We start from the raw sequence: 288,358 nt of genomic DNA, 5'->3' as shown, positions 1-288,358 counted from the left end.
TAGGAGCTGAATGTTATCAGTTGTTCAGCAGATGGCTGGTAGTGGAAAGGAGCTGTGTATTGAAAGAGCAATTAGGAGACAATTATGGTGGCCCAGAAAAGAAATAATGAAGTCTTAGATTAAATCAGCAGAGGTGCAGATCATAGAGGAGTGTAAATTTTGAAGCAAACAATAAGATTTTGTTAAGAGATTGGGGAGATTGAACTTTGCACTTTTATTAAACTATTTAATATAGAACTACAAAAAATTGATATTCAGGAGTGTTAAAATTCTCTATTAACCTGAAATTAAAATTTTTTATTACATTTAAAAATACAATGGTAAAATTAAAGATTTGTATAATATTCATATAAGATTATATTTTGTATAATTTATTTATAACTACATTAAGTATTCAAGTCCCCTATAATGAAAAGGACATCTTTTTTGGGTGTTAGTTCTAGAAGGTCTTGTAGGTCTTCATAACCATTGAACTTCAGCTTCTTCAGCGTTACTGGTCGGAGCATACACTTGGATTACTGTGATACTGAATGGTTTGCCTTAGAAACGAACAGAGATCATTCTGTTGTTCTTGAGGTTGCATCCAAGTACTGCATTTTGGACTCTTTTGTTGACTATGATGGACACTCCATTTCTTCTAAGGGGTTCCTGCCCACAGTAGTAGATATATTGGTCATCTGAGTTAAATTCACCCATTCCAGTCCATTTGAGTTTGCTGATTTCTAAAACATTGATGTTCACTCCTGCCATCTCCTGTTTGCCCACTTCTAATTTGCCTTGATTTGTGAACCTAACATTCCAGATTCCTATGCAATATTACTCTTTACAGCATTGGACTTTGCTTCTGTCACCAGTAACATCCACAACTGGGTGCTGTTTTTGCTTTGGCTCCATCTCTTCATTCTTTCTGGAGTTATTTCTCCACTGATCCCCAGTAGTATATTGGGCACCTACTGGCCTAGGGAGTTCAAGCTAGATTTAGAAAAGGCAGGGGAACCAGAGATCAAATTGCCAACATCCGCTGGATCATCAAAAAAGCAAGAGAGTTCCCCAAAACATCTATTTCTTCTTTATTGATTATGCTAAAGCCTTTGACTGTGTGGATCACAATAAACTGTGGAAAATTCTGAAAGAGATGGGGATACCATACCACCTGACCTGCCTCTTGAGAAACCTGTATGCAGGTCAGGAAGCAACAGTTAGAACTGGACATGAAAAAACAGACTGGTTCCAAATAGGAAAAGGAGTACGTCAAGGCTGTATATTGTCACCCTGCTTATTTAACTTCTATGCAGAATACATCATGAGAAACACTCTCTGGGTGAAACAGAAGCTGGAATCCAGATCTCCAGGAGAAATATCAATAACCTCAGATATGCAGATGACACCACCCTTATGGCAGAAAGTGAAGAGGTAATGAAGAGCTTCTTGAAGAAAGTGAAAGAGGAGAGTGAAAAGTTGGCTTAAAGCTCAACATTCAGAAAACTGAGATCATGGCATCTGGTTCCATCACTTCATGGCAAATAGATGGGGAAACAGTGAAGACAGTGGCTGACTTTATGTTTTTGGGGCTCCAAAATCACTGCAGATGCTGATTGCAGCCATGAAATTAAAAGACATTTACTCCTTGGAAGAAAAGCTATGACCAACCTAGACAGCATATTAAAAAGCAGAGACATTACTTTGTCAACAAAGTCCCATCTCGTCAAGGCTATGGTTTTTCCAATAGTCATGTATGGATGTGAGAGTTGGACTATAAAGAAAGCTGAGGGCCGAAAAATTGATGCTTTTGAACTGTGGTGTTGGAGAAGACTCTAGAGAGTCCCTTGGACTGCAAGGAGATCCAACCAGTCCATCCTAATGGAGATCAGTCCTTTGTATTCATTAGGACTGATGTTGAAGCTGAAATTCCAATACTTTGGCCATCTGATGTGAAGAACTGACTCCTTGGAAAAGACCCTGATGCTGGGAAAGATTGAAGGCAGGAGGAGAAGGGGACGACAGAGGATGAGATGATTGGATGGCATCACTGACTCAAGGGAAATGAGTTTGAGTAGATTCTAGGAGTTGGTGATGGACAGGGAGGCCTGGCGTGCTGTGGTCCATGGGGTCATGAAGAGTTGGACATGACTGAGTGATTGAACTGAACTGAACATTAAATATTAAAACTACTCTAATGTAAGAGAATAAAATCAGGTTTTACTTCCTTAATAATAAAGATGATAATAATAGTATTAGCCACTTATTGATTGCTTCTTAAATGTGAAAACCTGTTTTAAGCTTTGTCCATTAGTCATTTTTACCTATATTTCAAGTAAAGAAAGCAAGTTTCTGAGAAGCAAATTGATTAAGGTGACACTGTGAGTTATCCTTCAGAACTAGGATACAACTGACCTATCTGTTCTGAACATAAGCTCTTAAAAATTAGATGATATGGTTACCTTGAGTGTTCTTTTGGATTAAAAAAACCTGCTTTTTATAATAATACCTTTTTGTAAAAGGTAGGTTTATGCATCTAGTTACTCCTATGTGTTTTATTAGCTAGCATGCCTTGTCTCCATGTACATAAAACAATCTTCTCCAAAAGATGTCTCATTAGTAATGACTGAAATGTCTAGATTACAATAACATTGATTCATTTTGCATTGTGCAAAACTGTGACTCATCTTTTATCTACCTTTACCCTTAGTGTTAAACAGAAAATCTCTTTCATTTCTGAAAATTGTTTCTGGACTTGTCTATTTTGAGTGATTTCAGAAAATTACTCCTACTCATATCTTCTCCAATGTAAGAGTATGTTTTCACTGTTAATGTTAGATTTTTAAAAAGAAAATATCTATAGTACATTATTTCAACAATTTTTGTATACTTTCTAAAATGACTTTGGTCTTCATTTAGTGAGATGATTTCACTGACTGTTTTTACTTTTCCAAAGTATTTGATATACTTTCATTCCATTGACAAATATATGTGTTGTCAAATTCAGCCACTTATTTGGTGACATTTTCTTTTTAAGCTCTCCCTATTTTCAGTATCTAAGAGAGAATTCTAAGAAAAAACTTTTAGCTTAATCAGTCAACACTTTATGAAAAGAAGAAAAACATACTTTGTATAATTTATTTGAAAGCTGAGCAGGAAATGTCATGGTAAATTTTAGGCAATTGTTATGTTCAACAAAATGCAATTTTCACGTAGAGGATAAGGCTGGCTCACCAACTGACTATTCATGGTAAATGTCATTAACTCTTAAACTATATAAAGATGGTTTGATGTCTTTAAGCATCTGCCTGCAATGCAGGAGACTTGAGTTCGATCCCTGGGTTGGGAAGATCCCCTGGGGAAGGAAATGGCATCCCACCCCAGTACTCCTGCCTGGAAAATTCCATGGTCAGAAGAGCCTGGCAGGCTACGGTCCATGGGGTTGCAAAGAGTCAGACACAACTGAGTTACTTCACTTGATGTCTTTTATTGAGAGTCAGGATAAAAATTAGAACACTTATAAGCACTTTAGTTTAAAACAATGGAGCACTACAGTGATAGGGAGCAGTATAACTAACATTTTATATTAATATCTATTTCAAGCAATTTTAGTGAGAAATTATAGCTTTCTGATTGCATCCATTTTTATTTTTCTTGCCACATTAATATTTAACATTTTTCTCATTACACTTTCACTTACAGTAACATTTCTAAGACAGAGATTCTATGATGTATCTGAGTGAGTAATGAGGGTTGATGTTACATAGTTTCAAACAACTCTTTTGCTTTTGGAAGCAGTAAAATCCTGGAAGAAGAGATTACCTGACCTCATGGAATATTCTTCTTTTCTCTTTTTAACCAACTTGTAAAAGTGAGTCAAAAATGTCATGTGTATATATAAAAGACAGAAGGAAGGAAATATTCTATTTTAATTTCTGGATATCTCATAGGTTAAAATAAGTTATTTTTACTTTGCATATCATAATTTATCTTATAGTTTATTAAACATTTAATAATGTTTATTTTAAAAGATTAATGATTTTTATAACTCAACACTTTATTCCTTGTAACCTGAAGAAATTTCTTAAATTGCCTTAAACCTTAATAAGAATTTGTTCTCTTTGCTTCTATTGCGTATGGTAACTGAAGATTCCTTTAAAATAAAGTTTAACTTTTAACATGATTAAAATTACTGCTGCACAGCTCACCATGTGAGAACTGGTTGCATGTCAGGGTCAAGACAAAATAGAGTGGGAGAAAGAGCATCAGTGACCTGCCAAACTAATGATTAAAGACTAAGACCTTGTTTTTATTTTTTAAATTAATTTATGTTAATTGGTGGATAATTACTTTATAATATTGTGGTGGTTTTGGCCATACATCTACATGAATCAGACAAGGGTATACATGTGTCCCCCCATTCTGAACCCCCTTCCGACCTCCTTCTTCACTCCATCCCTCTGGGTTATCCCAGAGCACCAGCTTTGAGTAATCTGCTTCATGCATTGAAATTGTACTGGTCATCTATTTTACATATGGTAATATACATGTTTCAATGCTAGTTTCTCAAATCATCCCACCCTCACCTTCTCCCACATAGTCCAAAAATCTGTTCTTTACATCTGTATCTCTTTTGCTGTCTTGCACATAGGGTTGCCATTACTGTCTTTCTAAATTCCATATATATTTCTTAATACACTGTATTGGTGTTTCTCTTTCTGATTTACTTCACTCTCTCTAATAGGCTCCCGTTTCATCTATCTCATTTGAACTGATTCAAATGTGTTCTTTTTTTGATAGCTGAGTAATATTCTATTGTGTGGTTGTACCACTCTTCCTTATCTATTCATCTGCCGGTGGATGTCTAGGTTGCTTCCATGTCCTAGAAGTTACAAAATGGTTCAGCTAGCTCAGGTTATACAATGGGGTGACTCCACAGCAGTAAACAATGCTGCAATGAACATTGGGGTGCACGTGTCTCTTTCAATTCTGGTTCCCTCATTGTGTATGCCCAGGAGTGGGATTGCTGAGTTGTATGGCAGTTCTATTTCCAGTTTTTTTTAAGGAATCTCCAGATTGCTTTCCATAGTGTCTGTACTAGTTTGCATTCCCACCAACAGTGTAAGAGGGTTCCCTTTTCTCCACAACCTCTCCAGCATTTATTATTTTTAGACTTTTAGACTTTTTGACGGCAGCCATTCTGACCTGTGTGAGACTGTGGTTTTGATTTGCATTTCTCTGATAATGAGTGATTTTGTGCATCTTTTCATGTTTTTGTTAGCCATCTGCATATCTTCTTCAGAGAAATATCTGTTTAGTTCTTTGGCCCATTATTTTCCTGGTATTGAGCTGCATGAGCTGCTTGTATATTTTGGAGATTAATTTTTTGTCAGTTGTTTCATTTGTTACTGTTTTCTTCCATTCTGAAGGCTGCCTCTTCACTTTTCCTTCATTGTGCAAAAGTGTTTAAGTTTAATTAGGTCCCAGAGGTGTGTCATAGATGATCTTGCTGTGATTTATGTCAGGGAGTGTTCTACCTATGTTTTCCTCTGAGAGTTGAATAGTTTCTGGTCCTATATTTAGATCTTTAATCCATTTTGAGTTTATTTTTGTGTATGGTGTTAGAAAGTGTTCTAATTTCATTCCTTACAAGTGGTTGACCAGTTTTCCCAGCACCACTGGTTAAAGAGATTGCCTTTTCTACATTGTATATTTTTTCTTCCTTTGTCAAAGATAAGGTGTCCTTAGGTGTGTGGATTCATCTCTGGACTTTCTATTTTGTTCTTTTGACCTATATTTCTCTCTTTGTGCCAGTACCATACTGTCTTGATGGCTATAGCTTTGTAGTATAGTCTGAGGTCAAGTAGGTTGATTCTTCAAGTTCCATTCTTCTTTCTCAAGATTGCTTTGGCTATTCAAGGTTTTTGGGTTTCCATACAGATTGTGAAATTATTCGTTCTTGTTCTGTGAAAAATTCTGTTGGTAGCTTGATAGGAATTGCATTGAATCCGCAGATTGCTTTGGGTAGTATACACATTTTCACTATATTGATTATTCCAATCCATGAACATGGTATATTTCTCCATCTATTTGTGCCATCTTTGATTTCTTTCATCAGTGTTTTATAGTTTACTATATATGGGTTTTTTGTTTCATTAGGTAAATTTATTCCTAAGTATTTTATTCTTTTCATTGCAGTTATGCATGGGATTCTGTGTATTAATTTTATATCCTGAAACTTTACTATACTCATTGATTAGCTCTAGTAATTTTCTGCTTTTCTATGTAGAGGATCATGTCATCTGCAAACAATGAGAGTTTCACTTCTTTTCTAATCTGGATTCCTTTTATTTCTTCTTCTTCTCTGATTGCTGTTGCTAGGACCCCAAAACTATTTTGAATAGTAGTGGAGAGAGTGGGCACCCTTGTCTTGCTCCTGATTTTAGAGGAAGTGCTTTCAATTTTCTGCCATTAAGGATACTGCTTGCTGTGGGTTTGTCATATATGGCTTTTATTATGTTGAGGCATGTTCCTTCTATGCCTGCTTTCTGGAGAGTTTTGATCATAGATGGGTGTAGAATTTTATCAAAGGCTTTCTCTGCATCTATTGAAATCATAATATGTTTTTTATCTTTCAACTTGTGAATATGGTGTATCATATTCATTGATTTGTGAATACTGAAGAATCCTTGAATCCCTGGGATAAAGCCCACTTGGTTATGCTGCATGATCTTTTTAATATGTTGTTGGATTCTGTTTGTAAAAATTTTGTTGAAGATTTTTGCATCTATGTTCATCAGTGATATTGGCCTGTGGTTTTCTTTTTTGTGGCATCTTTGTCTGATTTTGGTATTGGGGTGATGGTGGCCTCATAGAATGACTTTGGGAGTTTAGCTTCCTCAGCAATTTTCTGGAGGAGTTGAGTATGACAGGTGTTAGCTCTTCTCTTACTTTTTGTTAGAATTCACCTGAAGTCATTTGTTCCTGGAATTTTGTTTGTTGGAAGATTTTTTTATTCAGTTTTGATTTCTGTGCTTGTGATGGGTAAGACCTTGTTTTTAAAAGACCAAAAACTGATGAAGAACCATAGTTCAGGCTACAAAATGGGGGTGACTCCATAGCATTTGGCAAAGCTAAACATTCACCCCTCCCCCCCAAATGGAGTATCTGTCAATGAATTTAACAGGGCTCTGAAACGGATTATAAGGCAGTCTTGCTGCTAAGGACATTTTGTAGTCTGATCTTCTGCAAAGTATTATTTTATACCATATTAAAAACCAAAATGTATCATTTTTTTCCATCTAGTTGGATTCTTAAAATCTTTTTTTCCTTCAGTGGCTAGATTTTAATGGCACTTTTTATGTAATTTAGAAAGTCTCTTTGTGTTTTCAATTACCCTCAAAGTCCAATTTTTTAAAAGATTTTTAAAAAGCTATTTGCTTCCTAAAACATCCTTAGGTTAAGATGACTGGAAGTTGATCATATATATTTCATCTAATAGACTTCCTAACACCTTTGGACAACACTTGAAGAATTTAGCCAATAGGCATGCCCACTGGTTAGGTTTTACCCTCTGGTTTTTGTCTCCACTTGTTCCCTTATGTTGTTGCGTAATCTCTACTCATGGGAATAGAGATTAGTATGCAAATGAGAGTAGAACTGCAAGGACTGATATTTCCATAAACTTTGAAGCTGAGTAGACACTTTTTATGGCTTGAGGTCAAGGAGTGGGGTTTAAAGAGAGATGAAGCAATGTGTAGGAAGAGCTGAAAAAGTTTTTTTGCTAAACTGAAGCAGCACCTAAAAATTTACACTAACTTGGGGAACACTTCCTCTGTAAAATTCCCATGCTCACTGAATTTAGGGTATACTTAAGTTGTTATTAATGGGGTGATACTATATTGAATAGATATGATTTCATTTAGTTTATTCTTTACTATCAGAGCTCTATCTTTCTTCCTAGGTTTATTTTCTTTGATTCCTATTGAAGTGAAGTGAAGTGTAAATCTCTCAGTCGTGTCCAATACTTTGACCCCATGGACTATATAGTCCATTTGATTCTCCAGGCCAGAATACTGGAGTAGGTAGCCTTTCCCTTCTCTGGGGCAACTTCCCAACCCAGGGATCGAACTCAGGTCTCCTGCATCACAGGTGGATTCTTTACCAGTTGAGCCACAAGGGAAGTCCAAGAATACTAGAGGGGGTAGCCTATCCTTTCTCCAGTGGATCTTCCCGACCTAGAAATCCAACCGAGTTCTCCTGAATTGCAGGCAGATTCTTTACCAACTGAGTTATTACTGTGTTTGTATTTCTTGAATTAAGATATGTGGCTTTTTTTTTTTTTAAACAACTGCAAGATATTCTATCTCAAAATTATGCATGTACCTAGAGAACTATCCCCTTTGTATTTTTTAAACCAGGAGAATTTGAATACATCAGGAAGTCTTTACATTTCTTTTTCAAAATAACATGTATTTCCATATGGTATTTTATTTCATGTAGGAAGAGAGTCTCAAGATCAGAAAAGAAATAGCACATAGTTTTGAATTAACATGGACTTCATGCAGTATCAATCTTTCTGTTTCCTCCTGAGAATTTGGAAGTCATTTACTTATAGTTGTTTATTAAGCATGAATGAAGTATATAAGTAGACATATTGGGTTGGCCAAAAACTTTGTTTTTTTTCTGTAACATCTTATGGGAAATGGCAATAGCCATATCATTATAGTCTTTATTGTTAAGGCTCTTATACTTCTGGAGGAAAATTAATGCATACATGTGATAGTTATGCATATGTATATGAACATATACATGCATATAAAAATGCTGAATATTCTATTATTCCTAAAAGCTAATGGTTAGGAAGAAAAGTAGTTTCTATGAAATTATATACTTTGTGATTGGGTGTGAGCATGAAGGTCAAAGGATGAACATGTTGGAAATAATTATTAAGAAATTCTTAAATTTTAAACTCATTTGCTTAGTTTTTTTTTTTTTTTCTGATTGTTTTTTACTTAATATTGTGCTACAACTGGTACTAAAATTATTAAAATATCTCTGGTACTTCTGGTAATGCAGAGAAATACTGAAAAATGCATTTGGTAAGAAAAATTAATTATCATTAAAAAATTATACTTTTTTTTGTTTTCAGGCCTTTGTCTATCTTCCTTTCCTTGAAAGGAAAGCAGGAAAACCATTGCTAGACAACAGACAACAGAGTTGGGAGTGTAAAATTAACTCAGATTACACCATTGCATGATTTTTGTTTTAAGATTTGACCACAACCCATGGCATGTGGGATTGTAGCTCCCTGACCAGGGATTGAACCCATTTCCCCTACATTGGAAGGTAGAGTCTTAACCACTAGATCACTGGGGAAGTCCCAATTTATTTTATTAGAAAAAATGTGTTGTGTCAACAGTTACAATATTCCATGTTTTTAGTTGTCTTATAATTTAGAGGACCATTAGGATTACTCAAGGAATTAGAAAAGTCAATAAAAGGACAACAAGTTGAAAAAGTCATGACTAATTTGAGATCTCAACATCACAACATATTAAAAATTGGATCAGTGAACTTCTTTAAAGAGTTTAAAGAACATACATTTTTAAGTAATCAAAAAGATAACATGCTATATAATAACATTGTATTGGTAATATAATTTTAATTTAACATATTTAATGGCTTATAATCTATATTTGAATTTTGTGGTAATTTGTTGTAAATCATTTGAGACCTTCAATATGATATATACTTACAGAGAACAAATTAAAGATTTAAAGATAAAAGGAAAATTAAATCACACCAAACCTATCAAAATATCAAGGTAAATATAAATGTTATACTTTCATTAGAAATAAACTGATGTGAAACTAAATTGTTGAAACTAAAATTATATTGCTTCATGAGAGCTGTTATTAATGTATTTTAACAGAGTTCCTCTGAATTTACAAAAAGATGAAAAATTATGAGTTTTAAAGTTATTTTTATTTTTAGATTTTTTTCCAATTTTATAATATCTACACTTTTTCTGCTATGAAAAGTGAGCAAATTAGCAACATACTTTTGCTTTACTTCAGTCTCCCCACTTTTCTGCCAAATTTTGTTATTCATGTTTTTCATTTTACATTTTAAATGTTTATAATTATGGTATACATTAGGGATGTTCATAAATATTTCTGGCTCTCTGCTTTCCAAACATATGGTAAAAGTTTACTTTCTATCACTATCTTAGTCTGTTAGGGCTGCCATAACAAAATAACTTAAACCAGTGGTTTAAACAGCAGAAATTTATTTTCTCACAATTCTGGAGAATGGAAGTTTCAGATTAAGGTGCCAGTCTTGTCGGGTTCTGTAGCACTTTTTCTGGCTTCCACACATCTCCCCTCTGACTATGTCCTTACATAGCCGTTCCTTGATATTGCACTGGTGAGAGACAGATACTCTTTCTTCTTCTTCTGGTAAAGCCACCAGTTCTAACCTTCAAGACCTCATTTAGTCTTAATCTCTAAAATCTCTAGCTCCAAACACATCACATTAGGAGTTAGGGTTTCAACATATGAATTTAGTTGTTGTTGTTTATTGTTGTATAGTTGCTAAATCGTGTCTGACTCTTCTGAGACTCTATGCCCCACCATGCTCCTCTATCCTTGGGATTTCCCAGACAAGTATACTGGAGTGGGTGGGTTGCCATTTCCTTCTCCAGGGTGTCTTCCTCACCCAGGGACTGAACCTGTGTCTCCCGCATAGGTAGGTGGAGTCTTTACTGCTGAGCCACCAGGAAAGCCCATATGAATTTGGAGGGGTACATAATTCAGTCTGTAGAAATCTCCATTCAAAGTTAATGAGGCTATGCCATCTTTAGCTGAAAATATGTGAGTGGAAATTGAAAACAAAAACAAACAAAAAAAACACAAAAAGCCTGTATAATTTGACAGGTTTCATTTTCATTGCTATAGGGAGGGTTGAAGTTTCCTTTGAGATGAAGCCTTTCCTCAGTCTGGTTATCGGAGGGACTACCATTGACGGAGCCCCACTTCCAACCTGTATCTGTTATGATATATGGTAGAATTCAAGATATTTGTTGTGCTAAGCCACTCAGACACTAGGTGTGTATTACTGCAATATTACTTAGCTCATTTGAATACATATTATGAAGTGTACAATTTAACCTATATTTGCAGTTCCCTTAACTTTTCATTTTACAACTGTGTTTATTTAATTTTTATCATCAATTTTTCAGTAACTTCAGTTCAGTTCAGTTGCTCAGTCATATCCGACACTGGGACCCCATGGACTGCAGCATGCCAGGCTTCCCTGTCCATCACCAACTTCTGGAGCTTGCTCAAACCCATGTCCATTGAGTTGGTGATGCCATCCAACCATCTCATCCTCTGTCACCCCCATCTCTTCCTATCTGCAATCTTTCCCAGTATCAGCATCTTTTCCAATAAGTTGGCTCTTCACATCTGGTGTCCAAAGTATTGGAATTTCAGCTTCACCATCAGTCCTTCCAATGAATATTCAGGACTGATTTCCCTTAGGATTGACTGGTTTGATCTCCTTGCAGTCCAAGGGACTCTCAAGAGTCTTTCCTAACACCACAGATCAAAACGATCAATTCTTTGGCGCTCAGTTTTCTTTATAGTACAACTCGCACATTTATACATGATGACTGGAAAAACAGTTTTGACCAGATGGACCTTTGTCAGCAAAGTAATGTCTCTGGTTTTTAATATGCTCTCTAGGTTGGTCATAGCTTTTCTTCCAAGGAACAAGTGTATTTTAATTTCATGGCTGCAATCATCATCTTCAGTGATTTTGGAGCCCAAGAAAATTAAGTCACTCACTGTTTCCATTGTTTCCCCATCTATTTGCCATGAAGTAATGGGACTGGATGCCATGATCTTTGTTTTTTGAATGTTGAGTTTGAAGCCAGCTTTTCCACTCTCATCTTTCACTTTCGTCAAGAGGCTCTTTAGTTCCTGTTTGCTTTATGCCATAAGGGTGGTGTCATCTGCATATCTGAGGCTATTGATATTTCTTCTGGCAATCTTTATTCCAGCTTGTAATTCTTCCAGCCCAGTGTTTCTCATAATGTATTCTACATAGAAGTTAAATAAGCAGGGTGACAACATACAGCCTTGATGTACGCCTTTCCCATTTTGGAACCAGTCTGTTGTTCCATACCATTTTTTAATTGTTGCTTTTGACCTGCATACAGATTTCTCAGGAGGTAGGTAAGGCGGTCTGGTATTCTCATCTTTTTAAGAGTTTTCCAGTTTCCTGTGATCCACACAGTCAAAGCTTTGGTGTACTCAATGAAGCAGAAATAGATGTTTTTTTCTGGAATTCTCTTGCTTTTCTTTGATCGAAAGGTATGTTGGCAAATTGATCTCTGGTTCCTCTGCCTTTTCTAAATCCAGCTTGAACATCTGGAAGTTCTCCATTCACGTACTGCTGAATCCTAGCTTGGAGAATTTTGAGCATTACTTTGCTAATGTGTGGAATGCGTGTAGTTGTGTAGTAGTTTGAACATTCTTTGACATGGCCCTTATTTAGGATTGGCCTGAAAACTGACCTTTAGTCACTTAAATTTATTTAATTTATGATCAAATGATATTGTTTAAAAATGTATTCAATGTATTTTTTCTTAGACATACCTATTTTAAAAATAAATGTAGCAAATATAGTCATTAGGTTCATTTTGTTTTTCTAAACTCTGAAAGTATCTTCAGGCTTTTTCATATTTGGGCTTTGCTGTAGAGAAGTCTGAGAAAGTCTGATGTTTTGCCTTTATATTATATGTATTTATATATATGTATGTATTAAAAAATAATTTTGTAGCTTTCAGCTATTCTATAACACCATGTGATGAGTTTCCCTGGTGACTCAGACAGTGAAGAATCTGCCTGCAGATTCTCAGATCTTGGATCCAAGATTCTTGGTTCAAGAAGATACCCTGGAAATGGGAATGGCAATACACTCCAGTATTCTTTCCTGGAGAATTCCATGGACAGAAGAGCCTGATGGGCTATAGTCTATGATATCCCTAAGATATTCCCTCATAGCTCAGTTGGTAAAGAATCTGCCTGCAATGCAGGAGACCCTGCTTCAATTTCTGGGTGGGGAAGATCCACTGTAGAAGGGATAGGATTCCTTCTCTAGTATTCTTAGGCTTCCCTTGTGGCTCCTGGTAAAGTATCTGCCTGCAATGTGGGAGACCTGGTTTGATCCCTGGATTGGGAAGACCCCCTGGGGAAGGGAAAGGCTACCCACTCCACTATTCTGGCCTGGAGAATTCCATGGACTGTATAGTCTATGGGGTCGCAAAGAGTCGGACACAGCTAAGTGACTCTCACTTTCAAGAGTTGAATACAACTGAGTGACTAACACTTTCTTTCTTTTTTTTCAAAGCACCTTGTATGCTATACTCTATACATCTTATATTCTATGATCATATGGCAATATTTCACTTACTGTCATTGTCACATACTATTTCATTGGATTGCTATAACATAACTTACATTGTTTATCTCAGTTATATATTTCAGTTTCTCTCAACTTGAACTGTTGTCTAGAACAAAGTGACTAGCATTCCTTTACAGGTATCCAGATGTAGAAATGCATACATTTCTTTGAGTTTTAGATCTAGGAGTGAAATTGCTGAGTTAAAGGATATGTATTTAGTTAACATTGCTAACTCAAGCTACCACACAATTGCACTCATCTCACATGTGAGTAAAGTGATACTTAAAATTCTCTAAACCAGGCTTCAGCAATACGTGAACTGTGAGCTTCCAGATATTCAAGCTGGTTTTAGGAAAGGCAGAGGAACCAGAGATCAAATTGCCAACATCCGCTGGATCATCAAAAAAGCAAGAAAGTTCCAGAAAAACATCTATTTCTGCTCTATTGACTATGCCAAAGCCTTTGACTGTGTGGATCACAATAAACTGTGGAAAATTCTAAAGAGATGAGCATACCAGACCACCTGACCTGCCTCTTGAGAAACCTGTATGCAGGTCAGGAAGCAACAGTTAGAACTAGACTTGGAACAACAGACTGGAAATAGGAAAAGGAGTACGTCAAGGCTGTATACTGTCACCCTGCTTATTTAACTTCTATGCAGAGTACATCATGAGAACTGCTGGGCTGGATGAAGCACAATCTGGAATCAAGATTGCCAGGAGAAATATCAATAACCTCAGATATGCAGATGACATCACCCTTATGGCAGAAAGTGAAGAAGAACTAAAGAGCCTCTTGATGAAAGTAAAAGAGGAGAGTGAAAAAGTTGGCTTAAAAGTCAACACTCAGAAAACTAAGATAATGGAATCTGGTACCAAATATATGGGCAAATAGATGGGGAAACAGTGGGAACAGTGATTGACTCTATTTTTCTGGGCTCCAAAATCACTGCAGATGGTGATTGCAGCCATGAAATTAAAATACACTTACTCCTTGGAAGAAAAGTTATGACCAACCTAGATAGCATATTAAAAAGCAGAGACATTACTTTGTGAACAGAGGTCCATCTAGTCAAGGCTATTGTTTTTCCAGTGGTCATGTGTGGATGTGAGAGTTGGACTATAAAGAAAGCTGAGCGCAGAACTGATTCTTTTGAACTGTGGTGTTGGAGATGACTCTTGAGAGTCCCTTGGAATGCAAGGAGATCAATCCAGTCCATCCTAAAGGAGATCAGTCCTGGGTGTTCATTGGAAGGACTGATGCTGAAGCTGAAACTCCAATACTTTGGCTACCTGATGCAAAGAGTTGACTCATTTGGAAAGACCCTGATGCTGGTAATGATTCAGGGCAGGAGAAGGGGATGACAGAGGATGAGATGGTTGGATGGTATCACTGACTCAATGGACATGGCTTTGGGTGGATTCTGGGAGTTGGTGATAGACAGGGAGGCCTGGCATGCTGTGATTCATGGGGTCACAAAGAGTCAGACATGACTGAGCAACTGAATTGACTGAACATTACTAAATAATGACAAATTGCTTGCCAAAATATAACAATTGTTGGCAACACCAACTTGATGGACATGAGTTTGAACAAGCTCCAGGAGCTGGTTATGGACAGGTTGCAAAGAGTCAGACATGACCAAGAGACTGAACTGATTGTACTATAACCATCGCCAGTGTGGCATGAGAGTCACATTAGTCTAGATTCCCAACAATGTTCCTTGTTTTCAGGCATTTAAAATTGATACACTACAGTGAATGGATATTGATATATCATGATTTAATTGGAATTTCTCAGATGAATAATGATATTGAGTACCATTTGTAACTTTGTCAGTGTGCTTTTTATGACTAAAATACATATTTTTAATAGAATAATTTTGCATTTAGCAGAATTAGTATTCAGTAAATAATATGAAAAGTTAAAAGAACCCACAGATGAATTGCTGTGTTTCCATTGTTTTGAAGAAATTAAGCCTTCTAGCATATGGCTGCCATTAGTATCTTTAGGTAGAACTGAGGATATTGTTAGTAGCCAGAAAGGTAAGGTGTTTTTCAACCTCAAAGGTAAATAGTTTTAAAATGAAATATTGTAAGCACTATCAATATATTACTTTGGTTTATTAAGTGTTACTTAACTCTAAGTATACTCAAGTCTTATACTGGAATCCTGGGGCTTGATAGGTGAATAAGAGATGTTCCCTGTCTTCAAGAAGATTACAACCTCTATATAAATATAAGGTTATATGTTTAAAAATGTATAGAATGGCAGCATATAAACTGTTCAATAGAGAGATAGTGTTACATATTACATGTTGGGACTTAGAGGAATCATGCCTTGGAGGGAAATGTGGATCTATATAATTGCGAATGAGTAGAAGATAATTCTCAGTAGTAGTAAGAGGAGAGAAGTTGCAGAGGTGGAGGTTTCAGAGGAAATAAAGTGAGTAAATAGCCTAGGTGAGCAATTTATGGAGGGGATAGTACAAAATGTAGAGAGGGGTTAATTACTAGAGTCTGGATGATCATTAATGCCAATGTTAAGGGCTCGAAATAGATTTTTTGGCTGTTGGATTCCATCAGAGAATTTGCCATTGTAGGGGTAAAGTGGGGAAAGATAATAAGAACAGTCACATTTTAGGAAGTTTAACTTGGCAATTTTCTCCTAGAGAAATAACTGGAGCAAACAGGGAGAGGAAGGAAAATATACCCCGTAAGTGAGCTTATCAACCATCTCTCAATGGAAAAAGGGGGGAAAAGCTGTTAGAAACTTCTGTTAAAACAATCAGTTATTCTTCATTAAAATCTGGATAAATGGTAAGATTTAGAGGAAAAGTAGGAATCAAGTCAGGCTTCCCTGGTGGCTCAGTGGTAAAGAATCTACCTGCCAATGCAGGAGGCATGGGTTCAATCCCTGGGTTGGGAAGATCCCCTGGAGAAGGGAATGGTAACACCCTCCAATATTCTTGCCTGGACTATTCCATGCACAGAGGAGCCTCGTGGTCTACAGTCCATGGGGTTGCAAAAGTGTCAGACACAACTTAATGAATAAAGAATAAAAACTAAGAAATCACAACATGAGCACTATATTCTTTTATAAGCTAGTATGGAAGCTTTCAATGTGTATATATTTCTTGCCGAAAATTTCTTTTGTGACAATTTGAATTACCCAGGCAAATATAACTACTAAACATAAAAAAGTATGTCTTTTAATTTTATTAAATGTATACTATGATACTTTTCCTTATTCTAAGAATAAGAAATATTTTCTCACATAATTCATCTAACAGCAAGCTTTAAGAAAAAGTATAACTGCCTAAAAATGTTTTTCCCTAAAGGACCAGCACCATATGTTCATGAACAATTAAATCTGAAAATATTTTCTATTTTTTTCTCAGTGGTTTATTTGTTGGTTTCTTTGAAGCCTAAAATAGATCGTAATTACTAAAAGAAAATGGTTTTGAAAACTACCAGTAGAAGTTGCCTAGCATATTGGCTTTTGCTTCATCATGAGCAAGTACCAGATTAATAGTGGAAAATACATTAAATCCTTCAGATGTACTTGGGAATTGACACTATGATCCCAGAAATGGTAGCACAGGGTTTTAAAGAGATGCCTAATGTTTTCTCTGTAATTAAAATTTTGATTGTAGGTTTATATGTCACATAGATTCCTTACGGATCAACTCTTTATGAAAGACATTTTTATTATGATAACAAACCAACACATTTTTTATAGTTCAACTCTGTTAGAAAATATTAGATTTCTTTTAAAGCAATCATTCAACAAATCACAAAGTTTTCCCCCACATTTACTATACTTAATGCCTTGAAATTTTTCTTTTCTTTCTGACCTTTACTATAACACAAATTTAAAGCATTAAATAGTGAATGTCAGAGTGCTTTCCTGGAGGCATAAAGAGCTCACTCATAGAGTGGTTATTACACAACTCACATACCTTTATATAATTTCTGCTCTAGGAAATAAAAGGTTAAACACACTTTTTATAATCCAAAGCCAAACAGTGAAAAATGGAAGGGCTTGTTTTTCAACCTCTTTTTATTATCTGTAATGTTTAAGAAATGCTACAGTGAATAAAACATTTAAATAGAAAATTGTGCTCAAAAGATTGTGATGGACTGTCATAACATCTTATGTTCCAGAAGCACTGAAGCAAATTTGGAATGCACTCTAGCAGGTTAGGATCTTTACAATGGAATTGTAATTACAGGACAACATTTTAATGCTAAGGATTAATGGGAAATTTTAGACAGTCAAATTCAACATTGACAAATAGAATCTCTAATGTTAGGCAAATAGAATATATATCTTTTATACATATATTGCATTCATTTCAATATTCAGATTCTGTCTTCTGTTTGTGGGCTAGCTGAATTCTTTCTTCCAACATTCATAGTTTTCAATTTTAACTAATTATCTTCAGATTAAAATATTTAGAATTTCTTCTCAACTTTTGTTTTTGCTCAACTTTTGTAGGTTTTTTTTGTTTTTGCTTTGATTTCATCTCTTAGGAAAAACTCCCTTTGAAAGCAGCAGTTCTTAAAGACAAAATACTGTTACAGTGACTCAATAGTTATGTTGTTTGGAGACTTTAGCAGTGGTTCTAAGAATTTGGTATATCAGCTTGGAAAGTAAGTTTTCTACATTGCTTGTGAAGAGTATGCAGAATCAAGTGCAAATCAATAAGGAAATTAAGCTAGATCTGAGTTATTGATGGTTCCTCTGGGCTATCCAAGACTTTGAAGGACATAGAGTGGCTGGTTTGTTGGAGACAGGGACATTCAAATAGCATGATCTAAAATGTTAAACAAAAAAGCAGCAGGTCAGTCAAAGCAACAGAAACCATCATTGTTCCAATCAGAGATTTCCAAGTTTGTATGTTATAATATGTAGCTTCTTGGTAATAATATTGCTGTGACACATCATAGTGCTTTACTGCCTACGAAGTGTAGATTTAGCTATGAATATACAGAAAATGCATGCTAGATTTGAAAACTTAAAAAAAATCTACATACCTCATCATTAATTTTTTAAAAAAATTATTTATTTGTTTACTTTTGGCTGCTCTGGGTCTTCAATGCTGCACAGTCTTTTCTCTAGTTGCAGTGAATGGGGGCTATTTTGTAGTTGTGGTGCACAGGCTTCTCATTGCAGTGGCTTCTCTTGTTGCAGAATACACCTCTAAGGCATTCTTGCTTCTGCAGTTGTGACTCCTGGGCTCTAGAGCACAGGCTCAGTAGCTGTAATGTGTGGGTTTATTGCTCCATGGCATGTGGAATCTTCCTGAACTGGGGGTCGAACCCATGTCTCCTGCATTGGCAGGCAGATTCTTTACCACTGAACCATCAGGGAAGCCCTTGTCAATAATTTTTAAAATAATTCTACATTAACATATTTCAAAGTGTTGTTGACACTCAGAGTTGTGTCAGTTGACACACGAGTTGACATTGTTGACACAAGAGCCAACTCTTTGCGAGCCCATGGACTGCAGCATGCCAGTCTTACCCATCCTTCACTATCTACTGGAGTTTGCTCAAACCCATCCAACCATCTCATCCCCCCTTCTTCTCCTGCCTTCAATCTTTCCAAGCATCAGGGTCTTTTCCTGTGAGCTGGCTCTACATATCAGGTGCCCGAACTATTGGAACTACAGCTTCAGCATCAGTCCTTCCAATGAATATTCAGGGTCGATTTCCTTTAGGATTGACTTGCTTTATCTCCTTGCAGTCCAAGGAGATCTCAGGAGTCTTCTCCAACACCACACTTTGAAAGCGTCTATTCTATAGCACTTAGCTTTCGTTATGGCCCAACTCTCTCATCCGTACATGGCTGCAGTCACTGTCCATAGTGTTTTTGGAGCCCAAGAAAATATATTTCAAGTACTAAAATTAATTTCACCTGTTTATTTTTGCCTTTGTAATTTATATATTGTTAGAAAATTTTCAACTAAATATGTGATTCACATTGTCTGTCAAATGTGGCCCTATGGTCTTCAAGAATCATTTTCATTTTCTATAAAAATTTGTGATCCCTAAATTGACCAAGAATCTTCATCTGCTCTCTCTAGCACTGAACTTAACTTCAGAGGGTTCAGAAGACTGATTTACAGAGATCTCGTTCTCCTTGTATAAATAAGTCACATCTATCTTTCCTTTGAGAAGGGTCTGCTTAAGTTATTTTTAGAAGTCTTCATGTCAGCATTTTAACATTTAGATGGAATCATATGTTGTATTTGAGGTTTTTCAAATTATTTAGGAACTAAGTTAATTTATAAAGAACCTTGAAAAAAAATAACCTTGAGAGTTGTATAGTTTTAAATTTTAAAATTTCAATGTAATTGTAGCTTTCTCTTTAAGAAAATAAAAGTTTTATATGCTGATACACTCAAGCATCATCCTAGTTGTTTGTGAGATTTTATAAACCAAACAATTTGGTTACTCTTCTAGGCCTTCCAAAAAGGTGCCATAATCACAATCTGTGTGTTTGATCTGAAAATTTTGTAAATACTACTGTGTAATATTAAATAGATTTCATGTGTTATCCATTTAGAAGATGTAAATATGGCTTTAAATCTTCTAAAAACTCCTCTATGTTGGTGATTTGTGTTATCAGTTGGACTAGGTGGGTAGAAGAAAACATGAAAAAAATACAAACAACTCTTGTAAAACAATCTTCAGCTCTGTGAGTCTGTGGTCTTAAGTCAAATTTATAAAAGTTAAATATAATTTTACAAACACAGTAATTCATTTTCATATTTGGTTTTTATGCCTACAAACTATTGTGAAATACAAGAAAAGATTCAGCCAACAAAGTATTTTCCTTGATTTGATCTTTTTTCAATAGTCACTTTCAGGTTTTGTAGTAGTTCAGGGTTTATATATTTTCTTCATATTTTGTAATTGCTAAATACACTTTTGCATATGTAATGCTCTCCATTAATTGATTTTACCAATTTTAGTGAACTGGACATGAATAGTTAATTTATAAAATACTAAATAAAAATAAAATATATTTAATATCTCACACTTATCACTTATAATTATCATATGATTTGAGAATTATATAACACAATTTTTATATTATTGTAGGAGATTAAAATTGTAGAAGAATATGTGTATCATTTACATGTATTTTGAAGTTTTTGACCCCTAAGTTTCTTTATTTTTGATACAATGGCCAGATGAATTGATAGTAATGAATATTTGAATGTTATTGCATACGAGTAATCACATGAATATATGATCAACTGCTCACTTTAAAGATTAAAATCCTCACCCGAAATCACCCACACAAAATTTATGTTTTATTCTAGTAAACACTTTAGAAGAAAGAGAATTGTGGAATATCTGCTATTTTTTCAATGCTGTTTTAATTTTTTAAGTAAGAAAATAAAATGATATTTGTATAAATATAGACTATGAACAGTACTTTTGGTATTTCAATAGTTAAATCAAAGTTTTAGATTTTTTAATATACAAAGTTTATTTAAGGATACCATGTACACTCGCTCCTTTCCCCATCTTTAGTTTCTGAGATAAATGCACATATTATGTGGATGTAAAATTAATACACCTCACATTTCTATAGCAACTACTTTTATTCAAAAATTTCAAAGTTTACAAAGATTAACATTTTCAAATAAGCCATATGTAGAATAAATACGGTAAGTCTATAGGTTACTTTGGTATTTTTGATAAAATAGAAAATAGGCAGTTTGTGTATAGTTTAATGAAAACAAGATTGTTTATCAAGTGAAATCTGTGCTTGTATGGTTTACTACATAATCCTGCATATGAGTACAAAGATTGTATATAATGCATACACGCATACAGACATTTGTAAAGCATGCATGTGCATTTGTCTATTTATCATTTACTAAAGGAAAACACATGACTTAGTGACTAAACACCAAAGGAAAGTACATAGTGGATTAAATTGTTACTTATAAGAGTAATATAAATTAGATATTGAAACATTTTAACTATTTTAATTAAGGAATTAATAAGTACCATAGCGCTATTTAGAAGGGAGGGCATTCTTAAAAATTACGATCAAAAGATTTTTTATCATCCATTGTAATAATTATTTAGCCAAACTACAGAGACTGTTTCAAAAAAAAAAAAAAAGTGATACCTTTTTTCTAGGGCAATTTTTTTCTCTAGGAAAAACCTAATGTATATTTGTTTGCATTGGCACCCAGGCATGATATATGGACTTACTGAAATTCAGACATGCCTATGAAATGTAAGCATGCTTTATTTACTAATAGGCGGTAGTAATTAGAATCCAGTTAGATCATGTTTGCTAAGTGAGAAGAAATTTTCCTTTTAATATTTTTTTATTAGGGGTGGTATTTACTTACATAGGTTATGCACAGATGTAGATATATGCTATTTAAGTAACATTAAATTTTGTAAGAAGAGCATACGTATATACATGATAAAAATCTATTATGAATTATAAATTTTAAATCTAAAATTAACTTCAAGTTTTAAGTCTGACTTTATGATATATGAAGTTTTGTTCTACTACTAATTTAAAGGTTGTTTTCAAATATCACATGAATTTAGCAAGCATGTTCAGATGTTATTTTTACTTTGTTTTTTTGAGATTAAAATATTTCTCTTTCTTGAATGTCAGGAGCAAGTTAGAAGTTGTACATACTGGGTCTGTATGTTGGCTTGTGCAATAAATAGATCAAAATTTGAATTTGGCTAGTTGATGGCTATGATATGAATTTCTGATTAGACAGGGTCTATAGAATTGTAGATGGGAAGGAAAAGAGGCCTGGAAGTTACTGAAATATCAGCCTAAAATTGAAAAGAGTTAAAAATTAAACATGTTCTTATTTTGTTTTGAAAGGCAATTATTCTCTATATGTTACCATACTCATGTGGAATTATTTTATTAGTTCTTGTGTTCACAAATCCAAAAATAAGATTGTAGAAAAACAGAAAACATATAATTCAAAACCATAAGTAAAAGTTTATAACACTTATGTATGATATATGTATGATATTATAAAATACTAAAACAATACAAAATATTTTAGAACTAAAGATGAGCAAAAACAAGCTAATTATCAAAGAAAAAGAAAGTGAACTTTTTGTTCAGATATAATCTTATATCTCATATGCTTTCTGTTTTGTGATACTAATTTGCTTTTAAAGTACTTTAAACCAACACAGAAACACACACAGAGAAATACATATATATATATGTATATGTATATGAATGTATATGTATATACATTATATATATGGGCTTTCCTGGTGGCTCAGACTGTAAACAAATCTGCCTGCAATGCAGGAGACCTGGGTTTAAACCTTGGGTTGGGAAGATTCTGTGGAGAAGGGAATGACTACCAAGTACAGTATTCTTGCCTGGAAATGCCATGGACAGAGGAGCCTGATGGGCTATAGTTCATAGGGTTGCAGAGAGTCAGACACGACTGAGTGACTAATGCACACACAACGGCAATGGTGGTTCCTTTCAAAGCAAAATTTTTTAAATAACTTTTAAATTTTAGAATAGTTTCAGACATAGAAAAATTGCATAGATTGTACATGTCAATTAATGAGTAAACATTAGTGTATGTTAATAACTAAAGCCCATCCTTTATTCATATTTCCTTAAATTTCACCTAATGTTCATTTGCTCTTCTAAAATTCCATTTAAGATGCCACAGTATATTTAATTGTCATGTCCCATTCGGCTTCTTTTGGTTGTGACACTTTCTCAGATGTTTCTTTTTTCTGAATATCTCGACAGTGCTGAGAACTATTGATCAGATATGTTGTAGAATGTACCTCTTCTGTCATTGTCTTATGTTCTTCTCATGATGAGACTGGGGGTATGGGTTTTGGGTAGAAAAGAGATAAGGTGCCTGTCATAGCTTATCAAGGGTATATACAGTTGACCTTTGAACACCGTGAAGATTAGGACTGTTGACCCTCCCAGCAATCACAAATCTACATATACTTAGGGTTGCCCTGCAATCACTGTTCCTCCTTACAGTAGTTCTGCATCTGGGAACTCAACCACCATGGATTATGCAATACTGTGGTATTTACTACTGAAAAATATTCTCATGTAAGTGGACCAGAGCAGCTCACACCCATTGCTAGTCAAAGTTATGGTCAACATAACTCATCACTGTGAATGCTGATCTTGATCACCTGGCTGAGGTAGTCTTTGTCAGGTTTCTCTACCATAGCCTTACACTTTCCCCACTTTCCATATTGTGTTCTTTGAAAGTCTCTCTGCCCAGCTCACTTGAGAAGTAGTAATTCTACCCCATCTTTTTAAGGGTGGAATACATTAAACTATTTAGAAATCCTCTACCTGGGAGTTTTGTCTCTTCTTCCTCTTTTATTAATTTATTCAGTCATTCATTTGTATTAGTATGGACTCATGAATATTTACTTTATAGATTGAGCTGTAACTCAAGACTATTTTGTTGTTCAAATTGCTCCAGCTTTGACCATAGTTAGCTCTTTCAATAGGCTTCTGTGCACTTGTGATATTGTGATTATTGTGTGTGTATGTGTGTGTGTGTATGTGCATTTGCACACATGTGCTTGAGCAACTCCTTACATTGTGATATTAATAGCTTCTCCAGGAACATCTAATATTTCCTCAACAGTGGTATAATCAGCCACTTCTTCAAGCAGTCCTGGTTCCTTCTATGGGAGAATAGTATTAAAAACCAAAATCTGGGTACTGAGTGTGTTTGTTGTGACTGGAGTGTTGTTGCTTCTAGGCCTCCTCAGTTGACACTGCAAGGAAATATATGTGTGCATACTAGTCTGTTTGTGTACACACATCTATTATATATATATATATATATATATATATATATATATTCACTGTATCTATATTGTCCTAAACATAAGATCATACTGATGTCTTCAACAGATTACTACAAGGGTCATTCTAGATGTCTTACTTTCTTGTATGTAACTGTTCGCTTGAACAATGAGAACTTGGCTCCCACAAACTGCCATTCATTTATATAATTGCTCAATTCCTGTATTTAGGTATAACTGTTAACTCACACCATCATGGGAAACATCAAGAACCAGAATACAATATGCTTTCAGGAGAAAGGGAATGAGAGAAGCAAGAAAAGTAGGAGAAAAGCTCTATAAGAACGTATTCTCAGTTGGGCTTCCCTGGTGGCTCAGTGGTAAAGAATCCGCCTGTCAATGCAGGAGACATGGGTTCAATCCCTGATCTAGGAAGATCCCACATGCCTTGGAGAAATTAAGCTTGTACCAAAACTATTGAGCCAGCGCTCTAGAATGGAAGCCACAACTACTGAAACTATTGTGCTGCAACGACTGAAGCCTGCATTCTCCACAACAAGTGAAGCCAGCCACAATGAGAAGCCCACACACCACAACTAGAGAGTAGCCCCCACTCACCACAACTAGAGAAAAGTCTATGCAGCAACAAAGAGCACAGCTAAAAATAAATAATTTTTTTTAAAAGAACTTAGTCTCAGCTGTAGACAAGGTTCAGAACGATCCCATGGAAAAGCTATTAAAGCCCAGATAACACCAGAATATTGGTTCCCTTTGAGGTCAAAGAACCAGCATTTGGAAGCATCAGTGCACTGATGGACCTCTCAGGGAGGGAGCATGAAGCTTCTTCTATTTGGCAGAGGGCAGTTTTTTATGAGAAGGGAACAAAGGTGGGTTTTTAGCTGCTAAAATATACAGTGTTTGAGCACTGGGTATCCCAGCTGGTAAAGAGTTCCTGGGTGGGATCTAGCAGCATCTTCTACACCAGCTTACCTGGCAGACCTTGTTAATTGTTCTGGACAAGATTTCCCAAGGTTTGTTACCTGGTCTCAAAATCCTCAATAAATGCAACAGGCCCTGACAAATTGTTTTATGATCAGTATGTATACTAAAGACTATTCCTGTCTCAAGTTGGACAACAGAAAGTGGTAAAAGTTAAAATGCTTCTATAATTCTATTTTAAAATGGAAATATAAGACACTGTTTTTAAGTTAAACTGGATAAAAGTGTCAAATTACATAGATGGGGTGTATATCTAACTACATGATATTCATTTATCATTCTGTTTAAAATGTAACTTTCTTTTAAAAGGTACCTACACAAGGAGTAACAACTAAAATAAAAAACAAGTTTATCTCTATTTTATGATCAAAGTTGAATATATCTCAACCTTTTGGGTTTAGATAGACAAGATAATTTCCTGTAAGAAAGGGTGTGATACAAAACAGTGTCTCTATTTTTCTCACATTTATGACTCATGCATTATCTAATTTTCATTGTTTTATTGATATAAGTTAAAAAGAGTTTAAATCTTCAGCTTTTGCACGCTTTTAATGAGGTCACAAAGAAAGAGCACTATGTACTATTTTTTCTTATAACTGTTGAACTTGATTAAGCAAACCTTGTATTTCAGATGCAATATAAATAATCAAAACTCATAATCCATACAAATTAAACAATGTTTTCTGTCACACTATTAAGCACTTTCTTTTAAAACCATTGAAAGGATAATTTTTGACATTAAAAAATGTTGGTAAGTTGATAGTTTTTACAAAGCAGGAGTGCTCAGTCATGTCCGATTGTGTGTGACCCCATGAACTGCAGCCCACCCGCCTCCTCTTCCATGGAATATTCCAAGCAAGAATATTCCTGGAGTGGGTTACCATTTCCTACTCCAGGATATTTTCCTTGCATTGGCAGGTGGATTCTTTATCACGCACCCACTTGGGAAGCCCTTTATAGTTTTTATAGTGCTGAAGGGTATAGTTGAGAGAATTCATCCATTATTAGAACACCATTGGACTTCTTCAAAACATCTTATAAATTCCTTTTTGGATTTAAACTACTCCCATTACTCTTCATATTGAAAGTTATCCTCCCTCCACTCTCCCCCAAATAAAAGAAAGCATAAGACAAAGATTCATTTTTTCTAAAGAACAAGTAATCTTTTTATTTATTTATTTATTTTTATTTTTTTTTTATTAGTTGGAGGCTAATTACTTTACAATATTGTAGTGATTTTTGTCATACATTGACATGAATCAGCCATGGATATACATGTATTCCCACCTCCCTCTCCACCCGATCCCTCTGGGTCTTCCCAGTGCACCAGGTCCAAGCAATTGTCTCATGCATCCAACCTAGGCTGGTGATCTGTTTCACCCTATATGCAAAACAGAAAAAGAGAACAAGTAATCTTAAATTGACCATATACATTTGACTTATTTTTACTTTGCTGTGTATGACTATGTACAGGATAGTAATAATAAGCAAAGCTAAGAATGTAAACTGTATCTCCTGCTAGTTAAGCCCTTTGCCACATGGTTTTGCAATTCCTTCTAATAAAGACTTTTTTTTTTCCTCCAGAGCAATTATGTTGGGCTTAGCTGAGGGATGCTAATAAGCAAGAGATGAGCAAAGCCTCCATACATTTTATGAAGTTGATTTGCCTTCATACATTTCTGTCAACATTATGAGAACTTTCAATAATCAAACAAATCATTAAGCTAAGGTACCATTTATAAATTTCAGAATTATATAAAACTCAACCAACTATACTCTTAAAAATAAACACATACCTAAAAAAATGCAAAATGAACAATAAAATTCTTAAAGTTCTTTTAAATTGGGGGAGTAGAAAAGGTGATACTTTCAAGGAGGACAGAGCAGGGGCTACAAAATCATTGTTAATATTCTGTGTTTTAATATGGAATTTTGCACATGGAGATTTATCATTTTTGATAAATATAATTTTTGATGTAAGTTTTTTCTTGTATAGGATTGTCTTCACAAAACAGCGTAATACTTTTTTGAAAGTTTGTTTTACTCAAACACTTTTGAGAAAATTGCCATTGCTCATAGTGAAGCATGGTAGAGCTAGGAATCAAACTTCCATATGTCTTACTTCATTTCAGTTCATTTCAATCAATCAGTCATCTCCGACTCTTTGTGACCCCATGAACTGCAGCATTGCCAGGCCTCCCTGTCCATCACCAACTCCAGGAGTTTACCCAAACTTATGTCCATTGAGTCAGTGATGCCATCTAACCATCTCATTCTCTGTCGTCCCCTTCTCCTCCTGCCTTCAAGCTTTCCCAACATCAGGGTCTTTTCAAATGAGTTGGCTCTTTGCATCAGGTAGACAAAATACTGGAGTTTCAGCTTTAACATCAGTCTTTCCAATGAACACCCAGGATCAATCACCCTGATGATGGACTGGTTGGACATCCTTGCAGTCCAAGAGACTCTCAGGAGTCTTCTCAAACACCACACTTCAAAAGCATCAATTCTTCTGCACTCACCCCTCTTTATAGTCTAATTCTCACATCCATACATGACCACTGACAAAACCATAGCTTTGACTAGATGGTCCTTTGTTGAAAAAGTAATGTCTCTGCTTTTTAATATGCTGTCTAGGTTCGTCATAACTTTTCTTCCAAGGAGTAAGTGTCTTTTAATTTCATGGCTGCAATCACCATGTGTAGTGATTTTGGAGCCCAGAAAAATAAAGTCAGCCACTGTTTCCATTGTTTCCCCATCTATTTGCCATGAGGTGATGGGACCGGATCCCAAGATCTTAGTTTTCTGAATGTTGAGTTTTAAGTCAACTTTTTCACTCTCATCAAGAGGCTCTTAAGTTCTTCATCACTTTCTGCCATAAGAGTGGTGTCATCTGCCTATCTGAAGTTATTGATATTTCTCCCAGCAACCTTGATTCCAGTTGTGCTTCTTCAAGCCCAGCGTTTCTCATGATGTACTCTGCATAGAAGTTAAATAAGCAAGGTGACAATATATAGCCTTGATGTACTCCTTTTCCTATTTGGAACCAGTCTATTATTCCGTGTCCAGTTCTAACTGTTGCTTCCTGACCTGCATATAGGTTTCTCAAGAGGCAGGTCAGGTGGTCTGTTATTCCCATCTCTTTCAGAATTTTCCACAGTTTATTGTGATCCACACAGTCAAAGGCTTTGGCATAGTCAATAAAGCAAAAATAGATGTTTTTCTGGATCTCTCTTGCTTTTTCAATGATCCAGCGAATGTTGGCAATTTGATCCTCTGCCTTTTCTAAAACCAGCTTGAACATCTGGAAGTTCATGGTTCACTATTGCTGAAGCCTGGCTTGGAGAATTTTGAGAATTTCTTTACTACCGTGTGAGATGAGTGCAATTGTGCAGTAGTTTGAGCATTCTTTGGGATTGCCTTTCTTTGGGATTGGAATGAAAAAGGACCTTTTCCAGTCCTGTGGCCACTGCTGAGTGTTCCAAATTTGGTGACATATGAGTGAGACACTTTCACAGCATCATCTTTTAAGATTTGAAATAGCTCAACTGGAATTCCATCACCTCCACTGGCTTTGTTTGTAGTGATACTTCCTAAGGTCCACTTGACTTCACATTCCAGGATGTCTGGCTCTAGGTGAGTGATCACACCATCATGATTATCTGGGTCGTGAAGATCTTTTTTGTATAGTTCTGTGCATTCTTGCCACCTCTTCTTAATATCTTCTGTTTTTGTCAGGTTCATACCACTTGTATTCTTTATTGAGCCCATCTTTCCATGAAATGTTCCTTTGGTATCTCTAATTTTCTTGAAGAGATCCCTAGTCTTTCCTATTCTATTGCTTTCCTCTATTTCTTTGCCTTGATCACTGAGGAAGGCTTTCTTATCTCTCCTTTCTATTATTTGGAACTCTGCATTCAAATGGGTATATCTTTCCTTTTCTCCTTTGCTTTTTGCTTCTCTTCTTTTCACAGCTATTTGTAAGGCTGCCTCAGACAGCCATTTTGCTTTTTCCATTTCTTTTTCTTGGGGATGTCTTGATCCCTGTCTCTTGTACAATATCACAAAACCACATCTGTAGTTCATCAGGCACTCTGTCTATCAGATCTAGTCCCTTAAATATATTTCTTACTTCCACTGTATAATCATAAGGGATTTGATTTAGGTCATACCTGAATGGTCTAGTGGTTTTCCATACTTTCTTCGATGGTCTGAACTTGGCAATAAGGAGTCCATGATCTGAGCCACAGTCAACTCCAGGGCTTGTTTTTGCTGACTATTTAGAGCTTCTCCATCTTTGGCTGCAAAGAATATAATCAGTCCTGATCAGTCCTGATTTCGATGTTGACCGTCTGGTGATGTCCATGTGTAGAGTCTTCTCTTGTGTCGTTGGAAGAGGGTGTTTGCTATGACCAGTGTGTTCTCTTAGCAAAACTCTATTAGCCTTTGCCCTGCTTCATTCTGTACTCCAAGGCCAAATTTGCTTGTTACTCCAGGTGTTTCATCAGAATATATTGTGGTTAATTATTATTATTATTATTTGAAGTTTAAAATCTTTAAGGGCAATTACATTGTCATATTCAATGTTTAGGCCTAATGCACTGAACACGATGACTGGAAATTAATAGACACTAAATAAATGCATATTGAATTGAATTTCAAAGAACAGCAGAGTGGACAGAGAATTTGGGTACAATCCAAACCAAAACTCAGGTAGTCCCAAGTGGTAAAGAATTGGTCTGCAATGTAGGAGACCTGGGTTTGATTTTTGGATCAGGGAGATCCCAGGGAGAAGGGAATGGCTGGCTACCCACTCCAGTATATTTGCCTAGAAAATTCAGGGACAGAGAAGCCTGGTGGGCTAGAGTTCATGGGGTTGCAGAAAGCAGTACACGACTGTGTGACTAACACTTTGACTTTTCACACAAACTCAGATACATAAGCCACCCTTACCAACACCATTAACCATGACTTTGTGAAAAGGGAGAGAGTGCAGAATAATCTTATTGGTATATATGGTCTTACTTCTGCAACAGAAATGTGAAATCTAATGATAAGATTATCTTTTCATGTGTGTTCTCCGGTGCTTAGTCAGTCATATCAGGACTCTTTGCAACCTCATGGACTGTAGCTCACCAGGCTCCTCTTGTCCATAGGGATTCTCCAGGCAAGAATACTAGAGTGGGTTGCTATGCCCTCCTCCAGGGAATCTTCTCAATGCAGGGATCAAACCCAGGTGCCCCACATTGCAGGCAGATTCTTTACTATTTGAACCACCAGAAATCCCAAGAATACTGCAGTGGGTAACCTATCGCTTCTCCAGGGGATCTTTCTGACCCAGGAATCAAACCAAGGTCTTCTGCATTGCAGGCAGATTCTTTACCAGTTGAGCTGTCTTTCCATAACAGGTGATAAGAAAATATTTGTGAGAAAGCAAAATTTAGAGTCAAGAAAAAGAAAGGATAGAAGCTGCATGTCCTATGGGTGCTCATTAAAAGTTATTACTTGCTTGATTGATCTGAAAACTGTTTCAGGGAATCTCGATCAAATTAGTTTCTAGTATAAGTTTCTGATACTGGACTTTGCCAGTTCATATGTTAATACAGAACAAAATTCTATTATTAATCTTATTCAGTAAATTTTGTTTCTGTATAGGGTAGATAGACCCCTTTTAAATGGCCACACGTTGCTGTCATGCCAATTAAAAGTCATTAGTGACTTCCTGGTTTTCAGCAATGAGTAGTGACCGAATTCTGTAATTCTTGATACATTATCTCTTCTTTTGGCTGTTTTGGACATTTATATTGTACTAGAAAATCTGCATTACCACTAGCTTTTAATACCCATTGTCTATGTAGTGCTTACTTTTTGTATCTTCTATGAAAATGGTTTTATTTCATTTCTTGTCCTCAGTGGCATATGTTCCTTTTTAATCTTTTTTCCTTAAGTTAGAATTTCCAAGCATTTATGAATGTTGTTTATTTTTTAATGAGGTCAATGTTTATGTTTTTATTCTACTCTTTTCCCTTATAGTTCATTAATTTCAACTTTAATAACTCCATCCTGTTTTCTTCAGGGTATTTTATTGCTCCTTTTCTAAGTTTAATACTTCAATTATTTTCATTCTTTCTGTTGTAGATATTCAAAGCAACTGAGTAAAATGTTACCCAGATACATTTTATTGTTACAGCATTTAGGTTTTGGCATTGAATAGTCTCTCTTTTGTGTTAATTCATTTTTACTTTGAAATTTTAAAGTTCCTTTCCCACTTTAACATACAACTCATCTTAAAATTCTCTTTTAACTTTCAGTTTTTATTTATTTTTATACTTCTCTTGCTTACTTTTAATTTTATTGGGAAACTATGGCTTAGTTATCAATAAAGTAATTAATATAAAATATATCAGTAAAAGATTAACTGATAGGTGTGTATATTTATCTGTCTACATATATAATATTCCTTTATCCTCACTTTAGGTAAAACCTATAAGAAAAAATTTTCAAAATACTGAATTTTTCATTAGAAATAAAGCAATGCTTATCAGCAACACATTCTCATAGTTGAACCACAGTACATTTTAAGAATATTAAAGGGAATGGCTAGTTTAGGTATATATTCATGCCCTTAAACAAACAGAAATGACCAACATTTTTCTTACGATCAGTTTTCTTTTCCTGCTGCTTATGCTAAATTCTACAGAAACTAATATCTTTTTAGAAATTGTAAAAAAAAAAAAAAAAAAGAAGAAGAAGAAGAAGAAGGAAAGGGACAAAATAAAACAATAGAGGATTATGTAGTATTTTTTCTTTAAAACTGCCAAAAATAAAAACTGAAGAAAAAAAAGTTAAACTTCCAATAAGGCAACAAATCTGAAGTAAGAAAAGAAAGATTAGAATGTTGCCCCATGGGAGATCCAACACAATGGAATTTGTATCCCTATTTTCCAGGATTGTCTGTGGACTTGAATTTCTCCCTTAGCCTTCCTTCTTCCCCTTTGCTTCTATTCAGGTCTTTTTTTTAAGAAAAATGTGCCATGATTATTACCTTCTCCATTTTTGATGCTACAACGTGTTAAGCTATCTATAACTTGTTATCAGCATCTTAAATTCTCTGATCTAACTCTCATTAGTGGGCTATTTTTGCCACTAGTTTAAATAAAGGCAGTGTTAATAATTATCACAATTAATACTCTCTGCATCAGTATTTTTAAGTTGTCTTCACGTATATGACAATCTATCATGTGAAATATAGTAATGGGCATTTTATGAAAACCATGAAGGTTAAAAAAGCTGTAGTTTTAGAATTGAGTGAAAAAGGATCAGGATTATATACAAAAATAATTTGCTGATTATAAAACTTGCTTAAGCTCCAAGGGAGGAAAGTTAATTGCTTTCCCTGAAGGTTTTTAAAAAAATGATACATTTTAATTTATTTGGGGGATGTTTTATGTAGAGTCAAGCCTTAGAGGCAGGAAAATGAATGAAGACTTTCTAGGTCTATGATTTTATGAGATTAAAATATGTTTTTATACTAGAAGTACTCCTTTTTCAGAGTAAACTCATTCTCTGCATTAAAATAATGAACTCGGTTTTGTAGATTTGGTCTAAGAATTAAATAAAGTTGATCTTGTTACATGCCTGGCACAGTAACTGTCACATAATACAGACTCAGTGAATATTGTCTATCATTACCTCTGTTTTCAAAAATATATATTAACTACAACTCAGAAAATTATTTTAATTTATATATAAACAATGATAGGCACTGCATGTTTTTTCAATCCTTTTCCTCCCACTGACATGCGGTAGTACCATAATATTAAGAATACTCAACAATATTTTGATCAAGCCAGGGAGTTAATATAGTTAACTTTTTTAATACATTCTTCTCTGTGTTCCCTCATGGAAATTTCTAATTTTCGTTTCTATGCTAATGACTGTTGTTGTTCAGTCACTCAGTTGTGTCACACTCTTTGCATCCCCATGAACAACAGCATGCCAATTTTCCCTATTCTTCACTATCTCCCTGAATTTGCTCAAACTCATATCCATTGAGTCGGTGAAGCCATCCAATCATCTCAACCTCTGTTTTCTCCTTCTCCTCCTGCCTTCAATCTTTCCCAGCATCAGGGTCTTTACCAACGAGTCAGCTCTTCACATCATGGGGCCAAAGTATTGGAGCTTCAGCTTCAGAATCAGTCCTTCCAATGAATATTCAGGGTTGAACTCCTTTAGGATTGACTGGTTTGGTCTCCTCGCTGTCCAAGGGACTCTTAAAAAGTCTTCTTCAGCACCACAGTTTGAAAGCATTCGTTCTTTGGTGCTCAGCTTTTTTGGTCCAATCTCACATTTGTACATGATTATTGGAAAAACCATAGCTTTGACTATATGGACTTTTGTCAATAATGTGATGTCCCTGCTTTTAATACACTGTCTACGTTTGTCATTGCTTTTCTTCTGAGGAGTAAGTGTCTTTTAATTTAACAGATGCAGTCACCGTCTGCAGTGATTTTGGAGCCGAAGAAAATAAAGTCTGTCACTGTTTCCATTCTTTCCCCTTCTATTTGCCATGAAGTGATGGGCCTGGATGCCATGATCTTAGTTTTTTGAATGTTGAGTTTTAAGTCAGTTTTTTTCACTCTCCTCTTTCACCTTCATCAAGAGGTTCTTTAGTTCCTCTTTGCATTCTGCCATTAGGGTGGTATCATCTGCATATATGAGTTTACTGATATTTCTCCCAGAAATCTTAATTCCATCTGTGCTTCATCAAGCCCAGCATTTTGCATGATGTACACTTCATAGAAGTTAAATAAGTAGGGTGACAATTTACAGCCTTGATGTAATTATTTCCCAAGTTTGAACCAGTCTGTTGTTCCATGTCCAGTTCTGACTGTTGCTTCTTGACCTGCATCCAGGTTTCTCGGGAGACATGTAAAGTAGTATGGTATTTATAATGACTATAGAGGATCCTTTTTTAATCCAACACTGGAAGAAATTAAATCAGAACGTAAAAGTTTAAAATAAATTTCTTTTTGCTATGGGAAATCATCAAAATTCATAATCTATATATTTAATTATAAACTTGTTTTATGATTTGTAAAGTAGAGCATGGAGTAGTTAAAAGACTCATCAAGTTCATTTAGTATGTTCTGAAAACTCTGAATAAAGGGTTGGTATCTCTGCTTCCCAAGCTAACATTATATCCACTGTTATACAGTGGACACAGAATAAACATTATTAAACAGAATATAGCAGGTTAAAATATGGACCCTTCCATCTGATAGTAAGATCTGTGCCAGGATGATAAAATGTTGGTTTGGCAAATGCATGCACACACACACACACATATCACATATACATACACAAAATACATTTTGCATGCCTGTCCAAGAGTATTTATATGGCTATAGTCATGTTAAACGTGCAACACACACTTACACACACATTTGGACTAAATGTTCAGAAATGTAATGATAAAGCACAATAATCTGTAGTATTATTCAACAGCAAACATTTTGCTAAATGTTTCAGAATTGTTATACTCAAAGGTAGATTGGCTCTTGATGATATGAAAGGCTATTTCCTTTCAATTTAAAATAAGCTATATCCAGTTTCTTGAATTTTTTTGTATTAGTAAGTATGCTAGGACTCACATCCAGCATCATTTCAATTCTATTCTAGTAATCCATCACTCCATATTAGATACTAAGCCATAACACCAATTAGTAGCAGGTTGCCCAACTGCAAAATTAATGCATATCATTTAACTTTGATTTTTACTACTACCACTGCATTTATTAAGATAAAAAGTTGCAATTTGAGAAATCAGAGAAGAAGCAAACAGAAAATAAAAGTTTTACTGGTATACCATAAGTTTTATTTTTTGAATTGGATGATTTGAGAATATATATATATGCATGTATTGATTTCCTAATTGAATTATATTTCAAAACAGACAGACTTTCCCCATATATATTCTTTCACTGAAAACTTTTCCTCCCAAGTGTATTATTTAATGAAAAATAATTCCCATTTGGTAAATGAACTGTCCATTTATTACTCTCAGATCTTGTTTTGTTAATGAATTATCTCCAAACGACATGATCATATACATTACACTGATTGAAATCCTATAAATGATGTAGTTATTTTAATAAGCATGTTCTTTTCTATACAATGAGAGTTAGGTAAACAAGGAAAAGTGCTTTTAAACAACTCTTTAGAAAATCATCTGGCTATCCATTCTAACTGTGCTTGTCAAAATAGTGAAAGAAAATTTTACAAGATAATACCTTTCTCAAATTACAATAAATCAGATTGTTCAGGATAGTAGACGGTTAATAGGCTGAAAACAAATGGAACAGAAATTTGAAAGAAACTTTAAGGAAAGTAGATATGCTAAGTATGATGGAAGAAATGCTGAGGACAATGAAATGGTGATAAGGTGGTAGGTTCGTTTCAAAGAACAGCATCTCAAGCAATTTCATATTCTACTAAAATTCTTTTACTTTTGGGAAAAGCTTCTGAGTATTTAGTAAAAGGAAAATAAAGCACAAGCTATCCAACCCTCTTACTCTGATAGATGCTGTCACAAGATGGCACTGACAGTTGGCATTTGGTCTGACAGTAAGCATGACTTATTAAATACCCAGTGTGTGGCTCTGATGAGTGCTTAGATATCTCAGGAACAAAATAGGACAACTATGTTTAAAATTAAAATGACCTTTGTGTTTAAAAGTCTTACACACACACTGTAAATATGCAATGTATATCCACTTCAAAGGAAATAAGTAAAATACATTAAAAAAAAAAAACTTTAAGTGTTGTGTTTGTACTTTAAAAACCACTAAGTTGTGCATCGAATGCTAAATTATGTTACAGTCCTCTTCAGATAATCTGTCCTTCCCTTTACTATCACATCCCTCAACTTAGTTTCATACCAAAAAAAAAAAAAAAAAATCTGCGGATTAGCCACTAAAATATTGTTAATTTGACTATATCCTGAGTGCTATATTATGTAACAGTATAGTCCAACTTCCTTGGTAGCTTCCTTGGTAGGCCAGATGGAAAAGCGTCTGCCTGCAACACGGGAGACTCAGGTTCAATCCCTGGGTTGGGAAGATCCTCTGAAGGAGGAAATGGCAACTCACTCCAGTACTCTTGCCTGGAAAATCCAATGGATGGAGGAGCCTCATAGGCTACAGTCCATGGGGTCGCAAAGAGTTGGACACGACTGAACTTCATAGTCCAACCAGTCAGAGATATTAGTCTAAATGCCCTCTCTTCTTTGATTACAAAGACTCATTTTATTTTTTCATAAAACATTAGACAGAAAATATTTACTTTTATGGTTTTAATTTCAAGATTTATCATCTTGAAATATTGTTGCTTGTAGTACCTGAAGTACCACAGTACTAAGAATCCTATTTCTAGATGCTAATTTATTCTAGGTCTTCCTAAAGAATCTGCCTGCCAATGCAGAAGATGTGGGCTTGATCCCTGGGTTGGGAAGATCCCCTAGAGAAGGAAATGACAACCCACTCCAGTATTCTTTTCTGGGAAACTCCATGGACAGAGGAATCAGGCGGGCTACAGTCCATGGGGTAGCGAAAGAGTCAGACTAAATAAGAACATCAACTATAACAACAATCTATTCTTGCCAAAAATTGCACAGAAAAAAGTCCTCATTCAGGAATCTATCAATTCCCTTTAGTTCATTTACAATTTGATTATATTTTATTGTAAAAGTTTAAAAATACAAATCCAATGATACTCATTAAAATAGATAAGATTTTTCAATTAATGATGTTGATTATGATATGTAGATATATTTTCTTTAATATAAAATTATAAAACTTTCTTTGGAGGAAAAGAGAAAACTTTCTTTTCCACTATACATTGAGAATCTCATTAAAGTAGAGAATGTGTAGAACTTTATCTACAATTTTCTCAAAACTTCCAAAAGTGAATAGATCAATTCTAGAATTTTGAACATAGCTGAGAGCTTGCAAGAGCAGCTAAATCAGAGCAGGCAATATGAACTATTTAGAGGGGAAATTGACTTGAAGAATGATAATTTGAGAAGCATCATATCCATCCCTTCTAGTGAGCACATAAAATTAAATATGAACTATTCAGTCCATTGTTGGGTCAAGAGAGAAGTATTGGGTTTCAAATGGCATAAATGTATATGGATGAAGGACAGATTGTAGAAATCATGCTTAATATTTTGTGGTTGTTCATTTGCTGTCGTGTTCAGTACTTTGTGACTCCATAGACTGAAGCATGCTAGACTTCCCTGTCCTCCACTATCTGCCAGAGTTTGCTCAAATTCATGCCCATTGAGTTGGTGATCCTATCCAACCATCTCATCCTATGCCATCCTCTTCTCCTTTTGCCTTCAACCTTTCTCAGCATCAGGGTTTTTTCCAATGAGTCTGTATTTTTCATCAAGTGGCCAAAATATTGGAACTTCAGCATCAGTCTTTCCAATGAATGTTGAAGGTTGATTTCCTTTAGGATAGACTGGTTTGATCTTGCTGTCCAAGGGACTCTTAAGAGTCTTCTCCAGCACCACAATTTGAAAGCATCAATTCTTCAGTGCTCAACCTTTTTTATGGTCCAACTCTAACATCTGTACATGACTACTGGAAAAACCATAGCTTTGACTATATGGACTTTGGTGGCAAAGTGATGTATTTGATTTTAATATGCCGTCTAGGTTTGTCATAGCTTTCCTTCCAAGAAATAAGCATATTCTAATTTCAAGGCTGCAATCACCATCTGCAGTGATTTTGGAGTCCAAGAAAAGAAAATCTGTCACTGCTTCTACTTTTTCCCCTTCTTATTTGCTATAAAGTGTTGAGATTGGAAACCATGATCTTAGTTTTTTGAATGTTGAGTTTTAAGCCAACTTTTTCACTCTCCTCTTTCACCTTCATCAAGAGGCTCTTTAGTTCCTCTTCACTTTCTGCCATTAGAGTGGTATCAACTGCATATCTGAGGTTGTTGATATTTCTCCTAGCAATCTTGATTAAAGCTTGTGATTCATCCAGCCCAACATTTTGCATGATGTACTCTGCATATAATTTAAATAAGCGGGGTGTCAATCTACAGCCTTGTCATACTCCTTTCCCAATTTTGAACCAGTCAGTTGGTCTATGTAAGGTTATAGCTCTCCTAATATGATCCTAATATGGTCAGACTGTAATTTGACCACTTATCCAAGTTTTCACAGGACAGACCTGATTTATGCTTCTTTTTCCAGTTTCTTTCATACTACGGTTCCATTTCACTCTTTGAAATGTCCTTGTTTGGGTAATAAATTAGACGTATACTTTGTCAAACTAAATACAACAGTCAAATCGACCCCCTTAGAGAAGTGGCTTAGGTAGGAAAATAGAAACCAAGTCACATAGTTAAAGCAATGTGGTGGAGATACCAGGAAATCTCAGACAGAAAGATAAGCTAAAAGAAGATGATGATTCAGCATCTTTCTATTACTATAGAGTGAGTATTTCCAACTATGTTTTGTGAAATTTCATTTCAGATTGTATTGGTTTTGACTAAAATATGTATGTGATTAAACAGGAAAAATGGAAGGGAACAAATCTAGAGAATATGTTTATGTCTATCCTTAATGGAAATGCAATCATCAGTGCAAAAGATAATAATTATACCTCAAGATAAAAATATGTACATAAACTTCTATCAAGTAGTATATTGGGTATAAAGTAGAATTACCACAATATGCACACACTGAGTGGTGTTATATCTCACAATAGAATACTTTAAATAATGCTTGTGTTCATGGTAGCTCAAAGTCAGTTATGATAAATAGGTGAAAGGATGTATATATGTATATTTCAGTTTAAATGTATCTACTGATCATAAGATAATAAAATATCCATAACAAATATTAGATATTAAATGTTAATCTTAAAATTCTTTTAGCAAATGTGCGTTGTGGAAATACATCAAACAACACAATGGATTTGTAAGAATAATTTTTTCTGTTTATCATCAGGTAGTTTACTCAGTAGAATCCAACCAGAACACTTACGGCATAGAAACTTTTTAGGAACAGGTTTGATGCCTAAGAGGATATGAAGACTGATCATAAAAGTGAAATAAATGAAGAAATTAGTGTTTACTTAGCCAGGAAACATAATAATTCACAAAGGATATGTATTTTCCAGTTGACAAATCATCCTATATGTGGAAAATATTTGAGTATATACTTAGTTAAAACTTATTATGCTATTCAAGCACTTGACAGAATGATTCAACTTTTATGGTATACATTCTTAAGTATTCTACTTTTCTTGGATTTAAAACAGACATTAGATTGTTTACTTTTATTTATGTTCATCTTATCTTGACAAATACACAAATATGTTGCTTTCCAGAAACTCATACATGAATTGTTTCCTCTTAAAACTAGCAGGATTTTACTGTTATAGAAAGACTAAAAATAAGCAAATTTTTATTTGTGTTTCATTAAATTATGTAGTACCCAATATGCAGGGTATTGATGCAGTGTGATTTGAAATGTGAACAGATGGGATTTTATTTTTAGCTCACATTAGCACACCCCATCAAACACTCATTTGCCTGATATACCAGCATAATAAAGCTTACAACTTTAAAGTATAGCTTTGTCACTGATGTAAAATTTAAATAATAAAGGAGATATATGGAATAAATATTCAGTTTTAACTCTGATGACCACTGAGTTGCTACAGGTATTTGTTGTAAATGAATGGTAAAAGGAAAACATCATTTATATTGTTGAAATACATATCCAGCTCTAAGCAATGAAAAAGTAGAAAGAGCTTTTTCATTTAAATATTTTTTCAAGCAATAGAGAAAGGGAGATAAATTTAAGGGTATATAAATTGAAGTCAATTAATGAAGCAGTTTTCTGTATTTCAAGATTATAAAATTCTGTTCCCACTTTGCTGGAGGCATTATTTCTGCTTCCGAATAAACTATCAGTTTAAAAGTATTCAAAATGTTTAATACAGATGGCTGTTAATGAATAAAACCAATTATTTTTGTCTATACAAATTTTATGCATTATTTTATATTGAATGTTTATCCTAAGAGTTTAAATATCAGTTTCCTTACCTCACTACTTCAAGAAAATTAATTATATTCCTCACTCGATACTTTAGATATTGGGCCAATTTCTCATTTGGATACCTAGAGTAGAGGAGTTGTGATTAATTTTTAAATTTCACTTTGATGATTCTGACAACCTACTGTGTAACCCACTTAATTCTAGCCTATGCATTCTCAGTAGGAGTAATGCCCCTGAGCAAGTGAGAATGAGTTCTCAGGGAGAGAACAAAAAACTTTATCATATTATATATGAAGCATAACTACATGAAAATATACAAATAGATGTATCTATGGTATGAAAACTTCATATATAGAGGTATGATTAGGAAAAAGTATTCAAAAAACTCCTTACAGAGGGAATAATGAGAAAAGGTTGAGAAACACTGCCCTAGTCTCCCTTTCACTTTTCCCCCCTTTTGAAATTAAAGTATGTTTCATGTAACCTAGCTTATTGACCTTAATTGTGGATTTGAATGGGTTTGGCAGATGCAAGTACCTAGAGAAAAAAAAAAAAAATCCATCATGTCAGTCCAATTCTGGTTGATATCATCACAGAGTCATATGAATACTTGTGTTTTTAAGTTTAATTTCTATCACTATCATCTTGCCTGTTCTTGAGCTTTGTATCAATAGAATAATACAGTATCTAAACTTTTATAACCTTTATTTCTACATGGTTTCCATGAAGAATACATGTTATGAATAGGGCATAATTTTTTTTATCCTTTCCTCTGCTATTTAAGTTGTTTTCAGGCTTTGGCTATTTCTTCAGTGCAGTTCAGTTCAGTTCAGTTCAGTCATGCAGTCGTGTCTGACTCTTTCCGATCCTATGGCCTGCAGTGTGCCAGGCTTCCCTATCCATCACCAATTCCCGGAGCTTACTCAAACTCATGTCCGTTGAATCGGTGATGCCATCCAACCATCTCATCCTCTGTCGTCCCCTTCTCCTGCCTTCAATCATTCCCCAAATCAGGATCTTTCAAATGAGTCAGTTCGTCAAATCAGGTAGCCAAAGTATTGAGGTTTCAGCTTCAACATCAGTCCTTCCAATGAATATTCAGGACTGATTTCGTCTAGGATGGACTGGTTGGATATCCTTGCTGTCCAAGGGACTCTCAAAAGTCTTCTCCAACACCACAGTTCAAAAGTATCAATTTTTGGCACTCAGCTTTCTTTACAATTCAACTCACATACATACATGACTACTGGAAAAACCAAAGCTGTGAGTAGATGGACCTTTGTTGGCAAAGTAATGTCTCTGCTTTTTAATATGCTCTCTAGGTTGGTCATAACTTTTCTTCCAAGGAGCAAGCATTTTTTAATTTCATAGCTGCAATCACCATCTGCAGTGATTTTGGAGCCCAAAAAATAAAGTCTGTCACTGTTTCCATTGTTTCCCCATCTATTTGCCATGAAGTGTTGGGACAGGATGCCATGATCTTAGTTTTCTGAATGCTGAATTTTAAGCCAATGTTTTCACTCTCCTCTTTCACTTTCATCAAGAGGCTCTTTAGTTCCTGACTTCCTGCCAAAAGTGTGGTGTCATCTGCATATCTGAGGTTATTGATATTTCTCCCAGCAATCTTGATTCCAGCTTGTGCTTCATCCATTCCAGCATTTCTCATGATGTACTCTGCATGGAAGGTAAATAAGCAGTGTGAAAATATGCAGCCTTGACATACTCCTTTTCCTATTTGGAACCAGTCTGTTGTTCCATGTCCAGTTTTAACTGTTGCTTCTTAACTGGCATAGAAATTTCTCAGGAAGCAGGTCAGGTGGTCTGGTATTCCCATCTCTTTCAGGATTTTCCACAGTTTGTTGTGATACACACAATCAAAGGCTTTAGCATAGTTAATAAAGCAGAAGTGGATGTTTTTTTTTCTGAAACTCTCACTTTTTCAATGATCCAATGGATGTTGGCAATTTGATCTCTGGTTCCTCTGCCTTTTCTAAAACCAGCTTGAACATCTGGAAGTTCACGGTTCACATACTGTTGAAGCCTGGCTTGGAGACTTTTGAGCACTCCTTTGCTAGCGTGTGAGATGAGTGCAATTGTGGTGTTGTTTGAGCATTCTTTGGCATTACCTTTCCTTGGGATTGGAATGAAAACTGACCTTTTCCAGTCCTGTGGCCACTGTTGAGTGTTCCAAATTTGCTGACATATTGAGTGCAGCACTTTCACAGCATTATCTTTTAGGATTTGAAATAGCTCAATTGGAATTCCATCACCTCCATCAGCTTTGTTTGTAGTGATGCTTCCTAAGGCCCACTTGACTTCGCATACCAGGAGGTCTGGCTCTACATGAGTATATCACCATAGTGATCATCTGGGTTGTGAAGATCTTTTTCCATGGTTCTTCTGTGTATTCTTGGCATGTCTTCTTAATATCTTCTCTTCTGTCAGGTCCATACGATTTTTGTCCTTTATTGTGCCCATCTTTGCATGAAATGTTCCCTTGGTATCTCTGATTTTTTGAAGAGATCTCTAGTCTTCCCATTCTGTTGTTTTCCTCTATTTCTTTGCATTGATCACTGAGTGAGTTCTTACTATTTATTTATTTATTTTTGGCTGTTCCAGGTCTTTGTTGCTGCACATAGGGATTATCTCTAGTTGTGGTGAGTCAGGGTTACTAGTTTTTGCAGTGTTGGGTTTCTCATTGCAGTGACTTCTTTTGTCGTTGATGATGGGCTTTAGGGTGCCTGGGCTTTAGTAGTTGTGGAACATGGGCTCAGTAGTTGCCACTAGAGGGCTCCAGAGTGCAGGCTCAGTAGTTGAGGCATACAGGCTTAATTGCTCCATGACATGTGGGATCCCTTGCATTGCAAGGCAGACTCTACCACCCAGCCACCAGACAAGTCCAGTCTTTGGCTATTAATATAGCTGCTATGAGCATCAGTATGTCTTTTTGTAAAAAATGTTTTCATTTTTCTTGGTATACACCAGGATGAGTCTGGGATTGCTTGGTTATAGTTTAAGTGTATGTTTAACATCATTAAAAACTGTTTAAGTTTTCCAAAATGATTATAAATTTTAATATTGTAACCAACAAATTATGAAAGTTCTAATTGCTTTATACTGTTGAAAACATTTGATATTGCTAGTCTTCTAAAATTTTATACATTCCAATAGATGCCTCATTGTGGCCCAGACAACAGGTCTTATCTTTTATTCAAACTTTTGATATGTTTTTATTATGAATCTTTTTTTATTTTTTTGAAATGTTTCATCAAAATATCATTTATCTTAATCACCGTGGTTTTTTTAATCACTCCCTTAAATTTTCTTGTGGATGAATGCCTCACCTCACTCTAGCCTGGTTCTTTAACTTGCAATATCTCAATGACCAATGAAAAACTTCCACACATGCTTACATCTTATCCATGAAACATGTATTCAAAAGGCAGAGTTCTTATTATTAACCTCCACTTATTGACTGCAGTTTAGCTATTTTCTGAATAACATCCTAATATCAAATATTTTCTGCTTGCTTATATTTCCCATTGTTAATGTGGGAAGTCTAGGAGCCTTCTCTCCCACATCTGATTTCCTTCTTTGGAAGTTAATCCATTAGATTATCAATTTTGGCATCTCTTTTTTCTCTCTTTCAATCATCCTGAGGAGTAGGAAACATTTATTTTAGTGGTAATTTTAGAAAAAAAGAAAAAAAGACAGGAAGCCTGTTATGTTGATTCTAGTCCCTTTTTTGTGGGATAAAGTCAATAGTGCTAGAAGTTTTAAAGCCATCTGCTCCATGGGGGAGTCAATATGGTGTTGTCATTGACTATGTGGGGTCGTGTACCTAAGTCATGGGTTTAGTATAATGAAGCTCAAATGTCTCCATAAATAAGTAAAACTATTACTAACCAAGGGGAAGGAGGGAAGTTTTGGATTTCATATGTTGACTCAGTTGTTTTAGTTAACATTGGATATGATGCCAAATGAAGCAGTGAGTGTGTGTATGTGTGTGTGTGTACAACACTGTAGTACAACAACACTGAAAAAGAAACAGAGAAAGTGTAGAAATAAAAGGATGAAAATTTTAATTTCAGAGGAAAATATTATAAAAATTTAAGACAATAAGTCATAAACCTTATATCCAAGTTATACAACAGCTCATGTTTATATAAAATTTAAATCAGTTTCAAATCAGAGGAGTTTTGAATAGAAACATATTAAACATGTCAAATATATAAAAATCTGGAAAGTAGTGATTTCAGAGGAAAAAAAAATATCAGAAAAATCAGACAGTATTCTTTATCTTCCCCCTTTAGGCATATGCTTCCAATATTAAAAAATGTCTAGACTTATAACAGTCAAGCAAATGGTACACAATGGTTTTTTCTTTCATGTTGCACAAGGTTGATTAGAAAATAAATAAGTTACAAAGAATTGGGGAAGTTTTGCTTCAGCTATTTGATCTCTGACTTATACTTGCAGATCTGAGAAATAAAGTATCCATTAAAACACTTTTTCTTCACTAGCTTTTATTATTAGTGTTGATACAAAAAAGAATAATTAGAAATATTTTATCATAACACAAAAATGTAAATTACATATGTTATTTAAGTTAATTTAACAAAGTTAAATTTTAACAAAGGTTTGCTCATTGTATAAAACAATATACTAATCTGACTGACAAAACAAATTGTAGAGGTGGGAATATTGTTTTATAAGGATTATTTCTCCTATTTTCAGTAAATTTTTTTCAAATTACTACTATTAAATCTATTTGAGAATGCATGATAGTTGGAGATATTGGAAAAAGAATTTTGAATGACACAGTTATTACTGTATACTAAATTTACCTCTCAGAAGCATCAATCTTAATTTTTTTCTACTTCATCTCTCAGTTTCATAGTTAATACTTCTTATGTTTTACACTTAAAAGTAGCTACATGTTTAACCATTTACATTATCACTACATTACATTATCATTACAGTGATAGCACTTTACAATAAAAATAAGAAAGTAATCTTAGTTTTTGACTACTTATCTCTGAAGAATACTTTGCAATGTACTAGTGCAAGCTGTAAAGTGCAGCTATATTCTGCATCTGTACAGTCATCAATCATTTAAGAGTCTCCTAAAATTGGCTATCACTGTCAGTCGAAATGTTACAGTTGACAATATATAAAATAATGTTATTTACTGGGGAAAGGTTAAATGTTACCAAAATATTAATGTTTTACATTGCATTAGTGTAAACTTTAAAAAATATATTATGCAACAAAATGTAATATCTAAACCTTAGACGTGATAAGGATTTCTTATGCCTAACACCTACACATGATCGATTATATTATAAATTGTAGCTAAATCAAAACTCTTCAAAGTCATGTTATGAGAAAGAAATATAAAGCCACAGATTGAGAGAAATATTTCAAATCCTATTTCTGTAAATGACTTGTATCAAGAATATATAAAGAATTCTCAAAATTCAAAAATCAGCAAAAAAACTAATACTAATTAAAAATAAGCAAAAGTTTCACACAGATAAGTGACCAACTAGTACACTCTAAATGCATATAAGTACATGAAAAGATGTTCATCATTATTCACTTGTCAAATTCAAATTAATATCATACTAAAATATGACTTAGACCTACTAGAATGGCTATATTTTAAAAACAATATTTAGAAAACAGACAATACAAAGTTTGGTAGAGCAACTGAAGTCCCATTTTGGTGGGAATGGAAATTTTTGGCATAGTCATTTGACTTGAAAGATGATGTTCCAGTAGGCTTCCTAAGAAATTATGTAGTTCTTAAATCTTCAGATAGCAAATTCATGCTAAATATACAGTATTTTAAGCATAAACATTTTATTACTACTTTATCATTAGAGAACCCAGTTTTTCCTCAACTACTATCAGTGATCATTCAACCAATTAACAAGAGGCATCTAATTATCAGTCAACCTAGAATAGTCACCAACCTTAGCAATTATTTAGATTTAGATATTCTGACCTTTCAAGCTCTCCAACACCCATGACACTTACTGAAGTGGCAGAGATTCAGGAGCAACTCTAGGGAGTAGAAAATGAAGGTTTTACATCGTGGCACAGAAAGCTTCGGCCACACATTAAGAAAAATTATGTTAGGGGATTCTTTATTTTTCATCCAGTTTTATTTAGATATAGTTAACATACAGCACTGTATAAGTTTGTGTGTACAGCATAATGAATTGATTTACATATATCATGAAACAATAATAAATTTAGTAAACATGTCATCTCACATAGATACAGAAGAAACCAAAATTTTCTTCGTGATGAGAACTTTTAGAACTTACTCTCTTAACAACTTTCACTTGTAAAATAAAGCAGTGTTAGTTATATTAAATATGTGGTACATTGTGTGTGTTCAGTTGCTCAGTTGTATCTGACTCTTTGTAGCATGACGGCCTACAGCCCACCTGGCTTCTCTGTCCATGGAATTTTCTAGGTAAGTACACTGGAGTGGGTTGCCATTTCCTACTCAGGGGATCTTCCCAACCCAGGGATTGAACCCTCATCTCTAGCATCTCCTGTATTCACAGGCAGATTCTTTAACACTGTGCCACCTGGGAAGCCCATATTGTACATTACATGTCTTATTACATTTCTTATTTATCTTATAACTGAAATCATACCTTCTGGCTACTTTCTTACAGTTCCTTCTCTTCATCTCTCTCTCTGATCACCACAAATATGACCTCTTTTTCTATGAATTTGTTTAAGTGTAATCTACTTCTGCTTTATTGACTATGCCAAAGCCTTTGACTGTGTGGATAACAATAAACTGTGGAAAATTCTGAAAGAGATGGAAATAGCAGACCACCTGACCTGCCTCTTGAGAAATCTGTATGCAGGTCAGGAAGCAACAGTTAAAACTGGACATGGAACAACAGACTGGTTCCAAACAGGAAAAGGAGTATGTCAAGGCTGTATATTGTCACCCTGCTTATTTAACTTCTATACAGAGTACATCATGAGAAACGCTGGGCTGGATGAAGCACAAGCTGGGATCAAGATTGTCAGGAGAAATATCAATAACCTAAGATATGCAGATGACACCACCCTTATGGCAGAAAGTGAAGAACTAAAAAGCTTCTTGATGAAAGTGAAAGAGGAGAGTGAAAAAGTTGACTTAAAGCTCAACATTCAGAAAACTAAGATCATGGCTTCTGGTCCCACCACTTCATGGCAAATAGATGGGGAAACAGTGGAAACAGTGTCAGACTTTATTTTGGGGGGCTCCAAAATCACTGCAGATGGTGACTGCAGCCATTAAATTAAAAGACACTTACTCCTTGGAAGAAAAGTTATGACCAACCTAGACAGTATATTAAAAAGCAGAGACATTACTTTGCCAACAAAGGTCCATCTAGTCAAAGCTATGGTTTTTCCAATTGTCATGTATGGATGTGAGAGTTGGACTATAAAGAAAGCTGAGAACAGAAGAATTGATGCTTTTGAACTGTGGTGTTGGAGAAGACTCTTGAGAGTCCCTTGGAATGCAAGGAGATCCAACCAGTACATTCTAAAAGGGCTCAGTCCTGGGTGTTCATTGGAAGGACTGATACTGAAGCCGAAACTCCAATACTTTGGCCACCTGATGCGAAGAGCTGACTCACTTGAAAAGACCCTGATGCTGGGAAAGATTGACGGCAGGAGGAGAAGGGGAGGACAGAGGATGAGATGGTTGGATGGCATACCAGACTCAATGGACATGAGTTTGAGTAAACTCTGGGTTTTGGTGATGGACAGGGAGGCCTAGCTCGCTGCCTTTCATGGGATTGCAAAGAGGTGGACATGACTGAGTGACTGAACTGGGAAGATTATGGGAAGATTCTTCAGTCAGACCATTATGCTCAATAATTCAATCTTAGAGATATGTTTTCCGTTATTTGGACTTTTTTCTTAAAAATTTGCAATTATATTTAATTTCCAGCACCTGTGACTATTTTGTTTTTGAGATTTTTATTTTAAATTAAGTTTTTTTTTAACACCAAGACATTTTGTATTGTGATATAGCCGATTAACAATGTTGTGATAGTTTCAGGTGAATAGCAAAGTGATGCAGCCATACATATATGTATCCGTTCTCCCCCAAGCCCCTCTCGCATTCAGGCTGTCACATAACATTGAGCAGAGTTCCATGTGCTATACAATAGGCTTTTGTTGGCTATCCATTGACCGTTTTCTTTTTGTACAACAGCATTTTGGGAAAAATGTTATCTCTATAGATGTGTATTATCTATTGTTTTAAATGTTCTTCAATGTCTTACTAGTGCTTCAATAATTGTCTTCACCTAGGATTTGTGCCCTTCTTCAGCAGTTGGATTCTTTTATATGCAATCTATCTTTGATTTTCTGTTAGTGTTTCTTTCTGAAAAACTCAGATAAGTGTCACCTGCACTTATTATTGTATTTCCATAGCCAAAGTGCATGCTTCCCAGGTGGTGCAGTGGTACAGAATGCACCTGCCAAAGAAGGAGACACAAGAGATGCAGGTTCAATCCCTGGATCAGGAAAATGCCCCGGAGAAAGAAATGGCAACCCTCTCCAGTATTCTTGCCTGGAAAATTCCACGGGCAGAGGAGCCTAGCAGGCTATAGCCCATGGGGTCGCAGAGAGTTGGACACGACGGAACCCAACCCCACATACGCATAAATACGTACATAGACACAGTCAAAGTAAGCACCTCGTCTCTTGCAGTGAATGCCAGTTTTGTTTAGAGCAGCTCTGCCTCTAAAATTTGAGTGAGGCTGTGGGTGGGAGTGTGGGAGTGTGGAGAAGGGTAGTGATGTTTCTTGGCAAGGATTAATACTGGGTGAGCTACATGCGGTCAGACTGTGCCATGTCCTAAGCAATCACTTTGTTTTCTGCGTATGTTGAGAGGGTCCACATCTTTCAGGTGAGCTCTGAGTTGGCAGGGACATGACCTTTTATTCTGATCCCGTGCACATTTGGAAGGTTTCTGTTTTTGCCCTCCTGCCATAAATGTATATAGATATATCACCAATTTTAGATTTATAATCCATTGCGTTTCAGTAAACTCAGAAGGCTGTGCAACTATAATTACAAACAAGTTTCTGAATAGTTAAATCACCCTCAAAAAAGTTTCCTCCCAACACTTTACAGTCAACATCCATTTCCAGCTCCAAATAAAAGCACCGATCTGTTGTTACTTTTCCTAGAAATTTCATATAAATGGAATGATATTAATATGTAGTGCTCAGTTTAGGGTGCAAATGTCAGAGTCATTTGCCATAAATGAGGAGATATAACCCAGATGATTTATTTTTCTTTTATTAATTTTTTGCCAAAAGAAAATAGTCTTCATTTATCTTCTGCTACCTCTCATCTTGAAATAATTCTTTGATTCCACTAGGAAAACTCACTGTGGAGTTCCTATCACTTGCCTCTCAGAATTGATGTAAGAATTAAGTATAATGACATATATAGATATAGTCTGTGGCTATTATATTATTTATTAAATATAAGCCTCAGAGAAATACTTACTTTGTATATTAAGGTGACTCCGTCTTCTTTCAGTAAACTAGAGAGCAAGGACTTAAAATGTTCCTTCAGATGGCACAATAGTTTCCAGATACTGAAACATAAATGATCTAACTTTGGTAAACAAGATTATATTAAGCTGGGTTTAAACACATTTACTTTTTGTATAAAAAACTTACCAAGAATTGATATACTTACAGTGCACGGGCATGCACCTTGAATTTATATTTTGAAATGGAGATAAAGAAACAATCTTGAGAGCTTTTATTTAGTAGTCATTCTTTTTATTATTAAAAATAACTTCCATTTTGGGAGATTCAGCTTTTGATATAACTCTGTTCCCAAAAACAATGTTTTAAGTCTTCCTGTAAAAAAAGATGTAGATTCTAGGAAAGTGTCTCTTTTTCCTTCAGGCACTCCATAATGTTTTGTTATTGGTGTAAGATTCATATTATTATTTTTTTTAAACTGGAGGCAGATGCAATATCCAAGAAGGTGTTAGAGAAAATAATTCAGTTTAATCTCTAGTTTTAGTTTGAAATGCAGCTGTAATGAAAAAACAAGGAAAGCCTTAGAAAGAAATATAACTTGTAAGTATTAATGACTAATTTTATGAATCTATTTTAATATGCAAAGTTATTTTAGTTAATTGAGTGGATCTTTTCTGTCAACATAAGTGCACATATGAGGTAAGAGAGACTCTAAATTAACCCGTCCAATTATTATGACTTTTACCAGTTTTATTTCCTCTTATGTGAAAGATTGATCAAATTAAATGATTGTTTCAAATAGTTTATGTAAATAACCTAACAACAACTCTTTTACATCCCCTCAACTTTTTTTTTATGAAGTGAATGAAGTGCAATTTACATTCAACTAAAAGAAATCAGCAATTTTAAGTTTACAATCTAATGAGTTTCAGCAAATCCATGTTATGCAATTACAATCACAACCCATCTTCCCAATAGTTAAATTTCATATAAATGGAATCATATAATATATAGTTGTCTCTTGCTTTTTTGCTTAACATAATTTTTGTAAGTCCTTACTGGTGCATCTATTAGTACTTTGTCCTTTATGCTAAGTAGTATTCCATAGTTTGTCATATTCCAAGTCATAGTTCATCTGCTTGGCATTGGATGAATCTCTGGGTCATTTCTATTTTGGGTCCAATCTGGATACTATTTCTGTGAACATTGTGTACAAGGTTTTGTGGATATATGGGTTCTTTTGTGTTGGGCAAATATTTGGGAGTGAAACTGTTGGAGTGTATTGTAAGCATTATGTTTAATTCAAAATATTCCAAGTGTTTTACAAAATGGTCTTACTACTGTAAATTTTACCAGATATGTATGAAGATTACACTTGTTCCAGATCCTTACCAGTACACCATTTTGTCAATATGTTTTGTATTACCTATTTTAGCAATGTGTACTGTTATTTCATTGTAGTTCTAATTTGCATAACCTAATAACTAGTGATATTAAATATGTTTTCATGTGTTTATTTTCTATCCATGTAAAAGTATCAATAGGCCAACTCATTTACACATTTAATGGCTAATGTCCACTTTTATTTATTAATGTCAACTACTTTTCCAATTGTAAAAATTTTTTGTATATTATGTATAAAATCTATATATCTGTATCTTGCCTTCTTTTTCTTCCCCTCCCCTCCCTTTTCTTACATTCCTCTAAACTGGAGTTTCTCTTTTTATTTTCATAACGATGTTTTTGAAGGGCAGAAGTTTTTTGCTTAGATGAAGTTGCATTTTTCAAATTTTTTTTGTGTATCATGTTTTGGGATCATATTAAAAAATATAGAGAGACATATTCTCACAAAGGTTTTCTCCTACATTTTCTTCTACATGTTTTTTGGCTTTAGCAACAACATTTAGATTTGTCCCATTTTTAGTTAATTGATTGTTATAGTAAGGGATGTCAGAATATTTTTGCCTATAGATATCTAACTGCTTCCATTCATTTGTAGAAAGGCTATCCTTTCCTGGTTGAATTATCATTATTCCTCTGTGAAAAATCAGTGGACCATAAGTGAGGTCTGTTTCTGAAATTTATATTTTGTTATGTTGATTTATATGTCTATACTTACAGTAATACTATACTGTCCTGATTTTATTTATATTTTAAATGTTTGAAGTCAAGTAATTTTAATCATCATGCTTTGTTCTCTATAATTGTGTTTGTTTACTATAAATCCTCTGTATTTCCACATAAATCTTAGGGAATCATTTTAATATCTATTAAAAAACTGCTGGGCATCTAATAGATATTACCTTGAATCTTTAAGTCAATTAGGAGAAAATTGTCATTTTAGCAGTATTTAGACTCCCAAATAATTAACACAGCATATCTTTCTACTGAGGTCTTCTTTATTTTATCTGACAATATTTTGTTGTTATAAGTGTATAGGTCTTATACTTATTTTGTAAAACATATTCCTAAGTATTTCTTTCTTTTCTGTACTACTGTAAATGAAAGTTATTTTTAAAAATTTCATTTCTGGATTACTTATTTTAGTGTACAGAGGTTTAATTTCCAAAGTTTATTTCCTCTGTATCTAGATATATGGCTAACTTTGTTTTGTAGTTACAATAGCTCTTTTTTGTGGGTTTGTGGATACCTTACAATTATACACTTCTAAGATCTTGTTATCTCCTAGTAATGATTGCTTTAATTCTTTCTTTCCAATTTTTGTTCCTTTGATTTTTTTCTTATTTTACTAAACTGTGGTTGCTAATTTTGATAAAAGTGATGAAAACATATATCTTTGCCTTATTCCAATATTAAAATGTTATATTTTACCCCTACCGATAGTATTATTTTTTGTTCTTTTACTGAGCTTTATCTGGTAGAGAAAGTATGCTTTCATTACTTAGTGCTAAGACCTTTTATCATGAATTGATGCTAGTTTTTATAAAATTCTTTTTCTGCTTCTGTCAGGATTATCATATGATTTCTGTCTTTATCCTTTATTGTGAAGCATTATATTCACTTATTTATCAAAGTTAGTCTAAATCACATTTCTAAGATATATCTCACTTATTTCTGATGTGTAATCCCCTTTATATAGAGTTGAATATTGCTGTCTAGTATTTTATTTACAGCTTTTACAACATACTGATAAGGAAATTGTTCTTCAGGTTTTTTTTTTTTTTGGTAATATTTTTATCAGGCTTTGGTATCTGAGTAATGCTGTCCCATAGAAGGAGTTGAGCAGTTTTTCTACTTCTCTATTTTCTGAAATAAACAGTTATGTGTGTGGATAAGTATTATGCCTTCCTCAAGTGTTTGATAGATAGCAATAGTGAAGTCTCATGTGCCAGGCCTTGACTTTGTAGAAACACATACAACATTCAATCAATTTTACCACATGATATGTGTGTGTGTATATATATATATATATACACACACACACACACACCTTTTGCACTTATCTTGAGTCAGTTTTGAGTTTTTGGTATCTTTCTAAGAAGTCATTCATTTAATGTAAGTTTTATATATGGTTTTGGAAAAGGCAGAAGAACCAGAGATAAAATTACCAACATCACCTGGATCATTGAAAAAGCAAGAGAGTTCCAGAGAAACATCTATGTCTGCATTATTGACTATGCCAAGGCCTTTGACTGTGTGGATAACAAACTGAAAAATTCTGAAAGAGATGGGAATACCAGACCACCTGATCTGCCTCTTGAGAAATCTGTATGCAGGTTAGGAAGCAACAATTAGAACTGGGCATGGAACAACAGACTGGTTCCAAATAGGAAAAGGAGTACGTCAAGGCTGTAAATTGTCACCCTGCTTACTTAACTTATATGCAGAATACATCATGAGAAATGCTGGGCTGGAGAAAGCACAAGCTGGAATCAAGATTGCCAGGAGAAATATCAATAACCTCAGATATGCAGATGACACCACCCTAATGGCAGAAAGTGAAGAGGAACTAAAAAGCCTCTTGATGAAAGTGAAAGAAAGAGTGAAAAAGTTGGCTTAAAGCTGGGGTTCATGGGGTCGTAAAGAGGCAGACATAACTGAGCCACTGAACTGAATTGATATTATGTTAGCATAATTTTTTGTTAGCTCATAATTTTCCCTTATGGTTATTTTAATTCATGTAGACTCAGTAATGACATTCTTTCTTTTATTTCTGATTATTAATTTGATAACTTACTTTTTTGACTAGATATTTATCAATTTGTAAAAATACAAGGTTTTGTGATATTTTTTGTTGTTTTCTCTCATTGAATATCTATATTATTTACCACTTTACACTTTCTATATTTGACTAGTCTTTTTATAATTTCTTACATTTAGCATAGATTACTGACTATAGTGTTTTCCTTCTTAATATAAACTTTAATCTATAACTTCCCCTTTAAATGTTGCCTTAGGTGTACCATGCAGTTTAATTATTTCCAAGCTTCTTTCAAAATTCCCCTTATAATTTCATCTTTGACACACAGACAGAAGTTTCCTGCTTAATTTTCACATTTCTGATTTCCATATGGGGTGGATTTCTGGCTTAATTTCATTGAGCTCAGAGAAAATATTTTGTTTAATTTTAATTCATTAAAGACTTATTGAAAGTTTTTGTGAAAGCTTGTCAAATGGTTCTTCCTGGAGAATGTTCTAAATGCACTTGAAAAGAATGTATTTTCTGTATTGTTCTTGGAGTGTATGATATAGATCAATTGAGTCAACTCAACTGATAATGTTTAAGCTTCCTATGTTCTTACTGGTTTCTACCTTAAAATTCTATCATATCCACTGCCTTATTTGGGGATTCTGTTGTCTTGTCATTATGAAATACCTCTCTTTATATGGAGAAATATCCTTTGTTTTAAAGTTTATATTGTCTGTTACTAATCCATTCACCCAAGTCCTTATGATTATTTACCAACTGCATTATATTTCTTTTCTTTGCCTTAACTTTCAACTTATTTGTGACTCTGAAATTAAGTTGCTTCTATGTTAGCTAGCCTATAGTTTTATATTCATTTTTTTGTTCAGTCTCACAATTTCTGCTTTTTCTTTGGAGTATTCAGTACATTTACAGTCAAAATAATTATATTTTTTGTAATAAGGTTTGCCAATTTTCATTGTTTTATATGTTTAATATCCTTTTGATTCATAATTTTGTTCCTCTTACTGCTTTATGTTAAACAAATATTTTTAGTGTACCATTTTATTTTCTCTTGAAGGTTTAACTATATCTTCTGGTAATTTTAGTAGTTTATCCAAGGACCACAATATATATATTTTTTAATTTACTTATGGTGCATTTTAGGGTAATGCACTCTTAATCTTGCAAATTGTATCAACTATGTTTAACATAGATTTGTTTTGTCCTATTTCTTTGCACTATTACTATTTTACATATTTCATCTAAATATGTTAAAAACCTAACAGTGTGGTGTTATAAGCTTTGCTTTAAACAATCATCTGTTGTTTAAAGAAGATTTGAAGAAATGAGAGAAAGTGTGTACATGCTTTCGGGTTTTCTTGCATGTTAATAATTTTGAGTTGACAGTTGGTATTTTAGATAATACATTGCAGCAGCTTTGGAGTCTGGTTTATTTTTCTGAGAGTAGCCTGGCTTAAACTGTATAATCTATCTCCCTCAAATATCGTGTCACTGATTTCTTTACTCAGTTTTTTTAACACTTTTATTTTTATTTTTAGTACTATTTCCCACAGGGTGACAGTTGTGTCTTACACAGACACAACTTTGGTGGTAAAGCAGTGGTTTGGAAAGATTTTGATGAGACATCTCATCTGTCTTAGTCAGCTTGAGCTGCTATAACAAATACCATAGATTGTGTGACTTAAATAATGGAAATTTAGTTCTCACAGTTCTGGAGGCTGGAAACCTTCTTACTGTATTCTCACATGGTAGTGAGAGAGAAAGAACACTCTGTCATCCTCGTATAATGGCACCAATCCCATTATGGGAGCTTCACCCTCACTGCCTCATCTAACCCGATTACCTCTGAAAGGTCCCTCCTCCAAATCGCATTGCACTGAGGTATTACAGCTTCACCATATGAATTTAGGTGGGGCACACTTACACTATTATACTTCTAAGGCTTTTGTCTTCTGTCAAACCAACTGTGTGTGTGTATACATATACATATATATGTATACATGTATATAGGAATGTATATATATATATATGAATTTATTCACAGGGAGAGTTAAGAGTGGGGAAAATTGGAAGCAGTCTCAAACAAACACATAAAATTCACTTTTGTCCAATGCTGTTCCAGTTTTTCAACAGAGAATCCTCTTCAATTTTTTTGCCAGTCTTTGTGTAGTTTCCATAGAAATGGTTGCTTTTGACAATAGCTGGAGTTCATGTCTTCTTGAGCTACCCAATAATGGCCATACAGAATTTTGGTGTATGCTAGCAGTGAACCAGCGGGTTGAATTAAAAAGGAAGTGACACTTGTCAAAACTAGAGGTAACTTGAAAGAAATGTTAATCTTTGCATTTTGCAGGAGTTTTCTGTTGATCTTCCAGGCAGCCAGAGCAAAGAATAATTTTGTGGGTGGGTTCAAAGAGTTAGTTATTTGAAGTGATATTAGAAATCACCAATGGGTTTAGTCTTTGAGACAGTTGCAGGATATATGTGTCAGTGAAAGAACTGTAATTTGATAAACAATAAAAACTAGATTTAGAAGATCTTACTATTCAAAAGTGCTAGCCTCTGCATCATCTCATCTTTGAAAGGGAGCACTACAAGTCTCCCTTATATAACTGATATAGAAATGAATGCATTTTTTTAAACTTTGTGTGGCCACTTGTAAATATAAGGAACAATTTTGAGTGTTGTTCAAATTTTGTGAGTTTTGAACAACATTTTGTGAGTTTCAAGTAAAATACAAAAAAGTTAAAACCATAGAATTTTAGAGGAGGTATGGCTCAGGGATATGAATTATAAAAAGACCTTGAAGCAAAAAAGAAAATTAAGACATTTTGGTCTTGGTCTCAGCATTTCTCTGAGTTAGTACAACATTGGGGAAGTGAAATAGAAAGGGGTTTGTGTCTTATTATTGAAGGAAAAGTGGAAGTACATCAGAGAAATGTTAGTTCTTAGATAAATAATGTAAAAGTGAGCTAACTAAAAATATTCAATTTGTCCAATGATCAAAACTTTCTAGAATGAGCAGGCTAAGTCAGCTTAAAAAAAAAAAAAAATTATATTAAGAGTGGGCTCCCTGGAGTGGTTTGTCTGATCTTTGAAAGCACCATAGCATAGTTTGTGAAACTGTAAGAGAATTCTGCAGCCAATGTTTTTTACAGTTAAGATGGACATAAAATTGTTTTGTTGATAATCACAATTTGAAGTTATGCTAAACTAACCTAATTGTTTTCTGTGAGATCGTAAAAACATAAACTTCTCAAAGGAGAAGAGTAATGTTTCATCAGATGCTGGTTTGGACTAAACATGTGAAGAATGAAATGAATAAAACTAGCTGGTTCTTGTATGTTCAATTAAATGAGATCCGTGATGACAGTGCAAGTAAAATCAAAATTAATACCATTACTCAAAAATATTTTAAAAGAGAGTAGTATGGGCTGATTGGGACAAGAGACAACCAGAAATAAGCCACAGCTCTGATTCATAATAACTTTTCTTTAAGCAATTTTTTGAATCTCATTACATCTTAGTCCCATAATCTATAACAAGTCAATAGTTCTACTTACCTTCTGGAAATATGAAATCAACTATCATTAAATATATGTAAGGATTCAGTAAATGTTAGTTTACTTCTTCATCCTTTACCACTAAAGACTCCAGTGCTATGAAAAGGATAATCACATGTGTAATGAAGTAACTTAATTTCAGCAGTAGAAATGCTCAAATAAGACAAAACTAGAGTGATTAACAGAGTTTGCAAAAGATGCCTAGAATTATTGAAAATCTACTTATACAAAACTACTTAAACCTGAAATAGAGTTAAGGTGATTGAAGTTTTGTGAGTAACTATGTGATCTTGATGCAGGTAGGAACATATCAATCATGTTGTTGGCTATATTAGTAGGGGCTTGGATACAACAGCTTTAATTTAAGATTGATTTTACTTATTGATTGAATGGTGGTGTTCTTTATTTACTCCTGAACAATTTAGGGTAACACGAAAAATACATTAGTTTTTTTTTTTTTTTTTTTATGCTTGGATAGCATCACTTACTCAATGGATGTAGTTTGATCAAACTTCGGAAGATGGTGAAAGACAGGGGAACCTGGCGTGCTGCAATCCATGGCGTTGGAAAGAGTCTGACATGACTGAACAGCAACAACAACAACCAAAGGCTTTTTTTTTTTTTTTTTAAAGGATATATTTGCAATATATGAGGAAGATGTGTAGCACACACACAAAAATTGCAATTCAATATATTTTAGTTCTTTCAGACTCCTTAGGGAACTTTAAAAAGTGCCTATCACCATATCTCTGTCATGAAAATGTAAAGTGAGATAGAAAAAAGCTCAGTCTCTCAAAGGTATCACAGACAATTCCAATTACCAATTTATAGTGGTGTTATCTGTTACCTTCTGTGGTCTCAAGCTAAAATAAACTTACTGTTCCCACTAAGCTTCAAACGTTATGCACACACACAATTACAGAGTAACATACACAAATAGACACACATACACACACATGTGGAATGCTATTTTTGATCTTGTCTTCCAGTGGAAATGTTTGAACATATGTTCAGTTCAGTTCAGTTCAGTTCAGTCGTTAAGTTGTGTCCAACTCTTCGACCCATGGACCAGAACACGCCAGGCCTCCCTGTCCATCGTCAACTCCCGGAGGTTACTCAAACTCATGTCCATTGAATCGGTGGTGCCATCCAGCCATCTCATCCTCTGTCATCCCCTTCTCCTCCTGCTCCCAATCCCTCCCAGCATCAGGGTCTTTTCCAATGAGTCAACTCTTCACATGAGGTGGCCAAAGTATTGGAGTTTTAGCTTCAGCATTAGTCCTTCCAATGAACACCCAGGACTGACCTCTTTTAGGATGGGCTGGTTGGATCTCCTTGCAGTCCAAGGGACTCTCAAGAGTCTTCTCCAACACCACAGTTCAAAAGCATCAAATTTTCGGTGCTCAGCTTTCTTCACAGTCCAACTCTCACACCCATACATAACCACTGGAAAAACCATAGCCTTGACTAGATGGACCTTTGTTGACAAAGTAATGTCTCTGCTTTTTAATATGCTGTCTAGGTTGGTCATAACTTTCCTTCCAAAGAGTAAGCATCTTTTAATTTCATGGCTGCAATCACCATCTGCAGTGATTTTGGAGCCCCCAAAATAAAATCTGACACTGTTTCCACTGTTTCCCATCTATTTGCCCTGAAGTGATGGGACCAGATTGCCATGGTCTTAGCTTTCTGAATGTTGAGCTTTAAGCCACCTTTTTCACTCTCCTCTTTCACTTTCATCAAGCAGCTTTTTAGTTCCTCTTCACTTTCTGCCATAAGGGTGGTGTCATCTGCATATCTGAGGTTATTGATATTTCTGCCAGGAATCTTGATCCCAGCTTGTACTTCTTCCAGCCCAGCATTTCTCATGATGTACTCTGCATATAAATTAAACAAGCAGGGTGACAATATACAGCCTTGACATACTCCTTTTCCTATTTGGAACAACTTAGTTACTTAACTGCAAATAATACTGATCTAAGCTATGAGCGGTTTCAGTTAGTCCACATTTATGACTCTTTTAAACAAACTTATTCTTAATAAAAAGTTGATGAGTTAAACATAAATATTGATTCAATATCTTGATTTAATGAGGTTTCTTTTTCATTAGTTGCTATTCACTTGGCATTTAGGTAATTTTTCTTCATCACATGGTCTCCCATTTATTTTCTTATTCCTTAAGCAATTATATCACTCAGATAATACCCCTTCCCCAAAACAAGTCTCATAAACAACTCATGTAGCTGAGAAAATAATGATACTCTAGAAATGCTCTGATGTTCAAGAAAGATAGCAAAGGGTTTATTTATTTATCTTTTTCCATTTATTTTTATTAGTTGGAGGCTAATTACTTTACAGCATTGCAGTGGTTTTTGTCATACATTGAAATGAATTAGCCATGGATTTACATGTATTCCCCATCCCGGTCCCCCCTCCCACCTCCCAGCAAAGGGTTTAATTTCTGTCTTAATCAGTTACTATCTGAAACTTTCAAGAGTTTCCTCCTCTTGAAAGTGAAGACAGCAACATTATCTACCTCAATAGGGTTGCTATAAGAATTATGAAAAATAATGTCATAAAGAAACTATCACTGTGTTTATTAATAATAAGCATTAAATAAATGATTGCTATTGTGGTTACTATATAATATTTGTATCAGTGCTGTGATAATGACACTTCAAAGATCATTTTAACCAGTTATTGCTCTAAGCTAAGACAAAGCACTGCCTTTATCCTGGTGCTCGTGTGCAAATAGGGCACATTGTTTTCTTTCACAACAGATAAATATTGACATTAATAACTCTAGAAATAATGTTTGGATACCTATAAAAGATAGTTATCCCACATGTGAAATGTAATTTATAGATTTACCTGTTCAGATTTTTGTCATATTTATTTCTGATCGTCCCTTGATACATTATATTCAGAACATATTTTGTAAAGATTTATAAATCTTTTTGACTATTGAATACCTCTCATAAATAAAGCCATGATGAATTATGAGAACGAGTGATAAGGATAAAGTTTGAGTTATCTTGTGAAATGAAGGGTTTAACATTATTAGAAAAGTTGTGTGATATTTAAAAAAAAAACTGAAAAATAGTTTGTGACTTTTTTGTCATATTTATGCTGTTAGCTTTTTCCATTCCTGTGGAGAATTGTCATTAAGGACTTAGCATTCTCTATTATTAATCGAAGATTGATTGACTATGTGTGGCAAAACTAAATTGCTTATAAAAGTTATCCATTCGCATACACATACATGCTGAAAAATACATTTATACACATACATCCATTATTCATATCTATATGTAGTTTGGCTGAAGCCACATAAATTCAGTGACAATCAACCACAGTCTACTTGTTTTTAACAGTAATTCCTAAATCACAGTTTTTCATTTTCCTATAATTTATGCTAAGCAGAAAAAACAAAGAACCAAGAATATATTTCAATTTTACTTTTTCCTCAATACTTTTTTTGAAGTATAGTTGACTTATGATGTGCTAATTTCTGCTACGTAACAAAGTAATTCAGTTATATGTATATACATATTCTTTGTTTTATATTCTTTTCCATTACAGTTTATCATAGGATATTAAATATAATTCTCTGGGCTATGCAGCAGTACTTTGTTGTTTATCCATTCTATGTGTAAATAGATAACACCTGCTAATCCCAGCCTCCCACTCTATCCTTCTCCCAACTCTCTCCCTTGCCAACAACCAGTCTGTTGGTTGTGTTCATGATTCTGTTTCCATTTCGTAGATAAATTCATTTGTGTCATATTTTAGATTCCACATATAAGTGATATACTTGGTATTTGCCTTGCTCTTTCTGACTTAATTCATTTAGCATGATAATGTCTAGGTCCATTCATGTTGCTGCACATGACAATATTTCATTCCTTTGTATATATGTGCCACTCTTCTTCATCCATTCATCTGTCAATGGACATTACTGTTGCTTCCATGTCTTGGCTATTGTGAGTAGTGCTGCTATGAATATAGGGGTGCATCTATCTTTCTGAATTATACTTTTGTCTGCACATATGCCCGGGAGTGGAATTGCTGGATCATATGATAATTCTACTTTTCGTTTTCTAAGGAAACTCTAGACTGTTTCCCACAGTGGCTGCACTAACTTACATCCCCATTAACAGTGTAAGAATTCTCCCTTTTCTCCACACTGTTGCCAGCATTCGTTCTTCGTAAACTGAAAAAAAAAAAAATCATTTTTGTCTTTGCTGGGTTTTCATCGCTGCACTGGCTTTTCTGTATTTGCAAAGAGCGGGGCCTACTTTTGCTGCAGCACGCGGGCTTCTCCCTGCAGTGACTTCTCTCGCTGCGGGGCGCAGGCTCTAGGCACTCGGGCTTTAGGAGTTGTGGCCCGCATGCTTTAGAGGGCAGGCTTAGTTTTTCTGCACATGTGGGACCTTCCTGGATTAGGGATCAAACCCTTGTCTCCTGCATTGATGGGAGGATTTTTTTTAACCACTAAGCCACCAGGGAAACCCTGGGGACTTTTTCATATGGCCATTCTGACTGATGTGATATAGTACCTCATTATAGTTTTGATTTGCTTTTCTCTAATAGTGAAGCTGAGCATCTTTTCATATACTTATCAGCCCCCTTTACTTCTTTTTTGGAGAAATGTCTATTTAGGTCTTCTGCCTCTTTTTTTTCTTTTTACTGCTCAGGATCTGAGAATTTTAAAGACGCAGGGATTTCTTAAAGGGCTGCTTGTCTTATGAAATTTATTAATGAAAGAGCTATATAATTTTAATTCAAAAGCCAAAAGGATTTTAGAGGCCCTCTGATACATCTTCCTAGCAAGAATTGCTGAAGCAATTTTTCTCTCTAATAAGGTGGCTTATTTGCCTTCGAACATTTTTTTAACTGAAACTATATTAAGAAAAATCAATGCTAACCCTAAATTTAATTCTAAATATTTAGTAATCTTTCAACTTGGGAAAGACCAATTGAGCTAGTTGTAGAGTGATTTATTTTCCATTATGTATGACATATAAATAAAATAAAATTAAATTTTGAGATTATTTCAAGTGGCCTTTAGATTTAGGGATAAGTCATGGGATTTATATCAGAAAGAACCTTTAAAATAAGGAATAAGTGTTTTTATTTTAAGAAATAAATGAAATTACATGAAGAAAATCTTTAGTTAAAAATAGAATACAATGAAATACCATTTTGTTTTACATATACATATATATAATATAAATGATCTTTACAAAAATGTATGGATGCTTGCTCTGTTACAAAGTAATTTAGGCAGAAATCATTTATCTTGGGTCTAATAAAGGAATACTTATAAATTTTTTACTTATTATTTTAAGGATACAACTAAAGATCAAATATTTAGATATCCTTAAAGTTAGGATAAAAAACTCCATAACCATTTGTTAACCCTTTCTTTTTAGGTAGCAATGTTCCAAGTAATACATTTGTCAAATGGTGATCAGTTAACCCTTGTGGTGCCTTTTGGGGTTCAAAAATTGCAATTACTTCTTATGACTTTATTATATCACAGTAAACAATAATATTAAAACAATTTTGCAGTGTGCTCAATGCATTGCATAATTCAAGAAACATTGTTTGAAGTTTTTTTTTTTTTTTGAAGTGTTTATGTGTACTTTATAGAAGAATCAGGACTTCACATTTCTAACATATTGGTAGATGTTTTATAATAAATTTAACTGTAAATGGCATCTACTTCCACAAAAACCTTAACAGAACAAGTATTTAGACTGCCACTAATTGGAATCTGATCAAATTACATATTCCAAACAGAATTTTAACTTTTTTTCAGAATGAGATCAATATATCTATTTTTAATCAGAGTTTTTAATACATAACTCTTTGGTAATAAATGCCTGAATAATAAAAATAAACTTTTTTCTACGTGTCTAATGTATTCAAATTTTGACTTTCTAAAACATGGACATGTTTGATCAAAGTTTAACCTTTAAATTTGATATTCTAATGTTTTAATTCTGACTTAGCAGTTTTCCTTCTTAAAAGAAAATTTAAAATAAATTATATATATAATTTTATTTAAAAATTATATCAGGGTATAATAAATAGGCTAATATAATAGTCATCAAATTTAAACTCATATCAATCAAAATTAAGTTTAAAGCAGCAGTTAAAATGTAAATAAAAAGAGATAGGGAAACAGAGTCAGTTAACCAAGTCTTAAACCTGATTCCATTGCTGAAAGTTTGTAGAATTTTTCCAAAGCATTGAAACTCCTTGAATTTCCATATCTATGTTCTCAGTCAGGATGGATGTATCCATGCTCAGTTGTGTCTGGCTCTTTGTGACACTATGGACTCTAGCCTGCCAGGCTCCTCTGTCCATGGAATTTTCAAGCAAGAATATTGGAGTGGGTTGCCATTTCCCACTCCAGAGGATTTTCCAAGCCCAGGGATTGAACCCAGGTCTCCTGCATTTCCTGCATTAACAGAAGGATTCTTTACCTACTACACCACCTGAGATAAATTTAACTAAATCTCCATAGAGGCTCTGTTCGAATCTAAGGTTTCATAATTTGTATAGTTCATTTAATATTACCCAAAGTAAAATCTTATAAATCAAAACTTTCATTATTATTCTATTTTTATACTTGTTGCAAGTACATTGACTTAGAGTTATCTCAAAAATTTAGAATACATCTGCTTAACAACCTGCAACAGTTGTTTACTCATTATTTCTGCATCATTTTAAACTACAAGTAATATATTATTTTACTAAATATTTACTCATCTTTGCATAAAATAAAATGTGTGCAAATAGCAAAGTAGTTCCCAGATGGTGTTACACATGGATGTCCAGATGAATATACTAAAACTTCAACATTTCAGGAATGTTAGTGAGATGAAGTAATCTCTATAATTTTTCTGCGATTTTTTTTATGTCAGTAGTTAGAACAATTCTTAGAAAATAAATTTTCACTATTTTTGCACCAAATGCATTCAGTTCAGTTCAGTTCAATTCAGTCGCTCAGTCGTGTCCGACTCTTTGTGACCCCATGAATCACAGCACGCCAGGCCTCCCTGTCTATCAACAAATCCCAGAGTTTACTCAAACTCACGTCCATCCAGTCGGTGATGCCATCCAGTCATCTCATCCTCTGTCGTCTCCGTCTCCTCCTGCCCTCAATGTTTCCCAGCATCAGGGTCATTTCAAATGAGTCAGCTCTTCGCATGAGGTGGCCAAAGTATTGGAGTTTCAGCTTCAACATCAGTCCTTTCAATGAACACCCAGGACTGATCTCCTTTAGGATGGACTGGTTGGATCTCCTTGCAGTCCAAGGGACTCTAAAGAGTCTTCTCCAAAACCACAGTTCAAAAGCATCAATTTTTCAGCACTTGGCTTTCTTCACAGTCCAACTCTCACATCCATCCATGACCACTGGAAAAACCATAGCCTTGACTAGATGGAACTTTGTTGGCAAGTAATGTCTCTGCTTTTTAATATGTTATCTAGATTGATCATAACTTTCCTTCCAGGGAGTGTGTGTCTTTTAATCTCATGGCTGCAATCACCATCTGCAGTGATTTTGGAGCCCCCCAAAAGAAAGCTGACACGGCTTCCCCATCTATTTGCCATGAAGTGATGGGACCGGATGCCATGATCTTAGTTTTCTGAATGTTGAGCTTTAAGCCAACTTTTTCACTCTCCTCTTTCACTTTCATCAAGAGGCTCTTTAGTTCCTCTACAATATCTGCCATAAGGGTGGTGTCATCTGCATATCTGAAGTTATTGTTATTTCTCCAGCAATCTTGATTCCAGCTTGTGCTTCTTCCAGACCAGCGTTTTTCATGATGTGCAGGGTGACAATATACAGCCTTGACATATCCCTTTTCCTATTTGAAACCAGTCTGTTGTTCCATGTCCAGTTCTAACTGTTGCTTCCTGACCTGCATACAGGTTTCTCAAGAGGTGGGTCATGTGGTCTGATATTCCCATCTCTTTCAGAATTTTCCACAGTTTATTGTGATCCACACAATCAAAGGCTTTGGCATAGTCAATAAAGCAGAAATAGATATTTTTTCTGGAACTCTCTTGCTTTTTTGATGATCCAGCAGATATTGGCAATTTGATCTCTGGTTCCTCTGCCTTTCCTAAAACCAGCTTGAACATCTGGAAGTTCACAGTTCATGTATTGCTGAAGAGTGGCTTGGAGAATTTTGAGCATTACTTTACTATCGTGTGAGATGAGTGCAATTGTGTGGTAGTTTGAGCATTCTTTGAGATTGCCTTTCTTTGGGATTGGAATGAAATTGACCTTTTCGAGTCCTGTGGCCACTACTGAGTTTTCCAAATTTGCTGGCATTTTGAGTGCAGCACTTTCACAGCATCATCTTTCAAGATTTGAAATAGCTCAACTGGAATTCCATCACCTCCACTAGCTTTGTTCATAGTGATAGTTTCTAAGGCCCACCCGATTTCACATTCCAGGATGTCTGACTCTAGGTGAATGATCACACCATCGTGATTATCTGGGTTGTGAAGATCTTTTTGTACAGTTCTGTATATTCTTGCCACCTCTTCTTAATATCTTCTGCTTCTGTTAGGTCTATACCATTTCTGTCCTTTATTGTGCCCATCTTTGCATGAAATGTTCCCTTGGTATCTCTAATTTTCTTGAAGAGATCTCTGGTCTTTCCTATTCTATTGTTTTCCTCTATTTCTTTGCATTGATCGCTGAGGAAGGCTTTCTAATCTCTCCTTTCTATTCTTTGGAACTCTGCATTCAAATGCAAATATCTTTCCTTTTCTCCTTGCTTTTTGCTTCTCTTCTTTTCACAGCTATTTGTAAGGCCTTCTCAGACAACCATTGCATTTTTACATTTCTTTTCCATGGGGATGGTCTTGATCCCTGTCTCCTGCACAATGTCATGAACCCCATCCATAGTTCAGCAGGCACTCTGTCTATCAGATCTAGTCCCTTAAATCTATTTCTTACTTCCACTGTATCATCATAAAGGATTTGATTCAGGTCATACCTGAATGGTCTAGTGGTTTTCCCTACTTTCTTCAATTTAAGTTTGAATTTAGCAATAAGGAGTTTGTGATCTGAGCCACAGTCAGCTCCCTGTCTTGTTTTTGCTGACTGTATAGAGCTTCTCCATCTTTGGCTGCAAAGAATATAATCAATCTGATTTTGGTGTTGACCATCTGGTGATGTCTCTGTGTAGAGTCTTCTCTTGTGTTGTTGGAAGAGGGTGTTTGCTATGACCAGTGTGTTCTCTTGGCAAAACTCTATTAGCCTTTGCCATGCTTCATTCCATACTCTAAGGCTAAATTTGCCTGTTACTCCAGGTGTTTTTTCACTTCCTACTTTTGCATTCTATTCCCCTATAATGAAAAAGACATCTTTTTTGGGTGTTAGTTCTAAAAGGTCTTGTAGGTCTTCATAGAACCGTTCAACTTCAGCTTATTCAGCGTTACTGGTTGGGTCATAGGCTTGGATTACCGTGATTTTGAATGGTTTGCCTTGGAAACAAACAGAGATCATTCTTTCATTTTTGAGATTGCATGAAAGTACTGCATTTCGGACTCTTTGGTTGACCATGATGGCTACTCCATTTCTTGTAAGGGATTCCTGCCCACAGTAGTAGATATAATGGTTATCTGAATTAAATTCACCCATTCCAGTCCGTTTTAGTTTGCTGATTCCTATAATGTCAACCTTCACTCTTGCTATCTCCTGTTTGACCACTTCCAATTTGCCTTGATTCATGGACCTAACATTCCAGGTTCCTATGCAATATTGCTCTTTACAGCATCAGGCCTTGCTTCTAACACCAGTCACATCCACGACTGAGTATTATTTTTGCTTTGGCTCCATCCCTTCATTCTTTTTGGAGTTATTTCTCCACTGATCTCCAGTAGCATATTGGATACCTACTGACCTGGGGAGTTGCTCTTTCAGTGTCCTATCATTTTGCCTTTTCACACTGTTCATGGGGTTCTCAAGGCAAGAATACTGAAGTGGTTTGCCATTCCCTTCTCCAGTGGACCACATTCTGTCAGACCTCTCCACCATGACCCGACTGTCTTGGGTGGCCCCGGATGGCATGGCTTAGTTTCACTGAGTTAGACAAGGCTGTGGTCCATGCGATCACATTGGCTAGTTTTCTGTGATTATGGTTTCACTGTGTCTGCCCTCTGATGCCCTCTCACAACACCTACCGTCTTACTTGGGTTTCTCTTACCTTGGACGTGAGATATCTCTTCACGGCTGCTCCAGCAAAGCGCAGCCGCTGCTCCTTACATTACACCTTTGTTATTAGATACTTTGTTTAAATATCTACCAACACCTTTGTAGGTCTTAATAGTAATGGCTAAGAAAAATTCACAGTATTACATGTTTATAGAGGCTTTATTCATAATTGCCAAAATTTAGAAGCAACCAAGTTGGCCTTTAGTAGGTGAATGAATAAGTAAAATATGGTACATCAGACAATGGTATGTGATTTAGCACTAAAGAGAAATAAGTTATCAAGCCATGAAAAGACATGAAGGAAAGTTAAATGCACATTACTAAGTGAAAAAGCCCATCACAAGTCATAATATGTTATTTCAAGTATATGACATTAAGGAAAAGGCAAAACTATGAAGACAACAAAAATATCAGTGGTTTCTAGGAGGTGGAGTTGGGGGAGAGATGAATAAGCAGAGCACAGAGAACTTTTAAGATAGTGAAAATGCTCCACATGACATTATAATGATGAATAGATGTCATTATGAAAGCAAAAGTTTCCGTCATTCAATTGTGTCTGACTGTTTGTGACTCCATGGACTGTAGCCCACCAGGCTTCTCTGTCCATAGAATTATCCAGGCAAGGATAATGGAGTGGGTTGCCATTCCCTTCTCCGGGGTATCTTCCCATACTGAAGATCGAACCTGCGTCTCCTGCATTTCAGGCGGATTCTTTACAGTCTGAGCCACCTGAGAAGCCCATGTGTCTATATACTTTTGTCTAAACCCACAAGTGTACAATATCAAGAGTAAAATAATAAGTAAGCTATGGACTTTAGATGATCTTGATGTGTTAGTGTGGGTTTATCTGAGTTAAAAAGAAAGTACCATTCTTTTTAGTGATGTTGATAATGAGGGAGACTATGCAAATTTTAGAGCAGGAAGTGTATGAGAAATATATGTACTTTCCCCTCAATTTTGTTGTAAATCTAGAACTCTCTGAATAAAAAAAACTTCTAAAAATGCAGTCTTCTAAGCTCCCATGAACTTCTGTTGTGACAAAAAGTTATGCCTACTGGTGGCCAGTCTTCATTGTAAAGCCATGCCTGGTTCTGAGCCCTTCCAGATATTTTCCATGATGAAGTCACCACTTGCAAATTCAGACTCATTCTCACCTATTCACAATTTTGGTTCTGAGTTTAGGGTGATTTCAAGTAAACTATTTCTGTAGCCTGCTATTGAGTCCACAATGCTAATGGGAATTTTTCATTAGACATTGCCTAAAGTTAACCAAGATATATGTCTCAGCAAGACATATATCACTATAGTTTGCTCATGCTTAGAACTTTCTATTCTAGATTTAAGACAATTCCTGGTTCCAGAATTCCATTATACTATATATGTTTGCTGTGATTCCCTACTTTGTGGTACAAGGGAAGATTTCCTAGTAGCTTTCTATGACTTTATTATGATCTTTTATCTCTAGCTCTTCCTTAATCTTCATGTTCTATACCCAGCATTTTTCTCATTCTAAACCTGTTGATGTGAAAAAAAGAGGAAAAGCTGAACTTACTTTCTTCAGGTTAAGAGGCTGTATGTATGTACGTGTGTGTATATGTATATTTTCCCACATAAATAAGAAGTGATAATTTTTATAGCTATTGGTGTGTGAACACAAATGAGATAAAGTAAGGCTTTACTCTGGACTCTAGTTTTCGATATGTAATATGACTGTTCTCATTTACATGTGACAGATCTGGTTAAATCCAGCTATCCTCATATAATTATTAAGAGCATTTCTTCACCCGCAGAAGTGTCCCAATTTGAGATAGAAATTATATGGCTACCTCAGCCGGAAAAAATGAATTTCAGTAAATAAAAAGATAATTTAATTGCTTAGACTATGACTGGAAATAGAGCAGACTAAAGGTAAACATCATAAAATAAGAAGTATGATAGAAAATTAATGATTTTAGAGAAAATTCTTAATGTGTGTTTATGATCCAGCTACATTCATTGCTTCCCAGGTGGCACAATGGTAAAAAATCCACCCACCAGTGCAGGAGATGCAAGAGACCTGAGTTTGATTCCTGGGTCAGGAAGATCCCTGGAGCAGGAAATGGAAACCCACTCCACTATTCTTGCCTGAAAAGTTTCACGGACAGGGTAGCCTGGAAGGCTACTTTGTGACCACGGCGTCACAAAGAGTCAGACACGAATGGGCATGCACACCTACATTCATTGAAGTTAAATAAGCACGAGTTAAAGAAATAAGGTCCAATGAGGACAGTAAAATTATAGCTAAGGAAGTCCTTAACATTAAAGAAAATACAGATCAGGAGAAAAAGGATGAAAAAAGAGTATGATCCTCCACGTTGAGAGAATAGGGATACAATAGCCTGAAAAATGAAGTGAAAATATAGAGAAGATTATTCCAGGAAGAGAGAGAGAGAAAAAAAAAATGACCTTTAGAAACTTGCAGTGGACTTCCCTGGTGGTTCAGTGGTTAAGACTTCACCTTCTAATGCAGCGAGTGTAAATGCCTGGTTGAGGAGGTAGCATTCCACATGACTTGCATACAAAGAAACCAAAAAACGTAAAACAGAAGCAATATTGTAACAAAGTCAATGAAGACTTTAAAAGCTGTCCACATTAAGCAAATCTAACAAATTAAAAAAAAAAAGCTTACTGAAACTATTTCAAATAATAAAAAGGGCACAATTGTGAAAACCTGTGAAGGCATTAAAAATTTGGAGAAATTTTATTAGCAAATGAAATTTAGTGAAAAGAAGAATACATTTAATATATATATATATATGTTTAAATAAGATTAAATCTGAACTGTTACTTTTTATATTAAGGCTACAATTCTTCTTTTCAAATTAAATATTTCCCCAATACAAAGTATTTAGATTTCATTTTAAATAGTAATGTTCATATACAATGATCTTCATTTTTATAAATACTTATGACCAAGTATGAAGATATATGATATTACCTAAAGACTCATTTAGTGGTCAGTTGCTTCAGAAAAGAAGTAAATCCTCTACAAAATCCAATCTTTAGTGATCAGGTCATAGAATTCTAAGAAGAAAGTTTATTTAGGATAAAAAACATTGTGGTAGGCAATAAAGTAATTGTAAACAAAAAACAAGAAAGAGGAATAATCTAACATAATTTTCTATGTCTTTATAGGAAAAATTTTAAAATGTATATTATATATGTATATACATTCATATACAGTTTTTAATTGGAGGATAATGGATTTATAATGTTGTGTTAGATTCTGCTATACATCAACATGAATCAGTCATAGGCATATTAATATACCTATATACCTTATAAATGAAAATATGAAACAATTTATTCTGACGAAATCACTAAAAATAACCTGGTGTCATTTGTCCTATGGTATCAAATTTATCACTTCATTATCTATTTAGAAAGACTTCAGAAAGGAACTGTAAAATCGTGTCTTTATTGAACCTAGGTACAGAGGTACTTCCCATGGTATTTTACAATAATTACTAAATCCATAAAGATACAGTATTTAGAGACTGACAGAGCTAGTGGCATTTATTTTCTGAGAAAACTTATGGAAAATCAGTCAAACTGATTAGTTTATAATGATGCAGAATGCAAATGCTAAATGAATGCCTGGAAAATAATTTAATAAAAAAGAATGAGACATGACCATGTATAATCATAATGGCACATGGAACATTTGTAATTAAAGTGATTACAAAGAGTAGGCTGATGTGAAATCAGTGAAGAACTAAGCTTCATAAAGGCAGGATTCTACAATGGATACATTTTGCCTGGTATGCCAGCACACCTTTGAAAAGTACTACCAATCATTCCCTGTACTTAATGCTGAAGCATAACTGGAATTACAAGAATAACAATCCTCAAAGAAAATTTATACAAGTAGCTCAGGAATAGAAATGACATGTATTTTGAAAGGCCTAAAATTCAATGCATAAACTAAATATTTATTAACATTTCTCTAAATAGAAAGCATCTAATGCATGTTATATGTCTCAAATACCAGCTTATTTTTTCCCTGAAAGCAAAATTTATGTTTATAAGCAGAAGGATATCGTTTCTAACTTTACATATAATAATAGAGATCTGTACACAGAATATGATGTATATTTTTGCTTAGTACAGTTTTACTAAGCGAATTTCCTTTAACCAAATCTGTTTTATGTCCTTATCTCAAGACCAGAAATCTGTATGAATGTGATAGAACTATAGCTTTTTGCTTATGTATGTAAATTGACTTCCAAACTTTGGATCAAAGTGGTTAATATAAAACTTTAAAAAATAAGAAGGTCAAAATAAAAACTATAAAAACATTAAGGATAATGATAATTCATTGATAAGAAAGAGGTATAAGCATAAAATATAATTATTGAAATGAATATGGAGAATAGCTTTTCAAACTGCCAGCTTTTTTTTTTTTTTACATGATGTTTGTCAACATACAAGAAAATGTGAACAACCATTAGTTAAAAGTGAATGGTAATTCATTCTCACTAAATTGAGTCAGTCATATTATAGTTGGCCTTCATTTCAACTCCAATTCTGACTTTTCCCTGCTTACTTATATGCTATTCACTTATATTTTTATAGGTCTCTCTGCTTAGAAGGCTCAATAAGGCAGAGACCTTGTCTCTCCCATAACTTGCCCTTCCCATCACCTAAAATTGTATTAGTCATGGAAAAGATACTCAGTACTTAAGTGATGAATAAATATGTAATAGTTAATAGTTCTCTAAACTTAAACTTAGTGCTAGGTAGTTAGAATAGGAAAAAGGAGTCCAAAATAGCAGTGGCTAAAAGGCAAAGAAAGGAAAAAGCCCACAAAAATAGAACAAAGGAACGTCCAAGGACTGGAGTGAGAACCTCAGGTGAAACAAACAGCCCTCCTGGCTAGCCCAATTTACGTAGGGCAGGTTCGGAAGAGGAGAGCAAACTCTCTTCTTTTGGGTCAGCCCACCCTCACGCCTTAAGGATGTATTTTCCTTTGCTTGCCAAAAAAAACCTGAGCTGTAACCAAGCTGTAATGCTGGTCTGCCACTTCGAATTTTTTGCTGCGGTGAGACAGAAATGAGGAAATTACACACTCCCCCAACTCTCTGGTGCCATGACTTGGATTTAACCTGGCTGAAACAACCTCAGCTTGGCCTCTGCAAGGGCCAAGCAGGGCAGAAACCCAACTCAGCGAGAGGTCTCACGGTGGAAGCTGAATGCAAAGAAAACCCACCACAGAGGAAGTGACAAGAAGCCCAGTGTGCTGGAAATCAGGACAGCTAAAACAAACTCGCCAGAAAGCTCACACGGCTCAGTCTCAGATTCCAGAAGATCCTCAGTTAGGGCAGGAGATCCTCGCTCCTACAGCTGGAAGGACATATGGCTAACAAAATCTTAATTCCTTTACAAACTCTAGCTTCTTGTTTCCTCAAACCCCTGTGAACAGGAGAGTGGCAGTGGGTGCAGTTGAGGGGCTCTGATAGAGGATACTCCCCAGTGTGTCCTGAAGGCTCTGCTATCAGCTATGCCTTAGTAGCTGTTGCCTAAAAGGGTGAGGGTTCTTCTGTCCTTAATCTTCTTTGTGCCAAGGAGGCCAATGAAAACTGTGAGCACAGGTCAGGTATTTAGCAGATTTTCTGGCAGGTTATGAAATGGATTCCTTGGACGTTTTTCCCACTGCTTTTTCCTCCCATCCTTCAGCTCCTCTCTCCATCTATGCCACTGCTTACAAAATATTGGGCAGGTCGTCATCTTTCCATTTCTAAAAGTTGTACTTGAAACCATTTACCTAAGATTGGGACTCAAACCCACGTGGCAGGGACTCTCTGCTATGCTTTATCACTCAGTCATATCCAACTGGGACTTGAGCCGACCAAAACCCATGGTGCCTGGCTTCAGGACCTGATGAAGCGCAGGTTCTTGATACCTCATCGAAAAAACACAGTGATAGGTAAGAGGTAAGATTTGTTCAGATTCAGAGAGAAGCACACTCCACAGGCTGTGGGGCCTCACAGAGGGCAAGGGGGCAGCAGTGGAATGTGGTGTATTTAGTTTTTTATGAGCTGGGTGATTTCATATGCTAACGAGTGGGAGGATCATTTCAACAATTAGGGAACCACTCACTTGATGGTGCCTTGGAACTGTCCTGGCACCTCTGGGTGTGTCATTTAGCTTGCAGACAGAGGATCAAGGTTTAGTTGAATTTGACTTGTCATCTTGGACCCACTTGATTTTAATCGGTTTATGCTATGCCCTTGAGCTATGACATTCTTTCAAAAGTTATGCCCTGCCCCCTTCCCTCGTGTTTCATGCTCCTTTCCTTAGGCCCATCCCAACCCACAGTGTTGCCTCTACAATCTACTGGAAAGAAAACCAGAAAATAGCTGGCCCTTGGGAGGGAAATACTATGTAATATCCAATCCCTGTAGATATTCAGGCCTTCGTCTTCCATGTTTCCTACAACATGTGCAACAACAGCATCTCTCAGTGAACCCGCTAGGGTAGTTAACAAGCACACAATGCCTGCTAGAATTCCATCTGTGGGTGGCATCCCTTCAAGGATAATTTAGCTTCCAGGGATAATGTTTACCACTTTGAGAGTTTCCCTGCAGGTCTTTTGGACCCAAACCCTTACCCTTCTCCTAAAGTTACAAACATACTCCTGGATCAAATCTCCACTCCATTTTTTTTGAAACATCTGGTCTGTTGCCTCTTATCAATTTGTTCTTAAGCCAGTTACTAACTCCTACAACCAGGTCCCTGCCCCCGTGTAGGCAACATAGCTTCACCCAGCTCATTATTAAAATACTCTTAAAGCCCCTAACAGGACCAGATAACCCACTCCTTTGTCACTATTTCTTTTATTAACTAACGTGGGTCTATGACAGTGAAATTTTACCATTGGAAACACCTCAACCTGCTCTTATGGAGGACTAGGGGAGGAAATCAGTGACTCACATTCCCTCAGAGCAATAAGAGGACAAGGCTTATGGCTGTTTCACCAGGTTCCCAGTCTCAGGGTACAGGCTTGGATTGCTTTACATCATGATATCTATTCCCATCCATGGTGGACAAACAAGCAATGAGTTAAAATTACAGCCCTTAATCCTACCCAGCACTGGTCACGCTGGAAAACTTGGGGATTCCCAAGTCCGGTCCTGGGGTCCCAGGAGGTTGACCTGCTTCAACCCGCCTAGGGATCTGGTCCTTGGAAGATTGTCACACCTCAACCTGCTTGGCGATCTGCCAGTCCAGAGGTCTCAGGAGAGTGACACACCTCGACCTGTCCAGGGACCCAGTTCTTGGGAGGCCGACATGATTCAACCTGACCGGGGATTCTATCTCCCAGACGTTGTCATGCCTCAACCTTCCTGGGGATCTGCACACTGACCCAGGGATACCCAGCTCTCAGGTTGCAACAGTACTGGGTACGGTAAGCTTCAGAAAGACTCACCCCTAAGGAAGTCCGCCCATAAAAATAGAATGAGGCCTATTAGTTTTTTTTTCCTTTTCTTCCCTGTCACTACTATCTTTCAAATGGGGCATAACAAATCCACTTCCTGACAGACACCCTTGAGATGCATCCTTGATAACTGGAAGTTGTTCAATCCTCTAACTCTAAGGAGAAGTTGCTTAACATTCTTTAGTGCCATTGCATGGCCATGGTATCCTCTGGGGGAAAAGGAACACTGGCCTGAGAATGTGAGTTTAAATTACAATACCATTCTGCGGCTAGACTTATTCTGCAAAAGACAGGGGAAATGGACAGAGATCCCATATGTCCAAATTTTCTTCCAACTAAGAGATATGAAGGAACTCTGTCTTAAGTATGGGATTGTTGTATGCCCTAAAAGTGAGCCTACTAGACACATGGTGTTAGGCACAGATAACCTAACACCCCATGAAGGCTCACCTTCCTTGGCTCCTGAGTTGCCTGGTGCTCCTTCCTTGTATCTAAACGTGCCCCTAAATCCAGAAGCACCCCCTCCACAAAAGCCAACTCAAGTATGTCCCTTAGTTGAAAATGGAGGAGAATTTGGACCAACCCAGGTCCATAAGCCCTTCTCCTCTTCGAACTAAGACAGATCAAACAAGACCTGGGAAGCTATACAGATGACCCAGGCAAATACATACATACATTCCAACACATTACCTTGGCCTTTGACTTGACATGGAAGGACATCATGGTCATATTTAGTCAAACTTTATCTGACCCTAGTGTGCTAGGTTTTTAAAGGAAGCCGGAAGGTATGCTATGGGGCTTCACATGCTAAGCAATAAATACCCAGAGGGGGAAACTCTGGTCCCCTTCTCAGATCCTAATTGGAATTATAATGACCCTGAGCAAATCTGGGAAAGGGATTATTTTCTGATCTGTATAAAGGCAGAACTAAAAGCAGCCCAGCAAAAAGTAAACAGCTCTGCCCGGGTCTCAGCAATAACTCAGGAGCCCAATGAAAACCCTATTGCCTTTCTGGAAAGGCTAAAAGAGGTCCTCCAAGAGTTTACCAGTCTGGACTTAGACACTTATGAGGGACAGGTGATTTTAAAGGACAAACTCCTATCCCAATGTGCATCAGATATCAGGATAAAGTTACAACAGCTACAGCAGAAGGATCCTGCTGCCTCTTTAGATGAGATGGTCTAGACAACCACCAATACCTTTTATAACAGAGAACAGGAGAGAGAGGTCAAGTCCCAGGACAGGGAGAGAAAGAAAGAGATAAGCCATGCCCAGATGCTGGCCGTTCTCCAGTGAAGCCCTACGGCAAACCCTGAGTCCTTAAAGGACAAGGCACAAGGCAAATGCCTAATCTGTAGACCCTGGGCCAAAGCGTGTCCAAAGAGTGACAAATTTCCTAAAACAGCTTGCTACAAATGCCATCAGTTGGGACTTGGGCAGCATTTTACCCTCAGGACCCAAGGGCCTCAAGGTCAAACACCAAGCCTTCTCTAAGGATGGTTCAACAAGACTGAAGCTCCAGTCAGCCTGCCTGTCAGAGATAACTATCACTGGGCTGGGGCCAAGGGTGCAACTGGAAGTGACAGGTAAGTCTGAGATTTTGGTTGACATAGGGTCTACCTATTCTGTCCTGACCTCCTACTCCGGAGGCTTCTCCCTGCAAACCTGTACCATTTGGGGTATTACAGGAAAAACCAACTAAAAAAAGATTCATCTGAGCACTTCTTTGCTGCTGGGATGGACAAATATTTTTCCATCAGTTTCTGGTGGTCCCTGAGTGTCCTACTCCCTTATTGGGAAGAGATATACTCACTAAACTGGGGGCCACCCTTGTGATGGAAAACTTTTCAGTCCCTGGAGCCCTGGCTACAGCCAAATGCTGTAGCATCTGGCTGCCACTGAGAAACCCATTACACCTTCTCCAATAGGAAGGGACCAAAAACTATGGGAGGGCAAAATTAACCCCCAGGTGTGGAACCATGGGACCTCTGGAGAAGCCCACCAACCAGAACCAGTCGTCATTTTCCTTCGAGATCCCACTCAGTTTCCAAACTGGAAACAGTAGCCCCTCAGAAGAGAAGCTCAGGAAGGACTACAGCCTCTAATAAGTTAATTCCTTGCCTGTGGGCTATTGATCCCCACCAATTCACCGTGTAACACCCTGACTCTCCCTGTAAAAAAACAATGATGGAACCTGGCGAATGGTTCAAGATCTCTGGATCATAAATGAAGCTGTAGTTTCCCTCCAACCCACAGTACCCAATCCCTATGTAATCTTTGGGAAAATCCCACCCAGGGCCAAGTGGTTTATAGCCCTGGATCTCAAGAATGCATTCGTTTGCATACCATTGGCTAAAGAATCCCAATATCTTTTTGCCTTTGAGTGGGAGGTTCCAGGAGAAAAACACCAACAGATGACTTGGACAGTATTACCTCAGGGGTTCAGAGGTAGCCCCCACCGGTTTGGGCAGGCTCTTAGCTGGGATCTCTTAGATCTAGACCTGGGACCTAATGGAAAAACATTCCAATATGTCGACGACCTACTACAGATGAGAAAAATGCCTAACGACATGTAATTCAGGTTCTAAACTTTTTGGGAGAGAGGGGATATAAAGTCTCCCATGCTAAGGCACAGATATTTGAGACAAAGGTCACTTACCTGGGAATTCAGATTTCACACAGGTCCAAGAGGCTGTCCTCTGATCGAATACAAGGAATCCTCCAGTTACCCTCCCCCTTGACTTGAAAACAATTGTGAGATTTCCTGGGGGCTACCTGGGTATTGTAGAATCTGGATACCCAATTATGGTCTAATTGCCTAGCCCTTATATGAAAGCTTGAAGGGACAGGATGATTCAATCCTATTGATGTGGGGAACTCTGCAAAAGAAGACAGAAGCTACACTAAAACAAGCCTTAACTCAAGCACTCACCTTGAGGTTGCCAGACCCAGAAAAAGCATTCCAACTTTATGTCCATGAAAAGAAAGGAATAACCTTGGGAATGTTAACTCAAAGGTTGGGACCCGAGTTCCAGCCTTTGGCTTACTTATCCAAGAGGCTCAACCCAACTGCCTGAGGCTGGCCTCCCTGCCTTTGAAATCTTGCAGTTATTGCAGTCCTAATAGAAGATGCTTTAAAGCTCTCTTTTGGGGCCAAACTAGCTATTTTTACCAACCACCAAGTGAAATAACTCCGAAATGGGAAAGACCATTTACAGATGTCTGATCAAAGGATCCTCAGATATCAAGTAGTGCTGATGGAAAACCAAGGCCTAATTATATCCCCTTATGAGGTTCTTAAGCCAGCTACCCTCCTGCCTATACCTGAGGGCTCTCTCCCCTTTCATTCTTGCCTAGAAACCTTGGACCACTGGACAAAGCCACAAGAGGGATTGTCAGAACATCCTCTGACCAATCATGAGGAAATCTGGTACACTGATGGAAGCAGCTTTGTCTTGGATGGAAAAAGAAGGGCCAGAATTGCAGTAGTCTCTAATTTTGAGATGATAGGGCTAAATTTTGCCACCAGGTACTTCAGCCCAATTAGCTGAGCTCATAGCTCTGACTCGAGCTTTAGAACTAGGAAAAAGAAAAAGAGTAGCCATTTACACTAACTCCAAATACACCCTTCTGGTACTATATGCATATGCTGCTATTTGGAAAGAGGCCACTTGACCACCTGAGGGTCCCCAATCAAGTATGGTGATCAAATCCTCAGGATCTTGGAGGCAGTCCATCTGCCCACTGAGGTTTCAGTCTCCCATTATGAAGGACATCAAAAAGGGAGCACAGAAGTGGAACAAGGGAATCAAGCAGCCAATCAGGTAACTAAGAGAGCAGCATTACAGAACAATGACCTAATAGTGGTTGCCACCTTAGTTCCACAGACTAATTTGTCAGAAACTTCATATACTGAAGGTGAGACTCCTAAAGCTAAGATTGAGGGCTTTCAAGAAGATCATATGGGGTGGTTTCAAGAGGAGGGAGTCTTTTTTTCTGCCTGGGAACCTCCAGTGGAAGTTTTTTAACTCCTTACAAGCCACCACTCATTTAGGGGAAAAGGCCCTCCAAGGATCACTAGAAAGGTCCTTCAGAGGACAGGCCTCCAAATGATTATAGAGCAAGTGGTCTCCTCTTGTCCCACTTGCCAGTTAAACAACCCCCAAGGAGCGCGAAGGCCCCAGCTGGCTCAGCCCAGGAATGACATGGGATCTACCCAGGAGAGGACTGGCAGATGGGCTTCACACAGATGCCAGTTTCTCAAGGGTATAAATACCTATTAGTCATGATAGATACATTCACAGAATGGATTGAAGGTTTCCCACCTGGACTGAGAAGGCTGAGGAGGTGGTAAAAAAACTGCTCCTTGAAATCATTCCAAGATTTGGTCTGCCCAGGTCATTACAAAGTGACAAAGGGACATCATTTACTTCTAAGATCACACAAGGGGTCTCTAAAGCATTGGGCATTACTTATTATCTCCATTGTACTTGGAGGCCTCAATCTTCAGGAAAAGTAGAATGAGGCAACTAACTGTTAAAACCAGCAATAAAAAAGATAACTCAGGAGACTTCCATGGGATGGACGGAGTCCATCTCCTCAACACCCATATTTCCCCTAAGGACCAGGTTGGTTTTAGTCCGTATGAAATGCTATGTGGGAAACATTTTGTTTATGTCAATGACCTCTTCCTAGATCCAGAGGCTCAAACCCTCTGGTCTTATACCAAGGCCATCAGGCAATTCCAACAATTTATACATTTGTGGGGTGTCAACCAGGACCCAAAAGACTCTAAAGAGCCACCACTATATGCTCCAGAGACTCAAGTCCTAATTAAAGTCTGGAAAGATGGACCCCCAAAGGCTCAACTTCAGTCCATATGGAAGGGCCCCTACCCTGTAATACTTTCTGCCCCCACAGCAGTCAAGGGTACCAGGATATGACCCCTGGATTCACTACTCATGAGTCAAGCCATGGCAGAAAACAGAAGAGGACACTCAATATACCTGTGAGCCCCTGGGAGAGCTCAGATACCTATTCAGGACTACGAACGAGTGCCATTCTAATGAACACCCCAAAATTAAGTTTCTGGGGATAAGATTTCTCAAGATAGCTCTGAAGAGCCAACACAGGTTGGCAGGAGTTGTACTCCAAAATAGACAGGAGATAGATCTCCTGATCCCTGAACAAAGAGAAATTTGAGCCATCTTGAGTGAAACATGTTCTTTCTGGGTAAACACCTCCAGCTAAGTTAAAGAAAGTCTCACAGTCCTCAAGAAAAACATTCAGATAATGCAGGATCTTAAAGAACGAGCTGGAAAGTTCTCGGGTTGGCTGCAATATCTCTTTGGGGGATTGTTCTCCTGGCGAGATGTAATTTGGAGTTGGCTAATGCCCCTACTAATCCTGTTATCACCATATTGATGCTGCTTTTGATTGCTCCATGTATTATCAATTGTCTAACCTGTTTTGTCTCTGCCCAGTTCAACAAACTACTACATGCAAGCCAGTTCAACAAGAATATATAAAGCTACATCTGACCATGGAAAATATCACTCACCTCTGGATGGACACCTCTATAAGGACTCTGAGGCTTGAGACTAGCAAGAGGGAGCGGCCCAATGCCCCTTGCCACCCCAGCTCACCAGGAAGTAGCCAGAGAGACCCCAGTGCCCCTATTTCCAAAGAATTGGGTCTGCCATCTCTTGAGGGGGAGTCTTAGGCTGTTAGAATAGGAAAAAGGAGTCCAAAATTGCAGTGGCTAAAAGACAAAGAAAGGAAAAAGCCTACGAAAATAGAATAAAAGAATAACCGAGGATCAGAGTGAGTACCTCAGATGAAACAAACAGCCCTCCTGATTAGCCCAGTTTACATAGGGCAGGTTCGGGGGGAGGAGAAAAAACGTATAAAAAGAAGGAGCCAAAATTGAGCTCCTCTCTTCTTTTGGGTCGGCCGGCCCTCACACCTGGAGGATGTATTTTCTTTTGCTTGCCTAACAAAACTGAGCTGTAACCAAGCTATAACACTGGTCCACCGTTTCAAATTGTTGCTGTGGTCAGACAGAACTGAGGAAATTGCACATTCCCACAACATTAGTATACCCAAAAAAGAATCTGTAATTTTCCCTTCAGTTTGCTCCCAAATCATTGTTACTATTCCTGAAGACAAAAGGAATAGTGTCATTCTGGTACATTTTTTTAATTTACTCACATCTAATCTTTCTATCTGTGGATTGTATCTTGAAACTCATTGAGAATCTAACCACCTATTACTATCTTTACTGCTACCACTCTGTGTCCTGCCCAGACTGTAGTAATTTTTAAACTGTCTTTCTATCCCTCTGTTACTCCTTCCACAATCCATTGTTCAAACCAGGGCTACACAAATGTATACAAACCTTCCAATGGCTGACCATCTCATTTAGACTATAAACCCAAGCTGGTTCTGATTCCTCCTTCCCCACATATCCTACCCACCCCCTTCTCCACACCTTACAAGTACACTGGGCTCCATCATTATTGCCACATGGTCTCTACAAGCATACCAATATAACTTTCTCAGGTGCTTGATACTTCCATTCTGCCTGGGATGCTCTGTCCTCAGGCATCCTCATAACTAGAAATCTCACTTGATTCAGGTTTCTGCAAGAGGGTCACCTTATCAGTGAGGCCTTCCCAACTACCCCACCTAAAAGAACAACTCTCCCCAGACTGGTTCACTGTGCTGTTTACTCGCCATGTTTTGCTGTTCTTTTGATAGTTATGGCCTGTAGACATTTGCATATTTATTTGATTGTCCTTTTATTTTTGATCCCTATCTTCTGCCTGAGACTTTATTCATTGCAAAACCTATAGATAATATATAGCACCACTTACATAATAAGCATCCAAATAAATATTTGTTGAATGAGGAAGTAAATGACTGAATAATTATGGGAAGAGCTTCTCAAAGAGACTAGCTAATATTTCTGAGAACTCTCTAGATGTTGTCTTGGGGTGGAGAAGGTAGAACTATATATTCTGTTTGGCTAACTACTACTACTGAATATTATATTGCTTTTCTGCTGGACAGAATTTATTCTACTTCTGGATATAGTTGGCTGCTATTACTACACTATCAGAGAGGGGTTGGTCCGTCGCCCATCAGTCACTCTTCTTTTAAGCCTGACCACCAAAACTGAGACCAGACAGTGACATTTAACCTTAGATCATTGAAGACTGGATGACAGTGAACAAGATATCTGATACAGAAAATACTGCTAAATTAGGCTATATTAGCATGAGAATCAAATATTGTTTTTGTTATTAGTTGTACATTTTAAATATTACTGCTTAGGCTACTTATTTACTATTTATTAGAATCTATAAAAAAACTTTGACCACTTCCTGATCAGTTCTAGAATCCTAAAATAGTTTTGGTCCACTTAACACAGTCTTGGCTTTTGTGCTTTTCTTAATGTGTGTGTGTGAAAAATACAATTGACACTTGAACAACATGGATTTGAACTGCATGAGTCTATTTATTTGTGGATTTTTCTCCAGTAGTAAATAATACAAGACTGCAAGGTCTGTGGTTAGTGCAACTGTGAATGTGGGACCATGGATGTAGGGAAACTGCTTGTGTGGAAGGCAAACTATTAATTATATGCAGATTTTCAAGTACATTGTTCAGGGTCCATTGTATTTTAATCTACATGTATTTAGCTCTCAGGAAACTATGTTTAATGCTTTGAACAGATATATTGATTTACATTTACCCTAATACTTACCCTTTTAGTTATTATATTCTTTCTTGCAACCCAGGTTATTTTCCTCTAGTCTGAAAGAATTAATGTTGCTTTTACAGTTGGTTTATTGGCAGTATATTTTTATTTTTCTGAAAACCTCTTTATTTTGCTTATTTTTGGTAAATATATATATATATATATATATATATATATATATATATATTTTTTTTTTTTTTTTTTCCCCCTGCAGCTAACATTATGAGTGGGCCATTAATTTTCTTTTAACAACTCAAGATTGCCTTTTGGCTTCCCTAATTTTTATTTAAAAACTCAGTTTTTATTATTTTCTTATTTTGAAAGTAATTTGACTTTTAACTCAGGCTATTTATAATATTTGTGTCTTTGGTTTTTAAAAGTTGCATTATGTTTTAAATGCTTATTTCTTTGAATTTGTAGTTTGAAATTTGTAATGTTTCTTAACTATTTTGAGAAAGCTGGTCTACTATTTTGACAAAATTGCTGCATCTTTCTTTCATTGACATTTTGTGACTCTACATTTACATGTTTGTTAAAGCATTTCACCTTATCTTATATGTTGCTTATGCCCTTTTTGTATTTTTCCATCTTTTTATAACTTCTTTCTGTACTTCAACTTAATAGTTTTTTTGTTCTTTCCCAGTTCCCTAATTTTCTCTCCTCCTGTGTCTGTTATTTATATTGTACTTTATTTTTATTTATGTCATACTTTTCAGTTTGAGAAAATCCATTTGATTCACTTCTATAGATTCCAGTTACCTAATTAAAAATTTCATCTTTCTGTTTTCTTGATCATATCATTTATGATCATTTTTAAGCCAGTGGAGTCTGATAACTCAAATATCCAGATTTCCTATGATTTTATTTATCTTCTCTACTTATTCCTTGTATTTTGGTCATTTAATCCTGCTTTCTATGTGAGATGATATGTGTTTCTGAATTTCAAACATTTTGTATGAAAAACTAATACTCTAAAGGAAGTTATATCCCTCCAGAAAGAATTTTATTTTCTCATAAAGTTAGAATACTGGCAGCTCATTTTAATGCAATCAAGGCTGAGTTTCAGACTTTGTAAAGGGATGTTCTTTCTCTGATTTGCCTTACTCCTGAAGCATATCCATGAAGGGGTCTCAACTGAAAGACTGGACTGCTTCATAGGACTCTCTACTCTTTCATGTTCTGAACTTCAATCTCCAGCTCTTCTTCATCTGTAGACTGTAGGAATTCCTCCTCAGACTCTTAGCACCTTGCCAGCTCAATTTGCTTTTCTCAGGTCACAGAATGCTGGAGTGGGCAGTCATCTTGACAAATTATTGCAGATAGAATACTAGGTTGAGCTGCCGTAATCTCTTTCTGTAGGGCATGTTGGCTATTGCAGACATATCTGTGGGCTTTAAATTCTGTCTCTCCAGCCCAGCAAACTCTGAGAACTCTTTTTGATTGACCTCAGTCCCCAGTATAGTGTACTGGAATATATCCTGAGGGGATATAAGAGGTTCACCTTAATGTGTTTCCATTCTGTTCAGATTTTAGCCTATCCATTTCTGGTTGTACTGTTTTATCTGGACACTTTCAAACAGCTTACAGTTATTTTTGTTTGTTTGTTTTCTGGGTTTTTTTTGGTGGGTTAGTTAGCTTGTATTTTATTGAGACTTTTGTTACTCACTCCAGAAAGGCTGAGGAAAGCTGACCAGACAATTTGGATTTAAATAATATTTTATTCAGGTCATCATGTCTCCAGTTCACATTTTTCTAGAAAAATAACTAGTTGTGGTTTTTAGTTCTGCTACAAGAAACCTCTTGGGCACTGAGTCTAAACATCTTTTAAACTTTGATTCAGGTTTTTTTCCCCCCCATTTAACACATATTGATAAATTTTAATTTTTGTGTTGTTAAAGAATCTAGTGCAGTAGTTTTGTCAGATATATGAGGTAGGTGGATTCTATGGGAAAAATACTATTTACAATTTTAAAAAAATAGTTTTACCTTATATTTATCAAGGCTATACAATTCTGAGGGCCTGCAATTATCAGCAGTCCCCTGCTTTGTATATATCTATTCATATTTATTTTCTACCTCTTTTCATTGACGCAGTTTCTTCATACACTTTAACAGAGGAGCTCCCAAACTTGTAAAGTCACTGTCACTGTTTTTTCCCTAAATTAAGGCCATCTCTTCTTCTGGAACTAAGGTCAGGCTTGGGAACATAATGCTAATCTTTACTATGACTTTCTCTCCGCATGACCATGAAGCTGCTGGGGAGGAAAAAAGCAAAGCAACAAAGCAGGTCAATGGCATTAGATATGAAAGGAAAATCCTCTTTGCAGGCTCCCTAGAAAATCAGACACCATGTCAGGATTAACTTGACACCTGATAAAGCAGAAAGTTATTGAAGAGAGCTTTCCACATAATATGGTTTTCTGATTTTACCTTTTCCCCTAAAAGAATAGATTTTCAGCTAAACGAGGTTGAATTACTGAGAAAATGAGTCAAAGTAAATAACTATCAGTTAAGGATGGTGAAGAAATTACTGATAATGATTAATATCTGGCTTTAGAATCATAGTGCTTAAATTTAAATCTTTAATTTGAAACCTATTGACTTTAATAAATTTATTCAAACTTTCCCTCTAAACTTCAAAATATTTCTCCCAAAATAGGCATATACCATCCATGTATAAAGTTCTATACTGTTTAAATAAATAAAGCCCCAAATAAAATAACTAACACATAATAGGCTCTCAACAAATGTTAGATATCATGTTCATTATCTCCTCAGTGCCCATTACTAGGGATATAAGTGGTATAATATAAATTACCTATTTTCAAAAAATCAAAAATGCTTCTTGTAGTTTCAGATTCCTTTTACATTCTATTTCCTAATTAAGAGTGTTATGTTAGATTTAATTTACTTCTTCCCTTAATCTATTTTTTTTTTAAATCAAGTCAGTAGAAGTAACATTTGATTTTGATTAAGGAAGCAGTCTATTAAGATGTTGTTTTCTCTTTTCTGATGCACAGATCATAATTATCTTGTCAAGTGTCACTAAAAGCACTGACAAGGTGGTAATAAAGCTTTGCAAGTTTAAAATAAACTCAGTTTTTTTTTATTATCAAGACTGTGAAATCTTGAGATTTTACTCAAGTAAGAAAAATATTTTAAGGAATAATTGAAATAAATAAAATCTACTGTCAAAGCACCTTGCTTTCAAATTTATGGTGTTATTTGGGTAGGTATTAATAATGCCTTCCCACACCCAATACAAGGTATAGCATATGGTGCTCACTAAACACTTAATTGTAAAATCTAAATTAAATGAGGTTTCAGGCAACTGTAGCTAGGACACAAATGACAATAAAAGAGATATAAATGAGCAATCCTAGAATGATGTCTACATTTAAATATCTTGGATTAGGTTAAGAAATAGGTGTCAATCACAGTGTATGTGTGTGTTCAGGTGCTAAGTCAAATCCAACTCTTTGTGACCCCACGAACTGCAGAACACCAGGCTTCCCAGTCCTTCATTATCTCCAAGCGTTGGCTCAAATTCATGTCCATTGAGTCAGTGATGGTATCAAAAATCTTCTCATGCTCTGCCACCTCCCCTCTCCTTTTGCCTTCAATCTTTCCCACATCAGGTCTTTTCTCATGAGTCGGTTGTTCCCATCAGGTGGCCAAAGTATTGAAGCTTCAGCTTCAGCATCAATACTTCCAATGAATATTCAGGTTTGATTTCCATTCAGTTCAGTTCAGTTCAGTCGTTCAGCCATGACTGACTTTTTGTGACCCCAAGGACTGCAGCATGCCAGATCTCCCTGTTCAACACCAACTCCCAGAGTTTACCCAAACTCATGTCCATTGTGTCAGTGATGTCATCCAATCATCTCATCCTCTGTTGTTCCCTTCTCCTCCTGCCTTCAATCTTTCCCAGCATCAACATATTTTCCAATGAGTCAGTTCTTTGAATCAGGTGGCCAAAGTATTGGAGTTTCAGCTTCAGCATCAGTCCTTCCAATGAGTAACCCAGACTGATTTCCTTTATGATTGACTGGTCTTATCTCCTTGCAGTCCAAGGGACTCTCAAGTCTTCTCCAACACCACAATTCAAAAGCCACAATTCTTCAGCACTCAGCCTTCTTTATGGTCAAATTCTCACATCTGTATATGAATACTGGAAAAACCATAGCTTGACTATATGGATCTTTGTCAGAAGGTGATGTCTCTGCTTTTTAATTGTTGTCTAGGTCTGTCATAGCTTTTCTTCCAAGGAGCTAACATCTTTTAATTTCATGACTGCAGTCACCATCCACAGTGATTCTAGAGCTCAGGAAAATAAAATCTGTTACTTCTTCCTCTTTTCCCTCTTCTATTTGCTATGAAGTGATGGGGTCAGATACCATGATCTTTATTTTATAAATGTTGACTTTTCAGCCAGGTTTTTCATTCTCCTCTTTCACCCTCATCAAGATATTCTTTAGTTCCTCTTCATGTTCTGCCATTAAAATGGTATCATCTGCATATCTGAGGCTGTTGCTATTTCTCCCAGCAATCTTGATTCTAGCTTGGGATTCATCCAACCTGGTATTTCACATGATATACTCTGCAGATAATCTAAATAAGCCAGGTGACAATATACAGCCTTGACAAGCTCCTTTCCCCATTTGGAACCAGTCCATTGTTCCATGTCCTGTTCTAACTGTTGATTCTTGGCCTGCATACAGATTTCTCAGGAGGCAGGTAGGGTGGTCTGGTATTCCAATCTCTTGAAGATTTTTCCACAGTTTGTTGTTATCCACACAGTCAAAGGATTTAGCATAGTCAATGAAGCAGTAGTAGATGTTTTTCTGGAATTATCTTGCTTTAACCATGATCCAGAAGATGCTGACAATTTGATCTCTCATTCCTCTGCCTTTTCTAAATCCAGGTTGTACATCTGGAAGTTCTCGGTTCATGTATTAACTGAAGTCTAGCTTGAAAAATTTGATCTTTACCTTGCTAGCACGTGAAATGAATGCAATTGTATCATAGTTTGAACAGTCTTTGGCATTGCCCTCCTTTGGGATCAGAATGAAAACTGATCTTTTCCAGCACCGTGTCCATTGCTGAGTTTTCCATATTTGCTGGTGTATTGAGGGCAACACTTTAACAGCATCATCTTTTAGGATTATAAATAGCTCAGCTGGAATTCTGTCATCTCCACTAGCTTTGTTTGTAGTAATGGCTCCTAAGCTCTGCTTGACTTCTGACTCCAGGATTTCTGGCTCCAGGTAAGTGACCACAGCTTCATGGTTACCTGGGTCATTAAGACTTTTTTTTTTTTTGTATAGTTCATCTGTGTATTCTTGCCACCTCTTCTTAATTTCTTTTACTCCATTAGGTCCTTACCATTTCTGTCCTTTATTGTGCCTATCTTTGCATAAAACATTCCCTTGAACATGTATCTCCAATTTTCTTAAAGAGATCTTTCTTATTCTATTGTTTTCCTTTATTTCTTTGCAGTGTTCACATACAAAGGCTTTCTTATCACTCCTTGCTATTCTCTGGAATTCTCCATTCAGTTGGGTATATCTTTCCCTTTGTCCTTTTACTTTCACTTCTCTTCTTTTCTCAGCTATTTATAAGTCCTCCTCAGACAAGCACTTTGTCTACTTGCATTTCTTTTTCTATGTGATAGTTTTGGTCACTGCCTCCTTTACAATATTATGAACCTCTGTCCATAGTTCTTCAAGCACTCTGTCTACCAGATCTAATCCATTGAATCTATTCATCACCTCTACTGCATAATCATAAAGAATTTGATTTAGGTCTTACCTGAATGGCCTAGTGGTTTTCCCTACTTTTTTTCAATTTAAACTAAATTTTGTAATAAGGAGCTCATGATCTGAGCCACAGTCAGCTCCAAGTTTGTTTTGGCTCACTGTATAGAGCTTTTTCATTTTTGGCTGCAAAGAATATAATCAATTTGTTTTCAAATGCTTGTTTGCCATCTATATATATTTTCAGTGAGGTGTCTATTAAGATCTTTAGCTTATTTTTTTTGTTAGTTTTTTGTTTCCCTATTGTTGAATTTGTGGTTTTTTATGTATTTTGAATAACAGTCCTTTATTAAGTGTCTTTTGAAAATACAGTTGACCCTGGGGCAATGCAGGGATTGGAGGTCCAACCTCCACGCAGTCTAAAAGCTGTGTACAAATTTACAGGTAGAATTTTGTATCTACAGCTCTGCATCCATGGATTTAACCAACCATGGATCATGTACACTGGAGCATGTATTTAAGTGGGAAAAAAAAATTCAAATGCAGCTCAAAATTGTGTTGTCCAAGGGTTCACTGTATTTTCTCCTATAATTCACTTATATAATTTATTTCTTCTTGCTTGAAATGCTTTGGAGAAACAAGCAAACAACTCTGAAATGATGCATTCTCACCTGTTGATTTTGGTTAACTTGACATTTCTACTTCCTGGGTGTCTGTATTAGTTTCCCATTGTTGTTGTAACAAATTATTACAAACTTGGTGGCATAGAACAATATAAATTTATTCCCTTACATTTCTGGAGGTTGGAAGTTCAGAATAAATCTTATGGGACTTAATTCAAGGTATCAATTTCTGGATTTTCTAGGAGATAACCTATTTACATAACTTTTCCATAGCTCATGCCTCCATAGTACTTTAATCTCCTGCTTCTGTTGTCTCGTGTCTTACTGCTGACTCTGATTTTCCACCTTCCTCTTATAAAAAATCTTATGACTACATTGAGTCCACCTGGAATGTTCAGGATACTCTCCCCAACTCAAGATCTTTAACTTAATTATATTTGAAAAATTCCTCTTACCATAAAAATAACATTCACAGGATTGAGATATAAACATCTTTTGAGACAGTTCATTTTATTTATGCTTTTAATTAATTCTTATTGGAGTACAGTTGCAATGCAGAGGCATGGGTTCAAACCCTGAGTCAAGAAGATCCCTCAGAAAAGGGAATGACTACCCACTCCAGTATTCTTGCCTGGAGAATTCCATAGACAGAGGAGCCTGGCAGGCTGCAGTTGTTAGAGTCACAAAAAGTCAGACATGACTGAGTGACCAGCACTTTTTTTTTTTTTTAACACAATTGCTTTACAAAGTGTGTTAGCTCCTGCTGTGCAGCAAAGTGAATAAGTTATATGGTGGCTCAGACAGTAAAGAATCTGCCTGCAATGCAGGAGACCTGGGTTGGATACCTGGGTTGGGAAGATCCCCTGCAGGAGGGCATGGCAACCCACTCCAGTATTCTGGCCTGGAGAATCCCCATGGTCAGAGGAGTCTGGTGAGCTACATAGAGTCCATGGGGTTGCAGAGTCAGACGTGACTGAGTGACTAAGCAAGCATACACACACACACACACACACACACACACACACACACACACACTCATATGCACTCTTTTTAAATTTCATTCCAGTTTAGGTCACCACAGAGCATTGGGTAGAGTTCTTTGTGCTATACAGTAGGTTCCCATTAGTTATCTATTGTATACATAGTAGAATATATGTATCAGTGCCAATCTCCCAGTTTATCCCACCACCACCCCTTTCCTGACAGGGTTCATTTTAAAAGCCTCCTCTGTGGTGACAGAGACTCAGGTTATATAATTAAACCTAGAAAACTGTGGTGGTGGGAAATTTGGCCAATTTTGTCATAGGGCATGCTTTTCCCACATGTTATCCTAGGAGAGAGGTCATTCATCCTCATCCAAGTAGTAACTCTAGTGTCTGAAGCAAAAATCACAATTTTGGCCATGTAGGGTCAGAGATGTTAGACACAGAGGTGCACCCTGATGCCAGGGAAAGAAATGACAGAGACCAAATTAGGGATGTATGTGTTTTGGCTACGAAACCAGGCTGTGGCTGTGCTAGTACATTCTAATCACCCAAAGAGCATAAAATTACTTGCTAAAATATTGATATTATATTAGACAAACTTTTTAAAACTGTAAAGGAGCACTAAAAAATCAAGGTGGTTTTGGATATAAACAGAGAGGGAAAAAATTAATTTTGTATTAGAACCAACCCTAGTTATGTGAGTAGCCAGAGTAATTTAACATTAGGGGAGAGTGAGCTTGCAAGGTGGAAAAGGGCACACCTAAGAGCCTTACTGAGGGAAGAACTGTGGCCAGCAATTTTTAATCTTATAATTACAGATCATAACATTTTGTTTTAACCTTTTACTTCATTATAATTAAATGTTTTATTATAAGAAGAGTATCAACAGGTATTTTTCTTACTCATTAAATTTTCTGTGGCCATTTAATTTTAGGAAAATTAAGTGTTTTGAAGCAATAGTCAATAAATTATCATTTTATTTACCTGTCAGAAAGATTAGTTCATTTCTTAGAAATTATTAATTATGCTAACTAGACCTTCTGAATACATACAGTTAGCTGCAAAGTAGCTGCATATGGCCTAATTTCTTTCAGCAGGAATCATTTACAGTTTTCATGGAACTTATGTTAATTACTCATAACTTTGATGTTCTTTATGAAAATGAATTGCTTTTATCCATTCTATTGCTTTTCAAATTAAAATATTATTTACAGAAGCTCATTATATAATAATTTTTCTAGTAATATAATGCAGAACCCAATGCATTTTTATTCCTCCTGCAACTTCTTAAATCTTAGAGTAAATCTGACCACCAAAAAACACACCTTCATTTAATCAGTATTTCACGCTGTCAACTATCTGATCAGTAAGTCAGTCACCTTGGTTTCATCTTGTTGTTAATGTCTTTATCACTCATATATTTTCATGAATCTTGATGAGACTATCCTCCAAATAGATAAGCAAAATATAAGAAATATATTAAACTTGGGATATGAGAAGAAAATTCATGTTTAAAATAGAGAACTTGAGTGTTTTATAAATAGCCAATGGTGTACAAGTAAGTTCAATTCTCTGCCAAGTGTCCCTGAATATAGTCAATGTCAACTCTTTTTAAAGTTCAGATGATATCCCTTATAGTATATATATTTTCATACTAGAGAGCATATGACCCATTATATTTGAAAATATCTTTTAATTGGATTTTTAGGAAGTTGTATAAAGGACTGAGCAGTACAAACTAGAAAAAATAATCCCTTATATTAATAGCTATTCCAAGGCATTCTGATTATGGGAAATTTTCAGGTAAGTTTGGTACAAGGTCCTCTAATCTAGATTTGTTCTCTCTAACTTTAACGTGCATACAGACCACCTAGGGACCATGTTAAAGAGCAGAGTCCAATTTAGTAGGTCTGGAGTGGGACCCAAGAGCCTGTATTCCTAACAAGTTCTGAGATGATACCCATGTTGATGGCCTGAAGGCATTTCTAGCCTGTGGGCAATGTAAGCATGCATCACATCTCACACCCTAATGGGTCGGCTCATGGATGATGTCACACCTCTAAAAAATTCTTCTGTAATTGGTCTATGGCAAACCCTGGGCATTTAAACTTTTAAAACTACTTCAGGGATAAGGAGCCTAATGGGTTGAGTAACAGTGCTGAAGAGCAAAGCAGTGATTTAGAACATTTTCTAAAACTTTTGAGAAGTTTTGATGACTAAAATTATAATGTTCATCTATTTCAGTGCTCTGAAGGCCTGGACCTGATATACCTCTAATGGTTGCCATTAAAGCAAGAATTGTTCTAAAGCTCTAGTAGAGTCTTGAAATAAAAGCACACTTTGGGCAAATAATACTTTTAATTGAGACAAACTGACCCTAGGAACAAGTTATTACTGCTCATGTCCCTTCTTCATCATTAGCAGACATCAGTGGGTGGATCGGAATAAGAGGAGCAAATTAACACTTTGTGTGGTAATAACTGTACTAAATCTGAATATGTCTTAAGCCTATTTGCACAACTTTAATGAACCTGTGACTTAGTCATCTCCTTGGAGTGCAGTTTTAAACTGTTGGCTACCTTGGTTTGGAAACCTGTGTGTGGTTTATAATCTGGTTAGTTTAAATTGGTTCTTTCCCTATGTACCCAATTATCAATTGGTTTCCAGAGCTCAAAGGGAGGAGATGTGTGTTGGTTATGGAGAATCAATGTCTTTAAGTATAAGAACACAGAGACAAAAATGAAGTGAAAATAAAACCAACTTATCATTAGTCACCTCAGAAAACAAACTATAACATTGTTGGATACATCATTCTAAGTTTTTGTTGGTATATAGCGAGTGGATCTCTGTTTACAAATTCTATACTTGACAATGTCAGTTGACAGTGAAATGTTTCATTCTGTCCTTAACAATAATGCATCTTCCCTTTCCTTCTCTTAGCTAAGTGATCTTTTTTATTTCCTCCCTCCAAGAAAGTGAAAATTTGTCATGCTTTATAATTAACTTGAAATAGGGTTTATTTAATTTATATGCAGAGTACATCATGAGAAATGCTGGGCTGGATGGAGCACAAGCTGGAATCAAGATTGCCGGGAGAAATATCAATAACCTCAGATATGCAGATGACACCACCCTTATGGCAGAAAATGAAGAAGAACTAAAAAGCCTCTTGATGAAAGTGAAAGAGGAGAGTGAAAAAGTTGACTTAAAACTCAACATTCAGAAAACTAAGATCATGGCATCTGGTCCCAACATTTCACAGCAAATGATGGGGAAGCAATGGAAAAAGTAAGAGACTTTATTTTTGGGGGCTCCAAAATCATTGCAGATGGTGATTGCAGCCATGAAATTAAAACATGCTTGCTCCTTGGAAGAAAAGTTATGACCAACCTAGACAGCATATTATAAAGCAGAGACATTACGTTGCCAACAAATGTCCATCTAGTCAAAGCTATGGTTTTTCCAGTAGTCATGCATGGATGTGAGAGTTGGACTATAAAGAAAGTTGAGTGCTGAAGAATTGATGCTTTTGAACTGTGGTGTTGGAGAAGACTCTTGAGAGTCCCTTGGACTGCAAGGAGATCCAACCAGTCCATCCTAAAGGAGATCAGTCCTTAATATTCATTGGAAGGACTGATGTTGAAGCTGAAACTCCAATCCTTTGGCCACCTGATGCAAAGAACTGACTCATTTGAAAAGACCCTAATGCTGAGAAAGATTGAAGGCAGGAGGAGAAGGGGACAACAGAAGATGAGATAGTTGAATGGCATCACCGACTCAATGGACATGAGTTTGAGTAAACTCCAGGAGTTGGTAATGGACAGGGAGGCCCTGGCGTGCTGTAGTCGATGGGGTTGCAAAGAGTCAGACATGACTGAGCAACTGAAATGAACTGAACTGAACTGAACTGATCTGAGGGTTTGTTACCTATTTCAGGTTAATTTTTAAATTACTACATATATAGCATTCCATCTAGAGATTGCTATACCTTCTCATGATAGAATTCAATACCTTTTGAACTTAAGCAAAACAAATTATTTTAAAGACTATAAACTGAAGCATCACTAAGGGCATTGAAAACTATCTGGTATAGAGTGAATTTTTAGCATTATTAATCTCATACTGAATCTGTACACTTAGCTGGGCTCAGCTGTGTTTGGGGGGAAAATGTGCATACTACCATTCCAACTGAACCCTCCATTTTCCAGTCCCAGGTTTTGCTCCTTTTCTCAAAATAAAAATGTATAACTGGGCAGCCTCTGTCTCAGAGTAGCTGGAGCAGACTCTAGAAAATGAACAGCAAGAGAAATAGGGTAACAAGGTATATTGGTTTGTTGTGGCTGCTGTAACAAAGTACCACAGACTAGATGACTAAAACAGAAATTGTATCCCAATTCTGGAGCCTAGAAGTCCAAGATCAAGCAGTTGGCAGGGATGAATTCTTTTGAAATCTCTGAGGAAGTATCTGCTCCATGCTAGTTTCTCATAGTTTGCCAGCCCTCTTTGGTGTTCCTTGGTGTGAAGATGCATGTGCATGCGTCTCCAAATTTTTTCCTTTCACAAAGACATCAGTCATTTTGGATTAGGGCCCACCCAGATGATTTCATTTTAGGTTGATTATCTCTATAAAAGTCCCATTTCCAACTATAGTCACATTCTGGGGTACTAGAGGGTAAGACTTCAAGATACAAATTTTGGGGGGACACAGAATTCAAGCCACGCATGAGTAAGTGCTTAGTTGTGTTTGACTGTTTGTGACACCACAGACTGTAGCCCACCAGGCTACTCTGTCTATGGGATTCTCCAGGCAAGAATACTAGAGTGAGTTACCATGCCCTTCTCCAGGGGTTCTTCCCAACCCAGGGACATGTCTGTTGAATATCCTACGTTGTGGGCAGATTCTTTATCACTTAGCCACCAGGAAAGCCCCACTTCAAGCCATAACACAAAGAAAAGTATTTAGGGCCATCTGTTCCTAAGGATTAGCTGGTTTTAAATTCAGTTACGACAGCAAAAGGAGACCAAGAGCCCTTGGCTTTATGAGGGAAACTCTACATACCTGACTTCCACTAGCACCTTGGTTGAAAAGATTTACTGTTAACACACATCAAAAATGTATACTGTTTGGTTAGCATTCTTCTAAGTACTTTTCATCATCTTTTCCACACAATCACACTAGAAGCTCATTGTGAAGAGGAGGAAACAAATACAGAGAAGTTAAATAATTTGCTCTGGGTCACAGAGTAGGAGGCAGGGCCAAAGTTCAAATTCAGAGACTCTGATGCTAGAGACTTCATTCTTATCCACAATGACAGACTGTGGTGACCTGATTTGTATCCCCTGAGAGGAGGAGACTCAGTGTTGATTGAGCAATGACTGGTTTCAAAGGTTTCCTACTAGAGCTCATGATCTATTACTTGTGTTATGTTTAAAAGGAATTATTTCCTACCGTTTGACAAGGACAATATATTAAACACTAATCACATCCTCTTTTAAGTTAAATATACGTGGTATAGATTTTGTTTGACTTATTTTGAATCCTTAATTATGTCAAATAATTGAATTGAAAGAAAAATGTGAATAACTTGAAGAATGCAGCAAAATTCAGTAAATAAAAAGTCCTTTAAAAAACTATCTTGTTTTGAATTCAAAAATTCATTAAAGTTAAAAACAAAGATGTTTAGTCTCTTTACAGAATATAGGTAATTGTGAAATTAGTGAAAGGGTAATTTAAACTTTTTATTTTTATTTTTTTTTTGCAATGAGGACAGCAAACTCAAGGCAAGAGCACAATACCCAGAAGGATATTTACTGGTTATGAGAAGAATTATTCTCCTTGCTACACTGGCACTATTTTCTTCCCTAACATCTGTAATTCTCTTGGAATCAGTCATGTAAAGATCAGTGAAGGGGCCACTGCACATATGATAAAGGGAGATTTGAAGATATTTCCTCAGAGGCAGGGAATTTGAAGACAGAATAACAGATGAGTTTCTAACAAAAGGAGTTGGGAATTACCTAATTAGTGCTTTTCCACAGAGGTGGCAAATGTGACAGTGGAGCCCTTTGGGGGTCTGGACTGCAAAAAAGGGGAAACATGCAGCTTTGCAAGCTAGCCTAGTAAGAAATATGAAAAACAAAATAGCACAAGCAGCAAAAGTATGTAAATCCATAGAGTAATATTTATTTATCTTGTCCCAAGAAATACATTCTTTTCTCTGTCTCTTAAACAGCATTCATCATATTTATGCTAATTCTGGCATGGTGGTGGTGGTCATCTGTTTTTTCACTTAGGCCAAAGAGCTTGCATTAGAACCTGGGTTCATGTCATCACTAACATTGGTGAGGAAAAATCAGAAGCATGGTTTGGAAACGAAAAAAATAAAAAAAATTTAAAAAAAAGGATGAAGTATGGGGATCAGAGGAGGAAGACAGCTAAGTCTTAGGTAGACAAGCTGATACAAACTACAAAAAGGAAGGTTCAGGTTAGGCTGGGGGTCACAGATCAAGTGCATTAAAGCTATGTGTTTGAAAACCCTTCCAATAGAGCAAATGACTTTGTCAAGTATTCAGGCAAAGAGAAACCTGAAGATCTGTCAGCAATAAAGAGGCAAGGGAAGCAGCAGGAGAAAACAAGGACTCACCATTAGCAAACACAACCTTGTCAAGTGAGGCAAAGGCCTGCTCTAGCCCAGTACTTGGGTTTGTTTCTGTGGATCAGGAGCTAATCCATAAGAATAGTTAACTTAAGGCTTGTAGGTGAAGAGAATTAAAAACATTTCATTAGTAAAGTGCTGCACTCAATATGCCAGCAAATTTGGAAAACTCAGCAGTGGCCATAGGACTGTAAAATATCCATTTTCATTCCAATCCCTAAGAAAGGCAATCCCAAAGAATGCTCAAACTACTGCACAGTTGCACTCATCTCACATGCTAGTAAAGTGATGCTTAAAATTCTGCAAGCCAGTCTTCATCAATACATGAACCGAGAACTTCCAGATGTTCAAACTGGTTTTAGAAAAGGCAGAGGAACCAGAGATCAAATTGCCAATATCTGCTGGATCATTGAAAAGCAAGAGAGTTCCAGAAAAACATTTATTTCTACTTTATTGACTATGCCAAAGCCTTTGAATGTGTGGATCACAATAAACTGTGGAAAATTCTGAAAGAGATGGGAATACCAGACCACCTGACTTGTCTTTTGAGACACCTGTATGCAGGTCAGGAAGCAACAGTTAGAACTGGACATGGAACAACAGGCTGGTTCCAAATAGGAAAAGGAGCTTGTCAAGGCTGTATATTGTCACCCTGCTTATTTAACTTCTATGCAGCGTGCATCATGAGAAACACTGGGCTAGAAGAAGCATAAGCTGGAATCAAGATCACCGGGAGAAATATCAATAACCTCAGATATGCAGATGACACCACCCTTATGGCAGAAAGTGAAGAAAAACTAAAGAGCCTTTTGATGAAAGTGAAAGAGGAGAGTGAAAAAGTTGGCTTAAAGTTCAACGTTCAGAAAACTAAGATCATGGCATCTGGTCCCATCATTTCATGCCAAATAGATGGGGAAACAGTGGAAACAGTGTCAGACTTTATTTTGGGGGGCTCCAAAATCACTGCAGATGGTGACTGCAGCCATGACATTAAAAGACACTTACTCCTTGGAAGGAAAATTATGGCCAACCTAGACAGCACATTAAAAAGCAGAGACGTTACTTTGTCAACAAAGGTCTGTCTAGTCAAGGCTATGGTTTTTCCAGTGGTCATGTATGGATGTGAGAGCTGGACTATAAAGAAACCTGAGCGCTGAAGAAATGATGCTTTTGAACTGTGCTGATGGAGAAGACTCTTGAGAGTCCCTTATACTGCAAGGAGATCCAACCAGTCCATCCTAAAGGAAATCAGTCTTGGGTATTCTTTGGAAGGATTGATGTTGAAGCTGAAACTCCAATACTTTGGCCACCTGATGCGAAGAGCTGACTCATTTGAAAAGACCCTGATGCTGGGAAAGACTGAGGGCAGCAGGAGAAGGGGATGACAGAGGATGAGGTGGTTGGATGGCATCACGACTTAATGGACATGGGTTTGGGTGGACTCAGGGAGTTGGTGATGGACAGAGAGGCCTGGTGTGCTTCTGTTCATGGGGGTCACAAAGGGTCAGACACAACTGAGTGACTGAACTGAAATGAGAAAAAATAACTGTTTGCAAAGTTAAAAATGAAAAAAGAATACATTCTTTCTCGTGTATGTACTGTGCATTTGTACCCCACTCTTTGGGACCCCATGACTCTGTCCATGGGATTTCCCAGGCAAGAATACTAGAATGGTTTGCCATTTCCTACTCCAGGTAACCTTCCTGACCCAGGGGTTGAACCCATGTCTCTTATGCCTACTGCATTCGCATGTGGATTCTTTACCACTGTGACACCTGGGAAGCCCTCTTTCTCATATATTAGGCTTTTAAACTTTATCCAAAGATATGATTGAGTGTAGGGTGGGGAGTGAGAAGACTGCATAGTTTCAGAAGGCAACATATAGGTATTTATTTTATAGGAAATATATTCTCAACCAAAAGAATTGAAATATAAGATGAATAAGACTCTGTTCTTTTCATTTTGGCTATTTCTCTTAGTGGATCCTGGAAGCATCAAGTTACCTGTTGGTTAGCTGTTTTCAGTTTAAACCATCCTGTGGTACTCAGGTCAGGGTTCATTGGAGCTATGTAATTTTTTCTATCAGCTCTCTTCAGTCACCAAGATGTTACTAAAGTGTGCACATGCTGAATTGCTTTAGTCGTGTCCAACTCTTTGTAACCCTATATACCTAGCCCGCCAGGCTTCCCTGTCCATAGGATTTCCCAGACAAGAATACTGGAGTGGAGTGCCATTTCCTCCTCCAGGAGATCTTCCCTACCCAAGGATCGAACCAGTGTCTCTTATATCTCCTGCATTAGCAGGCAAGTTCTTTTCCACTAGTGCCACCTACAAGAAGTACAGAAACCTGAGAGCAATTTTGTAAAACCAAAGTGTCTAGCGATTCTGATTCTAATAATAGAATTGTAAGGCACTCCGAGAGAGGGAATCTGAAGTTAATTTTTCTTTTCCACAACCTGGTATCAACATACCTCCAATCTAATAATTGGTTATTTATTTAATTAATTCAGCAATAGCCTCTGCTCTTGCAGAAACAAAACTCATGTCTTACCCTTTTGTTATTAAGGTTGAGCATACATGTCATATCCTACAGTTAGGAAGATATTGCACTTTTTCTCCTGAAATAATAAAAAATTCAGTAACTCTTACTCTCACTCCAAAAGAAAGGACACCTTGGCATCTATGGGTTTCTAACAAAACACATATACCCCTGACTTTTCAGTTATGAGTATCTAAGACAGAGAATGATCTTTGTGAATGTAATAATCATGTGAGAACTTCTTGTGTTCACACATGAACTGGCAAGCTATAGACTGCAATATTGATGATATTGGTTTTTTTTTTCTTTTAAACAACTAGTGCATTTAAAAAATTATTTGGCAAGTCAATTTCTTATTGCTCTTTTCTTTTATAAATGTTTTGTTTTTGGTCTAATACTGAGATTTTCTTGAATACTGTTCTCTGTCCTGGATTCTCTGCCACATACTTTCTTACTTCTGTGTTTGGTTTATCCTGTGAACTTACCCTGGATTTTTTTCCCTCTACTTAAGCAAACTCCTATCCATTCTTCATGGTCCAGATTAAATCTTGCCACTTCTAAGAAAATTTCAGATTTTGCTTCCTTCAACAATGTTCCAATACTACTTTGTTAAACCTGCATTGTCTTATGACTACTCAGTTATAAATTTTTATTGTTTCTTTCTTTTTATTTGACATGTGTATATATTATGAAATAACCACCATGATAAGTCCAGTGACTGTTTGTCCCCATACAAAATTGTTATTGTATTATTGACAATACCCTTTATGATGCATATCATATCTCCATGGCTTCTTTTATAACTGGAGGTTTGTACCACTTAATCCCTTTCCCCTCTTCTCCCCCCACACACCAGTACACCAAATATTAATTTGTTCTCTGTATCTATGAATCAGTTTTCATTTTCCTTTTTGTTAGTTTTGTTTTCTAAATTCCACATATAAGTGGCATCAAATGGTATTTGTATTTCTGTCTGAATTATATCACTTAGAATAATACCCTCAAGAAACACCCATGTTTTTCAAATGACATGATTTTTCTTTTCAGATGACTGAGTGACATCCCATTGTATGTATATACCACATTTTACCCATTCATCTGTCAGTGGCACTTAGTTTACTTCCATATCTTGTCTATTGTAAACAAAGCTAACATTGGATTACGTACACCTTTTAAAATCAGTGCTTTTTTTCTTTGATCTAATACTCAGAAGTGAAATTGCTCAACCATACTGTAGTTTGCTTTTAATTTTGGGTATTACCTCCATATAACTTTTCACAGTAGCTGCAACAATTTGCAATTCTACCAATAATGTTATTGTTGTTGTTGGTCAGTTGCCAAATCACATCCTACTCTTTGTAACCCCATGGACTGCAGCATATCAGGCTTCCCTATCCCTCACCAACTCCCAGAGTTTGCCCAAGCTAAGGTCCATTGAGTTGATGATGCCATCCAACTACCTTATCCTCTTTCACCCCCTTTTCCTTTTACCATCAATCTTTCCCAGCATCAGGGTTTTTTTCCCAATGAGTCAGCTGTTCATATCAAGTGGCTAAAGTATTGGAACTTTAGCTTCAGCATCAATCCTTCCAATGAATATTCAAGGTTGATTTCCTTTAGGATTGACTGGTTTGATCTCCTTGTTGTCCAGGGGACTCTCAAAACTCTTCTCTAGCACCACAGTTCGAATGCATCAATTCTTCAGCATTCAGCCTTCATTATGGTCCAACTCTCATATCATCTGTGCATGACTACTGGAAAAACCATATTTATCTGTATCAGTCTGGTCTGTTTCAAATCTATATAATTGACAAAGATTATCCTTAAATTATAATAAGTGTTAGTTGTTCAGTTGTGTCCAACTTTTTGTGACCCACGGACTGTAGCCTACCAAGCTCCTCTGTCCATGGGGTTCTCCAGGCAAGAATATTGGAATGGGTAGGCATTCCCTTCTCCAGGGAATCTTCTCGACCCAGGGATCAAACCTGGGTCTTCTGTATTGTAGGCAGATCCTTTGCCATCTGAGCCACTTAAGATATAATATATAGGGCTAAAATAAATATGTTTAAGGTATTAATATTGCCTTTGCTTAGCCTAAAATATCAACATTTAAAAATATTATAATATCCTAAATATGTTATCTCCTCTTCCTTAGACAGACTCATTATTTTTAGCTATAAGTCTCACAAGTAGTACAATTAAACTGGATATATCACTTTCTGCTTCATTATACTTGGGTATGTAAGAGGGAGTGGGACCATTGTAAAGAACACTAAGGACCTTGAGAATAAATTTATTATTATTTTTTTATTTAAATTATTTATTTATTTTACTTTACAACATTGTATTGGTTTCGCCATACATTGACTTGAATCCACCATGGGTGTACATGTGTTCCCTATCCTGAACCCCCCTCCCAACTACCTCCCCATCCCATCCCTCTGGATCATCCCAGTGCACCAGCCCCAAGCATCCTGTGTCATGCATCGAACCTGGGCTGGTGATTCTTTTCACATATGATAATTTGCATGTTTCAATGCCATTCTCCCATATTATTCCACCCTCGCCCTCTCCCACAGAGTCCAAAAGACTGCTCAATATATCTGTGTCTCTCTTGCTATCTCACATACAGGGTTATCGTTACTGTCTTTCTGAATTATGTATATATGCGTTAGTATACTGTATTGGTGTTTTTCTTTCCAGCTTACTTCACTCTGTATAATAGGCTCCAGTTTCATCCACCTCATTAGTACTGATTCAAATGTATTCTTTTTAATGGCTGAGTAATATTCCATTGCGTACATGTACCACAGCTTTCTTATCCATTGGTCTGCTGATGGGCATCTAGGTTGTTTCCATGTCCTGGCTATGATAAACAGTGCTGAGATGAACATTGGGGTGCACGTGTCTCTTTCATTTCTGGTTTCCTCAGTGTGTATGCCCAACAGCGGGATTGCTGGGTCATATGGCAGTTCTATTTCCAGTTTTTTAAGGAATTTCCACACTGTTCTCCATAGTGCCTGTTCTCCATAGTGGCTGTACTAGTTTGCATTCCCACCAACAGTGTAAGAGGGTTCCCTTTTCTCCACACCCTCTCCAGCATTTATTGTTTCTAGACTTTTGAATAGCAGCCATTCTGACTGGCATGTAATGGTATAACATTGTGGTTTTGATTTGCAATTCTCTGAAAATGAGTGATGTTGAGCATCTTTTCATATGTTTGTTAGCCATCTGTAGGTCTTCTTTGGAGAAATGTCTGTTTAGTTCTTTGGCCCACTTTTTGATTGGGTCTTTTATTTTACTGGAATTGAGCTGCAGGAGTTGCTTGTATATTTTTGAGATTAATTCTTTGTACGTTGCTTCATTTGCTATTACTTTCTCCCATTCTGAAGGTTGTCATTTCACTTTGCTTATAGTTTCCTTTGTTGTACAGAAGCTTTTAATTCTAATTAGGTCCCATTTGTTTATTCTTGCTTTTATTTCCAATATTATGGGAGGTGGGTCATAAAGGATCCTGCTGTGGTTTATGTCGGAGAGTGTTTTGCCTATGTTTTCCTCTAGGAGTTTTATTGTTTCTGATCTTGCACTTAGATCTTTAATCCATTTTGAGTTTATTTTTGTGTATGGTGTTAGAAAGTGTTCTAGTTTCATTCTTTTACAAGTGGTTGACCAGTTTTCCCAGCACCACTTGTTAAAGAGGTTGTCTTTTCTCCATTGTATATTCTTGCCTCCTTTGTCAAAGATAAGGTGTCCATAAGGGCATGGATTTATCTCTGGGCTTTCCATTTTGTTCCATTGATCTATATTTCTGTCTTTGTGCCAGTACCACACTGTCTTGATGACTGTGGCTTTGTAGTGGAAACTGAAGCCTGGAAGGTTGATTCCTCCAGTTCCATTCTTCTTTCTCAAGATTGCTTTGGCTATTTGAGGTTTTTTGTATTTCCATACAAATTGTGAAATTATTTGTTCTAATTCTCTGGAAAATACCATTGGTAGCTTGATAGGGATTGCATTGAATCTATAGATTGCTTTGGGTAGTATACTCATTTTCACTGTATTGATTCTTCCAATCCATGAACACCGTTTATTTCTCCATCTATTTGTGTCCTCTTTGATTTCATTTATCAGTGTTTTATAGTTTTCTATATATATGTCTTTTGTTTCCTTAGGTAGATTTATTCCTAAGTATTTTATTCTTTTCGTTGCAATGGTGAATGGTATTGTTTCCTTAATTTCTCTTTCTGTTTTCTCATTGCTAGTGTATAGGAATGCAAGGGATTTCTGTGTGTTAACTTTATATCCTGCAATTTTACTATATTCATTGATTAGCTCTAGTAATTTTCTGGTGGAGTCTTTAGGGTTTTCTATGTGGAGGATCATGTCATCTGCAAACAGTGAGAGTTTCACTTCTTCTTTTCCTATCTGGAGTCCTTTTATTTCTTTTTCTGCTCTAATTTCTGTGGCCAACACTTCCAAAACTATGTTGAATAGTAGTGGTGAGAGTGGGCACCCTTGTCTTGTTCCTGATTTTAGGGGGAATGCTTTTAATTTTTCACCATTGAGGATAATGTTTGCTGTGGGTTTGTCATAAATAGCTTTTATTATACTGAGGTATAGTCCTTCTATTCCTGCTTTCTGGAGTTTTTTTTTTTTTTTTTTTTAACATAAATGGATGTTGAATTTTGTCAAAGGCTTTCTCTGTATCTCTTGAGATAATCATATGGTTTTTATTTTTCAATTAGTTAATGTGGTGTATTACATTGATTGATTTGCAGATATTGAAGAATCTTTGCATCCCTGGGATAAAGCCCACTTGGTCATGATGTATGATCTTTTCAATATGTTGTTGGATTCTGTTTGCTAGAATTTTGTTCAGGATTTTTGCATCTATGTTCATCAGTGATATTGGCCTATAGTTTTCTTTTTTTGTGGCATCTTTGTCAAGTTTTGGTATTAGGGTGATGGTAGCCTCATAGAATGAGTTTGGAAGTTTACCCTCTTCTGCAATTTTCTAGAAGAGTTTGAGTAGTATAGGTGTTAGTTCTTCTCTAAATTTTTGGTAGAATTCAGCTGTGAAGCTGTCTGGTCCTGGGCTTTTGTTTGTTGGAAGATTTCTGATTACAGTTTCAATTTCTGTGCTGGTGATGGGTCTGTTGAGATTTTCTATTTCTCCCTTGTTCAATTTTGGAAAGTTGTTCTTTTCTAAGAATTTGTCCATTTCTTCAAAGTTGTCCATTTTATTTGCATATAGATGCTGATAATAGTCTCTTATGATCCTTTGTATTTCAGTGTTGTCTGTTGTGATCTCTCCATTTTCGTTTCTAATTTTGTTGATTTGATTTTTCTCCCTTTGTTTCTTGATGAGTCTGGCTAATGGTTTGTCAATTTTATTTACCTTCTCAAAGAACCAGCTTTTGGTTTGTTGATTTTTGCTATGGTGTCTTTTGTTTCTAAATTTATTTTTAATGAAAGACAAATTTGGAATGCATGGTTAATATTCACATAAAACATAAACATCCATTCATATAAAATAAACAACCAACATACAATCCATAATTTGCTTGGTAGTAAACACTGTGTTTTTATGGTACATATACACAATGGAATATTACTCAGCCATTAAAAGGAAGTCATTTGAATCAGTTCTAATGAGATGGATGAAACTGGAGCCCATTATACAGAGTGAAGTAAGCCAGAAAGATAAAGACCAATATAGTATGCTAATGCATATATATGGAATTTTAAAAGATCGTAACAATAACCCTATATGCAAAACAGAAAAAGAGACACAGATGTACAGAACAGACTTTTGGACTCTGTGGGAGAAGGCGAGGGTGGAATGTTCTGAGAGAATAACATTGAAACAAGTATACTATCAAGGGTGAAACAGATCACCAGCCCAAGTTGGATGCATGAGACAAGTGCTCAGGGCTGGTGCACTGGGAAGACCCAGAGGGATGGGATGGAAAGGGAGGTGGGAGGGGGTATCGGGATGGGGAATACATGTAAATCCATGGCTGATTCATGTCAATGTATGGCAAAAACCACTACAATATTGTAAATTAGTCTCCAACGAATAATAATAAATGAAAAAAAAAAGAAAGAAATAATGCTATCCAATTCAGAATAAAAATTCAGCAATTGGGTTATACTTTATGTTGGCTCAAGGAAGTGTTAAGTGGTTAAGTACGTGAGTGCTTAATGTTAGACTGTTTGCTTCCAAATTCCAACTTTATTTCTTACAAGTTACATGACCTTAGTCAATGATTAAAATTGTTATGCTTTATTTACAAAGAACTTAGAGAAGTATATGACAAGAAGAAAACCCTCAGTGTTAGCTATTTTTATTTTAAGCTATTATTATTTCAATCATAGAATGTTTAAAACAGAACGTCCCCAGAGAAATTATCTTATTTGTTGGTTATGGCATTATTTGTACATTCTCCACATTTTGAATCCAAAACCAATTAATGAATCTTCAGAACTGGTCAATTCTGGGAAAGATACTCCTATCTATCTATCTATCTATCTATCTATCTATCTATCTATCTATTTTATTTTAGTATAATGATTTCCCAAAGCTCCCCTTTAGCCATTGATTGTAGTAATAGTCATAACAGTTTTGCTTTATTTGGTATTTTTGTTAAAGTTTAATTTAGAATTTTCTATAACATTAATAGGAAATTGAACTTTTTTCAATCTGTGTTTGAGTTTCACTGAGAAACTAGTTAGTCCATGCAACATTACATATTGCATCTGTAATTCTGTGTAGAAAAGTTTAGATTCAGTCTCTGGATGAATTGATGATACGTGCTTAATTTTAATCTTGCTTTAGAATATGCATCTGATATCGGTTCACAAGAAGCTAATAAGTATGACCATTTACAATTTTCGAAGTTTATAATTTAGAAAATAAAACATATTGAAATACACTAACTTCAGTTATATCTATCACAAAATAAGACATAATCAACTAGAAAGTCAATATCAATGTTTCACGCTAACCCCTTTCTCTCTCTCACACTCTTTTTTTTTTTTAGGAGTTGGAAAGAAACATATCTGGGGAGAAAAGCACAAACAAAAATTAGCACTAGTGAAACTGGTAGGAGGTGAGAACAGCAAAGTGCAAGGTGATTTGTTATATGTACAGACAGGCGGTAAAGCCAACAGTGGGCAGCCTCTGCTTCCACTCTCTGTGCGGATGTAGTTAGAAACACAACTTTGGTCATATGACTTATTGATATAATTGTGAATTGTCTGTGGCACTATTTGTTGTCAAAATGTGTCAACTACAAAAACAATTGACCATGAAAGCATGTGTATTCCTATTAGTGTACATATGTGTGCATGTGCACGTACACACACACACACACACACACTCTCTGTCTCCATAGGCAATTTCCATGGCTTTAGTTATTCTTCACACACGATAATGGCCAAACTGTTGAGCTTTTCATGTCCTTTGCTGGATTATGATGTCCGTTTACAAGGAAAGGCACTCTTTCTAGTTTCAGTTTAATGAAGTACTATTCATATTAATGTTTGTTGGGATATGTCATCTTGGAATTCCAGCTATCCAACTAGTTTGATTTATTAAACTTAGCCTGAGGTTATGGTGATCCCAGTCATGCCAAAAAAGGATTGCTTATAACAGTGCAAATGTTGTTTTCAAATTTGAGGTTACTTTACAAGTGATTTAGGAACTATCAGAAAATTTGTCTTATAAAGAAAGTGAAGTCACTCAGTTGTGTCTGACTCCTTGCGACCCCATGGACTGTAGCCTACCACGCTCCTCCGTCCATGGGATTTTCCAGGCAAGAGTACTGGAGTGGGTTGCCATTTCCTTCCTCAGAGGATCTTCTGACCAAGGGATGGAACCCGAGTCTCCTGCATTATAGATAGACGCTTTACCCTCTGAGCTACCAGGGAAGTCCTACACTGGGACCCAGAAAAACAAAAGGACTCTAAAAAATACTTAAGAAGTTGGCCAGAGATACAAAGCATTAAAGAACAATAATTTTAAGTGAAAGTGAGGTAGAAGCTAAATCCAAATTAGTGATTTGGCATGCAGAATGGAATGGAACATTTATTGGAATATAAAATGGTCTATGCAGACAATGTATTAAACTCTGGGAAAATAATGGTGACTGTAAAGCATCTACTAAGGAAGCAAAAGTACAAAGGAAATGTAGATTTTTAAACTTCAATTTCCACATAATTTAAGAAAGTATTTATTCTGAGACAGGAATATATTTCAGAATTCACTGAATCTTGCCTTTTATTTTTAGAGGAGGAAAAACCTGTTTTTTTTCTGAGTTTTTCTTGTTTTATTTATTCCCAAATGAGCCTATTCTTGAAGTCATGTCTACAAACAAGGTTGACTTAATGCAAATCTAGAGAGTAGTCTAAAATTTGGTTTTAAAAGTGCCAAACATATGCTTCAAGCTGAAATATAACCCCACTCCATTCCAGATCCCCAATCTAGTCATAATTTTTCTTTTTGGGGAAAAGATATAATTTGAATAAAATACTTATATTTGATTCAGTATCATGACACTGGAGTTTTAATAATTTACATATTAAGGTGGTAAAAATATAGAATCAAAAATGTAGAGAAGGCAAGGAAACAAACAACATCAGTGTAAGATATATACAGAAAATTATGCTCTCCAAATATAGCAAACTGTAATGCAATGCGGTTGTTAGCAATTGGTAGAAAATTAAAAAGGATGATAGTATAGGAATTAAGATATAAGACCCATGGAGAAATAAGTGAAGCCAATTGTAGTAGTATTTTTCAGAAGCCTTGTTTTGTGAAATTAGCTTCATGCATGTATATCCTGTTTATGTCAAAATAAGTGCATGTTAAAAAATCTGTACAATGTAGCAAAAAAATTAAATCACTTAAAATTCCACATCTTAATGATTATCAGCCACATATTACTTATTTCATATATCTCACTATGTTTATGTACGTTTTATAAACATACACACACAAATGTCTACACACACCCCTCTGCAAATGGAACTGAGAATTCATGTTGTTTCTTACTGTAGGCAATTTTTTTTATCAATCCTTTCATATCCTCCCACATTTTCTGCTCTCACTCCTTGATCTCTAACAGATATTCTATATTGTACCTTTGTTGTGGATCTCTTTCCTTTGTCTTCAACAATAATGTGATTATACCTAAACTATACATTTTTGGGTTTTTATCATTTGTTTATAAACATAGGATCAGTATCATATATATCCTTCTCTTTTATCATGCTTTGTCATGTTTTCTTGGTGGGGAGGACTTGAAAATTGTTTATAGAAATCACTCCCTGTCAACTGGCATAAATAAATTTCTTTATTTTGTGGTTGCACAATAATCTATTGTGTAAATTTATTAATATAATTTCAAGTGATCTTTAAAGGAAAGTATTTTTATTTAATCTTCCCTTTCTCCTTTTGTGAATGTTTCTGTAAGGTATTTACCCAGTAGGAAGATTTTTCCATTTAATTTCAGTAAGTGTTGCTAGATCAACTTTCAAAAATTATTTTTAAAAAGCAATTTTTCCCAGCAATGTAATCAGAATATCACTTTCCCTGAATATCATCTAACAATGGCTGCTATCCTTTTATTTATTTATTTATTTATTGGTAAGAAATGATACCACATCTTTAATTTGTGTGAAATTAAACATCTTTTACTATGCTTTGAGGGATTCCCTGGTGGCTCAGACGGTAAAGCATTTGCCCGCAATGTGGGAGATCCGGGTTTGATCCCGGGATCAGAAAGATCCCCTGGAGAAGGAAATGGCAACCCACTCCAGTACTCTTGCCTAGAAAATTCCATGGATAGAGGAGCCTGGTGAGCTACAGTCCATGGGGTCACAAAGAGTTGGACACGACTGAGCGGCTTTTCACTTTCACTATGCTTTGAAATGTTGGGTTGCTGTTTCTTTAAATTACCTACTAATAGGATTTTTCACTTTTGCTAATAAGTTCTTTGTCTTTTAATCTTTGAAGGAGATTTTTAAATATTACAGATATTATTTTGATCTGTTATTTATGCTGAAAGTATTTTTTCTTAACCTGTCATTTATTTTTGCCTTTGCTTATTTTTTCACTGTTATTTAAGAGTATGTATCTTTGCCCCTATAGATTTGGATTTCCTTATTTGCATTAAAACTCTCCAGACATCTAAAATATATATTTATTGTTCTTCTAAAGTATGTTCCTATATATGTTTTATTGTATACATGTTTATACATTGCTATAGGGATCCACATTATATTGTTTATACATTCTTCTAAAATATAAGGTATTATTTTATTATTTGTTTATTAAATATATATAAGTTAAAGTTCAACTATATAACATTTTAGCAAAATAAGACCATTGTTGTTATAGATTAACTATCTATATAAATAGTAAGATATATTGCTAGATTCTGTTTTAACATATATATCTACTTGTCTATTCCCAAGCTAATACCATCTACAACCACACACATACATAGGGCTGACATAGGGCTCAAATCCTGGCTAGGTAAATTATGACATATATGACATTTGATAAATCATGTAACCAACTGTGTTTCAAATTACTTTTGATGTCTAATATTAACATATAGCTTTAAACATGCATGCATGCATATTAAATTGCTTCAGTCATACCCCACTCTTTATGACTTCATGGACTGCAGCCCACCAGGCTCCTCTGTCCATGGGCTTCTCCAGGCAAGAATACTGGAGTGGGTTGCTATGCCCTCCTCCAGGGGAGTTTCCCAACCTAGGGATGGAACCTGTGTCTCTTATGTCTCCTTCATTGGCAGGCACATTCTTTACCACTAGCACCACCTAGGAAGCCCAGCTTTAAACATACAATTGATTATAATGACAACAATGCCTAAGCCTATATGGTGATCACATGAACTGATTTATTTACTTATACATTTACATACTGTATACACTCTGTACATTACATACATTGTCAAAGCTTTTGTTCATCTGCAGTTTTTCATCTTTCACTTTTATCTTTGCCTATGTCATGAGTTTCTCTCCTGACTCTTTTGGTCTCTAGGTAGTGTAGTGGATGCTATGTTTCACCATGATGTCCTTTCTGGATATAGCAGCTCTCATTTCCCCAGATTTGGAGATGTTGGCAGTCAGTGTCTTTCAGCTCAGTCCCTCACCAGTACTTTGCCACCTGAAGCATTTCCTCATTTCAAGGCCATGCTTCCTCCAAGTGGAGGAGTATTAAGCAGGGTGTGCATTAAGCAGGGTCATGCAGAAGGAGAATCTGACCTGTGATGTGGTCATAAAGAGGAAGGTTCCAGTCTCCCTCACAGTGGGCTCTGGTACTTGGATATCCCCATAGTGTTGTGCTAAGCTGGCACGTTGGATCAGACTTTTATACCTATTCATTGATTATTCATTAGCTATGGACTGCTCCTGGAAAGAGAAGTGACATTAGGCTAGGCAGACATCTCTAGTTACAGCAATTTCTGAAGAGGGCTGACAGCTGAGAGCAATATTCTGGAAAAACTTCCAACACCTGAGGCAATGTCATTCTTTCTGAAGGAGAATCTGACTGACACATCACCACAGTCCACACTTTGTGTGGTTCAGATCCACTGCTTTGGATAGGTTATTCAGGCTTCTGGCTTCTGGTGAGCATCACTTCCAGGGAGAAACTTTTTAAAGAATAAGCTTAGCGGGGAGGAGCTAAGATGTTGGAGGAATAGGACGGGGAGACCACTTTCTCCCCTGCAAATTCATCAAAAGAACATTTGAACGCTGAGCAAACTGCACAAAACAACTTCTGATCACTAGCAGAGGACATCGGGTGCCCAGAAAAGCAGCCCATTGTCTTCGAAAGGAGGTGGGACAAAACATAAAAGATAAAAAGAGAGACAAAAGAGTTAGGGACGGAGACCCATCCTGGGAGGGAGTCGTAATAGAGGAAGTTTCCAAACACCAGGAAACCCTCTCACTGGCGGGTCTGGGGGAAGTTTTTGAATTTCAGAGAGCAACCTAACTGGGAGGAAAAATAAATAAAACCCACAGATTACATGCCTAAAAGCAACTCCCAGGAGAAAAATACGCCAGACGCTCGCATCCGCCACCAGCAAGTGGGGGCTGAACGGAGAGGAGCGGGCAGCATTGCTTAGAAACAAAGGAAGGACTGAGCAATTCCAAAGAAGAGCTAGCCGGCTGCAGACCGGCCCATCCCCCACCAGAGGCAGGAGGCACGGGGGAGGGGAGAGGGGCAAACTTGGCTCCAGAGAAGGCCTGTCCTACCAAACTGCAAACAGGTTCCCAGGTTCTAACCAAAGACTAAGATTCTGGATGGTTGACATCTGCCAGGAGGGTCGCAGCTAGAGACCAGCTCCCCAGAACAGACACAAGTCACACCCAACCGGCGTGCGCGGAAACTGAGGCTGTGACCGCGGAGGGGATAAGGCACACTGCACCCGGGGAGAGTGCGCTCCTCAAGCTCCTGGCAGCCTGAACTGCTCCGGTCAGGGAAGGCACAAAACGCAGGCCCAATCGAGTCTGAGCTTTTGTGGAATACCTGAAAACTGGAACTGCATGCCACGCAGGGACCGCTCCCTGTAGAGCAGCCTGGAGCCTGAGCAGTGTAGACGGGGAAAGCACACGCGCTGCGAGTGGGGGCAAACCCAGTGAGGCCGGAACACTGTGAGTGCTCCCCACACACGCCAGCGATATTTGTCTGCAGTGTCCCACCCTCCCCACAGCACCACTGAACAAGCGAACCTAAACAAGAGACCACCTCTGCCTGCTTGTGTCAGGGCAGAAATTAGATACTGAAGAGACCAGCAAACAGAAGCCAAATAAACAAAGGGAACCGCTTCAGAAGTGACCACTGCAACAGATTAAAATCCCTGTAGTCAACACCGACTACACCAGAAGGGGCCTATTGATATCGAGAAGTGTAAGCTGGAACAAGGAACTATCTGAAACTGAACCGAACCCTACACTGCCTGCAACAGCTCCAGAGAAATTCATAGATATATTTCTATTTTTTTTAATTAAAATTTTTTTTTTCATTTTTGCTTAAAAAATTTTTTTTTTAGTTTTTTCTTTTTAAAAATATTTTTCTTTTATTTTTTTTAAATTCCCTATTACTCCTCTATTACTCCTCAATTTTCATTTTCATATATTTTTACTATTTTTTAATTAAAATTTTTTTTCCTTTTTTCTTTTTTTTTAAATTTTCTTTTAAAGTCCTCTATTGCTCCTCTATTACTCCTTAATTTTCATTTTCATTCTCATATATTTTTACTATTTTTTTAAATTAAAATTTTTTTCCTTTTATTTTCTTTTAAAGTCCTCTATTACTCCTCTATTACTCCATAATTTTCATTTTCATTTCACTATAACCTTGAAAAAAAAAAAGACCCTATTTTTAAAGCAAACTTCATGTATATTTCTTAAATCTTTTGTGTTTTTGTTTTTAATACTGTACTTTTAAGAGTCTAACCTCTACTCTAGATTTTTAATCTTTGTTTTCCAGTATTTGATATCAATTTTGGACATTTAAGAATCTGATATTCAGTACCGATTTTTACTCAGGAGTGTGATGATTACTCTCTCCCCCTTTTGATTTGCCTTTTTCTCCCCCAGATCACCTCTATTTCCTCCCTCCCCCTTCTCTTCTCAATCAAATTCTGTGAATCTCTGTGGGTGATCTGGGCTATGGAGAACACTTAGGGAACAGAGTAATGCATAGATCTGTCTCTCTCCTCTTGAGTCCCTCTTTTTTTCCTCCTGTTCATCTCTATCTCCTTCCTCCCTCTCCTCTTCTTCATGTAACTCTGTGAACCTCTCTGGGTGTCCCTCACTGGGGAGAATCTTTTCACCATTAACCTAGAAGTTTTATTATCAATGCTGTATAGTTGGAGAAGCCTTGAGGCTACTGGAAGAATAAGACCGAAAGCCAGAGGCAGGAGACTTAAGCCAAAAACCTGAGAACACCAGAGAACTCCTGACTACAGGGAACACTAAGTAATAAGAGATCATCCAAAAGCCTCCATGCCTACACCAAAACCAACCACCACCCAAGAGCCAATAAGTTCCAGAGCAAGACATACCATGCAAATTCTCCAGCAACTCAGGAACATAGCCCTGAGTGTCAACACATAGGCTGCCCAAAGTCACACCAAACACATAGACCCATCTCAAAACTCACTACTGGACACTCAATTGCACTCCAGAGAGAAGAAATCCAGTTCCATGCACCAGAACACCGATGTAACCTTCCCTAACCAAGAAACTTTGACAAGTCAATCGTCCAACCCCACCCACTGGGAGAAACCTCTACAATAAAAAGGAACCACAGACCACCAGAATACAGAAAGGCCACTCCAGACACAGCAATCTAAACAAGATAAAAAAGGCAGAGAAATACCCAGCAGGTAAAGGGACATGAAAAAGGTCCACCAAGCCAAACAAAAAAGGAGGAGATAGGGAATCTCCTGAAAAAGAATTTAGAATAATGATAATAAAAATGATCCAAAATCTTGAAAACAAAATGGAATTACAGATAAATAGCCTGGAGACAAGGATTGAGAAGGTGCAAGAAATGTTTAACAAGGACCTAGAAGAAATAAAAAAGAGTCAATTAAAAATGATTAGTGCAATAAATGAGATCAAAAACACTCTGGAGGGAACCAATAGTAGAATAACGGAGGCAGAAGATAGGATAAATGAGGTAGAAGGAAAAATGGTGGAAATAAATGGAGCAGAGAGGAAAAAAGAAAAAAGAATCAAAAGAAATGAGGGCAACCTCAGGGACCACTGGGACAATGTGAAACACCCCAACATTCGAATCATAGGAGTCCCAGAAGAAGAAGACAAAAAGAAAGGCCATGAGAAAATACTCGAGGAGATAATAGCTGAAAACTTTCCTAAAATGGGGAAGGAAATAGTTACACAGGTCCAAGAAACCCAGAGAGTCCCAAACAGGATAAACCCAAGATGAAACACCCCAAGGCACATATTAATCAAATTAACAAAGATGAAACACAAAGAACAAACATTAAAAGCAGCAAGGGAGAAACAACAAATAACACACAAAGGGATTCCCATAAGGATAACAGCTGATCTTTCAATAGAAACTCTTCAGGCCAAAAGGGAATGGCAGGACATATTTAAAGTAATGAAAGAGAATAACCTACAACCTAGATTACTCTACCCAGCAGGGGTCTCATTCAGATATGAAGGAGAATTCAAAAGCTTTACAGACAAGCAAAAAGTGAGAGAATTCAGCACCACCAAACCAGCTCTCCAACAAATGCTAAAGGATCTTCTCTAGACAGGAAACACAGAAAGGTGGTATAAACGCAAACCCAAAACAACAAAGTAAATGGCAACAGGACCATACCTATCAATAATTACCCTAAATGTAAATGGGTTGAATGCCCCAACCAAAAGAAAAAGACTGGCTGAATGGATACAAAAACAAGACCCCTATATATGCTGCCTACAAGAGACCCACCTCAAAACAAGGGACACATACAGACTGAAAGTGAAGGGCTGGAAAAAAATATTTCATGCAAATGGTGACCGAAAGAAAGCAGGAGTCGTAATACTTATATCAGGTAAAATAGACTTTAAAACAAAGGCTGTGAAAAGAGACAAAGAAGGACATTACATAATGATCAAAGGATCAATCCAAGAAGATTTAACAATTTATATATGCACCCAACATAGGAACACTGCAATATGTAAGACAAACGCTAACGAGTATGAAAGGGGAAATTAACAATAACACAATAATAGTAGGAGACTTTAATACCCCATTCACACCTATGGGTAGATCAACTAAACAGAAAATTAACAAGGAAATACAAACTTCAAATGACACAGTGGACCAGCTAGACCTAATTGATATCTGTAGGACATTTCACCCCAATACAATCAATTTCACCTTTTTCTCAAGTGCACACAGAACCTTCTCCAGAATAGATCACATCCTGGGCCATAAATCTAGCCTTGGTAAATTAAAAAAAAATTGAAGTCATTCCAGTCATCTTTTCTGACCACAGTGCAGTAAGACTAGATCTCAATTGCAGGAAAAAAAAAAAAAAAAAAAAAAAACTATTAAAAATTCAAATATATGGAGGCTAAATAATACACATCTGAATAACCAACAAATCATAGAAGAAATAAAAAAAGAAATCAAAATATGCATAGAAATGAATGAAAATGAAAACACAACAACCCAAAACCTATGGGACATTGTAAAAGCAGTGCTAATGGGAAGGTTCATAGCAATACAGGCTTACCTCAAGAAACAAGAAAAAAGTCAAATAAATAACCTAGCTCTACACCTAAAGCAACTAGAGAAGGAAGAAATGAAGAACCCCAGGGTTAGTAGAAAGAAAGAAATCTTTAAAATTAGGGCAGAAATAAATGCAAAAGAAACAAAAGAGACCATAGCAAAAATCAATAAAGCTAAAAGATGGTTTTTTGAAAAGATAAACAAAATTGACAAACCATTAGCAAGACATTAAGAAACAAAGAGAGAAGAGCCAAATCAACAAAATTAGAAATGAAAATGGAAAGATCACAATAGACAACACTGAAATACAAAGAATCATAAGAGATTAATACCAGCAGCTCTATGTCAATGAAATGGACAACTTGGAAGAAATGGACAAATTCCTAGAAATGTATAACTTTCCAAAACTGAACCAGGAAGAAATAGAAGATCTTAACAGACCCATCACAAGCAAGGAAATTGAAACTGTAATCAGAAATCTTCCAGCAAAAAAAAAAAAAAAAAAAACAAAAAAAAACAGGACCAGATGGCTTCACAGCTGTTCTACCAAAAATTTAGAGAAGGGCTAACACCTATCTTACTCAAACTCTTCCAGAAAACTGCAGAAAAAGGCAAACTTCCAAACTCATTCTATGAGGCCACCATCACCCTAGTTCCAAAACCAGACAAAGATGCCACAAAAAAAGAAAACTACAGGCCAATATCACTGATGAACATAGATGCAAAAATCCTTAACAAAATTCTAGCAAACAGAATCCAACAACATATTGAAAAGATCATACATCATGACCAAGTGGGCTTTATCCCAGGAATGCAAGGATTCTTTAATATTCACAAATCAATCAATGTAATACACCACATTAAAAAATTGAAAAATAAAAACTGTATGATTAACTCAATAGATGTAGAAAAAGCCTTTGACAAAATTCAACATCCATTTATGATAAAAACTCTCAAGAAAGCAGGCACAGAAGGAACATACCTCAACATAATAAAAGCTATATATGACAAACCCATAGCAAATATTATCCTCAATGGTGAAAAATTGAAAGCATTTCCCCTAAAATCAGGAACAAGACAAGGGTGCCCACTCTCACCACTACAATTCAACATAGGTTTGCAAGTGTTGGCCACAGCAATCAGAGCAGAAAAAGAAATAAAAAGGATTCCAGATAGGAAAAGAAGAAGTGAAAATCTCATTGTTTGCAGATGACATGATCATCTACATATAAAACCCTAAACACTCTACCAGAAAATTACTAGAGCTAATCAATGAATATAGTAAAGTTGCAAGATATAAAGTTAACACACAGAAATCCCTTGCATTCCTATACACTAACAATGAGACAACAGAAAGAGAAATTAAGGAAACAATTCCATTCACCATTGCAACAAAAAGAATAAAATACTTAGGAGTATATCTACAAAAGACCTATATATAGAAACTATACATACATACCTATACATAGCTATACCTATACATACCTATACCTATACATAGAAGACTATAAATCATTGATGAAAGAAATCAAAGAGGACACAGATAGATGGAGAAATATACCGTGCTCATGGATTGGAAGAATCAGTACTGTGAAAATGAGTATACTACCAAAAGCAATCTATAGATTCAATGCAATCCCTATCAAGCTACCAACGGTATTCTTCACAGAACGAGGACAAATAATTTCACAATTTGTATGGAAATACAAAAAAATTCGAGTAGCCAAAGCAATCTTGAGAAAGAAGAATGGAACTGGAGGAATCAACCTGCCTGACTTCAGGCTCTACCACAAAGCCACAGTCATCAAGACAATATGGTACTGGCACAAAGAAAGAAATATAGATCAATGGAACAAAATAGAAAGCCCAGAGATAAATCCACATACCTATGGACACCTTATCTTTAACAAAGGAGGCAACCTCTTTAAGATGTGGTGCTGGGAAAACTGGTCAACCACTTGTAAAAGAATGAAACTAGAACATTTTCTTACACCATACACAGAAATAAACGCAAAATGGATTAAAGATCTAAACGTAAGACCAGAAACTATAAAACTCCTAGAGGAGAACATAGGCAAAACACTCCCCGACATAAATCACAGCAAGATTCTCTATGACCTACCTCCCAGAATATTGGAAATAAAAGCAAAAATAAACAAATGGGACCTAATGAAACTTAAAAGCTTTTGCACAACAAAGGAAACTACAAGCAAGGTGAAAAGACAGACTTCAAAATGGAAGAAATTAATAGCCAATGAAGAAACAAAGGATTAATCTCAAAAATATACAAACAACTCCTGCAGCTCAATTCCAGAAAAATAAATGACCCAATCAAAAAATGGGCCGAAGATCTAAACAGTCATTTCCCCAAAGAAGACATACAGATGGCTAACAAACACATGAAAAGATGCTCAACATCACTCATTATCAGAGAAATGCAAATCAAAACCACAATGAGGTACCATTACACACCAGTCAGAATGGCTGCTATCCAAGAGTCTACAAGCAATAAATGCTGGAGAGGGTGTGGAGAAAAGGGAACCCTCTTACACTATTGGCGGGAATGCAAGTTAATACAGTCACTATGGAGAACAGTGTGGAGATTCCTTAAAAAACTGGAAATAGAACTGCCATATGACCCAGCAATCCCGCTGTTGGATATACACACCGAGGATACCAGATCTGAAAGAGACACGTGTACCCCAATTTTCATCGCAGCACTGTTTATAATTGCCAGGACATGGAAGCAACCTAGATGCCCATCAGCAGACCAATGGATAAGGAAGCTGTGGTACATATACACTATGAAATATTACTCAGTGATTAAAAAGAATTCATTTGAATCAGTTCTAATGAGATGGATGAAACTGGAGCCCATTATACAGAGTGAAGTGAGCCAGAAAAATAAAGAACAATACAGTATACTATGCATATATATGGACTTTAAAACGATGGTAACAATAACCGTATATGCAAAACAGAAAAAGAGACACAGATGTACAGAACAGACTTTTGGACTCTGTGGGAGAAGGCGAGGGTGGGATGTTCAGAGAGAACAGCACTGAAACAAGTATACTCTCAAGGGTGAAACAGATCACCAGCCCAGGTTGGATGCATGAGACAAGTGCTCAAGGCTGGTGCACTGGGAAGACCCAGAGGGATGGGATGGAGAGGGAGGTGGGAGGGGGAATTGGGATGGGGAACACATGTAAATCCATGGCTGATTCATGTCAATGTATGACAAAAACCAGTACAATATTGTAAAGTAATTAGCCTCCAACTAATAGAAATAAATGGAAAAAAAATAATAAAAAAATAAAAAATAAAATAAAAAATTAAGAATAAGCTTAGTGGGTTCAACAACAGCCCTTACCACTAAAGCTGGTCTCACAGATGCAAGTAAAGCCCTCTCCCCTTCTAGCCTCTCTAAGCTTCCCTCAACTTCAGCTAGTATTCTGCTCATCTCAGTGTCATCCACAGCCCTAATCCTCTTTCCTCAAATTTCTGAACCACACCAGACTCTAATCAGGTCTAGGCTGCTGCCATTGTCCATATACAGTGACAATTGGAAAAAGGAGAACAGATGTGTTGTACAGATCAACAGAGTGCTAAACAGATTCCTCCGTACCCTCATCTGTAAAAACAATCTTATCTCCTACTACTGATAGGGCAGTTATTCCTGCCAGGATGGTTCTTCTCTTCCTGCCTGCTGGTCTTTTGGTATGAGATCTATAAAGCACTCAGGTGTCTTCCAGTTTAATAGAACTTGTGCTAGTTCTCCTAGTAAAAGTGTTTCTGCTATAGGAGCTAGTCTCTCTCAATCCACAGACCCAGAGTTGCAAGAACAGAAACTCTAGTTTTCCAAGTAGGTCACTGGTTGTGTTGGTAAGCAGAGCCACTCTTGTTCCCACTATTTGACTCCTATTTGACTCCTATTGGGAATCAAATTCCTGTTTTCTACCTACTGGGGCATACCAATATAAAAAATTCCTTAAAGTGTGTACTTCTGTGTCCTAGAGGATGGTTCTCCCTTCAAGAGTCTGATCCATAACTTTATAAAGCCACCTATGGTGTCATATGTGATATGAAAGTAGGTCTCATGTCTTATTCAATGCTATGTGGATCTCTGTGTTAAACACTTTATGGCGGATGCCCTCTGGTTGGTATTAACATGTGACTCAAAGATTTTTCATACTCTGTACTAATTCCCCATGACCACTCACATATAATTACTTCAGATTTTCTTATTTCTAATCTTGCAATATTTTTCTTCCAGTTTTCTGACCAAGTCAACAGTTCTGGTTCATGATTGTGTATATGGTCTAACCACTTCTCTTTCCATTCAAGGTAGATCACCTCATAAAATGCTTCAGGCTCTGTTCATTAGAAGTTTTCTCCACTATCCTTTTTCAAAGTCAGCCTGAGTAGGGATATAGGGCTGTTATTATCAATGTTTGGCTTGCATTCACAAACAGAGTCAGCCTCTCTGTGAATGAGGTTGAGACCTTCCATCTTCTCTCATCTGGTCATATGCGTTCTCCTACTTGTGTCTATGGCTGTGAACCTCCATGAGCGTGAGGTTCTGGTGCTAAGATGGTAGAGGGTATAGGATTCGGGTTGCAAGCTTTTGGAAATTGCTTGCTTTCTCTTATTCTTGGCCTGTACAAACAATAAAAGGTCTGTAAACAAAAAGTATTATTCCCTCAGAATTGGAACCAATTGACTGAAAAGGAGCTTCAGTCCTCAGGTGGAAGGACTCTGTTTACCCACCTATGTTGGTCCAGTAAAATTAGGTTGTATAAAATGCATAAAAATAAAGTGAAAACATGATGGAATATATGGAATGTATAATGAAGACTAGCTGGGTCTCAAACATGTAACTAAGATGTATATAGTAAGAAAGAAAATACTCAAATTGTTTCTCTTGGGGACCATGTGGTCATTTGTGCATCTCATTGGAAATCCTGTCTCCTCTCATGTGTCTCCTATTCACTTAAATCATTTTTTTTTTCTTTAAAATTTCCTGTTAAATAGCCCTAGATGGTATGTGAGTCAAGTAGACTTTTATTTATATTTTCAAACACCTAGGTCCTTTCAAGTAGTAGAAAGAAGAGCATGAACAAACCAGTTACATAACACTTTGCTCTTCTCAGACCACTGAAGACAGGTACACAGAGGTTATATCAATTGTAATATTGTTCTGACTGAAAAAGAATCAGAAAAGGCAGAAGGGTATTATTATGGAATATTCATCTTTGTTCTTTTAAAATTCTTTAGAGACTAAATACAACTTTCTTTTCTTACCAAGGAAAGCAGTGGGATAATGTAATATAACTTTCAGATTATAGAAATTGGAAAATTTTTCAAGATTTATTGTGAGTATTAAATGAATACTGCATTGGTGAAAAGGCCATATTTTTTATGATTTAAGAGGTTTAAGACTGGGGTAGGGGGTGGTGAAGGAGTTGGGTGTGATTGGAAGGTAAAAGTATTGCAATCTGGTGGGAAAACTAATACAAATGATTTCTCAATTGCTAACTGGGGATGGGACATGTTATATCAAATGTGAAAAACAAATATTCAGTAAGGATTTTTTCTTATAAGACTCACTTAGAAAATATTTAATATTCTTCAATCTGTGAGCTATTGTTTGATCAATAGTAATAGTCATTTCTAATAGTTAACATATTGTATAGATATAAATATTTTGCTTTATGGGTAGTTACAGTGGAGTGGCGCATTTTTAAGTGTGCATGTACCACAGTTTATCTCAGAAGTGCTTACTAGTTAGACAAAGTTCAAATAATCCTACCATACAAAGATACTGGAGAGCTTTGTGCTCACCAAGAGACATGCAAAGTATTTTGAGAATTATCTGTGTCTTGCAGATGCTCTTAAGCCACAGAGAAAATTATTTAATGGGGAATTTATATCCCATAAAGGATTGTGCAGCTGAAACTGGACTGCATGACTGACCACTGATTTAGGTAAAATCCAAGTGAAACCACATCTATGTGAGATCATCTGCCAGTTCTCAGGGAACAAGTACATGTTACTTAATACCCCCTTGCTGTTGACTGTGTGTTTCATCTGACAAACATATGTAGCCTCCCCTGGGGCCTGATCCTAGGGTCCTGGCTGCTGGAAAAGATAAAGACAAATGAATATTTAAGTTTGGGAGCATTCTTGAATCAGATCTCTGGCATGTTGGATTAAATGGCTTAACAATTGATAAAACAAAGCATTTCTTATATAAGCAGCCCTTACATATTTTTCAGGGATCGCTCAAGAAAAGAAAACAGGGTAACTACTTCCATCAAAGTACACAGAAAGAGAACAGAAAATATTTTGTAAAACTGTACCAGATCAATGTTTTCTCAACTATGGTCTATAGTTATAATTAGAGTCTACAGAGTTTTTCCAAATAATAAAATAATTGCTTTCTTTAAAATATGTACAAATATATTTGAAGAATTGAAAACATAAAATAAGAGCAAAAATCATTGGTGTATTTAGGTTAAGATAATCTTGGGAACACTATTCATATGTTTTAAATATATAAAATTCAAATGCTAGGAATTATAGTGATTTATTTGTGGTGCTAGGAAGCAAAAGCCATGAGATGAGGAGGAGAAATAATAAAATAACACTGAGTGTATTTACGGTAACATAATAAAGTACTTGACAAGTTATAGTGCATGAACCATTACTTATTCATTAATTTTCAGTATAGTCATTTTTATGATTTTATGTAATTATCTAAAAAATGTTTTACCAGCCTTAAAAAGAACCCAAGCATAGATAAAAATAAGCTGCACAGCATATTTAAGATCTCTTATCTCTTGGTGTCAGAAACTTGTGGAAGAAAGGTTGGAAGGTGAGGGAATGACAGAATATAGCAAATATGTGATGCAAATTGGACATTTAATCTTATTCTAATAAATCAATTAAGCAAGGCAATCTATTGAAGAGAGAGGCTGATGATTTCCTTTGTAAAGGGTGATCACATGTTTCTGACTCATACATTCCTTTTTAAACAGATTTTGTTTCCTTATACTCTTAGATCCTTTGTCAGCACTATCTTGTCTCAAACAAGATATTTTTTTAATTTTAGCTTGTTTTTCCATTTTATTTCAACTAACTTTGTTAGCTTGTTTTCACTTTATTAGTGGTACAAAATTAAATAACACTCTGTCAACATTTCTGCTACTGTTAAGCACATTATTATTGCCACATAATTATGTAATATATTTTCCTAGTCTTCCCAGGAAGACTGATACGTGCATCAGCCAAGGTCCCAACAGAAAACAGTTCACTCAGAATCAGTAGAACAGAGTTATTAGATGATTCTTTATTAACAAAGGATCATTTTCAGAGGTGCAATCAAGTCATTCTGTTGAGGACAAAGTCAGCTCATGGTGACACCACAGAAAAGGAACAAGATAAATGCCCTGACTTCACTGTCTCTTTAGTATTTCTTCATTCTTTCAATCATCTTCCTGATCTTTCTCTTAGCTTCTTGTGGGAAAAAAATCCAAAACTTAGAAATAGAACAAGAGGAAGAATGCAGGTCTTTTCAGTATCAAATTGGGATATTATTTAACAAACCCTCTAAAGAGTTCTTCATTTCTCTAGGAACATACTGTGGTGTTTGACCTTAATTTTTTATTATACATTTGAGGCTGAGACTATGAACCTGAATATTAGGTTCAAGATGTTTTTGTCTGGTATAGAATAAATTATTTCACTCTGTTGGAAAATATAATCTATATTGCATCCTCCTATAAAACATTCATATTGATTTTCACTTTAATTGAGTTGAAAAATATCATGGACACCTTTCATTCTACTTTGTGTGAGGCTAATTTTTAACTGAACCTGGTTAGAAGTCAGAGGATACTGGAGCCCTGTTCACATAATCCATGCAGGTTGGCCTTGGGGCAGAGAGTAAAGTGGAGAAGGAGAGATCATAAATCTAAAGGAACAAGTGGAAGATATTCACCCCAATTACAATCTTTAACCTTAAATGCTATCTTATTTCTTTCCCAATATGAATACTCAAATCATGACCACGTTTTAAATTACTGTGAGTATACCTGCAGTATTTTTAACCAATGAGGACTCTCTTGTGCAAAGAAGTTATTGCTACAAGCCACAAAAACATGCAAAACAGATAGAAATAGAGTGTACTAGGGGAAAACCATATAAATTAGATAGTAGAATCTCTAGAATAGTGATTATAATAGATTGCATAATAAATAATATAATACATATAATTAGAGATGCTTAATGTAATATATCCCCCTTAACTTCAATTATCTCTCTGCTCATGCTGGATATGGATAAATACATGCAACATGGGGCAGAAGAGAGGAACCCTCATCCTATGTATACTATATATATGTTTCACAGAAGGAGGTGAGTAGAAAACATCTTTGACTATGCAGCTATAGAAGGTCCTTGATTGGAAAGGTGACCTCATTAGAAAGAGAAGTTTCCAGAGTTCCATGGCTGTTATCAGCTGGTCCTGATGAACTAACTATGACCTAAGAAGTGAAGTGAAGTGAAGTCGCTCAGTCGTGTCCGACTCTTTGTGACCCCATGAACTGTAGCTTACCACGCTCCTCCATCCATGGGATTTTCCAGGCAAGAGTACTGGAGTGGGTTGCCATTTCCTTCTCTAAAAGATCTTCCTGACCCAGGGATTGAACCCGGGTCTCCCGCGTTGTAGGCAGACACTTTACCGTCCTAGCCACAAGGAAAGTCCTACTGAGCTCTATTTTTGTTTAGCTACTGAAAGAAGGAGTGGTGATGGTAGTGAATGAACTTCTAGAGCCAGTCACATTTCTCTTTCACTAAACAGAAGAGTCTCCATCATCTCTGATTAATTACACATCTTGAAATGGGGCACCAATAAGATTCCTTTCAACTGGGTCAATTGGAAAGGCACATGTCCAATTGTGAGGAATTTGTATTATGAGCCTCTTTTCAGGACAGCTGAAAAGTCTCCTTGCATGAGCTCTCCATAACACAGTGGTGAGTGATGAATTCCACAAGGACCCTAAAGTGTTAGTCACTCAGTCATGTCTGACTCTTTGTGACCCCATGGGCTGTAGCCTGCCGGGCTCCTCTGTCCATGGGATTTTCCAGGCAAGAATACTGGAGTGGGTTGCCATGCCCTTCTTCAGGGAACCTTCCTAACCCAAAGATAGAACTCAGGTCTCCCGCAACGCAGGCAGATTCTTTATCATTTGAAGTACCTGGAAAGCCCCCACAAGGACCCTATAGCCATCATTTTATAATTAAAACTAACATCTCTGGAAGAAAAGGGTAGATCATCAGTATCTAATTTCATATTTCTGTGTGTTCTCTTCTGAACAACATGTTCATCCATCTGCTGAGGTCCTATGAACTGTTTATGAGCAAACTGTAGTCAAATCAGGCATTAAATGAACTGTTCATTCACGATACCTAGGCAGACAAGAAATACAGTAGACAAATATACAGTTACTCTTTACAAAAAAAGGGAGGAGGGAAAGGTTTCTTAAATTTTTCCAACTCTGTGACCTTAGGTAAGTGTTATCTAGAATCTCAACCTAGGTAGAGGTGGATACAGCCAGGTGATCTTTATTATTTTTGAATTTTGTTTTTAAGGTTAACTTTCAATAGATTCCAGAGTTCCATTAGAGTTAATCAGTCAGATTTTGCTCATGAAAATGTTGTCTAGGTGGTAAGACAGGTTCCTGATCCTTTCTATATTGCTGTCTACTCAGAATCTCCTCCATGTCATAAGATTTTGTGTTAAAAAAAGCCCCATTTTAGAATAAGGATGTCAGGTTGATGGTCATGACTTCTTTTTTAGTGAAACAGTCTTTTATTAGGATTTAGCAGTAGTTTAGCATCAACTTCCAGCAGAAGCCTTCAAGTCCACAAGTCTAAAGACAAGTGAAATCCCATTAAGACTTTATCCCATATTCTTGACCACCTGTGAGTTTTACTGTATGCATCTGTAATTTCTTGTGATGTGAAGGAGAAAAGGTACTATAGTATTCGGACTTCTCTTAACTCTTGCTCTCATGTCAATGATGGCTCTCTCCAAAGTCATTGATTATAGTGGCTATTGCAAAATTCCCAAGTACTGGATATTCTCCCTAAAATAACCAAAAGGCCAATAAAATGTTGTGACTCTTTTTGTGAGTCATTTTTCTCACAAGTAAATAAGACCAATTATTTATTTGTGAAATCTAATGGCACATAGTTAATTTGTGATAAAATTATTACTTGGATGTCACAGATTATTTTTTGTTTGTTTGTTTGCTTGTTTTTCAATCATTCAAGGCTAATCTAGTCTCATATATGCTTTGTGGCATGCAATGCAACAATACCAATTATCAAAAAGTCATCACTGTAAATCTGTCTATCACTGTGATAGTATTGGTTCAGCTGATTGATAATAGATTGATAATATGGGTAGCTAGGTGAAGGCAAACCAATTTTATATTTCTCTTCAGAGTTAATATAAAATCTAAAATGTTAGTAATACAAAAATTTTTAAACTAAATCCAACTATTGACAGCATTTTTATTCATTGTTACAAAGTTGTGTACTCAGGGAAAAGGCAATTATCACATTTTTACCTGAGCCTTTATTGTCCACTGTATGTTTCCAAGTAGCAGTACTTTTTGCTGGGGACACAGGCTGTTAAACTTGTTCTAATTCTTCTGTGAGAAACCGCAATAGTTTTGTGTGGTTTGTTTTTTTTTTTTTTTTTTTTAGTATTTTTTATTTATTTTTTTTCCATTTATTTTTATTAGTTGGAGGCTAATTACAACATTGCAGTGGTTTTTGTCATACATTGAAATGAATTAGCCATGGATTTACATGTATTCCCCCTCCCGGCCCCCCCTCCCACCTCCCTCTCCACCCGATCCCTTTGGCTCTTCCCAGTGCACCAGGCCTGAGCACTTGTCTCATGCACCCAACCTGGGCTGGTGATCTGTTTCACCCTAGATAATATACATGTTTCGATGCTGTTCTCTAGAAACATCCCACCCTCCCCTTCTCCCAGAGTCCACAAGTCTGTTCTATACATCTGAGTCTCTTTTTCTGTTTTGCATCTAGGGTTATCGTTACCATCTTTCTAAATTCCATATATATGTGTTAGTATACTGTAATGGTCTTTATCTTTCTGGCTTACTTCACTCTGTATAATGGGCTCCAGTATACAGAACTGGAGCCCATTAGTTTTTTATTTTCTTAGTGGAAAAATTGTGTCATTTACACAATGGAAATAAACTTTTGCGGTTCAGATGGTAAAGAATCTGCCTGAAGTGTGGGAGACCTGGGCTCGATCCCTGGGCTGGAAAGATCTCCTGAAGGAAGGCATGGCAACCCACTCCAGTATTCTTGCCTGGAAAATCCCCATAGACAGAGGAGCCAGGTAGGCTACAGTCCATGGGGCCACAAAGAGTTGGACACAGCTAAGCACAGCACAGGTTGCTTGTAAAACATCATACATTATGCTGACCTTGCTCTAAAGCACAGAGAATGGGAACAGTGGTTGCATTCAATAAAAATACAATAAGACTTAGGCCTTGTCCTTCTTTATCTGATGCCAATCTTTTTCTGAAGCCCAGTCTCAGTTTTGTCATTAGCTTTTTCATCATTTTTATTATGGCTTTAAGCAATTACTAGAGGTCACAACTTGGTCAAATTTATCTATTCAATTTTATCAGTTCATTAATTTTGTATACTTTGGATGTGTCCCCAAGAACTCGGGCTCCTTGAGTTTTGTACGAGCAATCTCATCTTTGAGAGTTCTTACATTGTAGTCAATCTAATCTTCTAATTGTTTGCTTTAGCAATTTAACAGCTGGCAGATTTCCTGTTTTTGAATGACAATTATTTTTCATTCTGATGGCTGATAGACTCCTATGCTGTCTACCCCCCACACTCTGGGGCTTGAAGAAAAAAATTCTGAGGATCTGTTGGAATCTTTCCTCTTGGTCTTCATAATTCTTCCTCAAATACATGGGCTTGAAAGAAATACCTCAAGAACCCCTCTGTTAGAAACTGAGCTAGTAGATGCCAAAACCACATTACTACTTTTCGTGTTAATGTCTTTATCATTTTGTCTCTGCCTTACTTGTGCCCTGCTTCTGCCCTAACCAGTGAGGTTTATTTCTCCCACAGTAGACAAATTAAACTTTGTCACTACAGTGAAAAACAAAAACCAAGATAGCATTGAAGTGAGTGAAGTAATTACATTTATTGAAGCTAGTTGTTATGTAATGAGTTAGTGCCATGTGGAGAAGTATAAATTAGGCATTATTAAGAAGAAACCTATAAACAAAAAAGTAGTAAAGCTCACTCAACCTTCAGAATTTCATAAGGCCACAAGATATGCTGGGCATGTTATATGTGTTCAATGGCCAAGTTCCAATAAATAGAAATCTCATCTGTAATCATTTAGATTATTCTAACATTGGCCATAGATACTTCATTCCTGGCTAAAATAAGATTTATAGCCATGTTTTTGTTAAATCAAAGTTTTTCAAGTCACCATTTGCACTGTAATTAGCTTGAGTAATGTAGATGTGCTTCTAACTTGTTTCAGGTAATTAGTCAAGTGAAAATAGCATTGACAGTATCTTTCAAGTTTGCTTATTTCCATAATGGTTGCAAACATATATGAATTACTAACACTACATTTTAATATTTGGGGAACTTTATAAGCAAAATGTAAAATGAGTGAAAATTCTAAAAAGGAAGAACACTCCATTTTTTTTTTAATTTTTATTAGTTGGAGGCTAATTACTTTACATCATTACAGTAGTTTTTGTTATACATTGATATGAATTAGCCATGGATTTACATGTACTCCCCATCCCAGTCCTCCCTCCCACCTCCCTCTCCACCCGATCCCTCTGGGTCTTCCCAGTGCACCAGGCCCGAGCACTTGTCTCATGTATCCAACCTGAGCTGGTTATCCGTTTCACCCTAGATAATATACATGTTTCAATGCTGTTCTCCTGAAACATCCCACCTTCGCCTTCTCCCAGAGTCCACAAGTCTGTTCCATACATCTGAGTCTCTTTTTCTGTTTTGCATATAGGGTTATCGTTACCATCTTTCTAAAGTCCATATATATGTGTTAGTATACTGTAATGGTCTTTATCTTTCTGGCTTACTTCGCTCTGTATAATGGGCTCCAGTTTCATCCATCTCATTAGAACTGATTCAAATGAATTCTTTTTAATGGCTGAGTAATATTCCATGGTGTATATGTACCACAGCTTCCTCATCCATTCGTCTGCTGATGGGCATCTGGGTTGCTTCCATGTCCTGGCTATTATAAACAGTGCTGCGATGAACATTGGGGTGCATGTGTCTCTTTCAGATCTGGTTTCCTTGGTGTGTATGCCCAGAAGTGGGATTTCTGGGTCATATGGCAGTTCTATTTCCAGCTTTTTAAGAAATCTCCACACTGTTTTCCATAGTGGCTGTACTAATTTGCATTCCCACCAACAGTGTAAGAGGGTTCCCTTTTCTCCACACCCTCTCCAGCATTTATTGCTTGTAGACTTTTGGATAGCAGCCATCCTGACTGGCGTATAATGGTACCTCATTGTGGTTTTGATTTAGAGAAGAGCTAACACCTATCTTACTCAAACTCTTCCAGAAAATTGCAGAAGAAGGTAGACTTCCAAACTCATTCTATGAGGCCACCATCACCCTAATTCCAAAACCAGACAAAGATGCCACAAAAAAAGAAAACTACAGGCCAATATCACTGATGAACATAGATGCAAAAATCCTTAACAAAATTCTAGCAAACAGAATCCAACAACATATTAAAAAAATCATTCATCATGACCAAGTGGGCTTTATCCCAGGAATGCAAGGATTCTTTAATATCCGCAAATCAATCAATGTAATACACCACATTAACAAATTGAAAGATAAAAACCATATGACAATCTCAATAGATGCAGAAAAAGCCTTTGACAAAATTCAACATCCATTTATGATTAAAATTCTCCAGAAAGCAGGAATAGAAGGAACATACCTCAACATAATAAAAGCTATATATGACAAACCCACAGCAAGCATCACCCTCAATGGTGAAAAATTGAAAGCATTTCCCCTGAAATCAGGAACAAGACAAGGGTGCCCACTCTCACCACTACTATTCAACATAGTTTTGGAAGTGTTGGCCACAGCAATCAGGGCAGAAAAAGAAGTAAAAGGAATCCAGATAGGAAAAGAAGAAGTGAAACTCTCGCTGTTTGCAGATGACATGATCCTCTACATAGAAAACCCTAAAGACTCTACCATTTTTGAAAATATTTTAGAAACTCAGCAAAAATCAAAGCAAGATAGATAAAATTAAAACCACACCTAGTCAATGATACTCAAAACACTGAAATCCAAAGACAAAGAAAAAAGCAGCAGCTTCAGAAGCACACACAGAAGATGGATGGCTGAATTTACAATAGACTCTATGGAAGACAGAAGCAAATTGCATGACATTTAAAAACTATGGGAAAATCATTTTAAAGCAAGCTCTACTAAACATAATATTCCCCACTCAGAAATCACCTTCAACAATGAAGGTGAAATGAAGATTTCAGAAAAGCAAAAGCTCAGAGAATTAGTTGCCAATAACAGGAACCACAAGGAATATTAGGTATGATTTTTTTCAGGCTGAATGAGAATGATTCCAGATAGAAATGCTGGAATGAGTAGTATGTGGAGTAACACAAAACTACTGGTGTTTAATGTGAAAACATGCATTGAGGGATTTTAAATCTACATAGATGTACCATTTTTTTCTCATTTCCCATTCTCTTGTTCCCTTTCCTTTCATATATCAATTATCTGAATATTCTGTAGCATTCAGTTTTAATTAATCTATTTGCTTTTTAGATATATCTCTGTGCATTATCTTTAAATGTTGTTTTAAAATTTCTATATACATCCTCAGAATTACTTTGTACTATTTCATATAAAGTGGGCTTGCTGGGCGGCTCAGTAGTAAAGAATCCGCTTGTGATGCAGAAGATTCAGAAAATGCTATGGGTTCAATCCCTGGGTTGGGAAGATCCCTTGGAGGAGGACATGTCAAGCCTCTCTAGTACTCTTGCCTTGGAGAATCCCAGGGACAGAGGAGCCTGGAGGGCTACAGTCTATAGGGTTGCACAGAGTCAGACCTGACTGAAGTGACTGAGCTTGCATTCACACTTCATATAAAATATAGAATCCTCTTGTTAACTGACCCCTTTTTATATTATGGTTATCACACACCATTTTCGCTCTCAATAGTCAGGTATGTTTCAAAGAAATTTGCTCAGTGGTAAAGAATTCACTTGCCAATGTGGGAGATGTGAGTTGGATCTCTGGGTAAGAAAGATCTCCTGGAGTAGGAAATGGCTACCCATTCCAGTATTCTTGCCTGGAAAAGTCCATAGACAAAGGAGCCTGGTGGGTTACAATCCATGGGGTTGTAAAGAATCAGATAGACTGAGTGACTGAGCATACATGCATAGATAAGAAAAACAGTACAGTTGCTTCAACTTCACCTAGATATTTACCATTTCTGAAATTCTTCATTTCTCTGAATATCTCAGTTTAAATCTGTTATTTCAGATTATATAAATTAATATTGTATATTTATATTATGTACCTCTTCGTCAAATCAGTCATGTCCAACTCTGTGACCTCATGGAGTGTAGTGTGCCAGGCTCCTCTGTCCATGGGATTCTCCAGGCAAGAATACTGGAACAGGTTGCCATTTCCTCCTCCAGGGGATCTTCCCAACCCAGGGATTTAACCCAGGTCTCCCATATTGCAGGTGAATTCTTAATTGTCTGAGCTACCAGGGAAGCCCATATATATTACTTATCTCTTCTTCAAATTAGTATGAATCTACCTTTAGTTGACTGATTCTTTTCTCTGTCATTTATATTCTGCTATTAACACATCCAGTAATTTTATTGAAGACATTTTATTTTTTATTTTCTGCTTCTCTGCTAAAATTCCTTAAATAATCTTTATCCATTTTGATAATGTCTTTCCTTACTTCCTTAGAAATAATTATAACAATAATTTAATCCTGCCTGATAACCCAACATCTAGATTATCTTTATGTTGATCTCTGTTGAAGGTCAGGTTCAAATATTTGAAGGCTGTGTTATTTAAATGGCAAGTGTTCTAAACATTATTAATAGTATGTTGGGGAAAGAAAACTGAATTCTTTTTTTAAATTAATTTATTTTAATTTGAGGATAATTACTTTAAAATATTGTAATGGTTTTGCCATACATCAACATTAACCAGCCATAGGTATACATGTGTGCCCTCCATCCTGAAATCCCCTCCCCCTCCCTCCCCACTGTATCCCTCTATGTTGCCCCAGAGTACTGGCTTTGGGTGCCCCGCTTCATGCCATCCAACTCATCTATTTTACATATGGTAATACATATGTTTCAATGCTATTCTCTCAAATCATCCCACTCTCTCCTTCTGCTACTGAGTCCAAAAGATTATTCTTTACATCTGTGTCTCCTTTGCTGCCCTACATGTAGGATCATAAGTACCACCATGTTAAATTCCATGTTATATATGTTATATATAACCATGTTATATATGCATTAATAGACAATATTTGTCTTTCTCTTTCTGACTTATTTCACTCTGTATAATAGTCTGTAGTTTCATCCACTACATTAGAACTGAGTCAAATACATTCCTTTTTATACCTGAGTAATATTCCATTGTGTATATGTACCATAGCTTCCTTATCCATTCACCTGCTGATGGACATCTAGGTTGCTTCAACAGCCTGGCTATTGTAAATAGTGCAGCAATGAACACTGGAGTACATGCCTCTCTTTCAGTTCTGATTTCCTCAGGGTATATGCCCAGCAGTGAGATTACTGGGTAGTATGGCAGTTATATTCCTAGTTTTTAAAGGAATCTCCACCCTGTTCTCCAGAGTTGCTGTACCAGTTTACCTTCCCACCAACAGTACAAGCATTCCATTTTCTCCACATGCTCTCCAGCATTTATTGTTTGTAGACTTTTTGATGATGGCCATTCTGACTGATATGAGATGATACCTCATTGTGGTTTTGATCTGCATTTCTCTAATAATGATGTTGAGCATCTATTTGTGTGTTTATTAGTCACCTGTATGTCTTTTTTGAAGAAATGTCTGCTTAGGTATTTTGTCTACTTTTTGATTGGGTTGTTCATTTTTCTGGTATAGAGTTGCATGAGCTGCTTGTATGTTTTGGAGATTAATTCTTTGTCAGTCGTTTCATTTGCTATTATTTCCTCACATTCTGAGGGCTGTCTTTTCACCTTGCTTATAGTTTCCTTGTTGTACAAAAGCTTTTAAGTTTAATTAGATCCCATTTGTTTATTTTTGTTTTTATTTCCATCATTCTGGGAAGTGTGTCAAGGAGAATCTTGCTGTGATTTATGTCAGTGAGTGTTTTGCCTATGGTTTCCTCTAAGAATTCTATAGTTTCTGGTCTTACATTTAGATCAGTAAGCCATTTCAAGTTTATTTTTGTGTATGATGTTAGAAAGTGTTCTGATTTCATTCTTTTATACATCGTTGACTGGTTTCCCCAGCACTACTTGTTGGAAGAGACTGTCTTTTCCCCAATGTATATTTTTGACTCATTTGTCAAAGATAAGATGTCCATAGGTGTGTGGATTTATCTCTGTACTTTCTATTTTTTTTTCCACTGATCTATAGTTCTGTCTTTGTGCCAGGACCATACTGTCTTGATGACTGTAGCTCTGTAGTGTAGTCTGAAGTTAGGAAGTTTGATTCCTCCAGTTCCATTCTTTCTCAAGATTGCTTTGGTTATTTGGGGTCTTTTGTATTTCCATACAAATTGTGGAATTATTTGTTATAATTCTGTGAAAAATACCATTGGTAGTTTGATAGGGATTGCATTGAATCTACAGATTGCTTTGAGTAGTATACTCATTTTTCACTACATTGAGTCAGGAAACTGAATTCTTAACAGAAATACTGCTTTGAAAAGTTTGTATTCTACAAAATTGCCTTTTAAAAAAGTTTATTTTTAATTCCATTTTGATAGCCTATACTACTTGCTGATGCAGGTACCATGTTGAATCTGTTATGCTTTCCAGACTCAGGGTTCAATTAAGCTGATAAATATGCCTTTTATGCTGGATGGATACAAATGTCTCAAACTTCAGAATAGCATTCATCAAAAATTTTTGTTTTAATCCTTGTGTATGGAGAGGCATTTATTCATTTTGCATAAATAATTAAATGTAATAATAAAATAATATATTTGAATAAAACTTAACTAATAGTTCTAGGTATTTACAAATTATGTAAAAATTATTATAGATTCAAGTTTAGTTCTTTCTCTTTCATACCAGGCTAGATATATTCAAAACCACTTCAAAGTTTTTCAGTAGTCTTTATTTTATCATACTAAAGACATGAATTTGTATTGACTTAAATATGAAATCAACCATTGTCTATGGTGCCCTGTTAACTCTTTTTAAGGCAAAAGCAGTTAGAAACCAATATGAGAGCTTTAGACTTACATAATGAAATATACTATTAATCTTTTCCAATGAACATACACTTGAAATGTAACATATATTAAAATGTAAATTTGACCTACTTTATGCATTTTTCTAGGTACTTTGCATAAGTTTTATTATATTATCAACATCTGGGAATAGTATTGAAAAAAATAAAGGAAACTGAAACTCTGTCATATTTCACATATGAACATTCTACTTCTAGTGTCCTATTATGTCATTTGAACAATTCAATAATGAAGTAAGAAGTATAATGCCTATCTGCATTTTGCATGGTATGATTTCTCTTCACTGCAAACATATTCTGAGTTTTACATTTTTTAAATCTCTATTTTTAAATTTTTATTAGAGTATATTGGACTTACAAGTTTGTGTTACCTTCAGGTGTACAGGTATGAATCAGCTACGTGTGTGTGTGTGTGTGTGTGTGTCTATTCTTTTCAGATAAGAGTTGTTACATTTTGCAGTTTTCTTTGTATCCAAAAATCAATTCCCTGAAAATGCTTAATTTACAAAACTCATTTTTCTTGACATGCTTAATCTTCATTACCAAGATTTTTATGGTAGAGATATTAAGAAAAATATAATTTGGCTTTTTAATATAGCAAAATATAATGTATATGCAAATAAAACATTTTGATGTACTTGGAAGTAATTGAATGGAGGTACACATAGTTTTATAGGTGGATATTTGAATATGATGATGTTTTATAATAGTATTAATAGGCATGAAAATCTGAAAATCTAGCAGATTATATAAAGAGCTCTAAAGATGAACCAAACAAAATAATTACTGGAACAAATATATTCAGGTATATACCATATTCATGGATTGAAAACAATAGTAAGACTATTAATTGATGCTAATGTTAAAGAAGGAAAGAATCCCAAAGAATGTTCATAACAAAGTGAAAATAACCCAATGTCTATAAATGTTAGACTGGGCAAACGTATTCAGTAGAGCCATAAAATTTTGTATGTGTGCATTTTTTTGGTAAATATACATATATACATTTATGGTATAAACACATAATCTTATATAATATTATATATGTGTATATATGTTACAATGAAAATGAATACCTGTTACTCAATGGACATGAGTTTGAGAAAGCTCTGGGAGTTGATGATGGACAGGGAAGCATGGCATGCTGCAGTTCATGGGGTTTGCAAGGAGTTGGACATTACTGAGCAACTGAACTGAACTGATTACTATATTGCACAAAATAAGTATTAGGTTGGCTGAAAAGTTCTTCCAGTTTTATTCATGTTACTCACTTTTGTCCAAACCAATAGATACACAAACACAATTTTTAGTGACAGTTTATACACAAATGAATATCTATTGTAAATCTCCCCAAAACAAGAATATATGCAGTTGTTATAGTAATGTTAACCTTTGGAGAAGGGCCATAAAAATTGAAGTTGGTTTCTAGAGAGTTGCAATACCCTCTTTCTTCATCCTCATGCTGGTTAAAACAGTAAGTTCATTCTGACAAATTTCATCAATTTTTCCACTTATGTTCCGACTACATTGTATGTACTTTTATAAAGGTATCAGTTCAGTTCAGTCACTCAGTCATGTCAGACTCTGTGACCCTATGGACTGCAGCATGCCAGGCCTCTCTGTCCATCACCAACTCCCAGAGCTTGCTCAAACTCATTTGCATCGAGTTGGTGATGCCATCCAGCCATCTCATCCTCTGTCATCCCCTTCTCCTCCTACTTTCAATCTTTCCCAGAATGAGGGTCTTTTCCAGTGAATCAATTCTTCACATCAGGTGGCAAAAGTAGTGGAGTTTCAGCTTCAGCATCAGTCCTTCCAATGAATATTCAGGACTGATTTCCTTTAGGATTGACTGGTTTGGTTTCCTTGCTGTCCAAGGGACTTTAAAGAGTCTTCTCCAATACCACAGTTCAAAAGTTTCAATTCTTTGGCACTTGGCTTTCTTTATGGTCCAACTCTCACATCCATACATGACTACTGGAAAAACTATAGCTTGGAATAGTTGGATCTTTGTTGACAGCTTTTTAATATGCTGTCTAGGTTAGTTATAAAGGTATACAGCACTTAAATTGTAAAATAATGCTTATGTAAAAGCAGTGCTTTGAAAATTAGAACTCCTGTGTAGTGCTTTTGGAAATATAAAATGATGCAGCTTCTGTGAAAAAAATGTATAGTGGTTCTTAAAAAAGGTACACAAAAAGAATTTCTATATGATTCAGAAATTCCACTTGTGGTTATAAACCCAAAAAGCTGTGGCTATAGGAACTTGAACAGATATATCTATACTCAAGTTCACAGAAGCATTATTCACAATAGGCAAAAGTTGTCAGCAACTCAAGTGCCCACGGACAGATGAATGGACAAACAAAATGTGGTATATATACACAATGGAATATTATTCAGCCTTTAAAATAATGTTCTGACATATGCTATAACATGGATTAACATTGAGCACATTGTATTAAATGAACTATATCAATCATAAAAGGACATTGTATGATTCTACTTATGAAAAGTTAGAGTAGTCAAATTCACAGAGATATAAATTGGAATGGTGGTTGTCAGGGCCTGGAGGGTGGTGGGGTTGGGGAAATAGTGTTTAACAGGAACAGAATTTCAGTGTGGGAAGATGAAAAAGTTCTGGGGATGGATGCTGGTGATGGCTGCACAATGTGAATGTACCTAATGCCACAGATCTGTATACTTAAAAATAGTTATGTATTTTTTTCCATAATAAAAAGCTTAGGATAAAACTAAAAGCATGATTAGGGATAAAAGTAAGAAACATCAGGAAGTATGTACTACAATGTACTTTTCAAATGATATGCATGAGAACATATCTCCAAATTTGTAAGAACACATGCAAAATGAATTTGTGAATATGAATATCTTTCTATGGAAAGGGCAAAGAGAAACGAGACTGGGTATGGGGTTAAAGGGTAAAATATAATAAATATAATTCAAATAAGAGAAGAGCCTTTTGTGAATGACAAAAATGGGACATGAACTGAAGAGGCTGATTAAACCTTCTATGCTTGTAGACAAAAAGAGCAATGATCATGTTAGTAGTATTTTTGTCAAGTTTAGAGGGGCCTTGGAATAAACAATACAGTATACAAATATTAGTCATTATAATCTTCACTAGCACATCCCTACTATTTGGTAAGGATTGGGTTAGAGAGACATTATTTAGTTTCTGCCTTAGAGAACCTCTGAAACATTCATATCAAAGTAAATAGAACAGAGAAATAGTTGAGCTTTATTTAATAAGTTAATTTACATAGTTGAGTAATTTAGTGTTTCTCTAAGAATGTAAGGTCTTCCTGGGTAGCTCAAATGGCAAGGAATCTGCCTGCAATGTGAGAGACATGGGTTCCATCCTTGGGTTGAGAAGATCCCCTGGAGAAGGAAATGGCAACCTACTACAGTATTCTTGCCTGGAAAATTCCAAAGGCTCTCTGCTTCAGCACGGATGATCTCAGTTTAGATATTTACAATGTAGTTCTAGAAAAAGCTTAATGTGAATAAAGAATATAAGGATAATTATAAAAGTAAAACTCCCAAAGCTTTTATTTATTTACTCAGTTTTCAGCCTACTTTTACTGAACTTTGATTATAAGAACTAGGTTTTATCTCTTATTAATTGTATTGGCATATAGTTGCTTTACAATGTGATGTTATTTTCTACAGTACAGCAAAGTGCATCAGCTATATGAAAACTTATATCCCCTCCTTTTGGATTTCCTTCCTATTTAGGTCACCCCATAGCACTGAGTTGAGTTCTCTGTGCTAATACAGCAGGTTTTCATTGGTCACCTGTTTTTTACATAACAGTGTGTATATGTCAGTCCCGATCTTCCCATTTACCTCACCCTCTCTTCCTCAAGTAGTATGCATATGCTTGTTCTCTACATCTGTTTCTCTATTTCTGATTTGTATATAAGTTAATTGGTTCTATTTTTCTAAACTCCACATATAAGCAATATTATACTTATTTATTTTTTCCTTCTGACTTACTTCACTCTGTATAACAGTCCCTAGGTCCATCCATAACTCTGCAGATGGCACATTCTTTGTCTCTTTTAAAGAAGAGCATAAATTTTCAAATTTAATTTAAAATGAATTTTAAAATATATGGTTAACATATTGTGTATTATCAGAAGTTTTATTTGCATGTTGAATTATAAAATCATTTAAAGCTGGTTTTTATTATAAAAGTTATATGTGTGTGTGTGTGTGTGTGTGTGTGTGTGTGTGTGTGTATTTGAGATTATAGGTTAGCGGCAAAATTAGGGAGATCATAATGAGGGATTAGACAAATACAAACTTTTGCTTCATTATCAGCTGGCAGTTTCTTTCCTTTATTTATTGCTTTCTTTTTTCTTTCTATCATAGAGATGTGATGATATAAAAATGAATTTAGTGATATCACTTCATTTTAATCTGGCAACTGTACATGGTGTGATATTTCTTTTTCAGTTCTTTTATATACATTCAGAATTTTGCCTTTAGTAAACAGTAAACAAGCCAAACTGAACAACAACAACAACAACAAACCAAACCAACTTATTTTGAGAAGGTACATTGTATAGATACCTAGCACATTGTGAAGTGAACACTTGGCACGTAACTGGAACACACTTGTCAGAACAATTTAGATTAGAAGGGGAAAAAGAAAGCAAAGCATAGGAAAGAAAAAACATCAAATCTGTTTACTTGAGAAAAGTTATGTGGCTTGACTCTAAGCAAAAAGATAAATGTGTGTGTGTTGGGGTGGGGTGTTAGACTTCAATGCTGTGTCATTCCAAAAATAAAATTTCAGGGATCTTATTTCTTTTAGCCTCATCAAATTAAACAGATATTCATGATTTTCTTTGAAAGGCCCATTATATGTATCATATACATATATTTGTATAATATATAATTATACATATATAATTACATATCTATATACATGTAATTATATATCTACTAAATGATCAGTAAAGAACAAAAAATAATAGTTGGATTCTGTCCCTTTAAATAGTACTACAAGCTCAAATATGTTCCTACCTAATCAACAGTAAAATTAGTTTCCACCCAGAAGGTATTAAGCAAAGATGCAGCAAGCTGTTTGCCTGAGATTAAAACTCTGGTGAGCCAAATCCAGGAAATGTGAATGTAAAGAACATGGCCCTGCTTTCTAGTCTTTAAGACTCTATCTGGTTGTTTGCCATGGATTTAAGACTTGCTCAGTTGCTCATAGTCCAGGGTCCAGATACTCCTACTCATAGCAATTCCATATTGTTTTTTTTTTTTTCCCTTTGATTCTTTGTTTAATTATTGATGCAGGTGGGGTTTACAAAGTATACACTATACAATGTGATTCAGAATTAGCGTCAATAAATACCCTATATATTCTACAAAGCAGTTTCAAGCAAGTACCACATTCTCATACATTGCTTGATACAGTAAACTGGTATCTAATTTAAGGTTGGAGCTGGGGAGTGGCGTAACTTGGTTTGTATTTCATTTTCTAAGGGTACAGATGTTTAAAAATTGACTGGAACTTCTGCTTTTGGGTTTGCTAGTTGTTTAAAATCCATAGCAAGTCCACTTCCACCTTTTCTAAATGCTCTTATGATAAAAGCTCAAGTGGTAAAGAGCTGTGACTTTTCAACTGTTTCAAGCAAGATGTCATAGGAAGTACAATATGTTATATTAAGGCTGATTGCCTTTCTAAAATCTCCCTCTAATTTTACAAATTCTTCTGTTTTTCCTGTTTCTTACCATTCTTCTGTATTTGTCTGGGACTCTCTTGCAATATTTTATCCTTAGCAAATTATTGCTTTATACTAAATACTAGGAAACAGTTACTCACCCAATGGTGCTGATGAGCAGCAAAGTTACAACCCTTGCTCTTCTGTGGTATTTACTATATTCTGTTTGTTTCAACAGCCTTGAGCACATTTCTAATTATTTGTCTTGCTCTCAGCCCAAGATGATCATATTCCAAAGTTAAACTAATGTACTTCCTGCCCAACTGGTTTTATTCTCTAGTTATCCCTACATAATTAATTTTGCACACTTCTTCCTTCTTGATTATTAAAAATTAGAGATCTTGGCATCATTTTATTTATTTCCTTTCATTATTTTCAGGTAATAATCTTTGAGAAAATTGAAATAATGGTTTTCTTTTGAGCACCCTTGGAATTGTACCTTATTTGTCTATTTTCTCTTCACCATCCTAGTTCTCATTTTCATAACTCCATCCAATGGTTTTTCTACAAGATCTCTGATAGAATTCTCTTAGACCAGTTTATCTGAAACCACTAGTAAGATTTTTTTTTTCCTAAACAAGCTTTAACCTATCACTTTCTGTATGAAGATGTGTGAATTTTCTTGTCTGAGTATGAAAACTTTATTAATTTATTACTTGGTATTTATTCACTTTTATTCTATGCTGTACCAAAACTGCCTAATTGGGAAGATTACTCAGCAAAACAATGCTGTTTCTGGATATATACATTCTTCATCTTCACAGATTACTTACATTTTAAGACTAAGTATTTTCTTACTTTAATGCAAACTTTATTTTCTATGTTTCAGATTAATATCTAAATTCCTTAGGTATTACCTCTTGCAGTCACTGTTCTGTTGCATTTTTGCAACCCTCATTGAAGTTATAATCAGTACCAAATTTTGTTGTTCCTAGTTTTACAATATTTCATCAGATTGTTGACTATCAAAATAGAGATAGCATATTTTTATTTTGGTTCCCCTATAGCATATATCATGAATTGTATATAGAGACTCTTGATGTTTTAGTGGATTAATAATCTATTTATTTAGAACTCATTTATATACATCAGCTGTTCACAACCTATAGTGGCATCTTGGAAATTTGAGTCTAGAGGACAGTTACTGGTTATGTCAAACAGAAAATATATCTTTGATAGTTTACAGGTGACATTCTTGTTTATATAATATACTCTTAGAGGAAAAATTGTGGTGACTGTGAAAGGTCAAAATGAAGATCAATGTTCACATTTCTCTTCATCTCCTTTCAACATAATGCATCTTTAAGTTATTGTAGCATTTCTGGTAAGGTCAGGGCTTCAACAAGCAACTGAGTATGTCTAATAGTAGCCCTCTAGTGGTCATTGGATTCTAGAAAGTAAAAGATGGTTTTCAGATGATATTAAGAATAGTTTATTATTGTTGTAGAGGTGATAAATTTAATGTAAAATTTTCCCCAAAATTTTAGTTAACTGAAGTGGAAGGCAACCAGATAATGGGACATAAAAAGGGAGATTTCTACCTTAGCTTTCCAGGAACAAACATTATTTGGGACTTAAAAAATATTCATGCTCAATATTCTTTCCTCAGATAATTTCTATAAATCAGGGCCTGAGTACTAGAAAGGCTTATGTCACTAAAGTGGATATTTCCAGGCTAAGAGACATATTGAACAAAGCTGAATATGAGTAAAATTCTCAGTTTGAGTAGTTGGTGCCTGCCGGAATTGATACAGTCTTCACAACATTAGAATTGATGATAATTATGATTTTTTTTTCTTAAATCTCTCTAAGTGCTTAGTAGAAAAGCTATCATTTTACAGACACTATCAAGAAGATATTTTGAGAAGGAAATAGTTGTTTATTCCACCTTATCACATAGAACTGGAGATAAAGATTTTTTTATATAAATTCTAAAGAATACTTATTATTATAAAGGTGAAATTGAAATTCTAACAGCTCAAGCAAAACTGGGAAAATGGTCTTTTCAGGTGAGTTATTTCATAACATCTTTGCCATCCTATCTGGACACTCCAGGCCTCTCACAAGCCCCTGAATACTGTTGGGCTTACAGAAGTGTTATAGTAGCTCGGTCTGTGTAAGGTTGGCACAGTCCACAAAAATACTCAAGACAGAACTGCATAGTTTCTCTTACCTTCATTACTTCAGGGTTGTGCATTTGGCACATGAGTATGTATGAGTAAATGAAAATATATACATATTTTTCCTGCCTTTTTATTTGCAAATCATTGGGGAACAGGAATACATCAGCTGGAAGAAATGATAAAATTCAATATTTATGAACCCAGGATTTGGACATTCTGTTAGTAGAAAACCAGTACTATTATATTTTATGGAAATGAATCTGTCTGTCACCAGAAGCCAACATTCTGCTTGTGCAGCAGCATATGTAAGCAGAGCCACCTATGTTTGGAAGTATTCTCAAACATAAAGTGAAAAATTTGATGGTCACTTATGCCCTAAGTCATGTTCTCACAGTTTATTTTTCTTTTTAAAGACAGTTTATATTTTATTACATAAAATATCATGAATATAATTACATGTTGACAATAGCTAAGTTTTATTACAGGTACATACAAAGGGCTGTTCTTGTTGCTTATTTATTTAGACTATTTGCCATCACCACATTGACCTCAGTCTAAAAAGCTAGAGTCTCAGGAACATAAACATCAACTTTGATTCAAACTATCAAATTATGCAAATGTCAGATCTTTATGGAGAATTAGAAACTAGACAGTTGTCAAAATCAGCCTCTGGATTAATCTTCTTTTTCCTTAGATTTTAGTGGTTCAGCTACACAGGCTAGTTGCTGGTAGTAGCAACTAGCTACTAGTTGAAGATATGTCAACTTCACCAGAGCTCTCCAAGCCATGAGTAAAAGTTAAGAACCTCACGGTTTACTTCTTATTCTTTTTTTTAACTTCTTTTTTTTTTAGAATTTATTTATTTATTTATTTACGTCTTTTTATTTCTTATTCTAGGAAACCAGATGTATGCAAACAGAATCTAATTGCAATTTACTCAGTTTAATCGTGTATCTCTAGTTTTTACTCTGGGATTTTTACCTCATGGTACAACCTTTGACTAATAGGTGTTGGGATCTGAAGGATGTCCTCGGGACAGATAATTCTGAGATTATTTGTATAAAGATCCTCAGAGTTGCCCTAGTGGGAATGAGGCTAGTCCTCTTAACATCGTGGTCATTTGAAACTTACCTTTGAGTAGGCTTTTTCTTCTTTCCTGTTTCAGTCTTCCCACTCATTTGCCACTGTTTCTCAAAATCACTCCACAAAATAGCATAGCTGAATCCGGTCCTTGCCTCAGGCTGAGTTTTTAGAGGAAAACGAGGGCACACATTACCAATAAAATGGCCCCACTGAGAAACTACAAATGGATTTAAAATTTACTTTTAGAGAAAAAAGAAAAATCTCTGATTCTTCTTGGGTGTTACTTTGTATGATGAATTATGGGAAACGCTTTTTAAAAAAAATGATCAAAAATCATCTAAGCAGTTATCACTGGAAAAGAAATAAATATATAGAATAAATTACCAATTTTCAAAAGTAGATTGACAACTTTGAAATATGAAAACCCCAATGGCATTCTTACCCCCTTGTAATGATGTGTTTTAATGATACAATGACTGAGCTATCATTCTTGTTCCAAATTGACAGCTCATTTAGAATATAAACTGCAATTTACTAAATTTGATCTCCTGGGCTCCAGCTCAGGAAACAGCATGTAGGAAACACTTGTTGAATCAATCAGTTACTATAAATAAACTCTAGATTATAAATCAATTCTAGTTATGTTAGCCATAACAATAGCAGCAGGGCCAACTCCTTTGATTATCCATCTGTTGAGCCTGTTTCTTGGCTATTCACAAGGAAAGCACCAGAATTAACTTTATTTTTATTTTTTCTTCTAGAAGTAAGTTTGCCATGCACTTAGCAAGGATTCTCAAGGGTCTTGGTGGATCTCCAGGAATTCATTTATCTGTTTTAAATATATAATTGGTATTTATTTGGACTTTCAGCTACCGACTTTAAAAGATGAAAGTTTAAATTTAGTACAAATACAATAATTTATTTCCAGAATGCAAAATAACCCTAAAAGGGTGCTATTTCACTCTAAGCAACATAAGTTTATCTCTAAAAGTTATTTTTGCCATATTTTAAGAACTTATGTTGCAGATCACACATATTCTTATGAAAGAGATTCACCCCTATGTTTTTTTAAAGTAATGTCCTCCATTTATTCAACAATGTTTTTTAGTGCTTAATTGCATAATGTCACTATACCAGAAACCTGTGACACAGAATTTAATAAAATATAGTACTTGTCCTCTAGAGGCTCGTTACCTAGAGAGGAATATTGTAAGCATAATTATAATAAAAATAATGAATCTTTTATTAGTTATATAAAGTGAGCTGTGGGAGAATAGGAGAGTGACATCTTACAAATAATTCTTACCTATTTACTTCATTAATGTTTATAGTTAATTGAAATTTATTTCACTGTTATTTTTTGGAATAGACCTAGAATGTATCCTATGAAATATGAAATAAAAAAACAAAATGAAGATATATTATTAGTTTATTCTAAACTTGTTTGCCCTGCTCTTTACATTAATGTCTATTCTATTTTCAGAAGAAAATACTTTTTAGAATCTAATACTTTTGCCCCATATGGTAAACACATTGGGTTTTGTAAACCCCCAAATGTAAGCATAGTAGAAAAATGAATTAGAACTCAAGAAGCTCAATTTTTAGGAAGAGTAGTGCAACTAACACAAAGTCAGAATCTCTCTAGGTTTAAATTTCCTTCCACTTAAAAAAAGTTAGATGTCAAAGGGTTTGTCAGGATTATAGTGGGTACAGAGAATTTTAAAAATTAATTTATTTAAAAAATTAATTTGTTTTAAAGCACAGAGGTTATAGAGAATTTTGACATAGCTTAGAAGGCAAAATTTTTGGCCATTATTGTCACAATGTTGATAGAAATGTAAAGAATTTTAGACTTTGTGTAAACATTCATCTGTGTCAAAAATAGCTTATGAGTTACACATATTTTATCTATTATATAATAGATATCAAACACTCATTGGTTTAGTTGGAACTTTAATTCAAACTTTGTATCTTCTATTTTCACCCTTAATATTCTTTCTGATTCTACCTATTTTCATTTTGTGTTCTTCTTTCAGAGCCTCTAAATATCTGAACAAAATATATTGGTAAGAAATAAGCTATGATATTCTTTCCAACTGAAATGTTTAAATAATTTTGCTTAATAGAATGACATAACATCCTTGAAGTGAGAATAAAAAGAGCAGGAAAGTGGTTATATTTAATTTCTGTTCACTTTTATCCAGAATGTTAGTTAGAATTATTCTTCTTTTCTTTTGTTATGTCACAAATAAGATAAAGTAAGAATTAACCTTATAATGAGAATTTTAATGACCTTTCAAAACTAATAAAAGCTTGTATCGATTTTCACAATTTACTAAATACTATATGATATCATATCCTCTTAAATAGTAAAGAAATCTGACAATTTTATCCATAATTTGAATTCATACTCTATGGACAAGTTTGATAAAGTGAAAGTGAAAGTGTTAGTCACTCAGTCATGTCCAACTCTTTGTGACCGCATAGAGTTGCCTGCCAGACTCCTCTGTCCATGGAATTCTCCAGGCAAGAATTCTGGAGTGGGTAGCTATTCCTTTCTCCAGAGGATCCTCCACATCCAGGGATCAAAACTGGGTCTCCTGCTTTTCAGACAGATTCTTTACCAACTGAGCCACCATGGGAGCCCTAAGTTTGATAAATGTGTACTTTAATATATAATAGGCCTGTTTGGCAAACAAAGGGCCATTTAAATAAAAACACACCTTGTATATCTATAATTATTTGTAATAGTATTCACATTTGGAATCAGTTCTTATATTTTCTTGAGAGAAATATAATTTATAAGGCGGTTATAATTGCTTAAAACACAATACTAGATTTAGAGAACAAGAATAATAACCAATTAAAGAAAAAGATAAACATACAAATGATAATATATTCAATGGAGTTTGTATAATATTTTCTTGTCTATGAAACATATACACATATACACAGAGTGGAGAAATAATATTTACTTTTTTATATTTAGGAAAGTAAGATAATACCATGCTCTGAGGCTTAGAGTAGGCAGAATGAACTAGAAAATAGTGGAAGAGGCAAGCATGGATATGTCCTGAATGCTTTACAAATATGGAGTGATTTTTCTGTTTCATTCATAAAAGATTCCAAGTGCCTGGATCGATGTCTGACACAGAGGAATGAATGAATGAAGGCTGTCAGAGGGCTGTTGGGTAGACTTAGGGTGATTTCACATAAGGCTAACTGACTTTTTTGACCAATTCATTTAGAATGATACATGACAGACATGCAAATTTCAGTTCTTCAGCTGAATTATGACAGAATTCATAACATACTTTTAGCATCATTTTCAGATGGGCTGGAATGAAGATTTGGAATCTTGTACTTTGATGTTTCCTGCAGTAACTTTAGGTGGGGCAGTGCTCATATCACCTTCAGCGGTAGATTTGGGGCTAACATTTTCTCTGACCATAATAGTGTGATTTAACATGTGTGAGATATTGGTACTGAATAAAGATATCACCTTTACATGATTAGACTCTTCCAATGAACAGATTTGGGGGGAAGTATTGGAAATTATGATCATGGCTTACCATTAAGCCCAGAACTACCAAAACTGCTGTTTTGTTTTTCTAAATCTGACATCCTGTATTTAGTTTCAAAATCAAAGATTTAGATAATTGTCATTATCTAAAGAAATGCAGAATTTAAATTAACTTAATGAGATGGAAATGAGAGACAAGCTTTCAATTAAAGAATTAACACTGATTTTTTAACCTAATAGATGGATTTACATGGTATATTGACTCATAGAGTATGTTCATTTACACCTTATTTAAGTTAGAAAAAAATGAATTCTATATGGTAGATGCAAATACATTAGTTATCTCAGAATTATATGGACAGAAATCCCTATAGGATAATGCAAAAAAACTAATTTATGAATAAATATTTTTCAAAGGAAAGGGTACAATGTAATTTCAGCAAACAATGAATGAAGACATCCGTTCATTTACTGGAAAACCAGTACAATGTACACTACTAGAATTCTGTTAGCAGATGTTTAAGTCATTTAAAGATAATTCTGGAATGTTTACTTCACTGTTGTGAGTATAACTAGTCATGCTGTTTTTCAGGATGAGACACTATTATGCAAATATGTGAAAACCATCTATTTTCCCAGCCAATGGAATCACTTCCCTACTGGTTTCTTTTCTAAGAGCTGTTGAAAATTACTTTCCATTCCTGTATCTACTGTAATTTTTGATTTTTTAAACTAGAATTAGTTTCTTTAGAAATGTTAAGTCATACTTTCTAAACATATAAAATGCTTTCCAAAACTAAAACAAAATGTGGTATAAAACAAAAAAGTAATAGTAGGACCTCATAGGATTGTGGTTAGTTTAAATAAGATAGATATGAAAAGTATATAGCAGTAAGTAACCAAGAAATATGCAGATATCTCAGATATGCAGATGACACCACCCTTATGGCAGAAAGTGAAGACGAACTACAGAGCCTCTTGAAAGTGAAAGAGGAGAGTGAAAAAGTTGGCTTAAAGCTTAATATTCAGAAAACTAAGATCATGTTATCAGGTCCCATCACTTCATGGCAGATAGATAGGGGAAACAGTGGCTGACTTTATTTTTCTGGGCTCCAAAATCACTGCAGATGGTGATTGCAGTAATGAAATTAAAAGATGTTTACTCCTTGGAAGGAAAGTTATGACTAACCTAGACAGCATATTAAAAAGCAGAGACATTACTTTGTCAACAAAGGTCTGTCTACTCAAGGCTATGGTTTTTCCAGTGGTCATGTATGGGTGTGTGAGTTGGACTATAAAGAAAGCTGAATGCAGGAGAATTGATGCTTTTGAACTGTGGTGTTGGAGAAGACTCTTGAGAGTCTCTTGGACTGCAAGGCAATCCAACCAGTCCATCCTAAAGGAGATCAGTCCTGGGTGTTCACTGGAAGGACTGATGCTGAAGCTGAAACTCCAATACTTTGGCCACCTGATGCGAAGAGCTGACTCATTTAAAAAAGACCCTGATGCTGGGAAAGATTGAGGGTGGGAGGAGAAGGGGACAACAGAGGATGAGATGGTTGGATGGCATCACCAACTCAATGGACATAGGTTTGGGTGGACTCCAGGAGTTGGTGATGGACAGGGAGGCCAGGTGTGCTGTGGTCCATGGCGTCGCAAAGAGTCGGCCACGACTGACTGACTGAACTGAACTGAACCAACAAATAATAGCTAAAATAATACTGAAGTAATTTAAACTACCAGAGATCTTAGAACTGAGTGGGGGTGTGGGGTGGTGGAGGGGGGAAGCTCTAAGATATTGTGAGATCCATATGTGCAATACATTTATTGTTTTTGTGGATATACTTCTTCCCTATCACATTGCTTATTACATTGTAAAAAATGATGAAAATCTAATTTACACATCCTTCAACCTTAATTACCCAAATAGTTTATTCGACATAATACAAATAGTGATCTTTAACACAAGTTAGATCTATCTGATCCCTTCATGTGCATAAATTTGCTCTCTGTAATCCTTTGAGATACATAAGTTTATTCAAAGGTTCTTTCTGTATATCTTCTTAAAACAAGAATCTAACAATAGATTCAGGTTTTATTTACTTGTCTAATTCCTCATTTTCAAGTTTTTGTATACTTCAAGACAGAAATAACATTTTGAATATAAAAGTATCTTCTTTAATGTTACTTATTCAAAATGCATTTAATATTTATATATTATCTCTCTGAACCCCAAAATGTATGTTTATGGTTTTCTTGGTATGGTTTCATATTTAGTGAATAGATTTTTTACTTCCTTTTTATAGCAGTAATATAAACTTGGCTCAGCCAATCTTTTTGAAAAAAACTAAAAATAATACATGATGTAACTTTAAATGATGATTTTAATGCTATTTCCAGTATACAGATAATTTAATGTGACATCAACTCTGTCATTTTTTAAATAAGAACAAATATTTCATTGGCTGAAACAAAAGTTTATTTCTTACTATGCTTATTATTTCCTTTGACTTCTCTTTCTCTCTCAGAATCATAGATAAAAATATAATAAATTTTAATGTAAAGTTATATTTCTAAATAGAAGTTAGGAGCTCAGTCTAATAGTCCTAGAATAAACTACTGTATATGTTGCTTATTAGCTCTTTGGAATTGCTACATGTTTAACATTTTTCTAATAAGTTTCCTCATTTTTAAATGAAAATGATATTCATACTGAAATTTGTATTATAAGAAAAAATGCACGTATCTGGTCAGAATTATTTACTTAAAATAAGAACACATTAATTTTATGCACATATAATATATAGTGACTTAAAATGATCTTTCAGGTATATAGCATTATAATTCAACATCTGTATACACTACAAGTGATCACCACCACAAGTCTAGTTACCATCCATCACCACGCAGTTGACCTCCTCACCTATTTTGCATACTCAAGAACTCCTTTTCCTCTGATAACCACTAATCTGATCTGTGTGTCTATGAGTTTGTTTTTATTTATTTTGTTTGTTTCTCTGTTTTACTTTGTTATATTCTGCATGTGAGTGAAACCACATGGTATTTGTCTTTTTCCATCTGACTTAGTTCCCTTAGTGTATAATAATATCTTCAGGGTCACCCTTGTTATTACAAATGGTAGAATTTCATTCTTTTTTATGACTAATATTCCACTGTGTATTTATGCCACATCTTTATCCATTCACCCATTGATGGGCACTTAGGTTGCTTTCAAATCTCAGCTATTGTAAATAATGCTGCAGTGAACATGTATCTTTAAAAATTAGTGTTTTATTTTAAAAGATTAGTGTTTTTATAGTCTTTGGATAAATATCCAAAGTAGAAGAGCTGAATCATTTGTAATTTTTTAATTAAGTTTTTAAGAAATCTTCATACTCTTTTCCATAGTGGCTGCACCAATTTACATTCTCACCAACAGTGTGCAAGGGTTCCTTTTTCCTATTCTCTCCAATGTTTGTTTTTTCTTATTGATGCTAGCCCTTCTAACAGGTGTGATATCTCATCATGGTTTTGATTTGCATTTCTGAGATAGTGATGTTCAACATCTTTTTTTATGTATTTGTTGGCCATGTCATTGTCTTCTTTGGAAAAATGCTTATTCAGGTCCTCTACCTATTTTTTTTTTTTTTTCAATTTTTCAACTGTGTTGTTTTTTTGTTGCTGGGTTGTACAAGTTGTTCATATATTTTGGACACATATTTTCTTCAATCCAGAAGGTTTCCTTTTACCTTTGATGATGATTTCCTGTGCTGTGTGCAAGCTTTTTAATTCATTGTAGTCCCATTTGTTTACTTTTGTTTTTGTTTTCATTGCTTTGGAGTCAGAGCCACCAAAACATTGCTAAGACTGCTGTTAATGAGATTATGGACTCTTTTTTCTAGCAATTTTATAGTTTCATGTCTTTTATTCAAGGCTTAAGCAGTTTTTAGTTAATTTTACTATATAGTGTAAGATAGGGTCTTTTTTTTTTTTTCTTTGCATGTGGCTGTCCAGTTTTCCCAACACTCTTACTCAGAGAGACAACCTTTTCTTCATTATATACATTTATCATACATTAATTGCCCTTAAATATATAGGTTTATTTCTAGATTCCCAGTTCTGTTTCACTGATCTGTCTTTGTGCCAGTACTGTACTATACCATTATAGTATAGCCTGAAATCAGGGAGCATGATAACTCCAGTTTTATTCTTCTTTCTCAAGATGTTTTGTCTATTTGGGCTCTCTTGTGGCTGGCATACAGATTTTAGAGTTATTTGTTCTAGTTCTATGAAATATGTCATTGGAGTTTTTGTAGGAATTGTATTAAATTTGTTGATTGCTTTGGTAGTAATGAGTTTAAAACATTAATTCTTCAAATCCATGAACACTGAATATCTTTCCATTTACTGGTGGTGTCTTCAGTTTCTTAGTTTTCAGGGCAGAGGTCTTTCATCTCCTTGTTTAAATTTATTCTTAAGTATTTTATTTTTTTTTGATACAATTATAAATGGGTTTGCTTTCTTCATTTCTCTATATGATAGTTCATTATTAGTATATACAAACACCACTGTCATCCGTGTATTAATTTTGAATCCTGAGATTTTACTGAATTTGTCTTATTAGTTCTAACAGTTTTTTGGTGGAGTCTTTAGGATTTACTATATATAGTATCAGATCTTCTGCAGATAGTGACAATTTTCCTTCTTTTTTCCTTCCTTTGTATATTTTTATTAATTTATTTTTATTGCCAAATTGCTGTGGTTAGGATTTCCAAAACAAGGCTGAACAAAATGTATTAGATTGGACATCCTTGTCTTATTCTTGATCTTAGAGGAAAAGCTTCTAGTTTTTCATTGTTAAGTATATTATCTGGGGGTTTGTTAAATATGATTTTTACTATGTTGAAGTACATCCCTCTACACTCACTTTGTTAACATTTTTTCATAAATGGATATTGAACTTTATCAAATGCTTTTCCTAATATTTTTGGAACTCAAAACCTGGAGTTCAATTTTGTAGTACTAAAACTATTTAGAAATGTCAAATCTAAGATATGTTATACCCTGACCTCCAGGAAGGAAGTGTAAAAGTGAGGCTCCAACTTGTTACATTTTTTGTGAATAGAGTTTGACATATAGTCATACATTTTGACCAGTTACACATGATCCTTTTGAGCTATCCAGCATACTCCTACACCATGTTGCTAATATCTAAAAATGGACCTCTAACATTTTTCTTGTGCTTACTCATGAAATGACTTGCCTGAACTTCTTTTAGACTGTTAATTCTGATTTGTTCCTCACATTCTGAGCTTCTGTCTTCTTGATTTATTGTTTAATGTCAGTTTTGCCAAGCTCACGGTCTTGACTTTTAAGTTTATTTTACCACACATGACTTACTTTCCTAATGATTTTCAATTTAGAATTTTCTTTCAGTTCCCTTTATTTCTACCACCCTGGAGATATTTCTCTAGTCCATGGGTTGATAAATTATATTTTACCCCATTACAGGAGATACTTCAACTGATTTCCCCTTAGAATTATGAGCAGAATTTAGATATATTCCACTTACTTATATTTTACAAAAATGGCATTTGAAAATCTAAAAATTAGTTTGGCTTCTAAGTGGAATTCAATAAACAAGTTTGTGAAATGAAGTGAAAGTGTTAGACACTCAGCCATGTCCAACTCTTTGCAACCCCATGGACTATAGCCTGCTGAGATCCTGTCCATGGAATTGTCCAGGAAAGAATAATGGAGTGGGTTGCTGTTTCCTTCTTCAGGGGATCTTCCTGACCCAGGGATCAAACCCAGGTCTTCTGCATTGTAGGCAGATTCTTTACCATCTGAGCCACCAGGGAAGCCTAGCAAATAATGTACTAGCAAACCCAACTTTCACTATATACTACACTATCTGGAAAGCTTGCCCATTTGTCCATAATGATTCTTATTCATATTCTAACCATGATTCTGGAATCCTTGAAGAGATTGTAGTGCTCTCTTGCTTCAAGAAACACTGACCCATTTTCAAAAATAGTTCCTATTACTGCTCCCTATGCTAGATATCTGGATCTGTGGCATGAGTTTCTCATTACCCATCCCCTCTTCTTTTTTGGCTTCTTAATTTATATTGTTAATTCTCTGTACATAGATTTTTTAAGAGAAACATGCTGTAATTACATAAAAAATTGTCCTTCGTGCACATTTAATGCATTTCTATATAATCCTAAAGTAAAAGGAAGAATATTGAATTATCAAACCTCATAATCAAAGCGCTCTGTTCTTAGATACTTGCTTCTTTCTGTTGCTAAATATAAGCTGCAAACTATATTTTCAAGTAATCTTCAACCCTGACTTTGCACTTCCACCTAGTATGCTTTCATGGTTGCCTGACCTTTCAAGCTTATCCTGCTATCCTAGATACTTACTTGATCTGAGTACTTAGAATAGTCTGCTTGTGTGACTTTATCCAACTTTACTAATCCTTGACTTTGAACAATCTTTTGATTGGGATTTGTCATTCCTGCACATTTATCTGATAAGATATCAAACATTGTCTGTATCATCAATAATCTATAGGTTTGCTTGTTTCATCAGATTATTGGGTTTGATTCTTCCCATATCGCCTGACTCTGTCTACATTTATTACCTATAAGTGGTTTATAATTTTAAATAGCAATTTATAATACATAAAACTGGGTTGAAATATTTACCACTAGAAGATAGCATTTTCCTTCTTAATTAAAAAGAGTACAGTCTATATATATATACAATTATAGATATTAAGAAAAAATCTATTTCAAAATCTATTCAATTAGTGATGTTGATAGATAATTTTATAGTTCATGATTAATTTAGTTTCACTTCTTTGGCACTGAAGCTAAGCAGAATTTTGCTTTTTGCTACATAATTATTATTAATATTAAATAAGCTTAAGCACCAGATGATAGAGTTGGTATTGTTTTATAAAGTGTGAAAATTACTGAAGGACTTTTTACTGTCTTCCTCACCCACCCATCAACAGAATGTTATCTTTAAAATTGAGGATCAATAAATTTTAATTTTATCTATCTTATTTGAATGTCTTTTTGAGACTTTCTAGCTGAAAGGTAGCAGATATTTTCCCATTGCAACTTACTAAACTTTCAAATTGTATTTACATATTTTTCTGTAGTAGTCAAAGGCATTTTCTGCTGCAGCCTATAATCGAAGCTTAGCATACTTAGAGAAGGATCTATAACCACATTATTTCTGTTAAAGCAAGCTTGACTATTGTAAAGAAAAATCTGGTTTAGAGAATTTAAATGGAGAGAGTTTGTATTTGATTGCACTTTGGTAAAAATAATGAAATCATCCTCCTAATGCCACTAACTTCAAAAAAGAAACAAAACAAAACAAAAAAAGGACAAAATGCCAGGTAAATTCTATATGCCAAAGCCTTTGACTGTGTGGATCACAACAAACGGTGGAAAGTTCTGAAAGAGATGGGAATACCAGACCACCTGAACTGCCTCCTGAGAAATCTGTATGCAGGTCAAGAAGCAACAGTTAGCACTGAACATGGAACAGACTGGTTCCAAATCAGGAAAGGAGTACGTCAAGGCTGTATATTGTCACCCTGCTTATTTAACTTATATGCAGAGTACATCATGAGAAATGCCAGGCTGGATGAAGCACAAGAATCAAACTGGAATCAAGACTGCCAGGAGAAATATCAATAACCTCAGATATGCAGGTGACACCACCCTTATGGCAGAAAGTGAAGAAGAACTAAAGAGCCTCTTGATGACAGTCAAAGAGGAGAGTGAAAAAGTTGGCTTAAAGCTCAACATTCAGAAAACTAAGATCATGGCATCCAGTCCCATCACTTCATGGAAAATAGATGAGGAAACAGTAAGATACTTTATTTTGGGGGGGGGCTCCAAAATCACTGCAGTTGGTAACTGCAGCCATGAAATTAAAAGATGTTTGCTCCTTGGAAGAAAAGTTATGACCAACCTAGACAGTATATTAAAAAGCAGAGACATTACTTTCCCAATAAAAGTCTGTTGTTGGGGTCCTTTAATGGACTGGAACCTGGTGGTCTGGAGTCGACGATAAGAAAGTGAAAGAAGGAAAGAGGCTAACAGTCCCTGCATTAAGCAGAAAACCAATAAAGCCCTTGGACAGAGTTTATACCGCTCACATAGGTGCAGGGCGCCATCTCAAGAAGTCTTGAGAGGTCTTGGAAGCCCATGCAGGAAAATGAGCTTGGCAGGCCTCCATGCTCCAGGGAATCAGCCAGAAAGAGAGACACAGAGAGAGAAAGAAGGACATGGGGACCCAAGTCTCTGGTGGAACAAGGGTGTTTATTGAATTCTGTGTGAGTATATATACCCTATTACAAGGTAGCTTCTTCAGGTAAAGATCAAAAGACCAGATTTTACAAGTTACCAAGGAAACAAGGAGCAATAGAGGCCGTAAGGCCAAAAGGCAACATATCAAAAGAGGGTCGTAAATAATGCCTTTCACCAAATGGAAAAGCTAATGAAGGAAATCCTATGTAAGCATCCATCTCTATGATCTCAGTTCTGGGAGTGGCTTGCCATTCCTCTTGCTCCTGACAGGAACTGATAAGGAACAGAGGGCTCAAGAGAGATAGGAAACAGCACACAGGAATCCTCCTGTTAAACATTCCCTGGCTGTCTAGTCAAAGCTATGGTTTTTCTAGTAGTCATGTACGGATGTGAGAGTTGGACTGTGAAGAAAACTGTGTTGAAGAATAAATGCTTTTGAATTGTGGTGTTGGAGAAGACTCTTGAGAGTCCCTTGGACTGTAAGGAGATCCAACCAGTCCATTGGAAAGGAAATTAGTCCTGAATATTCTTTGGAAGGGATTCCCTGTTGGCTCATTTGGTAAAGAGTGTGCCTGCAATGTGGGAGACACTTGTTCTATCCCTGGGTCAGGAAGATGCCCTGGAGAAGGAAATGGCAACCCACTCCAATATTCTTATCTGGAAAACCCCATGGATGGACGAGCCTGATGGATTACTGTCCATGGGGTCGCAAAGAGTCGGACATGACTGAGTGGCTTCACCTTCACCTGTTCTTTGGAAGGACTGATGCTGAAGCTGAAACTCCAGTACTTTGGCCACCTGATTCGAAGAACTGACTCATTTGAAAAGACCCTGATGCTGGGAAAGATTGAAGGTGGGAGGAGAAGGGGACAACAGAGCATGAGATGGTTGGATGGCATCACCGACTCAATGGACATGAGTTTGAGTAAACTCTGGGAGTTGGTGATGGACAGGGAGGCCTGATGTGCTGCTGTTCATGAGGTTGCAAGGAGTTGGACATGACTGAGTGACTGACCTGAACTGAACTGAAATTCTATATAACAACTAAAAAAAAATTAAGACTTGATAATTCAAAATATATAATATTGAATCATGTATTTCTTCATTGCTGGCTTTTATACCTTTTTCTTATTGCCAAATATGAAGTGAAGGAAAGCCAGAATCCTGCAGATACATTCTCCTTGAATTCTATGGATAATTATTTGATACAGATGATACAAAGCAAGCTCTCCATGGACAAATAATTTTTCTGAAATAGTTTATTCAATGATTTTTAAAGTTCTGTAATTGTTTAATATTATTTCAATGGGAAAAATCTTTCAAGTAATTCATTTATATATTTATTTTATATGATGCTGCAATTGCTTCATTGACATTGTTTTAGCAATCCATCTTTTTCATATTTTTTGTTTGTGGTTAATGTGCATTCTCATGTAACACACTGATGATAATTCAGAGAAATTCATTGTTATTTGGCAACATTGCAATTAAAAATATGGTTGTTACTTATTTGGGGCAGTAAATAAAGAAAACCTAAAAGATTTTTAAAAATCCTGAAACCTAATAGGGTATTTTTGAAGCTTAGTAGAAGTGTAGATATCTGAAAATAGCCATTAATACTGCTTACCCCAGAACTCTCTCTCTCTCTCTCTCAAGTGTGTGTATGCCTGTGGGTGCGCACACACACATGAACACACACACACAATAATAACCCAATGAATCATATACAAGTTTATTACCTCCTGCATGAAGGAAGAGGACCAATTTGATAAAATCTTACTGGTATCTCAGCAAAAGAAGCCTGAGGCTTTTATGGAGACTTAAGATCTGGGTTTCAGTGGCTTACAGTGAGTGTTTCACTGTTAGAAATCTGAATTCAATTGGGCAAATTGTGTAAATCTTAGATTGGAAGATCTTGAAACAAATTTAGTTAAATAAAAAGTTGTTTAATAAGAAAAACTTTGTTCATTTGAAGGAATTAGTGCCCTGAGAAATAGACTAATATTAGTGGTCTATTTTGAAGAAAATCAATTTTGGGAAAAATTATTGACACACACAATGAAATTATACATAGGTATCTGAGGAAAAAAAATTCTGGAGCAAACAGTTGTCTTGTTGATGTATGTGGCTTTGATTTTTAGTTCTCACTGTTAAACTGAAAGTTTAATGTACTTTTAAATTGGGAAATTTTACTTCACATTCACCCTTTGTGGCCATTAGTCAGGCTGAACTGGAAGATACATCATTATATCAGGAAACTGTCAAGAACTATGAAAGATCTGTGATTTTACGACATGTCAGTCTCACAAGTTAGCCTACTACTAACTTGGTGTTAGAAGACACAAGATTTCTGGATTAGAGGTGAAGGGCTTTATTAATCTTGGGGAAAAAAGCAGTAGCTAGAGCAGTTTCCTGTGTTTTCCAAAGCTTGAAAGTGAAAATGTTAGTCTTTCTGACTCTTTGTGAAACCATGGACCGTAGCTCACCAGGCTCCTCTTGTCCATGGAATTCTCCAGGCAAGAATAATGAAGTGGCCATTCCCTTCTCCAGGGGATCTTCCTGCAGGGACCGAACCCTGGGTCTTCTGCACTGCAGACACATTCTTTACTGTCTGACCAGGGAACCTTTCCAAAGCCTATAGAGAGCTAACAGTGAGCAGACTGACACTGGTGGGCTAAAATGAAAGCTTGCCCATGCAGTAAATTGCATTGCAAGAGAGGAACACTGAGCTTGAGGAATTTTACTTATATAGCAAGTGGAAGAAACCTTGCTCCTGATCTAATAATCCATCAATCAGCCTGATATGCTTTTGGACAAACTCAGATTTTCATATGGGTATATAACTTTGTTGACCATTCTGATTAATACTGCTGGCAAAAGTTTACTCTTGCTTTTTACTTTATCTCATAAAGTATTTCATTGTAGACAACCTTAATGAATTATAAGCAGCATCCTGAGGCAGCATTGACCTTAGCATACCCCAGGGTCCCAGACTCAATCAACTGTGAATAAGTTGAAGGAGACAGTAGTAGGTGTCATTTCAGAAAACCAACATGAAGTGAAGGTTAGGCCATCATCCATTACAACAGTTTTCAATCTTCTTCAACCCAATGGACTAAGAAAAGATCACTCAGGTTTTTTCACCCATTGTAAGTATAACTTCATTTTCAGTTCATGTGTCTTATGTGTTTTATGAACTACTGTGAAAAACACAGAAAAATATGTAGTATACTTTGTAAGATATATTAGTAACATGTCAAGTTTATAAATATACATGATGTAATTCATTTATTCATTTTAGAGGTTATGGAAACAAAATAATGCTACTTACCATTTATAATAAATCCATGTAAATCCATGCTTGATTCAAGTCAATGTATGGCAAAAACCACTACAATATTGTAAAGTAATTAGTCTCCAACTAATAGAAATAAATGGAAAAAAATTTTTAAAAAATACAACAAGTAGATAAACCTATTATTTTCAAAATTAGGAGTATGATAGAGGGCAGAGTACTTTTTAATAAAGCTGTATATATGTACCTGGCTCTGGTATTTGATTTTTATTGATAATTGACTAATTAAAAATGTAAAAATCATAAGAAATTAGTTTCTCATTTGACATCATTATTAAATATATTCTGGGCTTCCCTGGTGGCTCAGACAATAAAGAATCTGCCTGCAAATCAAATCTGCCTGGATTTGATCTCTGAGTCAGGAAGATCCCCTGGAGAAGGCAATGGCTGCCCACTCCACCTATTCTTGCCTGGAGAATTCCAGGTACAGAGGAGCCTGGTGGGCTATAGTCCATGGGGTCACAAAGAGTCAGACAGGACTGAACAACTAACACTTTCACTTTCAGGCTTTGGAAAACTAAAGTAAATAGATTTTTATTAATTTAATGAAAATACTATATAATAATATAAAGTAATTGATCTGGAATTAATATCTGATTAAACATTTTAAAAAATGAACTTATAATTGGTTATTTAGGAATAACTTTTTTATAATATAACTGGATTAACTATATTTATCTGTTGGTTTTATTCAGTATGTTTTTAAATATATGATATTTTAAAAATACCCTAGTTCCTTTGTAAAATTATTTGTTAGTCAATACTGTCTTAGGAAATAAAAATAAAAGTCAGTTTTAGGATTAATTCTTTCTGTATTCCTTTAAAATAACAATCTCTCATAAATGTTATTTGACCAGGAGGCATATGGAGGAGTAGAGAAACTAACTTCTACTTCTCACCACATGATCTGAAATCAGAGTATTCAATCATACACCAAACTAGATTGTGCCATTTCATGCCTCCTCTCTAACATAAATAGTTATTAGATAGAAAAATATAAGTCCCATGCTGTTTTATGGAATTTTGAATAATACTATTAATAATCCAATAAACCTAATATATAGTTTTACTGATGATAAATATATCATGTTGGTAGTGTCCTTTTCACTCAATTCTTTCTTCTGATAGTCTGAAAAAAATTGAGAGACTCAGATGTACACTAAGATGGCTAAATATCATTATGCTAAATGTGCTGGATGGGAAATGAAGTAGATCGTTGAAAACTGGTTTTTGCTATGGAGATTTCCCAAAAGAACTTTTCATGTGGTAAGTTATGAATGACTTACACAGTAACTCAAGAGTCTAGTCCAACACTAACAGTTTTGAATGCCCCAAAACTCTTGTCAAATGATTAATTCTAAATTATGTTATATAAAATTATCATTTTCTTTCTTGGTCATAGCTCAATTGAATATGCTAATATTAATGCATTTTCAGATGATAAAAATTGTAAAGTGGCCATTTTCATACTCTTTCTCTTACATTTGGCTTTATTTTTTTAACTTTTTTTTAATATTTGTCTTTAACTTACAGACTACACTTTGTGGATTTAAAATATAGTATCAGAATAAGTATCCAAATAAGATAGAATTAATATCATTTCTGTATGCCCTCCAGCATTTCTTTATTGCAGCTCCTGTCTTTCTCTTCACTAACAAAACTTCTAATTTCTTTAAAATACTCTCTCTGTAATTGCTGCTTTTGAGTTTAACATATTTTCTGCTAAATAATCTAATCACAAAATTCATGTAATCATTTACTTCAGGAAGAAATCTTCTTTTAGACTGGTAGTAGAGACAGATGAAAATATAACAAAAGTTCATTTTCTATCAATTCTAGTAACCCAGGAGATAAATTTATATCAGGAAGCAGAAAACAGACCATACAACTTTTGTTCCAATATGAGATTCCCTAATTGTATTACCAAGTTTGAGTCAGAGGGATACTTTTTGTTTTATTTTGTTTTACATAGCACAGTATGCATTTTGTATAGATCTTTTTGTTTCATGTACTATAAGAATTGATACTGCTTCTAGTTCTGATTACTTTTTCACACTTGAGTTACAAAATGCTTAGTAGTAGGTAGAAGATACGTTGTTTCTCATGTAAAAGGAAGAACAGTGTGATAACCTTCATTCATTCTATGCTAAACTATTTGTTCATTCAGCTTCAGATCAGCACCACTAGTGCAGGAGAGCTCCCAAAACACATTCACTTAAATTGCCCTCATTATCTTGGTAGACATCATTACTTCTCAGTTCTATACCTGGATCACTGGTTGTTTCCTCAGTATTCTTTTATAAATATTATAGAACTCTTTGCTGTTTTTTAGTATATATCAATGTTATGAACAAAGGCATCATTGCTCTATTTGCAAACACTCTGTTTTTATTATTGTTGGTTTTGTTTTGTTTTAGTAGGATAGCTTCTGATTTCTTTATAAAACTTTTAAGAAACTCATTTGGCAACATTTCACTACTGAACTCCTCTTCATTACTTTGTAAGAAGAATCATAGTCCTAAACACTTTTATGTTAAGATGTTCAATGCATGCTTATTTTTATTACTCTTTTATAAAGCATTTTTAAGGTGGTTCATTTAATTGGTTTAATTACTGCTGTTTTGCATCAGGAATTGTCAATTGGTTCTTCTATATATGCTTAGGTCCCTAAATGACTCTTCTTGTTTACTTTTTTATTCATTTACTCAGTAGTTTTTTTAAAAATTTTTATTATTTTATCAATTTACTTTTCATGTCATCCATTGGTAATAGAAACTAGTAGATTAAAAAAAAATCTAAGAGTATACCAAGCATAGCAAGAGTGGAAAAAAAGTGATAAAATGACATTTCTAGTTTCAAATTAGTTTTTTATGATGAAAATCAGAGATGAAAACAAGAAAGCTGTGGATTATGTAAAAGTTTCAGACAGTTGGACAGGTGAGAAAAGGAATTAGTTTGATTAGAAAACATAAATGAATGCACGATTCTTTAGAATTTCCTCAACAGCATAATGAATATTTCCTAAAGTAATTTGTACTTTTAAAAATTTACGAAGTGATACCATGGAAGATGGCATAGTAAGAAAGTTCCATGAATCAATTACTCCACTGAACTGGCAAGAACTCCTAGCTTTGGTTATTTTAGAAGTATAAAGTCTAGTTCAATACTTGCAGTGTCCAGTAGAGGCTTGATTTAAAAAAACAAAAACAAAAATAGGTAAATTTCACTGAATTTTTGACATTTAACATAACATCTACAATTCCCTTCTCCTGGCTCTAAGGTAGGTAGATATAGAAAATGTGGTCCACATTCCTAATACAGCTTGCTGATGCCAGGATGAGCAATAAGAACCCAGTCTTTCAAAAGCTGATTAGTGTGTTTTGATCTGACAGTTTGCTGAGAGATCAGCAAAGAGGCTAGCTATTTCAACCTGATGAGACTGAAAGAGCTTGCTGGGAAGACTCTGTTGAAAGAAATTAAAGCAACAGAATGTTTTTCTTCTCTATTGGATTCAGGCATTTAAAGAAATCTGTGTCAGGTCACTCACTAACTGAATGCAGACACAATGATGCATATGTCTAGGGATAAAGTCCTTGCTATGGGCTTCCCAGGTGGTACAGTGGTAAAGAATCTGGCTGTCGGTGCAGGAGCACAAGAGATGTGGGTTCCATCCCTGGGTCAAGAAGAGACCCTGGAATAAAAAAAAGACTACCCACCCCAGTATTCTTGCCTGGAAAATTCCATGGACAGAGGAGCCTGGATGGCTACAGTCTTTGAGGTGGCAAAGGCTCAGCCACAACTAACTGACTGAGCACACAGTCTTTGCTAAATAATTTAAAAAGTCACTATAGCCCTCAATAAGCAATAATAATATTCTCTAGGAAGAAGCGAAAATGTTATTTCAAGTGTTACCATATTAGAATATCAGAAATAGTTTTTGTAAAAAATTATAAAGCAGTCAGAAAAACTGAAGAGTGTGGCCCATTCATGAAAAGAAAAATAATAATATCTCTGAAGAACCCCAGAAATTGGACTTCCTAGAAAAAGAGTTTAAATTATCTGCCTTAAGTATGCTCAAAACACTGAAGAACAAAAAACTAAAGACAATCAGGAGAACCATGTTGAACACATAGGAATACCTATGTGTTATAAAGAGATTACAAAATTATAGTTTTTTGTTGAAATGGACAAGTTTTTATGGGACACAAACTACCAGAGTTGTCTGAACAGGAAATATGTCACCTAAATAGCCTTAAACTCATTAAAGAAAATTAATTTCTGTTACAGTTTTTCCCATTAAAATTACCTCAGGCAAAAATGTTTTTCCTAATGAATTCTACCAAAAATTTTAGGAGCAAATAATAGGAATTATATAATACTCTCCCATAAATAAAATGAGGACAGGAGAGTAGCTCACAGCCAGAAAATGAGACCAATGTTATGAAAACCAAAGACATAAAAATACAAAAGTGGAGAATAATGACATAAACTTGAAGTTTCTTAACACAATGTCAGAAAAAAGATATTCCTGTAGTAGATATACAGTAGAAATACACAATGACCAAGTGATTTTAGTCAATGGAGGTAAGGTTGGTAAATATTAGCAGATTAATCACTGTCAAACATCATATTTTTATTTTGAAAGAGTAACAATTACCTCAATAGATGCAGATAAAATATTTTCCACAATTCAACAGCCATTTATAGTAAAAAACAGCATTTGAAGAGTGGTAGAGAAATCCCCTGATCTGATAAAAGGCACTTGCAAAACCCTATAGTTAAATTATATTTACATAGTGAAAGACTGACTTATTTTCACCTAAAATAGTTTAAAAAAAGGGGGAGAGGAAGGGAGAGTGAACTATATTCTTTTACTCCTACTTGAGAGAATAATTCAGTGTTTTGGTATCTTGGGATTTGTTTTATCTAGAAGTTTGGAACAAGTTTCTAGTTGAAATTATTAGAAGTGTTCATTCACATTTATCATCTGTGCCATCATCTGTTGCCACGTCATTTCATGGTTGCCACGTGTTTTGGTTTTATCAGTTTAAGGCACAGCAATAGTGGAGAAGGAAATGGCAACCCACTCTTGTACTCTTGCTGGGAAACTCCCATGGACAGAGGGGCCTGGCAGGCTACAGTTCATAGGGTCCTAAAGAGTCGGATGTGACCGAGTGACTGAACACACACATAGCAATACACTGTCATTCTGTGGAAGTTGTTTGTATTTGAGAACTTCATAACCCAGTTCTCAGCTTCCAGCTACTAAGACATTCTTCATTTTCCCTTTCGGCAATGATAAGAATATGTAAATATCCTCATAATGTCTTTATTAATGGAAACAATGAATGTATATATATTAATAGCTGAAATTACACTCCTAATTTAACAACAATCAATTTTTATTTATAACATTTATAACAGACAATCCTCTTTTATAGTAATTCACTGAAAACAGCACAGATTGTTAACAACTTTCTGGTCTGCTTCTTGGGTAAAATAATGAAGATTGAATTTAAAATAATGGTTATAAAGTATAACATGTGGCCAGGACCATACTTGATATGCAGCATTTAGTGGTTCATTCTTGGGTTCCTTCCACAATAGATATAAATGGTACTTTCCTCTGTATCAGATGGCATATTCTGAAATCACCATGCTGCTTGACAAATGGTCAAAAACAATCATACATTTGTTAGTCTATGTTTGCTTTAAATTCATAAATCCATAATCTTTTTATGAAAATGATAATGTTTGAATTGCTCCTTTTTAATAATATGCAAATTTGGGAATATTGAGTTTTATCAAGAATGTAATGAAGCATGAAGTCCATGTTCCTTGTTATCAAAAATTATGTATGTATATCTAGCTATTGTAATCAGGAGAACACAATTTTTAATGTTTAAAATGTATCAAAATTTGAATCCCATATACCTAAATTTTAAGAGAATTTTAAGCAATTGGAATAGAGTATAATATATTAAGCAAGGAGTAATTTGGTTAATTTGTAATCTGAAATATAAGAACAATTATTATAGTAGTAATAATAATAACCTAATATGACAGTAGTGGATGATGGATTAGTCATGGCCAGGATATTACAGGAAGATTACCTGGAGGCTATTTCATTGTGTCAGGAAAAAAGATGCAGAGAATTTAACAAAGCACAAGTTAAGACATAAGGAAGAGAAAAAAAAAAATTGAGAGATATGTAGGCAATAGAGAAAGAACTTTCCCAAAGAAATGAATAGATTTAATTCTGAGGATATAATGCTAAGTGAGACAATTCAGTCATGGAAAGACAAATACTGATTCCACATACATTTTGCCTTCCTTAAAAAGTCCAATTCATTGACACAGGAAGTAGAATGAAAGTGGCCAGGGGTGGAGGAGAGGGAAGAATGGGAGATTTGTTTTTAAAAGTGTGGAGTTTCAGTTTTATAATCTAAAAAGATTTCTAAAAATGGAGTAGGGTGATGGTTGCAATAACAATATTAAGTGCATTTTTTTTTTTTTAACTTTTTTTTTTTTTTTTTAAATTTTTATTAGTTGGAGGCTAATTACTTTACATCATTACAGTAGTTTTTGTTATACATTGATATGAATTAGCCCTGGATTTACATGTATTCCCCATCCCAGTCCCCCCTCCCACCTCCCTCTCCACCCGATCCCTCTGGGTCTTCCCAGTGCACCAGGCCCGAGCACTTGTCTCATGTACCCAACCTGAGCTGGTTATCCGTTTCACCCTAGATAATATACATGTTTCAATTTAATATCATTTAAGTGCATTTAATATCAATGAAGTATACATTTAAAAATGGTTAAGATGCAAAAATTTTTTTGTATATTTTACCAAAACAAAAATGTTTTATTAAACAAGATAGGTGGTAGAATAGAATGTAATAGAAATATATCATATGAGATAGTATGTTATAAAAAATCAGCAAAATCCCTTTATCCAACCAACAAGTATTTATTGAATACCAAGTAGTTTAGTTTCACAGGACAGAAGTGCATTTTTCCTTAATACTATACATAAAACTGGGAAAACAGATACAAAGATAACTAGAGGGAGATATAAACGGTACCTCCTGTGAAAAGCTTGGTGTCTTTGAAGTACAAGGTGAAATTATTCTTTCACTTGGAACAGGAAAGAAGTAGGTTTTAAATTGTTAATAATTTTGTACAACCATGAAAAATGAACTTAAGTATAGAAAAGCTTATAGATTAAATGTGACCACTTAATATGCCATCGCTTCTGTCATGTCTGACTCTATGCAACCCTGTGGACCCCGTGGACTGTAGCCTGCCAATCTCCTCTGTCCATGGGATTCTCCAGGCGTGAATACTGGAGTGGGTTGCCATGCCCTCCTCCAGGAGATCTTCCTGGCTCAGGGATCAAAACTGCATCTCTTGCATTAGCAGGTGAATTCTTTATTGCTCAGGCCACCTGGGAAGCCCTCCACTTACTACAGTAAGTGATAATACATTTTATAAATGAAATAAAGCAGTAAACCAAAAAGTTAATGTTATCAGTAAGCAAATTGTATTCTATCTCTTTGGGGAAGAAAAGCACATTTAAAAGGAGAGATTTTGGGGCTTTGCTTGAAGTAAAGTGAAAGTCACTCAGTCATGTCTGACTCTGTGACCCCATGGACTGTATAGTCCATGGACTTCTCCAGGCCAGAATACTGGAGTGGGTTAGCTGTTCCCTTCTCCAGCGGATCTTCCCAGCCCAGTGATTGAACCCAGGTCTCCCACATTGCAGGCGATTCTTTACCAGTTGAGCCCATGGGTAAGCCCATGGGGCTTTGCTTAGAAGAGACTTATAAAAAGATGTAGATTTAAAAAAAATCATGATACATACATTTTCATCCTTTGTGAGAAACAAAAAGAAAGTAAAGAACAATAGTTACAGAAAAGGAAAATAAGTGAGAGATAAAAATATTCCCAAAATGTTAGTGGAACACAAAATTACTCAAGTGACCCTACAGCTATCTCAGAGTCTGTAATCGAAGATGACTATAAACCTGGGAAACAGGAGCAGTTTCTCTCTCCCGGTGTCACTTCCTGATAGTAACATAAGGAAACCAATATCAGCTGTGCACAACTTTTTGACACAGAGCTTAACAAGCTCTGCCAAGATATTTGTGATTTCTGCCACTCAAGTATCAGGAAAAAGAAGGAAGATGAAGCTTGATGACTGTGATTTTAAAAGGGATAAAATGCGGTAAAAGCTAACCAGGGTTGGATGTTTGGGGGAAGATGATGGTAAATTTAATGCGTTACCTTGGCTGGGCCATGGCACCCAGTTTCTGGTACACATCAGTCTAGGTGTTACTATGCATATTTTTAAATCTATATTTATCACATATATATTATATGTTTATATATATATATATATATTTTTTTTTCTTTTTTCTTTTTGGCCACATGATGTGTAGTTTCCCAACCAGGGCTCTGTAGTGGAAGTGGTCATAACCACAAGATTGTCAGGGAAGTTCATATAGAATTTTTTTTAGATGTAATTAACATTTTAATCAATTGACTGGAAATATAGAAGATTACCTTTTATAATGTGGGTGAGCTGTATCCAATAAGTTGAGAGCCTTAACTTCCAGATAGCCTTCAAAGTACAGAATGGAACATTAACCTTTTCCTGTCTCTAGCCTAGGGCCCCATCCTGCATATTTTGAACTTGTCAGCTCTCACAGTCTTGTGAATCAATTCCTTAAAATAAATCTCTGTCTTTCCTCTGTCATATCTCTGTGTATGTGTATTTGTGTACACACATCCTATTCTATTTCTCTGGAGAACCCTGTCTAATACAGGACCCAGAACAAAAATCAAATAGTGATGTGAAATTCTAGTATAAAAATGAAGAGATTAAACACTACTGAGTTAATGAAATGTCTTCAGGTACTTTAATGACATAGGGTAATAATTGTCAATAGTATTCCCATGATACATTCAAGTAAGTAAACTAAAGACACTAAAAAATGCAAAAAGAAAAACATAGTTTCAGGGCCTAGTAAATTGGAAAATACAGCACTGATTGCCCTCAATACACATTCATTTTACATATTAGATTACTATGTGCTGTACTCATTGCTTCAGTCATGACGGCTCTTTGTGACACCATGGACTGTATCCTGCCAGGCTTCTCTGTCCATGGGATTTTCCAGGCAAGAATCCTGCAGTGGGTTGCTATGCCCTCCTCTACGGGATCTTCCCAACCAGGGGATCTAACCCTCATCTCCTGCTTTGCAGGTGGATTTTTTACCCACTGAGCCACCTGGGAAGCCTATTAGACTACTATAGGTATGGGAAATCTTACAGTAAAGAGAACTGACTTTATTTAAACTAAGGTTTTGGGAATTCCCAGGTTGCTCAGTGGTAACAATCCACCTGTCATTTCAGGAGACACAGGAGACATAAGTTCAATTCCTGGGCCAAGAAGATCCCCTGAAAGAGGTAAAGGCCACCCATTCTAGTATTCTTGCCTGGAAAATTCCAACTATAGCCTGATGGGCTATAGTCCATGGGGTCACAAAGAGTCAGACATACCGAGCGCATACATACACATCTTTTTTTTTTTCACATAAATAAACTGACATGGTGTAACACTGTGACAATCTTTGAAAAATATGAAATGCCTGTTTAACTGTCAATAAGTACAATATGTCTCGAGGAAATTAAGTGCTTGCTTATATATCATAGTGTGATCTTTTAAGGGCTCAATATATAAGGTATCAAAGTGGGCAGTTTCTGAAATGTATCACTTTTTCTAGTGCTTATTTATCATTTCCTGTATTTATGGAGAATGGATTTTTTAAAACTTTTCTTCATTTCATGGAGTAGTGTGACATTTTGTTTAAGTGTATTAACTTATTTTTAAGTGTATTTTTTCTCTGCTTTCAATCCTTCCAGGACTTTAGTGATTACTGAAGCATGCAATAGTTTTCCCAATTAACCAGGGAGCTAGTTTGAGTTATAGGATGGCTTGCACGCTTATGAAAAATTCTATAAGATATCCCTAAACTAGGTTAAATTTAGACCTAAAGCAAACATAGCAAACTGACAGTCTATGAGTCTACCCTGCCTTCAGACTGTTTTGCATTGCCAGGTAAATTCAGTTTCCTTTAAAAGACTTATACAATAAACTCTCCATTATTCCCTAATCACCAATAGGCTGATTTGTGTGACACAACAGACTGAAAGATACAAACAGTTACATTCTCTTTCTGATCCCTGAAATGATCAGAGCGGTGGTTTTTCTAAAGTGATTCCAGGACCAGCATTTTCAGCATAACCTGGGAACTCGTTAGAGAAGCAAATTTTTATTTATTTATTTGTTTTTCATTTATTTTTATTAGTTGGAGGCTAATTACTTTACAATATTGTAGTGGGCTTTGTCATATATTGACATGAATCAGCCATGGATTTACATGTATTCCCCATCCCAATCCCCTCTGCCACCTCCCTCTCCACCCGATTCCTCTGGGTCTTTCCAGTGCACCAGGCCCGAGCACTTGTCTCATGCATCCAACCTGGGCTGGTGATCTCTTTCACTATAGGTAATCTATAGCAAATTTTTAAAATTCCCTTTATAGCTGAAAGTCTGTACGTTTTTATCAATTTTTCCTTGCTTTCCCCTCCCTTTTAGCCCCAGGCAACCACTTTTTAACTCTCTGTTTCTGTGAGATTCATTATCATTTTTATTTAATCTTCTACATGGTAAGTGACACCATGCAGTTTTCATCTTTCTCTGTCTGGTTTATTTCTCTTAAAGATGCAAATTCTTGTGCCACCTTACCAGTCTTACTGAATCAGAAACTCTGTGAGTGAGGTCCAGAAATATGTGTCTTTATAAGTTATTGAGGTAATTTTAATGCATACTCAAATATTCATTAAATGATTATAACTCTTATCCAAGTTTTGGTTAAAATCATTTCAAATAGTAAAAGTAGAAGATCTCTATGAAACAGACCCTTTTCTTTCCTCTTATTTTCCTTTATTCCCTAATGGATTCTTTCTCAAAATGTGCTCCTTTAGAGCAACCAATTATGTGAACACATGAATAAATATGCATAAATGCCCTGAGGTACTATTAAAGGAATGTTTGTCTAAACCACTATGTCTTAAAATGCTTGACATTGAATCATTTTTTCCCTACCCATAATATCTACTCATTTTCTAAGGGTCAAGTGTTTCCTCTGGGGAATTAGCTCTTCCTTTGTATACAACTTTCCTGAGCAGTCAGTGAAGAATGTGACATGAAGCAAACTGAAATAATCAGACTGCCTCCTTAGCAATTTGCATGTGGGGACAAGAATTGGATTAGTTACAGCTGGTTCACTCCTTTATTCACTTGTGTTTCAAGATGACCACAACATATTACCTTGAAAGGAAGATCTTTTACCTATTTCCAACTATCAGCAGAAAGAGGAGAGTGAAAAAGTTGGCTTAAAGCTCAACATTCAGAAAACTAAGATTATGGCATCTGGTTCTATCACTTCATGGCAAATAGATGGGGAAACAGTGGAAACAGTGGCTGACTTTATTTTTTTGGCCTCCAAAATCATTGCGGATGGTGATTGAAGCCATGAAATTAAAAGATGCTTACTCCTTGGAAGGAAAGTTATGACCAACCTAGACAGCATATTGAAAACCAGAGACATTACTTTGCCAACAAGTCCATCTAGTCAAGGCTATGGTTTTTCCAGTAGTCATGTATGGATGTGAGAGTTAGAATAAAGAAGGCTGAACACAGAAATTGATGCTTTTGAACTGTAGTGTTGGAGAAGACTCTTGAGTGTCCTTTGGACTGCAAGGAGATCCAACCAGTCCATCCTAAAGGATGTTCATTGGAAGTCCTGGGTGTTCATTGGAAGCTCTGATGTTGAAACTGAAACCCCAATACTTTGGCCACCAGATGCGAAGAACTGACTCATTTGAAAAGACCCTGATCCTGGGAAAGAGTGAAGGCAGGAGGAGAAGGGGACGACAGAGGATGAGATGGTTGATGGTGGGCTCCAGGAGTTGCCATGAGGTGACAAATTTTTAATGTTCTTCAGGAAATGAATGGATAAAAGAAATGTCACACACACACACACACACACACACACACACACACACACACAATGGAGTGTTATTCAGCCATAAATCAGAAGGAGAATTGTCATATCCTGTAACTTGAACTTTCAAGGCTTTATGTTAAGTGCTATAAACCAATCACAGAAGGATAATTACTGAATGATTCCATTTATAAGATGTATCCAAATTAACTCCTAAAAACAGTGTAGAATGGTGGTTACTGTGGGGAGAAGAATATTTGAAGCTGATTTGCAGAGAGTATAGTTTCAGACATGAAAGATGAAAAACTTCTAGAAATTTGCTGTACATCACTATGCTTAAGTAACAAACAGTACACTTAAAATTTTGTTAAGGGTAGACTTCATGATATTTAAACATTTTTTTGACAATTAAGAAACCTCTTACCACATGCAGTTAAAATGACTCCTATTAACCTATAGATTAATGCACATTTCATTCTTTTTTATTAATTTTCCTCTTGCTCTCAATGTTTAAGTGCAAACCTGCACTATAGAAATATTAAAGGGTGGTCTTTACTCGGAATAAAAATGACAACATATGGAAAATTGTAACTACTCAAAAAAAGGCACTCAGTTCAGTTCAATTCAGTTGCTCAGTTGCATCTGACTCTTTGCTTCATCCAGCCTGGCATTTTGCTGATGCACTTTGCATATAAGTTAACTCAGTAGAGTGACAATAAACAGCCTTAATGTACTTCTTTCCCAATTTGGAACCAGTCTGTTGTTCCATGTCCAGTTCTAACTGTTCCTTCTTGACCTGCATACAGGTTTCTCCGGAGGCAGGTATGGTGGTCTGGCATTCCCATCTCTTGAAGAATTTCTCAGTTTGTTGTGATCCATAGCTCAGTGGGTAAAGAATCTGCCTGCAATGCAGGAGACCTGGTTCAATTCCTGGGTTGGGAAGGTCCCCTGGAGAAGGGAAAGGCTGCCCATTCCAGTATTCTGGCCTGGAGAATTCCATGGAGTGTCCATGGGGTCACAAAATGTTGACATGACTGAGCGGCTTTCACTTTCACAAAGTCAAAGACTTTGACACAGTCAAGCAGAAGTAGATGATTTTCTGGAACTCTCTTGCTTTTTTGATGATCCAACAGGTGTTGGCAATTTGATCTCTGGTTCCTCTATCTTTTCTAAATCCAACTTGAACATCTGGAAGTTCATTGTTCAGGTACTGTTGAAGCCTGGCTTGGGGAATTTCAAGCATTACTTTGCTAGCTTGTGAGATGAGTACAATTGTGGGGTAGTTTGGACATTCCTTGACACTGCACTTCTTTGAGATTGGACTGAAAATCGACCTTTTCATGTCCTGTGGCCACTGCTGAGTTTTCCAAATTTGCTATCATATTGAGTGCAGCACATTCACAGTATCATCTTTTAGGGTCTGAAATAGCTCTGGGCTGGAATTCCATCACCTCCACTAGCTTTGTTTGTAGTGGTGCTTCCTAAGGCCCACTTGACTTCACAATCCAGAAGGTCTGGCTCTAGGTGAGTGATCAAACCATCGTGATAATTTGGGTCATGGAGATCTTTTCTGTATAATTTTTCTGTGTATTATTGCCACCTCTTAATATCTTCTGCTTCTGTTAGGTCCATACCATTTCTGCCCTTTATTGAGCCCATCTTTGCATAAGATGTTCCCTTGGTATCTCTAATTTTCTTGAAGAGATCTCTAGTCTTTTCTATTCTATAGTTTTTCCTCTATTTCTTTGCATTGATCATTGAAGAAGGCTTTCTTATCTCTCTTTGTTCTTATTTCTTTGGAACTCTGCATTCAGAAGGAAATATCTTTCCTTTTCTCTGATTCTTTTATCTACTTGTTTTCCTATTTTTTAGAGGTAATAATTTAAAGCAAACATAGCACCCATGTATTGGAATGCTTATAGCATTTGTACAAGTAAAATTTATTACAACATCACATACTGTACCAATCTCCAAAATAGCTCTGCACATGTTGGCTTGAAATTATTTCTTCCAAGGCCTCCATTAGATCACACCAGTAGGGAATGTATAACTTGGGGGAAAGAACTATGTTTTCAGTTATGTAACTCAACACCTAATAATAGGTATTTTTTGCATACATTCTTAAACATTTATTGAGTGAAGAATTAAAATTAAAGGGTACAATGAGATATAATTTAATTTTTTGCTTTCCTCAAAGCATCTTTACTCACTTTCACATTACAAAACCAGTGCTATGTAGTAAAATATTGAAGAATTGAAACAGGAATTTATTAAAGGTAATGAAATGGGCAATAAAAGAATGATTTAAGTAATGAATTCTCTACAGAGATAAAATTCTTCCGTAGCAATTGTCTTTTAGAGTTTTAATTGATTCATACTCTAAATATTTTTAACTAATGTATCTATCTTCACATGTACTGTACAAAAATTTAAAAATATGTTTTAGCATGTATATGTTTAGGCAGAGGAACCAGAGATCAAATTGCCAACATCCATTGGATCATAGAAAAAGCAAGAGAGTTCCAGAAAAGACAATTACTTCTGTTTTATTGATTATGTCAAAGCCTTTTTGTGGATGACAACAAATTGTGGAAAATTCTTCAAGAGATGGGAATACCAGACCATCTCACCTGCCTCCTGAGAAATCTATATGCAGGTCAAGAAGCAACAGTTAGAAACAGACATGGAACAACAGACTGGTTCCAAATTGGGGAAAGAGTACATCAAGGCTCTTTTTTGTCACACTGCTGATTGAACCTATATACAGAGTACATCATTCTAAATGCTGGGCTGGATGAAGCACAAGCTAGAATCAAGATTACCAGAAAAATGTCAATAACCTCAGATATACAGGTGACACCACCCTTATGGCAGAAAGCAAAGAAGAGCTAAAGAGCCTCTTGATGAAAGTGAAAGAGGAGAGTGAAAAAGCTGGCTTGAAACTCAACATTCAAAAACAAAGATCATGGCATCTGGTCCCATCACTTCATGGCAAATAGATGGGGAAACAATGACAGACTGTAATTTGGGGGTGGGGGGCTCCAAAATAAATGTAGATGGTGACTGCAGCTATGAAATTAAAAGACGCTTACTCCTTGGAAGGAAAATTATGACCAATCTAGACAGCATATTAAAAAGCAGAGGCTTGGCTTTGCTGAGAAAGTTCTGTCTAGTCAAACCTATGGATTTTTTAGTAGTCATATATGGATGTGCGTGTTGGACTATAAAGAAAGTTGAGTACCAAAGAATTGATGCTTTTGAACTGTGGCATTGGAGAAGACTCTTGAGAGTCCCTTGGACTGCAAGGAGATCCAACCAGTCAATCCTAAAGGAAATCATTCCTGAATATTCATTGGAAGGACTGATGCTGAAGCTGAAACTCCAATACCTGATGCGAAGAACTGACTCCTTGGAAAAGACCCTGATGCTGGGAAGGATTGAAGGCAGGAAGAGAAGGGGACAACAGAGGTTGAAATGGTTAGATGGCATCACTGACTCAATGGACATGAGTTTGAGAAAGCTCTGGGAGTTGTTGATGGACAGGGAAGCCTGGCGTGCTGCAGTCAATGGAGTCGCAAAGAGTAGGACATGACTGAGTGACTAAACCGAACTGAACTGAACTTACTACTAGGAATCTTGAAATACTTACCCACCTGCCAGGTTTAGCATTTGATGAACACCATAACATCCTAAGCAATTTGTAGTTCTCTTTATTGAAAAATGGCTATCTGATAGTAATTGATGATTATGGCGTTTTAAGCAGCAATACAAAACCATGCTATTGTTGGTTATATTTTTAATCACTTTTTGATCCTATTTGTACTAGCTCATACAATAAATGTGTGTGAAAACTAGGTACAGAGCTTATATACATTAGTCAACTTACTTGTATCAACAGCACAGAAATAGTATTTTATTTTAATTTTATTGGAGTACAGATGATTTACAATGTGTGTCAGTTTCAGGTGTATAGCAAAGTCATTCAGTTATACATATGTATATTCATTCCTTTCTAGATTCTTTTCCATATAGTTTATCACAAAATATTGAGTAGAGTTCCCTGTGCTATACAGTAGGTCCTTCTTGGTTATCTATCTTATATATAGTGATGTATGAATGTTAACCCCAAACTCCTGATGTATTCATCCTTGCTGTGTTTCCCCTTTAATAACTATAAGTTTACTTTTGATATCTATAAGTCTGTTTTGTAAATAAGTTCATCCATATCATTTTAAAAAATTAGATTCCATATATGACTGACATCATATAATACTTGTCTTTCCCTGTCTGACTTCGCTTAGGATAATTTTATGTCTTTAGGTCCATACATGTTAAATGAAATGGGATTATTTTGTTGTTTTTATGATTAAATATTATTCTATTATATGATACTCAGCTATAAACAGAACAAAATAACTATATGATACCACTCTAAGGGCAGAAAGTGAAGAGAAGCTAAATAGCTTATTGATGTGGGTGAAGGAATAGAGTGAAAGAGCTGGCTTGAGACTAAATAGTAAAAAAAAAAAAAAAAAAAAAAACTAACTATGATCATGGCATCTGGCCCCATTACTTCATGGCAAATAGAAGGGGGAAAATGTGGAAGCAGTGACAGATTTCCTCTTCTTCAGCTCCAAAACCACTGTGGATGGTGACTGCAGCCATGGAATCTGAAGATGATTGATTGGCAGGAAAGTCATGAAAAACCTGGACAGTGTGTTGAAAAGCAGACATTACTCTGCCGACAGAGATCTATATAGTCAAGGCTATGCTGTTCCCAGTGGTCACGTACAGTTGTAAAAGCTGGACCATAAAGAAGGCAGAGTGCCAAAGAATTGATGCTTTCAAACTGTAGTGCTAGAGAAGGCTCCTGAAAGTCCCCTGGACAGCAAGGAGATCAAACCAATCAATCTTAAGGGAGATCAACCCTGAATATTCTCTGGAAGGGTCGATGCTGAAGCTCCAACATTTTGGTCACCTGATACACACAGACAACTCATTGGAAAGGTCCCTGATGCTGGGAAAGATCAAGGGCAGAAGAAAAGAGGACATCAGAAGATGAGATGGCTGGAAAGCACTACTGATGCAATGAATAAGAACTTGGGCAAACTCCAGGAGAAGGTGAGGGGTAGAGAGCCCTGGCATGCTGCAGTTAATGGGGTTGCAAAGAGTTGGACATGACTGGGTGACTAAACAACAACATTATTCCATTGTATACCTATATTAATATAACACATCATCTTTATCTATCCCTCTGCTAGTGGAAAATTAGGTTGCTTCCATGTCTTGGCTACTATAAATAGTTCTGCCATGAACATTAGTGTGCAAATATTTTTGAATTATGATTTTCTGTGGATACATACACAAGAGTGGGATTGTTATTTCATATGGTAGTTTTGTTTTTAGGTTTTAAGGAACCTCCATACTATTCTTCATCATGTTTTCACCAATTTACATTCCCATCAACAGTGTAGGAGAGTTCCCTTTACTCCAAACCCTTTCCAGCATATTGTTTGTGGATTTTTTGATGATTGCCATTATAATTGATATGAGGTGATACCTCATTGTAGTTTTGATTTGTGTTTCTCTGATAATTAGTGACATTGAGTGTCTGTTTATTTACTTTTCGGACATTTATATATCTTCTTTGGAGAATTTTTTTTTAGCTCTTCTTCCCATTTTCAATTGGGCTATTGTCTGTTGGTTTTGTTTTGTTTTGTTTTATATAGAGCTGTTTGTTTTGGATATTAATCCCTTATCAGCAATATTACTTGCAAATATTTTCCCCCATTCTGTGGGTTGTCTTTTAATTTTGTTTATGGCTTCCTTTGTTGTGCAGAGACTTTTAAATTTAATTAGGTCCCATTTATTTATTTTTGCTTTTATTTTCATTACTGTAGGAAGTGGATCAAAGGAGACATTGCTGCAATTTATGTCAAAGAGTGTTCTACCTCTGTTTTCTCCAGGATTTTTGTGATTTCCAGCCTCACATTTAGGTCTTTAATTCATGTTGAGCATATTTTGTGTATGGTGTTAGAGTATGCTCTAAATGCATTCTTTTACACGAAGTTGTTCAGCTTTCCCAGCACCATTTATTGAAGAGACTTTTCTCTACTATATATTCTTGCCTCCTTTGTCATAGATTGATTGAATATAGGTTCATGGATTTATTTCTGGACTTTCTATCCTATTCCACTGACCCATATGTCTGTTTCTGTGCCAGTATTATACTGTTTTGATTACTGTAGCCTTCCGGTATAGTCTGAAATCAGGGACTATGATTCCTCCAGCTCCATTTTCCTTTCTTAGGATTCCTTCCACTATTCAGGGGCTTTTCTGTTAACATGCAAATTGTAAAAAAATTTTGTTCTGATTCTGTTTAAAGTGGCATTGACAATTTGATAGAGATTGCATTGACTCTGTAGATTACCTTAAGTAGTACAGTCATTTTGGCTATATTGATTCTTTCAATTCAAGAACATAGCTTATCTCTCCATCTGTTTATGTCATCTTCAAATTCTTTCATTAGCATCTTAGAGTTCTAAGAGTATGGTTCTTTTTTCTCCTTAGTTAGGTTTATTTCTAGATATTTTATTCTTTTTTTTTGATGCAATGGTAAATGAGATTACTTTCTTAATTTCTCCTCTGATCTTTCATTGTTAGAGTATAGGAATACAACAGATTACTCTGTATTAATTTTGCATCCTGCAACTTGACTGAGTTCATTGATAAGCTCTAATAGTTTTCTGGTGGTATCTTTATAATTTCTTTGTGTATTATCGTGTTGTCTGCAATCACAATTTTACTTCTTTTCCAACTTGGATTTTTTTATATCTTTTTCTTCTCTGTATGCTGTGACCAGGACTTTCAAAATTATGCTGAATAAAAGTGCTAATAGCAGATATTCTTGCCTTGTTTCTGATCCATGGGGAAATGCTTTCAGTTTTTCACCATTGAGAATGATGTTAGTTGTGGGTTTGTCATATGTGGCCTTAATTATGATGAGGTAATTTCCCTCTATGCCCAAGTTCTGGAGAACTTTTGTCATAAATAGGTACTGAATTTTATCAAGAGCTTTTTCTGCATCTATTGAGATGAAGAAATAGTATTTTTAAATTGTAGAGTCAGTGTGTGTGGGGGGGGGCGCACATGCATGCGCATGTGTTAGTTGCTCAGTCATGTCCAATTCTTTGCAATCCCATGAACTATAGCCTGCCAGGCCCCCCTGTTCATGGAATTCTCTAGACAAGACTACTGGAGTGGGTGGCCCCCCTCTCTTCCTGCCTTCAATATTTCCAAGAATCTGGGTCTTTACCAATGAGCCAGTTCTTCACATCAGGTGGCCAATATTGGAGTTTCAGCTTCAACATCAATCCTTCCAATGAATATTCAGGACTGATTTCCTTTAGGATTGATTGGTTTGATCTCCTTGCATTCCAAGGGTCCCTCAAGAGTCTTCTCCAACACCACAGTTCGAAAGCATCAATTCTATGGTGCTCAGCTTTCTTTATAGTCCAACTCTCACATCCATATGTGATTACTGGAAAAACCATAGCTTTGGCTAGATGAACCTTTGTTGGCAAAGTAATGTCTCTGCTCTTTAATATGCTGTCTTGGTTGGTCATAGCTTTTCTTCTAAGGAGCAAACGTCTTCTAAATTGCATCTTAAAAACTGTACAGAGAGCAACTGGGCAAAAGAATTAGGAGAAGAGTACCAAGAGGGATATTTCTGGTGATGTAATAGTTCTGTGTCTTGATTATGATGGTGATTACATAAATATATGTATGTGATAAGTTATGTGGAATGCTCTTGCATAAACACACAGACATATACAAGTGAGTACATGCATAAAACTGAAAAAGATACTAATTTTAACTTTCTGGTTTTGATAATGTAGTGTAGTTATATAAGATATATAAATGATGGAAACTGGGTAACAGATTTATGGGGCTTCTCTAGTAGCTTTGCAACTTTGTGTGAATCTCTACTCCTTTCAAAATAAAAATGTGTTTAAGCATCAAAACAAGCAGGTAGCAAATTTCTTTAGTGTTATCAAGAGAGAGTGTATGTGAGTCTGATGAAGCAAGGCTTAGATTAATGTAAATTCAATAAACACTTATCGGCACTTGTCTGCCAGACTCTTCAATGTGTTTCATATATATTACTGCTCTTAATTTTTACAACAAACATATCAGTCTACATGGATGGAAGCTAAAGATACTTACCATTAAAAGAGAATGATTAAATCCTGCAGGCAAGCAGGAAGATTTTAGAATTCTCTACTTCTCAACCACTTCATATCCCTTCCCTCAAGACATGCACACACACAAGTTTACCACTCAGATTTTGTCAACTATCTTAAAGGTAGAATATTTTAAATGTTTGCTGCTATTTTGCTGAATTGTGTCTGCCCAATATACATATATCAAGGTCCTAAACCCAGTACTTCAGAATGTGAATATATTTAAAGTTAGGACCTTTAAAGAGGTAAAAACTGAGGCAGTTAGGGTGGGCCCTAATCCAATCTGACTAGTACTTTTATAAGAACTAATCTGGACACAGAGACATTTGTGCTGCACAGGCATAGAGGAGAGACTACATGGAGACCAGGGAGAAGCAAATTATCTGCAAGCCATGGAAAAAGGCCAAAGAAATCAACCCTGCTAATGCCTTCATCTTGAATGTCTAGTCTCCAGAACCGGAAAATACAGAATTCTGTTGCTTAAGCAATTCAACCTTTGGTATTTTGTTCTAGCAGCCCTGGCAAACTAATACACTTGCATATTGATTTTTCTTTTGCTCTTTCTTAACTTTGCTCATTAACCTTCAAATATTAATGTGCACCAGAATTGCTTTATAAGGCTTTATATTGAACACTATTACACAGAACTCCACATTCAAGAGAATTGTGATATTAAGTTTGAATATACAAAATGCTTGCTTTACAATCTGATTTCACCAAACTAACCTTGCTTTAAATGCATTCTACTATATCTCAAGATAACTGTTTCATCTTTAAGTAAACTGGCTAATAATAAAGCACAGTCCTAGTTTCTAAGATATGTTATTCATTTTTACAGTGAATAATATATATGGAAAGTATTAAGGCTCACTGAAATAAAATTGTTAGCCTGTCTCTAGAAGTTTGGTGGTTTATACAGTTCCTTAATCTGATGAAAGAATTGACTCATTACCTTGATTTCAAAGATATTTTTGCGGACAGGCAAAGCTATTCTTTGTCATCAGAGGCTTATTTAAGCATACCATCTGAACAAAAGATCAATCATGAAAATGTGGCTCACCACCACTTAAAAAAATAAGTGTGTTTTAGTTAAGATGTGATCAAGCCTCATGACTTGTTCTCTTGTATGTTCTCTCTGTGGCTAGCTAAACTTCTGGAAGAGTTTGCTGATTTAAGACTGCTCTAAGTTCAGAAACAAGAACTTGACTTTTCATCACAGACCAAACATTTATAATTATTCATTACCATGCTTTTTATATCTTTAGTGCCTCAGTTCAGTTCAAACGCCATGGACTTCAGTACACCAGGCCTCCCTGTTCATCACCACTCACAGAGCTTACTCAATCTCATGTCCTTTGAGCCAGTGATACTATCCAACCATCTCATCCCCTGTCATCCCCTTCTCCCCCTGCCTTCAATCATTTCCAGCATCAGGGTTTTTTCAAATGAGTCAGTTCTTTGAATCAGGGGACCAAATTATTGGAGTTTCAGCTTCAGCATCAATCATTTCAAGGAATGAGTATTCAGGACTGATTTCCTTTAGGATGGGCTGGTTGTATCTCCTTGCTGTCCAAGGGACGCTCAAGAGCCTTCTCCAACACCACAGTTCAAAATCATCAATTTTTTCGGTGCTCAGTCCAACTCTCACATCCATACATGACCACTGGAAAAACCATAGCCTTGACTAGATGGACTGTTGTTGGCAAAGTAATGTGTCTGCTTTTTAATATGCTGTCTAGGTTGGTCATAACTTTTCTTCCAAGGAGCAGACATCTTTTAAGTTCACGGCTTCAGTCACCATTTGCAGTGATTTTGGAGGACCCCAAAATAAAATCTGTCACTTTTCCCATTGTTTCCACATCTATTTGCCATGGAGTGATGGGGTTGCATGTCATGATCTTAGTTTTCTGAATGTTGAGCTTTAAGCCAATTTTTTTTACTCTCCTCTTTCACTTTCATCAAGAGACTTTTTAGTTCCTCTTCACTTTCTGCCATAAGGGTGGTGTCATCTGCATATCTGAGGTTATTGGTATTTCTCCCAGCAGTCTTGATTCCAGCTTGTGCTTCAGGCAGTCCAGCATTTCTCATGATGTACTCTGCAAATAAGTTAAATAAGCAGGTGACAATATACAGCCTTGATGCACTCCTTTTCCCTTTTGGAACCAGTCTGTTGTTCCACGTCCAGTTATAACTGTCACTTCTTGACCTGCATCATGCTAAATCAGTTCAGTTGTGTCTGATTCTTTGTGAACCCATGGATTGTAGCCCACCAGGTTCCTCTGTCCATGAGATTCTCCAGGCAAGAATGCTGGAGTGCGTTACCATTCCATCCTCCAGGGATCTTCCTGACCAGGGATAGAACCCACATCTCCTGTGACTCCTGAATTGCAGATGGATTTCTAATCACTGAGCCACCAGGGAAGCCCTTTAGTGCCTTCTTCAAGTACCTACAATTTACTCGCTATAGCATACTTGTTGCTGTTATACCCAGAGTGTCACTAACTGCTTAGAGTGTGGCATTAAATAATTCACACACCCCATTTAAGTTTCAGTGATTTTGTCTGTATAATGTCTCAGTCTAGATGATCCTAACCCTCAGTGTGACTATATTTGGAGATAGGGCCTTTAGGGTGTTTATTAAAGTTAAATATGACTTAAGAGTGAGGTTTCAATCTAGTAGATTAGTGTCCTTATAAGAAGAGGAAAAGTCTTCCCAGGTGGCACAAGTGTTAAAGAACCTGTCTGCCAATGCAGGAGACATAAGAGATGCAGCTTCAGTCCTTTGGTTGGAAAGATCCCCTGAAGGAGGGCATGGCAACCCACTCCAATATTCTTGCCTAGAGAATTCCATGGAGAGAAGAGCCTGTGGGCTTCAGTCCATAGGTCCACAAAGAGTTGGACACGAGTGAAGTGACTTAGCACACCAGCAAGAAAAGGAAGAGACACCAATAGTTTCTTTGCATAGGAAAATGTCATCTGCAAGCCAAGAAGACAAGGTTTAGGAAAAATTAAATTTTCTGGCACTTTGGACTTCTAACTTCCAAAGACATGGAAACATAAATTTTTGTTGTTTAAGGAAACTAGTATTTCATATTTTGTCATGGCAGTACTAGTGCACTAATAAGATGTCTCTACTTGTAAAAGTATTCCAAGCAAGGTGAAAAGACAGCCCTCATATTGGGAGAAAATAATAGCAAATGAAGCAACAGACAAAGGATTAATCTCAAAAATATACAAGCAACTCCTGCAGCTCAATTCCAGAAAAATAAATGACCCAATAAAAAAATGGGCCAAAGATCTAAACAGACATTTCTCCAAAGAAGACATACAGATGGCTAACAAACACATGAAAAGATGCTCAACATCACTCATTATCAGAGAAATGCAAATCATAACCACAATAAGGTACCATTACACGCCAGTCAGGATGGCTGCTATCCAAAAGTCTACAAGCAATAAATGCTGGAGAGGGTGTGGAGAAAAGGGAACCCTCTTACACTGTTGGTGGGAATGCAAACTAGTACAGCCACTATGGAGAACAGTGTGGAGATTCCTTAAAAAACTGGAAATAGAATTTCCATATGACCCAGCAATCCCACTTCTGGGCACACACACGGAGGAAACCAGATCTGAAAGAGACACGTGCACCCCAATGTTCATCACAGCACTGTTTATCATAGCCAGGACATGGAAGCAACCTAGATGCCCATCAGCAGATGAATGGATAAGGAAATTGTGGTACATATGCACCATGGAATATTACTCAGCCATTAAAAATTATTCATTTGAATCAGTTTTAATGAGATGGATGAAACTGGAGCCCATTATACAGAGTGAAGTAAGCCAGAAAGATAAAGAACATTATAGCATGCTAACACACATATGTGGAATTTAGAAAGATGGTAACGATAACCCAATATGCAAAACAGAAAAAGAGACACAGATATACAGAACAGACTTTTGGACTCTGTGGGAGAAGATGAGGGTGGGATGGTTTGAGAGAACAGCATCGAAACATGTATATTATCTACAGTGAAACAGATCACCAGCCCAGGTTGGATGCATGAGACAAGTGCTTGGGCCTGGTGCACTGGGAAGACCCAGAGGAATCAGGTGGAGAGGGAGGTGGGAGGGGGATCAGGATGGGGAATACATGTAACTCCATGGCTGATTCATGTATGGCATGACCCACTATGTATGACCCATGTATGACAAAACCCACTACCATACCCACTACCATGTAAAGTAATTAGCCTTCAACTAATAAAAATAAATGGAAAAAAAAAGTATACCTCTGTTGAGGATATCCTAAATCTGAGATACCTAAAGATAGAGATTAAATTATAAGAAATTTAATACAATCAGTAAAAGAAAGAAATATTTTAAAAATACTATGGACCATCTATTGTTCATACTAAAAAATGTCACCATCAGACATTATACATGGAAATTCATTTTAGATGTGTTTCCTTATATTTCTAACTGTCATTATGTTTTATATCACAAGTATCTTGTTTTTTTCCTAAACAATTAGAACCGTTTAATTGCATCTAAACTATTCACTAGATGATGATAAAGTTACAAACTGGCTTAGTAGAATTTTCTTTTGGAGCAAGATGGTTTCAAGTTAGTACAAGAGTAAGATAATTATTGACTGTAAGTTAAAAAGCATATGCAGCACATTAAATGGAGACAAAGAAGCAAGAATCAATATTGTTGACTCCACAAAGAGCAAAATAATTAGGGATATGAATTTGCAAAAGGCATAAACACTAAAGACATATCATTTATCTCTGGTTGCAGAGCAAGGTCTTGTGGGAACCTTATCAGCAGTATCTCTGCCTCCTTTTCTTAAAATTTTCATTTAGTGTAACAAAAACCTTCAGGGAGTACAAATCTGAGAGAAGTTGCTGTTTCAGCTTCTCTGCCCTTAGATAATGATGACCTAAGTAGAAACATTAGAATGATTTAGGCCAGCAGTCAGTAAAATGTTCAGACTCTTACTTACCCTAGATGCCTCTTGACTCCAATGAAGCTACTGGTTCAGAAAAGAGGTGGATTTTAAAATGGTCTCAAGTGCCAGGAGAAGCTTGAGTGAGCAGACTTTAAATTGCAAGTGGCTTACAAAGATAAGTAAACTCTTATAAGACTTTTAACATTATCAAATTTGAGCATATGAAAGAAATCTAAACCCAAGACAGCTATAATCACCCAGAAAGTAGAAGGTATATGTTTATTAATTGCCAGAAGTAAAACTCAATAAATGTATTCATGCTATTACGCAAAGTTATTCTAAATAGTTTAACTCATGTGAGAGAAAACATCTGTATTTTCTAACCTGTCAAATAAATTCATTTGTAGATGAAAGTTCAGGGTTAATTATCAAAACATCCAGGAGGCTTACCTAGATGTTTTTGTTGTGAAACATCAGTCTCATAAAAGGAGATACTGAAATCGTATGCAAAATAATGGAATATGAAATATTCTTGAAGACTCTTAATTTCTTATTTAAATTTCAGTGTCAAATTGAAAAAAAAAAATGTATACTAAACTCAGAGTCAGCACCTCTGCAACAGTCATGATTAATGACAGAGTCACTCACTTGATAGTCTTCCCACTGAGATAGTGAAGCATGGAAGTAAAATGCTGATTACACACCTGCAAGGGCTTTCTATTCAACCTATGGGGTCCTGCTAGAATGCTTCATGGTCATGGCCACTGTAATCATCACCTCCTACGAAGGGAAAAGTGGAGCAGCTAATGTTGGTGACATCAGTTACTTTGTTCCTAACACCAGGAAGATCCTGTATATAAAATTCTCTTTGATTAAGTGGGCATAATTTCCATCTTTATTAATGGCAACAAAATTTAGATGAATAAAGCTCTCTACAGTGTGACAAATATATAAAAGCAAAGGGAAGGCATCAAGATTATTTCATGTTTCTATTAGCCTTAAATAGTCCCCAGAAACCAGTTGTATGTTGGAACACTGGAATATATAGGTTCTGTTTATCAAATGACTCTTTTAGGTATTTTAAACTAGCATAGTATATATATATTTTATATTTAGACTGTATATTGGATCTATTTTTAGGAAAAGTCAAAACCATAATGAGAAGAAGAAGGGAACTGGATACAGGAAAATGAGGTAAAAGAAGTCTGGAAAATAAAGCAAATATTAAGAATGGAAATAAGTTGGAGGAGTAGAAGGAGATATACAAAAAATGTTAAAAATTTTTATTCACAGTAGAGCAGCAATCTCATATATGATGCTTCTCATTTTTTAATTTTTTAAAAAATAATTTTCCTGCAGAATAATTTGGAAAATTGGATTCACTTAAAAGAGTTCAGTGACATTAACAACAGACATGTTTACTAGAGGGAGTTAATGTCTATGACAGTAGTTACTGTTTGCTAGGTGATGACAACCTGCCACGTAGTGTTCTACGTTTGTTGTCTTATTGTTCTTCCCTAAAGAGTCTGCTTCTCTGCTTTCTGTTTCATTATGTTCTTGACTTTTACTCATTCTCACTCATGCTCAATTATTGAAAGATTTGCATCAAAAGAAAATTTAATTCTATCTAAAATGTGCATGATAAGTTTATTTCTATCAAAAGGAAAATTGAAGACAATGAAAAGCACTGAAAAATTTAAAACTTATGTATCTTTCAAAAGCTATATTATTGTGTTCTAAAATAGTCATTACTTATAACTAATATACTAAAATTTAAAAAGCAAAAAAAAAATTTAAGTAAAAAATTTCATTTCAATAAAGCTAGAATTTTAATTTGAGGGAAAATTAAATAAATGTTAGCAAATGTGTAAAATACTTTCTAGCACCAAATATTGTCCATTGATTGGTGAACATAGTAAACTTTAGTAAATACTAAATATTTGCATAGTAAATACTTTTCTTTCATCTTATGTCTCAGTTCAGTTGCTCAGTTGTGTCCGACTCTTGTGACCTCATGAATTTCGGCACGCTAGGCTTCCCTGTCCATCATCAATTCCCGGAGCTTACTCAAACTTATGTCCATCGAGTCGGTGATGCCATCCAACCATCTCATCCTCTATCATCCCAATCTTCTTCCTGCCTTCAATCTTGCTAAGCATCAGGGTCTTTGCCAATGAGTAAGTTCTTCTTATCAGGTGGCCAAATAATTTTTCTTCCAAAGAGCAAGCGTCTTTTAATTTCATGGCTGCAGTAATACCTGCAGTGATTTTGGAGCCCAAGAAAATGGTCTGTCACTGTTTCCGTTGTTTCCCCGTCTGTTTGCCATGAAGTGAAGGGACCAGATACCATGATCTTCATGTTTTGAATGTTGAGTTTTATTTTATTTTATTTTTTTATATTTGTCTTTTTTCTTCATTTATTTTTATTAGTTGGAGGTTAATTACTTTACAATATTGTAGTGTTTTTTGCCATACACTGACGTGAATCAGCCATGGATTTACATGTGTTCTCCATCCCGATCCCCCCTCCCACCTTCCTCCCCATCCCATCCCTCTGGGTCATCCCAGTGCACCAGCCCCGAGCACTTGTCTCATGCATCCAACCTGGGCTGGTGATCTGTTTCACCCTTGATAGTATACTTGTTTCAGTGCTGTTCTCTCTGAACATCCCACCCTTGTCTTCTCCCACAGAGTCTAAAAGTCTGTTCTGTACATCTGTGTCTCTTTTTCTGTTTTGCATATTGGGTTACCGTTACCACCTTTTAAAATTCCACATATATGTATTAGTATACTGTATTGGTCTTTATCTTTCTGGCTTACTTCACTCTGTATAATGGCCTCCAGTTTCATCCATCTCATTAGAACTGATTCAAATGAATAATTTTTAATGGCTGAGTAATATTCCATGGTGTATATGTACCACAGCTTCCTTAACCATTCGTCTGCTGATGGGCATCTAGGTTGCTTCCATGTCCTGGCAATTATAAACAGTGCTGTGATGAACATTGAGGTGAACGTGTCTCTTTCAGATGTGGTTTCCTCGGTGTGTATGCCCAGGAGTGGGATTGCTGGGTCATATGGCAGTTCTATTTCCAGTTTTTTAAGGAATCTCCACACCGTTCTCCATAGTGGCTGTACTAGTTTGCATTCCCACCAACAGTGTAGGAGAGTTCCCTTTACTCCACACCCTCTCCAGCATTTATTGCTTGTAGACTTTTGGATAGCAGCCATCCTGACTGGCGTGTAATGGTACCTCCTTGTGGTTTTGATTTGCATTTCTCTGACAATGAGTGATGTTGAGCATCTTTTCATGTGTTTGTTATCCATCTGGATGTCTTCTTTGGAGAAATGTCCGTTTAGTTCTTTGGCTAATTTTTTGACTGGGTCATTTATTTTTCTAGAGCTGCAGGAGTTTCTTGTATATTTTTGAGATTAATCCTTTGTCTGTTGCTTCATTTGCTATTATTTTCTCCCATTCTGAGGGCTGTCTTTTCACCTTGCTTATAGTTTCCTTTGTTGTGCAAAAGCTTTTAAGTTTCATTAGGTCCCATTTGTTTATTTTTGCTTTTATTTCCAATATTCTGGGAGATGGGTCATAGAGGATCCTGCTGTGATTTATGTCAGAGAGTGTTTGGCCTATGTTCTCCTCTAGGAGTTTTATAGTTTCTGGTCTTACATTTAGATCTTTAATCCGTTTTGAGTTTATTTTTGTGTATGGTGTTAGAAAGTGTTCTAGTTTCATTCTTTTACAAGTGGTTGACAGTTTTCCCAGCACCGCTTGTTAAAAAGGTTGTCTTTTTTCCATTGTATATTCTTGCCTCCTTTGTCAAAGGTAAGGTGTCTGTAGGTACGTGGATTTATCTCTGGGCTTTCTATTCTGTTCCACTGATCTACATTTCTGTCTTTGTGCCAGTACCATACTATCTTGATGACTGTGGCTTTGTAGTAGAGCCTGAAGTCAGGCAGGTTGATTCCTCCAGTTCCATTCTTCTTTCTCAAGATTGCTTTGGCTACTCGAAGTTTTTTGTATTTCCATACAAATTGTGAAATTATTTGTTCTCGTTCTGTGAAGAATACCGTTGGTAGCTCGATAGGGATTGCATTAAATCTATAGGTTGCTTTGGGTAGTATAGTCATTTTCACAATATTGATTCTTCCAATCCATGAACATGGTATGTTTCTCCATCTATTTGTGTCCTCTTTGATTTCTTTCATCAGTGTTTTATAGTTTTCTATGTATAGGTCTTTTGTTTCTTTAGGTAGATATACTCCTAAGTATTTTAGTCTTTTTGTTGCAATGGTGAATGGTATTGTTTCCTTAATTTCTCTTTCTGTTTTCTCATTGTTAGTGTATAGGAATGCAAGGGATTTCTGTGTTATAATTTTATATCCTGCAACATTACTGTATTCATTGATTAGCTGTAATAATTTTCTGGTGGAGTCTTTAGGGTTTTCTATGTAGAGGATCATGTCATCTGCAAACAGTGAGAGTTTACTTCTTCTTTTCCTATCTGGATTCCTTTTATTTCTTTTTCTGCTCTGATTGCTGTGACCAACGTTTCTAAAACTGTGTTGAATAGTAGTGGTGAGAGTGGACACCCTTGTTTTGTTCCTGACTTTAAGGGAAATGCTTTCAGTTTTTCACCATTGAGGGTAATGTTTGCTGTGGGTTTGTCATATATAGCTTTTAACATGCTGAGGTATGTTCCTTCTATTCCTGCTTTCTGGAGAGTTTTTATCATAAATGGATGTTGAATTTTGTCAAAGACTTTTTCTGCATCTATTGAGATTGTCATATGGTTTTTATCTTTCAATTTGTTAATGTGGTGTATTACATTGATTGATTTGTGGATATTAAAGAATCCTTGCATTCCTGGGATAAAGCTCACTTGGTCATGATGTATGATCTTTTTAATATGTTTTTGGATTCTGTTTGCTAGAATTTTGTTGAAGATTTTTTCATCTATGTTCATCAGTGATATTGGCCTGTAGTTTTCTTTTTTTGTGGCATCCTTGTCTGGTTTTGGAATTAGGGTGATGGTGGCCTCATAGAATGAGTTTGAAAATTCAGCTGTGAAGCCATTTGGTCCTGGGCTTTTGTTTGCTGGAAGATTTCTTTTTACAGTGTTGATTCCCTTGCTTGTGATGGGTCTGTTAAGATCTTCTATTTCTTCCTGTTTCAGTTTTGGAAAGTTATACTTTTCTAAGGATTTGTCCATTTCTTCCAGGTTGTCTATCTTATTGGCATAGAGCTGCTGGTAGTAGTCTCTTATGATCCTATGTATTTCAGAGTTGTCTGTAATGATCTCCATCTCTCCAACAACAAATGTTGTTGTTGTTCTAATTTTGTTGATTTGGCTCTTCTCTTTGTTTTTTGATGAGTCCGACTAACGGTTTGTCAATTTTATTTACCCTTTCAAAGAATCAACTTTTAACTGTTGATTTTTGCTATGGTCTCTTTTGTTTCATTTTCATTTATTTCTGCCCTAATTTTTAAGATTTCTTTCCTTCTACTAACCCTGGGGTTCTTCATTTATTCCTTCTCTAGTTGCTTTAGGTGTAGAGCTAGGTTATTTATTTGACTTTTTTCTCGTTTCTTGAGGTAAGCCTGTATTGCTATGAACCTTCCCCTTAGCACTGCTTTTACAGTGTCCCATAGGTTTTGGGTTGTTGTATTTTCATTTTCATTTGTTTCTATGCATATTGTGATTTCTTTTTTTATTTCTTCTATGATTTGTTGGTTATTCAGAAGTGAATGTTGAGTTTTAAGCCAACTTTTTCACTCTCCCCTTTCACTTTCATCAAGAGGCTCTTCAGTTCCTCTTCACTTTCTGCCATAAGGGTGGTGCCATCTGCATATCTGAGGTTTTTGGTATTTCTCCTGGTAATATTGATTCCAGCTTGTGCTTCATCCATTCTGGCATTTCTCATGATGTACTCTGCATAGAAGTTAAATAAGCAGGGTGACAAAAACAGCCTTGAAGTACTTCTTTCCCAATTTGGGATCAGTCTGCTGTTCAATGTCCGAATCTAACTGTTGCTTCTTGATCTGAATACAGATTTCTCAGGAGGCAGGTAAAGTTGTCTGGTGTTCACATCTCTTGAAGAATTTTCCACAGTTTATTGTGATCTAAAAAGTCAAAGGTTTTTGCATAATCAGTAAAGCAGAAGTAGATGTCTTTCTGGAATTCTCTTGCTTTTTCTATTTCCAATGGATGTTGCCAAATTGATCAGTTTCCTCTGCTTTTTCTAAATCCAACTTGAACATCTGGAAGTTCATGGTTCATGTACTGTTGAAGCCTGGCTTGGAGAATTTTGAGCATTACTTTGCTAGCATGTGAGATGAGTGCAATCGTGCAGTAATTTGAACATTCTTTGACATGGCCCTTCTTTGGAATTGGAATGAAAACACCTTTTCCAGTCCTGTGGCCACTGCTGAATTTTCCAAATTTGCTGACATATTGAGTGCAACACTTTCACAGCATCATCTTTTAAGATTTGAAATAGCTCAACAAAAATTCTATCACCTCCATTAGCATTGTTCATAGTGATACTTCCTAAAGCCCACTTTACTTTCATCCCAGGATGTCTGGCTCTAGATGAGTGATCACACACTATCCTGGTTATCTGAATCATGAAGATCTTTTTTTGTACAGTTCTTCTGTGTATTCTTCCCACCTCTCCTTAATATGTTCTGTTTCTGTCCATACCGTTTCTGTCCTTTACTGTGCCCATCTTTGCATGAAATATTCCCTTGGTATCTCTAAATTTCTTGAAGCGATCTCTAGTGCTTCCCATTGTATTGTTTTCCTCTTTTGCTTTGCATTGATCACTGAGGAAAACTTTCTTATCTCTCCTTGTTATTCTTTGGAACTCTGCATCCAAATGGATATAACTTTCTTTTTCTCCTTTGGCCTTCACTTTTCTTCTTTTCTAAGTTATTTATAAGACCTCGTAACACAACCATTTTGCCTTTCTGCATTTCATTTTCTTGGGGATGGTCTTGATCCCTGCCTCCTCTACAATGTCACGAAACTCTGTCCATCATTCTTCAGGCACTTTGCCTATCAGATCTAATCCCTTGAATCTATTTCTCACTTCCACAGTATAATCATAAGGGATTTGATTTAAGTGATACCTGAATATCTAGTGGTTTTCCCTACTTTCTTCAATTTAAGTCTGAATTTGGAAATAAGGAGTTCATGATCTGAGCCACAGTCAGCTCCCAGTCTTGTTTTTGCTGACTGTACAAAGCTTCTCCATCTTTGGCTGCAAAGAATATAATCAATCTGATTTCATTATTGACCATCTGGTGATGTCCATGTGTAGAGTCTTCTCTTGTGTTGTTGGAAGAGGATATTTTCTATGACCAGTGTGTTCTCTTGGCAAAACTTTGTTAGCCTTTGCCCTGCTTCATTCTGTACTTCAAGGCCAAATTTGCCTGTGACTCCAGGTATTTCCTGACTTCCTACTTTTGCATTCCAGTCCCCTATAATGAAAAGGACATCTTTTTTGGGTGTTAGTTCTAGAAGGTCTTGTAGGTCTTTGTAGAACAGTTCGACTTCAGCTTTTTCAGCACTACTGGCTGGGGTATAGGCTTGAATTACTGTGATATTGAATGTTTTGCCTTGGAAATGAACAGAGAACATTCTGTCATTTTTGAGACTGCATCCAAATACTGCATTTCAGACTCTTTTGTTGACTATGAGGGCTACTCTATTTCTTCTAAGGGATACTCGCCCATAATAGTAGATATAGTGTTCATCTGAATTAAATTCACCCATTCCAGTCCATTTTAGTTCACTGACTCCTAAAATGTTGATGTTTACCCTTGCCATCTTGTTATGTCTAAACCTCCATTTACACAAATATGTGTAAATAATGTTGCTTGTATTACAAAATCTTCCTCAGTCACCATTTTCCATGATAATTTATGACTGTTTCTAGCACTACAAATTGAATTATGAAGAGAAAGAAACAAAAAGTTTGTTTACCATTGAGAAATAATACTCTTCTGTGCAAGAAACTATGGCATTCTTGCTGTGAAGGATTGGATGAGTTAAGGAATTTGTCTTATTTACTCAATTTTGCTGCTCAAATTATCTCTGCATACACTCCTAAGTATTGTCTGTTTTAACAGAAGGAAAAACACCATCCATAAACAAACCCAGCAATGGAGCCAAGTCACTGTGGCTTCCAAGGAATAGGACAAGAGATATGGAAAGCAGTACTAGAGAGATTGATGGGTATTAGTTACATAAAGTATAATTTTGATTTCAGGCGGTATGCCAGTTCTGAGTACCAGCTCGGAAGCGGCAAATTGTTTTTGTATGTTATTTTAAAAAATTATTTTTTGCATGTTTGCAATATATATATACGGATAGCAATGCTTCCTAAGGCCCTTCTGACTTTACACTCCTGGATGTTTGGCTCTAGGTGAGTGACCAGACCATTGTGGGGTCAATTTGGAACACACAGCAGTAGCCACAGGACTGGAAAAGGTCAGTTTCCATCCCAATTCCAAAGAAGGACAGTGATAAAGAATGTTCAAACTACTAGACAATTGTGCTCATTTCCCATGCTAGTAAGGTTATGCTAAAAAATCCTTCAAGCCAGGCTTCAACAATACTTGAATTGAGAACTTCCAAACATACAAGCTGGTTTTAAAAAAGCCAGAGGAACCAGAGATCAAATTGCCAACATTTGTTAGATCATAGAGAAAGCAAGGGAATTCCAGAAAAAAAAATATCTATTTCTGCTTCATTGACTATGAAAAAGCCTTTGACTGTGTGGGTCACAGCAAACTGGAAAATTCTTAGAGTGATGTGAATACTGGACCATCTACCTGTCTCTTGAGAAACCTGAATGTGGGTCAAGAACCAGTGGTTAGAAATCTACATGAACAACTGACTGGTTCAAAATTGGGGAAGGGTTACAACAAGGCTGTATATTGTCACCCTGTTTATTTAACTTATGTACACAGAGCACATTATGTGAAATGCCTGGTTAGATGAGTTACAAGCTGGAATCAAGATTGCCAGGAGATATATCAACAACCTCAGATATGCAGATGATTCTACTTTAATGGCAGAAAGCAAGGAGGAAGTAAAGAGAGACTTGATGAAGGTGAAATAGGAGAGTGAAAAATCTGGCTTAAAACTAAACATTCAAATAACTAAGATCATGGCATTTGGTTCCATAACTTTATGGCTAATAGAAAGGGAAAAAGTGGAGGCAGTGACAGATTTTCTCTTTTTGGGCTCCAAAATTACTGTGGATGGTGACTGTAGCCATGACATTAGATGTTTGCTTCTTAGAAGGAAAGCTATGACAAACCTAAACCGCATATTAAAAAGCAAAGATATCACATTGCAGAAAAACGTCCATATAGTAAAAGCTATGGTTTTTCCAGTAGTCATGTTATGTACAGTTGTGAGAGTTGAACCATAAAGAAGGTTGAGTGCTGAAAAATTGAAGTTTTCAAATTGGGCTGGGGAAGACTCTCAAGAGTCACTTGGACTACAAGGAGATCAAACCAGTCAATCCCAAAGGAAGTCAACCCTGAATATTCATTGGCAGGACTGATGCTGAAGCTGAAACTCCAATACTTTGGCCACCTGATGTGAACAGTCACCTCACTGGACGAGACCTTAGTGCTAGGAAAGATTGAAGGCAAACGGAAAAGAGAGTGGCAGAAGATGAGATAGTTGGAAAGCATCACTGACTCAATGGACATGAACTTGAGCAAACTTTGGGAGACAGGGAGGGACAGGGAGGCCTGGCATGCTGCAGTCCATGGGGTCAAAAATAGTCCAATGTGACTTAGAGACTGAACAACAAAGGATGCCAAGGTAGGGGTCTTTTGTGTCTAGACCTATGGTAGAGTACAATTAAGTACTGTTAGTTATTGTTACACTAGGATTATAATTATGTTAAGAGGCCATCAAGTGTGAATGTGACATGAATCACTGATTTACCAGCTGAATGTTCTGAAGACTTCCTTGGTTAAGACTGTTGCAGAAGAAAAGAGAACAAATTGGGATGTTAACAATCCACTCCCAGTTATTAGCACAGCTCTGGCTTTATCTGATTAGACATTTTTCTGAAAGGATATTGTGCTCAGTGTTTTTTTTTTTAATATTGTTGAGAGTTTTTATTATGAACAGATATTCTGTTAAGTAACTTTTCAGCATCTGAGCTTATCATGTGATTTTTATCCTTTGTTTTAAGCTAATCAAATTTTTGAAAAATTATTGAAATATATCATAAATGCAATTAGAAATAAACTGAGATTTGAAATGCATCACAGAAAATATCAAATATATAGTCATACTAATCTATGAGGTTTTAAAACCATTGCATTCACTACTTTAAATTTTTGGATGATAGACAGTTTTTGATGTTACCAGATTGTACTTATGAATTTTGTTCCTAGTTTTAATAGGTAGCATAAGGTATCATTTAATTCCTTATCTCTCAAAGCAGCTGCATCTTTCAGAGCTCTTTGCATTGAATTGTTATTTGAATATGAATACAAACCTTTAATTTCTCAGCTATTTCCATTATTCTTTGCATTTGCTAGGAATGAAAGCTTAAATGTTAGGAAAAGGAACAAGGTATGAGTCAACTAAAATTTTTAAAGCAAGAAAAAAGAAAACAACATGTTTTCTATTCCTATGAGAAGCTGTCAGAAACCAAAGGAAATGCTTAGGTTTTATTATTTAACTTTAAACTATAGATACTCAAAAGACTTATTCAAGTTTGAAATAAGTTTAGTGTATCTAAATAAATGCTTATAAAAATTGTGACTGTCATTCCTGGGCTTAACTAAAAAGATCAGAGATCCTGAAAATAACATTTAGTTAATGATAGTGTAGTAAATTTAGAAATATGCAAGTCTATTGATTAATCAATAAATAGAATATTTCAAATGAATTATTATAGTAAATATTGTTTCCAGAGGAAGAGTTGACAGTGTGGCAAATAAGGTGAAAAGGGAAAAAGAAAGGATTGTCTCATGGAAAAAGATCATCACGAAGAACAGAAACTTAGTCCATTTCATAATTGGGCTGTTTTATTATTGTTATTGCATTATATGAGTTCTTTTTATACTTAGAATATTAACTCCTTCTCAGATATGTGGTTTGCAAATATTTTGCCTCATAAACTGTCATTTAGTTATTTATTTGTGATGTTTCATTTGAGGTGAGGAAGCTTTTTAGTTTGATATAGTTCTACTTGATTTTTGCTTTTGTTGCTTGTGCTTTTGGTTTCACATATTAAAAAATACTTGCAAAGATCAGTCTCAAGGAGCTTCTTTCCTAAGTTTTTTCTTTTTTTTTTCTAGGAGTCTTTTATGGTATCAGGTCTTACATTTAATCCTTTAATCTGTCTTGACTGATTTTTAAGTGATGTAAGATAGGAGTCTTTTTATTTTTCTGCATCTGGTTATCCAGTTTTCCCATTTTTTTCCATTTCACCATTTGTTGAAGAAACTATAACTATTCTTTCTCCATTGGGTGTTCTTAATTTCCTTGTCAGATATTAGTTCTCTATTATGTTCTATTGGTCTGTGTGTCTATTTTTTTTTTAAGTCATCTGTATTTGTTACAACTTTTTATTTATGTGTCTATTTTTATTCCAGTATAACACTTGTTGTTACTTTAGCTTTGTAATATAATTTGAAATCAAGATGCTTCCAGCTTTGTTCTTCTTTCTCAAGATTAGCTTAGATTCTAAGTCTCATGGTTCCATACAAATTTTTGCACTGTTTTCCTATTTCTGTGAAAAATATCTTTGGAATTTTCATAGGGATTGTGTTAAATCTATGGATGACTTGGGTAGTGTGGACTTTAACAATATTAGTCCTTCCCATACATGAACACTAAGTAGATATCTTTCTAGAGAAGACATCCAGCTGGTCAATAGGTACTCGATAAATTACTCACCACTACCAGTCATCAAGGACATGTAAATAAAAACTATAGTGAGCTATCACCTCACACCTGTTAGACTGGTTATCTCTGAGAAATCAAGAAATAAGAAGTGTTGCTGAGGATATGGAAAAGAGGGAACTCTTGTACACTGTTAACAATGCAAATTGTTTCAGTCACTGTGGAAAACAATATGGAGATTCCTCAAAAATTAAAAACAGAACTACCATAAGTTCCAGCAATTCTACCTCTGGGTATATATTCACAGTAAACAAAAACAGGACATCAGAGATACATATCACACCCATTTTATCACAACATTGGTCAAAACAGCTAATATATGGAAAGAACCTAAGTACTAATCAACAAATAAATGGATAAAAAAGATGTGGTGTATAGATACACAATATAATGTTATTCAACCATGAGAAAGAAGAAAACCCTGTCATTTGTGACAACAGGGATAGACCTTGATGGCATTACGCAAAGTGAAATGAGTCAGACAAAGAGAAATGTTGTATGACATCACTTATATGTAGACTATAAAGAAAGCCACACTCATAAAAACAGAAAGTAAAAAGGTGACTACAAGGAACTGGGTGCTGGGGGAATAGGGGAAATGTTTAAGGTTACAAACTTGCAACAAGTAAAAACAATGTCTTTGAGATCTAATGCACAGCATAGTAATTATAGGCAACAATAACATACTATAAAATTAAAAGTTGCTTGGAGATGAGATATTATTTCCACCAAAAAACTAGGAATAATAATTATGTAATGTGATGAAGGGATTAGCTAATGTTATGATAGTAATCACATTGCAACATGTGTGTATCAAATCAACACTTTGTATACCTTAAACTTTGTTGTCCTTCAGTCACTATTGCGCCTGACTCTGTGACCCCATGGATTGCAGCAGGCCAGGCTTCCCTCTCCTTCTGTATCTCCCAGAGTTTGCTCAAACTCGTGTCCAATGAGTCATGATGCCATCCAACCAGATCACCTTCTGTCATCCCCCTCTCCTCCTGCCCTCTATCCTAAACTTATATAGTGTTATATGTCAATTTTATCTCAATTTAAAAAAAAAGGTACAGTCAAGTTGTTTCCACAGAAAAGCAATCAAGCTTGCTTTAAACTCTAGCCTCACATATGTGAAATATATAAAAATGGTACAGGTGAACATATTTTCAGGGCACGAATAGAGATTCAGATGTAGACAATGGACTTGTGGTCACAGGGGAAAGGAGTAGGTAAGGTGAATTTGGAGATTATGATTAACATATATACACTACTACTCATAGCTCAGTTGGTAAAGCATATGCCTGAAATGCAAGAGACCTGGGTTTTATTTCTGGGTTGGAAAGATCCCCTGGAGAAGGAAATGGCAACTCACTCCAGTATTCTTGCCTGGAGAATCCCATGGACAGAGGAGACTGGCAGGCTGCAGTCTATAGGGTCGCAAGTCAGACACGACTGAGCGACCAAGCGTGCGCGCGTGCGCGCGCGCGCACACACACACACACTACCATGTATAAAACAGATAATTATAAAATCTTTCCTAGTGCAATATGCTCTGTGATGACCTAGATTGGTGGGATAGGGGTGTGTAGGAGGGAGTGGATATATGTATATGTATAGCTGATTCACTTCATTGTTACAGTAGAAACAACACAACATTGTTGTGTCCAATAAAAGTAAACAGCACCACAGCACCTAGCTGTGGGTAACTATCCGCTTGTTAAGTAATTACTTATTCATTTTTGTTTTTCCTATTTTAATTATGTTTGTATATTATATGTACATATATATATGTATGTGTATGTATTTCTTTTTTCAGTTGTGTTTTTTACTAAAAAAAAACAATCAGTAGTCAAATAACTGAGACCAAGAAGCCTTTAAAATTTCCCTCAGCTTGATGTAAACTGTACATCCTTGTGCTTACTTAAATTCTCTCACATCCAAAGACTGAATGGGTGCTTAAGGTGGTAGCCATGAATTATTCCCTGTTTCTTATAGATGCAGTATTACTATTCTGATATAAAGGAATTCATTTGAAAATTATTAATATAGGTTTATTTCTGTTATGTGTCAGCTAACAATGTCCAACTCCTTTTTAGCTAAACCACATACCAATAGTCATAAAGTGATCACACTATTTTTTTAGAAGAAAAGTATTTATGAATTCTTAAGTGTATCTATGGAAATATGTCTAGATTTATTTTAAGATTCTTCTTCCCCTTATCTCATATTGGAAGAAAAAGCAATTTAAAGAAAACATCATAATAAAAAGCTAGAGGTTCAAAGACTGGCAGTAAAATATGGAAGAAGCTACTTTTTATTCATATGATTTTCTAATTTTTAATATGAGTAAGCAATTAAAACTAAATGAGTATTAACTGCATGCCTTGATCCTCAGTCATGTTTTCCTGGGAAGAACTCAATTAGTTTAAATTATTTTTAAAAAATGAAATAACTTTACTTGTGTTTCAAGTCAGACTGTGATACTAGCCATCATTTTGTGTTACTAATTAGAATATTATCTTAATATTCACTTGTGCTATCATTTTTAAATGATTTTTATTGTAGTTATAAACTTGTCATTTGTGTTGTTATTCTTTAAAAAATTTTTCTTTGAAGTAAGGAAGATAAAATTCTCTGCAAAAATAATAAAATTGTTTTACTTTGTTTTATGAAACTTTTGACCAGTTTTTGTCATTGACTGTTTTTTTCTTTTCATTTATTTTTACTTAGTTGGAGGCTAATGACTTTACAACATTGCAGTGGGTTTTGTCATACAGTGACATGAATCAGCCATGGAGTTACATGTATTCTCCATCCCGATCCCCCCTCCCACCTCCCTCTCCACCCGATTCCTCTGGGTCTTCCCAGTGCACCAGGCCCAAGCACTTGTCTCATGCATCCAACCTGGGCTGGTGATCTGTTTCACCATAGATAATATACATGTTTCGATGCTGTTCTCTCAAAACATCCCACCCTCGCCTTCTCCCACAGAGTCCAAAAGTCTATTCTGTACATCTGGGTCTCTTTTTCTGTTTTGCATATAGGGTTATCATTACCATTTTTCTAAATTCCATATATATCTGTTAGTATGCTGTAATGTTGTTTATCTTTCTGGCTTACTTCACTCTGTATAATGGGCTTCAGTTTCATCCATCTCATTAGAACTGATTCAAATGAATTCTTTTTAATGGCTGAGTAATATTCCATGGTGTATATGTATCACAATTTCCTTATCCATTCGTCTGCTGATGGGCATCTAGGTTGCTTCCATGTCCTGGCTATGATAAACAGTGCTGCGATGAACATTGGGATTGACTTTTTATTATACTTTTAATTCAATAATTGCTTTACAATATTATATTAGTTTTTGCCATACATCAACTTGAATCAGCCACAGGTATACATATGTCCCCCTCATCTTGATATTTTTAAATAAATTATTTCATGATAAAATTATAACATTGTCTTCTGATCAATTGACATTGTCTTTTAAAATTGAATATTAGTGACTTTTAAGCCAAAAATAGAAGAGTATATATTTTGATAATAAATTACTAAGATCAATTCCCATTCTTAGCAATATCATTATTTCATATTAGCTATGTATACCTCTTTGAACATCTGCTTGAAGTGACCATATATGTTGTGGAATATACATTGACTGAGTAAGTTAGCTGTGGGTTTATCATATATGGCCTTTATTATGTTGAGATATGTTCTCTCTTTGAGACCCCATGGACTGTAGCCCTCCAGGCTTCTCTGTCCATGGAATTCTCCAGGCAAGAATACTGGGGTGGATTGCCATTCCCTTCTCCAGAGGAACTTCCCCACCCAGGGATCAAACTGTGGACTCCTGCATCACAGACAGATTCTTTATCATTTGAGCTACAGGGAAGTCCAGAGTCAAAGTGAAAGTCACTCAGTGTTCAACCGTTTGCAATTCTATGGACTATATAGTCCATGGGATTCTCCAGAACAGAATACTGGAGTGGGTAGCCTTTCCCTTCTCCAAGGGAACTTCCCAACCAGGGATCAAACCCAGGTCTCCCTCAATGCAGGCAGATTCTTTAACAGCTGAGACACAAGGGAAGTCCATATAATCCATGAGCTACATTCTGTGGGGTCACAAAGAGTTGTACAAGACTGAGACTAACATACAACATACACAGATTCCCTCTACACCCTCTTTCTGGAGAAATATTTTATCATCAATAAATGTTGAATTTTATCAAAAACTTTTTCTTCATCTATTGAGATATCATATGGTTTTTATTCTTTAATTTGTTGATGTGATGTATCACATTGATTCATTTGTGAATATTGAAAAATCCTTGTTTCCATGGGATAAAACCCATTTGATTATGGTATGCAACTTTTTTAATGTGTTGTTGGATTCGGTTTGCTATTATTTTGTTGAGGGTTTTTACATCTTTGTTCATCAGTAATATTGGCCTGTAATTTTCTTTTTTTTTTGGTATCAGGGTGATGGTAGCCTAATAGAATGAGTTCATAAGTATGTCCCCCTCTGCAAGTTTTTAGAATATTTTCAGAAGGATAGGTGTTAACTTCTCTCTAAATGTTTGGTAAAATTCACCTGTGAGACCACCTTGTCCTAGACTTCTGTTTGTTGGGAGTTTTTAAATTATTGATTCAAATTCGGTATTCGTAATTGGACTGTTCGCATTTTCTATTGCTTCCTGGTTCAGTCTTTGGGATTGTACCTTTTAAAGAATTTGTCCATTTCTTCTAGGTTATCCATTTTACTGGTATATAATTACTCACAGAAGTCTTATAATATTTTGTCTTTTTGTGCTGTCAGTTGTAACTTTTTCATTTCTGATTTTATTAATTTGTGCCCTCTCCTTTTTCTTCTTGATGAACCTGGCTAAGTTTTACTGATTTTGTTTGTCTCTTCAAAGAACCAGCTTTTGATTTTATTGAATTTTTCTACTGTTTTCTTCATTTCTATTTCATTAATTTCTTCTCTGATCTTTATGATTTCTTTCTTTAAACTAACTGGGTTTTGTTTGGTCTTCTTTCCCTTGTTGCTTTAGGTGTAAGGTAAATAAACTCATTTTATGATAAATGTGGAAGTGCTTTGTCAAAATAGTATTATAATCTTTATGTCTGGTCTCATGTACCTGTCCCCTCAGCTTATTCTTCACTTTATTCTATTTGGAAAAATAGATTGGAACTTAAACCTTAAAGAATACTGACTTCTGGCATTAAAAATCATAGAATGGTATGCTTTGTTTTGTCTTGTAACTCTTGTGGCATTTGTTGTATTGCTCTCTGAGCTGTATGTAAACTGCGGATATGCTGAGTGCTGACATTCTTCTGACATATTCATTTGTTTACACAAGACACTCTGTGACGTACTCTCACAACCAATTCCAATGTTCCAGGATAGTGGGAAGAGACCCAAAAGTATCGTCTTAGCCCATTCAGGTATGTTATAAACTGGGTAGCTTATAAATGACCAAAAGTTATTCCTCACACTGGGGAGACTGCGAAGTTCAAAATCAGGGCTACAGTAGATTTGGCGTCGGTGAGAACCTGCTTTCCAGACAAACATATTTTCACCATAAACTCACACTGCAGAAGGGAAGAGCTAGGTCTCTGGGGTTTCTCTTATAAAGGCACTAATCTCTATCATAGGGGCTCCTCAGTGACCGAATCCTTTCTCAAAGACCACCTTCTAAGGCTATCACACTGAGGTAGGACTTCCACATATGGATTTGAAGGGGACACAAACATTCAGTCTACATGTACTATTAAAGCATAGTATATGAACATTGCTAACTGTTCATAACAAATGTCTGAGCAGGAGAATTGCTATTGAACTCCCAGACATGAAGCAATATGATGGCCTAAGCACTCTATATTTTCTAATACCAAAGCTCAGAGCTCAGGCTAGCACAGCAGACTAGAGAACCAGCAGTTCTTGGCGCACAGGACCAGAAGATGCAAAAAACATCCACTCTCACAGGTGACCCTCCCACAGCCCCCTCCCCTTTTCCAACTCTGACAGATGATCTTTTACATTTTTCTTTCTGTAAAGTTAATCTTTTCCCATTGGAAATACTTTTATTTGGGCAAGAAATCTTGGAGAAAGAATGTGACAGCGTAATAAATTTGAGTATTTTGAGATACTTGTCTTCACATTTCTATCAAGAGTTATGAAAAATGGTAAAGCTGACCTCTGAAAATCTCTGTGCTTACCTAAGAAGGCCCTTTAATGCATGATAGTCTCCAATTACCAGTTAAATGGGAAGAGATTTAAGTTTACCAGTAAATTTATCATTTGGTCGTACATCTATCTGTAGATTCCTAGACATCCAGCCTTTATCCAATGTTAAGATACTATGGGCTTGGCCTTTCAGGATGCCTTCTTAAAGTCTTCTTATGACATATGTCTTATGCCCCCATTAGTAAGGATTTATTTATAATTAGAGTCTTCTTTAAATATCATAAAAACAAAAGTTACTAATATAAAAACAGAATAATTTGAGAGAACTACAAAGCTCAAGCAGTTGATAACATCCTTTTCAGGTAAAAGGCAGTGGCTTAACATTTTCACTGCTAGTTCAATTTTATATAATTTCAGAATAATATGACAATGTCATATATCTTTCTTTTCATTCCTGTGAGTTGGGCTCATACAATATATTCATTGTTTAGTATCATTTCAAAAGTGTGTAGATTTATTTTGATTAATTTCTTATTCTTATAGGAAATATTTCTTAATTTCTTTCACTTAAAGCTTGCTTAAAAAAAACTCATAATCAAACTTATGTAAAGTTTGCAAATTAGTTTGGTGAACATCTGTGTGTTTCTATGTATTCAACAATTTTAATCATTTTGTTATATTTCAATATCCTTTCCCCCCTCCCTTTATCTCTATATTTTTTCACCTTTGCCTGAACCATTTGAGAGTAAGATACAGACATCATGACCCATTATCCCTTAATAATTTAGCATATAACTCCTAAAAACAAGGACATTCTATCACATGTTTATAGTATAATTGACATATTCAGGGAATTTAACATTGATATAATCATATCCATACTCCAGTTCTGCCAATTTTTTGAATAATTTCCTTTGAATAATTTTTTCAATCAAGAATTCAATCTAGGATAATGCATCTTATTTATTCCCATGTGTCTTTAGCTGTATTTCCCCATGAACAATTCCTTAGCTTTTCTTAATATCACACGACACTTGACATGTTGAGAAGAGTATATAAATTGGTCTTATTGTTTCCTCATAATTAGATATGCATTTTTAGCAAGAATTCTACAGAAATACATTGTGTCCCTAGAACACTTTGCGGGACCATTGAGATATTCAGTTAAGGTGGCATCTCTCATGTCAATATTAATAAATAACATGTTGGAGATAATTTGAAACTGTTTAAGCATCCTGTTTCCCATCAGATTTTAACTGATGGCTTTAGCATAGATAATTCTTGGCTGAATCAGGAATGCAAAATGGTTGCATGGAAATTTTAAAAATTATTCTCCTTGCTTATAGTTTCCTTTGTTGTGCAAAAGCTTTTAAGTTTCATTAGGTCCCATTTGTTTATTTTTGCTTTTATTTCTGAAATTCTGGGATGTGGGTCATAGAGGATCCTGCTGTGATTTATGTCGGAGAGTGTTTTGCCTATGTTCTCCTCTAGGAGTTTGATAGTTTCTGGTCTTACATTTAGATCTTTAATCCATTTTGAGTTTATTTTTGTGTATGGTGTTAGAAAGTGTTCTAGTTTCATTCTTTTACAGGTAGTTGACCAGTTTTCCCAGCACCACTTGTTAAAGAGGTTATCTTTTTTCCATTGTATATCCTTGCCTCCTTTGTCGAAGATAAGGTGACCATAGGTTCGTGGATTTATCTCTGGGCTTTCTATTCTGTTCCATTGATCTATATTTCTGTCTTTGTGCCAGTACCATACTCTCTTGATGACTGTGGCTTTGTAGTAGAGTCTGAAGTCAGGCAGATTGATTCCTCCAGTTCCATTCTTCTTTCTCAGGATTACTTTGGCTATTTGAGGTTTTTTGTATTTCCATACAAATTGTGAAATTATTTGTTCTAGTTCTGTGAAAAATACCGTTGGTAGTTTGACAGGGATTGCATTGAATCTATAGATTACTTTGGGTAGTATAGCCATTTTGACAATATTGATTCTTCCAATCCATGAACATGGTATATTTCTCCATCTGTTTGTGTCCTCTTTGATTTCTTTCATCAGTGTTTTATAGTTTTCTATGTATAGGTCTTTTGTTTCTTTAGGTAGATATACTCCTAAGTATTTTATTCTTTTTGTTGCAATGGTGAATGGTATTGTTTCCTTAATTTCTCTTTCTGTTTTCAGATCGGGAGAAAATAAGAGCAAACGAAGCAACAGAAAAAGGATTAATCTCAAAAATATACAAGCAACTCCTCCAGCTCAACTCCAGAAAAATAAATGACCCAATCAAAAAATGGGCCAAAGAACTCAACAGACATTTCTCCAAGGAAGACATACAGATGGCTAACAAACACATGAAAAGATGCTCAACATCACTCATTATCAGAGAAATGCAAATCAAAACCACAATGAGGTACCATTACACGCCAGTCAGGATGGCTGCTATCCAAAAGTCTACAAGCAATAAACGCTGGAGAGGGTGTGGAGAAAAGGGAACCCTCTTACACTGTTGGTGGGAATGCAAACTAGTACAGCCACTATGGAGAACAGTGTGGAGATTTCTTAAAAAGCTAGAAATAGAACTGCCATATGACCCAGCAATCCCACTTCTGGGCATACACACCAAGTAAACCAGATCTGAAAGAGACACGTGCACCCCAGTGTTCATCACAGCACTGTTTATAATTGCCAGGACATGGAAGCAGCCCAGATGCCCATCAGCAGACGAATGGATGAGGAAGCTGTGGTACATATACACCATGGAATATTACTCAGCCATTAAAAAGAATTCATTTGAATCAGTTCTAATGAGATGGATGAAACTGGAGCCCATTATACAGAGCGAAGTAAGCCAGAAAGATAAAGACCATTACAGTATACTAACACATATATATGGACTTTAGAAAGATGGTAACGATAACCCTATATGCAAAACAGAAAAAGAGACTCAGATGTATAGAACAGACTTGTGGACTCTGGGAGAAGGCGAGGGTGGGATGTTTCAAGAGAACAGCATTGAAACATGTATATTATCTAGGGTGAAACAGATAACCAGCCCAGGTTGGGTGCATGAGACAAGTGCTCGGGCCGGGTGCACTGGGAAGACCCAGAGGGATCGGGTGGAGAGGGAGGTGGGAGGGGGGACTGGGATGGGGAATACATGTAAATCCATGGCTAATTCATTTCAATGTATAACAAAAACTACTGTAATGATGTAAAGTAATTAGCCTCCAACTAATAAAAATAAATGGAAAAAAAATTATTCTCATACCTGCTTTTATTTTTTTATTAATTTAGCAACAATCACTATTAGTATAACCCACTGCATTCCATTATGCTTACTATACAATTTCATCCTGAAGTTATCTCAAAAATGGCCAGTGAGAGCAATTTCAAATGGATTTTTCCCATTTTATTTGTCAGCATTTTCTTACTTTCCAGGCTTATTTTCTTACTTTTCATTAAAAAAAAAAAAAAAAGCTCTAGGCAGAAAACAGTTACATAGCTGACGTAAATTGCTGTCTTTGAAAAGCCCTACTTTCAAAGTTAGCTCTTTGGTAGCATCTATGAACTCAGACTTCAGAGTGTTCCTACATCTCTTACTGATAAGAGTTATTCACTGTGTCAAAAGTGTTTGTGAAAGAAATATAGTTTATACTGAACACCTGCTCTTGAGACTTCTCAGGGTTTGGAATTATTGATCCAGACACATGCCACCTATGTGACCAGGCCCAGTAAAAACCAAAGGCAATGATTCTTATATGAGCTTCACTGGTTTGCAACATTTTACATGTGTTGTCACAAATACTTACTGGGGATTTTAAGCATGTCTTGTCGATTTCCCTGGTAAAGGACCTTTGGGAGATTGCCCCTGGCTTCTTCAGACTTTACTCCAGTAGACGTTTTTCTTTGTTGATTTTGCACTGTATTCTTTTGCTGTAATAAATCATAGTCATGAGTGAAACTCTGTTGAATGCTGAGTCTCCCTGGGGATAGTTTTGAGAACTTCTGTGTGCATGCTAAGTCGTTTTAGTCATGTCCGACTCTTTGTGACTCGACTCTTTGTGACTCTAAGGACCGTAACCCACCAGGCTCCTCTAGCCAGGGACTCCAGGCAAGAATACTGGAGTGGGTTGCCATTTGCTCTTCCAGGGAATCTTCCCAACCCCAGGATTGAACCCGTGTCTCTTAAGTCTCCTGCATTAGTAGGTTGGTTCTTTACCACTAGTACTACCTGGGAAGCTCCTGAGACCCTCTGACACACCTGCAAACAAAAAAATCTCTAAGTAGAGTTTTAAAAAGTATAGATCTTTTGGTCTTTAGGCTAGACTGAAGGTACATAATCAAAGACAGATTTATTTTCTTTCTGCTTTTTGTCTTGAAATTTTTGTAGATTTTCAGAATTACAAAAAGAGAGTTCCACATATCTTTATCTAGTTTCTTGTAATAGTTATATTTTACATAACTACTATACAATGTCAGAAGAAATTGGCATTAGTATAATGTGTATATAATTCTGCACCTTCTATCACATATATAGATTCATGTAACTACAGTGACAATAAAAATCCAGAAGTATTGGAGATGCAATTCAGATTGCTCATTTTGGAATTACATCTCACCCCCTCCTTACCACCATCTCTGACAAGATTGATCTATTTTTATCTCTATAATTTTGTCATAATGAGAATTTTGTATAAATGAAGTCATATAGGTAGTATGTGACCTTTTGATATTGGCTTCACACAGAGTAATTCTGATGAAATTAATCAAGTTACCGCTTATATCAATAACTTATTTCCTTTTCTTAACTAATGAAATTCATGTTTTAGAGCAGTTTTAGGTCCAAAGCATAAATGAAAAAAAGTACAGAAAGTTTTCATCTATCTCAGGTTCCCATACATACACAGCCTTCTCTCTTATTGACTTGAGGAAAATATTTTCAAATCATAACTGGAAAAAGGTTTCTACCTAAAATACATAAAGCATTTAAAAACACAACAATTGAGACAGTCAATGAGATATAATTAAGGACCTATTAGAATATGTAATACAATTTTTTTAAAGGTAGCTATATTAAATGCTGGTGAAGATGACAAGTGGGGTCTCACATACATCGCTGGTGTGAATATAAAGTGGCATAGCTATTCTGGAAAATAGAAAGTTTCTTTAAAAGCATGAAAGCAAAAACATATTTACCATATGACACAGTAATTGAAATCTTGGGCGTGTATCTTAAAGATGATATCCAAACAAAAAGATGTGAAAGTCTGTAACTTTTCATCATCTCATGTAGCCTTTCACTGAGCATAAGCTTTTAGTTTTTATGAAGTGCAGTTTATTGATTTTTTTTTAACTCTTTTCTTAGGCCTTGGGCCCAAAGACTTTTCTTAATTTTTTTTTTTCCTTTCTGAAAGTTTTATAATTTTTGGTTTATATTTAAATATGTTATCAATTTTAAGCAATTTTTGTATAAAGTGTGAACTTAGGTTGAGGTTTATTTTTTGCCCATGGATGTACAATTGCTTCAACACTACTTGTTGAAAAGGCTACCTACACTTCCTTCATTGAATTACATTTAAGCTTTGTTAAAAAAAAAAAAAAAAATTGTTTGCTGTAGAGGTAATACTGTCTGTCTCCTCTGGTTTTCTATTGTCTTCCATTGGTCTATGTACTTAATCATTTGACATAGTCTTGAATATAGCTGTTATAAATGTCTTAAAATTGTGAAGTATGATTTTTCACATTGTTGGTTTCCAAGTTGTTTAAGCTATTGAATTATTTTGGTTTTTTCATATAATTTTAAAGGTAAGCTTGTCTATGTCTTAAAAAAATAGTATTTTGATAGAAATTGCTCTCAACCTATTGACCAATTCTGCCCACTTTCAAGAATGTAATTTTTTTTTTGCTCACAAAGATATATTTATTCATTCATTTAAAATATTTTTTCAACAACTTCTATTCTCTAAGCAAAGTACTAAATTCAGGGTACACAGAACAAGATAGTCACAAAACAAGATGTGCCATTTATTAATCTTAAATTTAATGAGCTTCTGAAATTAGGATTGGGTTTGCCAAAAGATTTGTTTGGGTTATTCCATATCATTTTGTGGAAAAATCCAAATGAAACTTTTGGGCAACCCAATATTTCACCCAGACTTCAATGCTTAAATTAAAATGGATTTTAAAATTTGTTACTGAAAACCTGGTAAGTACAATTTTTTTTCATTTGTTTTTATTAGTTGGAGGCTAATAACTTTACAATATTGTAGTGGTTTTTGTCATACATTGACATGAATCAGCCATGGTAAGTACAATTTTGTTGATATTGACAGATGTGAGAAATTGAACAGTCCCATAGCCTCAGTCACCTTCACATTGGACAAATAGTTCAACACATGTATGTCTTATGTTCCCCCCAGCTTCTACCTTTCTAGGCATAGGTAGAGAGGTAGATAAATATAAACCCCCAAAATATGTTTGTGAATGTTTTGTATAGTTTGTACACAATACTAAACACTAAATTTTAACTTAGTATACAGTGGAGATGAGTCAAGTTAAAATACAAAAAATATTCTCCTTTTTCTTCTCCTTTCCCCTTTCCTATCTTCAAGCTCATCTTGTTTTTCCATCTCCTCCTCCTCTTTCTAAAAATATAGAAAATATTAGTATATATTAGTATTTTATATATTAGTATATTAGTATATAGAAAATACTAGTATTTTACTGAGTATGTCATATTTGATTTATTTAACCAGTTTTTATGTACAGGGTATTATAGCATGTGACAATACAAAAGGGCCAATTTCAGATCCAGAGAGAGTTAATCACCAGGTCATCTGTTGGACAACCTTGGATAAAAGAACAGTCTTTATGGGGCCCAGTACTGGAGGACACAATGATGGGCAATTAGAATTAAGAATATGAAAATTTACAGACATAACTTACAGAGAATCATGCAAGAAGGGACCCTTTTTCTCCTAACTTCCACATGGCAAGTGTACCTGAGCACTATAGAAGTAAACTGGAATCAAAATAGAGTAGACTGTCTTAACCAAGGGAGAAAATATGTAGAGAGAAGTCAATGACTAAATATTTGCCTGAAAATGCATATTTTAATTTGGGGGTGACTTAGAAAAAAATGTTAATGATAAATAAATAATAAAACATAAGCAATTCTTATACTATGGAAGAAATTAACAGTGATGGGATAGCTAATAATAGGCAGACAGTAATATGTCAAGTATATGACCTAAAATGTAAGTTTTGAGAAAGAAGTGTGAACCTGATACAGAACAGGACTTTTCTGAGGATTGAAAAATTCATTCTACATGGAACATAATTTAAAAATGGAAGAGTTAACTTATTCAAAATTTGGAAGATAGAAAAAAGCCAGATGAAATTTTCTGATTAATAGTATATGGTAGTAGTGATAATGGATGGGGCTTCAGTTTCTTGACTATATTGGATATTATATTATTATATTTTTAAACATAATAATTTTGAGTGTGAGAATTCCTTATATAATTTTATATTATAATATATATATATAATTTATTATAAATGAAATAATGTTATTATTGAAGAACCATACTGTTTATAAAGACATCTTCTCAGATGCGTATCGTTACCCTTAGCTCTTCAGAATCTATGCTGCAGATTTTATTCATTTTTCCTTTTGATCTATACATTTATACACATATGTGTCTATAGATGTATATATGTAAGATAAAGATAGACATAGACATTCCTACAGCTCACCAAAATTTAACACTCTTTACTGAGAATGTATTTATCTAAATTACTCTTCTAGATATTTGTTTTGACCTTTTTTAAAGAGATGACTTTATTTCTTTCTTCCTCTACATTTATGATTTGTATATGTCACAATATCAATTGTTTTTAAGAGCTCACTCTCTCATTTCAATATTCCTTGATATTTCAAAACCTTTCTATGTTAGAAAACTTCTTGCACTTAAAAACAAAAATCTATGCTCTGGAACTTTTACTTTTTCTTGCTGCTTTATGTTGGAAACAGTCCTTAGGTTAAGGCATATCTTTGTTTATCTTGGTGCTGAATAAGTTTAGGATTCTATATAAATGATATAGATTGAATCCCCCCCCAAAAAAATTATATGTTCATATATTAATCTCCAATAGGATGGTATTTGGAAGGAGGATTTTTGAGAGTTAGTCAGTCATGAAGGTAGAGTCTTCATGAATGGAGTTGGTGATTCCTTCCTATATAGCAAATTCCTTCCTATATAATGAATCCTTTCCATATAGTGGTCCCTCATAAAAGAGACCCAGAGGGCTAACTACCCCTTTTCCACAGTTAGAAGATGACTGTGAACCAGAAAGCTGGCTTTTAAAAGATATCAAATTTGCTGGCACCTTGATCTCAGTCTTGCCAACCCCCAAAACTATAAGAAAAAAAAGTTTTGTTATTGATAAGCCATTCAACCCATGGTATTTTTGTTACGGCAGCATGAATTGACTCAAACAATAGCTAAACAGATATCTAAGGAAAGAATATTCCTAAATGGGGAAATAGATTTATAATATGTTTGGTTTGTTTGAGATAGGAGGAGGCTAGTATGGTCTGGCGGAGAAGGCAATGGCAACCCACTCTGGTACTCTTGCCTGGAGAATCCCAGGGATGGGGGAGCCTGGTGGGCTGCTGTCTATAGGATCGCACAGAGTGGGACACGACTGAAGTGATTTAGCAGCAGCAGCAACAGTATGGTCTGGAACAGAGGAAGAGCAGAGTCTAATGAGTCTGCCGTAGATACAATAGCAAATGAACAGGAACCAGATTGTATAGATGGGCTTTCCAGGTGGCCCTAGTGGTAAAGAATCTGCCTGTCTATGCCAGAGATTCTAGGACTCAGTCTGATCCCTGGGTTGGGAAGATCGCCTGGAGTAGGAAATAGCAACCCCCTTCAATATTCTTTTCTGGAAAATCCCACGGATGAAGGAGCCTGGTGGGCTACAGTCCTTGGGGTCACAGAGTAGGAGCACACACTTCAGACTGTGTAAAGTCCTGCTGCTGCTGCTAAGTCGCTTCAGTCGTGTCCGACTCTGCGTGACCCCAGAGACGGCAGCCCACCAGGCTCCCCCGTCCCTGGGATTCTCCAGGCAAGACTACTGGAGGGGGTTGCCATTTCCTTCTCCAATGCGTGAAACTGAAGTCGCTCAGTCGTGTCTGACTCTCAGCGACCCCATGGACTGTAGCCTACTACGCTCCTCCGTCCATGGGACTTTCCAGGCAAGAGTACTGGAGTGGGGTGCCGTTGCCTTCTCCGGTGTAAAGTCCTACAGAGTCCTTAAAGAAATTAGCTTTTTTACTGTGAAAGAAGTATACAGTCACTTCAGGGCAGTGAGGAAAATGGTATGAAGGTCAAATTAGGTTTCAAAATGTTACTCTGGGTTACTCTATTGAAACTAAACTACACGTGGATGGAGTTGGAGGTAGGTAAAAGAGTAGATAAGAGAAATGTGTTTGAATATGCTTGAAATAATTAAGGTGTTAAAGGCTAGACTAGTGGAAGAAATAAGATGTAGTCAGAAATTGGATCTATTTTGAAGGCATTCCCAAAGTATTTGTTGATAGATTGGATACGTGGAGTGAGAAAAAAAGATCAGTCAGTAGATTCTGAGGTTTCTGAGAGAACAGTGGCAAAATTATGTTAAGGGGGAGCAAGTAAACTGTGCCAGACACTGGAGGTTAAGACCAGAAGTTAGGATGAGAACAGCCAACTGATCGTAGTCATATGTTGCTTAATATTAATATTAATTCTTACAAACTTTTCTACTAAAAAAAATCATTGAGGTGGGAGGGGGGACTGGGATGGGGAGTACATGTAAATCCATGGCTAATTCATATCAATGTATAACAAAAACTACTGTAATGATGTAAAGTAATTAGCCTCCATCTAATAAAACTTTAAAAAAAAAATAAAATATAAAAAAAAAAATCATACTTTAAACACACTAATTTTAGAGACTATTTTATCATGCCAAAAAACACATCTAAGAGAATATTTTAATAATTTATTTCTGTAGAAACAGAAAACTTATTTTAAGAATCATCCCTTCCAAAATCCAGACTTTAGGTCCCATTTGTTTATTTTTGTTTTTATTTCCAATATTCTGGGAGGTGGGTCATAGAGGATTCTGCTGTGATTTATGTCGGAGAGTGTTTTGCCTAAGTTCTCCTCTACGAGTTTTATAGTTTCTAGTCTTACATTTAGATCTTTAATCCGTTTTGAGTTTATTTCTGTGTGTGGTGTTAGAAAGTGTTCTAGTTTCATTCTTTTATAAGTGGTTGACCGGTTTTCCCAGCACCACTTGTTAAAGAGGTTGTCTTTTTTCCATTGTGTATTCTTGCCTCCTTTGTCAAAGATAAGGTGTCTGTAGGTACGTGGATTTATCTCTGGGCTTTCTGTTCTGTTCCATTGATCTATATTTCTGTCTTTGTGCTAGTACCATACTGTCTTGATGACTGTGGCTTTGTAGTAGAGTCTGAAGTCAGGCAGGTTGATTCCTCCAGTTCCCTTCTTCTTTCTCAAGATTGCTTTTGCTATTCGAGGTTTTTTTTGTATTTCCATACAAATTGTGAAATTATTTGTTCTTGTTCTGTGAAGAATACCGTTGGTAGCTTGATAGGGATTGCACTGAATCTATAGATTGCTTTGGGTAGAATAGTCATTTTCACAATATTGATTCTGCCAATCCATGAACACGGTATATTTCTCCATCTATTTGTGTCCTCTGATTTGTTTCATCAGTGTTTTATAGTTTTTATGTATAGGTCTTTTGTTTCTTTAGGTAGATATACTCCTAAGTATTTTATTCTTTTTGTTGCAATGATGAATGGTATTGTTTCCTTAATTTCTCTTTCTGTTTTCTCATTGTTAGTGTATAGGAATGCGAGGGATTTCTGTGTTATAATTTTATATCCTGCAACTTTACTATATTCATTGATTAGCTCTAGTAATTTTCTGGTAGAGTGTTTAGGGTTTTCTATGTAGAGGATCATGTCATCTGCAAACAGTGAGAGTTTACTTCTTCTTTTCCTATCTGGATTCCTTTTATTTATTTTTCTGCGTTGATTCCTGTGGCCAAAACTTCCAAAACTATGTTGAATAGCAGTGGTGAGAGTGGGCACCCTTGTCTTGTTCCTGATTTTAGGGGAAATGTTTTCAATTTTTCACCATTGAGGGTAATGTTTGCTGTAGGTTTCTCGTATACAGCTTTTATTATGCTGAGGTATGTTCCTTCTATTCCTGCTTTCTGGAGAGTTTTTACCATAAATGGATGTTGAATTTTGTCAAAGACTTTTTCTGCATCTATTGAGATAATCATATGGTTTTTATCATTCAATTTGTTAATGCAGTATATTACATTGATTGATTTGTGGATATTAAAGAATCCTTGTATTCCTGGGATAAATGACCCTCTTGGTGATGATGCATGATCCTTTTAATATGTTGTTGGATTCTGTTTGCTAGAATTTTGTTAAAGATTTTTTCATCTATGTTCATCAGTGATATTGGCCTGTAGTTTTCTTTTTTTGTGGCATCTTTGTCTGGTTTTGGAATTAGGGTGAAAAGCTTTTGCACAATAAAGGAAACTATAAGCAAGGTGAAAAGACAGCCTTCAGAATGGAAGAAAATAATAGCAAACAAGGAATAGACAAAGGATTAATCTCAAAAATATACAAGCAACTCCTGCAGTTCAATTCCAAAAAAAAAAAAAAAAAATGACCCCATCAAAAAATGGGCCAAAGATCTAAACAGACATTTCTCCAAAGAAGACATACAGATGGCTAACAAACACATGAAAAGATGCTCAACATCACTCATTATCAGAGAAATGGAAATCAAAACCACAATGAGGTGCCATTACATGCCAGTCTAGATGGCTGCTATTCAAAAGTCTAAAAGCAATAAATGCTGGAGAGGGTGTGGAGAAAAGGGAACCCACTTACACTGTTGGTGGGAATGCAAACTAGTACAGCCACTATGGAGAACAGTGTGGAGATTCCTTTAAAAACTGGAAGTAGAACTGCCATATGACCCAGCAATCCCACTCCTGGGCATACACACTGAGGAAACCAGATCTGAAAGAGACACATATACCCCAATGTTTATTGCAGCACTGTTTATAATAGCCAGGACATGGAAGCAACCTAGATGCCCATCAGCAGATGAATGGATAAGGAAGCTGTGGTACATATACACCATGGAATATTGCTCAGCCATTAAAAAGAATTCATTTTAATCAGTTCTAATGAGATGGATGAAACTGGAGCCCATTATGCAGAGTGAAGTAAGCCAGAAAGATAAAGACCAATACAGTATACTAATGCATATAAATGGAATTGAAAGGGATGGTAATGATAACCCTATATGCAAAACAGAAAAAGAAACACAGATGTACAGAACAGACTTTTGGACTCTGTGGGAGAAGGTGAGAGTGGGATGTTCTGAGAGAATAGCATTGAAATAAGTACACTATTAAGGGTGAAACAGATCACCAGCCTAGGTTGGATGCATGAGACAAGTGCTCAGGGCTGGTGCACTGGGTAGACCTAGAAGGATGGGATGGGGAGGAAGGTGGGAGGGGGGATTGGGATGGGGAACACATGTAAATCCATGGCTGATTCATGTCAATGTATGACAAGAACCACTACAATATTGTAAAGTAATTAGCCTCCAACTAATAAAAATAAATGAAAAAAAAACACACAAAATCCAGACTTTAATAAAGACCATTTATTTTGGACCATGAGTAATAGTACCAATAATCTGTAATTTCTACATGAAGTAGAAAATATATATGATATAATCATTGCTGACAAGACCCCCGCTTGCATATGGTAACTGATAATATTTTATATTAATAAAATGTATACCAAATTAGAATTTTAAACTGTTTTATTATGATGATACATTTTCTCTCTTTGTCCTCAGAATAATACAAAAAAAACCTCCAGTCAAAAAAATGCTAAATTATAATCAAGAAAAATATCATTTCTATTAAAATATTGTTTTTATTAAAATTTCAATAAAGATCATTTAGAAAATAAAGAAAATAAAGCAATATAATTAGAGTGGTGCCACTAAAACAATAATACTACAACATCAAAAGTAATAATTAGAGGAAATTTTAACTTAAAACTTACCAGTAGAAAGGCTTATTTGGGGAATTGTAATATACAAATTTAAAACATCAAAACATCAAAACATCAAAAGACAAAGAGTAATTATGAAAAATGTAGCTTTATTTGAATGCATACAATATCCTGCATGTGTGAAATTCAGGCTACACTGGAATCACTAAAATAACATTTCTTTTTTGAAGGTAATAAGAAAAAGTATTGAATTTGACAAAAATATCTGTTAATATATAGAGAATAGTGTAAAACTTTAAAGTACCATTACACACCCACATCTATTCAAAGTGCGATTTCAATATATTCAGCACACTAAACAATAGTACTATAGTTTGTTCTTCTCATCCACAGTACAAAACATTCCAAGGTTTACTTTGAAACTATTCTTAGATGCTAAGAGGGAGCAGTTAACGTCCATGAAATTTTCCTAACCTTTCTTCCTTAGCCATACAAAGCATTGTGACTTTAGAAGAGTGAGCAGAGGGCATTTTAATCAACTAATGATGCATATTCTCCTTGTGGACTAAAACTTTTTTTTTATAAAGTATTTTATGTTTCTTGTATTTATCTTGAATTTTGAAGTTCTTACATTAATGCTGTGTCTACCAAAACCTGTCCTCAGTTTTGTCTTTTTTTTCCTAATCAAAACTGTTATACTTTTTAAATGGCCTTTGCACCTTCTATTGTTATACATTTTAAATGGCCTTTGTACTGCTATTGTAGGTAAGTGTTAGTTCAGTTCAGTGACTCAGTCATGTCTGATTCTTTGTGACCCCTTGGACTGCAGCAGGCCAGGCTTTGCTGTCCATCACCAACTCTGGGATCTTCCACAAACTTATGTTCATGGAGTTGGTGATGGCATCCAACCATCTCATCTTCTGTCATCCCCTTCTCTGCCTGCCTTCAATCTTTCCCAGCATCAGGGTATTCTCCAGTGAGTCAGTTATTCACATCAGGTAGCCAAAGTACTGGGGCTTCAGCTTCAGCATCAGTCCTTCCAATGAATATTCGGGAATGATTTCCTTTAGAATTGACTGGTTTGATCTCCTTTCAATCCAAAGGACTCTCAGAGTCTTTTCCAAAACCATAGTTCAAAAGTATCAGTTCTTCAACACTCAGTTTTCTTTATGGTTGAACTCTCACATCAATACGTGACTACTAGAAAAACCATAGCCTTGACTATGGCCTGTCTGGACCTTTGTTGACAAAGTAGTGTTTCTGCTTTTTAATATGCTGTCTAGGTTTGTCATAGCTTTTATTCCAAGGAGCACCCGTCTGTTAATTTTATGACTGCACTCACCATCTACAATGATTTTGGAGCCCAAGAAAATAAAATCTGTCACTGTTTCCCTTGTTTCCCCACCTATTTGCAGTGAAGTGATGGGACCAGGTGCCATGATCTTAGTTTTATGAATGCTTTGTTGTTCAGCCAGCTTTTCATCTCCTTTCCCACCAAGAAGCCCTTTAATTTCCCTTCACTTCCTGCCATAAGGGTGATATCATCTGCATATCTGAAGTTATTGATATTTCTCCCAGGGATCTTGATTCCAGCTTGTGCTTCATCCAACCAGGCATGTCATATTATGTACTCTGCATGTAAGTTAAATATGCAGGTTGACAATATACAGCCTTGGAACCAGTCTGTTGTTCCTTGTCAGGCTCTAACTGTTGCTTCTTGACCTGCATACAGATTTCTCAGGAGGCAGGTAAGGTGATCTGGTATTCCTATCTCTTAAGAATTTTCCACAGTTTGTTGTGATCCACACAGTCAAAGGCTTTAGCTTAGTCAATGAAGCAGAAGTAGATGTCCTTCTGGAACTCTCTTGCTTTCTCTATGATGAAACAGATGTTGGCAATTTGATCTCTGGGTCCTCTGCTTTTCTAAATCCAGTTTGAACATCTGGAAGTTCACAGTTCATGTGCTGTTGAAGCCTAGCTTGGAGAATTTGGAGCATTCAAAAATGTTGGTAGTTCAGTCATATCTGATTCTTTACAACTCCATGAACTAAAGCCCACCAGGCTTCTCTGTCCATGGACTTCTACAGGCAAGAATTCTAGAGTGGGTAGCCATTGCCTTCTCCAGAGTATCTACCCAACCCAGGGATCAAATCTGGGTCTTCTGCATTTAGTCTACATCACATCATCCTGTGCAAAAAAAAATCTTTTAATTGATACTGATATCTTGTTTAGTTACTAAGTCTTGTCTGACTCTTTGTGACCCCATGGACTGCAGCACAACAGGCTTCCCAGTCCATCACCATCTCCCAGAGTTTGCTCAAAATCATGTCTATTGAATCAACAATGCCATCAAACCATATCATCCTCTGTCGCCCCCTTCTCTTGCTGTAAATATTTCCTTGCATCATGGTCTTTTCCAATAAGTCAGGCCTTTTCATGAACTGGCCAAAGTATTGAAACTTCAGCTTCAGCATCAGTCCTTCCAGTGAATAATTCAGGGTTGATTTCATTTAGTATTGACTAGTTTTGTCTCCTTGCTGTCCAAGGGACTCTCAAGAGTCTTCTCCAGCACAGCTTGAAAGCATCATTTCTTCAGTGCTAAACCTGGTGACTCAGATGGTAAAGAATATGCTTGCCTTGAAGAAGCCCCGGGTTCAGTCCTTGGGTGAGGAAGATCATCTGCATATCTGAGGTTGATATTTCCCCTGACAATCCTGATTCCAGCCTGTGATTCATCCAGCCCACATTTTTCATGATGTTTTCTGCATGGAAGTTAAATAAACAGGGTGATAATATATAGTCACACCAGGATGTGACTGGTGACAGAAGCAAGGTCCGATGCTGTAAAGAGCAATATTGCATAGGAACGTGGAATGTTAGGTCCATGAATCAAGGCAAATTGCAAGTGGTCAAAGAGGAGATGGCAAGAGTGAATGCCGATTTTCTAGGAATCAGTGAAATAAAATGGACTGGAATGGGTGAATTAAACTCAGATGACCACTATATCTACTACTGTGGGCAGGAATCCCTTACAAGAAATGGAGTAGCCATCATAGTCAACAAAAGAGTCCAAAACGCAGTACTTGGATGCAATCTCAAAAATGACAGAATGATCTCTGTTCGTTTCCAAGGCAAACCATTCAATATCACAGTAATCCAAGTCTATCCCTGACAAGTAATGCTGAAGAAGCTGAAGCTGAATGGTTCTATGAAGACCTACAAGACCTTTTAGAACTAACACACCAAAAACATGTCTTTTTTCATTATAGGGGGCTGGAATGCAAATGCAGGAAGTCAAGAAACACCTGGAGTAACAGATAAATTTGGCCTTGGAGTACAGAATGAAGCATGGCAAAGGCTAATAAAGTGTTCCAACAGAATGTACTGGTCATAACAAACACCCTCTTCCAACAACACAAGGGAAGACTCTACACATGGACATCATCAGATGGCCAATACCAAAATCAGATTGATTATATTCTTTGCAGCCAAAGATGGACAAGCTCTATACATTCAGCAAAAACAAGACTGGGAGCTGACTGTGGCTCAGAAGAAAGTGGGAAAAGCCATTAGACCATTCATGTATGACCTAAATCAAATCCCTTGTGACTACACAGTGGGAGTGAGAAATATATTTAAGGGACTAGATCTGATAGACACAGTGCCTGATGAACTATGGACGGATGTTGGTGACATTGTACAGTGGACAGGGATCAAGACCATCCCCAAGGAAAAAAAAATGCAAAAAGGCAAAAGGCTGTCTGAGGAGACCTTACTAATAGCTGTGAAAAGAAGAGAAGTGAAAAGCAAAGCAGAAAAGGAAATATATACCACTTGAATGCAGAGTTCCAAAAATAGAAAGGAGAGATAAAGAAGCCTTCCTCTGCAATCAGTGCAAAGAAATAGAGGAAAACAATAGAATGGGAAAGACTAGAGATCTCTTCATGAAACTTAGAGATACCAAGGGAATATTTCATGCAAAGATGGGCTCAATAAAGGACAGAAATGGTATGGACCTGACAGAAGCAGAAGATATTAAGAAGGAGTGGCAAGAATACACAGAAGAACTGTACAAAAATATCTTCATGACCCAGATAATCATGATGGTGTGATCACTCACCTAGAGCCAGACATCCTGGAATGTGAAATTAAATGGGCCTTAGGAAGCATCACTATGAACAAAGCTGTTGGAGGTGATGGAATGCCAGTTGAACTATTTCAATTCCTAAAAGATGATGCTGTGAAAGTGCTGCATCCAATATGTTAGCAAATTTGGAAATCTCATCAGTGGACCCAGGACTGGAAAACTTCAGTTTTCATTCTGATCCCTAAGAAAAGCAATACCAAATAATGCTCAAACTACCATACAATTGCACTCATCTCACATACTAGTAAAGAAATGATCATAATTTTCCAAGCCAGGCTTCAGCAATACATGAACTGTGAACTTCCAGATGTTCAAGCTAGTTTTAGAAAAGGCAGAGGAACCAGAGATCAAATTGCCAACATCCGCTGGATCATTGAAAAAGCAAAAGACTTCCAGAAAAACATCTATTTCTGCTTTATTGACTATACCAAAGCTTTTGACTGTGTGGATCACAATAAACTGTGGAAAATTCTTCAAAAGATGGGAATACCAGACCACCTGACCTGCCTCTTGAGAAACCTATATTCCTATATGTCAGGAAGCAACAGTTAGAACTGGACTTGGAACAATAGACTGGTTCCAAATAGGAAAAAGAGTATGTCAAGGCTGTATATTGTCACCCTGTTTATTTAACTTATATACAGATTACATCATGAGAAATGCTGGGCTGGAGGAAGCACAAGCTGGAATCAAGATTGCCAGGAGAAATATCAATAACCTCAGATATGTAGATGACACATACATGTGTGTGTGTATAGATGACACAACCCTTATGGCAGAAAATGAAGAAGAACTAAAGAGCCTCTTGATGAAAGTGAAAGAGGAGAGTGAAAAAGTTGGCTTAAAACTCAACATTCAGAAAACTAAGATCATGGCATCCAGTCCCATCACTTCATGGCAAATAGACAAGGAACCAGTGGAAACAGTGGCTGACTTTATATTTTGGGCTCCAAAATCACTGCAGATGGTGATTGCAGCCATGAAACTAAAAAATGCTTACTCCTTGGAGGAAATTTATGACCAACCTAGACAGCATATTAAAAATCAGAGACGTTACTCTGTCAACAAAGGTCCATCTAGTCAAGGCTATGTTTTTCCAGTATTCACGTATAGTTGAGAGACGAGGACTATAAAGAAAGCTTAGAGCAGAAGAATTGATGCTTTTGAAATGTGGTGTTGGAGAAGACTCTTGAGAGTCCCTTGGATGGCAAGGAGATTCGACCAGACCATCCTGAAGGAGAACAGTTCTGGGTGTGCATTAGAAGGACTGATGTTGAAGCTGAAACTCCCACACTTTGGCCACCTGATGCGAAGAGCTGACTCATTTAAAAAGACCCTGTTCCTGGGAAATATTCAGAGCCAGAGGAGAAGGGCACGACAGAGGATGAGATAGTTGGATGGCATCACCGACTCAATAGACATGAGTTTGTGTAGGCTCCGGGTGTTAGTAAAGGACAGGGAGGCCTGGCATGCTGCAGTTCATGGGGTTGCAAAGAGTCGGACAGGACTGAGCGGTTGAATTGAACTGAATGTGTAGCCTTGCCCTACTCTTTTCCCAGTTTTAAATCAGTCCATTTTTCTATGTCTGGTTCCAACTGTTGCTTTGTGTTCTGCATACAGGTTTCTCAGGATATAGGTAAGACTGATCCCTTAGAGTAAGCTTATTTCATGAGTATTGAAAACATATTTATGACCATGTGTAAAATAGATAGCTAGTGGGAAGATGCTACATAACACAGGGAGCTCAGCCTGGTGCTCTGTGACAGCATAGAGGGATGAGATGGAGGTGGTCAGAGGGATGCTCAAGGGAAGGGGACCTGGGTTTGATCTCTGGGTCAGGAAGATACCCTGGAGAAAGAAATGGCAACCCACTCCAGTATTCCTGCCTAGAGAATCCCATGGACAGAGGAGCCTGTCAGGCTCCAGTCAATGGGGTCACAAGAATTGGACACTACTTAGCGACTAAACCACCAACACCATGTGTAAAGCCATCTCTTGTGTTGTTGAAAAATGGTGTTTGCTCTTACCAGTGCATTCTCTTAGTAGCATTCAGTTAGCCTTTGCCCTGCTTCATTTTGTGCTTCAAGGCCAAATTTGCCTATTACCTCCAGATACCTCTTGACTACCTGCTTTTGCATTCCAATCCCCAGTGATGAATAGAATATCTTTTTTGATGTTAGTTCTAGGAGGTCTTCTAGGTCTTCACAGAATTTATCAACTTCTTTGGTATCAGTGATAGCAGCCTAGATTTGAATTACTGTGATATTCATCTACTGATTGGCTTGCCTTGGAAGTGAACCAAGATCATTCTGTCATTTCTTAGGTTGCACCAAACTACTGCATTTTGGACTCTTCTGTGGATTATAAGGGGTACTCCATTTCTTCTATGGGATTCTTGCCCACAGTAGTAGATATAATGGTCACCTAAACTAAATTCAAGATTGCCGGGAGATATATCAATAACCTCAGATATGCAGATGACACTACCCATATGGCAGAAAGTGAAGATGAACTAAAAAGCCTCTTGATGAAAGTGAATGAGGAGGGTGGAAAAGTTGGCTTAAAGCTCAATATTCAGAAAACTATGATCATGGCATCTGATCCCATCATTTCATGGGAAATAGATGGGGAGACAATGGAAACAGTGTGAAACTTTATTTTTGGGGGGCTCCAAAATCACTGCAGATGGTGATTGCAGCCATGAAATTAAAAGACACTTATTCCTTGGAAGGAAAGCTATGACCAACTTAGATAGCATATTAAAAAGCAGAGACATTACTTTGCCAACAAAGGTCCATCTGGTCAGGGCTATGGTTTTTCCAGTGGTCATGTATGGAGGTGAGAGTTGGACTGTGAGAAAGCTGAGTGCTGAAAAATTAATGCTTTTGAACTATGGTGTTGGAGAAGACTCTTGAGAGTCCCTTGGAGTGCAAGGAGATCCAACCAGTCCATCCTAAAGGAGATCAGTCCTGGGTGTTCATTGGAAGGACTGATGCTGAAGCTGAAACTCCAATACTTTGGCCACCTCATGTGAAGAACTGACTCATTGGGAAAGACCCTGATACCTGGGAGGGGTTGGGGGCAGGAGGAGAAGGGGACGACAGAGGATGAGATGGCTGGATGGCATCACCTACTCGATGGGCATGAGTTTGAGTAAACTCCGGGAGTTTGTGATGAAAAGGGAGGCCTGGCGTGCTGCAATTCATGGGGTCGCAAAGAGTTGGATACAACTGAGCGACTCAACTGAACTGAACAGAAGTTAAATTCACTTGTCCATTTTAGTTCTCTGATTCCTAAGATATTGATGTTTATTTTTTACCACCTCTTGCTTGACCACATCCAATTTACCTTGATTCATGAACCTAACATTCCAGGTTCCTATGCAATACTGTAGATGCTGAAGAAATAAAAAAGTGATGGAAAAAATACATGGAAGAACTGTATAAAACAAATCTTAATGAACCAGATAGCTATGTCAGTGTAGTCAGTTATCCAGAGCCAGACATTCTGAACTGTGAAGTCAAGTGGGCCTTAGGAAGCACTTCTGTTAATAAAGCTAATGGTTGAGACAAAATTCCAGTAGAGCTATTTGAAACCCTAAAGGTGTTGCTATCAAAGTGTTGCACTGAATATGTCAGCAAATCTGGAAGACCCAGCAGTGGCCACAGGCCTGGAAAAAGGTCAGTCCTCATCCCAATTCCCAAGAAGGGTGGTACTACAGAATGTGCTAACCATCAGACAATTGCGCTCATCTCCCATGCCAGTAAGGTCATGCTTAAAATTTTGAATGCTAGGCTTCAGCACGAGGTGAATCAAGAACTTCCAGATATCTCAGCTGGGTTTAGAAAAGGCAGAAGAACCAGATATCAAATTGCCAACATTTGCTGGACCATAGGGAAAGCAAGGAAGTCAAGAAAAACATTTACCTCCATTTCATCGACTATGCTAAAGTCTTTGACTGTGTGGACTATAATAAACTGTGGAAAGCTCTTAAAGAGATGGAGATGTAATCAATAATGAAGAAGTGTCCTGGATTAATCATTTTGATGGGGCAAATAAGAAACTCACACTGGAAAAAATATTAGGTGACTGATCCCTTCATTGAAATACCTATCTTTCCAAAGATTATGACAAGAAGAAGGGTTGAACAAATAATGACATTTCTTCCTTTTAAAGATAACTCAGAAACTCTACTTCCTGCAGACAAAATTTCAAAAGATAAAGTGTCTTTTGTATTATTTTCCTCCAAAATTTAAATTGATTTATATACCCAAACAGGAGTTATCATTTGATGAGGCAACAATAAAGTGGAAAAAACAGCACATATTCAAAAGCTATAACCCTGAAAATTTTACAAACCATGGAATTTTGGTCAGTATGGTTAGTATGGATATATATGCGAACTTAAGTTTTATGTAAGTGAAGGAAGGAAACTATAAGAAGTCGATCCTTTCAGTCATACAACCTTGTCTTGGTTCAGGGCACCATATTTACCAAGACAATTTTTATAATAGTATGTCCACTCCTGAAATATTGTTGAAAAATAAAACCAGATTTTGTGGGAATATAAGAGAGAATCTTGGTCTACCAAACCAATTAGAGGAGAAATCTAAACATCTCCAGAAGGGAGAGATGACATCCTTAGGAAGGGAGAAGTGGTTCTTCTCGTATGAAATGATAAGAGGCTACTCTACATGATGACGACTCTTCATGATGCCTGGACAGCATCTTCAGCAAAGAAGACAGGAGGACTGGCCATCAAATAACTAATCCCACTTATAATTTAGAGTATAATAAATACATGAAAGAAGTTGATCGATCCTATCAATATCTGGTAAACTTCAATATCCTCCATAAAACTCAAAAATGGTATGAGAAAGTAGGTTTCTAGTTAAGTAATTGCAGTTTATTCAATGCATTTACAATTTATTGTAGCCTTATGCAATAGAAGGCTTATACAGTATAAAATGACTTGCAAGCAATTTCTGCTAGCAATTCCTAGAGAATAGGCAACTGATCATTCTGGTGAATGCAGTCGTAGTCCCACATCTGGTTCTTCTTGTGATATTTCTAAAAGAGCCCCCTCCCCCCCTCACCATTCAAAGATACACCTTATTGACTGTCAGGTAAAATAAAAGAACGTATTCTGGAGGAAACAATACCCATAGGGATTTAAAAAAAAAATGCTACTAGAAAGTGTAGAGTTTGCTCTTCCAGGGGAAAGCATAGTAAAACACAGTATATTTGGACAGAGATGCCTGCACAGAGTTGCCTGCTATACTGCCTGTCACAGTCTAATGAAATATTAGAATTTTCTAGTAAGACATACAAAACGTTTCAAATAAATTCATGAAGTGCAAAAAAAGTTGTGGATATCTACTCAAACACAGGTATTTCATTATTCACTTACATAACAAATTGTCAGGCATTAGTTTCTGCAAAACTCCCTTGGGTCAATAAAGTCTATTTTGTCTGATATGAGTATTGCTACTCCAGCTTTCTTTGAATTTTCATTTGCATGAAATACCTTTTTCCATCTCCTCACTTTTGGTTTGTGCGTGCCCCTAGATTTAAAATGGGTCTCTAGTAGACACCATACACATGGGCCATGCTTTTGTATCCATTCAGCTAATCAATGTCTTTTGGTTGGAGCATTTCATACATTAACCTTTAAGGTAATTATCAACATGTCTGGTTCTTACTGCCATTTTCTTAATTGCTGCAGAGGTGTTTTTGTAGGTCATTTTTCTTCCCTTCCTTTTTTATTTTCTTCTCTTGTGACTTAATGACTATCTTTAGTGTTGTGTTTGGGCTGTTTTTTCTTTGTGTGTACGTATCTATTATAGATTCTTGGTCTGTGGTTACCATCATGTTTTGATATAGGATTTTACACACACACACTTGTTTTAAGTTGCTGGTCTATTAATTTTCAATGCATTTCCAATGTCTTACATTCTTTGGCAGTTCACAATGCCTCTTAACCTTATAGGTGTCTTAAATAGTGGCTTTTCAGAGACAGGGAGCAAAACATCACTAAATAATCTGTAAAGAAAATATCTTCCTTAAACCAGATGCAGTTGCAGAACTGTTTCTGTTTTCATTTATTAATATTTTATTTCTGCTTATGAATTGTATGGGTTCCTTATCTATTTTGGATTATTGATCCATTCTCAGATATATGGTTTGCATTTTTTTTTTCCCCATCCCATGGATTGCCATTTTGTTTTGTTGATGATTTCCTTTACTGAACAAAAGCTCTTCAGTTGAATGTAATCCCACTTGTTTATAATTGGTTTTGTTCCCTGTGTTTTGGTGTTACATCACAAAAACCATTGCTAATACCAATATCAACGGGGCTTTTATCCTACATTTTATTTTAGAAATTTTATTTTATTATTGTTATTTTTTTTGGAGGCTAATTACTTTACAATATTGTAGTGGGTTTTGCCATACATTGACATGAATCAGCCATGGATTTACATGTGTCCCCCATCCTGATCCCCCCTCCCACTTTCTTCCTCATCCCATCCCTCTGGGTCATCCCAGTGCACCAGCCCTGAGCACTTGTCTCATGCATCCAACCTGGGCTGGTGAGCTGTTTCACCCTTGATAATATACTTGTTTCAATGCAGTTCTCTCTGAACATCCCACTCTCACCTTCTCCCACAGAGTCCAAAAGTCTGTTCTGTACATCTGTGTCTCTTTTTCTGTTTTGCATATAGGGTTATCATTACCATCTTTTTCAATTCAATTTATATGCATTAGTATACTGTATTGGTCTTTATCTTTCTGACTTACTTCGCTCTGTATAATGGGCTCCAGTTTCATCCATCTCATTAGAACTGATTCAAATGAATTCTTTTTAATGGCTGAGCAATATTCCATGGTGTATATGTACCACAGCTTCCTTATCCATTCATCTGCTGATGGGCATCTAGGTTGCTTCCATGTCCTGGCTATTATAAACAGTGCTGCGATGAACATTGGGGTATACGTGTCTCTTTCAGATCTGGTTTCCTCAGTGTGTATGCCCAGGAGTGGGATTGCTGGGTCATATGGCAGTTCTACTTCCAGTTTTTAAAGGAATCTCCACACTGTTCTCCATAGTGGCTGTACTAGTTTGCATTCCCACCAACAGTGTAAGAGGGTTCCCTTTTCTCCACACCCTCTCCAGCATTTATTGCTTGTAGACTTTTGGATAGCAGCCATCCAGACTGGAGTGTAATGGTACCTCATCGTGGTTTTGATTTGCATTTCTCTGACAATGAGTGATGTTGAGCATCTTTTCATGTGTTTGTTAGCCATCTGGATGTCTTCTTTGGAGAAATGTCTGTTTAGATCTTTGGCCCATTTTTTGATGGGGTCATTTATTTTTTTGGAATTGAGCTGCAGGAGTTGCTTGTATATTTTTGAGATTAATCCTTTTTCTGTTTCTTCAGTTGCTATTATTTTCTTCCATTCTGAAGGCTGTCTTTTCACCTTGCTTATAGTTTCCTTTGTTGTGCAAAAGCTTTTAAGTTTCATTAGGTCCCATTTGTTTATTTTTGCTTTTATTTCCAATATTCTGGGAGGTGGGTCATAGAGGATCTTGCTGTTTAGTTTCAAGTCTTACATTTCTCTTTAATCCATTTAAAGTTAATTACTATGCCATGAAGTTAAAAGGTGCTTGTTCTTTGGAAGAAAAGTTATGGCAGCTCTAGATAGTGTATTAAAAAGCAGAGACACTGCTTTGCCAACAAAGTTCCATATGGTTAAAGCTATGGTTTTCCCAGTAGTCGCATACAGATGTGAGAGTTGGACCATAAAGAAGGCTGCTGCTACTGCTAAATCACTTCAGTCATGTCCGACTCTGTGCGACCCCACAGATGGCAGCCCACCAGGCTCCCCCGTCCCTGGGATTCTCCAGGCAAGAACACTGGAGTGGGTTGCCATTTCCTTCTCCAATGCATGGAAGTGAAAAGTGAAAGTGAAGTCAATCAGTCGTGTCCGACCCGCAGCGACCCCATGAACTGCAGCCCACCAAGCTCCTCCGTCCATGGGATTTTCCAGGCAAGAGTACTGGAGTGGGGTGCCATTGGCTGAGTGCCATATAATTGATGCTTTTGAACTGTGGTGCTGGAGTATACTCTTGAGAGTCCTTTGGGCAGCAAGGAGATCAATCCAGTCAATAATAAAAGAAATCAACCCGGAATGTTCATTGGAAGGACTGATGCTGAAGCTCCAATTGTCTGACCACCTGATGCTAAGAGCCAACTAAGTGGAAAGGACCCTAATGCTGGGAAAGATTGAGGGCAGGAAGAGAAAGGGAGATGGAGGATGAGATGTTTGAATGGCATCACTGACTCAATGGAGAGGAATTTGAGCAAACTCTGGGAGACAGTGGATGACAGGGAAGGCTGGCATGCTGTAGTCCATGGGGTTGCAAAGAGTCAGACACGACTTAGCTACTGAACAACAGCTATGTTTGGCACAGGATGAGGTTCTATTTTCATTATTTTGCATGTGAATGTCCAATTTCAAAATCATTAAGCCATCCCTTTTCTTGCTAAGACTTCTTTCAGGAAGGGAGTCAGCATGGAGACCAATTGGAGTCAGTTATGGAGATAATAAGAGAAAAGGTGTTGGTAGACAAGTGTAGAGATAAAGTTGTGCATATGAAAACTTTTTTCCTAAGGTAAATTTCATTCTCTTGGTGGAAGAAAGCAAATAAACAAATAATTTAAATTTTAGCAAATAACCATTATGAAAAGGAAACATACTGCAAAGCAATGAAAGAAAATTAACATTTTTAGATGAAAGAATGCATTGATGAAAATGTGACATTTGAGCTGACAACACATTCGGTAAGAAGGATGTGACCTTGATTACCTTGATGTTTCCTTGATTACTCTCTCTTCTATTTTCTTTGTGCTTCCCTGCCTCTGGGAATAATCTTAAATATGCCCAGAGGAAGTGTAATTGGGCAGAGGCAACATGCTTAATCAGTTTTTCCTAAATTTAGGAAGAAAATCTTTATTTTTTTTTCTCACATACTTTTTAGTATACTACAGAGCTGATGGCCTCAGAACATGGTTTTCTAGAATTCATATAATAATAGTAAGAGCAATTTATTTGGTATGCATGTTATTTGGTATGGAATTTTTTATTTCACATTGTGATAATAGTTCTAGACAGAAAATTATAGTTTGTATACTATGCTCATTCTAGCTTAGTGTTCAAAAGACAACATAGTATAATTTTCCCTATGCCATAATATTTCTCTCACAAGGGAAATGGGGTGACCAATGTCACTATTGCTGTAGTATTATGGAAATTTCAAATTAAGAATTGATATGTGAAGCACAGGGTACAGGATGGTGAAGTACTCTACTTACTCTACATCCTAAAGGAAGTTCCTGGCATTCCTTGATGAGCCACATGGAGCTGGGCAGGCAGTCAAGGCTGGGTGCAGAGAGGGAGTGTTAGGACCTAAAAGTGTGGTGTTTGGGTAAGCCCCTCAGGGTTCTTATCTAAGGAACACATATAAGGAAGTTGTTGAGAGGAGGGGAGATTGTTCATCATTAGGATATTGGGGAAGTCACATCAGGAATTTACATTTATTTATGACCCTTTGGATTGCTATCTAGAGTTGTGAACTGGCATGACAAGCTTCTGTCAGTATAAAGTCACTTCTAGCCACACATCTGGTCCCAACACTTCATGGGAAATAGATGGGGAAACAGTGGAAACAGTGTCAGACTTTATTTTTGGGAGCTCCAAAATCACTGCAGATGATGATTGCAGCCATGAAATTAAAAGACACTTACTCCTTGGAAGGAAGGTTATGACCAACCTAGATAGCATATTAAAAAGCAGAGACATTACTTTGCCAACAACTGTCTGTCTAGTCAAGGCTATGGTTTTTCCAGTGGTTATGTATGGATGTGAGAGTTAGACTGTGAAGAAAGCTGAGCATTGAAGAGTTGATGCTTTTGAACTGTGGTGTTGGAGAAGGCTCTTGAGAGTCCCTTGGAGTGCAAGGAGATCCAACCAGTCCATCCTAAAGGAGATCAGTCCTAGGTGTTCATTGGAAAGACTGATGCTGAAGCTGAAACTCCAATACTTTGGCCACCTCACATGAAGAACTGACTTATTGGGAAAGACCCTGATGCTGGGAGGGATTTGGGGCAGGAAGAGAAGTGGATGACAGAGGATGAGATGGCTGGATGGCATCACCGACTCGATGGATATGAGTTTGAGTAAGCTCCGGGAGTTGGTGATGGTCATGGAGGCCTGGCCTGCTGCGAATCATGGGGCCGCAAAGAGTCAGACACGACTGAGTGACTGAACTGAACTGAACTGAGCCACCTGGCCAAACAAAATGGATGCCAAGTCTGCAATCTCATGGAACAGCTTAGCCAAACTCTTAACATGTAATCAAACTAAAAGTCCCCTACCTTAACCTTCCAAGATATATAATTAGAATTTTCCTCGTGAATTGACAAAGTAGTGACAAGGTCTTCCAGATGATACTATATTAATTTAGCACTCCTATGCTAGTAATAACTTGAAACCTCCTTTGGCACAGGTTTTGTATTATGCAACACATAGACTTGACATTAAAAGAATTCAAACTTTTAATCTCACTAATGCATTTTTAGATAACCAACTAGTATGTGAAAGACATATCCAAAATCCATCTGTGAACTATGCCAAATTTTCAATTATAACCCTTGGCGTAAGAAACTAAAACAGACTTAAAGTATAATAGAGTAACACTTATTACTATAAGGAACAAACCCAAACATGTATAATGACTCAGCAATAATATACACTTATTTCTCATTGAAAGAAATTTCAGATTGACAATTAATCTCTTCTAGGTGGTGATTCAGGAACTCAATTTCATTGTATACTTTGACTCCACCCTATTTACTGTGTCTTCTACTATTATAATATTCATCTACATTGAAATAGGAAGTAAGTGAGTGCAAAACACATTTCCTTCTTAAGAATATCTATCTAATGATGTCACACATCTCCATACTCACCATTCAAAACTGTCTCATGGGGTAACCATGTGGGAGACCTCCTATTGTATACAAAAACAAAAAAGTTTTATGATAAGCCATCAGTGGACATTTAGGTTTAATCCATGTCTTGGCTGTTGTAGTGCTTCTATAAACATAGGAAGAGGAACCAGAGATCAAATTACCAACCTCCACTGGATTGTGGAAAAAGCAAGAGAATTCCAGAAAAACATCTATTTCTGCTTCATTGACTATGTGAAGGCCTTTGACTGTGTCACAATAAACTGTGGAAAATTCTTAAAAAGATGGGAATACCAGACAACCTTACCTACCTCCTGAGAAACTTGAATGCAGGTGAAGAAGCAATAGTTAGAACCAGATAACAGATTGGTTCCAAACTAGGAAAAGAGTATGTCAAGGCTGTATACTGTCACCCTACACATTTAACTTATATGCAGAGTACATCATGCTAAATACAGGCTGGAGGAATCACAAGCTGGAGTTAAGATTGCTAGGAGAAATACCAACAAACTCAGATATGCAGATGACACCACCCCTATGGCAGAAAGTGAAGAGAAACTGAAGAGCCTCTTGTTGAAAGTGAAGGAAGAGAGTGGAAAAGGTGGCTGAACAACAGAAACATTCAGGAAACTAAGATTGTGGTCTCCAATCCCATCACCTCATGGCAATAGAGGGAGAAAAATGGAAACAGTGGCAGGTTTTATTTTCTTGGGCTTCAAAATCACTGTAGAGAAGGACAGAGAAGCCTGACATGCTGCAGTCCATGGGGTTGCAAAGAGTCAGATATTATGTAGTGACTGAACAACAAGTGAACAAGGGGATATGCATATCTTTTTGAATTTTAGTTTTGTCTGGATATATGTCCAGGTGTGGGCTTCCAAGGTGGCTCAGTGGCAAAGAACCCACCTGCCAATGCAGGAGACATGGGTTCAACCTCTGAGTAGGTAAGATTTCCCTGGAGAAGGAAATGGCTACTGGCACCAGTATATTTGCTGGAAAAATCCTATGGATAGAGGAGCCTGACAGTCTACAGTCATTGGGGCTGCAAAAGAGTTGGACGTTACTTAGTGACTAAACAACAATGTCCTCAATGTCCAGGAGTGGGATTGCTGGATCATGTGGTACATCTATTTTTTGGTTTTTGAGGAGCCTCTGTACTTCTTTTCATAATGGCTGTAACTATTTACATTCTCACCATGAGAGTAGGAGGATTCCCTTTTATCCACACTCTTTCCAGCATTTACTTTAGACTTTTTAATGATGGCCATTCTGGCATGAGGTGGTACTTTGTTGTAGCCTGATTTGCATTTTATAGGAAACTATTTTTGTGACTTGGCATATATAAAAAGTGTTAAAACTGGTCATAGAAAGAAATAAGCATAAAAAACTGATAAACTAGAATTCATTAAAAGTAATAATTCTGCTCATTGAAATGCAACATAAAGAAAATGAATATGTAGGGCACTTTCTGGGAGAAAAAATTTGTAAAATACATATCTAAGCAAATATAGGTATCAGTCAGATCAGTTCAGTCGCTCAGTCCTGTCCAACTCTTTGTGACACCATGAACCGCAGCACGCCAGACCTCCCTGTCCATCACCAGCTTCTAGAGTTTACCGAAACACATGCCCATTGAGTCTGTGAAGCCATCCAACCATCTCATCTTCTGTCATCCCCTTCTCCTCCTGCCCTCAATCTTTCCCAGCATCAGGGTCTTTTCCAATGAGTCAGCTCTTCGCAACAGGTGGCCAAAGTATTGGAGTTTCAGCTTCAGCATCAGTCCTTCCAATGAACACCCAGGACTGATTTCCTTTAGGATGGACAGGTTGAATCTCCTTGGAGTCCAAGGGACTCTCAAGAGTCTTCTCCAACACCACAGTTCAAAAGCATCAATTCTTTTGTGCTCAGCTTTCTTTATAGTCCAAATCATACATCCATACATGACTACTGGAAAAACCATAGCCTTGACTAGACAGACAGTTGTTGGCAAAGTAATGTCTCTGCTTTTTAATATGCTGTCTAGGTTGGTCATAACTTTCCTTCCAAGGAGTAAGTGTCTTTTAATTTCATGACTGCAATCACCAGTGATTTTGGAGCCCAGAAAAATAAAGTCATCCACTGTTTCCACTGTTTCCCCATCTATTTGCCATGATATGATGGGACCGACTGCCATGATATTAGTTTTCTGAGTCTTGAGCTTTAAGCCAACTTTTCCACCCTCCTCTTTCCAGCTTGTGCTTCATCCAGCCCAATGTTTCTCATGATGTACACTGCATATAAGTTAAATAAGCAGGGTTACAATATACAGCCTTGATGTACCCCTTTTCCTATTTGGAACCAGTCTGTTGTTCCATGTCCAATTCTAGCTGTTGCTTCCTAACCTGCATACAGATTTCTCAAGAGGAAGGTCAGATGGTCTGGTATTCCCCTCTCTTGAAGAATTTTCCACAGTTTATTGTGATCCGAACAGTCAAAGGCTTTGGCATAGTCAATAAAGCAGAAATAGGTATTTTTTTGGAACTCTTGCTTTTCCAATGATCCAACAGATGTTGGCAATTTGATCTCTGGTTCCTTTGTCTTTTCCAAAGCCAGCTTGAAAATCTGAAAGTTAACAGTTCACGTATCGCTGAAGCCTGGCTTGGAGAACCATGAGCATTACTTTACTAGTGTGTGAGATGAGTGCAATTGTGCATTAGTTTGAGCATTCTTTGACGTGTCCTTTCTTTGGGATTGTAATGAAACTGACTTTTTCCAGTCCTGTGTCCACTGCTGAGATTTCCAAATTTGCTGACATATTGGATACAGCACTTTCACAGCATCATCTTTTAGGAATTGAAATAGCTCAACGGGCATTCCATCACCTCCACCAGCTTTGTTCATAGTGATGCTTCCTAAGGCCCGCTTGAGTTCCCATTCCAGGATGTCTGGCTCTAGGTGAGTGTTCACACCATCGTGATTATCTGTGTCATGAAGATCTTTTTTGTACATCTCTTCTGTGTATTCTTGCCACCCCTTCTTAATATCTTCTGCTTCTGTCAGGTCCATACTATTTCTGTCCTTTATTGAGCCCATCTTTGCATGAAATGTTCCCTTGGTATCTCTAAGTTTCTTGAAGAGATCTCTAGTATTTCCCATTCTGTTGTTTTCTTCTATTTCTTTGCACTGATCACTGAGGAAGTCTTTCTTATCTCTCCTGGCTATTCTTTGAAACTCTGCATTCAAATGACTATATATTTCCTTTTCTCCTTTGCTTTTCACTTCTCTTCTTTTCACAGCTATTTGTAAGGCCTCCTCAGACAACCATCTTGCCTTTTTGCATTTCTCTTTCTTGGGGATGGTCTTGATCCTTGTCTCCTGTACAATGTCACAAACCTCCACCCATAGTTCATCAGGCACTGTGTCTATCAGATCTAGTCCCTTAAATTTATTTCTCACTTCCATTGTATAGTCATAAGTGATTTGATTTAGGTCATACCTGAATGGTCTAAGTGTTTTCCCTACTTTCTTCAGTTTAGGTCTGAATTTGGCAATAAGGAGTTCATGATCTGAGCCACAGTCAGCTCCTGGTCTTGTCTTTGCTGACTGTATAGAGCTTCTCCATATTTGGCTGAAAAGAATATAATCAATCTGATTTCGGTGTTGTCCATCTGGTGACGTCCATGTGTAGTCTTCTCTTGTGTTGTTGGAAGAGGGTGTTTGCTATGACCAGTGCGTTCTCTTGGCAAAACTCTGTTAGCCTTTGCCCTGCTTCATTCTGTACTCCAAGGCCAAATTTCCTGTTACTCCAGGTATACAGACATATAAAGACTTCCATAAATTAATCTTAAATTTGAAAGCAAATGAGGATAATATGTGCATAGAGACTTCAGAAATGCATGGCTAACAAGCATTGGAAAAAAAATTCTCAACATACAAAATCCTCAGGGTATTACAACTTAAAACCATAATGAAATACAATTGCACACTAAGAAAGATGAGTAAAACTTAACCAGACCTATAATACCTGATGTTGCCAATGAAGTAGAAAAATCTGAACTCTCAGAAACATTTTGTGGGGATGTAATTTGGTGCTCCCTTTTGATGTAAAAATGTTGAAAGTTATTTTTTTTAATAAAACTTATTGTGATATTGTGATTTATGATAAGGAATAAATATTTGATCTTTGTCCTCATCCTGGTACAGAGCTCCTAAAATCTGGGAAATTTCTTGATTTATAAGATTTACAAAGTTACCTTGATATCTATAATAAATATTTGTCAACCATACCTGACTGTATGCTAGTGAGGTGATGTTTGAAACCCCTTAGGATGAGAAATGTTTGCCAGGGCAACCCACCCTGTCATTAGAGGATTGGAACTTCTGACCTACCTGCAGCCCTCTGAGAATAGGAGAGGGGCTGGAAGTTGATTTACTCCCTAGCAGGGAAGAATCTGGTCAATGACATATATATAATGAGGCCTCCATGAAAATCCTAGAACTGAAGGAGTTTAGGAAGATTCCATATTGGTGAACACAAGAGATACTTCAATTCTTGCCACATACCTTGCCATGTGCATCTCTTCCACCTTGCTGTTCCTGAGATGTATTTTTTAAAATAAAATAGTTACCTAGGAAGTAAACCATTTTTTGAGCACTCTTATTCAAGCAATGTATTGAATCTGAGGAGGAAGTCAGTGGACCCTCAAATTTATTACTAATCAGAAGGACAGCTGGTAACCTGGACTTGCTATTTGTTCTAAAGTCAGGGGAGGGTCAGCCTTTAGGGACTGAGCCCTTAACTGTTGGGAAAGAAAACAGAAGTCGCTCAGTCATGTCCGATTCTTTGCGACTCCATGGACTGTAGCCTACCAGGCTTCTATATCCATGGGATTTTCCAGGCAAGAGTACTGGAGTGGGTTGCCATTTCCTTCTCCATAACCCTTGGGACATGGTACTAATTCCCTGTAGAAAGTATCAGGACACAACTGACAGATAAACAGGGAGATAGATCAATATATAACAAAACAAGTACTAAGAAAAGTAAAATATTGATTTTGATAAACTAGACTATATTTTTGAAAATGTTTATAATTAAATATTAACAATTTGGAGTGTTTGGATTGACAAATAGTCATAGTTTTCCTTGTTAAGTTAAATACACTTTAGTTGAAATCACAGATTTGTACAAATTTGAAATATTGACTCTAGTTACATTTTCAGACTCTAATTAAATGTTATAATTAGAAGAATGATTTATGGAAAAATTAAGGTTTTTGTAGGTGTTTTATGAAAATATTTTAAATAGCTTAATTTTCTAATGTTTTCTCTCATTTTAAAAATAAAATTATGTCATTTTCTATCTAAAATTCAAAGTTACTTTATACATATTTACTATCTTAGAATTTGAGATCTTTAATTCCCCTTATATTATAACTTTATGTTAAAATCATATAGATTTGGGAAATCTTATAATGAATTATTTTCTTCTTCAACATTTTAAATATTAGACATTTGAAAGAAAAGCAACTTCTGCCCTTAATAAGCCAGAAATTATTTCCATTTTATAGGATGAAATCTGAGATGCAAAGATGTCAAGAAATTTTCCAGTTTAAATGATAAAGAGTGGTACATCATGCTACTATGAGTATAGCACTTACTAAAAGGTAAACAGAATTTTTAAATGTTTTGTTTAAAAATCAAAAACAAAAGCAGATTTTGGTAATCAAGGGCTTAACTGATAATTCCGTTGGTAAATAATCTGCCTGCAATGCAGGAGACCCTGGCTGGATTCCTGGGTTGGGAAGATCCACTGGAGAAGGGATAGACTATCCACCCCAGTATTCTTGGGCTTCCCTTGCAGTCCAGTTGATAAAGAATCCACCTGCAATGCAGGAGACCTGGGTTCAATTCCTGGGTTGGGGAGAGATTTTGGAGAAGGGAAAGGCTACCCACTCCAATATTCTGGCCTGGAGAATTCCATGGACAGTATAGTCCATGGGTTTGCAAAGAGTTGGACATGGCTGAGGGACTTTCACTTTCATGGTAATCAATTACTATCTCAGAGTGATTTGACTTTGTTACTTTTACAGAATTGACAAATTCTAGGCTATTTTAGTTGGGAAGAAACAACATAAGTACAGTGATGCCTCCATGAGTTTTCAATTTTAATGCTCATTGTCTTTGATTATAGAAATCTTAAAAATGAGTTTCTATGCAGTAATTGTAACTATGGTCAAATTTCAATAACAGATGCTTGCTTAAGTAAATCTATGTGTCATTAAATGAGTATCTACCTAGTGAGAGAGATGGAATGATGGATCAAGTCTCAATAAGAAATAAACTTAAAAGTTCAGAAACATCAGTTGACTTGTGAAAGACTTTTGTAATAAAGAGCAATTCTTTAGGGAGGTTCCATTGTTTTGGCACTATCAAGAATGAGGTTTACAACAGGAGGAAATAGGAAGAATGAGGTTTACAATAGGCAGAAATACCATCAATACCAGGTAAGCCTGAAAAGGTGATCAAATGAACTATGCAACTTTAAACAAAAATCCTGGGTACTGTTGACTTATATAGAACTTAATTAGTGTTCTGAATCTTGGCTAGAAGAGAACAGAATGGAGGATTGTTTCACTTAGAGTGTACACAGTACAGGAGATACAATACCTTAATAGAAAATGGTTATGTTGTTCAGAGCTGGAGACAGATCCTGGGCGACCAAAGGGAATAAACATGTACACATTTCTTTGAGGAACTAAAATCATTCTGACACTGAAAGTTGCTCAGTCGTGTCCGACTCTTTGCTACCACATTGTTGGTCCATAGAGTTCTCCAGACCAGAATACTGGAGGGGGTGGCCTTTCCCTTCTTCAGGGGATCTTCCCAACCCAGGGATTGAACCCAGGTCTCCCACATAGCTAGCAGATTCTTTACCAGCTAAACTACAGGAGAAGACCAAGAATACTGGAGTGGCTACTGTATCCCTTCTCCAGCAGATCTTCCCAACCCAGGAATCGAAGCAGGGTCTTCTGCATTGCAGGTGGATTCTTTACCAACTGAGCTATCAGGGAAGCCCTTAAAAAACAACTTCACAGTATTGTTAATATATGTGGTTAGTTTTAACACTGGGAAGTGTCCTGTTTTTCCCTCTTTGGTTAAAGCCAAACTAGATCAGATGAAATATATGTGGAATACACAGAAAGATACAGTTTAAGAAAGTTAATAAATGCAATTTATTACTGTGTGGGAGGAGTGTTATTTGCTTTCTCTAGAGGTAATTTAAGGTAGGTTAAATTCCCACCTGGCAAGAGTAGTTTTATTTAGTTAGGAATATAGGATCAAGAACTTCTTAAATGTCTTGAAGTTCTATATCCAAAGATCCACGTTCAAAATAAATGATCACATTCACAATATGTAAGTTTTGTAATAATAAATTCTAAAACTATTCTTAGTGAAAGGATTTTTTACTTAACTTAAATTTCTTTGATACAAGCAAAGGTAAGAATCCTCCAGATTGCTATAGTCCATGCCCTTCAAATATTACTTTACTTCAGATATTTTCTCACTGGACCAAAGCATTAAGATAAAAGTCATAACCGAGATTTTCATTTCAAGTCTTGGAATTTCCAATTCAAGTTAGAAATTTCCAACTCCATGTACATTATCATTTACATGTCAGTGTGAAATAGTACACACACACACACATTTACTGTTTAGTAAAGCATATATGGATGTGAGAATTGGACTATAAAGAAAGTTGAGTGCTGAAGAATTAATGCTTTTAAACTGTGGTGTTGGAGATTCTTGAGAGTCCCTTGGACAGCAAGGACATCCAACCAGTCAATCCTAAAGAAAATCAGTTCTGAATATTCATTGGAAGGACTGATGTTGAAGCTGAAACTCCAATACTTTGGCCACCTGATGCGAAGAACTCACTCTTTGCAAAAGACCCTGATGCTGGGCGAGATTGAAGGCAGGAGGAGAAAGGGATGGCAGAGGATGAGATGGTTGAATGGCATCACCAACTCAATGGACACGAGTTTGAGTAAGCTCCAGGAGTTCGTGATGGACAAGGAAGCCTGGTGTGCTGCAGTCTATGGGGTCACAAAGAGTCAGACACAACTGAGTCACTGAACTGAACTGAACTGGTCATCTGTTCAATTTTTTGCTTGGTTTATAAATATGAGAGATTTAGTGAAAGATACAAGTTAATCCCAGGACAACTTATTTTCAAAGAGACTTGGCTCTTACTACTACTTTTTAATGTTAAAAACTGATTATTTACTTTTTATACACAAGTAAAACTAATCTGTAATAAAAAGTAAAACTACACTTGTATAAAACTACACAAGTAAAACTAATGCTGTAATAAAAATAGCAAATGTTTCATTTTATGTGAATCAAAATGTAGAAAGTTTATGATATGTGTGTAAATATTTACTTACAAAATTGGGCTGGTTTTACATTGGTAAATACTGGTTTAACCAAAGAACTTTAGGTTTACTGGTTTTTCAGTCCCACTGAAAAGCAGATGCTGGAGGTTTTCCCTACTTTAATTCCTTAACTTCTGAGGTGCCTGAGAAGGTAAAGAATCCACCTGCAATGTAGGAGACCTGGGTTCGATCCCTGGAATGGGAAGATCCCCTGGAGGAAGGCATGGCAACCCACTCCACTATTCTTGCCTGGCAAATGCCCATGGACAGAGAAGACTACTGGGCTACAGTCCATGGGGGTCACAAAGTGTCAGACACAACTGAGCGACTAAGCACAGCAGTAGTACCAGTACATAGTAGAAATCACCAAGGAGCTTTTAACAAATTCTGGTATGATGTTATCACTTCAGACCCATTACAACAAAATGTTTTTGGCAAGTGATTTTTGAAACTTGAGCAGTTCTGTTTTAAATATTTTACCATGTGACTCATATGCATTCATGGTTGAGACTTGAATGACTTTCTGACATTAATATGACCTTCAGACTAAGGCACTGCCATCATCTGGCAGTTTGTTAGAAAGACAGAAACTCAGACTGTGTTCTAAATCTACTGAATCAGAATTTACATTTTAATTAGATCTCCAGATGAGGCCTTTGCACTGTAAAGTATGAGAGTTCTGAGACACTGCAAAGGAGTTTGTGTGCTGGTAGAATTAGGCTTCCCTGGTAGCTCAGCTGATAAAAGGTTTGCCTGCAAAGTGAGAGACCTGGGCTCCATTCCTGGGTTGGGAAGATCCCCTGGAGGAGGGCATGGCAACCCACTCCAGTATTCTTACCTGTAGAATCCCCATGGACAGAGGAGCCAGGTGGGCTACAGTCGATGGGGTTGCAAAGAGTCTGACACAACTGAGCGACTAAGCACAGCATAGCACAGAATTAGGTACAGCTGAACAAGGTGTATGAATTCGTTAAATAAGCATGGAGGAAGGTAAGGTGCTGGCTGAGGAGCAGTCTTCCACATATGACAGTGAGAACAGGCGCTAGTAAACCTCCACCTCACAGGCTGTGTGGACTCTAGGCATTGAGAGCCCGTCATGCAGTCTCATTGGAACATAAACAACTTGGGGCATACTTTACCATAGCTGACCAACCACTGGATGCCAACTATGCATACTTTGTCTACACACCTGTAACCTGTGAGGTGAGCCTGCTTAGTCCTTCTTAGTGAAACCCTCTCCTTCATCAGCAGCTCTTGCAACAACAGTGGAGAAATTTGGGTAAGATGATCTATTTGTTCCTCTAGTTTTTCCCCATCTATTGTTTGTTGCATATATTCTATCTTGTTTTTTTCCAGATTTTCACCTTTTAATCTTAAAATCATTTACATTCTTGAAATGCCCAACTCTTATAAAAAATGATTTGACTTTCAGTTAATCATGTTTGTTATAATTTTGAAATATTACTTATAATCTCAAAGGCAGGATATTTTAGTTTCTTTATATAATTTTTCTGTAAGGTTTTGAATTGTAAAGAAATGAATGTCTGACACTGTATATAGGAAGGAAAGTACTGAAAACAACCTTTAAGGGAGACTGGCAAATCCATATGTTTGGGAATAAATTGTGTGGCCAGCTCTAGGTAGTTATTATTAGAATATCAGAATAGTACTTAGATCTGTTAATGTATTTGCTTGGTACTTTGATATAAAGAATATTTATTTCCTTTTAACTCTTAGGGACTATAATTTTAATGATATTTGTTGGTTTATTACCTTCTGTGAGGGAAAAGTAAAATGAAATGCAATTTGGATTCACTTAGTAGTAAACACAAACATTGTTTACAAATTCAAGCACTCACTACTTAAAAAAAAAAATTGCATCTTTATCATGATAACCTTAATCTCCAATGGGAACTTCATAATAGGGTGATTTCATGACCAGACTTTATTACATATAGAACATTTTCTCTCAGTAGGATGACACCTAACTGGTATAGATAGGCAAATATCTACTAGAGTTCAAGATTGTCTTGTATCATTTCTTATCAGAATGCAAATGGTCTAAATCAGATAAGATGCTGATCTTAGTCTAGTTCAAAATACACAGATATTCAGTGCCAGAATCATTTGATTATATTATTTATATCTGAAATTATTTTGAAAAGAAAATCAATATTAAGTTGTATCTACCTAAAGAACTATAATTAAACATGATTTATGCCCAAACACAAGTATATGTTCATATTCAATTTGATAGCATAATAAATGAAACTAAGCCATGGATCATTTACAGAATAGTATTACTGAGTAAATTAGGCAAGCCCTAAATGGTTTGATAGAATTCCCACACTTGGCCCCTAAATCTACTGGTGTGGGTTGATTATGACTATTTTACCTCCAGACATGCAGGGATCCAAGTTTCCTTGATCTTCAGATGCCACTGCAGCATCTCAATGCCTGAGATTCAACTTTGCCATGATAGGAGACTGAGTTTTATTAATGTTTATCTAATTGGAACAGAAATGAATGCCCATGTTCTTGTGAAAAGGTAATAAGCAGGAAGAGTATCTATCAAAGATATCATAATGTAAATCTCATGATTTTATATATATATATATATATATATGCTTGAGATGTGTGTGTATATATAGCACATGTATATATATGTACACATATATGATGTACATATATGTGTACTAAGCACATATATATATATACACACATACATACATATACACCACTTAGGTAGTGTTTAGACTCTATTTTTCACCTACCTTCATTTCTTTAATTAACAATATAGGGAAAGGAATCAAGACAGTGGAGGAGTAGAATGCGGAGCTTACCTCCTCCCGTAAATACATCAGAAACACATCTACAAGAAGAATGATTTGTACAGAACATCAACTGAATGCTAGAAAAGTACCTATGACCTCGAAAAAGGCAAGAAATCCTCCACATAACTGGGCAGGACAAAAGAAAAAGGGAGGGGGAGAGGAAAGAATCAGGAGGACCCTGCACCCTAGGGAAGGAGCTGTAGAAGAAGACAGGTTCCCTCACCCCTCATTGGTGGGGAGATGAGCCTGGATGTGGAGGGAAGTTCTAGCTAGCCAAGGCAATCACAGAAGGAAAAGAAACAAAGAATCAAAATTGGAATAGTAGAAGTAAAACTGTCATTGTTTGCAGATTACATGATACTATAAATAGAAAATCTTCAAATCCTACCAGAAAATTACCAGACCTCGATGAATTTGATATTGTTGTAGAATACAAAATTAAATGCAGAGAAATCTGTTTTATTTCTATACACTAACAACAAAAGATCAGAAGGAGAATTTAAAGGAACAATCCCACTTATCATTGCATCAGAAAGAATAAAATACTGAGGAATAAGTCTACATAAGGAAACAGAAGACCTGTGCTCTGAAAAACTAAAAAAACAATGAAACAAATAGAAGATGGCAAAGCAGATGGAAAGAAATATCATGATCTTGGTTTAGAAGAGTAAAATATTGTCAAAATGATTATACTACCCAAAACAATCTACAGATTCAATAAAATCCCTATCAAATTACCCATGGCAGGCATTTTTCACAGAACTAGGACAAAAAAAGAATTTCTAATTTGTGAGGATACATAAAAGACTCCAAATAACTAAAGAAAAACCTTCAAGAAAAACAGATATAGAAGAATCAGACTCCCTGACTTCAGATTATACTACAAAGCTATAGTAATCAAGACAGCACAGTATTGACACAAAAACAGAAATGTAGATCAATGGAAGAAGACAGAAACCCCAGAAACAAAATGCACCTATGGCCAATTAATTTATAACAAAAGAGGCAAGAATATACAATGAAGAAAAGACAATAAGTGGTTCTGGGGAAACAGGACAGCTATATGTACAAGAAAAAAATTAGAAATTCCCTAACACCATACACAAAAATAAATTTAAAATGGATTGAAGACCTAAGTGTAAGACTAAACACTCTTACACTCTTAGAGGAAAACAGGCAGAATACTCTAGCATAAATCACAGAAATATCTTTTTTGTATTGACCTCCCTGAGTAATGGAAAAAAACAGTAACTTATTTAAACTCAAAAGTTGTTTTTTTTTTTTTTTCACCAAAGGAAGTCATAAACAAAACAGAAAGAAAACCCACAATATGGGAGAAAATATTTGAAAATGAAATGACTGACAAGTGATTAATCTCCAAACTATACAAGCAGCTCATGCAGCTCAATTTCAAAAAAAGCAAAAACCCAGTCAAAAAGTGGGCAGAAGATATAAATAGATATTTCTCCAAAGAGGACAGACAGATGGCCAAATGGCACATGGAAAGATGCTCAATATTGCTAACTATTAGAGAAATGCAAATCGAAACTACAATGAGATATTATCTCTCAACTGTCAAAATGGCCATCATCAGAATATCTACAAACAATAAATGCTGAAGAGGATATGGAGAAAAGGAAACCCCTATACACTGTTAGTGGCAATGTAAATTAATACAACAGCTGTAGAGAACAATATGGAGGTTACTTTAAAAAAATAAAAATAGAACTACCATGTGACCCAACTATCCCTCTTGTAGGCATGTATCCAGAGAAAACCATAATTCAAAAAGATATATGTACCCCAATTTTCATTACAGCACTATTTACAATAGCCAAGACATGGAAACAAGCTAAATGTCCATCAACAGAGGAATGGATAAAGAAGACATGGTACATATATACAATGGAGTATTACTCAGCCATTAAAAAGAATGAAATAACATCATTTGCAGTAACATGGATGAATCTGGAGATTATCATTATAATGAAATAATTCAAAGAGAGAAACACAAATATATGATATTGCTTATATGTAAAATCAAAAAAATATATAAAAATGATCTTATTTGCAAAACAGAAATAGACTCACAGATTTAGAGAATGAATTTATGATTACCAGATGGGAAGGGAGTGGGGAGGGATAGACTGGGAGTTTGGGATTGACATGTTCACGTTTCTATATTTAAAATAATCAACAAGGACCTACTATATAGTACAGGGAACTACACTCAATATTCTATAATAACCTACATGGGAAAAGAATCTGAGAAAGAATAGAAATATATATATATATATGTATATATATATATATATATATGTATGTGTGTATATATATATATATATCTCACTTGTAACAAACACAACATTGTAAATCAAGTATATTCCAATATGTAATAAAAATTAAATTAAAAGTGTATGGTAGGAGTATTACTGGAACTCATTCCTACGTTGTAAAAAGTAGCAATAATAACTGTAAGCAGAAGTTCCTGAAAACTACAGAAATATACAGTTTAGAGGGAGTCCCCCTCTAAACTGAAGGTCTCAAACATATTCTCCTTAACCAAGCCCCAAGTTTGCAAGCACTCCTGTGCTATCCAACAGAAGTACCATACATCCTTCCAAAGGGCCTGCTTGATACCAGTGAAGTGGTAGCACGTGTCTGCAAGTAAATCCTTAAGCTATGTCAGTTAAATAATCTTGTGTAAACAGAGGCAGGAATATTTAGTAATGTTATGAAATGTAACTTTATCTTTGTGGTTCATGTTGGAAAGGATTGATTTTGTGGTAATTTTAAAGATAAGTAAATTCTTGTTGCTAAGGTTACTGAATTGATATTTATGAAGATACACATAAAAGTAACATTGTTATTCTCATAATTTTATTATTATATTAAGACTATAAATAAGATAAACTGATTGGAAAGTAAATTAAGCAAGTAACTTACTTAAAATTTATGAAACTTCTTTTTTTCAAGGAACATTGTATAAGTTTATGGAATTTGGCAACTATTAATATTGTGTTTTGTTGAACTACTGTTATTTTCCTATTTTAGAGCATCTTTCCTCCCCATTATCAGAAAATTTAGTGTGACATCTATAGTCATAATAAAGTATTCTACATAACTTTAAAAAGAACACAAATTAGTATTTATCATAGGTCAAGACTTAATTGCTAAATGCATAAATATGACAAGAGTGATTTGCTAACTGATGGATTAACTAACCATTGCTTTTAGAAATGCAGCTACAATTCTATAGCATTTAGACATATTCCCATTCATATTTGTCTTATGTTAGTTTATCTATGGCAACATGTTGCATAAATGTACCACTAGATCCTTGCTTCTAACATCCTATTTCTTTTCCTCATAAATGTTTCAGAGGGAAATATTAGAAACATATATAAATAGACAGCAAAAATTTTACTGGAGCAATTCAACACACTCCTGCTTCAGCAACTTTATTTGAATCTTTATTATATTTGTTGTTTACAACTCTGAACAAAATGTAAATTTCCCCACAAGTTCTTAAAATAGATGTGCTTAAAAAAATTCTCAGGAGGAACATATGAGTTGAATAACAAGAAGTTTTCCTTTTATAAAGCCTCCTTAGCATATTTTTTCTTGGGGCAATTCAGGCAGACTAAACAATTTTAACACAAGTAAGAGCTGCTTAAATAGTAATTTTATAAGAAGTCTTGAAATAGGTATGTCTCCTCTTGAGAAGAATTGATGTGCAGGAAGTATGAAAACTCATTCCCAAAAGACAATTGGAGCAGTTTTCTTTTATCTGTGATGTGTCATTCTTAAAAATCAGAAAGTTTTCTAATTTAAAAAATGAGGTGAAGTAAAAAGGAAAAAAGTATCCAAGTTAACCCAATGAGCTAATGGTAGAATAAAATAACTGCAAATAGAACTTTCCTGAAAAGTTTTGTTCTTTTAAATATATTTTACTAAGGCTTCTAAAAAAATTAGTATTTATATTCTCTAAAAGCTATAAGGTAGTCCATAAGTGATATCAGCAAATTTTCGGATGTGTTCTGGAACTTTAAACAATGTAACAATCCTGCTTTAAGGGTAAAGAGACTACAGTATGTGTCAGCTACCATAATAAAATATCATAGATTTGGTGACAACAATAGAAACTCATTCTCTTATAGTTATGGAGGATAGAAGTCCAAGAAGAAGTTTCTAGCATGGTTGGTTTCTGGTCAAGAGTTTCTTACTGGCTTGTGGGCGGTGGCCATCTCCTTGTAGGGGGGCAGAGAGAGATCAAGTTCTATGGTGTCCCTTCTTAAAAGAGCACTAATTCCATCATAAGAGCCCCACCGTCATGAATTTATCTGAACCTAATTATCTCCCAAAGGCCCATTCTCCAAATACCATCGCATTGAGGGTTAAGGCTATGTCACGTGAATTTGGGGGAGGGACACAGAGTGTATATCCCTCCATTTATAAAAAGGAAAATAACATTTACAAAAACGTGAATAAGCCATCCATAATTTTATCACCTAAAATTATCACCTTAGAGAATTTCTCTTAATATCTATCCATCTATACATAAACAACTTAAGAGAGAACTTTATAAATATACCAAAATTCCAGTCATAATTGAATAGATAATTTCTGGGTGATTGGCTGCTGAGTTAGCTAGACAAATGTGTATGTACATTTGTGAGACTGTGTGTGTATATGTATTTGATATTCCCTTTTCCATCATTAAAGAGAAATATCAATATTTATGTGCCTGCTTCTTTTAAGATTATGTAACTGAAGATTTCAATGATTTTATTTCAAGAATGTTATAGAAATGGAATTGTACACTATATAACATTTGACTTAATCTTTTTCACTGAACATAATTCTGACAATTTATCCAAGGTTATTGTGTGCATCAAGTCTATCCATTTTTATTTTTGAATGGTATATCACAGGGTGTACATAAAACAGTTTTAATAGGTCAACATTGAAGAACATTAAAGTCATTTCCAGGTTTTGCTGGTAATAAATAAAGCCCACAAAACATCCATGTATAGGTATGTGTGTAATCATATGTTTTTATCTCTCTGGGAAAATCACCAGGAAACAATAACCAGTCATAAACTAATTGCATGTTTACTTATATAAAAAACCAACTGCCAGGCTTCCAGAGAGGGTGTACTATTTTACATCCCTATCAGCAATGCATATGAGTCATTTACCTAATCTGAAACCTCATAGTTATTTGCTATTGTCAATAGATTCTAAAATTTAATTTTAGCTATTTTACATGTATCGAGTGATATCTCATCAGTTTTAATTTGTGTTCCCTAATAAGTAGGCTGTTGAGTATCTTTTCATGTGCTTATTTGCCATTGATGTATCCTCTTCAGATAAGTTTCTATTTATGCTGTGCTAAGTCACTTTAGTCGCGTCCAACTATTTGTGACCTCCATGGACTGTAGCCTGCCAGGCCTCTCTGTCCATAGGGTTTTCCAGGCAAAAAGACTGGAGTGGGTTGTCATTTCCTCCTCCAGGGGATCTTCCCAACCCAGGGATTGAACCAGTGTCTCTTAGTTCTTGTGTGTTGGCAGGTAGGTTCTTTACCACTAGTGCCACCATCTTTCGTTAAAACTGTTCTTATCATCTAATTCCAAAGTGGCTGGGATGAGGAGGGAATCCCCAGAACCAAGCAATTCTCAGATACCAGCATGGTGTCCTGCAATTCAAAGAAAATCTAACACTATACCAGGAGGTAACATCAGATCCCAGAAGTTAAAGTCTTAGGCTCGCATGACTGTATGACTGTGCCCCTTCCCCCCATCCCATGCAACTTCAGATGTGTCAACTACAAACCCAGCTGGGTAGTCATCTGTGTTTCTGCCCAGCTGGCCATGGATCATAGGTTCCAATGACTCTCTCTCTCTCTCTCTCTCTCTCTCTCTCTCTCTCTGGGTTTAATTTGACAGAGCAGCTCATAGAATTCAAGGTAACATTTTACTTACTAGGCTACCAGTTTATTTTCAAAGAACATAACTCAGCAACAACCCAATAAAAGAGTTGCATAGAGCAAGGTGTGGGGAAAGGGTGCAGAAATATGCTCTGCATAAATCTAGTTGTGAAAAGGGTTTTTTTTTATGATCAACAAAACACTTATTTCACTTATATGGCTCCAAAGCTGTTTCAGAAACTGAGGACAGGAAATCCAAATATTATTATCAGATATATTGCAATTATACTCATTGCTCAGGAAATTCTAAATTTTATGGAGTTTTTAGCTAAGAACCATAGACAAAGACCAAATATATATGAGAAATATATTTTGGCCATCTGAATGACCAAGTACATATATCTTGTAAATCACATTAAATTATTTGAGTATATAGGCTACATTCTAGCCCCTTCTTGGATAAATGAGTTGCAAGTATATTCTCCCAGTCTATACCTTGTTTATTCATCCTCTTAAGATAGTCTTTCACAGAGCAAATGTTTCTAATGTTGGTGAAGTTTAACTTATCAATTTATGGGTCATGTATTTGAAGTTAAACCTAAGAATTCCTTGTCTAGCTATAGATTCGAAAGGTTCTATCCCTTGTAATCTCTAAAAGTTTTATAGCTTTATACATTTCATTTAAGTCTGATCTGTTTGAGTTAGTTTTTGTATAAGATGTGACATTTAGATAGAGCTTCACTTTTTAGCTAATAAATGTCCAATTGCTCAAACACAATTTGTTGAAAAGGTTACTCTTCCTCCATTGAATCACATTTGCATCTTCATCAAGAAGCAACTGGAAATACTTAGATATAAGTATTGAAATAAAATACTTAGATATAAATTTGCTAGAATATGTATTAGATCTATGTGTAAAAAACCCAACAATGCAGTAATGAAGGATATTACAGAAAAACAAAATAAATGGAGACACTACTCTGTCATAAATTGGAAGACTCAATATTATTAAAATGTCAGTTCTCTCCAACCTGCACAATAGATTCAACACAATACCAGTCAAACTTCCAACTAGCTATTTTGTAGATGTTGACAAGCTGATTCTAAAATTTATATGAAAAAATTAAAGTACTAGAATAGCAAAACAATGCTGGAGGAGAACAAAGTCCAGAAACTCACCATACCCACTCTAGAATTACTGTATAGCTATGGCAATAAAGCGTTGCAATATTGGCAAAATAATAGACACATAAATCAAGGAAACAGAATAGAGAGCCTTGAAATAGACTCAACAATATAGCCAAGTGATTTTTAACAAAGACACAAAGGCAATTTAACGGAGGAAGGATAGTTTTTTTCAACAAATAGGGCTAAAGCAATTAGATTTCCTTGTGCAAGACATGAATCTGGACTTACCTCTTAAATTACACAAAAATAAACTCAAAATGTATCATAGGCCTGCTGTGTGTTTGTGTGTATCTATGTATGCATAATAAGTCAATTTATACACTGAGAGGAGAGATGGTTTTGTGGTAATGCTCTGTTAAAACCAGAGAAGGCAGAAATAAGTGGAAGACAAAAAGCAAATGAAACAACAGAAGCAATGGATAGAAAACAGTTACAAATATGGTAGATATTAATTCACCTATATCAGTGATCACTTTAAATATCAATGGTCAAAATACAATTAAAGACAGATTCTCAGAGTAAATTTAAAATAAAATAAGACCAAATACTATACTGTCTATAAGAAACCCCTTTTGCATATAAAGATGCAGCTAAATTAAAAGTAAAAGGGTGGAGAAAGACATACCATGCTAATACTAAGAAAAAAAGAAACTTTTAATTTCTTACAATGCTCACTTCAGAACAAGGGAAATAATGCTACTCCTGCTAAGTCGCACCAGTTGTGTCTGACTCCGTGCGACCCCATAGACAGCAGCCCACCAGGCTCCCCCATCCCTGGGATTCTCCAGACAAGAACACTGAAGTGGGTTGCCATTTCCTTCTCCAATGCATGAAAGTGAAAAGTGAAAGTGCAGTCACTCAGTCAGGTCAGCCTCTACGAACCCATGGACTAGCCTACCAGGCTCTTCTGTCCATGGGATTTTCCAGGGAAATAATGAGGGATAAGAAAAAACATTACATAATAAAAAGAGGTCAGTTTTCCAAAAGACTCCCATGTCCATCTCTGTCTCAAATTGCCCCTTCTTGTAACAACACCAGTCGAATTGTATTACTGTTAGTTGTTCAGACATGGTTGATTTTTTGTGACCCCATGGATTGTAGCCCACTAGGCTCTTCTGTTCATGGGATTTCCCAGGCAAGAAAGCTGGAGTCGATTGCCATTTCCATCTCCAAGGGATTTTTCCCAGCCCAGATATCACACCTGGGTCTCCCACATTGCAGTCAGATTCTTTTCCATTTGACCCACCAGGGAAACCCGCCCAGATAACTTCCTCTCAGCTTAATTATATCTAGACCAACATATTTCAAAATAAAGTAACATTATTAAGTACTGGAGAGATGACTTCAGCATATGAAATTTCAGTTCAGTTCAGTCGCTCAGCCATGTCCAACTCTTTGCAACCCCATGAATTGCAGCATGCCGGGCCTCCCTGTCCATCACCAGCTCCCGGAGCCCACGCAAACTCATGCCCATCGAGTCGGTGATGCCATCCAGTCATCTCATCCTCTGTCGTCTCCTTCTCTTCCTGCCCCAAATCCCTCCCAGCATCAGGATCTTTTTCCAATAAGTCAACTCTTTGCATGAGGTAGCCAAAGTACTAGTTTCAGCTTCAGCATCAGTCTTCCAATGAACACCCAGGACTGATCTCCTTTAGGATGGACTGGTTGGATCTCCTTGCACTCCAAGGGACTCTCAAGAGTCTTCTCCAACACCACAGTTCAAAAGCACCAATTTTTCGGCACTCAGCTTGCTTCACAGTCCAACTCTCACATCCATACATGACCACTGGGAAAACCATAGCCTTAACCAGATGGACCTTTGTTGACAAAGTAATGTCTCTGCTTCTTAATATGCTACCTATGTTGGTCATAACATTCCTTCCAAGGAGTAAGCGTCTTTTAATTTCATGGCTGCAGTCACCATCTGTAGTGATTTTGTAGCCCCCAAAAATAAAGTCTGACACTGTTTCCACTGTTTCCCCATCTATTTCCCATGAGGTGGTGGGACCAGATGCCATGATCTTAGTTTTCTGAATGTTAAGCTTTAGGCCAACTTTTTCACTTTCCTCTTTCACTTTCATCAAGAGGCTTTTTAGTTCCTCTTCACTCTCTGCCATAAGGGTGGTGTCATCTGCATATCTGAGGTTAGTGATATTTCTTCTGGCAATCTTGATTCCAGCTTGTGCTTCTTCCAGCCCAGCGTTTCTCATGATGTACTCTGCATAGAAGTTAAATAAGCAGGGTGACAACATACAGCCTTGACTTACTCCTTTTCCTATTTGGAACCAGTCTGTTGTCTCATGTCCAGTTCAAACTGTTGCTTCCTGACCTGCATACAGGTTTCTCAAGAGGCAGGTCAGGTGGTCAGGTATTCCCATCTCATCTCTTTCAGAATTTTCCACAGTTTATTGTAATCCACACAGTCAAAGCTTCTGGCATAATCAGTAGAGCAGAAATGATGTTTTTTCTGGAACTCTTTTGCTTTTTCGATGATCCAGCGGATGTTGGCAATTTGATCTCTGGTTCCTCTGGCTTTTCTAAAACCAGCTTGAACATCTGGAAGTTCACAGTTCACGTATTGCTGAAGCCTGGCTTGGAAAATTTTAAGCATTACTTTACTGGCATGTGAGATGAGTGCAATTGTGCGGTAGTTTGAGCATTCTTCGGGATTGCCTTTCTTAGGGATTGGAATGAAAACTGACCTTTTCCAGTCCTGTGGCCACTGCTGAGTTTTCCAAATTTGCTGACATATTGAGTGCAGCACTTTCACAGCATCATCTTTCAGGATTTGAAATAGCTCAACCGGAATTCCATCACAACCACTAGCTTTGTTCATAGTGATGCTTTCTAAGGCCCACTTGACTTCACATTCCAGGATGTCTGGCTCTAGGTGAGTGTTCACACCATTGTGATTATCTGGGTCGTGAAGATTTTTTTGTACAGTTCTTCTGTGTATTCTTGCCACCCCTTCTTAATATCTTCTGCTTCTGTTAGGTCCATACCATTTCTGTCCTTTATCGAACCCATCTTTGCATGAAATGTTCCCTTAATATCCCTAATTTTCTTGAAGAGATCTCTAGTCTTTCCTATTCTGTTGTTTTCCTGTATTTCTTTGTATTGATTGCTGAGGAAGGGTTTTTTATCTCTCCTGGTTATTCTTTGGAACTCTTCATTCAAATGAATATATCTTTCCTTTTCTCCTTTGCTTTTCACTTCTCTTCTTTTTACAGCTATTTGTAAGGCCTCCTCAGACAACCATTTTGCCTTTTTGCATTTCTCTTTCTTGGGGATGGTCTTGATCCCAGTCTCCTGTACAATGTCACAAACCTTGTCCATAATACATCAGGCTCTCTGTCTATCAGATCTAGTCCCTTAAATCTATTTCTCACTTCCACTGTATAGTCCTAAGGGATTTGATTTAGGTCATACCTGAATGGTCTAAGTGTTTTCCCTACTTTCTTCAGTTTAGGTCTGAATTTGGCAATAAGGAGTTCATGATCTGAGCCACAGTCAGCTCCTGGTCTTGTTTTTGCTGACTGTATAGAGCTTCTCCATCTTTGGCTGAAAAGAATATAATCAATCTGATTCTTGTGTTGACCATCTGGTGATGTCTATGTGTAGAGTCTTCTCTTGTGTAGTTGGAAGAGGGTGTTTGCTATGACCAATGCGTTCTCTTAGCAAAACTCTATTAGTCTTTGCCCTGCTTCATTCCATACTCCAAGGCCAAATTTGTCTTTTACTCCAGGTGTTTCTTGACTTCCTACTTTTGCATCCCATCACCTATAATGAAAAGGGCATCTTTTTTGGGTGTTAGTTCTAAAAGGTCTTGTAGGTCTTCATAGAACCGTTCAGCTTCCTCAGTGTTACTGGTTGAGGCATAGGCTTGAATTACCGTGATATTGAATGGTTTGCCTTGGAAATGAACAGAGATCATTCTGTCATTTTTGAGATTGCATCTAAGTACTACATTTCAGATTCTTTTGTTGACCATGATGGCTACTCCATTTCTTCTAAGGGATTCCTGCCCACAGTAGTAGATATAATGGTTATCTGAGTTAAATTCACCCATCCCAGTCCATTTTAGTTCACTGATTCCTAGGATGTCGACATTCACTCTTGCCATCTCCTGTTTGACCACTTCCAATTTGCCTTGATTCATGGACCTAACATTCCAGGTTCCTGTGTGATTTAGGAATATACAATTCACCCTGTAATGATGAGATATACAATAGTCTGTGCTAAAAAACACACCTTAAATTGAGTAACAATACAATTAACTAAAATCAATGGTAGAAAGAGTTGAACTGTCTCAAAATACTTTGAGATTAAACAACAAATCCCGAAATAATACACACATCAAAGAATAAGTCTCAGGAAAGAATGTAAACATATTTTGAACTCTATTTAGCTGCAATACAGCTAAAGGAAGAGACTGGAGGAAAATATATAGCATCTCATAGGTATGTTAAAAAGGAAGGACCTATAATCAATAATCTAAGCTTTCTTTAAAAAAAAAAAAAAGCAAAAAAACCTGAAAAGTAAATTGAATCCAAATTAGAAAGAAGAAAAGATACTGTTAAGGCCTAAATCAATGAAATTTAAAACAGGAAATCTATAGGACAAAAATTAATGAAACCAAAAACTGTTCTTTTAAATGATCTATAAAATTAATAAACTTCTAGTTAAGCTAACAATGATAAAAAGGCATAAGGCATGCAAAAATAGCTAATATTATAAATGAAAGATGGGCCATCAAACTGATCATGTAGATATTAAAAAGGATATTATAAGCAATGCTGTGCCCATAAATTTGATAATACAGATTAAATGAGCCCCTTTCTTGAACAAACACAATATACCAAATTCAACAAATTTTACAAAAGAAAAAGTAGACATTCTGAATAGACCTATATTTATTAAGCATATTGAATCATAATTAATAACCTTCCAAGACAACTTCAGGCCCAGATGAGTTCACTAGTGTATTCTATCAAACATTTAAAGAGAAAATTGTACCATTTTTCTACAATCTCAGATGGGAGAAGTAACACTTCCTAACTTTTTATATTAGGCCAGCATTACCCTAATATCAAAATGACAGGAAGACATTGTACTACAAGAGAGGAAAGGCACTGAGACAGTCAATTCCTAGGTAGGCTGATAAGAAGTCCAGGATCCCAAAGGAGGAGAAAGGGGTCTGGGACTCTCAAGGAGAAAAGGACAAACTTTTTTTATACAGTGCTTTAAGGAAATGGCAACCCACTCCAGTACTCTTGCCTGGAAAATCCCATGAACAGAGAAGCTACAGTCTATGGGGTCGCAAAGAGTCAGACAGGGCTGAGACACTTCACTTCACTTTTGTCTTAGTCAATACAACAATGTATCTTGCTCCAAGACATGTTTCTCCTCAACAATAACCTTTTGACTAATCTTATTATCTTAAGACAGATATTGTGAGAGTGGGTCTGGTATGACCTTTCTATTGTTAGTTCTAATCTTGTTAATTTAAGACGTATGTGGGAGTGGGTAAAAGTATATAAGGCAGCTTCTCTGGTGGCTCAGAGGTTAAAGCATCTGCCTGCAATGCGGGAAACCTGGGTTTGATCCCTTGGTCGGGAAGATCCCCTGGAGAAGGAACTGGCAACCCACTCCAATATTCTTGCCTGGAGAATCCCATGGACAGGGAAGCCTTATGGGCTACAGTCCACGGGGTCGCAAAGATTTGGTAAGACTAGTGAAAGATAATAGAAAGAAAGACTAGGGAAAGATTGAGGGCAGAAGAAGAAGGGGACAACAGAGGATGACATGGTTGGATGGCATCACCAATTCAATGGACATGGGTTTGGGTGGACTCTGGGAGTTGGTGATGGACAGGGAGGGCTGGTGTGCTGCAGTTCATGGGGTCGCAGAGTCAGACAGGACTGAGCGATTGAAGTAAACTGAACTGAAGACTAGTGAGGGGGCATTCTCTGTTCCCCTTCTGATGTCTATGTCAGAAGCTTTCTGTCCCTTTTTCACTTTAATAAAACTGATACACAAAAGCTCTTGAGTGATCAAGCCTGGTCCTGGTCCTGAAGCTAAGTCTTTTTCAGAGATCACGAATACGACATTGTTCACTGTAAGCTATCAGTACAGACCAATTTTTCACACCATAGATGCAAAACCTCAGCCAAATTTTACCAAATCAAACCCAATAATATCAAACAGACTTATATAGGGCTTTCCTGGTGATTCAGATAGTAAAGAATCTGCCTGCAATGCAAGAGACCACTATTTGATTCCTGGGTTGGGAAGATCCCCTGGAAAAGGGAATGGCTACCCACTCTGGTATTCTGGCCTGGAGAATTTAATGCACACAGGAGCTTGGTAGGTTACAGTCCATGGGGTACAAAGAGTTAGACACAACTGAGTGACTTTCACTTTCACTTTCAGACATATATCATGACTAAGTGGTATGACACAGTATGGAAGGCTGTTTCAACTTTCAAAAACAAATTAATATAATCCATTAAATCAAAGGCTAAAGAAGAAAAACTTATATGAGCAAGTCAATAGGTGCATAAAATGCATATAACAAAATCCAAGATCAATTTTTGATACTCTTGGCAAACTAAGGTAACTTCATCAATTTAATAAAAGCATCCACTGAAAACCTATACCCAATATACTAAATGATGATGAACTAGGTGTTTTTCTGCCAAGGGCAGGAATAAGGCAAGAATGTCCATTTGCACCATTCCTGCTCAACATCATACTAGAAGTCTTAGTTCATCCTGCTACAACTTAACTGTTTTGTTTACATAACGTTTATCATATTAGACTCACAGATAATTTAGTTTTACTTTTAAATTTTATCCTTATGCTATAAAATGTGGTAAAGTGAGGAGAGATGGGTGTATACATGGACCAGAGTTATTTGAATTATGAAAGGAGGAATATCTGTAACTGTTAGAGAAATGACTGTGATTCTGAATTAAAACAGACTAATTTCAAAGCAATAGATGTGTATTGTTAAAAAGTGAATCTAAGAATTTTTTCCCGATAACAAAATCAGTTCATGAATTGATGATATTCTTTATGGTTCAGAATAGTATTATAGGCAAGTTTAAGTGCAATGACTTTATTGCTTCAGTTCAGTTCTGTTCAGCAACTCAGCTGTTTCTAACTCTTTGTGACCCCATGGACTGCAGCATGCCAGGCTTCCCTGTACATCACCAACTCCTGGAGCTTGCTCAAACTCATGTCTATCAAGTCAGTGATGCCATCCAACCATCTCTCCTCTGTTGTTCCCTTCCCCTGCCTTCAATCTTTCCCACCATCAGGGTCTTTTCCAGTGAGTCAGTTCTTCACATCAGGTAGCCAAACTATTGGAGCTTTAATTTCAGCATCAGTCCTTTGAATGAATATTCAGGACTGATCTCCTTTAGGATGGACTGGTTGGATCTCCTTGCTGTCTAAGGGACTGTCAAGATTTTTCTCCAATACCACAGTTCAAAGGCATCAATTCTTTGGCACTCAGCTTTCTTTATGGTCCAAATCTCACATCCATACATGATTACTGGAAAGACCATAGCTTTGATTAGATGGGTCTTTGTTGGCAAAGTAATGTCTCTGCTTTTTAATATGCTGTCTTTGTTTGTCATAGCTTTTCTTCCAAGGAGCAAGTGTCTTTTAATTTCATGGCTGCATTCACTATCTGCAGTGATTTTGGAGCCCCCAAAATAAAGTCTGACACTGTTTCCATTGTTTCCCCATCTATTTGCCATAAAGTGATGGGACTGGAGGCCATGATCTTAGTTTTTTGAATGTTGACTTTTAAGCCAGTTTTTTCACTCTTCCCTTTCACTTTCATCAAGAGACTCTTTAGTTCCTCTTTGCTGCTTAGGTGTGTATAAGGGGGAAGGGTTAGTAGTACTATGATATTCACAGCAGAAGAGTTCCTCAGATATCAACAATGCATGGGATCCCAGGTTATGGAGCTTTTCTTGACTTCTGAGAAGTTGAATTATCTGTGTGGTTTATACAATCTACTCCTTTGGATAAAAAGGGCCAAGCAAGAATACCAGTTACAACTATAACATATCACATGTGCTATATTATTGAGGCAAATCCATTGACACCATTAACATTGGTTAATATTAGTGTTAGTCACTCAGCCATGTCCAACTCTTTGCGATCCCATGAACTGTACTCCACCAGGCTCCTCTGTCCATGGAATTCTACAGCCAAGAATACTGGAGTGGGATGCCATTTCCTTCTCCAGGGGATCTTCCCAACCTGGGGATTGAACTTGGGTCTTGCTCATCACAGATTCTTTATGCCAAAACTAGCTAGAGAAGAGGTCTTAGATTTAATACTGAACAAAAGAATTAATGGATGATTCCTTTATAGCATCAGTTGTAACATTTAAATATTGGGAGTAACTAATATTCAGTACAAAAGAAATGGTTGAATAAATGGTACATAAATAAGACATGCCTTGTAGGTAGTGTAAATAATGTTTGAAAAACATTTCATGACATACAGTAAAATATTTAAAGTATCATGCTGACCTGCACAATAAGTATGTTAAACAGTGGCTATGTAGACTTTAAGATTAAAGGCTCTGTCCATTTTCTATATATCTGATAAGCCTCCTAGAATCATGGAAAAACAAAGTAAGAAGAACTATTCCCCAAATATATTAAAATGTGTTGTTCTGCAAATCTAGAGACAGAAATGCTTTTATTTAGGGAAAATAAGAAATTCTCCATTTCTTCTACATCCAACTTTCACAGTAAATTATATACATTATATATAAGATTATGTATTTATACATAGAAAGATTTATAAAATATATAGGGAGAGAGACAGAGACAGAGAAAATGCTATAAATATTCTATTATATGTATATGCTATGTGAAGAGAAGTATTTTCTCTCTTTCTTTGGAAACATTTTATATATTTATAAAATATACAGGTACAAATAAGAACTTAAAAATGATCACTCTCACAAATGAGATTTTGTGGAGATGCAGAAGAGGAGATTTAATTTATACTAGAGTATTTTGTGTTGCTTTAAAACTTGCTATAAGTGTATATTACTTTGTTATAAATATATTTCTATTTCAATTAAAAAACCATTATAAATTTGTTTATTCTTTTCACCCCTGCCTTGACTATACCATAGAATAGGAATTATTTCATGTGTAATATCTTCATATAATTTCTTCAGAGCCTGTAATAGAGCTTAACATATGACAAGTACTGAATAAATATCGAGTGCCTGACTTATTAATAGATAGATAGGATCACATTCTAAAGGGACAGAATTATTTAATTCACATTTAAAGAACATCTGATCATATATTATCCTTAAACATGGTAAACAGTAATATTTATTATAAAGCATTAAAAATAAAACCCATCAAGTCAGTCTTTTAAAACAAGAAGAAATATACAATATTTTTAAAGTTCCTCTTTTAATGATTAAAATTAAAGTAAATATCAGTTTATTTATATCATAAACTCTTATCATCTAGAAATTATGTGAAATAGACTTTTCTGCCATGTGAAAGGGCTTAGATCTCACTGTCACAAAGCACTTAGCACTGAGAATTTAGATATTAATCTTCAAATAAGATTATTCATAAAGTGAACATATTTTTAATGTGTTAAAATATCAGTTGGCTAACTGCAATAAGTTAACATCTAACATTTTTGGTAAACTTACTTTGATATTTCATTATTTAAAATATATTTTGGGAATCTCTAAAACTGAAATGTCTTGGGCCTCTTTCAACCTCTCTGAAACTCTGATGGAAAACATGAAAATACCAGATGCCTTAAGAATTTTTTTTTTAAGCCCCTGTTTTAAGAAGCTATTTATAATCTGTGACAAAATGGGACACTTAGGCTCTAAGTGTTAATTCCTGATGTGTATAATTTTCTATACTTATCATATTTTATGTAAGGAACATAAAATTTAGCCTTTCAACTCTAAAATTAAGTCTGCCTCTCTCTTTACTTACTTTAGAGTTTACTGGAGATACTGACTAGGGGGAAATATATGAGAAGTCAAATCTAATTTAATTGGTTAGTTGATTAATTAAGCCATGAACTCTATGATGTGTTCTCATACATGTGATTCCATTAATGTTTCAGTAAATATTCTACTATACATGGACTTCAAATGCCTTAAGTGTGGAGCAATGTTAACAGTGTTAAGTGGTTTGCCTATTTTCATATTTGCATTTATGTTAGCTCTACCAAAAGTAAGGCTGTCATTCCTACCTGGAGCAAATGATACATTTATTTTTTTTAATCATGGAATAAAAGAAACTGATAAGCAGAGAAATATCAAATTGCCTAGTTTATCTCTGTTTCTTTAATAAAGCAATGCTGAGCAATATTCATGTATTATAAGCAACCTTGTCATCCTTGGATAGAAGTTGGGAATTTTTACCAGTAGGAACGCTTCTGGGACTTCCTTGGTGGCTCAGTGGTGTAGAATCTTCCTGCCAGTGCAGGAGACATGGGTTCAATCCCTCATCTGGGAAGAGCTTGCATGCACCAGAGCAACTAAGCCCATGCACCTCAACTACTGAGCCCATCCTCCAGGGCCCAGGATCCATGACTGCTGAGCCCAAGTACAACTACTGAAGCCCGCAGGTCCTAGAGCCTATGCTCTGCAACAAAAGAAGCCTGTGTGCTGCAACTAAAGAGAGCAGCCCCCACTCCCCACAACTAGAGAAAGTCCACGCAGCAATGAATAGACCAACACAGCCAAAAATGAATAATACAAATAAAAAATCAGGGGTTCACTTTCAGTTTAAAAAAAAGAGTTCTGAATCATAAATGGTAAAATCTATTTGCAACTTACTTTTATCTTATTAGGAACACAGAGAAACATGGTGTTCCTCAGCCAATCTGGCGGTACAGGAATATTGAAAAGTAGATAGGATTCTTAATAAGGTGGTTGTAAAATCATAGCTTTTTTATGTCAATTTTGCCACTCCAGATAGATACTGTATAGCTTATCTTCATATGTTAGCTTCCTTGCTTAAAAGCAACTGTCTTAATTTAGTACTTCCATTAAATCCTTTGAAAAGGGAGAACATTATTTATGTTAGAGCACTTGTGAAGAGAATACCCAGTAATAATATAGATGAATAACTTTATTTGATTAAGTAATGGTAAAATTAGCTTGATAAATATGACTATCACTGTGATCTTATTCATCAAAATAATTAGACTAGATTTGATTATATTTATTAAAATCACTGAATTGGTTCAATCCATAGATTTTATTTGATCTAATAACAACTTATGATAAAAACTCTCCAGAAAGTGGGCGTTAAAGGAAGCTACCTCACATAATAAAAGTCATATATGACAAACACAGCTAACATCATATTCAATGATGAAAAGCTGAAAGTATTCTCTAAGATTAGAAACAAGACAAAGATGCCCACTCTCACCACTTTTATCTACTTTAGTTTCAGAAATTCTAGCCATGGCAATCAGATAAGAAAAATAAATAAAGGAATCCAAATTGGAAAAGAAATAATAAAAATATCACTGCTTGTCAGTGACATGATGCCCTACATAGAAAATTCTAAAGATGCTACCAGTAAACTACTAGAGCTCATCAATGAGCTTGGTAAAGTTGCAGGGTACAAAACTAATATACAGATATCTATTGCATTTCTATACACTAATAACAAAAGATCAGAAGGAGAAATTAAGGAAACAATCTCATTTACCATTGCATCAAAAAGATAAAACACCTAAAAATAGGTGTATCTAAGGAGGCAAAACACCTGTACTATGAAAACTTTAAGATGCTGATGAAAGAAATTGATGACACAAATAGATGGAAAGAAATACCATTTACTTGGATAAAAAGAATCAATATTTTCAAAGTGACTATACTTGCCATGGCCATCTGCCAATTTGATGCAATCTCTATCAAATTACGAATGACATTTTTCACAGAACTAAAATAGAAAATTTTTAAATTTTTGTGGAAATACAAAAGATTCCAAGTAGCTAAGGAAATCTTCAGTGAGAAAAATAGAACTGAAGGAATCTGACTTCAGAAAATAACACAAAGCTACAGTAATCAAGACAGTACAGAACTGTCACAAAAACAGAAATATAGATCAATGCAACAGGGTAGAAAATCCAGAAATAAACCAATGTATCTATGTTCAATTAATTTAAGAAAAATGAGGTAAGAATATAAAATGGAGAAAAGATATTGTCCACAATAGGTGGTGCTGAGAAAATTGGACAGCTACATGTAAAAGAATGAAATTAGAACATTCTCTAACACTCTACACAAAAATAAACTAAAAAATAGATTAAAGGCCTAAATGTAAGATTGGATACTGTATAACTCTTAGGGGAAAACATAGGCAGAAAACTCATTGACATAAATTGTTGCAATATCTTTTTGGATTCATATCCTAGAATAATGAAAATAAAGACCAAAATAAACAAGTGGGACCTAATTAAATTGAAACGTTTTTACACAGCAAAGGAAACCATAAATAAAACAAACACATAACCCACAGAATGGGAAAACATACTTGCAAACAAAGTGACCAATAAGGGATTAATCTTTAAAGTGTACAGGCAGCTCATGGAGCTTAATACCAAAAACACAAGCAACCAGATCCTGAAAATGGGCAGAAGACCCAAATAGACATTTCTCTAAAGAAGACATACAGATGGGCATAAAACACATGAAAAGACACTCAGCATTACTAATTATCAGAGAAATGCAAATCAAAACTAGAATGAGGTTATCACCCACACCAGTCAGAATGTAAAATGAGTGAAAATCATTCAGTCATGTCCAACTCTTTGTGACCCTATGGTCTATAGAATCCATGGAATTCTCCAGGCCAGAATACTGGTGAGGGTAGCCTTTCAACCCAGGTATCTTCTCAACCAGGTATTGAACCCCGGTCTTCCACATTGCAGGAAGATTCTTTACCAGCTGAGCCACAAGCAAAGTCGAAGAATTCTGGAGTAGGTAGCCTATCCTTTCTCCAGCAGATCTTCATGACCCAGTAATCAAACCTGTGTCTCCTGCAATGCAGGCGGATTCTTTACCAATTGAGCTATCAATGAAGCCCAATCAGAATGGCTATCATCAAAATCTCTACAAACAATAAATGCTGGAAATGACATGGGGAAAGTGGAACCCTCCTACACTGTTGATGGGAATGTAAATTGGTACAGCCACTACAGAGAATAGAATGGAGACTCCTTAAAAAACTAAAAATAGAGCTACAATATGATCAAGCAATCCCAGTCCCTAGGGATATATTTGGAGAAAACCATAATTTTTAAAGATAGATGTACCCCAGTAATCATTACAGCACTATTTGCCATAGCCAAGACATAGTAGGAGGATAAATGTCCATCAACAGAAGAATGAATAAACAAGAAGTGGTATACATATGCAATGGAATATTACTCAGCCATAAAAAAGAAAGAATACTTTTTGAGTAAGACGGATGGACCTAGAGATTATCACAGTATGTGAAGTAAGTCAGACAGGGAAAGGCAATTAGCATATGATATCACTTATGTGGAATCTAAAAAAAAAAAATTGATACAAATGAATTTATTTGCAAAATAGAAACAGGCTCATAGACTTTGAAAATAATCTCATGGTTACCAAAAGGGAAAGATGGATGGAAGGTTAAATTAGGAGTTTGGGATAAAGATATACACACTAGTATCTGTCAAGTAGATAATCAACAAGGACCTATTATTTATCACTGGCAACTCTACTCAATAATCTGTAAGAATCTAAAAAAAAATGCTAGGAAGTGTAGAGAAGGGAAAGATTAGCATAAACCTACTGAAAATATAATAATAACAGTGAGATAGCTTCAGAAAAAGAGGATGAGTATTCTTCAAATTTCTTAATGAAGGGGATAAAATTGGCTGGATTATTAAAAGTATGGCAGATTCACTTGGACAATCTCTTACCTCATGATATATATTAATAAAATATGTAAGTGAACTCAACAAAAGGAAATTAACTCATCACAGGCAAAAATTGAAAGATTCAAAGACAAAACATGTAAAACCTAAACAAAATAAAACCATGTATGTGCCTCAGATATTGAGTGGTGGAAGAATCACACATATTCTCTCTGTAGACTGGGAGTTGGAATTTAAATCCCTACTAAATGTGCTTCCCTGGTGGCTCAGAAATTAAAGAATCTGCCTTCAATGCAGGAGACCCTGGTTGGACCCTGGGGTCAGGAAGATCCCCTGGAGAAGGGAATGGCTACCCAGTCCAGTATTCTTGCCTGGAGAATTCATGGACAGAGGTGAGTTACAGTCCATGGGGTCACAAAGAGTCAGAGGCAACTGAGCAACTATCTCGTTCACTTTCATGGACACAGTAAATACAGTCTTTGGGTTGTAAGAAATACACAAAGAAAACAGGCCTCTGTATAAATCCAGTTCCATGGAATGTTTGGTTTTCCATTAAAAAAAAAAAAAAAATCTCCTCTATCAGCTAAGGGAAACAGGCTGTTATAGTAAGTTTAAAAATAGAATCTTTAAAATACATACCTAGCTGAAACAAACAAACAAATTAAAAGCAAAGTTACATAATGCTTATATTGATAAGATATATTGTCTATGTATATATTTATACATTTTCTGGCTATAATAAATTTTTGATAGAAAATAAAAGTAAAAACACTCTATGAAAAAATACATTACCTCCTAGTGCCTAAGAAAACACGCACCATGAAACAGTGTCACTTAGCTTACTGGTTCACATGGCATCAGCCTCAGTTTTGGGATTGAAATGACAAGTTGTAACATTGAAATGTGTCAAAGTAATCATAAAATGAGAATATTAGAGGTGGAAACAAGCTTAAAGGTCAGTTAATTATATCATCTTTCAAAGAAGGGAATACATTCCATGCTATCCATGATGAACGTTCATCTAAGGTTATCAAGAACACTTCCAAATGACAGACGTTCAGCACTTTGAGAGACAGCCCATTCCCTTGTTGGAGCTCTCATTGTTATACAGTCACACCACCTTGTTTTGAATGAAGGTGTACCTCTGAATAATTACCATACATGGAAATTGCTTGTGTTACCTGAAGCAACACAACTGACTCTGGTCCCTGTGTCCTATACTTGAATGAACCTCTGTATTCCTAAATCTTGCCTTAAATAGTTGAAACATTGCATCCTTTCTCAATTTTTCCTCATATCATACAGTTTTAATGCATTTTATTCTCAAGGCCAGTCATGGTTTACAGGCTATAGCTTGCCAAGGAAATGTAAATGAGACATTTCGAATTTAATTACGCTTTGGATAGAGTATGGTGGAACTAACGACTATTTAGATCTGAGTATTGTTTTTCTGTTAACTCTGCTTTTTCTTAAATTTGTTTACCCACAAGCATACTATTTAAAAAAAATATATATATATATAAAGCTTAATTATTTGCTTTCTTTAGTTTTGTTTTCTATTAACAGTTGTTAAGTCTTTCCTATTCTTTAACTTTGCAGCTGTTTCTTTAAGTATACCTAAAGAACTTCATGCTTATTACTATCAAGCAGCATGAATTGCCACATGGATTTAGATCAACAATATTAACAGGGATTTATTCTTTAAAATCCTGATTTTGCTAACTTCCCTGGTGGTTCAAACAGTAAAGAATGTGCCTGCAATGGAGGAGACCCAGGTTCAAACCCTGGATAAGGAAGGTCCCATGGAGAAGGGAATGGCCACCCACTCCAGTATTCTTGCCTGGAGAATTCCATGGACCCGGGAGCCTGGCAGGCGGGAATTCATGAGGTCACAAAGGGTCAGACACAATTTAGCAATTAAAACAATGACAACAATAGCTTTATAGCTCTCTTACAATTGTACACAATTCATTATTTAAGCAAGGGTGGCTTCTAAAAAATATTTTTAAACTCATTCAGTTGTTAAATCTAGCACAATCATTCCTGGTCTTTAAACCCCATTTGCTCTCATTAATCAGTGTTTGTGTCTTGCCTCTTACCAGTTTTTTTTTTTTTTTTTTTTTTGTTTTAGTATCACTTTTGTTTCATTTGGAGAAGGAAATAGCAACCCACTACAGTATTCTTGCCTGGAGAATTGCAAGGACAGAGGAGCCTGCCAGGTTACAGTCCATGGGTCACAAATAGTCAGACACAACTGAGTGACTATCACTCACTCACTCTGTTTCATTTAAGCAACTGATTGAAAATTTGAATTATAATTGGAAGAAACTAAGGAAAGAATTCAGTATCACACTTAAAATGAAAATGTGTAGAACCATTTTGATAATGGTTCCAATGATGATAATCATCATATTTTCCTAATTATATCAGCATCCACTTAATTTCTCATGAACACCAGTCAATAATAAAATGTTCTCACAGGGCTTGGGGAAGGAAAGAGTATGCTTAAACCCATTCTTTATATTTAAATTTATATAAAATTTATATTTAATAAATTTTAACAAAAAAATTCTTTGTGAAAATCATACTTTGATTCACTCATGCAAATTTTCTGTAATCATATCATTTTTTTATGTTTCCAGAAACCACCTGTTTAGTGTAAACTGGAACTATATTTTCACATGTAAACATTTTTTTTATGTAAACATTTTTATGTGCAAAAGATGAATGCCAAAAAATTACAAATAATAAATAGAAATTACTCGAATGTGTTAATATTTAATATTGACAACCAATCTTTAATTACTAAGTGGCTGATGAAGTTCTAGTAAGGGGAAGCTATACTAGGGTATTTAACTGTCCTTGCTTTCTTTGTATTATCTGGGTCCTTAAACAGAAAAATACATTTCTACCTTTGTTTTATTGATGTGGATAAAAAAGTGTCATGCCACATATCTCAAAGAAGTCACTCACAGAACATATAACAATTTAACACCTCTGGTGTTTGCCCACACAGCGGTTAAGCACAGCAAACACATTCTGTTAGGTGTACAGACTTGCCAGACAGAAAAAAATAAGAAAGCAAATTACTTCCACAACTTAGCCTTATAGAAATGTTCTTTGGCATTAATTTACACAGTTATTTACCAGAATGCTCTAGGTCCATGGGATGACTTGAAATTAGGTGTGTACTGTAATTTTAGCTACATAGGTACCACATTTACATATTGATTCCTGACCTATAGAATTTGTCAAATTAGTGGGTTAAGAGAGACCCACAGAGATTCTAAATTGTCTAAGATTCTTGCTGTTATCAGTTATGACAGAGACCTGTTTAAGGATGATAAAATGTGAAAAGATTCTCTCATTTTTATCTGTATACATAAGACATCATGATTTTTGCATAAATGTATACATTTATTTTATATAGAAAAATTTATTCTTTAAAATAATCAGTAAGGTGTAAAAATAAGGAAGCAAGAGGAGATCATGAGTCAGTGGAGAATGTTTTTTCTCTTCAGAGCCTCAAATTTAATTTACAATGTTTGCTTATATATCATATTATATAAAAAAATTAACATGGGTTAGGGACCTGAATGTAAGAGCTAAATTTATAAAATTCTTAGAAAATCAAAGGGTGTAAATTTTCATGGCCTTAGGTTTGGCAGTGGCTTCCTTTTTTAATTAATTAATTTATTTTAATTGGAGGTTAATTATTTTGCAATATTGTGGTGGTTTTTCCCATACATTGACAGGAATCAGCCAAAGGTGTACACATGTCCATCCACCCTGAACCCTTATCCCTCTGGGTTGTCCCAGAACACTGGCTTTGCATGCCCTGCTTCATGCATTGAACTTGTACTGGTCATCTCTTTTACATATGGCAATATGCATATTTCAATGCTACTCTCTTCCATTCCACCCTTGCTTTCTCCCACATAGCCCAAAAATCTGTTCTTTACATCTGTGTCTCTTTTGCTGTCTTGCACATAGGGTCATTGTTGCCATCTTTCTAATTTCCATATATATGTGTTAATATACTGTTTTGGTGTTTCTCTTTCTGACTTACTTCACTCTGTATAATAGGCTCCAGTTTCATCCATCTCATGGATAAACTGACTCAAATGTGTTCTTTTTTATAACTGAGTAATATTCCATTGTGTATATGAACCATAATTTCCTTATCCATTCATCTACAGATTGACATTTGGTTGCTTCCATGTCCTGGCTATTGTAAACAGTGCTGAGATGAACACTGGGGTACATGTGTCTCTTTCAGTTCTGGTTTCCTCAGTGTGTATGCCCAGCTGTGGGATTTCTGGGTTGTATGGCAATTCTATTTCCAGTTTTTTAAGGAATCTCCACACTGTTCTCCATAGTGGTTATACCAGTTAGCTTCCCACAAACAATGTAAGAGGGTTTCCTTTTCTCCACACTCTCTCCAGTATTTATTGCTTGCAGACTTTTTGAAGGCAGCCATTCTGACCTGTGTGTGATTGTACCTCATTGTGGTTTGATTTGCATTTGTCTGATAATGAGTGATGTTGAGCATCTTTTCATGTGTTTCTTAGCCATCTGCATGTCTTCTTTAGAGAAATGTTTGTTTAGTTCTTTGGCCCAAGTTTTGATTGGGTCGTTTATTTTTCTGGTATTGACCTGCATGAGCTCAATATTTTGCATGAGCTGTATATTTTGGAGATTAATTCTTTGTCAGTTATTTCATTTGCTATTATTTTCTATCATTCTGAAGGCTGCCAATTCACCTTGCTTATAGGTTTCTCCTTTGTGCAAAAGCTTTTAAATTTAATAGGTCCCCTTTATTTATTTTTGTTTTTATTTCCATTGCCCTGGGAAGTGTGTCATAGAGGATCTTGCTGTGATTTAGGTCAGAGAGTGTCCTGCCTATGTTTTCCTCTAAGAGTTTTATAGTTTCTGGTCTTACATTTAGATCTTTTATTCATTTTGAGTTACTTTTGTGTATGGTGTTAGAAAGTGTTCTAGTTTCATTCTTTTACAGGTGGTTGACCAGTTTTCCCAGTACCACTTGTTAAACAGATTGTCTTTTCTCCATTGTACATTTTTTGCTTCCTTTGTCAAAGATATGGTCTTCATAGGTGTGTGGATTTATCTCTGGGCTTTCTATTTTGTTCCATTGATCCATATTTCTGTCTTTGTGCCAGTGCCATGCTGTCTTGATGACTGTAGCTTTGTAGTATAGTCTGAAGATAGGCAGGTTGATTCCTCCAGCTCCATTCTTCTTTCTCAAGATTGTCCTGGCTATTTGAGGCTTTTTGTGTTTTCATACAGACTATGAAATTATTTGCTCTAGTTCTGTGAAAAATACCATTGGTAGCTTGATAAAGATTGTATTGAAACTATAAATTACTTGGGTTGTATACTCATTTTCACTATGTTGATTCTTCCAATCCATGCACATGGTATATTTCTCCATTGATTTGTGTCATCTTTGATTTCTTTCATCAGTGCTTTATAGTTTTTGATACATAGGTCTTTTGTTTCTTTAGGTAAATTTATTCCTAAGTATTTTATTCTTTTCATTGCAATGGTGTATGGGATTGTTCCCTTAATTTATCTTTCTGTTTTCTCATTGTTAGTGTATAGGAATGCAATGGATTTCTGTGTCTTAATTTTATCTTTATCCTGCAACTTGACTATATTCATTGATTAGCTCTAGTAATTTTCTGGTGGTGTCTTTATGGTTTTCTATGTAGAGAATCATGTCATTTGAAAATAGTGAGAGTTTTAGTTCTTCTTTTCCAATCTGGATTCCTTATATCTCTTTTTCTTCTCTGATTGCTGTGGCTAGGACTTCCAAAACTATGTTGAATAGTAGTGGTGAGAGTGGGCACCCTTGTTTTGTTCTTGATTTTAGAGGAAATACTTTTAATTTTTTGCCATTGAGGATAGTGTTTGCTGTGCATTTGTCATATATGGCTTTTATTATGTTGAGGTATGTTCCCTCTATGTCTGTTTTCAGAAGAGTTTTGATCATAAATAGGTGTTGAATTTTGCCAAAGGCTTTCTCTGCATCTATTGAGATAATCATATTGATTTTGCCTTTCAGTTTGTGAATATTGTGTATTACACTGATAGATTAGTGAATATTGAAGAATCCTTGCATCCCTGGGATAAAACCCACTTGGTCATTATGTGTAATCAATTTAATATGCCGTTGGATTCTGTTTGCTAGAATTTTGTTGAGAATTTTCGCATCTATGTTCATCAGTGATATTGGCCTATAGTTTTCTTTTTTTGTGGCATCTTTGTCTGGTTTTGATATTAGAGTGATGGTGGCCTCATAGAATGAGTTTGGGAGTTTGTCTTCCTCTACAATTTTCTGGAAGAGTTTGAGTAGGATACATGTTAGTTCGTCTCTAAATTTTTGGTAGAATTCACCTATGAAGTCACTTGGTGCTGGGCTTTTGTTTGTTGGAAGATTTTTTATTACAGTTTTGATTTCCATGCTTTGATGGTCTCTTAAGATTTTCTATTTCTTCCTGGTTCCATTTTGGAAGGTTACATTTTTCTAAGAATTTGTTCATATCTTTTGAGTTGTCCATTTTATTGGGATATAATTGCTCATAGTAGTCTCTTATGATCTTTTCTATTTCTGTGTTGTCTGTTGTAATTTCTCCACTTTAAATTTTAATTTTATTGATTTGATTCTTCTCCCTTTTTTTCTTGATGAGTCTAGCTAACGGTTTGTCTATTTTATTTATCTTCTCAAAGAACCAGCTTTTAGTTTTGTTGATTTTTGCTATATCTCATTCATTTCTTTTTCACTTATTTCTGCTCTGATTTTTATGATTTCTTTCCTTCTGCTTACTTCGGCATTCTTTCCTTTTCCTAGTTGCTTTAAGTGAAAATTTAGTTTGTTTATTTTATGTTTCTATTGTCTCTTAAGGTAGGCTTGTATTGCTACAAACCTCCCTCTTTGCATGGCAGTGACTTCTTAAGTGTGACACCTAAAGCAAAAGTGATACAATAAAAAAAAATAAACTGGATTTTATTAAAAGCAAGTTTTATGCTTCAAAATTGATCATCAAGAAATGTAAAAAGAAAACCCACAACAGGATAGAAATATTTATGTACCATATATCTGAAAAAGGACTTCATTTGAAAATGTATAAAGAATAATAAAAAGGCAAGCCAATTAAAATGGGCAAAGACTTTGAATAGATGTTTCTCCAAAGAAGATATAGTAACAGGCACTAAGCACGTGGAAAAACTCTCAACATAATAGGGAAATTCCAATCAAAACCACAATTAGACACTTCTTCAGACATACTAGCATGCCTATAATTAAAAAACAAAAAAAGATACAGTAAGTCCCCTACATACAAACAAATTTCATTCCAAGATCACGTTCATAACTCCAGTTTGTTTACTAATCCAACAATGTTAGCTGAGGTACTCAAAATAAGCAGCTATATGGCACTATACTGTAACAGCTTTATAATACTTATCACACAAATAGCACGTTAAAAGCAAACAAAAAGTAAACATTTTTAATCCTATTGTACTGCACCTGGAAAGTGCAGTTACAATAGTACCAGTTACAATCATGGCTGCTTTTAAGCTTGCTTCTGGACATCCTAAGCTTGAAGTAAAAATACAGAACCCCATACAGTACTTTAAAGTACACAACTACTTGTAAAGGATGAACACTCATGACATTGTACACTAGACACATGATTAGACAGGCAAACTCTTGTTTGCTTCTTTGAAAGTTCACAGTTTGAAGGTTTGTATGTCAGGGACTTACTGTAATAAGAAAGGTTATGCAGAGAAATTGAAACCTTCATACACCGCTCATGGGAATGTAAAATTGTGCCACAACTCTGGGTATAATTTGGCAACTTTTTAATAATTTACACAAGAATGTATAATGTAATTTCAATTCTGGGCATCTACCAAGAAAACTGTAAATATATCTCTGCATAAAGCTTTGTATCCAAATGCATGTAGCAGCATTTATTCAAAATAGTGCAGATAAATGTCCATCCACTTGTGGATGGATAAAGACAAACTTTTATACTAAAGCCCACATAATGCATGATTTCTTTCATAGAGAAGGTCTAGGAAAAAAAAAATAATGGTAGAAAATAGTTTGACAATATCTGTTGCCTAGGGCTAGAGCTGTAACTGGGGATTGATTGGAAAGGACATTAGTGATCTTCTGGAAGTGATGAAATGATCTAAACCTGGATTGTAGTAATGATTATATAACTCTGTAAGTTTACTAAAAATCATGGATTATGCACTTTAAAGGGTGGGATTTTATGGTATGTGAATTATTCCTAAATAGAATTGTTTAAAAATATTCACATTTTCAACATATGGAGAGCTTTCTTGTATCAACAAGAAGGAAACTCTAACAGGGCTTTGAATCAACCTAGAGGGGAGGTATGGGGAGGGAGAAGGGAGGGAGGTTCAAAAGGGAGGGGATATATATTATATATATATGAAGTGAATGTCATACTGGAAAATGTGGCAGTCAGAATGAAAGAAATACAGAGACAATATACAGATGAACACATTAAATCTCAGTTGTTAAGTAAATTAAAACAAATTTTATTCTATTTTACTTTTAATCTGATGTTTTGTCAGTACATATAGAATAAGATATTTATAAGACTGGGGGAAAAGCTTTAACACTAAGGCTTACAAAATTTTTCTGTAAAAGAAAATAGTAAATAATTTAGACTATCTTAAATACTAATACTATACAGTCTCTGTTGTAACTACTCTAAAAGATAGGTAACAAATGAAAAATTATAAAATAATAGGTAAATAAAAGAGTGTTGCTCTGTTTTGAAAGCATTTCATTTACAACAAATAGTGGCAGGCCAAATATGGCTTAGGGATGATGATTTGCTAACACTTTCCCTTACAAAGGAAATTTAGGAGAATACATTATGTCCTTTCTAGAGACAAATTAGTCAAATATCAAAAGTTTATTTACTTTTTTTCATGCTTAAATCCTACTTTTAGCTTTTGTTTCCTCAAGGAAAATAAATTAAATATATGTATATTAGTGTTAATTACATAAATACATAAAATGAAAACTTTATACAGCTAAATTCACACCTATGAAAATTGATACTTATGGACTTAGAAATATATTCAACATATATCAAAAGAAAAATTACAGTTGCATAGATTATAATGTTTCCATTTTGTGAAATTTCACACATACATATCTGTGCATTATTTAGTCACCTGTAGTTTCATACAGGTAAATCTAGAAATATATGCTTCTGATTTTTGACAGTATTCTTATTTGTTGGTATAATTTCCAATACTTAAATGTTTTAAAGATTTTATTCCTGTCTTATACTTATTTATATATAGTGAGTATATAGAGCAATGCTTAAAATGCAGTATTAAAATAAAAACCTATATTGGCACATTTTCTTTAATAATTGAAAACATAAAAATCTGCTCTTAATATACTGATTTGAAGTCTCTAGTTAATTAAACTTTTATAAGTACTTACTATACCTCTACAAGAAATTACTTATCAGCTACACAAAATATAGTGCATAACATATTACTTCAAAATCAGTTAATTGAATATTCAAATCCATGTCTAAAGTTGAAATATTTCTGATTAGAAACAATCAATTTTTAAAGCCATTTGAAAAGCCCAGCTGATTGATTCTTTGTAAAAACTGAACTGGATCACTAAGTTATTCACTTTTAATTATAGCAACAAACATATTTCTGCTACATGTTATTTTATACAATCATTTATTAATTTTCCCCACTATCTTTCAAATGTCATTTGAACTGCTACATAAGCTGCAGAGTCTAAATCATTTTAATTGCTAAATTTCCTTCTCAGGACTACTTAAACATAAAAAGGCAATTCAGGCAATTAATCTGTCAGTGAGCAAACAACATAGATAAAAGCTTTGATTAGCTAGAAGCCACCTTATCAGATGCTTCAGTTAACTATAATTTAGGGAACACATCAACTATAGGAAAGAAAGGAAAAAAAAAGGTAACTTTTAGATATAGAAACAAAGCAAACAAACAAAATTCCCCAAAACAAAGCTTTGGGAAATAGTCTGCATCTCTGCACTTACAAACAAAGTTTATCATTTAAATCCTTTTTGACTTCCTTCTCCTAAGACTCAAAGGAATACTTGGCTTTAAACTCTCCTTCCACTACTACTATTCAAGGTTAAGGCCTCCACTTATTGGAGGAGGAACATTTGACACCCTATGATTAAGCTTCCAGACCATATCAGGTCCAGTAACACATTATTTTTTATTATTATTATTTTCCCTTTTTCACTTGTCAACCCAATAAACAGGTAAACTGAGGCAAATTCAAATTACCAAAATTTGAGTTTATTCAGAAACAGTGGAGGAATTGCAATTCAGTGAATGCATGTATAGCATGTTGAGAGTTTGGAAGAAGATATATTTATGGACTAACACCGGGAAGTCTAGGCAGAATTTAAATAGTACATTACTGGCTGGAAGTGGGGGAGAGATTCTTGGCAGATGTTCATTGGTCATAAGATAAGTCTCAGTCTTTTGTAAAAAAGCCATTGACAGAATGCAGTCTTCAGGTTTCCTGCTTCTGAGGGTGCGTGCCTGAGAGTCTTCCTTTCATATCCTCCACTCCATTTTAGATTGACAACCTTTCACATGCTTATGTCCTTTAATCATAAAACGTGACCTTACTGCTTTCATCTTAAAAATATTCCCTACAAAACCAAAGTTCTCAAATCATTCAACTACATGTATCTTTCTCACATTATTAGCCTCTATTATTACCATGCCCTTGTCTGTGAAGTGAAGTTGCTCAGTCGTGTCCTACTCTTTGCTATCCCATGGACTGTAGCCTACCAGGCTCCTCCCTCCATGGGATTCTCCAGGCAGGAATACTGGAGTGGGTTGCCATTTCCTTCTCCAGGGGATCTTGCCTACTCAGGCATCGAACCCGGGTCTCCTGCATTGCAGGCAGACACTTTAACTGAAATATGTCTTTTCTCCAACCATTATTCTAAAATCTTTCTTGTCCTAAATTATGTTTCAGCCACATTAAGTCAAATACATGGTCTCTTAATTAGAAAAACCTGGTTTCTCCTGTGATATTTATTTTAATTATTTTTTATTGGAATATAGTTGCTTGACAAGGTTATTAGCTTTTACTGTACAGCAAGTGCATCAACTATAAGTATACATATATCCCCTCCTTTTTGGATTTAGGTCATCACAGAGCACTGATTAGAGTTCCCCGTGCTATACAGTAGGTTCTTATTAGTTATCTGTTTGTCTCATTAGTTATCTATTTTATGCATAATATAAATTGTGTGATTTGTGTATGTGTGTTAAGTCACTTCAGCATTGTCCAATTCTGTTCAAACCTATGGACTGTAGACCACCAGGCTCCTTTGTTCATAGGATTCTCTAGGCAAGAATACTGGAGTAGGTTGCCATGCCCTCCTCCCAGGGATTTACCTGGCCCAGAGATCGAACTTGTGTCTCTTACATTACATCTCCTGCACTGGCTGGCGGGTTATTTACCACTAGAGCCCCCTGGGAAGCCCATAAAATAGTGTATATATATATAAATCTCAAGCTCCCAATTCAGTGATATTTATATAAGCTCAGGCAAGCCAGTTAATCTCTCTTGTCTTAGTTTCATTATCTTTAAAGTAAGAATTATTACAGCTCTCATATTTTTGTATACAAATTGAAAAATAAGTGAGCAAAATGAATGTGAGGCATGCCAACAATCTAACATTTTAGAGTAGGTGTGGAATGAATAGGAAATATTGTTATAAATGTGTTAGGTCAATTAACATCTATGGATTACTTTCAGTTCAGTTTAGTTCAGTTCAGTCCCTCAGTTGTGTCCAAATCTTTGCAACCCCATGAACCGCAGTATGCCAGGCCGCCCTAATCCATCACCAGCTGCCAGAGTTCACCCAAACCCATGTCCATTGAGTCGGTGATGCCATCCAACCATCTCATCCTCTACCGTCCCCTTCTCCTCCTGCCCTCAATCTTTCCCAGCATTAGGGTCTTTTCACCATCTACTAAATACCTACACTATTATTTTTGCCCATTCTTCTCATCTATGTAGTTTATTAGTCAATTACCATGAACAAGCCTTGCAAGTAATCATTAATTTCATTGGCTGGCCCTCATCATCTTTTGAGGATTCTCTTTCAGAAAAACAAGAAAAAGAAAAATCACTACACAACCTTTGAAAAACTGTTTATCAACTTTGTATTCTACTCCCAAATCTTTAGCATCACTCACAGACATTTATCACATGTTTTCATACTAGTAATCCACATCTTCACTCAAAAACTGCTCCACTGAAGTGGGGCTCCTTTAAGTTTCTTGATCATAACAGAGATTCATTTCCATTCTCGGTGCATGCTGCCTGGAACCTGTTGTCTGTCTGTCTGTTTATCTTCTCCCTTGTTTCAAGATTGATTTTGCACACCATCTCAGCTGTGAAAGCTTCCCTGAAACTTCATGTGCAGTTACTCCTTTTATAGGAACTGGTGTAACTGGAATATATCTGATCTTGTTACATAAGTCATTAAGTTTAAATGTTTACCTCTCGCCAACATTTTTTTTATAGTATAATAGCTTTACAATGATGTGTTATTTTCTGCTGTACAGAGAAATGATTCAGTTATATGTATAAATATATCCCATGCCTCTTGGACCTCTCTCCCACCTCTCTTCCATCCCACTTCCCCTCCATCCCACCTATCTAGGTCATCACAGAACACCAACCTTGTGCTATACAGCAGGTTCCTGCAGTCTATCTAGCTTACACATAGTAGTGTATAAGTCTGAATTGTACTGAATTGAGTGTATATGTGTAGATCCTAATCTCCAGAGTCATCCTACCTTCCCCTTACTCCCCCATGTCCACATTTCCATTCTCTACATCTACATCTCTTTTCCTCCACTCCAGATAGGTTCATTGGTACCATTTTTCTAGATTCCACATGCATGCATTAATATACAGTATTTGTTTTTCTCTTTCTGACTTACTTCACTCTATATGACAGACTGTAGGTTACTCCACATCTCTACAAATGATCCAATTTTATTTCTTTTTATGATTGAGAAATATGCCATTGTATATATTTATCACATTCTCTTTATCCCTTCATCTGTCAATGGACATTTAGTTTCTTACATACCAATTCAGTTCAGTTCAGTTTATTCAGTCCTGTCCAACTCTTAGCAACCCCATGAACTGCAGCACTCAAGGCCTCCCTGTCCATCACCAACTCCTGGAGTTCACCCAAACCCATGTCCCTTGAGTCGGTGATGCCATCCAACCATCTCATCCTCTGCCGTCCCCTTCTCCTCCTACCTTCAATCGTGGCATCAGGGTCTTTTCAAATGAGTCAGCTCTTCGCATCAGGTGGCCAAAGTATGGGAGTTTCAGCTTCAACATCAGTCCTTCCAATGAACACCCAGGACTGATCTTTAGGATGGACTGGATGGATCTCTTGTAGTCCAAGAGACTCTCAACAGTGTTCTCCAACACCACAGTTCAAAAGCATCAATTCTTCAGTGCTTAGCTTTCTTTATAGTCCAACTCTCACATCCATACATGACCATTGGAAAACCCATAGCTTTGACTACACGGACCTTTGTTGAAAAAGTAATGTCTCTGCTTTTTAATATGCTGTCTAAATTGGCCATAATTTTCCTTCCAAGGAGTAAGCATCTTTAATTTCATGGCTTCAGTCACCATCTGCAGTGATTTTGGAGCCCCCAAAAATAAAGTCAGCCACTATTTCCACTGTTTCCCTATCTATTTGCCAAGAGGTGATGGGACCAGATGCCAAGATCTTAGTTTTCTGAATGTTGAGCTTTAAGCTAACATTTCACTCTCCTCTTTCACTTTCATCAAGAGGCTCTTTAGGTCGTCTTTACTTTCTGCCATTAGGTTAGTGTCATCTGCATATCTGAGGTTAGTGATATTTTTCCCAGCAATCTTGATTCCAGCTTGTGCTTCCTCCAGCCCAACGTTTCTCATGGTGTACTCTGCATATAAGTTAAATAAGCAGGGTTACAATATACAGCCTTGATGTACTCCTTTTCCTATTTGGAACCAGTCTATTGTTCCATGTCCAGTTCTAACTGTTGCTTCCTGACCTGCAGACAGGTTTCTCAAGAGGCAGGTCAGGTGGTCAGGTATTTCCATCTCTTTCAGAATTTTCCGCAGTTTATTGTGATCCACACAGTCAAAGGTTTTGGCATAATCAGTAGAGCAGAAATATATGTTTTTCTGGAACTCTTTTGCTTTTTCGATGATCCAGCAGATGTTGGCAATTTGATCTCTGGTTCCTCTGCCTTTTCTAAAACCAGCTTGAACATCTGGAAGTTCACAGTTCATGTATTGCTGAAGTCTGCCTTGGACAATTTTGAGCATTACTTTACTAGTGTGTGAGATGAGTGCAATTGTGTGGTAGTTTGAGCATTCTTTGGCATTGCCCTTCTTTGGGATTGGAATAAAAACTGACCTTTTCCAGTCCTGTGTCAACTGTTGAGATTTCCAAATTTCCTGACATAATGCATGCAGCATTTTCACCACATCATCTTCTAGGATTGGAAATACCTCAACTGGCATTCCATCACCTCCACTAGCTTTGTTCGTGGCTTCCTAAGACCCACTTAGCTTCCCATTCCAGGATGTCTGGCTCTAGGTGAGTGATCACACCATCATGATTATCTGGGTCATGAAGATCTTTTTTATACAGTTCTTCTGTGTATTCTTGCCACCTCTTCTTAATATCTTCTGCTTCTTTTAGGTACATACTATTTCTGTCCTTTATTGAGCCCATCTTTGCATGAAATATTCTCTTGGTATCTCTAAGTTTCTTGAAGAGAGCTCTAGTCTTTCCCATTCTCTTGTTTTCCTCTATTTCTTTGCATTGATCACCGAGGAAGGCTTTCTTATCCTTCCTGGCTATTCTTTGGAACTCTGTATTCAAATGAATATATATTTCCTTTTCTCCTTTGCTTTTCGCTTCTCTTCTTTTCACAGCTCTTTGTAAGACATCCTCAGACAGCCATTTTGCCTTTTTGCATTTATCTTTCTTGGGGATGATCTTGATTCCTGTCTCCTGTACAATGTCAGAAACCTCCATCTATAGTTCATCAGGCACTCTGTCTTTCAGATCTAATCCCTTAAATCTATTTCTCATTTCCACTGTATAATCATAAGGGATTTGATTTTAGGTCATACCTGAATGGTCTAGTAGTTTCCCTCACTTTCTTCAATATCTTACATATCATGCAACTCAATATCAAAACAATAACAACCCTGTCCTAAAAATGGGCTGAATACCTAAGTAGTCATTTATCCAAAGAAGACATACAGATGGCCAAGAGGCATATGAAAAGATGCTCAACATCACAAATTATTAGAGAAATACAGATCAAAACTTCAATGGTTTATCACCTCGAACCAGCCAGAATGGCCATCTTCAAAAAATCTGCAAATAAAAGCTGTAGATGGTGTGGAAAAAAGGGTCCCCTCTTGTACTGTTAGCAGGAATATACATTGATACAGTTGTTATGGAGAATAGTATAGAGATTCCATAAAAAAAAACTAAGAATGGTACTACCATATATCTCAGCAATCCCACTGCTGGATGTATATAAAAAAGAAAATCATAGAGCAAAAGTCACATGTATATCAATATTCATTGCAGAACTATTTACAATCCAGAATTGAAAGCCATCTTCCTGAACTTTTAAACTATATGTGTACTGATGTATTGCCACAGCTCATTTGTGGCTAAGTGAGCCCATGTAGGAGTCACCCAACAAATGTTCTTTGAGAGAATTAATTAATTTCTTGATAATGCAGTAACTTTGAATGTGCTATGCCAGTCTATGTTTAAAAACTATGATACTGAAAATATAAGATGCTAAAAAATATTCAAGTATTTTGTTGCTTATATGATGAGGAATTGTCTTAATCCTACTATGAACAGTACTCAGAAGACTGCGTGTTTTCAGACTTAGTGAAAAACTGCTAGAAGACATTACTGGAATTAGCACAATAAGAATAAGGTACTATGTAAAGAGAACAGGAAATGTATCACTTTTACTTTAGATGCCTCAAGAAACAGCCAAAATGATCATTTAAATTCATATTAAAATTTTAGGAAATTAAATGAAGATATTTTATTAGATCAATATTTTTTTCTGTTTTTCCATGATTAAGTTTAAAAAAGCTTAACAAGCTGCCTAGTAACACAAAGTTTATGTAATGAGATTCTATGCTTAAGTAATATGTGAATAAAAAGAACCATCTCCCTCATAACTGGCTTCTCTCTTACCCTGAAACAATTCTGATGCTATGTTCTTTCTGAAGATCAGTTTGTATATATTTTGTAACCCACCAGGGAAATTACAGAAAATTATTAACTTCTCTTACATGATCTTAGCCTATAGTTGTGGTGTAATGGATGGTCCTTTATGAAATACATAAACAAGAAGGTTGAATCACAAAAGGACCAGAGGAGAAATACAATCCCACTGTCTGGGACATCAAAATTAATCTATTACCTGTGGGGAGATCAAGAGAGATTTTATAGATAGAGAAATAATATGACAAGATCAAGGAAATCATTGTGATCACTGTAATATAAATTTTGGGGGCAGAGAGAGAAAAAGTAAGGTGTAATGTTATTGGCTTAAGGCATTCACCATGGGGTCTTTGCAGTCAATTTCTGTAACACAAATCTACTCACTTCACTGACTTTTCTGGACACGCACAGTCTCATCTTTAATATGTCACACACCATCTCTCATTTTAATTTCTTCTCACATGTTGGAGCTACTCTGGCACTCTCTTTCCTATCCAGGATATCTTTATGTACAATTTTTTTTCTGTTTCTTATTCTTTAAAATTACCTTTATCAATCACTCACCTCCACAATCCTTACCCTAGTTAATTTCTTCTGTTCCTTTAGGTGGTATAAAAGGCCACTGAACCTCTCAGTCACGTCAACATCCTCTATCATGGAGACACAAACATCTTTGACTCTTTTTCCTTCCTAGTAGTTGCTATAGGAACAATTTGCATTGGTTTGTGCGGTTATTTAATCAATGTTTTCCTTTCCCAGTTTCATTACTTCCTCCACTAGAACAGGGATTATATGTTTTTGCTCAGTTTTTTTTCCTTATGCCATGTCTAGAAATTAGGGTTGCCAGATTTAAAAAAATAAAAGTAAAGGACATCCAGTTAAGTTTTGATTTTAAATAAACAATGAAGGATAGTTTTATTTTGTTTGTTCTTTTTTAGTATAAATATGTCCTCATAACTTCAGTGTTGTATGAGGCATACTTAGACCAAATGAACTGAAAGTCACTCAGTCATGCCTGACTCTTTGCAACCTTATGGACTATAGCATCCTGGGCTCCTCTATCCATGGAATTCTCCAGGCCAGAATACTGGAGTGGGTAGCCATTCCCTTCTCCAGCAAGGGATCTTTCCAACCCAGGGATTAAACCCAGGTCTCCCACCTTGCATGTGGATTCTTTATCATCTGAGCCATCAGGGAAGCCCCAAAATATTGTAAAAGTTATTTATCTGAAATTAAATTTAGCTGAATGTCTTGCATTATAACTGGCAAACCTACCAGAAATGGAGCACATATTAAATCTCATTGAATATATTTTGAATGCACTGATGTGTCCTAAATAAATTTGTGAAAAAATTGACCTGTCAGTGTTTGCCTGGCTATAGTTCTTCTTTTCCTCTTCACATGGTTTGCACCATCACTGATAGACAGTCTTAGTTGCCGCACAGACTTTGCCTTTATACAAATTTCAGAAATTTGAATCTAGGGAAATTTATTTATTTTTTTTCAGTGACTGTCTTTAGAGAGGTCATTTGCTCTCCATATGCTTCTATCCTTGTTAATTATTCTACATCTAACTGGTGCACCCATTTATATCATTATGTCCCTAGAAAGGTCTGTCTTAGCAACAGGTACCTTATGCACAAACATATGTCCAATACCCATTTCAGAGGGCTACTAAATGTTTATGATTTGAAACAATATGAAAGTAGGAGAGGCAATCTGTAAAGTCAAAATCAACAAATGTATAATCAAATAACTAAAAAAGTAAGTTTCTATTTCCTTAATTATTAAATTTATCAATAAAAATATCATTACAGCTGAAAAGAATGTGTATTAAAATGGTTACAGATAAACCATAGTCCATCATAAGTTATAAAAAACATACAAAATAGGTATTTTAATTTTTCAAATAAACATTAATTTAATGTAGGACATGTATATAGTCAATATGTACAATGCTATCTTTAAAAGCAGAGTTCCTATGAAGAACTTAAAGAAGATAGACTTGTGTCTACAGGTTTAGCTTGAGACACTTAGAAAATTAAGTTTAAAATATATTTAGGAGTAAAGGTTATGAGTTCTGGCTTCTAATGCAGCCTTTAATTGATGCCTTAAAGCAAACTGGACTTTTACATTGCTCCTGATAGAAAATCCTCCACTGAATTCTAATTTCTCTAACAGGATTCCTACTGATTCTTGTGCCTGACTGAATTTATCAATGGCCTGGCTTAATATTTCAGTTTTATAAAAGTGGACATTTGTTTGTTTTTTTGCTTATTTTTCCTTCCTTGGGTCCCAGAGTATTGTTCCCAAAATCCTGTTTCACACTAAAAGATTTATATTATACTGAGTATCTACACTTAAATTCCACTTTTGAAAGCATGTTCTATTCATGAACACACAGTAGACACTCCATAAGTACTTAGGCAATGAATAAAGACTATATTTTAATATTTAATTGGGTGAACATTGATTTATATGATCTATTATTTTACATTGGTTCTTTGAAATCAATGGCATGACTTTAATTACTACCAATCATCTATTGTGTACTCTCTGGGTACAATGTTCTGCCTGCCAATGCAGATTTTCCCCAAGAAAACAGCTGTACATGTTTTAGCCACCTTGGTATTTTCTCCACACCACTAAGTAGATTAGGTTTCAAATCCTTTCCATCTATGATAAAATGGGTCATGCCTGGCTCTGTCTCAAGATATGTCATATTCCATGAAACTACCCTCCTGAAGATGTTTTAAAATATTTTTTCAGAGTCGACATAAGATAGCAGATGGATAATCTGCTTGAAGGCAACTGAGGTCATATATCATTAGGCATCAGGGAAATTCTATATGTAACCAAACATCTGCATTTGCAAAATAGAGCTGAAAGCTTTCCAAAAAAAAAAAAAAAAAACAAAGTCTAATTTCTTGCCAATTTAACATCTGGAAAATGTAGAAAAGGTAATCATGAAAACAGAGTCAGTGAATTTTTGAGCTGAAAGGATCTTAAGAGATCAGGCTGTTTAACTCAATAATTTCACAGATGAAAAAACAGAGCCAAAAAAAAATTAAACACTTTGCCTAAGTTCACGTAACTAGTTACTGACAAAAGTGAAGCTGAAATTCATCTTTTGCTAGTGCTTTATTATCATGCTGCCACCCTCAGTTTATTCAACTTATTAAATACTGTGGACATTATATAGTTTGTACATTAAGACTGTATTCTAAATATAATACCAAAGTTCCCAATCATTTTAAACAAAGTTTCTGTAATTATATTAGAAAAATGACAGTCAAAATTGTCTTTCATACATGCCCAGAGAATGCTTTCTCCTGAAGGAAATAATATTAAATTAGGATAACAAGATCTTTATACAACAAATGTTTCCATTTGCAGAATTAAATATTTAGAGCTTCCCAGAAATGTGTTGGTGTGAGTTCACATGTTTGCATATTTCTTTCTAATTTAAAAGAAATAGCCTAAGACACAAAGAAATGTGATAAGGGAGTTCTCTGTATCACCACTGAAAACTGGGGTAGATTTTTCTAAATGGCACAAACTATGAAGAAAGAATTTTTGACAAACAGAGGCAAGATGAGGCTGTAGACAGATTGATAAATCACCTTCTTGTATCATTGTGGCTTAATGGGAAAGCAATGGAAATGATGGACCATGGGCATTAGGTAAAGTGGGGCAAGGACTGACAAGTGGATTGGTAACTTTAATTAAAGTTCCTTTATTTCTGTGGTTTTTACCTTAAGTGTTCCAGTGTGGGGGTATTATTTATTAAAAGCTCCAATTGACAGTTTGGTTTTGTTCCAGAGATGCTAGAAATCTGGCATTGCTGACAATAATCCTGCTTAAGAGAAATCTGCCCCATACCCCACGTCCTTCACAGTTTGAAGGTGGCATTGATTATTCATGTAGGGAAAGCTAGTTTATTCATAGTTGAGACTGGAACTTTAATTTCATTTTCACACATAAATGTAAAGTACTATCTGATAGCTTTAATACTCAGTGAATTTCTCAGTAATATCATTACTGTGTAGATCAAGAAAAGATCATACCTTTTAGGGAAGGGAGTGAGTCATTCCTTACTTTGGAAAATTGTTCCTTGTGATATTTGAATGGCCTATGCCATATAATTGTATCAGTCTACAGATGTAGCCATTGCCTTCACAATGATTCTACATTCACATCCAAGCATCTGAATCCTTCAGTATTTTTACTGATACAGTCATCTCAAAATTTTTTTTATGTATTAAAAACATGTGAGTTCATTGTATATTATGTTTATTTTATTAAATTTTATATTATATTTAGAGAATGGTATTGGCTTTTTGAAATATATGTAGTCATAATTCTGAATTTAATTCAGGAGAGTCAAGAGGAATCATAAAATATTTGCTTAAAAATGAGGGCATTATGTGTGACTGGGTGTGAGCCACGGCTTTTGTCACTGTTCTGCAGAACTAAGAGACATCAGTGTTGGCAAAACCGGGAACCCAGAAAAGGCTAAGGAACAAAATGTATCCTCTGTACAGGAAAAGCAGGAGATATTGCTCTAGATTAGAGGTCACTGGATCAAACGTATGCAGAGGCCAAGCAGGTAGGAAGATGTGACTTGGGCAATTAGAAGACTTTGGGAATGCAGCCCTATCACATGGAGGCAAACACACGACTGTAGGTGACTGTTATTCTCAAGTGTAATGATTCATTTTGGTGAACATGTTGCTGTAACACCAAAATAGTACCTCTTGGTGGTCCAGATTTGTAGATAGCTTTTTGCAGTCAACCCCTTCAAAGACTGCCTTAATTATAGACAGCTGCCTCTTCAAAATAATTCCTTATTGGGTACATATGCAAAGCCATATACGTATATACATATCAATGTACATACATACATCAATCAATCAATTCAATTCAGTCACTCAGTCGCGTCCGACTCTTTGCGACCCCATGAATCGCAGCACGCCAGGCCTCCCTGTCCATCACCAACTCCCGGAGTTTACCCAAACTCATGTCCGTCGAGTCGGTGATGCCATCCAGCCATCTCATCCTCTGTCGTCCCCTTCTCCTCCTGCCCCCAAGCCCTCCCAGATCAGGGTCTTTTCCAATGAGTCAACTCTTCCTATTAGGTGGCCAAAGTATTGGAGTTTCAGCTTTAGCATCAGTACTTCCAATGAACACCCAGGACTGATCTCCTTTAGGATGGACTGGTTGGATCTCCTTGCAGTCCAATGGACTCTCAAGAGTCTTCTCCAACACCACAGTTCAAAAGCATCAATTTTTCAGCGCTCAGCTTTCTTCACAGTCCAACTCTCACATCCATACATGACCACTGGAAAACATACGTATATACATATATGTGAAAGTCACTCAGTCATGTGCAACTCTTTACCAACTCATGGACTATACAGTTCATTGAATACTCCAGGCCAGAATACTGGTGTGGGTAGCCAGTCCCTTCTCTGGGGGATCCTCCCAGCCAAGGATTGAGCCCAGGTCTTCCATATTGCAGGTGGATTCTTTACCAGCTGAGCCACCAGGGAAGACCAGGAATACTGGAGTGGGTAGCCTATCCCTTCTCCAGTGGATCTTCCCAACCCAGGAATCGAACCAGGGTCTCTTGCATTGCAGGCAGATTCTTTACCAGCTGAGCTACCAGGGAAGCTCTCTCTGTATATACATATATACAACTGTGTTGGGCCATTTTGTCTCTAGTGTATCCTTTGAAATTAGCCAAGGCTGCATCACCTCCACATAACTTGCCTTGGTTCCTTCCCTTCCACATGTGTTGATCCTCAGTGTACACCCTAATCAACATTCTGCCCGCTATAATCTTAGAGCCTACTTCTCAGAGAACCAAACTTACAACACTCTGTGATTATATCTCATGATAATTAAAAACAAATTGACAATAACAAAACTGGAAATGTGAATTCTTATGTGAACTCTCCTGATTTTACCTATCACTAATTTAAATATTCTTCCCTGGTGGCTCAGACAGTAAAGCATTTGCCTACAATGCGGGAGACCTGGGTTCTATACGTGGGTCGGGAAGACCTCCTGAAGAAGGAAATGGCAAGCCCCCTCCAGTATTCTTGCCCGGAAAATCCCATGGACAGAGAAGCCTGGTAGCTACAGTCCATGGCGTCACAAAGAGTTGGACATGACTGAGTGACTTCACTTCCATCAACATATCTAAGCCTACATTTAAACCACATTTGTGAAGACCATATAATTCATTATTTGCACAAGACAGTTGTCCCAGAATAAGCATTAATAGAACTCTTTATTGATGACTGTGTCCCAGCTTAGACAAAATTTAATTTTATGATCATCCTTACCTGAGACCATCAATTTGCCACTTTTGCTTCAGAGAAAAGGTTCTCTGAGATAATAGGTTAATTCTGTGCTCAATTAGGTAAAATTTGATAAACCAAAGAATGGATCATCAATTGGCACAAGCCATTTAGCATGTATTTGTTCTCACAGTGAGGCTGGCAGTCTGATGGAGTTAGATGGAAAAGAAGAAGCCATTTCAGTGTCAGAAAAGGCCAACCAAACCTAGTCTGGTACAATATTTTGCCAAAATCATTTTCCCAGTAAGAGAAGAATCTGTATTTCTTTTCTTGGTTTATTCATTTTCTTGGCCTCATCCCAAATCTATACAGTTAACCATAAATTCTTTAAATAAGCTAGTAATGAATCCTCCACTTTCAAAAATAATTACATAGATCTCAAAACAGATGGAAACACAAAATGAAAAAAATAAAGCAAACACTCCACTAATGTATAAATATTATAGGTAGCATTATAAAACTATACACAAATAAAAACAAGTTATTGATAATTAGTCAGTTACCACAATTTGTAAAAAAATACTCTACTAATTAATTCTTGATCAAATAGCAAGTAAAACTGAAGTGACATAATGCCTAGAAGATAATGGTGTTCAAAGTATGGGATGCAGTAAAAATAGAAATCAAAGCCAAGTCCATAACATTAAGGGCATTTTTATTTTTTAAATAGTAGTGAAAGATCTAGAAAAAAAAAGGGGGGGAAGAAAATAATAAGACATTAATTGAAAGTATACTTTGTATATATATATATATAGGTATGTATATATTTAAAAAAAATTGCTTAGTCATGTCTGACTCTTTGTGACCCCATGAACTATGCACAGTCCATGGAATTCTCTAGGCCAGAATACTGGAGTAGGTAGCCTTTCCCTTCTCCAGGTGAACTTCCCAACCCAGGGACCAAACCCAGGTCTCCCACATTGCAGACAGATTCTTTACCAGCTGAGCCACAGGAGAAGCCCATATGTATATATACTGGTATATATATGTGTGTGGCTCAGAGGGAAAAGTATCTGCCTGCAATGCAGGAGACCTGGGTTCAATCCGTGGATTGGGAAGATCTCTTGGAGAAGGATATGGAAACCCACTCCAGTATTTTTGCCTGGAGAATCCCATGGACAGAGGAGCTCATGGGGTAGTGAAAGATTGTTGCTGAACCATGAAAGATGCTGGGATTCTTGGCCTCCAGAGAAGTCAACCCAGGACCAGAGACGAGGCTTGATCACTCAGAGCTTTTGTGTAGTAAAGTTTTTTTAAAGTATAAAAGAGATAGAGAAAGCTTCTGACATAGACATCAGAAGGGGACAGAAAGAGTGCCCCTCTGCTAGTCTTTAGCTAGATATTATAGCAGCTAGACAGACTGCTAGCAGTCTGTCAAAAAAAAAACTCAGAGAATGGCACCAGGCCCTTCACCCACACCACGCATTTTGAGATAATATTGGCACCAGGTGAGTCATCCTGGGCCATAAAATGATTGATGAGAATCTTGAAGAATGGCAGATTTCCATACAAATATATAGTTTCATTAACATAAATTAGGAGAACAATGTGGGAGTATAACATACTGGTTTGTTAAGTTGGTTCTGAGCCTTTATGCAGAACTGCCTTGAAGACAGAATCTGGGGTAAATGCATAGTACATTAACATAGCTTAAGACAAATATTTCCATAAGAAAAATGCATTAGTTAGCTCAAGGTTTGAGAAAAGTTAAGTTCAGGTAGAACCAGGTGTCATTATGGCAACCCAGAATTTTAAGAGACACCACTTTTTAAATTTGTATTGAGAAGGGGAAAAAACATAACACTAGTTTGTTTTAAGGGGGAGTGTGTAATTTCCTCGGTTCTGTCTCATCAAACAAAAATTTGAGGAAGCAGACATTAAAGCCCCCGGACAGACTGTGTCTAAGCTCTCGGACAGACTGTGTTGCAGCTCCGTGTTACAGCTCAGTTTTATTTAAAAAATAAAGTAAAATACATCCTCAAGGTGTGAGGGCATGCTGACCCAAAAGACGTGAAGAGAAGAGTGAGAGCGAGAGCAAAAATGAGCATGCGCGCGGAGGAGAGAGACCGACCCCTGGTCCTTTGGCTCCTCCTTTTATATGTTTTTCCTCCCCCGAGCCTGCCCGATGTAAATCGGCCTAGCCAGGAGTGCTATTTGTTCTACCTGAGGTCCTCACTCTGGACCTTGGATCTTCCCTTGTCATATTTTTTCGGGCTTTTCCCTTCCTGGTCTTTTAGCCACCGCCATTCTGGACTCCTTTTTCCTATTCTAACTACCTAACAGTTTCCTTCTGCTGCTTAAGAGAGAGAGAGATAAAAATGTCTGATACTTGCAGCCTATTTCCTCCGTTTGGAGACCCCTGGCCTTCCTGCCTGTTACCTTCTCAGTAGCAAAGAGCCAGATACGACTAAGTGACTAACACACATAAACACACACACACACACACATACACGCACACACACGCACACACACATTAGTAAAACATATAGTGAGAAACTAAACTTAATCTAAGGCATGTTAAAGGATGTGACATGTGACTAATCATATTTGCTAATTACATTGACAGGGACAAATTAGGCACTGGTAAAGAATTATGAAAAGCAGAACATGAAAATAAGCCAGATAGATTTATCCATAAAAGGGGGGACAGAAGAAGCTCAGTGAAACTACTGGACACATTAAATATGTGCTGACTACTGTACTTAATAAACTTGGATGATGTATGACAACTGTGGCTGTTATATGAAAAGAGCTATAAATCCCCTATAGCTTTTTATCTCTTTCCTGCCTATCTACAC

The sequence above is a fragment of the Odocoileus virginianus genome, chromosome 13, assembly GCF_023699985.2.
Source record: "Odocoileus virginianus isolate 20LAN1187 ecotype Illinois chromosome 13, Ovbor_1.2, whole genome shotgun sequence".
Classification (NCBI taxonomy): Eukaryota; Metazoa; Chordata; class Mammalia; order Artiodactyla; family Cervidae; genus Odocoileus; species Odocoileus virginianus.
The sequence above is the reverse complement of the archived record's forward strand: the minus strand, read 5'-3'. Positions refer to the sequence as shown.